This window comes from Orcinus orca, chromosome 1, assembly GCF_937001465.1.
Source record: "Orcinus orca chromosome 1, mOrcOrc1.1, whole genome shotgun sequence".
NCBI classification, from domain to species: Eukaryota; Metazoa; Chordata; class Mammalia; order Artiodactyla; family Delphinidae; genus Orcinus; species Orcinus orca.
In genome coordinates this window covers 132,002,557-132,290,914 of record NC_064559.1, presented here as the reverse complement: position 1 = coordinate 132,290,914, position 288,358 = coordinate 132,002,557, and the positions used below count along the sequence as shown (strand labels likewise).

Genomic DNA, 288,358 nt, shown 5'->3' with positions numbered 1-288,358 from the left:
ATTTTATACCTCAGGAACTCATGGCTCAGACCATATTTATTTGCCTAAGATCACACAGCTAAGTAAGCAGTGTGACTGGAACACAAGCCCAGGATGTCAGATTCTAAAGCCATTTACTAAATATTTGTCAAATTCATTGAACTAGTTCCTACTGGATATGAAATATGAATATAGCTAACTCCTGATTTGTACCTATTAAAATAATCCTAAAGCAATTAATCAAAAATTCATCAACATTTGACCTCAGAGTATACTTTCATCCATATATTTGAACCATATGTTTGAACATGGGTGTATTTGTTATTCTAGGAGTTTACAACTCTAAGTAATGAAGATACTCAGTAGAAGAGCTCAAAATTGTAAGTTTTCTGACTCTGATTTTCCTGCTAGAACTTCTCCCTACACAGAGATCAGTCTTGGGCCTGCTTCTCCTCTCCATCTCAGTCCTCTCCACTTTTTATTTCCAGACCTGAGCTCCACAGAACTTCTAGATTCACACACTCTACAGCTTATCTGACATCTGCACTTAGTTAACAGGCATTCAGGACAGCATACACAGTAGAACCCTGTGTTCTATCACCTTCCCAAACTGTTCTCTCAGTCTTCACCATCTCAGGAATGATATCACCATCCCCCGCAACTGCTCAAATCAAAACTTAGAAGTCATCCCTGATTCCTTTTTCTCTCCCTCCACATCCCATCCATTGCTGATTCTCGTTGGTTGGTCCTCCGACATACATCCTGTGTCTCATCTAAGCTGTCATGTTTAGTGGATTCACAGAAGCCTCAGTCCTCTCATCAGCCAAGTGGGCAGCCCAGCTATTTTATTTTCTTAATTTATATTTTGGTTATCAAACTGTTAAGAGAAATCCTAATGTCTTCTTCCAGGGATAGCCCTGCTCAGGAGAGGGGAATGGTCCTTTCCAGTTCTGTGATTCTGATATAAAATTTGAGATGCCATTCATTCCATCACCAAAATATTTCCTGGTATATCCACCAATTCAGTACAACAAAATTCCCCTCCTGGGAAAATCATTTACCTATTTTAAGTGAGGTGTGTTTCTTTGCCTTTCTGATGACAACTGTTTAAAAAATAATAAAACTTTAGAAAGATAATATAGGTTTATCATTTTTACATAAAAACAAGAGCCAAACGTTAACTCACTTGACAAGAATGTATTTTTTCTAAATGACAAAGATGGTCTCAAAGTAAACTGGGCAATCACCAACTCCCTTAGCAGCATTAAATAAATTCCTCTTCTGTGAAGTATCAGGAACTGTTTATTTCTCCATGCCCTCAAAGGCAATCTGGATTTTCAGTTAGCCCTCACAGAGGTGGACTGAAATGAGAGCTGTAGTCGCTGGTAGATTAATTATAATTTTTTTTCAAGTATTTTGAATATACTCTTCCAGTTATGCAATCAGCCTTAAAAAGCAGATCTTAAAATCTTGGAGTCTATTACACTTTGGGTCTGTTTATATAAGAGAGAGAGAGAGAGAGAGAGAGAAAGAGAGAGAGAGAGAGAGAGAGTATGTGTGTGTGTGTGTGTGTGTGTGTGTGTGTGTGTGTGTAAGTGTGTAATCTTGCCCAGGATTCCTTAGAGATCTGCTGCTGGTCTGTGTGAACTGATGGGCCCCAAGCAACACTGTAGAAATACAGATAGCACAGCTCCAAGGCTGTGGTCTTTCATATCCATTCCTGGGAAATGTAATCCGTGTGGTTTCCAATCTCATTTCTCTTAGGATACAGATATGAGTAAATTTTACTTTGAAAAGAACTCATGCACTTTTGTTTACGTTAAGACTAATTTCAGATACATAAAGAAAGTAGAGCCATTTGGGATCAATATTTACAAAATCTGAATCTCCATTATACTGCATCAGACTTAATTAGTGCTTAGATTCTAACTTAACTGTGACAGGCTTCCTTCTGTTTACATTTCTGAAATTAAACATCACCTCCTCAGTGGTCCCTCTTGAAGAAGGACAGCTGGTTTGAAGTTAGTTTTTGTTCCCACTCCCTCCTTCCTTACCTTTTTCTCCTCATAGATTAAACAAACAAACAAAAACATGGATCTGTTCCCAGCCCAGCTTTTAAGGAAATATGAGATTTTATTGACAATTAAATTAAAAATATAAATATCTTCAGTCTATTTAATTCAAAATTTGCAGGAGTGGATGGGGCAGTGGGCGGGGGATGTCATAGAGTGGCTTATAATTTAATTCTACCCCATTAGTAATGGAGAATACTTCCTGGTTGTTTTTCTGTCAGTTACACAAGAAGCTACCAATTAATGGTTTAAACTTTGAAAACAACAGAAGCAATTAACTCATACTCCATGCCTTTCCATTAGACAGCTCTTGGTTAACTAAGGCTACCTACAAAAATTCTGTAAGAAAAGTAGATCTCTCACTGGGATTCTGGGCCCATCATTTGGTATGTTATGAGACACCATCTTCTTAGATTAGATGGAGTGTGATGGGTTAGGGCTCTATTCAACTTCCTGGATAACTGAGAGGGGTAATTCTAACCGAGGAGAGAATTTGACTTCCAATCTCAGTGTGCTAAGTATGGAGATATTGATAATTCCCTAAAAAGAAAGGCCAGTTTGAAGCAACTTGGAGTCATGGTTAATAGAGCAGAATGCATCTTTGGTCAGATACAACGAAGGGAGAGAAAGAAGGCAGTCTGAAATTGTAGGTATAGGTTAAACTTCCTGTGGTTAGGTGGCTTTTTAGGGCCGTGACTTTGGGTTTACATGACTCACTATCAAGTGGGAAAGAAGGTGTCGACTAAATCACAAACTGAAGGCAATAAAGCTGAAACCTCAAGGTTCCAATATGCATAAGTTTGTGTCAACCTTTCTCCCACAGATCATGAGTCCAGACCCCTTTTCTTTTCTTTATTAAATCTTAAATATTTTTATGCTTAGTTTTACCCACAGAGTTGCCGTGAAGCCTAGTGGTTCCGTCAGAGGAGGCAATGGGCATATTGGTTAAAATCAGAAACTTAAGTTTGAACCTGTTTTCATGACTTTCCAGGGTGTGTAAACTCTTTGAGCTTCAACTTCCTCTTCTTTAAAATAGAGGTGATGACTCTGTGCCTACCTTGTAGACTTAAATGCCTGACACACACAAGAATGCAGTGAATGGTAGATGTACAAGTGTGACTTGAAAGTACTCTTTCTCCCTCCAATCAGTTCTTCAGTTAACAGCCATAGAATTGGCTGAGAACACCTAGAGAGAAGATTGGGACACAGAGAGAAGCAGCAGCTAGAAGAGCTCATTCAAACCCAGAGGCGGTCCCATTCAGAGCCTCCTGTGGTTTCCCATCACACCTAGAGTAAAAGCAAAGTCTTCAAAGGCCTTGGTGATCTGCACTACTCCCTCAGCCTCTCTGAGCTCACATCCTCCCACCCTGTCTCCCTCACTCCCTCTAAGCTAGCTACATTTTTCTCCTTGCTGTGGTTCCTCAAACATGCCAAGCATTCTTTCTGCCTTGGGGCCTTTGCACCTGCTGTTCCTTTGGCCTGAAACTCTTGCTTCAGATATCTGCTGGCTTGCACCCTCACTGCCTTCAGTTTTCTTCTTAAATGCCTCTCAAGAAAGGCCTTCCCCCACCACTTTAGCAAGAAAAAAAAAAATGAATGAATGAAAAAGAAAGCACCTCCAGTCTCCATTCTCTTACCCCATTTTCCATGACACTAATAACTACCTAATGTTAAAATACGCAAATTTATGTATTAATTTGTCTCCTCCTCTAGAATTTAAGCTTCACTGGGGCAGTATCTATTTTATTTGTCACTGTCTTCCCAGAGCCTGGAATCAAGCATGACACATAGTAGGTGCTCAATAAATATCTGTGAACTGAATAAGTGAACACCAGACAAAGCAAATTCTCATTGATCAGTATAAGCTTTGGTGTGCATCAGAATCACCTGGGATGCCCATTTCTGGGCCCATTCCCAGAAATTCTGACCCACTGGGTCAGAGGTGGGGCCGGGGATGTTCATTTTAACCAGCACCTCAGATGATTCTGGAGCAAACAGACCAGCCTTTCAGAAACATTACTGGAGACATAGAGCCTATTAAATTGCAGCAATGAAAAGAGACCATATCATAACTATCCATTACTTTTAATGCATCAGGGTACCTAGTTAAGCAGAACTTCACACTTCTTTTAGCAAAAGCTGTTTGTTTAAAAGTTGCTAGGCAGTGCTCTAAGAAGAGACAATAAATCGCCTTGGAGTAAATCTCTGTTCTGAGAAGAATCACTTGAGTAGTTCCTCTTTGGTCCTTAAAGCCCACAGACACATATTGCCGCAGGAGAGAGGGGTAACAGAAGCATTTTTTGAGGCTTGACAAAGGCTGCCCTCCCATACAGAGGTTATGACGAGCTTCACATTATTAGAGCTTCTCTGAGGGTAGAGGGTCAAAACTAAGGTCTGCTTGTGGGAAAGGACACAATGGGGCTACAAGTGCAAACTCTTAGGGAGGAAAGGGGGAGCGGGGTGGGTCCTAGAACCCATACTGGAGCCTGAGCTGTCAAAGGGCGATAGGAGATGTAGAGAGGGAAGACGATCTGAAGGCTCAAGCTGAAATCCTCCCCACTCTCCACCCCCATGATACTGGGCTCCTTGGTAACAACTAAGCACTGAATACAAAGTTATAACTTTGGGAGCCTTAGTTGTGACCTCCTTGGACAAGTCCAACCCTAAGGAGTGCTGTCCTTTTTCAAGAATCACTTTGACCTTGTGCCAGACTTTGTACTAATTCTTGTTTGTTTTCTTTTTGTGTGGCATGTCCCAGCATATAGTTGCTCAATCTACCTTTAAAAGGGTTGGAGAGAGGGCTTCCCTGGTGGCGCAGTGGTTGAGAGTCCGCCTGCCGATGCAGGGGACACGGGTTCATGCCCCGGTCCGGGAGGATCCCACACGCCGCGGAGCGGCTGGGCCTGTGAGCCGTGGCCGCTGAGCCTGCGCGTTCGGAGCCTGTGCTCTGCAACGGGAGAGGCCACAACAGTGAGAGGCTCGCGTACCACAAAAAAAAAGGGTTGGAGAGAAGACTTTGAACCTCTGGAACTCCCCCCACCCCCTGAGCCTCGGTGAGAGCGGTTTGGTGGCACAAAGTGAACCATTCCTAGTTGAAATGTCCAGTTCATTTAGCACGGTAATAAGAAACAGTCTCTTCTCCATGCTGGCTTTCTCATCTTATTATCATTCCTGCCACCTGATGTGAATACTGTGGTTCACTCTACTTGTTTGTGCCCTGTAGTATGTTAAACAAATGATGTACAATTTAAAAATCTAACTACCAAATCATATTGTTGCCATCCTAGAATCATGGTCTTTTGAAATCAATAGCAGCCTTGTCTGTGTGTATTTTCCAAGACAGCTGTGGCAGTTTCCAAATGTCACCACTTTCCTTTGCATTTTAATCTTCCGCACTGTAAACTCCTTGGCTGGGTGCTGGGTGAGTGTTAACATGAAGGAAAAGCTGGTAAATTTGATACCAGGGTCCTCCACTCCCATCCAGACACCTAAGGTGTGCACACGTGTGCATGCGTGCGCATGCATACACACACACACACACACACACACACACACACACACCACAAACAATAGAGAGCCCTGTGCTAAAAACAGAAGTCACAGCAGTTCTTTCAGGTTTTCTTATCAAGCCCCCCTTGGCTTCATTTGGTGGGACAGGAAACTGGAGCTCACAGGACATCTTTGACTAACACAGCCAATAGCACAGTAAAAAGCTACAGACATGGGATTTGTACTCAAAGTTCTCAACCAAGACTAATTTTCTCTCTCTCTCCCTCTCCTTTTTTAACAGCTTTCATTCATTAAGGACTTGGTAAGTACTGGGCTTTGTGCTTACCACTATGCTTAGTGCTCTTCATGCATTACACATTCAGCCCCCCCAAACCCTGTGATGTTTATTTATATTTTATAGATGGGAAAACCAAGGCAGGGCCCTGAGGGTTAGGAACTTTCCTAAGTTCACAGAGCCAATAAGTAGCAGAGCTGGAACTGGAACCCAGATCTACTGCGCTCTTAACCAGCACATAATACTGCCCTTATGCCACTTTCTTCAAGACAGTACGATCCAGAATCGCTGGATTTGGAGTAAGAAAATTTTGCTCAAATGCCAGCTCTGCCTCTGAATGTACACTTGGGCAAGTAATTTGAGCCTTTTGATTTCATCTCTGTTTTTCCTGTCTGTAAAATCCCACTAGGATTATTGAGAGGTTCACATAAAATAATGTATGGAAAATCATTTTGCAAACCAAGTGTGCTCTAGAAGACATGATAACTATCGTCGAAGCCCGTGGTCCCATGGTACTATTGCACCGTGTCACTTTCCCTTTGCTTGGATTGTAACGAATACAATGGATAAAGGCCTGTGTTAACATGGTTCATAGCCCTGTGGTTTGATTTTGCATCAAAGGGAAGAGTCCCAAAGGTTGTGAATCTGGGGTCAAGCTGTGCATGTTATAGAGTGTGGGTTTTAAGTCTGTACATCAGACTGCTCAGAGCAATGTCTGCAAGGAAGACACTGTACCTTTGCAAGAAGGAGAAATGAAAGACTCTCAGTGCCTCTGTAACTTTATAGAGTAGTAATTTTTTCTGAGCAGAGCACACACCACACTGTTTACAGTCTTTGAAGAGAGTGATCATGTATGCCAAGATGTCAGTGCAGTCAGAGGTATCCTTGCCATTGTAAGAATGCATCAACATAGAAATTATAAACAACATTTGCTTTATGATCTGTGGGTTTTCCTCTCCAGCCAACAGATTCTCATAACCTTTCACCCCAGCCCCCCACAAAAATTAACCTCTATTTCATTTATAATTTTGAGTGTATATAAGAGCCAACATTAGCATTCTAATGAAAAATATTTCCAGATTCAGGTTTGGTTGGGAATTACCCACCATTCCTCCAACCTGAAATCTAAGTGCCAGTAGCTGTCATGGAATTATTCCTTGAGGCTTTCCTTGTTAGGGCTGGTAGCACATCCAGTTACTACCTCCTGCGAGGGATTTGCTGGAGAGTGCTAAAGCAGGTCTTCGAAGACATAAGAAAGCAGAAAATTGAGGCAATAAGCCAAATAATTAAAGGTGGAATCTTTAACTTTTTCATTCATCAGAGAATAGATAAGAATGCTTTTAGGGCTTCCCTGGTGGCGCAGTGGTTGAGAGTCCGCCTGCTGATGCAGGGACACGGGTTTGTGCCCTGGTCTGGGAAGATCCCACGTGCCACGGAGTGGCTGGACCTGAGCCTGTGCGTCCGGAGCCTGTGCGTCCGGAGCCTGTGCTCCACAACGGGAGAGGCCACAACAGTGAGAGGCCCGTGTATGGCAAAAAAAAAAAAAAAAAAAAAAGAATGCTTTTTGAATTCCCCTTGACTCTTTTTACTGCATTGTTCTGGAATATTTGTACTACAAAGACCTTTAATGAAGGCAATAAAAAGAAAAAAAGCAGGGGAGAAATTCAGAAAGCAAATGACAATATATCTGGGGAAATCTTTCCCCAAATCCCTTCTGCAGACTTCCCACCTGTTACTGGGCATAATTGGATCACATGCCTGGTCCTAAACCAATCAATGAAGCTCCCATGATTAGCTTAAATAGAAGCTGCTCGTGGAGCCCACCCCCTGAATCACACCAGGGAGAGACAGATAGCTAAGCAGAATGAGAGTTCTATCAGGAAGGAGGGAAGAAGGAGGGAGATGGATCTTGAGTGAACAGCCAACGAGGTCTGCTACAGAAACCCTGGTCTTCGCTGAGTCTGAGTACAGCATTACCACAAGCTTTATCCTCTCCAGACAGCATTACTCAGTTTACTCTGCAGAATTTTCTATCAGATTTTTACGTGAAGCATCATTTTTCTCTGACCTCGTGCTGCAATCTTGTTTCTTTTTTCCTTAGCAGAGATCACAATGGAAATCCTACTATAAAAACATTCAAGTACTATCAAAGGATCAGACCATATAAGGTGCTAGGGACCTTTTTATTTTAAATAAGAAACAAAACTATTTATACTTTTACAAGGAGTCTGCCCTATTTTAGTAAATATTTGGCAAAGCTTCTTGATTAAAAGAGCAAGCTAACCCTTGTTCTGCAGGGTTGTTTTTGCCATAACTGAAATCGTTCATTAATTTTCTGAAAATAGAAGCAAGTGTGTGTTCTTTTGCGCTGTGACTAAAGTAGTGCTTACTTGTGATTTGTTTTAAGCTGGATTTACTCAGGCCTAATTGGTCAGGTGTCTTTTAAACCTTGGTCCTAATCAGACCCTGTTTTGAGTCACAATCTCCAAATGGTCCAATTGGAAAATAATCTCCTGTGGATGGAGCAAAGATACATTAATCTGGCCCTGGGGAGTGTGCTGTGTTTGACAATATATTTCAAACTGGATTTTGGAGGTCCTGGATTTGGTAACAAGCCCCAACTGTTTTGAGAAACAGGGATTCCCTAGCTTATTAAACAGTGTACATTCTGAGAAAAGCATGTGAAGTACCATATGTTTCCGATTCGTTGGCAGTTGACTCATTCTGTGGTGTGGGGTATGTAGGAAACACTCCAGGCCCAACCACCTTTGCTTCTTTAAAGGGATCTTCTTGCCAGCTGAACTTGGAAGGGTGCGGTGCAGTCACAAGGAGGGTCTTTTAAGTCATTCTCAGAAACTTCTGTAGGATGGCCATACTACTTGGAAATGATCCCAAGACGCTGCACAGCAGCTTGGGCTGAGGCTGGCCAGCAGGCCAGGTATGGGATTTGGGCAGGGCCTGCCATCTGTCCCCGTTACGGTAGAATAGAGCTCTGCCTTCAGCCCACATCCCCTGTCTCTGGTCTGGGCAGATCATCTCTGATCCTGGATCAAAGCTGCTCAGAAGAAAAGTTATCAGTAGATACCAAAGGAAGGATTTAGAATCCTCAAATTTCAGGACTGGAAATTGCCTTAAAAATCATCTAGTTCAACCTCATTTCTTAGATGAGTCGTGTGAGGTGAGGCTACTTGTCCCATGTCACACAGCTAGTTTCCTGTCTACGTATCGTTCCCTGGTTCCTGGCTGCTTCCCAGTTACTACTGGGAAATCCAAACTCCAACAGAGTCTGGAATACACTGGTTGCTTCAGGTGCTCCACCACTTAACTAACTGAAAAATGAGAGAAGAAAATGTCCCCCCGCCTCGTAGAGCCAGTGAAATTAAACAACTCACAACAGTGCATGGCATATGGTCAGAGAGCTCAGTGAAAGCAGCCATTGCCGCTAGTATTCTCTCTTGACTGTTGCCAGGAGGCAAAGTGATATAGTGGAAAGAGCTCCAAACCATAGAAGGCAAGAGATTTCTAGTTCCAGCCAAGTGACCTTTGGTAAGTCATTCACCTCAAATCCTTGGTTTCCTCTGCCTCCTCAGATGAAGAGTTTATTTGACAGCACTTTGTTAGCCATAAACTCTATAGCAGAGCTTCTCAAACAATAATGTGCATACAAATCACCTGGGGATCTTGTTAAAATGCAGCCTGTTTCCGTAGATCAGCTTTGGAGCCTGAGATCTGGCATTTCTAAAAGTTCCCAGGTGACTCGAATGCTACTGTTCCAGGGACCACTCCCCCGCCCCCCGTCTTCTAATTTGCTGCGATACAGCATAAAGGCAGCATTCTGGTTATCAGGTCAACAGCAACCTCCAAGACCCTCAAATTGTCCAGAGGTACGTCCATAAGGCAGTGCCGATAAGTGACATGCTTCTCCTAAAGATTCTGCAAAAAGCCGCTCTCTCTTGATACCTAGTTTCAAGGTCTTGCATGTTTACTGAGTTGAGCCTTCAGTCTCCGAGCAATCTCACACTCTGCTCTATACCATTTTGCAGATCTGGTGACTGTGGCGTCAGCATTCTGAAGCCCCTTCCCTAACAGCTGATTCTGATTCCTTGGCAGTTAACGCCTCGGGCTGCAGTTGGGCCAGGTACCAGAGGTTGCTATTAGGAGGACAGGTTGATACCAGGGGACGGGTGGACGATAAATTCAACTCTCAGGCTGGGAGCCAAACTATGTTTAAAACGGTTTCTGACCACTTTACAAGCTTTGGTGTGGACAGGGCATAAGTGAGAGTCGAGCCATCAGCACAATCTAGCATAGCAGCCAGGAAAACTGAATAACAGGAAAGAGACTGGAAAGCGAAGTGTATTTGTGTTTTAAGAGAATTGCAGAAATGTTAACAGGCCAACACAGCTGAGAGGACTTCACCGGCTTTAATAAAAGTGGGTGGGTTAGTGGACTCTTGAAACTTTACTTTGGGTCCTTCTGGAGAGTCAGGAAGTTAGAAGAGTTTGGCATTTGAGAATGATTTCTTTGCGCAGGAGATGGGGTCCAGAGATGGCCATAAGAAGGTTTACTACCCGTTGTCAGACTCCTCCTTTCTTCAGATGGTCTAGTGGTCAGCCAAGGGTACAACGTTTGGGCAGAGAAATGAGAACCAAAGGACAAAGGAGACCCCCAGGTAACTCCTGTTTTTGCTTCAAGACTCAGCTTACCTGGCTCCACCCACCCCCAGTCTGCTCAGCCACGGCAACGCTGTGTTTGTCAGTCTGTCCCCTGAGGGCAGAGGCTGTGTTTTCTCAGCCTCCCAGCTCCCATCACATGCCTGATCCCAGTAAACTCTTGGCTATGTGCTTCTGGAATGAGACCGGAGGATGGATGGAGAAGAGTGGGAAGGAGGAAGAAGGAACTGAGGGGGAGGAAAGAAAAGAGAGATTGAGCAAAGCTTTGGGAAGAGAGCTTCGTGGTTCCAAGAACGTTTTCCCAAATCCTTCCAACCCAGGTCCTATTAAGTGGCTCTGCTTTCCAGTTTAGCTTGATGGCACGTGTGTAGTAAGGCTGTATGACATCTGAGTCCGACTAAAATGTAACCCTCTCCAAGGCATCAGCTGTGTCACCGAGCTTAAATGCTAGAGGAAGACCTGGCTGCCTAGTTTCTGCTTGGAGTCGATTCCGTTTGCGTTTGAAGCCAGATGCAAGATGAAGCAAGCAGGGCCATGCCAGACCAGACGTGGTCCCCCCTGCCTCAGAATCAAGAGGGCTGACCCCTCTGCTGGCCACCTCCACAGAGAGGAGCGGAAGCCACAGGACCTAGGGGCTAGCTGGCGCTGCGCCCCCAAACCCACCACGAGGAGATTGTGTTATTTCAGCCATGCTTCGTTGGACTGCAAATATGCGAACTGCTTTATGAGGATCCGGGACGTTGCCAAGCCTTCAAGTTCACAGCTGAGCTGCCCACACACGAGTTCATCGCTCATGCCGGGCGCTGTTTGCGGTGCTGGCTGTGTAAGCCTCCCATCCTCCAGCGGGTCATGGTTAGGAGATTGTGCTGAGATGAGGAAAAGCTCCTGTAAGGCTGAATTTCCGAGCGCGCTGGGAACTCTTCTTGCCCCAAACTTCCTGTTGCAATGACAGTTGTAAAACAGTTGCAGGAGGAGTTCCCTAGGCATTTACAGCATTCTCGCTCCGCTGCCAGAGGAGAGCCTCAGTTCTTCACTTGGTTGTAGGACCAGAAAACTAAGTGTTAAATGTCACCCTTCCCGCCGGAACAAGATGTGACTTTGGGCCCAAATTGTGACCTTTCGGCTGGTGTTTTCTGGCTCTTATAAAACTAAAATATTGCTTGCAGTCTACTTTGTGTACCAGATTCCTGCATGACCCTGTGGAGTGCTTTAAAGCACTTCTGAAAACAGGGAGTGTGCCTGGTAACTTTGAAAGACGTCAACTCAACCACAATGAAGCCAAGTTTCCCGGAATTCCCTTCCCTATATGGTTCCAGGTGAGATTTGGGAGGCAAAAGTGAGGCAACAGCCGTTTTATGCTCTGAAGCTCCTGTAGGCACCAGGTACCTGGACAGCCGGCACATGTTGTTAGCATCTGCCAGCCTACCTTGTTAGTGTGGGGCTCCAGGTCCTGGACTAGGTACGTGAGCAACTCTGACAAAGGGCAGGAGCTGCTGCTCAAGTCGCCCGCATCCTCAAGGCTGGAGACGGGGAGACAGACATGGGTACCAGTTGTTCTCAAGAAGTCCAGCCTGTCTTTGCTCTCCCTCGTTGCATATCAAGTTTTCAGTCCCTGCTGATCTACGGTGACTACAATCCCAACACCAGATGCAGAGGCAACAGTCTTGCATAGACTTCTCCATCAGATCCTACAATTGCTTCAGTTCTAATCCACATTAAAAAGAAAAATCTCATTATATATTACACATAGTGGTTAAGCTTTTCTGTTTGAACCATGGCTGATACAGTGTAAAGAGCCAGTTCATTGGCCCAAACTTGCAAAGATAATGTGAATAAACAACAGCTAATAATGTCCAACCCTGATTTCCGCCTTTAGTTTTTGTCCCCTTTCTCAATGGGGACTTTATCATTAAGAGTGTTGTTGACCAGTTGACCAAACCGGCTGCTTTTAGTATTCTGTCCTTTTATTTCCTCTCTTCCCTTCTTCCACAGTAAGCTGTTCCCATGGTTTCCACTGCCCTGATCCCACTCCCAGGAGATGACCTGCTCCCTGGAAAAGATCAGGGCCTGCTGATACAAACTCCCACATCTCAACATGTCCCTACATTTTTGCCCATGCTCTCATCTTCACATCCCTGAGCAATAACTACTTTCCCTTAACCGTGCTGTCCCCTCTTCCTGGCCCTCCCTCATTTCTGTGTGCTTCATCTTTCTTTCTCTCAGTCTTTTACATCATTCTCTCCCTTTCCAGGGAATTCTTCCCTCTACCTTCAAACATATGCAGGTCACCTATTCCATTGCTAATAGCACCTTTCTTTGACGCGGCTGCCTCCTCAGACTAAACTCTGTATGTCTTTGCCTTCCATCAAACTCCCTGGAGGGAAAACTTGTCTCCCCCTCCTAACACCCCTTTTCTTATATGGCCCTTTAAAGTGGACTTGGATCCTCATGTCCTATACCAATGGTTCTCAGCCTGGGCTGCACGAAGCAATCAGCTGGGGCCTGGGATGCTCTTGAAGTGGGGAGGGAGCAACTCCTAAGCTGATGCAATTTAAGAAAGAAAGAGGGACATATTTGCCTTCCTAAAAATTTTAAAGCTTCCAGGTAAATTATTTTGTTATGAAATTAATGAGCAAATTTTACATATTAATACCCACTGCTGATGAGAACAAGCTTTTCACTGAGTGCTAAATGACTGGGTAGCACAGTATATCTCTTGGATAAACAATCCAGCAAACTGTATCCAGAGGCGTAAAGATGGGCATACTATTTAACTCATTATTCCTACGTCTAGAAATCAATCCTAAGGAAGTAATTGAAATGCTGAAATAAGCTAAAGTCCTCAAAATGTTCATTGCAGCGTTATCTATAATAGTGAGGAACTGGAAACGATCTAAGCAAAAAAAGAAAAATTGTTTTCATAGTGCATTCAGTGGTTGGAATATTAATGTATAAAGAATAACTTATGAAGACTATAGCATAGAAGATGCTTATTATGTAATAAGTGGGGGCAAAAAACCCAACATGACGTAGTTAGAATGTAAGGAGAAAGTCAGTAAAGACATTGTACAGTAATGAGGTGGATAGACCTAGAGTCTGTCATACAGAGTGAAGTAAGTCAGAAAGAGAAAGACAAATACCATATGCTAACACATATATATGGAATTTAAGAAAAAAAATGTCATGAAGAACCTAGGGGTAAGACAGGAATAAAGACACAGACCTACTAGAGAATGGACTTGAGGATATGAGGAGGGGGAAGGGTAAGCTGTGACAAAGTGAGAGAGTGGCATGGACATATACACACTACCAAACATAAAATAGATAGCTAGTGGGAAGCAGCCGCATAGCACAGGGAGATCAGCTTGGTGCTTTGTGACCACCTGGAGGGGTGGGATAGGGAGGGCGGGAGGGAGGGAGACGCAAGAGGGAAGAGATATGGGAACATATGTATATGTATAACTGATTCACTTTGTTATAAAGCAGAAACTAACACACCATTGTAAAGCAATTATACCCCAATAAAGATTTAAAAAAAAAAAAGACATTGTACAAGTCAAGTCTGGTTTAAGCTAATGGTGTGGCTTTTCAAGTGTCAACTTCACATTTTAATAATGAATTCTAATAACTTGGAAATTTGGGCAAATAGGCTTTAAAACCCCCTCTTGTTTTTTAAAAAAATCACTCTTCCACCTTCTGTAAATTTTTAGTTTGCTTTAATTGACTTTTTCAAATACATTTGGACAAGCTGGTTTTGTCCTGATATCATTGTGCTCACCCTACACTTGAGTCTTGTAAACATGGCTCAGGATGATAACACAATTCCCTTCAGTCTCATCCCTTTTTAGGGAAGCTGCTCTCATTTCCCCAGCTCGGAGATTTATGGGGGACATTTGACTTTATGCTCTCATCTCAGTTTCATCAGCAACACGATTTCTCCAGTGAATTATTTTTTCTCTTGTGGCAAAAGGAAGAAATATTCAGGCTTGCAGTTAAATGCTGATTCTAGAAAGTGATCCTAAGGGACGTTATTCTCAGCTTTTCCTGAATTCCCTGGGATAATAATTGATGACAGTTATATTTTGAGGTTCCCGTTTGGCCTAGGAAAGCAGGCTTGAGGTAAAAGAGAAAAATTAAAACGAAGCTATGAAACTATCATTTAATGACAGGAATACATCCCAGAGTAAAACAAATGACTGATTGTAAATAAAAGATGGCCTCTGAGATTTTAAAAAAAATCAAGAGAGAGAGGCTTATAGTACAATAGGGACTGGACACCTCAGATTTCCGGAAGACACACGTAGACAGGTTTCTCCCACCTGGATTTTTGCCAGCTGTGGTCACCCTTCGCCAGCCCCTCCCATCAGGGACTGAGCTGAACGTGAGTCCCCTTGTAAGCAGTCTTGCTCCAGGTTAGTGTTTCATTTAGAGAAAATGAGGAAGTTGAGTTCTGAGAATAGGGGCCAGATGGTGTCACAGTGAAATACGGCACCGGCTGTACTGCTCCAGGCTTCATTCACATCAAGGGGGATATTGTATCCTGTTGGGACAACTCTTAGTTCTTGGAGGGAAAATAAAGTGCCTGCCACCTTCCCCCACTCCCACTTCTGCTTTCTGGCCAGGATGTTTTGATGACACTGTCTCCACAAACAGGTTTAAACACGCTTTTACGAACCTAGCTGAAAATATCTTACTAGTTGATGCTCAAAAGGTACAAACAGATTTCTGTTTTCTATTTTTTTTTTGGAAAAGTCCTAACTTGCCTGAAGCTTGATTCCTTTCAAGCCTGCTGTACTTTTCTTTGGAAGCCTGAGGTTGTGGTAAAAACCATCATTCAGACCAAAGTCCAGTATGAGTCCAACAACATCTGGTTTCAAAAGCTCAATTTTGTTTACTTCTGTGACTTAGGGGCTGTCACCTGTTTTTTTTGCTGTTTTGGGGGGTTTTTTGGGTTTTGCTTTCATCAGAAGACTCAAGGGTAGGTGCGTGATATATGGACTAGAAGCAAAGTACTACATAATATTATGGAAAGAGCAAACTATGCGGAAACACACCTCTTTGGCATTGTAGTTTGGAAGCCTTTTGCATAAAGGAGAGTCATGCATATATGTTGCCTTTGGGAATAGCATAAAGTTTGAGATCACTTAGTTTAAGTGATGTACGGTACACAATTTTCTACTCCAAATTACGGAAGCATTTATGTGAAATCCACAGCATATTATAAATGCAGCCTCCTGAACTTCCTTTACACTCGGGTCTTTCCTGTCGGGTGTGCTCTGGAGACCGAGGGCAGTGGGGTGGACCACGAGGCAGCTCTCGCAGCTCTGAGCCAATTAGGACAAACTGCTGATATGCTCTCCCAGCTGAGGCCAATGTTCATGGTAAAGGAAGAGGTACATTGGAGACAGTAGAAGAGAAGGCGGTCAACATCCACTTCTCTATTCAGTGTTTGTTTACCCCTCGTATTTCCTAAGGAGGGTTTCTTTTGGGCCTCAGAGCCACACTGGGCTAACAGTCAACTTTGGTACTGTGTTTGCATTTACAATACAGTGAAGGAACTGGCAGGAACTCACTGAGAAACAGTAGCAATGAGAGAATGGGGAAGCAGAAGGAAACTGAGGCAGTGATCTGCAAATGCCTAACTTGGGACTAGGATTCAGAGCCGAGTTTCCAAAGGTTGGGTGTGTTCTTTCTAAAGTGACTTTTTAGAAGGTAAGTGTGAGTGTGGGCGTGTGGGGGCCGCAGGGGGATCTCGTTCGGGTACAATGCTGAGACTCCAGACTGCGTGAAGTCCTCCTGGTTGTGTCAAAACCCACTGCGTGAGTTGGGAAAATAGCCTTGTTTCTCTGAGCCCCGCTTCACATGGTGGGGAGAGGACAAATTAGGGCATTATCAAAGGCTTAAGATAATAAAAGTGTTCCTTAACCTTTTAAAGAGAGCAAATCAAAAATGCATACTTCGAGAAAAACAAAGTCAGTGATTTAGGCTTCCCTTGGAAAATACAATACATTTAAGAAAAAACATTAGCCGATGTTCCCTTCATCTTCTCAAGGAACATATCCTTTACACAGCCATGAAAGGAGTTTAAAAAACACCCGACAAATCATTCTGCTTCTTTGCCTGTAGTTCATCACTGGCTGCCTGTTGCCTACAGATCACAGGTCAGGTTCCTGGGCTCCACAGCCAGGATCCTCTGCGATCCTGCACTGCCCATCTAACCTCTCTGGAGTCAGCTCCCATCCCCCCTTCCATGCACTCCCTCTCCAGGGGCTCCTGAAGGCTGTACCCAAAGACGTCATGGGGCCCCAGTGCGGTGGTCACGGTGGAGATGCTTCAGAAGACCAAGGTGATAAAAGGCCTCATCAGACCATCCACCCAAGGTCAGCTGCATAGAAACCCAGAAGACGTTGTCCTTGCCCACTCTGTACCATACCTCCACTGATCTTCAGCAGACGTTTGCCTCTCCTCTCTCTTCGCCCTTGTCCTTGACCCCGGTTTGCTGGAAGCACTCTGATAGTGCACATTTTCTGTTGGGTTTGGTGAGAGCTCGAGTCCCAGCAGTAGCAAAGGGCACGGATTTGTCTATATGGAGCCTGAAATGCACAGAAACAGGTAGTGAGCTACTGCAACAGGGCAGAGACCAGGCTGCTGGCAGATAGCCAAGGGCAGAGATGCACAGGGGTTTTGACCCAGCATCCATCGGGCCCTAACTCCCCTCCCCTGGGGCCTTGAAGATGCCACATTGTCTGGTGTTTGCTTTCTGGGATAGGGGTAATTGTGCTCATCTTTCCTCAGGCCTCCCACCAGCTGGGTCTTGCTAGTTGTGCCCTAGAAGTAGCAGGTTCTCTCTGGACAGCCCTGCTGCCTAGTTACCCACAACCTTCAATTGCTTCACAATTCTACCCTGGTTGCACTGAGGGCACACTACTAGGTCGACCAGACAGCAGCCACATCTCCCTCACCCTCAGATCGTTTGGACAAGTGAATTAAGAAACCAGATGATTACAGCCGTCTTACTCTGAGCAGGCACTGCACCGTCCCTTTACATACGTTACTGCTTTTAACCCTCTCCCTATTCTTCAGACGTGGAAGCTGAAACTCAGGCTCAGTACTTTGCTTGAGGTTATAGCTAGAAGGGGAATGGAGGTGAGATTTCAACCCAGGTCTGACTCCAAAGACTGCTTTCTTCCATTATGCTAATTATATTGTGTTTACTATGGGCTCAATACTCTTCTCAGCACTTTGCTTGTAACAACTCATTTATACCTCACAACATCTCTAGGAGGAAGGGACTACTATTTCCATCTTACAGAGGAAAAAAACCAAGGCTCAGAGAGGTTACGTAACTTGCCTAACATCACACAGCTAGTAAGCGGCAGAGACAGGATTCAGCCCGGCAGCCTGGCTCCAGAGTCTGCGCCCCTCACCCCTATGAGCCACAGTCTCTCCGAGCTCCAGCCTCCTAGGTTGTCAACAACCAGCACTCCTTGAGTGTCTGTCACGGGCCAGCATGGCTTGAAGGCACTGAGAGAGAAACATAAAGAGATAAGTGTCCTTGGGCTCAAGGAGCTTGCAAGGTCCAACTAAGGTCAAGGGGGTACGAGGCCTTTTCAAAGACATGTTGAGGGTCATGCCTACCCTGCACCTCCAGGTTTACTTCTAAAAAACTATAACAGTTCCTTTTTGGAAATCTTTACAATGCACAGGCCTCTATGCTGTCAGGGGAGGCTGAGAAATAGCAAAAGCCTGCCTTTGGCTTTATCTCTTTAGATAGAGGAGAAATCCACAGTTATGTGAGATCTAAGCAGAGCCAGCCTTTGATACTCTCCAGCTCTGCCTGGAGAGAAAGGCGGCGGCCAGAGCCGAGGATGACCATGGAAGCTTGAACAAGCGCAGCTCAGCAGCAAATGAGAAAACCAGGTGCCCCCCACCTGTGCCCCAGTCTTCTGCAGGCAGCTAGAAGGCTCGGTCTAGACATCTGTTCAGTGTCTTCAGTCCCTCTGGGCAGAGCTGGGGCTGGGGCACAGGCCGGGAGCTGCTTGGTCCGGGGACTGGTCTCTGCATCTGTTCTCCCTGGGCTTCTTTTGGCCAGCCCCTGGCTCACAGTGCATGGTCAGTTAAGGATGCAAACTTTGAAGCCAGACAGAGTGGGAATTGAGCTGTGAGTCCTGGGGCAAGTTCCTGCATCCCCTACGCCTATGGTTACTTTATCCATAAAATGGGGCTAATAGCAGTCCCTCCTCATAGGGCTCTTGTGAGGGTTAAACGCAACGGTCTTACGAAATACAGGGTCTGGCACATAGCCAGGGCTCCGAAAATGTTAGCTATTAATAATAAAATTCTAAATCCCAAGTCAACTGTTAACTCTTTTCTGAATCCTCCTGCTCTTCTCTCTATCCTCCACCCCAATTAGTCTCTCCTGTCCCTGGGCTCGTACAGTACTATATATATATATGCTATGACACTTAGCATACTGAACGGCAATTGTGTCTATCTCCTCACCTAGACCATGAACTTTCATCTGAGGGCTGAGCCTCACCTGTGTGCCCACACAGAGGCACTGTCAGTGTTGGCTGGAGTAATTGATTAAACAGACTCCCATCTGCCTGCCTTACTGACCCAGCAGGCCTCCTCCCTACACTCTGGCCCCCCTGGCAGTGACTGAGGGCCTGAACAGATGTGTCTGCTGGCTCAGGAATGGTTTCCTCTGAAGACCCTCTTTGCTACCACATGGGCCTTCATCCAGCAGTGGGACCCAGGCAAGCAAACAGATAGGAACTCAAACCCTGAGCCAGGTTTCCAGATCGGCTCAGCATGAGATGTGTAGATAGTTATTTCCTTAGCCTTCTCTCTGCTCAGCCTCCCTGAGTCCTCTGTATTACAACAGTTTCCTAAATTAGCCCCTGCATTTGTTTTTCTCTTACAATTTTTCTGTTATATCAGTGCTTCTGGACATTTAACAGGCACGCTAAACCACCTGGAGACCTTGTTGGGCTGAGGCCAAGGTGCTGCCTTTCTAATAAGCTCCCGGGAGAACAGGTGCTGCTGGTTCTCATTCAACACTTGAGTAAACAGACTGTGCTCTGTTGCCAGGATAATCTTCCTAATGCATAACTCCGATCATGTCACTTGAATGGGTTTGAACAGATCTTTCACTCAAAGACATAGGAGAATGGCAAACGACCACATGGAAAGGTGCTCAACAGCGTTAGTCATTAGGGAAATGCAGGTTGAAACCGCAATGAGATTCCACTACACACCTATTACAATGGCTAAAAATAAAAATTACGATACCAAGTGGTGGTGAGGGTGCAGAGAAACTGGAACTTCCATACGCTGCTGGGGAGAATGTAAAATCTTACAGCTGCTTTGCAAAAGAGTTTGGCAGTGGTTTTTAAAAATAAAGTTATACATACACTTATAAACATTTATTTGAACTAGCAATCTTACTCTTATATGCTTAGAAATTTGCCCAAGTGAATTGAAAACGTATGTTAATACAAAAAGCTGTACATAAATGTTGTTAGTGGGTTTATTCCTAATCACCCGAAACTGGAAATAACCCAAATGTCCTTCAACTGATGAAAGAATGAACAAACCATGATGTAGTCACACAATGGAATACTACTGAGTGAAAGAAAGAAGAAATTGTTGACATAAAAAAACATGGGACATTCTGGAAAAGGCAAAACTGTAGAGACAGACAGCAGACCAGTGGTTATGAGGGACTAGGGTAGGGGAAGGATTGACTGCAAAGAGACGTAACGAATTCTGTGGACGATGGGAATGTTCTACAGCTTGTTTGTGGCTGTGTTTACATCACGACATACAACTGCAAAACTCTAAAAAGGATGAATTTCACTGCATGTAAATTGTATTGATACTTCAAAAACAATGATGACAGCAGCAAAAAACATTTAGTGGCTCCCATTTGTCCAAGGAACTAAAATAAAGTCCAAACACCAGACCCCCTACACTTTCTAGCCATTTCTACTATTCATTTTGTTTAAATGCAGCTAAACTTTGCTGTCACCCAAACTTCCCTTGGGTTTTCTTCTTGTCTCAGTCTGTCTCATCTCCCGGAATATCGTCTTCCTTTACAAAATAGGTAGGTAATAAACACTGAATGGATGAATGAATGAATGAATTTTCCCAGTAATATTCCTTGATTCCCCACTGACCAAAAGTGGTACCATGGAAAGATAAACCTGCAACCCTGCCCCTTTCCGTCAGTGAGGAGCTCAGTCATTTGTAAGTGTTTTGTTCTACTCTGGTGGACTCTTTGGACACAGGCGAACCAACTTAAAAGGCCCCAAGAGTGCTCGAGGCAGTTTGCAGCCTTGGAAAGGCCTTGCCCTGGCAAGCATCCCACCCGCTCAGGATGCCGCCAGCCTCCCCACTGCCCGGCATAAGCGAGGAGACAGGCCAGTCCCGCTGCCAGAAAAGAGCTGCGGTGGTGTCACCGGCTGGCGGTGATTGATTCCCCTGTCCTCAGGTGGGCTTCCCAGGGCCGCCCCTCCCAGGACCTCTCGCCAGTTCATCAGTCTCATCGATCTTCGTCCACAGCCCTGGAGCACCGACAGACAGGAAGAAAAGGCATAGGGATGGATTCTAGGAGCTGATCCCATGGTTGTTAACACTGAGATGATAGTTTGGGGCTCCCAACCAAGAATCCCAACTCTGACCAAGTCCCTACAATGAAGATAAGTCTTGAAGGAGGTACATATACACATATAGATTTACATACGGGCCGGGGCGTGCGGTGGGGCGGCGGTTATGTTCCCTATTGGATCTTTGGCCACAAACCTCCAAATCGTCTCCTGGTGAGCTAGCAGAAGCCAAGTGTTTACAGGCTATAGGCAGGTCTGCGGCCTCAGTGAGAATCTGAGCGTGGCCAACACCTTCGCCAGAGCCCTCTAGACTTGAGCATTCTTGAGAAAAGGAAAGATACGTCAGAGAAACAAAGGGTGAGGCTGTATGTCCCATTCAGGCTCCCTCTGACAACACGGCCTCGCTGCATCTTTGCTTGATCCATGGTCCAGGCATCTCTTTCTCAGGAGGGGGAGGTGAGGAGTCTTAAGGCTCCGCTGGGGTCCAGTGACGATGATATGGAAAAAAATTTTAAACCTGTAACGTGTACGTAAACTTCCTGCCAGGGCCAGTTACATAATTGGTGGAGCCCCATGCAAAATAAAAATATGGCGTCCCTTGTTAAAAAAGCAGGAAAAAAGTATCTTAAAGGTACTAAAATATAAAGCTTTTTATTTCATCCATTGTCTCTATTTGCCATGGTTTTATATATATATATATATATTTTTTTTTTTTTTTTTTTTTTTTTTTTGCGGTACGCGGGCCTCTCACTGTTGTGGCCTCTCCCGTTGCGGAGCACAGGCTCCGGACGCGCAGGTCCAGCGGCCATGGTTCACGGGCCCAGCCGCTCCACGGCATGTGGGATCTTCCCGGGCTGGGGCACGAACCCGTGTTCCCTGCATCGGCAGGTGGACTCTCAACCACTGTGCCACCAGGGAAGCCCCGGTTTTATATATTTTATATTTTATATAATGTTGTTCTAAGTAAAGAAAAATTAACATTTTAAATTACTATCATGACTTTTACCATTCCTCTCTATATTGTGTAATACCTGTTTTAAGTGCAAATATGAGAGCAATTAATTCATAGGTAGAATCACGGAAATTATACAGCTTTATTTCATAGTTTGTATGTGTCTATGTATTTCATTCTTACCAGAACAGTGGAGACACTGCACAAAACGAATGCAATTTTTATTTCACATCTTTCTATGCACATGTTCTACCAACAACACACTCTACCTTCAGCTTACTGATGAATAGGAAGAACTGAAAAGAAAAAGAACTATACTTTGGCCCTTCTTTCTTTTTCCTTCTATGTCTTCCTCTCTCCCTCTTCCCAGCTTCTGGTAAGGTCACCATCCCAACCCTGCTGCCCTCCTGGCTCCTTAGTATGGCTCTCCTGTGAGAAAGCTGATGTCTGCACAGAGGGCACAGGCCTTGGATCTCCCCCAACCCGTCCAGAGCTCCAGGCCTTCCAGATGCCCTGGAGCCTCAGCACCAAGCCATGTTTGAAAATGAAATGTCCCTCTTCCTAATGGGGTCTCAGATTTTATCATTAAAATAGTGGTAATAATAGTTAGCATGATTGAGCATTTAGTATACTGGACACAAACCCACATAACCATACACAATCAGAACTGCTTATGGCTCTCTGCATCTCAGAGTCCTTGGTGACAGAAGTTTCTCTAGCTTTAGTCTGCAGGTCCTCCCTCCAGAAAGCTCAAACAGGAGTTCATCAGGCTGGGGTGGTGGGTGCATAGGAGATAGCAAGCCAGATCCCTACTGTCTTCTCCATCTACATAGGACACTGGTGCTCTTTTGAACTCCTTCCGGTCTCTGAAAGACTCACATGGGCTTCCCTGGTGGCGCAGTGGTTGAGAGTCCGCCTGCCGATGCGGGTGACACAGGTTCGTGCCCCGGTCCGGGAAGATCCCACATGCCGCGCAGCAGCTGGGCCCGTGAGCCATGGCCGCTGAGCCTGCGCGTCCGGAGCCTGTGCTCCACAACGGGAGAGGCCACAACAGTGAGAGGCCCGTGTACCGCAAAAAAAAAAAAAAAAAAAGACTCACATGAAATCACCCCATGGGTCCTCCTTACCAGTCAGTGAGACAAATCTCAGGAGGAGAAACAATTCAGGCTAGAGTGGAGAGCCCAAGTGTAAGATCACTCACACACACACACACACACACACACACACACACACACACACACACACGGTGGCCTAATTTGAATTTTAACACCCTTGGCAGCGGGGCATCTCCTACTTTACTGAGAATCATTTCCCTCTGTCCTCTCATGGCCCCTGATGGACATTGGTGGCAATATGCAGGAACCAGCACCCCTGCCCTCAGGTATTCTCTATTACATCATGATGTTATAGCTTCAGTATAACGTTTAGTATAATTTATTATTTGCCTACATATCATCTCTCTCCCATCACCCTGGAATGTCAGCTCCATGAAAGCAGGGTCCTTATCTGTTGTGTTCCCTGCTATAACCCCAGCGCTCACGGTACACCCTCAATATGCATTAGGTGAACATACGAATGAATGAATGAATAAGTGGTAGCTTTTGTTGCTTTTGCTACCTCTGCTTAGCACCTGCACTGCCCATGTGCCCTCTAGACTCTCAAAAGCCAAATGCTCTACCTCACCCTAAGGGTAAAATCCCCTCAGAAATGAAGACATCCAAAGGGGATTAGGCCTCATGCTTTGTCCCTTTGGGAGGGCATAGAAAGGGGCTTTTATTATGTTCAGCATCTGGGCAATGATCAGTGGGGCTTTTGGCTGACGTGAGAGATGTCTGGGACCCCGTGAGCGTGGCTGGCAGGAATCCCACACAGTACCCTCCACCCCATCACCACCAGCATTTTCAATATCTTTCGGGCTGAGTGCTGCCATCTTGTGACTCCTTTCACCCTTCCAGCTCACCCTTGGGGTTCATTTGTTAAGGTGAGGGTAAACAGGACCCTTTGCCTCTAAGGGTATTAATGTGGGTCAGCAGACCTTGGCCACCAGCAGGTGTTGGAGCTCCCCCGCATGTGCTGCCTGCTGGTCCCTGAATGTGGACCGGCTCCAGGCTAGAGGAGCAGCAAAGCAGAGGCCTGGATAACCCGTGGAGCGGTTAAGAATGTGAGTTATGCTGCCCTGATAACAAAGGGTATTGTTTTACTTTGTCGGCTGATTGAAGGCTAATCAGCTCAGGGCTATGAAGGGAAGATTGCGGCCTTGACCCTGGTGATCCTTGGCCTGTGGTCCCTGGGCCCAAACTATGTCATCAGCACTTAATTTCAGTACACAATTTGCAGGTGCTGGTGGAAGGTCCAGGGTCTCACCCCAGGAGGTTTCAAGATATACAATTTGTAAGTGTCCTTTTAAAAACACAGTAACATTTTAAAAATTATAAAATTAATACATAACCAATGTAGGAAAACATAAGATAATTGCCTAAATATTGGTATATATGACTGAAGCCTTTTTCAATGTAAACACACATACATCTATATAAAACATTGCTTTTTATTGGGTTTGTTGGGGGCGGGGTTCAAAATTCAGTTCATATAGAATTTTTAGTCTGCTTTTTTTTTTTAAACTCTTTTTTTTTTTTTTTTTGGCCGCACAGCACAGCTTGTAGGATCTCAGTTTCCCAACCAAAGATTGAACTCGGGCCCTAGCTGTGAAAGTGGCAAATCCTAACCACTAGACCACCAGGGAATTCCCATAGAATTTTAGTCTGCTTTCCTTACTTAGCAAAATGTCATAAGCACTTCCCCATGTCATTATTCTGATTTTAATGGCTACAGATTGTCTCATTGTACGGATGCACCATAGCTCACCTTATCATTTCTCTGTAGATGGACATTTACATGAACTCATGAGCTATTAATATAATAAAAATACAGCAATAAATAAATATTGTGAGTAAAAAGTAGGCACATATATATGAAAGATGAGAAGCTACTTAAAAGCTGTGTGCTTGGTTCCAAAACTTGTGCTCTGCAGTATCCGCCTCAGAACATGCAGAATTTATATGTAAATCATCTATAAATTTATATATAAATGTATAAATAATGATAAGTTTGGAGATCATGGGAAGGCTGGGATCCTGTCGGGACTCAGCACTCTCTCTCCTCTTGAGAAGTTCCTGCAGGGAATGTCTGTGAACATCAGTGTGTGCTCTGAACAGACAGTCTACACTCTTGTTCTCAGTTATACTCAGCCAGGTCTCAGCTGAATCTAAAAGCACATCTTCCAAGATATCCATGGATGAGGCTTGGGGCAGACTTTTGACTCAGGGCTTCAGAAGATACCTTGGTGCTAAATCACCCCCCGAGGGAAGGCTGTGTCACCTGTGGGCTGGAACAGAATTTGCTGTTCAGCTTAAAGATCCAGAGCTCAACTGTATCAGAGCACAAGGTACTGAGATCAGGAAAGATCCCTGGACTTAGGATCAGCCGAGTGCACCCACCTGCAGTGTGTGACTGAGAACCGTGTCCACAGTCTCCCACAGGTAGGCCTCTGGGCTATGTAGATATCCCCCTTTACCCCTAATCCCATGTACACCACCCACGCTTCTTCTCTCTTCTTTGGTTAATAAATAAAAAATTGGCTGAGAGGAGAGGGTGGTCAAGGACACCATGACTCCCCACGAAGGAGTCTTCACAAATGTGGCAATGTCACTATATTCTGGTTGCAATATAGTGGCAGAATGCCAGTTCCTATTGCAAACCCCAGGGTGAAAGTGAAAGCTTGGGTGGAACATATTTAGAACATATTTCCAGCTCACAGGTAACACAGCCCTTCATGTGAAACACCCTTTCCTCGGGAGGCGTCAGGGGTGAGTTGGCACTGACACTCTTCTGACACTCTTAGTCACTCGGCTCTGGGAATTATGGGTGTGGACCAGACTGGGAACTTGCTGGACACTTTTCAGTGTTACTTGGACCCACCCTAAGCATCTGAGGGACCTGAAGAGGCCCATGTCATCTGGACTAGGCCCCAGTTGCAGGCACACGGTAGACAAGCTTTAGACTTTCTGGATTGCTCCACTTCTGAGCCCACAAGGAAACCCCAGAGGCTCAAGAAATGCCAGCACCATCTCGGACTTGCCTCACTTTCTGGCCCTGCCAGACGGCCAAAAAATCAGAATGAATGAAGAGTGCAAGAACAAATATATTGTTGCCTCCCTTCCTCTGCAAAAGCAGAATTGGCAGTGTCCCTCTGCCAGGGCAAGGGGTGGCCTGAGGGACTTAGGGGGAAAGCCAAGATGTCCAGGGAGTCCTGAGGACACCTAGAACAGGGAGACAACGGCCTGCCCTCAGCATCCTGAACCAGCATTCAGGACAGCCCCCAAGCTCTGCCCACGGGAGCCTGGACAGCCACACCTGTGTTCCTCAGTTTCCCTAGCTCAGCAATGGGAAGAAAAGCCACAGCTCCTACACTTCATCTGTGAGACAGTAAAGACCTAAAACATTTTCACTGAAAAACTGTCATGTGTAACCCACAACCTGGGTTCTCCCTACTGACTCTGGGGTTGGTGAGTAGCCTTTCCCAATGTAACTGTGGTTCCAGAACTTGATTTGATCCATGTGATAAGCGAAACCATATTAAAAAAACTAAGTTGAAATCCCATTTTTGTATTTTCGTGCAGGAGCTCAGAAAGAATTCAAGGTGGGAAGTGTGAGAAGTATGTTGATGAGAGAAAAGGAGAGAGCTGAAGTCTTAATGAGTCACTGACCTTGGGCTATTGTCGTAAGAAGGGCAAGTATTTTAGATCAAACATCAAAGGGGTTCTTAACAGAAAAAGTTTGTCTCTGCTGGTAAGTCTTTCATTAATTTACTGGCTCATTCGTAAGTGCATTTCATATGCAGACCCTGCTACTCTTGCTTGAGTGGTGGAGAAGAGAAATAGAAAGCTGGATTTTGGAACACTTGACCATGGCCTTGAAGGCCTTATGTTTAGAGAGGCAGGGTAGCTGGTGAAGGAGACAGGGCACTGAGGTGCTGGACTGCCTGGGTTCAAATCTGCCATTTACTAGCTCTGTGACACTGGGCAGGTTACTTAATCTCCCTGACCTTCAGCTTTCTCCTTTATCAAACGGGAATGATGATAGTAATTCTTTCATTAGGCTGTTGTGGGGAATAAACGATCTAATGCATGAAATGTCCTTAGAACAGACTCTGACACATAGTAAGTGCTCAAAAGCATCAGCAGTTATTATTTCCTAGAAAGGGAGTATAAGGATGGGTGATGTCATCATCCAATATCAGATTATTCCATGCATCACAAAGTCACTTTTAACATTTTCTTATTCTTAATATACCTTATGACATTGTTTGCTCCATTTCTAACATTTGTCATTTTCAGCCTCCATTGTTACCTGCAAACTTGAACCCTGGCTTTCAACTCTCTGGCCTTAAGATCTTTGCCAACAAAGTTTTTAAAAACTTAAAAGAAGATAAAAAGGCAAGACCCTAAAATCTGGTGCTATAGTAACTTCCTCCCAGGCTGTGAATTGAAACGGATTAGGGCAGGAGGTTTTGCATTCCTGTCATGTTTGGGGAAGGTATATGGTGGGAAGTGGCAGCACCTGTTGTGGGATTCCAGCGCCTCAGAAGTCACTGTGCTCTGACTCCCTGGGGCTTTGCAAGTAAGCTGGAGTGGTCCCCTACCTCATGGTCACAGCACATCACAAGGCACCCCCCACCAACCCCACCCAGGGAACCCACAGTCTCTTCCAAACACCATCTTGTTGCCAGATGGTTGGTTGCCTGTCTTGGATCTAAAGAAACAAAGCAGATGGGCTTGGTACAGGGTCCCCCTGCTTCTCCTCAGTGTGCTGTTGTTAGTGACTACATATATGGGGTCACTGGGGGCTGCCTAGATTGGCTCATATACACGGCAGCCCAGGAGCTCATCAGATGAAGCTGCTCGGAAAGGCATCCTCCCTTATGGACGGGGGCCAGGAGGGAAGAGGGCAATGGGGCCCACAGAACTCCTTCCTTTGGAGATAAATAAGGACTGGCTGTGCCAAGCTTCCTTCCTGCCCTCTTGGCCATGCATCCCCTCCTCAACTCTAACCTCTGTCCTCCCACAATGCAGAAATGAAGACGAAGGAAACAGAGGGAAAGTGAGACATCAGACTCCCTCTGGAGCCCTGAGTAGCTGTTCCACAATGTACACAAAAGGGGCCAAGTTGGGCTTCTTCTGACTTGATGGGGCTGGTCAGTAGCAACTAAGATATCCCAGCCTTGTGGTCCATGGTCAACGAAGCAGATCATAGGGCCAGCCAGGTTGACTTTTCACGGAGCCTAACCCTGTCTGGTGATGGCATCCCAGACCCAGCCTGAAAATGAAGGACCTGGCTGAGTAAGGAGGGGGCTGAGTATTTAACAGAAGCCTAGCATTGTCAGCCAGCCTCAAACCCTCACAAGTAGGGCTCACCTCTGACATGCATGACCACCTGGGGTGTGAGCCCTCTCCAGCAACCTGGCCTGGAGTGACGTCACCAAGATCATCAAGTAAAGCATCCCTCATTTGAAACACTCATATACAAATATCAAGGCCTAGTCTGCTCACTCTCTCATTTTAGAATAATAATATCTATTGTTTATGGAAGGCTTACTATGCATTAGATAATATCTAGCCATTTTGCATGTATTAGCTCATTTAATCTTCATGAAAACCTCAGTTGTTGTTTTTATTCCATTTTTATCCCCCCTTCAGATGACAAAATTGAGGATTCAAGAAATCAATAGGGAGTTTCCTGGCAGCCCAGTGGTTAGGATTCTGGGCCTTCACTGCCATGGCCTGGGTTCAATCCCTGGTCAGGGAACTGAGATCCCACAAGCCACACGGTGTGGCCAAAAAAAAAAAGAAAAGAAAAGAAATCAAGTAATTTGTCCAAGTTTATTTATCTAGTAAGCGGCGGAGATAGGATTTTAAACCAGATCTGCTTGGTTCCAAAACTCATGTTCTCTCTCCCCCAGAGCCCCTCACGCGTTGCACAGTGGCCATGTTATTATAGTTCTGATAAGCAGTGAATTCTAGGGACAGAAAGGAGACAATGGAAGGACCTGGATTCCTAAGGTCTTAACTCAAGTGACTCTGGTTCCCTTGTGGAAAGTTAAGGTAGGGATGCCCAGTTACCAAAACCTGGGTCTAAGATCTGTGCTTCCAAATACCACAAAGCCTTCAGCCTGGTGCAGATGAAACCATGGGCCCACCTGAGACATAACTACAGCATAAACTCTAATCCTCTCACACAGTCTGGAGCCACCTGCTGCTCTGTGCCCCCAGGACCAGCCTTCTGAGGTGGGCAGCCACTGTTTAGAATGCGCCGTCCGCCTGGGTGTAGCTCTTTCCCCTAAATCACAGCACAGACAATGGCCACTAAAGAAAACTTGCCAATTATACATCCACAGCGGTTTCAACTCTTACTCTCAGATGTTGGTTTCTCTGCCTTGGAGGATTTGACTAAGCTGAGTGGAAAGAATAACAAATATTTTTAGAGTACTTGATTCGGTTTACAAAAATTGCTGTGTTTTGTAGGTCAAAAGCAGTCAAATATCAACAACTTCATATGGTTCAACTTTATGCAAATCTTGCTGATTGAATCAATCCATTAATCAGCAATTAATCCAACCAGCCAGTTTTTTTTTAATTGGAGTATAATTGCTTTACAATGGTGTGTTAGTTTCTGCTGTACAACGAAGTGAATCAGCTATAGTATACCTATATCCCCTCCCTCTTGGACCTCCCTCCCACCCCACCCCCATCCCACCCCTCTAGGTCATCACAGAGCACCGAGCTGAGCTCCCTGTGACCTACAGCAGCTTCCCACTAGCTAGCTATTTTACACATGGTAGTGTGTATATGTCAATGCTACTCTCTCAGTTTGTCCCACCCTCCCCTTCCCCGCCCCGTGTCCACATGTCCATTCTCCATGTCTGCGTCTCTATTCCTGCCCTGGAAATAGGTTCATCTGTGTCATTTTTCTAGATTTCCACTGGGGAACAAAACTAACTCGTGAGCAATTATAGGACTAAAGTATGTAGTGAAGGCATTGTACAAAGCAAAAGTTACAGATGTTACTGAGGTCACCGAGCTCCTAAGTGGCCAAACCAGGTGGGTGGCAATGTCCTTCTAAATGCCTCAACTCCTGCAAGGTGGCCCAGTTGGCTCCTGACGGTGCCGGGAGAATGGGTGGGACTTAGATGGGCAGAGGGGAAGGGAAGGGGATTCTGGATGAGGGGAGCAACACTGCGCAGACACTGGGTCCAGCTACGCTCAGTGTACGTGGGGCAATGAGAGAAAACAACCTGATGGAGTAGAGGAAGCATCCAGGACAGTGTGTGGGTTAGACAGGAAGTGGGGTCAAATTTTGTTTAAAACTTAGGCAGGGAGTTTGCATTTTTAACATCTTCAATCCTAGTGCTGGAAGGAACCAAAAGAGATCATCTATCCTAGCCCACAGATTTCAGACAGGAAAGATGCTACCTTCTTAATTTTAAAAAACAAACAACTGAGGCTCTGAGATTTGGGTAGAGATGGAGGGTGAGCTAGAATTATGATTTCTTGCTTCCTCATCTGTTGCTTGTTATATCTCATCACACTGAACTTGACTTGCCCTTCAGATTAAAAAATAACTATTTTGCCTAACAAGCTGTCTTATTTATAGGCTGTTACTATTTAAAACTCTTACACATTTCTAAAGTGGCAACAAGGAATCATAGGTTCTTAAGGAGAATTTCTTGGCAGTGATATAATAAAAGTGTTTTAGAAAGATTAGCCTGTCAAAAGCGTTCTAAATAGATCAGAAAAGAGGGAGAGACTGGAGTTAGGAAAAGGGACAAATCAGTGAGGCCTCAGAGAGGCGCTGGCTATGGGGCCTGGGGGAAAGGCAAGAATTATAGATGATGCCAGAAGAATGGTGATCCATTGACAGAACTGGGGAGGACCAGAACGAGAGCCGGCTCTGGATGGGGAAAGATGTTAAGTTTAGGGGAGGGAGGCTGATGTTTAGGAGAAGGTTGGAGATACAAGACTAGATATATATGTGAGGTTGATGGTGGAAACAGAGATTTAGAAGTCACTAATGCTGGGATAAAGATGGAAACTATGAAAATGGATGAGTTCACCGAGGGTGAGAGTCTTGTGAGAAAACTCAAGGGCCATGGCAGAGATGGCAATTGTCTTCCAAAATCCATTTCCCCTACCATAGCATAGAGCTGTTGCTGGGGAAGGGGCTTCCCATCCATGAACTGTATTTTCCAACTCCCCATGCATCTGGAAGTGGCCATATGACTAGTTCTCTCCTACAGAGAATGAGCAGAGGTCACTTCCAGGCCAAAGTCTTAAAGCAGATGTGCGTTCTCCATTCTCTTTTCCCTCTTAGGCTAGCGGGATGCAGGGAATATTGAGGGGGATGGTAGGGTCATAGAATGGAAGGATCCTGGGTCCCCGGGTAGAGGAAACCCACCTGCCAATAGGAAAAGCCACTGTGGACTAAAAAAACGAGTGAGAAATAGACTTCTTTTGTGATTGGGCCATTATAATTTTTGGAACTATTTGTTATCGAAGGTTGGCCTACAAGGGCTCTTAGGGAATGTCAGGTTGAAGGTGAATGGCAGGGCAAAGGGGATAGAGAATCAGAATATTTAGCTAAAGAAAGGAGATGGATGATTAGAGAAACAGGAGAACTCCCAAAGTACAGCCTTACAGAAATCAAGGGAGGCACATCCTTGAGCAGAAAAGAAGTTCTCAGCAGTCTTAAATGTCCAACAACAGGAGAGGAGGATTGATAATGAGGGCAAAAAACACTAGACCTAGCATTAAGAAGACCATTCACAACCTTCCAGAAACAAAATACAGACACGGGCAGGCATATCGGAGAAGACCCAAGACCACATGGCCAGTATTCTCTTTCTTTCCACTTGTTTTGCTGTTGGGCTTTTCTCTCCTGGCTCTGAAAGAGCTTGAACTTCAGAACACCCCCAAAGGACTAGGCAGCACAGTCCAAAACCAATGGAAAAGTGACGTGAACCCTGCCATTATGTAATGCAGTGGAAGAGCCCCTTGGTTGGGCTGCTTTACGAGAACCAACTCCTGACACATCTGGGACAGAAAGCCCAATAGGACAAACAGGGGAGGAATTTTTGTTTGTAAGAGGAAAGGAAAAAAAGGATTCCAGCCTTGACCCAGACTGACTGTAGCATCCCGCCTGGGAAGCAGCAGGTGGGGGTCCTCCTGAGGGCGTTGCAAGCAGGGGCAGCACCTGCAGGTCAGAGGCAGGGGCCAGCATGGGGCTGGAGCCAGAGCGGTGCAGGAGTGAAGACGGGCCAGCCTCCAGCCAGCTTTCTGTATTTGGGGAGTCTTCAGGAAAACAGGCCAAATCATGCAGTCTGCTTTCTCCTGCCTTATTTAGTTATATTAGTTTAAATGAAGTACAAAAACAAAACAAATCCCTAGTAACATTTAGAGAGGTTTTTCTTCTCACCATGAGGTCAGCCTGAGCTTTGGAATCAGACCAGTATTTAAATCTTGACTCGCCCCACATGATGCCAAGGAGTGCGTGAGGGTGGGACGGAGGGACTCTATCCTCATCTCCATCTGCCCCCACAAGCCACCCCAGAGACAAAATAAAAATAGCACCACATATATCAACTCTTTAAAATGTCACTAAACGCATCATTAGAAAATGCAAAAGAGGCAAAGGCAGCTTCATGATAAGTCTCCAGGTGCTCATTCCAACCCAGTTGTCGCCCCTGATCCCCTCTTATATCAAAACTCTGAAGCCTCCACTGGCTCCATGAATGAATATCTTCTTGCTCTTGGCAAGTTGTCTTGGGTCCTTTGTCCGGGAAGCGACTTCCCTGGGCCGTGGTGAGGACTGCACGAGATGACAGAGAAACCACCTGTTTGCTTCCACTCCCCACTTTTGCTGACAGAAGCTTGGTCCCAGGCTGCTTCTGAAGTAGCCTTTGCTACTGTGTGCGCTGGGAACTGTAGAGCACGGGAGAAAGTGGAACTTGCCTCTCCTGGGTCCTCATTTGTCTGGATGGAGCCCAGTATTCAGAGCAGCTGAGTTCTCACAGTTCAGCGCTTTCAGTGCTTCAGGAGAAGCAGAGTCACTCATCCAGCTGAAAAGGCAGAAACCTCAAGGGCAAAACGTCAAAACCAAGATCATTAAAATATGGATCACAGGTTCACCCAGCTTCCCACCCAATATCAGAATTGCTTCCACAGCTTCCTCCATTGGGTAATCAGCCAGGATCTTCTAGAAACAGCCAGGTGTTTCACAGCCTTCCTTGTGAGGTGTCCACTCCACCGCCAATCAACCTTATGTTGAACCAAATCCACTTTTTTGTAACTTCTTCCAACTGACCCTTGTCCTGCATTTTGGAGCAAACCAGAATAAGTAGAATCCCTTTTCCACACGACCACCATTGAAATATTTTACTGCAGTTATCAGGTCTCCCCCATTCCCTATCCATGTCACCTCTTTTTTAAAGTTAAATACCTCCACTCCCTCAACATGATACACAGACTTTTAGCATCCTATTTACTTACTTTTTTTTTTTGGGGGGGGGTACACGGGCCTCTACCGTTGTGGCCTCTCCTGTTGCGGAGCACAGGCTCCGGATGCACAGGCTCAGCGGCCATGGCTCACGGGCCCAGCTGCTCCGCGGCATGTGGGATCCTCCCAGACCTGGACACAAACCCGTGTCCCCTGCATCGGCAGGCGGACTCTCAACCACTGTGCCACCAGGGAAGCCCTATTTATTTACTTTTGAACTTGCTCTTATTCATCAAAGTGTAATAGGGAAGAACATTTTGTATTCTACTAGAAGTTTTTCACTAAAGAGATGCTGCCTATAAGCTTAAATTATACATAATGGCCCATCTCTGGGAACCCTGCCTCCCAGGTAATGAGCATTAAGCTAAAATACCTTTGTTTAGCTCACAGGAAACATCCTGACCAGGCCCACCTATGGATGACCAGGCCCACCTATGGATGACCAGAACCAGGAAATGTTTGACTTTTAGTATAAAAGAAGCCTGAACTCTAACTCGGGCAAGATGGTTCTTTGGGGCACGAGTCCACCATCTTCTCGGTCTGCTGGCTTTCTGAATAAAGTCCCTATTCCTTGCCCCAGCAACTCCTCTCTTGATTTATTGTCTGTCGTGCAGTGAGCAATATGCGATCGGACTCAGTGGCAAAAGAACCTTTGGAGATTTTATCAACAATAGGGGCCATAAGTGAACCCAAAGCTCCCAGATGCAACTCAAACAAGGCAGAGTGTAATGAGAGTACTGCCCGTGTTGATCTGTATATTAACATAGCCTTTTTTTTTTTAGCAGCCAAGTACATTATTGACTCACATGTAGTTTGGGTCAACTAAAACTATTGGTTTTTACTTCTGATATTAAACAGCTCTAGACTGACTGCCCTGGTAGAAACTTGCCTCATTTTCTTCTAAAGTACCTATGAAGCCACAGAAAGATAAAAACCCCATTTACCACCAAAGGCTAAGACCAACAGAAAATCAGTTACCATAGAAGGAATTTACACTTAAAATTTTTAAATGAGCAGGGAAAACAATTGGCTGTCATTCTGGCTTTCCCGCCAAGAAACAGAGGATCTCTGATCGTTTAAAAGAAGGCAGGATGAGGTTTTGTTCCTCCTGGCTGCTCCATGTCCCAATTAGAGACCTGGGGTCTATACCACAAGAAACCTGGCAGCTATCCTTTTACCATGTGGGTGTGACATTTCTAGTTGATATAAACATTTTTTGCCATCTCCATCTCTCAACATTCATTTAGAGACTAATTCTAGGAAATGTACGCGATGGGGAGTGTTGGATTCATTATATTCTTAAAGAAACAATCAGGAGAAATAAAATGCTGTATCTGATGTGTAAAGAAGTGTCCCAGTAGCAACACACAGTGAGGAAGGTATCAAAGACCAGACACGGAGGTAGAAACCTAGCTCAACAGAACCATACGATGGGAATGCTAGCTAAATTATCAGAATTGGGCAGACACCCAGTTCTCATCAACTCACAGAGCTGAGAAGATTCCATCATTACCCCAGTGTCCAATAAATAGAATCAACTAAAGCCTACGCACCGTGTCTGTGGGTGAATCTGAAACTAGCTCTTTCTCTTTTCATTCAAAAATGAGTAATCAGAAAAAGAAAAACTGTCATTGGAAACATGAAAAACCATTACACAGAAGAAAACCAGATGAAGAACATTCCTCTGAAAATGGCCTCCTGCAGGGGAACCAGAAAACATTTTTAGGAAACTCTGTAATACCCTTAGAAAGATGCAAGAAGACGTGGCTTCCAGGAAAGAGGGGCAGATAGTCACAAAGAGACAAAAGGATGGGATACAAAGACATGAGTGAGGTGAACAGCAATGAGAGATAGGACGTGTAAATAAGAATATTAACAACACCAAAAATATATTGTTTCATGTTAAATACTATAGCATGGAAGTATACATTGGAATGAGTAAAAAGCAGCACTAGCCCTATGGAAAAGTAAGTTAGTACTCTGGAGATCACACTTGAGATATTCTTCTATAATATAGAGGAAAATGAGGAAATAAAAATGGTGGGTGAGAAGATGGTAGACATGGAGGATAGAAAACATGATTCAACCTAATAAGCATGATAAGAACAAGGGCAAGAGAAACTGAGATAAATCAAAGACATAATTGAAAATTGCTTTCTTGTTATGAGAAATATTTGAGTATGCAGACTGACAAGACTCATGATATTCTAGGTAAAACTAAAGAAAATGACCTGTATCTAGATGGATCCTGAGCACATTTTTGAATTAAGAGATAAAAGAATCTTTCAGGTACTCAGGTTAAAAAAATAATAATAATTTACTTACAAAGAAGCAGAAACTAGTCTAATCTCTGACTTCTTTGCAATGCTGTCAGAAAACAGTGCAACTGCATGTACAAAGTTTTGATGGAAAAGGATTGTGATGTATGAATTTTGTATCTAACCATGTTGTTATTGATTAATATAGGCAACAGAAAGACGTGCTCAGATAGTCAAGGACTCAGAAAATAGATCAGACCAGGGTCTTGTCTTTTTTTTTTTTTTTGCGGTACGCGGGCCTCTCACTGCCGCGGCCTCTCCTGCCGCGGAGCACAGGCTCCGGACGCGCAGGCCCAGCGGCCACGGCCCACGGGCCCAGCCGCTCCGCGGCACGTGGGATCCTCCCGGACCAGTGCACGAACCCGCGCTCCCTGCATCGGCAGGCTGACTCTCAACCACTGAGCCACCAGGGAAGCCCCCAGGGTCTTTTCTTGAACGTTATTGGAAGACATACACTGACTGATGAAATAATCAAAATTAACAACACATGCACAAAGGAGCAGGGCTTCCCTTACACAGTTTGGAACCATACTCGGGAATTCAGTAGATTGTATGTGTTGTCTGGCACATTGTATAGCACAGAGACTACTTAGCCTTTGGGAGAGATATTGTTGGTTGCTACCCAACATCTTCCTTCCTTCCTCCTTTCCAACACTACCCCAGTTTTGTTCATATCCATCTCCTTACATAGCCATGAGATTCAAAGAAAGCTAGCCTCTCCCAGACACAGGGTGTGGACTGTGGTTGGGCCACCTCCAGCCTGTAATTAGTTTAGGTATGGACATACAACATAATCCTGGCCAATAAGACATAACGGAAGTCCATAGGTGGAGACTTCTAGGAAAGTTTTCCCACTCTTAAAAAGAGACATCTCATAGAATACAGGCTCATCTTCCCTGGTCATTGCCATTTCTGGACCTGCCATGTCTGGGAACTGCTGCTGTCATCACACAGCCTTGAGAGGAGCTGGCCTGAGGACCATGCCAATATATGTAGGATGGCAAAGTTGGAAGAGGAGAAGAGCCTAGGTCCTTGCTGACATTATTGATTAGGTGAATTAACCAAACCTGGGCCTGCAGTGTAATACTAGGTGCATTTATTATTTAATCCAAATGAGCCAGATTTTTCTGTCACTTAGAGTCAAAAAAGCATCCCAAGTGACACAGCCCTGAAGTGTTAACTTAGCTATTCCTCTACCGCTCCCACTCCTCTCTTAGTACCAAGAAGCATTTTTCTTGAGCCATATCCTTTAACCTACAGTTCATATGGAATCTCTTGCCTTATTTGATGATCACTTATAACAATAACTGGTGCTGTTCTTGTCCAGATTTTTCTAACAATGGCTCAGCTTATTATATAACGAAGACCCTGTGCCAAGAAAATTACTAAACAAAAGGTCTTTTCTCTCCCTCTTCACAAAAGCAGCATTGCATAGAATGACATAATGAACTTTTTCATTGCTAAAGAACTTGAGAAATGATTTTAATCATTTAATCATTTTTAAGCCTCATGTTAAATGATTTAACTCATTGGAATTTTTTTTAATGAAGAAAGACAATAAATCATCCATTGATAGACATTATATATTATTAAATGCCTCTTCTTAGATTATATGATTTGTGAATATTCCTGTATTAAATGACACTCAAAATCAGCATATATTATTATCTCCACCCAGTAAATGCATAAAAACTAAGAAAATAAATTATATTGTTTAGGATGATTCTTTCTGCATGGTGGAGCATGACTGATTATTATTTTCTTCTTTAAACTTACAGGTACTTGTATTCACTTTTGTCATATCTCTTCCTTTTTTTGTGAGTACGTGACCTTGCTTCACCCAGGAAGTACAAGGCAGCCCCTCACTTTCCTGAGAGGAGCCAAGTGGGCCATTCCCTCTCCTCTCAGCTCTGAAGAACAGATATATTTTCTTTCCCAATTCAGATTTCCCTGAGTTAGATTTACATCTTCTAGCTCTAGCAAGATCCCCTTACACCAAGGCTGCAGAGTTGGCCCCTCTCCCTTTGGTGCCCTTGATGCATTCACCCACACCTCTGAGGACTGTCCTACCATGAACACCAAGTTCTGCATTTCACCTCTGCTCTAACTTCCTCCGATAACTAGTTTCTTGACATTCCCCTTTGGAATTCTTTTTTCTGGCTTCTTTCCTGGATTACCTCCTAGAAAACTAGATGACTAGAAACCCTTTATTGTTTGTGGTAAATTGAAGGGCAAAGAGAGGGGGGTGTTCTCTAAGCCTTTCATCTTTATCCAAATGGGAGATTACCTTGCACTGGTAGCACTCAGAATGTAAAACACCTCAGGCAAGAACACTGGTCTAGCGCACAGCCTGTAGGTCAGCCTGACTGTCCAGTGACCGTATTTACTTCTTTTTTTTTTTTTTTTTTTCGGTACGCGGGCCTCTCACTGTTGTGGCCTCTCCCGTTGCGGAGCACAGGCTCCGGACGCGCAGGCTCAGCGGCCATGGCTCACGGGCCCAGCCGCTCCATGGCACGTGGGATCTTCCCAGACCGGGGCACGAACCTGTGTCCGCTGCATCGGCAGGCGGACTCTCAACCACTGTGCCACCAGGGAAGCCCCGTATTTACTTCTTAGATCAACATGGTCCCCAGGAAACTGCCATGGCAAATTACCTATTAGTTCTCTCTGTTCACTGTCTAGACCTCCTAAGAAAATGCTTTTAATTCTCTCCTGGTACATTTGTACCTGGAGGGAAGACGGATTGGCTTTGATCACCTGATATTCTGGTTCCTACAAGGGTCTCTCCTAACCCTCCTTCATGAGATGCTGAATACCATTTGACACCAAGATTGGCAGGGCCACTCCACTTGGGCAGATTCTGACTGTAATAGATACAAATAATCATTTGTTTTGAGGATGCCTATTTTGATGTGGAGGAACAGAGGCTTGACTCAAGCCAGTTCAAAAAAAGGGGAATCAACTTTTAAAGATATACACAAAGCAAAAAGGGATCAGTAATGGCATAGGCATTCAAGGACAGCAGCTATAGTATAGCTGGGCCCCATGGGAAAAGGAACCAGGAACTGGAAATCTACAAGGAGCAGGGGCCGCTTTCCTCGGGCAGGGCATCTGTCTCTTTCTGAATGACCACTCCGTTCTCCTCCCTAAGCTGACCAGCTTCCTCTTCTTACCCATACTTTCAAATCCCTCATAACTTTGGAATGCCTATGGCTTATCATGGCCTCCTACGACCCTACCTAATGGCAACTCTTGATATAGATATTTGGCTTTTGTCTTCACTATTCATTAGCTTAGTTTTATAATAGCTATAATTTAAATAGATAAGAATAGAGAGAGGATAATGAAACCCCCAAAACCCATCATCCAGCTTGCAATTATCAACATTTTGTTAAACTTCTGACTTTCTCTTATTAGAATGTTTTAAAGCAAATCCCAGAAATAATTTCATTTCACTTCTAAATACCTTTGTTCAATTTCCATATTTTAATATAATTAGATCTTTTCCATCAAAAAAGAATCTGATTGGCCTTATCTCATCATTTCAAGCCTAACCATACAACTGGACTGCCCATAGATTGGATGTCTTTGGGTTAGGTGACCAACCCAGTCCAATCAAGACTGACTGACTCTAATGACACTGCTTCTCCACAGGTCAAGAGTGGAACAGTTTTCTGTATAAGGGGATCAGGCATAGTACACACTGTAAAATGTGATTAAGTCAGCTGTGATCACAGGGGCATCCACCAGGGCCAAGATTACGGTGGGGCAGGTGAAGTACTTGGGTCAGGCACAAAATTTAGAGAGAGCCCAAACACTTAGTAATCAAGATAAATAATATCTTAATGCAATGTTTTAGAGGAGCAAAATAACTTTTAGAAAATCTACAATGAACAAAATATCAAAATGTTAAATAAGGACAGTCTTTGCCCGTAACAAGAGTAATGAACGTCCTACATTGAACGATTGTCTTGTGTCCTTGGGGTACTCTAATTCATTAGAGCATTTACTCCTCATAAGGACCTGGGGAGGAAGGTATCATTAAATATCTTATTAAAATTCTTGGTGTCAAATTATATTTTCAATCTATTTTTAATAAAAAGCATTTATTGGTAAAACTAAATGTAAGGCAACAGAAATTCAGTCAAGGCAAAAAAGTGACCATAGTTTCTGTTTTTAAAATGTCTTCTTTAATCTTCCCTTTTCCCGGTTTGCCCAGTTAAATGACCTAACTTGCTTAGAAAAATAACAAACCCTTTCCAAAAGAAACAACATTTAAATCAAAGAAAATCCTTACAACAACAGTGTTTTTAAACGTGATTGTTTTAAGGCTCTGATATTTCCGACAGGCTGAGTTTTTGGAACCTTAAATTGGGGTGCTTCATCACTCAGGGGACTAATCCTTCAGGGGATTTGCATAGCTGCATTTGGGAAGTTGCTGGGAGAGGTTATTTTGCCTTTGAACTATGATAACTCTTCAACAAAAAGGAGGTTTCCATTATTATTATTTAAACTGGAACCGTAATGACAGGCAGCTACTATTAATCATTTACTTATTTTACAACTATTCATTGGGTGCCGTCATGGTCCAAAGCACTATGCTTGGGACACAACTATGAAATTAAACAACCAAAATTCCTGCTGTTCTGAGACAAACATTTGATTTTTAGTATTATGGCAGAGCTCAGAGTGGTGTCTGATTTAGGGCCTGATTTTACCATATTTAAAAGAAATAGACAATTTTCGTTTGTATAATTATATGAAAAATAGGAAATGCCTCAACTCGTTATAATTTGAATGTACTGGAATAACCTCCAATCAGTAAAAATCCCTAGACCTATATTATCATTCTCCTAAATATTCTAGCTCATTCCCAAATAATGGCTTATTAATTCTACAGCCAAACATTCAATGATTAGCAGATTTGCTTGTGCTACATGGTTTGTGTGAATTGGGAAGCATGGTTTTCCCTTTCTTCTTCTAAACTGCTTTTCTGAAAACAATTCAAAAAAGCAATAAAGAGTTAGTGAATTCTGTCCTTCATGATTTTATCATGTAAATGAATAAAGGTGGTTAATTTTATGACAATATTAATCTCCTTTTCAAATTATTTCTGCCATAAAATATTCCCATACATTATCAGATAACTCTCAGCTGCTCTATGGGCTGAGACATGACTTTTTGGTAACACCATGGGGCTCCAATGGTAGCAATCCCAATACAGAGATGTTCCCTCTAATTATCCAGGTCTGTAAGACAATTCTTAAGAATTGTGTTCCAGCACTGCTGGAACAAACCTTCATTAAGATAGATGATCTTATTGGTTCTATAGTTTACATTATTCCTTTTGAAATCTTACAAAGACACTTGTTTTCTTGAATAAAAATGTCTCCAGTTTCCATAGTTATACCCTATCTTTGCATTGAAATGCAATTGCAGCTACAATCAGGAATGAAAGAGATGACATCACTACTGATCTTAGAAAAACAAAAGGATTATAAGGGAATGCTATGAACAACTGTATGTCAACAAATTAGACAACTTAGATGAAATGGACAAATTCCTAGAAAGACAAAGACTATAGAAACTGACTCAAGAATAAGTACAAAATCTCAGACTTCCCTAGTGGCACAGTGGTTAAGAATCCTCCTGCCAATGCAGAGGACACAGGTTTGAGCCCTGGTCCAGGAAGATCCCACATGCTGCGGAGCAACTAAGCCTGTGAGCCACAACTACTGAGCCCGCATGCACAACTACTGAAGCCTGTGTGCCTAGAGCCTGTGTTCCACAACAAGACAAGTCACTGCACTGAGAAGCCTGTGCACCACAACGAAGAGTAGCCCCCGCTCTCCGCAACTAGAGAAAGGCCTGCACATAGCAACGAAGACCCAACGCAGCCAAAAATAAATAAATTTATTAAAAAGAAAAAGAATAACTACAAAATCTGGATAGACCTATAACAAGTAAAGAGATTAAATTAGTAATTTTAAAACTTCTCTTAAAGAAATGCTCAGGCTTAGAAAAAGAGGGAGAAAGGAATCGAAGCATATCACTACAAAACTTCATCAAATCACAAAGGAAGACAGCAAGAGAGAAAGAAAAGAACACAGGAAAACTCTAAAACAGCCAGAAAATAATGAACAAAATGACAATAGTAAATACTTTCCTGTCAATAATTACTTTAAATGTAAATGGATTAAATTCTCCAGTCAAAAGAGATAGAATGGCTGGATGGATTTAAAAAAAAAACAAGATTCAATAATATGCTGCCTACAAAAGATTCACTTTACCTTTAAGGACATACATAGACTGAAAGTGTAGAGCTGATAAAAGATATTCCATGCAAAGGTAACTGAAAGAGAGCAGGCATGGCTATACTTACATCAGACAAATAGACTTTAAGTCAGAAACTGTCATGAGACAAAGTCACTGTATAATGATAAAGGGGTCAATTTATCAAGAGGATACAATTATAAATATATATATGCACCCAACATCAGAATACCTAAATATATAAAGCAAATATTAACAGAACTGAAGGGAGAAATAGATAGCAACACAGTAATAATAGTAGGGGACTTTAATACCCTATGTTCAACAATGGATAGATCATACAGACAGAAAATCAACAAGTTGGACTTGAACTATACTTAGACCAAATGAGCTTAATAGACATAAAAGCATATTTCATCGAACACATTCTTTTTAAGCACATATGAAACATTCTCCAGGATAAATCATATGTTAGGTCACAAAACAAGTCTCAGCCAATTTAAGAAGATTGAAATCATACCAAGTATCTTTTCTGACCACAATGGAATGAAATTAGAAATCAATAATAAGAGGAAATGGAAAAGTCATAACCATGTGCAAATTAAACAATACATCTCTGAACAACCAGTGGTCAAAGAAGAAACCAAAAGAGAAATTTAAAAAATATCTTGAGACAAATGAAAATGAAAACACAACATACCAAAACTTATGGGATGCAGCACAGTTCTAAGTGGGAAGTTTATAGCAATAAATGCCTACATTAAGGGGGAAAAAAGATCTCAAACAGCCTAATTCCACACTTCAAGGAACTAGAAAAAGAAGAGCAAACTAAACCTAAAGTTAGCATATGGAAGGAAATAATAAAGATCAGACCAGAAATAAATGAAATAGGAAAAAACAATAGAAAAGATCAATGAAAATAAGTGTTGGTTTTAAAAAAAATAAAATAGATAAACCTTTAGTTATACTAAGAAAAAAAAGAAGGCTCAAATGAATAAAATTATAAATGAAAAAAGAGACATTATAACCAACACCACAGAAAAACAAAGGATCATAAGAGACTACTATGAACGTTTATACACCAACAAATTAGACAAATTAAAAGAAATGGATATGTTCCTAGAAACATGCAACCTACCAGTGAGGTTAAGAAGAAACTGAATAACAAAGAAATAGGAAATCTGAACAAGCCCATAATGAGTAAAAAGATTGAATCAGTAATAAAAACCTCCCAGCAAAGGAAAGCCCAGGACCTGATGGCTTCACTGGTGATTTCTGCCAAACTGTTGAACAAGAATTAATACCAATCCTTCTCAAACTTTTCCAAAACATTGAAGAGGAAGAAATACTTCCAAACTAGTTTTTAGTTGGATTGTATCCAACTAAAAAGCTTCTACACAGCACAGGAAACAATCAACAGTGTGAAGATACAACCTAGAGAATGGGAGAAAATATTTGCAAACCATACATCTGATAAGAGGTTAATATCCAAAACATATAAGGGACTCAAAAAACTCATAGTAAGAAAATAAATAGGGCTTCCCTGGTGGTGCAGTGGTTGAGAATCTGCCTGACAATGCAGGGGACATGGGTTCGATCCCTGGTCCAAGAAGATCCCACATACCGCAGAGCAACTAAGCCCATGAGCCACAACTACTGAGCCCACGTGCCACAACTACTGAAGCCCGCACACATAGAGCCTGTGCGCTACAACAAAGAGAAGCCATCACAATGAGAAGCCTGCACACCGCAACAAAGAGTAGCCCCCGCTAACCACAACTAGAGAAAGCCCACACGCAGAAATGAAGACCCAACACAGCCAAAAATAAATAAATTTATTTTTAAAAAGAGAAAACAAATAACGCAGTTTTAAAATGGTCAAAGACCGGAATAGATATTTTTCCAAAGAAGACGTACAAGTGGACAACAGGTATATGAAAAAGTGCTCAATATCACTATTCATCAGGCAAATGAAAATCAAAACCACAATGAGGTATCACCTCACACCTGTTAGAATGGCTGTTATCAAACAGACAACAAATAACAAGTGTTGGTGAGGATGTGGCGAAAAAGAAACCCTTATACAGTATTGGTAAGGATGTAAATTTGTATGACCATTATGGAAGACAATTTGCAGGTTTATTTAAAAAATTAAAAATAGAACTACCATGTAATCCAGCAATCCCACTTTTGGGTATATATCCAAAGGAAATGAAACCAGGATCTTGAAGAGGTATCTGCACTCCCATGTTCATTGCAGCACTATTCACAAAGGCAAGATTTGGCAACAACCCAAGCATCCATCGACAAATGAATGGATAAACAAGATGTTATATATGTATACTTTTATATATTATATAAATGAAATTTAACCCTGAGAAAGGAGGAAATGCTGCCATTTGCAGCAACATGGATGAACCTGGAGGACATTATGCTAAGTGACATAAGTCAGACAGATAAAGACAAATGCTGTATGATCTCACTTATATGTGGAATCTAAAAAAAAAAACAAAAATGTGGAATTTATAGAAGTAGAGACTAAAAAGGTGGCTACCAGGGACTGAGAGAGTGGGAGGTGGGGTGGGAATTGGGAGATGCTGGTTAAATGGTACAAAGTTGCAATCATGTAGGACGAATGAGTCTAGGGCTCTAATGTACAGGCATAAGGTCTATACTTAATAATATTGTATTGGTCACTGTAAATAAGCTGAGAGAGTAGATTTCAGGTGCACTCATCATACCCACAAAAAATGGCAGCTGTGAGATGATATGTTAATTGCTTGCATGTAGTAATTATTTCACTAGGTATACGAATATCAAATCACCATGTTTTATACACTAAATGTATACAATTTTCATTTTAAACTATATAAATTTTAAAAAGAAAGAAAGCCAGTTTAGCAAAGTTGAGTGGTAGAGATGTAGGATAAAACATGAGAGGTCAGAGGGTAAGGTGTTTTAGGGGAGTACAAAGGAAGAGTGGGGCATGTAGAGGCATGTAGAATCTTATAGATTGTTATAAGCCTTTTCTTCTGAGCAGGAAGGGGAACTATAATAAGGTTTTGAGCAGATTAGTAAAATTATCTGACTTACATTTTAACAGGCTGCAGGCGGGCAGCGGCAAGAAGACCAGCTGGGAAGCTGTTGCCGTGGCCCAGACTCAAGAGAGTAATGTGGCTTAGAGTGGCAGTGGAGAAGGTGGTGAAGAACGATTAGCCTCTGTATATGTAGCGAAGGAGGAACTGACAGAATTCGCTGACAGATCCACTGGGATGTGGAGAAAGAGGGAAGTCAGTAAAGGAGAAATAAAAATGGGTTAATATATGTAAACTGTTTACTTACCATAGAGCCTGGTTAATAGAAATCAGTGAATCAATTTCAGGTGTTATTACTGTTATTACTACTTCCTGTTGTGAGAGTCATGGAAGGTAATGTATGGAACCTGGAAGTATTATCTAGAGTAAGGTGTTTATAAAATAATTAAACTCTGAGAGATAGGTCCCAACAGGAGATTGTGCCTCTCCCCAGAGCCGGCTGATGGGCAGGTGAGAAAGCTTCAAGCCTCAGAGATGAATTAAATGACTTATCCAGGTCCTAGCTAAGACTGTTGAATAAGATCAATAAGTGGCCACAGTCTTTGTTTCCCAGTACTTAGAATCTTAGTTACTTTCTTTTTCTTTTTTTTTGGCCACACGGCACATCTTGTGGGATCTTAGTTCCCTAACTAGGGATTTAACCCAGGCTCTCAGTAATGAAAGCACCAAGTCCTAACCACTGGACCACCAGGGAATTCCCCTTAGTTACTTTCTTGAGTACTGTTTTTGTAATATCCATTATGTGTATATTTTTACTAAAAACAAATGCATATTCAATGCAGAGAATTTAGAAAACATAAAGGAAAAATATTTTAACTACCCAGAAATAATATCACTCAGTTTTCTGAGACACATACATATTTTTTAAATTAAAGCTGGGGTCATACTATACATACTGTCTTGAAGCCTGCCTATTCATTTAAAAATACGTTGTTTCTTTGACAACGTTCTTCCACAACATCATTTTCAGTGGCACATAATGAATACATTACAATCATGTATTCTCTATTTGCTCAATATTCAGGCTATTTCTAATTTTTTTGATATTATAAGCAACTGTGATGAACATCACGACTATTTCTTTGCACAGCTCTAATTTCATAGAAGAGCCTCCTGGAGGTGGAGCTGCTGGGTCCAAGTACATTCTTAAAGCTTCTGTTACATGTTGCCACCAACTTAATATTGACGGTCCGGGACACACATTTTTACAACTGAAGACTCCTTGAGGAACATAGTAGAAAAGAATTATGAACTTAAAAGAATTTCAAGTCCAGTCTTTATATCCTATTCGAAGATGTGAAATGACTTTACCTCTATTTTTCAATGCCTCTATTTCCCAAATGAAGCTAAGGCGCTTTCTTCAATGCAGTGAAAAAGCCCCTTGAAAAGATTGTGACTTCCCAAAGCACATATTACCTAAACCAAAAAATCCTCAGAGACCAGGCTCTGTCCTTACAATCATCCTTTATCTGGAGAAGGGGGAACAAATCTCCTTTGTCTTCCAAACCATTATCTCCTGTTTTATTTTTAATCACGTTTGGAACTTTACTGAATTGAGAACTGGGAACAAGGAACAAAAGAGCTCAAGAGCTAATTGTTGGGAAAAGCAACCTTCATCCACTGTCTGGTGTGAGTGGGCATTTCAGCCAGAAGGCCATGGGAGGAGGCCGAGGGCTCTGTTCTCTCAGCCACAAGACCTTGGCCCGGTGTTGAATAAAGTATGTGTTGCTCTTGGAAATGGTAGGCTGCGCTGAGCCAGCTGACCCAGGGAGGATGTCCCTACCCTCACCCCAGGCAGGGGAAGGTGGTGTTGGGCTGCCTCCGAGGGGGTGCTAGGAGACAAGGGTGGTAAGGGCAAAGGGGGAAAGCAGGGGCAGTTGTGCCCCCCGTAACTGTGGGAACAGTCCTTCCTCAGCTCTCACTCCCCACCCTCCACCTTGGACCTTAGACCTGCGTGAGTCCATATCATTGGGCATCCAAAGTTTCTGCATCGGGCTGATGGAGCAGTCCCCACAGAGAAAGCCGAATTTCCTTATCGTGGTTGAATTGAAGCCATTCACTTGGATGACGCAGCACTGGAGTCCGGCACTGGACTTTTTCCTTGTCCAGGTCACAAGACCTCCAAGGATTTGCTGGATTAGCAGTGCTTTCCCAATATACAAAGAGTCACCATGAACTTGTACAAAGGCCATGAACGTCAACTTGGGAAGAAGGATCCCCGACCAAAACTCAGAACTCTCTCTAGGAAATCTCAGGGCCCTTGCTCAATAAATTTGGATTCCCCTAGAAAACCTCCAAGCTCCCCCAAGGCTCATGGCTTTCACAGCACCCCAAAAGGACCCACAGTTGCTTTTTTCTATGGAGGCCATGAAGGCACCCACTTGCATGAGGTCACCTAGCCTAAGGGGTGCAGCAGGATGGCTCCTCTGATGGCAAAGCACCATTCTTCCCTGGAAAGTGCCCACTTTCCTCCCTCCCAGGTTCTCACATGGACCACATTCCAGGATGGTGCTCCTCTAAGTGCACCAGTGGCCCTGCATGTGACCCAGAGGCCCGTGGAAACCACAGCAACTGCAGAGACCCGAGGAGCCACAGGCATATGTGTCATCATGACCTCAGAGATCCACCCCTCAGGCAGCTGTCTGAATGTCACAAAAATCAATTAACTACATTAAGTTGACTTCTGGGGTGTTAACCCAGAGCAGCCACTGACATCCATCCCTCAGGCTTCGCGGGGCAGTGAGAGCTGATCTGAGTCATTGTACAATGGGCCCCAATGGAATCCAAGCATAAACAGGGAGGTGCAGGTCTGGCCCATCCCCTCTGAGTCAGAGCAGGCCTCCCGCTTGCAGTCCCCCAGACCTGGCTGCCCCTCCTCCCTTGTGTGGGGCACACTCCCCGAAGCAGCTCACCCTCCTGCAGGAGAAGACACAGGGACACCTGCTCAGGAATCCTGGGGCTGACGGGAGGGGACAGCAGGTTGTCCTTGGTTGGTTTTAATCCCACATCTCCATTTCTGAGCAGATGCACTTTTCTTCCTCCTTCTCCTTCTCTCCTTTCTTTTCCTTTGCTTTGCTTTCTATTTTCCCACCTCCAACTTGGGAAGTAGGAATTGGCAATACTCAAATGACCCTATAGGCAGATAAAGATAGAAAGTCTAGAAAGATAGAACATCCCAAGAATTGTTTGGAAAGTATCTGCTATTATATCGTATACGTTATCACATACACAGATATACAGAAAAATCATACCTTTGTTTAACTTGTTGACACTTTCTTTGTGGTTTAGTTTAGTTTAGTTTTTGAATTACAGGTGGGCCTATGGGAACAGACACCATCATCTTTTCTTCTTTTCTGAGCTTAGAGATGCTAAGGTCCTGTGGGCGAGGTGAGTTTTGAGAAGCTGTGGCTGGGGTTAGTATGAATCAGGGGAGACAAGCTTTCAGACCTAAAGTCATGTCCAATAGTGCAATAATCTTCGCGATTGTCGGTAGATGTGAGCAGTCTCAGCTACTTTGGGAGGCAGCAGTAGAGCGTAGGGTTAAAAGCACAAAAGTTGTGGCCACGCAGGCTGAGTTCAAAACTCAGTTTACACGCTGAGTGAGCTCAGTGAGTTATTCAGCCTCTCTCAGGATCCGTTTTGTCACTCATAAAATAGGTGGTCCTGAGGACTGAACGAGCTAACATGAGTAAACCACTTGATGTGTATTGTAAGTATGCAGTAAGTGATCGCTATTATTCTGTAACATACATTTTTTAAGTGAATCTGTTGTTTGTATTATTAAGACTTGCAATATGATAAATTGTGTTTCCTTTTAAATGTTTTCTAGTAGTAAACTATTGGGTTTAAAAAAAAACACCTGTTTTTTTAATATAAAAAACTCTCTATTGAGTACTGTTAAATAAGCTCTTAGATTAAGAATGTAAACCTCAATACAGGTATAATTTATTAATTTTCTCAGTTGATGATATTATTATCATGGAAGACAATTAAGTTAATACGTCCAGTTCACCTATAATTTAAAAAAGTAAAAGAGATCTAGAAAGAGTGGAAACACTTTCCTTATCTAGACTCTGGTCATTACCATCTTAAGTTGACTTAGACCCAAATGATGAGAAGTGAAAGGCAGCTGACCCAAAGTGACAGAGGGTAGGAAGCTGGGGGAAGGACTTCCATCTTGGAAAAGACCAAAACAAGAGCTTCCGCGGAAGTAAAGATTCACACAGGAAAGGCCTGGAAAACCCACAGCTAAGTGGAGGGCTCCTACCGTGGTTCTGATCCCCCGATGGTGACTGATAACTCCCATTGTGTCCAGGCCTGGTGCTTCCGGGCAGGAAATCCCAGCCCCCGAACCAGGATAAGGCCAGCCTGGGAGCAGGTCCTGTGAGGAGCATCTCACTGCCATTCCCACTTTCCTGACAGGGTCAGGTTCAGGCTCCCTTTCCCAGGACCTCAGAAGTCCGAGAGGTCAGGGCTGTTGCAGGCTGGTGTGGAATTCAGCCTCTTCTGCGTGGGGGTCAGTTGTTAAAGCCAGGTCTGGGAGTGGGAGTGGGGTGCTTGCCAAGGGATGGGGTGTGAGGAGGGTGAACGATGAGGAGTGAGAGAGAAGAAGACACAAATTTGAAGGTTCACAAGGTGGCTTATATTGGGGGGACATAGGGAGGTCAAGGGTCATGGTAGAAGGTGATTTGAGGGTTGAGATAGGAAGAATTATCTCTGCCCTGTATTTGAATATTTTTCCCAGTTTTAACTATATTTTGGTTAATCTCGCTAATAAGTGAGGACATAATAAATCTGTGTTTTTGCAAAATCTACTTATTTTCATGGTGATACTGAGTCCTGGGAGGCCCAGCTGGGCATCTTCCTGGCGTCCTTTTGGCATATCCTAGTCACACATTTGTACCAGAGTCCCAAATAAGTAGGCTTTAAAATGCCTGACCTAGGTGTGCCTCTGCCTGTGCATTTTTAAAGATGGGATAAGAGAATCTGGGAGAATTTCTAATGATAAACTAATAATAAACTCGTACAGACTATTCCAAATGCTTTAGCTATAGTAATTCATTCAATCCTCATAACAACTCTTTGAAGTAGGAAGTGATATCTTCTCCATTTGACACATATAGAAACTGCATCACAGATAAGTAATTTCATCAAGGTCACACAGTTTATAAATGGTACAGCTGGGATTGAACACTGGCAGTCTGGCTCCACTGACCATGTTCTTACCAGCTACACTATGATGTCTTTCATTAAATTATCACTTCTTATCTTAACTTTAAAACAAGAATCAAAATGTGATAATAGCTGTTTTTTAAAAAATCATGTTACTGCTTTTTTTCTGAATATAAAATTTATAGTTATTGTAGAAAATTTGAAAAAAATTTTAAACTTCACAAAGAAAATTAAAACCACCATACTCTCGCCACACAGAAATAACTACAATTTACACTTTATTATATTTTCCTTCAGACTTTTTTCTATGCAGAAATATGTGTACATTATTGAGCTAATGCTCTTCATAGTATTTTGTAACCCGTTTTTTTCCCCTGAACGATGTATCACGAATGTGTTTTATGCCATGCAGTATTCTACAACTTGATTTTTAACAGCTGTTAAATATTCCACCATTGCATTCCATGATCTATTTAACCAACTCCCTGCCATCGGACATTCAGTAATTACCTTTTTTTTTCCCACTTTAAAAAATAACTCTGTGATAATCATAATAATTACCACTTTTAAATATGTATTTTCATTCTGCTAAAACAAAGAGGGTTTGTTACTGTGACAATTATCCAAGAAGGTCTCAGTTTGAAAAGAAAGTTCTGAGAAGTTTGAAAGGCCATCTAAATGCAGCATTCAGGTCTCCCCGGCTTGCAGAGCACACCGATCCTCACCCAGGCCAAGGCAGCATGGAGTAGTCATACATTCAGCTGGTTAATACTTTGGGGGCACCTACTATTTGCCAAGCACTATTTCAGGAGCAGGGAATATAACCTCCAGGGCAATCATGGAGCTTTTAAAGAGAGAGACTAAGAGCCCAGGGTCCTAGAGTCAGACGGCTTGCTCTGGCCCCAAGAAGTCTAGCTGTGTGACTTTGGGCAAGTAACTTTACTACTCTGAACCTCAGCCTATTCATCTGTGAATAAAAATAACAGTACCCACCTCATGGATTGTTATGAACATTATATGAGATAATACCTGTGAAGGTTTCCTACAATGTCTGATACATACTAAGTGCTCTACCTATTATTATCATTAACTCTAACTCTGCCCTCCTGCTTTTATCATTGAAGATTTGTCCATCTGAAGCTCTAGTCCCATCTCTCAATAATTCTAAATCTCTCTATTATCTACTGAAGAAAATTCATCTATTCTCCCACCAGCAGCCTAACTGAGGCAACTGTCTAACCTATTATCACTTGAGTGGTGCACACTGTCAAGGAAAAAGGAAACACGAAGTTAACAGATAAAAATAGAGTTCAACCGTTAGCCTTCCAAACTGCAGTAGATACTTGATTAGTCTTGAAACTTAGAGTCAACAAAACACAATTGCTTAAAGTTTACTCTGGACAAAGAGATTTCCTCAGTGAGAGAAAATCCTGCCCAATGCCTCATGTTCCTTAGAGTTCCGTTTCCATTTTGAAACACTAAACCCTCCAGTTACTCTTCTACAAATTACATCTGCTGTGGCCCACACAGCAACCGTATCACTAATGCTAAGTGTGGAGCACCGAATGCTTCATTCCAGCCAGCATATTTTCCATCTTTTCTGTGGTCAAGAGCTTCATGAGAATCCAGTACTGCAAAGCAAAAAGGCACTGGGGACAACACTGCGATGGTTGTTCTACCCTTTTTACTCCCTCCCCCTGCAAAAAATCAGCATTTCATTCTCATTCTTTGATAGGGTTACAAGACTAATCTTCTTTATTTCCCCCTGTAACTTGTATTATTTAAATGGCAAAACACAGTCCAATACAGCGCTAGCAGGAGTGGAGATTTGAGAGGTGAAATGGGAAGGGATGCCCTCATGCATGAAGCCACAAGAAGCCCCAAGTTAGCTTAAAAATCTTCTCAGCTATTTATTCCGTCTTTTAAAAATGCTGCAAACTGTGGGAAAATAAAGGTGGCTCTCTGTCATCCGTGAAAATTGATTGGGCGGGAAATGTGACATTGAGGGGAACCAAATTTAGGAGTAATTGAAGGGGCTGCGTAATCTAACAGGTGGAGGATCAAACTGGGTTTTCTCTTCCTTCAGCCGTTACCAACAGGGTTCTAGAGCTGGCTTCACACTTCGCTTCTCAATCCTTTAGTTTTCTTTTTTGTAAATTGAGAGTCACACTACTAGGTAATCTCTAAAGTCTTGTACAAGTTTCTATGAGATATTTTTTAAAACATATTTTTGCACATTTATTAGAATTGGGAAGTCCAATAAATGTGTTTATTAACACTGTGGATGGGCAAAGAGCATGAACAGACAATTCATAAGAAAAGAAACAAATAACTAATGAACATTTCCAAAGAAGGTTAAAGGTAATAATAATCACGATTTTCCTCTTACCTGAATAATAACTCTTAAAAAAAAGTTTGTATTAAAGAGGTTTAAAAGAGTTCGGTGGAGAGTTGAGATAAACTTACTTGCTGGAAAGATCATGGAGATAACAGTAAGCTCTAAATCAGCCGGGGTCTAAGCAGAGTGGGGCCTGCTGTCTCACAGCCTGGTCCTCCCACTGTTCCCTCTGTGGACTCGGCTGGTTTTCTTTGCCTGGAATCCGGGCCCCTTCTGCTGTCAGCACTTCTTGGGCAGCCACTCACCCCTGACTCTCAGGCCATTTGTTTGGGGGTTGCTGGCCAATCCCTGGTCACTCCAGTGGAACAGTCCTGGGACTTTTGTCAGAATTGTCAGGAAAGTGAGGTTTCTTTTTGCTGCCACTAATAGCTATAAGAAAATAGCAGAAAGTAGAAGTGTGGTTGCCAGGAGCTGGGGGAGGGGGAAAGAAAGAGCTGTGTGTAATGGATATAAACTTTCCATTTTTCAAGATGTACAAGTTCTGGAGATCTGTAGCACAACAATGCGAATATACCTAACACTACTAAGGTGTACACTTAAAAATGGTTAAGATGGAAATATGTGCTTTGTAACCACAATTAAATTTTTTTTAATAAGAGAGAAAGAAAGAAGGAAGGAAGGAAGGAAGGAAGAGGGAGGAGGGAAGTAAAACATAGGCAAGGAGGTCCTATGCCCCATGAAAAGGGCCTAACTAAAAATGAAGTCAAAACAGAGAGCAAAGCTGAGAAATCAAGCCCTGATAGATTTGGATGAGTTCCTGGATCCAGTCATGCCTGAAGCTTGTCCTATGCATGGACTTTTTATGTCATTATTATTTTTTTAATTGAAGCGTAGTTGATTTACACATATCGTTATTATTTTTGAGGTCATATATATACAAGGTTTCAAAAGTCAAAGAATATTATAAGGTTTATAAACAACAACCACAGAAGCCCAACTAACTCCTCCCTGTCTCCTTTATCTTCCTCTTAAGTGTTTTCTTCTACTTTGTCTGGTGTTTATGTCTGTATTTTTAACCAATAGGGTTATACAGCTACTTTTCAGGTCAATAGTTTTATGTATTATCTATTGACTCTGTATATACAGAAGATGAGAATTCAGCACTATTGCTTCTCATTATCCCTCACCCTACATCACTCTTCCAAAACAGATATGTTACAATTTTTGGTTAAATCACTACTTAGTGATTACCTTTCTTTCCTTCACTGTTTGTTTTTTCTATGGGGATAATTTCCTCCCTTTTAGCATCTGTTCATTTTTTACTACCATAATTTCTTCTACACTCACAAGAACATTGTAAAAACCCCTGAATTCAACTTTCATTTTCAGTTGAATGTCTCGTGCTCTTTCAGTTCCAGCTTTTCCTAGAGACACTCCCTCCGGGAGCTCCATTGCCTGCTTTAATCTGGACTAGTTAACTTCCACGCCTGCTATGAGAATCCCCTGACTTGACTTCCAACACTTCTTGTGGCAGACACTACAGTGTGTTCACCCAAACAGATCCTTCTCCCTGAGCACAAAGCTAGGCTGTGTCCCTTTTAGCTGATGGAATGTGAGCAGAAGTGATGCTCTCCACTCGCAGACCTGATCCATAAAATCCCCTAAGAGTGCCTCTTCCTCTCCCCCAGAGTGACAGTAGGAGCTCCGTGGTAAAGATGGCACAGACTTTGTCAGCTGAGGCTTGAATAACTTTGTGGAGTTGGAGTCTCACCTCATTCTGCCATCTTTTTACCACTGATCGGACTCATGAATGAGAAATAATTTTCTTATGCTGTAGCCGTTCCTTTGTATAGCATTCAGTTCTTATTTCAAGAATGCAACATCACGTGTATCACTTTGAGGACACTGAAGGGTTTTTGTTGTTTTGTTTTTACTTTTCTTTTGCCTCCTGCATTGTCTGTTTCCTCTGAGTTTCTTTTGCCATCTCTCTGTTTTGCAACTGTCTTTCATGTTGAGTTTTTCCCTAAATATATGAGTATGATCATTGACTCTCTGACCATATTTGAAATTGAAGCATTAAAAAACAGATTAAAAGCTATGTGACCGTGGATCCAAATGAATGAGACAATTTACCAGCTTCATTGCCTGCTGGGGGACATCCCTCCTGGGACTGTACACACACACACACACACACACACACACACACATGCACGCACGCGCACATACACATACACACTATACCTGGAAGGATAGAGGAGAAAATGATGTTTATCTTTGGGCAAAAGGACCGGGAGACGGTATGGGAGTGAGAATATTTTACTGACCGTACCACTGTTTGAAGATTTCCTATATGTGTATCTATGACCTAGCCCCCTCCCACACAAAAAAATATTTAAAAGAATAGCATTAGATCCCCATCTACCGGCTTGTGACAGCAAGTTAAAGAGAAAGGTGAATATATGATCCAATTTTTTAAAAAAAATTTAAGAACATCAGTAAAAAAAATAGCTATGTGACCATGGGTGAGGTTTAGTGCCTGGTAATCTTCATTAGGGTGATAAGGTGACTGGCTGGCTTTTTTATTCAAGAAGCCCCAAATCTCAATATGGTAGGTCTTTTCTCCTGGGCTGGCCAATCTCTCTAGAGATGAATTTCCTGTCTAGACTCCCCCCTAGTCTCTCAAGTTCTGTGAGCTAAGTGGGGGAAGCAGCTGGAGGTCTCACATTCAGAATGTGGAATTCCCTGTTTTCCAAAGACTGTCTCCAACTCTTACATTTTCAGGTACCTCCCCTGCACAACCTTGCCATATCTAGTGTCTCGGGGTCTGGAACCTCTCTGGTTAAAGCCTCTCCCCAACAGTAAATCTTCAGTCTCTGCCAGGGCTGGGGAGAGGAGGGGGCCTCCTCATATACCCTTTCAGACGCTCTCTCTGTTTTCAGCCTCACACCGCCCCCCCCGCCTTCAGAGGCTCCTTCATCATTAGTTCCTCAGCCTTTCCGGGGCTCTGTGGCATGAACGGGCTTGCCTCTCCTTTGAATCTCTTTGTAGAGAGTATTAGGGTACGCCACCCAGGTGCTCCCTTTTCGATGGAGACTCTCATTTCCCAGCGGCTGGAAGTATTTTCTGATGAAGGCTTACAGCTGAGTTTCCTCCCAGGAATTGGCCCCGGATGAAGAAACCTGCCTCACCCAAGATTATCTCCCTTCTAGGGGCAGCCACATCCAATGACTAGCCCGTGGAGGGGTACAAAGGCCTGAGTCCCTTGCTTCAATTTGGGACCACCCTGAAGAGCTTCCTGTGAGGTCAGTTAAGACTGCCGTGACTGCATCCCAGTTCCACTTCTCTCTCTGCCCAGCCCTGCATCTTTCACTCCCCCTCAGGTGTGGTTCCCAAGAGCTCTGTCCAATAAACCTCCGGCATCAGATCTCCATCTCAGGGTCTGTTTCACAAGGAGCTCCGTCTAAGACCCCTTGTAGCTCTCTTTCATCTGATTTTCATATTCCAGACATTTATTGACATTTCTCATCTGCTGTTGTCTCCTCTCTTTGGCTTTGTGAGTTTATACCTATTTTTGTGTCCTCTACTCTCATTTCAATGATATTTTTACAAGGTATCTGAGATAAACACATATGTTCAATCCGTTGTGTTTAACCAGAAGCGTGAAAACATATACATAACACATAATGAATCTCCCAGCTTCACATAGGTCAAGCGACAATTATTAAAATTCACGCCATTTTCTGAGCACCATTTGAGATGCAATATTAAGAAATAAGAAAGCATAGGGTAAATACAACAGATTCCGATCGATCATCAGTGGAAAAGCTAGAGAGAAGCCCCCAAGCAATCCTGGCACACCCCTCCCCGTGAATCCACACCCAGCTCAGAGCCTGCTCTCTTTTCTCTCTAGGCATTTGCACCAGCTGCTTTCTTGGCCAGAATGTCCTCCCCTTCATTTCACTTGGCCAAATCCTCCTAGTGTCCCAGAACCCAGCACAGAACACCATCAACCCCCCATACCCAGCATAAAGTCACCTCACACTTACCTTTATAATAGCACTTAATACACCAGGATTATAATTGCCCATGACTTTGAGCTCCTTGAGCACAGAAACTGATTACTTTGCAACTTCTTAGACCTAGTATCTCTCACACTACCTAAGAGATAGTAGATACCCAATAGTGTGTGTGGAATAAGTGAGTCATTTGGATTAAATGGATTCATGGATGGATGATTCAAATAGGCTCTCCCTGGGGGTCAGCCGTGGAGGAGGGGAGCCCTCATGCTTGGGGAGAAAAGAATTGTTCACTCATGAATGGATTTCCCCTATCCAGCCCTCACCCAAACCTCGGTGAAGCAGAGCCCAGAGATACTGGAGCAAATAGTCCAACCAAGTGCTATTGATCTGGGTTGACAGAAAATGGAAGAAAACGTGCCAGATTAGCTATTTTGGAGTACTAATCTAGAAAAGGCAGAAAGGGGGAAGCCATACCTAAAAATCATTATTACCAGCCTGAAGTTGTAAAAAATCTATAAAAAGGAACCTCCATAATTGCCTACAATTTCAATAAGAGCACTACTACTCACATATATTTTAGGGATTTTTTAAAGATCTGTACATGTTTTAACTCCTTTTATCTTCACAATAGTCTTATGAGTTGGGTGCTTATTTACATTTTATAGATAAGGAAACTGAGCACAGAAGACTTGCCCAAAGCCATTCAGCTAGGAAGCGACAGTGCCAGGATTTGAATCCTAGCAGTCTCTTAACCACAAAACAAAAGCTCCCTCTCCTTGCATTTCCCGATTTCACCAACTCGCCTCCTCCTCCAAGTTGCTGAAAAGGAAATTAGCCCTTTTGGATGGAACAGCAATATTCCTGCTTTGGCAGCTTTCCCAGCTGCGTTCAGTCTCATAGCCCAGGTGTAAAAAAAGTTATAACAAAAGTTAAGTGAAGAAGGGAGCTGGGAGGGAGAGAGACCCAGTGGATGCTGCTTTTAATCCCATCCCTTGAGAAATGAAATCTGAGAAAGAATCAGTGTAGAGGAAAAAGGGAAAAAAAGAATCCTTGGAGGGCAGAGCCAACTGGCTGTGCCTCATGGCAGAGCTGTCCCCTCCAGGCCTTGTCACAGGGACCTGGGGGTCTGCTTTCAGATGACGAGCTTTGGTTTATGGACCCAGGAAGAAGGGAACCACATGCAGCAGGAATCAAGTCAGAGCCAGTGACTCAACCCACACAGGGGCCCGGAGGTCCAGGAACACATCACAAGATGCTGAGACACGTCTCAAACGCTTGCCAGTTGAGTCCATCTGGAACATGAGTTCTGAGCATGAAAGTGCAAGAGCAGAGAGACGAGGGGAGGAGGCCTGAATGTGCAGGTCAGTGAGAGCTGACTCAGATGACTTTGAAGGTCAGCCGGGACCATCCCGCCATGTCTCGGACCAGTGCCAAAGTGCTGAGGGTGGTCATAAGAGTCATGAGGCTGAACCTGGAGACTAGTTTCCCAAGTAGGGAGGGAAAGCAGCTTCAGTGTCTCCCAGCTTCTGCCCGTGCCCTCCCCTTAGGTCTCCTTATTCATGTCAGGGGCATCTGTTTTCTCAGGACAGCCCAGCCCTAAACATGGGAGGCAGAATAAAGGGACTGCCATCAAAAGTCCCAGGGGCAGTCTCCTTACTGTTCCCCTGAATCCTTTCAAAGGATTCAGAAAGGAGCTTGTAAGCTTGCCCATGAAATTGTTCCCACTTGACTAAGCAGAATGTTCACACTTGTATTTATTGAATTTGTGATGTGGAATTATTTATTCCATGTCTGTCTTTCCTCCTGAGCTGTAAATTTCACCAATATCCATTTAGTCTTGTTCACCAGCACCTACAGGAGTGCCTGGTACACAGTACAGCTGAATATATATTTGATGATTGATATAATCATAATAATAAATAATAATGATGATGATGACAATGAGTGGAATAAATGCATGGACTTACTCCAGCCCTTAGGGATTAGTACGAACAAAACCCTCCCCTTGCCTCTTTGCAAGGACCAGCCTTCAGAGTCTTCAGATGCTCTTGTGCCCCATCCGCCACCCACCAGGGACTCCTTTCCCATTTGCAGAGCTGGCAGCTAAAGCTCCCCCCAAGGAACGACCGGCGCTGGAGCCCGGGTCACGTGGTTCGGGCCCCAGTTACATCTCAGGTGTCAGGGCTGGGCAGGGGTAGGGGCTGGACTGGGAAGGCTGGATCTCTGGGAAGCAGATGAACGACTCAGATGAAGAATTTGAGAAGTAGCGGAATCAGCTTTTGAAAGGGAATGTCAGTAACTCTGGGGAAAAACAAAGAAAAACAGGGAGGAGGGCGAGCTCCTTGGCTACCAAGAGCTATACTGGCTCCCTTCCAGGTTTCTATTTCTGGTGTTTGGTGGTAAATTAAAAAAGCTTATAAACTTAACTCCAGTTAGAAAAAAATACAACCATTTCAAATATTGATCCCGGATAATCGCCTCAAACCTGAGCGGGAGACCACCCGGCGTGAAGGGGCGGTAGGAGTGGGGAGGGCCAGAGTGTGGGAACCAGGGAAGGGGGTGGCAACCGAGGCTGGCGGCTGCTGAATCGGAGCGGCACTTTCCTGACTGCGCCCGCCGTTTATGGGTCACCTCCCTCCCTATCGTTGGAGTTTAAGGACCAAGGAAACAAAAAGTCAATTTGCAGGCCTGTAGCCTTTCCAGACTGCTCACATCTTAGTGTTGAAATGTGACATTTAGTTACTCTTCCTCTCTTGGCAGAAGTAATGTAAAAATATTTATTTTTGAAGTGGAAATGGATTTAAAATACTTTTAGCAGATCAATAAAAATATGACAAATCCCAAATAGAAAAATTGTCAGGGGATATGAACTGGCAGTTCAGAAAAGGAAAACAAACACCCAATAAACACCTGAAAAGCTGTTCACCCCCGATATTGTCAAAGAAATGCAATCAAAACAATGAGGGACCACGTTGTGTCCCTCAGATTGGAAAGGATTGAAAGAAATAATGTCATTCGCAAATTTTAACTATTGGAAAACTAGAGTCAACTGGAAGATGTGGAACTGAGACCTCAGTCAACTGACTGGTTACAACGTTCTCATTAAAAAGTATAAATATACAAGCTTACCTTGGAGATGTTGCGGGTTCAGTTCCAGACCACTGCAATAAAGCAAATATCACAATAATGCGAATCACAGGAATTTTTTGGTTTCCCAGTGCATATTAAAGTTATGTTTACACTATACTGTAGTCTATTAAGTGTGCAATAGCATTATGTCTAAAAAACTAATGTATACATTTTAATGAAAAAATACTTTATTGCTAAAAATCCTAACCGTCATCTGACCCTTCAGTGAGTCATAATCTTTTTGCTGGTGGAGGGTCGTGCCTCGATGTTGATGGCAGCTGACTGATCAAGGCAGTGGTTGCTGAAGGTTGGGGTGTCTGAGGCAATTTCTTCCAATAAGAAAACAACGAAGTTTGCCACACAGATTGACTCTTCCTTTCATGAACGATTTCTCTGTAGCATGCAATCCTGTTTGACAGCATTTTACCCACAGAACTTTTTTCAAAATTGGAGTCAAGCCTCTCAAACCCTGCCGCTGCTTTCTCCATTCAGTTTATGTAATATTCTAAATCTTTTGTTGTTATTTCAACAATCTTCACAGCATCTTCACCAGGAGTAGTTTCCATCTCAAGAAACCACTGTCTTTGCTCCTCCATAAGAAGCAACTCCTCATCTGTTAAAGTTTTGCCATGAGATTGCAGCAATTCAGTCCCATCTTCAGGCTCCACTTTTAATTCTGGTTCTCTTGATGTTTTCACCACATCTGCAGTTACTTCCTCCACTGAAGTCTTGAACCCCTCCAAGTCATCCATGAGGGCTGGAATCAACTTCTTTCAAACTCCTATGAATGTTGATATTTTGACCTCTTTCCATGAATTATAAGTGTTCTTAATGGCATCTAAAATGGTGAATCCTTTCCAGAAGGTTTTCAATTTCCTTGGCCCAACTCCATCACAGGAATCACTATCTATGGCAGCTATAGCTTTACGAAATGTATTTCTTAAAGAATAAGACTTGAAAGTCGAAATTACTCCTTGATTCATGGGCTGCAGAATGGACGTTGTGTTAGCAGCCATGAAAACATTAATCTCATCGTACATCTCCATCGGAGCTCTTGGGTGACCAGGTGTGTTGTCAAAGAGCAGTAATATATATATATATATATATATATATATATATTTTTTTTTTTTTTTTTTTTTTCGGTACGCGGGCCTCTCACTGCTGTGGCCTCTCCTGTTGCGGAGCACAGGCTCCGGATGCACAGGCTCAGCAGCCATGGCTCACAGGCCCAGCCGCTCCGTGGCATGTGGGATCTTCCCAGACTGGGGCACGAACCCGCATCCCCTGCATCGGCAGGCAAACTCTCAACCACTGCGCCACCAGGGAAGCCCAAAGAGCAGTAATATTTTGAAAGGAATCTTTTTTTTTTTCTGAGCAGTAGGTCTCAACAGTGGGATTTGAATATTCAGTAAACCATGTTGTCAACAGATGTGCTTTCATTCAGGCTTTGTTGTTCCATTTACAGAGCATAGGCAGAGTAGATTTAGCCTAATTCTTAAAGACCCTAAGATTTTCAGAATGCTAAAAGAGCATGGGCTTCAATTTCAATTCACCAGCTACATTAGCCCCTAACAAGAGATTCAGGCTGACCTTTGAAGATTTAAAGCCAGGCATTGACTTCTCTTCTTTAGCTATGAAAGTCCTGGATTGCATCTTCTCCTAATAGAAGGCTGTTTCATTTATATTGAAAATCTCGGAATTCTCTGGCAGTCCAGTGGTTATGACTCCATGCTCTCACTCCCAAGGGCCCAGGTTCAATCCTTGGTCAGGGAACTAAGATCCCACAAGCTGCTCAGCATGGCCAAGAAAAAAAAAAAAAAGAAAGGCAAGAAAAGAAAATCTGTTGTTTAATGTAGCCACATTCATTAACTATCTTAGCTAAATCTTCTGGATAACTGGCTGCAGCTTCTACTTGCACTTTTATGTTATGGAGATGGCTTCTTTTCTTAAACCTCATGAACCAACCTCTGCTGGCTTCAAACTTTTCTTCTGCAGATTCCTTAACTTTCTTAGCCTTCATGGAATTGAAGAGAGTTGGGGCCTTGCTCTGGATTAGGCTTTGGTTTAAGGAAATGTTGTGACTGGTTTGATCTTTTATCCACACCACTAAAACTTTTCCCCATTATCAGTAAAAAGGCTGTTTCACCTAATTATCATTCCTGTGTTCACTGAAGTAGCACTTTTAATGTCCTTCAAGAACCTTTTCTTTGTATTCACAACTTGGCTGACTGTTTGACGCAAGAGCTCTAGCTTTCAGCCTGTCTCAGCTTTCCACGTGCCTTCCTCACTGAACTTAATTATTTCTAGCTTTAGATTTAAAGTGAATGATGTGCAACTCTTCCTTTCACTTAAATACTTAGAGGCCATTGTAGGGTTATTTATTAGCCTAATTTCAACATTGTTGTATCTCGAGGAATAGGGAGGCCCAAGGGGGCAGAAAAATGGGGGAAAAGGCCAGTTGGTGGAGCACTTAGAACACACACAACTTTTATCAATTAAGTTCGCCATCTTAAAAGGACATGATTTGTTGCACTTAAAAACAATTACAATAGGAACACCGAAGGTCACTGATCACAGATCACCAAAACAAATATTATAATAATGAAAAAGTATGAAATATTGCTAGAATTACCAAAATGTGACACAGAGACACAAAGTGAGCAAACGCTATTGGAAAAATGACTCCAATAGACTTGCTTGATGCAAGGTTGTCACAAACCCTTCAGTTTGTGAAAAATGTAGTATCTGCAAAGCACAATAAAGCGCAATGCAATAAAAAGAGGTATGTCTGTCCTTTCAGTCCTTATGTCCTTCACATTTGCTGTTGTCTCTGCTTAGAAAATAAATATTCCTTCTCTCACCACCATGGGCGGCCATGTCTCCTTCTTCAGGCTTGAGCTGAGAGGCCTACTTTAACCAGTCTAATTCAAGACCTTCCTTACTCTTTATCCCACCAACATGTGCATTTCTTTTATAGCATTTAACAAAACCACATCTTATCATTATAAATGTATTTATTCATTTGTGATTCCAATAGAGAGTTATATCATAAGGGCAACACGGGAATATGCCTACCTCGTACACCAGCATAAATCAGTACTTGGCACAGAGGCTGGCATAAGCCAGGAGGCAACGTACAATTGCAGGATGAATAAGCACTCCTCCAGGTGTTGGAGATATAAGAGAAAATGAGATAGAGTCCCTGCCCCCTGGAGCTGACATTATAGGGATTGGTTGGTTGGTTGGTTGGTTGATTGACTGACTGATTGGATGATGTATGGATTGATGAATGAATGAATAGGCTTGGGTAAGTTTTTCATGAGAGTATTCTATAAGAATTGCCTACCTGGTTTTTGCCTCTTCCAGGGACCAGAACCTTGGCTTGAGGTGGGGTCCAAGTATCTTTATTTATCTTAAACCCTACCCTAGCCAGTACCCATAAGCTCAGCCCCAAAGCACTGCTGCATGTAAGGAAGTAGAGTTCAATGAAGAAATTATTGAAAAGGACTTTCATTTGTTTCTCGTATCTTGACCTTCAAGGGAGTCCAATTCATAACCCCTGCAGGACTTCTCATACTCTCCTTTTTCTACCCCAATTCTGTCCAGCTCCACAAGAATATAGATCAATCTAGACATTTCTTTACCACCTTCCTCATTTCCCTTCTTTCCTAATCCCACCTGGAGCACATTCCCATGTTCTCTCCCACCCCAGCTATTTATTAGGACTTAACCCCTTTCAAAATCCTTTCCTGGGCTTCCCTGGTGGCGCAGTGGTTGAGAGTCCACCTGCCGATGCAGGGGACGTGGGTTCGTGCCCCGGTCCGGGAAGATCCCACATGCCGCGGAGCGGTTGGGCCCGTGAGCCATGGCCGCTGAGCCTGCACGTCCGGAACCTGTGCTCCGCGACGGGAGAGGCCACAACAGTGAGAGGCCCGCATACAGCAAAAAAAAAAAAAAAAAATTCCTTTCCTTCCTTCAGCCTCCTGGTCTAGTCTCCCGTGTCTTCAGAACTTCTGAGCACAACTGCCTCCACCAAAGTCTGACTGAGGCATTCTCTTGGGAAGATGGGGGCAGGGGTAGGAGAGCAATGATCTGGAAATTACTGGAAGCTCTTTGGTGGCCTAGGGAGGGGCAGGAGCAGAGAGGAGGAATCTCTCCATCATCAATAAAATCCCTACATCCCCAACCTCTTCTCTGATCTCTCCCTTCATGACTCGCAATGTCTGAACCCTGGGGGCACCCTGAGCACTCAGCCTCTCCTGGGCTGTCAGTCCTGCCACAGCCTGTTCCACAGAGCATAGGCTCTCACTCTTCTCTAACAGCTTCAGCGCTGAAGCTCATGACATCAGATGATACTCCCACCTAGCGTTCCTTCTTACATCCTGGTCCCTCCCCTCATTTCTTGCAAATCTCTCTCTCCCTCTACCTCTCTCTCTCCCCCTCTCCCCTCTCTCCCTCTCTCTCCCCCTTCTCTCCCTCTCTCTCTCCCTTCTCTCCCTCTCTCTCCCTTCTCTCCCTCTCTCTCCCCTCTCTCCCTCTCTCTCCCCTCTCTCCCTCTCTCTCTCCCTCCCTCCCTCCCTCGTTAGTCCTGTGATGAACCCTGGCTTGACCTTCCCAGCCTCCAGAAGTATAAGAAATAACTTTCTGTTATTTATTTAAAAAAAAAAAACCAAAAAACCCTGGCTTTCTCATCTTCTTAGTCTCCAAATGTTGGAATGCTCTGGGGCTTAATTTCTCTGACCCCTTCTTTATCTATACTTCCTCCCTAGGCGATGTCATCCAATCCCATGGATGGTCTGTACATCCATAAGCTAATAACTCCCAAATTTATATCTCTTTAGACCTCTCCTGAACTCCAGACTCATATATCCAACGGCTTACTCACATCTATATCTGAATGTCTAACAGACATCTCACTCTTAACAGAACTCTTGATTTCCCCATGTTAAAAAACAAGACAACAGACTCAAACTGGGGTTACTTATGCTAAGCCCCACATCACCAAACTGAGACTTAATTACAATTTCAGCTCTCCCAGGAGTAGAATTTTAAACCAGTCAATCAGGAATCATCTGATCAGCACTAGTTAGGTAACCTGCCTGCTACCCTGCCATCCCCTAAAGGAAAGTAACCCTACAATGACCAATCTGCTCCCTTTTGCCTGTAATAGTCTTTCATTTCATACAGCTCCTCAGAGTTATTCTATCTGCTGGATTGGATGCTTCTTGGTTCATGAATCACTGAAAAAAGCCAATAAGATCCTTAAAATTTACTCAGTTAAATTTGGTTTTTTGACATCCACAGAGCAATTATCCTTACAGTTTTCTTTAGCTCAGTAAATGTACTTTGCTCGGTCCCAAAACCTTAGCGTCACCCCTTACTCCTTTCCTTTTTTCACACTCCTCATTCGACCTGTCAACAAATCTTGTCCAGCATCCATCACTCCTCACCATTTCTGCCACTCGTCAAGTCAGGCTCTGTAGCAGACACTCGGCATCCCTGGCCTTCGTGCATTACTTACCAGTTTGGTAAACACAGTGTCCTCTAGGCCCTCCTGATGAACAGAGCTGTTGGGTTTTCCAGTGTCATATGAAGTAGCCCCTCCTGCATGCCCACTGCTCTGAGCGTCCTGGTCCTTTCTTCCACCATCTGCCACAGCAGTGTGACATTTCTACTTCACTTAATGTGGGACGTTGCTTTTTCTGAGCAGCATCTTAGCACTATTTCCCAGGGTCCATGCCAGGGTGTTCAGTCCTGTATCACAGGAGAATTCTCTCATATCAATAAACTCTCTGTGGCAAGAGACTCACGGTGAACCCCACAAGCCTGCTTTCTAGTGTTCACACACTTGTGTACTCCCTCCCCTGGAGTGTGATCCGGACATGTGCTGAGATATGTGTGATTACTTTACACAAGATTGTGACATCTGTCTTGCTAGGAGGCTCTCTCCCTTGCTGGCTTTGAATAAGCAAGCTGTCATGTCATGAGCTGTCCCAAGGAGGGGGCCGGAGCAAAGAGCTGAGGCAGACAGCCAGGAAGAAACTGAGGCCCTCAGTCAGACCGTCAGAAAGGACCTGAATCCTGCCAACAACCGTGTGAGCTTGGAAGTGGATCGTTCTCCAGTCGAGCTTTTAGATCAAATCTCAGCCCCGGCTGACACATTGATTGCAGCCTTGCAGAGAACCCAGCTCACCTGTGCTAGAACTCCTGACCTACAGAAACTGAGAAAAATAAATGTGTATTGCTTTAAGCCACTAAGCTTGTGGGAGTCTTATCATGCAACAGTAGATAACTAATATACTTTTATCCAGCCTTATGTCCTACCCAGCCCCCTGCTCCCCACCCCACCTTGACCTATAGGAGGCTCAGGACCCAGTCCCATCCACACTCTCCCAGTTTCTACCAGTACATACTGGCCAGGTCCTGAAGCGCCTTTCTTCTCTTAGCAGGCCCAGCACTCCCCCAGCTGGGATTTATTACTTTGACTCTTGTTATTGGTTTTAACAATTGACTGTTAGCTATTGCCAGAGGCTATGAGTACTTCACCTACCACCAGTGATGGGGTCTTCATAGCCAATGTGCCAATGAATGAGTAAGTTCAATATCCCAATTTAGAGCCTGCTTCCTAAGACTACTTTCTGTTCCAACTGTTATAGCTCAGGTACACTGAGAAACAGAGGACAAGACTCTGAGATTTGCAGGCAGGAGGTTAATTAAGGAGCTCTCTCAGGCCAAACTTCTGTGAGGAGTGAGGGAGGCTGGATTGAGCAGGGGGAGAAGTTGAACTGCCATGTAGTTGTAACAGAGCTTTCAGCTGTTCCTCTAGGGAGCCATACCCAGCTGGCCCTCGAGAGTTGTTCTGTCTGGAGACCAGAGGCCAGGACCTTATACGCCACGTCATCCAATCTTTGAGTCCAGGCTGCTCCCAGTGAAGGAGCACGACCTTGGGCTGGCAACTCTTCCCCGAGGGAAACTCTCTCGGAGGAAGTCAGCTGAGAGCACTGTTGCTGACAGGCCCAGCGGCTGGGGGATGGGTGCCTAGATCCCGAGGCACATTCCTGCACCCCTACATTCTCCCTAGTGGTCCTCCTTAACCTATTTCTACCCTACCTCACACTTCTTCTGCCATCCCACACAGATAACAGCTTCTCATACCTTTAGGCCAATTCTGTTGACAGCCCTGTGAATCAGGCTTTGGGTGTCCCTCTGAGCTGGCAACACAACCAGCTCCCAGGGCCACAGACTAATACTCACCATCTCAGAGCAGCTTGAGAAATGATTCCATCTGGATCCGTGATGTTCAGGGGAGAGAACACAGGGGGAGAAGCCACTGGGAAAAGAAAGAAGCCCTCTTCTCTCCCTCAGCGGGCTACACACAGCCGGCCCAGTACTTTAGCTCATTTAACCATCACAGCTGAGAGTTATTATCTCTGCTTTACAGAGGAAGAGCCTGGGGATGGGGAAACTCAATAACACAACTGTTAGTCTCTTTGGAGTAACTGCTCTATCTCGGGCTACTTGCTTCATCCTCCTTATCCTGACCCTAAATACTGGAATAACTCAACTTACTAGGGAGTCTCAACCCATTCTATGGCTTTACATACCACCTTTCTGCTGATGATTCTAAATTTGTATCTCCAGCTCAAAAGGCTCCCTAGAACTCCATGCCTGGTTGTTTATTTGCCTGCTCAGCATCTCCACTTGGATAGGTAGAAATGAACTTGATAGTTCAAAAAGAATTCTTGACCTTCTCTTCCAACTCTCACCACCCCCCATTCCATCCATTCCTACCAAGAAATGGCACTGCCATTCTTGCAATTGCTCGGGTGTCATTCTTGATTTTGCATTTTCTCTCATATCCCACATCCAATCCATTGCACTTATTGTCAGATTTCCCTTTGAGGTGTATGCAGAATCTGACCCCTTCTTGCCAACTTTGCTGCTACCATCCTGGCCTAAACCACTGGCAGCTCTCATCAGTACTACTGCAAGAGGAACTTCACTGGTCTTCTCACCTGTTTCTTCTCTACAGCCAGAGTGATCCTTTAAAAATGTAAGGTCATCTCCTTCTGCAGTTCACTTTCCTGTCTCATCCAGAATAAAACCCAAAGTCCTTGCCATGGCCTACAAGACTACCCGATCTGGTGCTCTCCAACCTCTATCCTCATCTCTTACCTTCCTCTCCTTAAATCTCACCCTTTCTTTATTTCACTCTAGACATTATGGCCTCCTTACCTGTTCTCTACACCCCAGTGATGTTGCTCCCACCTCAGGCCTTTGCATTCCTTGTTTCCTCAGATATGTTTAATAGGCTCACTCTCCCCCTTCTTTCCTTTGGTCTCTGCTCAAGTACGCTCCTTTTAGGTGCCACCTCCCAATATCAAAAAGGCATTTCTTACCAGTCTAGCCTATTCCATAACACTCTTACCTTGCTCTATCTTCTCTGTACATCATCTGTTTATTTGATAGCCTCCTCTCTAAAACATAAGTTCTCTGAAAGCAGGTCTATTGTTCACTGATGTGTTGTCAGCACATAGAATAGCACCTGACACACAGTGAGAGCTCAATACATATTAGCTGCATGAATAAATGCATGGATGAGTGAACTGCCATGGATGAGACTTGACCTGGCAAGCTTCTTTCCAGGTTCTTGGAAAATGTTCTGTGAAAACCCAAGGAGCAGCAGGTAGCAACAGAAACTGGTACATCAGCTGCCTCTTTTGTGCAGTCTAGGGATTTCCCACCCGTATTTGTTATTGTCTAATCATCTCATTCAAAATACAGTTCTAAAACCTCATGGCTTCTACCCAAACCAGCAGGGTTTGTGACACAGCACAACAAAACCCCTTCTTTCTTACCCATTTCCCAAACACACATCCACATCCACACCCACGCTTAGCCTTAGCAAGCAAATTCTTCACAGAACACGTTAAGCCAACCAAATATACAAAAATCTGTATTTACAAAAAGATTAGGAGGAGTTTATGCATTTCAGAAAAGGATCCTTTGCTTTGGAAAAGGATTCACCACAGGAATACTTTAAATAACTAGTTCACCAAATGATTTTAAAATAGGACTTGACTTCAAGCATCTCCTGTAGAAAAAAGAAAGAAGATTATATTTATCAAATACCTACCTATGTTCCAGTCACTGGGCTTGTCCCATTGGTCATTATTTTATTTAATCCTGATACTCCATGACTTAGTGATTTACACCAGGTGTATATCTAGTTATTACATCAGTTTGTTTATATCTTCTGAGTTTCTTTGTACTTTATAAACCATCATATTCATTCCCAAGAAAAAATATAAAAATATATAGCACACTGGGGTCATTTTGTATGGTGGCAAAGAGATCTTACCCACCTTGAATGCGCTGAAGGAGTCAACTTCCATTTCTAGCTGTTGTGATACCAGACCAGCCTCCCATTGTAAACAACTCTTCAACTGGCAAAAATGTAGAAAATAATTGTTCTCAGACACTAGAGAGGACTGTGATCCTCAAGAGAAGAAAACAAATGAGGTAAATCCCTCAATTGCCCTACCTTTCTGCCTGGAGGCCCCTTACCCAGTGGGGTACAGGGAGGGGACATTCAAACAGAGTACAGTCCCTTTGCTGAGCTGAGAAGACAGTAATCAGAGGTCAGGGCTACTTAAGTGAACGGAATTCGTGGGGCAAAGCACTGGAGAGGAGGGACTCTGCAGAGAAAGAACTCTAGACATCTGCTTAGGGGTCTCCATGAATCTATGGTTGAATACTAAGCTGTTTTTGTCTGGGGTAGGACTCCACAAGGCTAGGCAAAGAGCTATCAGGGAAAGAACAACCACTGGGGTGCTGTAAACTAAACAACTACTGAAACTCAAACAGGACTGGGAGACATTAAAGTTCTGACCAGCCAGATGGAGAGATCTCACTGAACACTCCAGGCAGTCAATAGAGACCCAGGAAGGCCACATCTTAGGAGAAGGGTTAGTCTAACCTTGAGTAAAGGCTACTTTAGCTCCACCCTAACAAGGCTTAGAAACAACTGTTGAAGAGACCAAGTTGATCCACAAGTAGATTAACTGCCTGCTAGAACAAAACTCAACCCTCTAGTAAAGAAGACAACAAAATCCAGAATTCAGCAACATAGCATTCATAATTTACAACAGTCAATCAAAGATTATTAGACATCTGAAGAAGCAGGAAAACGTGAACCATAATGAGAAGAAAAATCAGTCAATAGAAACTGACATTCCCAGTATTTTCCTTGCAATATGGTACAATACTTGCTTTTAGGAATGAGAATTTTAGTTAAATAAGAAGGTAAATGATGTTCTGTTTATTTGTTTAAAAACTGAAAAGTATGATAACCTTTAGGATTTATGCCCATCCCAAATGGAAAAAAAAAATAGGAAAAGAGTTTGTACTGAGAGGGGTAAACTTCATCTCTTTGAGAATCACTCTTGAATCATATGAATAATTTACAGCTTCATAGAATTATCATACTGTAAGTGGCCACAGAGTGAATCTATTTCCTTACTTGAAAGATGAGAAATCCAAAGCCCAGTGATTAGCTGTGATGTAGCAGCTGGGTAATCACTGAGCCAGAATAGTTTCCTAGGCCTATGCTTTTTCCATGCTGCTTCTAGAGCCATCTTGTTAATTTTTAAATTTCACAGTATTTATTATAGTTCTGTTATTCTGGACACTGGACATACAGCCATGAACAAATTGGATAAGGCCCCTTTCTCATGGATCTCACATTCTAGTGTGAAAGGCATACAACAAGCAAGAAAACAAATAACTAAGAATTCCAGATTGGGAGAAGTACTCAGAAGAATATAAAAGCAGAAAAACACGATAGAGAGTGATTGGGGCGAGAGAGGCGCCTAATTTGGTTTGTGTGGTCAGAAAAGTCTTCTCTAAGGAGCTCATGTGCCCTGAGGCCTGAATGATGACAAAAGAGTTAGCCATGTGAAAATCTAGAAGGAAATAATTCCAGACAGAAGGAATAGCAAGTGCCAAGTCCTTGTGGTGGGAATGAGCTTGGCATAACCATTATAACAGGGAGTAGGGAGGAGGTTAGTGATTCAGGGGTTACAGATTTGCATCCTGGACCTACTGCTGATTTACTGTACCACTTAGTTAAGTCTAGGTGACCATTAAGACTCTATCAGGCTCTGACATATTATGATTCTGTGATTTATTGAGAAAGTATGGCATGCCAGTAAAAAGTAGATGCCATGCCGAAATTTAAGGAGTAAGATAATGTCCTAGGTATGGTGTAATTAGAAGAGAACGGACTTTGAAACCAGCTCACCTCACGTGGACGTGCATGTATATAAACCACATGTTCTTGGGCAACTTCTTTGGGGGCTTATTAGAGTCTCAGCTTTATTGATAAAAGTGAACATAATGCTAACTAGCTCAGAGTGACCAGAAGGATGAAATGACATGTATAATAAAACCTAGCCCAGTGTTTGGCACATATTGGTATCAAAACAAACAAACAAACAAACAAGAAAAAAACATGTTATTTTCAATCTTCTTTCTAGGGAATATGTCAGGCGATGCACATTGTAAAGGCATGTGAAGATGCCTGGAGAGAGGATGAAAGGATTCATTCATCACACAATCTGTCTGACGTGCCTACTACGTGCCAGGTCCTATTTTAAGCTCTGGGGATAGTGTGATGGGCAAGACAGACCTGTTTCTCTTGGAGCTTCCATTCTGGATGGGGAGAGACTGACGATAAACAAACCCAAACAAACAAAAATTACTGGTGAAAAATAAGAGCTTCGCAAAGAATTAAGCCTGAATGATGTAATAGAGCAGAACTGGGTGTCTACAGTAGACTGTGGTCCAGGAAAGACTTTCCCATCAATACTTCAGCAGAGCTCTGAGTAATAAGGAGGAGACAACTGTGCAATGACCTGGGGAACAGCATTCCAGGCAGAGGGACAGCAAATTTAAAGGCCTTCAGGCAAGAAAGAGATCACAGAACATCGAGGCTGGAGGTAACAGGTGGGAAGGAGATTTATATTAGCTGAGGTCAGAGGTGAGGTCAGATCCCTAGGGCTTTAAATACCAAGATAATCACAGATAAAGATCTAATCTCCCTAATGTATAAAGAATTCTTAGAAATTGAGAAAGTAAAGGACAACAACCCAATAGAAAAACAGGTAAAGAACAGACAGTTCACAGAAAGAGAAAAATAACTGATCTATATACATATAAAAAAGTTCACAATTTCGTTCATCACAAGAAAAATCCAAATTAAAATTACATTGAGATACCATTTTTTATCCACCAGATTGGCAAAAATACCAAAGTTGGATAATGTGCACAACTTGTGCAGCTGTAAGAAAATAGGTATTGTTGATAGAAGTGTAAAATGGTGCAACTTCAATAGAATTCAATTTGGTAATATTTATTAGAAATATAAATGCATTTACTCTTTGGCCTGGTAATCCTACTTCTGGGACTTTATCCTTGAGATTTGCCTGCACACAAACCAAAAAACCTGCATATGAAGCTACTCAGTGCAGCTTGTTTGTAACAGCAAGAGATAGAAACAAACCAAGTGTGCACTGAAAGGGGCAGGTTAAATAGATCATGGTATATTCCCATTGTAGAACCCAATATGGCTATATAAAAAAAAAAAAAAAGAATGAGGAACTCCCTCATGTTCTGATATGGAAACAAAATATATTAGGTGAGAAAAGCAAAATTCAGAGCATGTGTAGTGTGCTACCATTGTGTAATAAAGAAGAAAATAAGAAGCAATTCCTACTTGCTTGCATTTCCTTTAAGAAACAGGACAAACTTGTAAAGGTTTGGTTACCTATGGGGAGAATAGAATATCATTTAGATTTTCAAATCATATAAATTGTATTTTTATTCAAAAATGTAAAAATAAAAAGTTAAAGACAAAAATGAGTAAGTAAGAAAACGTACCGATTGAGCTAAGAAAAAAAATAAAGGAATTTGGAACTTTTTCTAAGTGTGATAGGAAAAATTTGGAATTTAAGTGTGATGGGAAGTCGTAGAGCTTTAAACAGGGGCATATTTTGAAGAGAGTACTCCAGCAGTCAAGTGGGGAACAAACTGTAGTGAGACAAGAAGGATGCAGAAGTCTAAGAAATGTGTTAGTTTATGTTCCAGGACAGGATGACTTAGACCAGGATGAGGTGGTGCAGTTGGAGAGAAGCAGAATATGTTTTGGAAGTAAAGTCAACAAGACTTGCTGCTGATAGATAGGCTGTGAGGGGTGGGAGAAAATAAGAGTTTTGTGCCTTGAGCACGGGTAGCATGGTGATGCTACTAGAGCTCATAAAGTGATAAAATAACTCACAGATGGGGCAGCTCATAAGGTTCCACGGAGAAGGTTGAGTAACAGCAGAACTATGAAGGACATTAGGATCGGAGGAGATGGTGAGAAGGCCATGCAGATGGATAGGAGGGAATGGAGCAGGCCAGGGGCACAGGACAGGGGGCAAGGGGCACAGGGCAGGGGGATGGATCACTCTCCTAACAGTTGCTTCTGGTTTTTCTCCATTGCAGCTCAGCTCAGACTCAAGGGCATTAAATGACTTGAAACCAAATCCTCCGTTTCCATTACATGCTTCTTTTAACTGCTTTCTACTCTTCCTGTGACTGTTTCCTTGCAGTAACTGAAGTATCACACACATTGGCGTTCTGAGAAATATACTAAAAGGGGAAAATCAGCCAGCCAAAATGGGGACTCTCTGGTTGGGCTTAGGATTTGTCGATTTTTCCTTTGCTGGCACAATAACTGAATTAACTTCTCTTGGAATGTAACTGTAAACTGTTGACTGTAATGAAACAGTGAAGAATGGTGGATTTCCCTTGAGTCCAGGTTAGACACTCCAACAGATGCTTCTACTTTGGAACCTAATTGATAGGCTAAGAAACTTTTTGTTTTCACCTCTCCATTCCATTTAAGAAAAAGATTTAATAACTAGATTCCTCAATGGAGAGACTCCCCTGCAGATTCTGTACTTATCTTGAAAGACTAGTGACCCCAGAAGTTTGTGTTTCTGAAGAATATACTTGAAGCTCTGGTTTCCAGTTTTGGGGGTTGATTGTTATTATCTGGGGTGGGTTTTAACACCAACAATCCAGTTTTCTCTCTTCCTACCCTTCCCCTCCACCAAACAGAATCCATGTGTTTTTCCCCTTTTTTAAAGTTCAGTATTATTTCAACACTCTCATCAAGTGCACTGTGTTCTTTGCAGGAACTATGTCATACGCAGTTTATGAACCGGGATGAGCAACAGATCGAAAAAAACTGCTCCACCCAAGTTACTTATGAAGACTTTCAACTCTGGATCTTGGGTTGGTCAAATGGAAGGAACCCAGTTCGTTTTTAAAGCTGAGAAATTCTTGTTCTCCTTGCCCATCCTTCTTGTACAGATGGTGTGCTACGGTCTGTAAAAGAATGATCAGTTCTGGGGCTTCTGAGCAGAAAAAAATATTGAGAATATGTTAATTTTTTTTAAAATGAGGAAAATGTTTGAGATACAAGCGTGTGTGTGTCTGTGTACATACGTGCGTGCTCACGACCCTTATCTCTCTTGAAGTCAAGGTAGAGTTAACTTCAGTCATGTAGTTCTACTTTTGAAAGTTTTTTGTTTCTTTTTAAGTGAAATCTCAGAGGCAATAAATGGAGAAGGTCATTAAAAATCAGTTCAAGCTGTGATCTTCTGCAGAAGGGGAGGTGATGTCATATGACCTTTAAGGGTGAAATAAAATCTACATAAAGTGCAGTGTTCAGTTCCTCCAAAAGAGCTGAGATTGAAATTTAGACACGAAGGCAGAAAATAGGCAAAAACTCAAACTGTAGATTATTGATGACATCTATAAAGCTTCAAGCAGCCACTTGCCCATTTTCAAACATACTGTGTTAGGGAAGAACAATGCTATATAGGTTTGGCTTGCTTTGACACAAAAAAAGATGTGTGCATTTTCCTTGAAATTGGCATTTGGTAATATTTCTTCACTTTACAGAATTATTGTAACATTCACAGTGGCTGGAAGAAACCAACACTTTATAAATGACATTTGATTAGCTAATATTAACTTTTCTATAAACATTTATGTGGAAGGACAAAGAGGAGGAGGAGTAGTAAATCATCATGCAAATCATTGATTTCTATCTTAGCTCAGGCTGCTACAACCACTACCATAGAATAAATGGCTTAAACAACAGACATTTATTTCTCACAGTTCTGGAAGCTGGAAGCCCAAGATCAAGGCACTGGCAGATTTGGTGTCTGGTGAGAGCCTGCTTCCTGGTTGGTAGATGGCTGTCTTCACATTGTATCCTCACATGACAGAGAGAGGAAGCAAGCTGTCTCCTGTCTCTTCCTATATAGGCACTAATTCCAACATGAGGGCTCCACCCTCATGACCTAATTATCTTCAAAGGCCCCTTTTCCAAATAGCATCACACTGGGAATTAGGGCTTCAACTTATGAATTGTGGGAAGGCACAACCGCTCAGTCCCTGGCATTTCACTCAGCACCCCTGCACCCCATCATGTCCTTCTCACATGCCAAATACATTCTACCCATTCCAACAGCCCACAAAGTCTCAACCTCATTCCAGCATTGCCTTTAACATCCAAAGTCTCATCTAAATATCACCTGATAACAGTGAGAATCGAGGTAGGTACAATTCATCCTCAGGCAACTTCCTCTCCAGCTGTGAACCTGTAAAGCCAAACAAGTTGTGTGCTTCCAAAATACAATAGTGGGACAGGCATAGGATAGACATTTTGAAGGGCAGCAGAACATGCCACCCCAAGATATGACTGTAGGAGTTTAGGAGTCATACTACCCCAAAATATGCAGCTTTGGTATATTGACTATTTTGAGCTGTAGGCACTTGAAAAACAGCAAATATGGGGAAAAGCTTACTCTGCACTCCCCCTTATCTGCCTGAAGACAGATCCTCCAAAAGGACCTCAATTGTCATAAATCTTCTCCCCAGGAGTTTTATCAACCAGGGGAGATTGATTGACTCATCACAGTAGAGGAGAATAGAACATCAATCTTAACCATTGTCACAAACTCATCTGTTCATCTATTTATCTTTCCTAAAAATTATTTAATTATTTTGCTCCCCTAAAAGGCCTACTTCCCCCTCTTCTTTCCCTAAGATGCTACCTAATTCTGAATTCTAAGGCCGCCTGCTTGCACTACTCATTTTTCCCTGGTGTCTCCCATGTATATATAAGGCATACATGTTAATAAACTTCTGTTTATTTTTCTTTTGTTAATACATCTTTTATTAGAGGTCTCAGCTAAGAACTTAGAAGGGTAGAGGGAACATTTTTTTTTCCTCCCCCACAATTCTCATTCCAAAGAGGAAAAATAAGAAAAAAGGAAGGCATGACAGGACCCAAGCAAGTCCAAAACCTAACAAAACAAGTTCCATTTGATCTTAAGGACCAACACAATTCTCTTTGGCTTGATTTTCTGTTCCAGACCCAGTGGGGCAGCGACATCATGCCCACAGAAAGTTTAGGGTAGACCTAACATTAATCGACTTTTTCTTTTTCAGACAACTTTTCCTCTAAATGTTTTAAAGGATGGGAGAAAAAATCAGATCTGTTATTTTACAATGAAAATGGGACAACCTATAGCTCTTATTTTTGGTCTTGAATTTATAACCATTTTGGGGTCATGGAATCCTTTAAGAATCAAGTGAAAACTGTGACTAGTTATCATATGTTAAGGTCCCAATGAATTAGATCTCTTTGTGAATGCTCTATCTGTTTGAGAAATCTATTTAACTATTCCCGTGCTAATATCATACTATTTTTATTTTAAGATTTTGTGCTAAATTCTAGTATCTGCTAAGGCCAAATCACAGTGACCATTCTTTTTCAAAATCTTAATTCATTGAGAAATAGATGAACTTTTAAATAAATGGTTCTGGTAGAATTGAATAATCATCTGGAAGAAAACAAAAATAGACCCCTAGCCTCATGCCATCACAAAAATATGGAATAAAGATCTAAATTTGAAAAACAAATTAATAAAACTATTAGTATATGCCTAGAATTAGAGAGACACTAAGCAAGACAGGAAACCCGGAACCCAAGAGGGAAAGGTAGACATATTCAACTACATAAAAATTAAACATTCTATCTTGGCAATATCTGTTATAAACAGAATGAAAGAAAAAACCATCGTGGATTAGAAAAATATATTTGTCATACATGACATGTGACATATAATGCCACTAATATGAAAAGTATTAAGAAAAATGCAACTCAGTAGAAAAGCAGGCAAAGGAAATAGAAATGTACAGAAGAACCTGGAAAAAGCCAATAATTTATAACAACTTAAAACTCACTGGTTATGAGGATAATATGAAGTCAACTAAGGAGATACAATTTTTCATCCATCAGCCTGGCAAAATTTAAAACGTAATGCTGGTAACAATAATAGTAGATGATATTTATTAAGTGATTAGTATATGCTAAACACTTTATGTGGATTATCTCATTTAATGTTCATGGCAATGCTAAGAAGTAAATTTTTTTAAATTAAGGAAATAGTTCAGCTAGCAAATCGCAGAGCCAAGATTCAAACCTAGACAGTCTGGGAGCCCAAGCTCTGTTTCGACATGCCCCGTTCTGATGGGGAGGCCTGTGGCATTGTGATTTGTTACAACCTTTAGAAAAAGTAATGTGGTAATAGATATTAATATTAAAAAACTCATTCCTTTTGACCTGCCGCCCCCCCCAAAATAAAAGGGCCACTGTGATCCTGGCACTATCCGTTATCAATTCTTTGACTACTTGGTAGAAGTTAGGTGTAAAACCATGTGGGCTTAGCAGCTTTTTTTTTTTTTAATTTTATGTTCTGTTTCGTTGTAAGTAGATTTTAATCCCTGATTTTCTTAATGGTTGAAGATGTATTTTCAATTTCTGTTGCTTCTTGAATTGGTTTTGGAAAATTGTAGTTTTCCAGGAAATCATCTGTGCCATTTACTAAGCTTCTGTCTCCCAGATCCCAATCTTCCCTTCTCTACCTGCCTGATGATGCTGGTGCTGGGACTCTGCAAACCACCCCCAGTTACACCTGCTGACAATCACCAGTCCCAGGGATGCAATTCTTCCTACATTTATTAACTCTGTGTTACCTCAGTGTCCTCTCTTCACCTTTTCAGCCATCCAACACCTGCTTAACCAATTCCTGATATCGATTTCTCTCTGCTGAAATACCGTGTGACTTCTGTTCATCCAATAGGACCCTAACTGATATATTATCCATGTTGTCTAAGTTTTCAAATTTATTAGAAGAAAATTATTTATGGTGATCCCTTATTTATTAAAATCTCTGTAGTATCTGTTGATTTGTCCTTTTTCATTCCTAATGCATGCATTTATTTTTACTTAATTTTTGTCTATTTCTAGTAGTCTTTTAAAATAATAATCAGTTTTTGGCATTTTTCCTAATTTGCTATACTGAATACTCTTTCAACCTTTCATTGCCTCCCAATATAAGCATTTTACAGCTATAAATTTCTCATAAATTACTACTTTAACTGCATGTACGAATTTAGTATTTTAATTCTTCAAGTCTATATATTTTCTGATTTCTATTATAAGTACTCCTTTGAACCAGGAATATGTGTTTTAAAATTTCCAAATATATTGAGTGTTTAAAAATTATTTTCTTATTGATCTCTAAATTACTTGCATTATGGATAAAGAACTTGACGAGTATGATTAAGTTCTATGATATTTGTTGAGAATTCCACTATGGTCTATTAATGGTCAATTTTTATAAATATTCTATATGTACAAAATTCTCAAATTTGGGGTCACAGATTCTATGTGTATGCCCAGTAGATCAAGCTTAACTTCAGTGTTCAAATCTTCCATATCCAAATTTTTTTTATTTATTCGCTTCTGAGAATGATATATTAGTCTTCTACGGTGATGATGAATTTGTCAGTTTCTCTTTGTGATTCTGTCACTTTTTTTTCTTTAAAGTACTAGAATGCCAGGACATTCAAGGATGTTTCAAGGATGTTAACTGCAGTAGAGTATCTTGGCAAAACCCTTCTAAATGTTCATCAGTAGTAAATTGGCTGAATTCATTACATGAAATACTATATAGCCACTAAAAAGCATGAATTTGTTCTATATGTACTAACTAAAGGCAGGTCCATGTTAAGTGAAAAAGGCATATTTCAGAGTATGTATACAGTGTAAACCAAAAGAATTTCCTCTATTTGTGAACATGTATCAATATGTTTGCCTTAGAAAAAAGGCAGTTCCTCCAGGGAAGTGACTAGAGGGGGTGGGAAGAGCATTAACAAATAACTTTGTTTCATTTCACCTCCTTTAATGGCCACCTTTTACTTTGGCAATTTATGGAAAGTCTAGTGCAAAGGTGATGATCAGCGCTCGTGAAGCTTGATAGGAAGATATGCCACAAGAAAGAGGCAAGTCACAAATGTTATAATGTGATCTTATTTATTGTAGTGACATTTACATGTTGATATGAACATTAAGGAAATGTCTGGGAACATATTCACTAAATCAGTATTATTATCTCTAAATTTGAGGACTATGGAGGCTTTTTCATTGTTACATGTCTATTGTTTGCATTCATTTTATACATAAACTGTTTGCAAAAAAAAATAATTTTTTATTCAGTGTAACTACAAAAGGGCTATGGACACTTTCAACAAAGAAACTCAAAACTAGAAAAAAAGTCCAGACACATCAATGCAAAAATTTACATGCAATTTCAGGTAGTTAATAGACACTCTGAAGCTCATTTATGGATTAGCTAGGTTTCTGCTTCAGTAGATACAAAAAGAGTTTAACAGCAGAAAAATTGGTTGACCTGCCAATTTCTCCCTTTTTCCTCTGAGCAAGGAGCTGGCTCCAGGGCACAATTTGGGTACTGGACATTGGCTGGACTCTTATCTGTAATAAGGACTCCAACTTCGCTGGAGTGAGATGCTGCTTAAGCCCCTCACACTGCTCTCGCTGTGTGGACACCTGCCTGTGTGAGGTGTGAGCATGGGCCACTGGCCTTGATACATTTTTGGGTCTGTTTCTAACCATCTAGATCACTAATTCTCAAAAGGGGTGGAGAGGCAGGGATATGAGAGAGCAGTTTGTAAACACATATTCAATGTTATAATTTCATCTCTGATAGTAAAAGCTATTCTTTTCATAACATAAATGTGTCTGGTGGGAGATATGCCACATAGAACTTTAGTTCCAGCGAGGTGAGAGAAGTAGCTGGGAAAGTAAGCAGATTATTCTCTTTGAACCACGCTTAGGAGGCTGAACTTTATTCTGAAGGCAAATAGAGGAATTACTTAAAGGCTTTAAGCTGGAAGGTGACATGACTTGAGGCTGTTCGGGACTCCTTTGGCTGCGCGGTGGAGAGAGAGTTGGAGGGGAGTAGGCTGGGAAGTGGGCTTGTGCAGTGATTCAGTTTAAGAGATAACAGGCCTTGGATTCCGGGTAACAGCAGGAGGAGAAGAAATAAGTGCATGGTTTGGAGAAAGAGATACTCTAAAGATAGAATAAACTTGGATTTATTCATTTGGGGGTGTGAGAACCAAAAAGGAGTCCAGAGAGATTCCCAGGTTTCTGGCTTGAGCAGCTGGTAGATGGTGATGGCGTATTGATAGAGAATGCTAGAAGTAGCACTGAGGTGTTTGGAGGGATTGGAAATAGTAGGTCCAAAATACGTATTATTTCTCACTCCGTGCCTCTAGGAGATTGACAGAAAGCCCCTGAGCGGATTCCAGGGCTGACCCCCACTTCCAGGTCTCCTGCCATGTTTTTCTGAGAAGAGTAGCAGCTCCTGCACGTCCCCTCCGGTCTGTCTACCCCCCCACCTCTGCTCTGTGAGCCTTCTTCGCCCTTCCCCTCCCTCCTCCTCGTCAGCACAGTCGTAGCGGAGGATAAATTTAGGAGAAAGGCACAATGAACAAGGGTTATATCAGCCTGAGGGTAGAATTTAATGATGACCAAACAAGACACGTATTAATAATTGATATATATCTTTTTATTATGCACAGATAAAGGACTTAAAACTGTGGTTATCAAAACTATACATCTAAGCATGTTCATAAGATTGACGACATACTGAACAGAGAAAAGAGTACAACAGGGGTGCTCAAACTGGCCACAGGGATTTTCAGGGTACTCTTTTTACCCTCATAGATGATGAAAAACAGCAACAAAATCAGGCTCATTCAGGAAAAACCAGAAGAGAGAAGTATTGTATTTGGAAACTGATAATAGTCCTTTTCAGAAAAACATCTGTCAGTTTCATGAACAACCCCCAGTGAAAACAAACAGGAAAAAAAAATCACACTCACGAGTCACCCAACAAAATGTGCTCTGTTAACACAATCAGCAGTACAACCATCACTCAAATCATGAGGTAGTTACAGTACAAAAAAACCGGCACGCAGGTGCACACACACTCACAAGCACGCCCACAACAGAACACACACAGGAAACGGGTTTACAATCTCATTACAGACAAGGAAAAGACCTTTTGTTTTGTTTAGAAAATGCTATAGAAACAGCTTACTCAGAAGGAACCTGACTTTCCAAATACAGAGCAACGGGCTGGTACACACCACACGGTGAAAAGCTATAGGGTATTAAACAATCTGCCTTCGAGTTTAGGGCATTTCAACAATAGCTTTAGCATCAAATAAATAAAACAAAATGGCCTCTGCAAATGAAGGGTGTAACCTGCAGAAGTAACAGAAGACTTTGCAGATAGAGGAATTTAACTGGAATATAAAAACAGTTTTAAAGAAACCTGTAGGATGTATTATAAAGTAGAGCTTATACTTTGTATTAAAACTGTGAAATATGAAGCAACTGGAAATGCTGTAACAGGAAGCTAGGGAGAAAACACAATTTTTTAAAAATGTTCACGTTTTAGAAACATTTCAGAAATACTTAATGATGTTCACTCTGCAATTAACACAGGATTGGGTTTCATCAACATGAATTTCTTGATCTGAATAATACTTCTGGATAGTAAGACCCAAACAAATAAAAGTTGATTTCTTCTTCTCTTTCTTTTAAAATCTTTTGGTTTGCACCCATAAATTTGTAAATTAATTTTAAATTATTTATAAAATCATCGGCAATGTAGCATCTCTCTCAAAAATATACATTTAAATATATTACAAAAGGTTTTAACCCTGTCCATCTAAGAATTGGACCTTTTAATACCTCTTAATAGTTAATCATCTTTTTAACAGGATGGATAGGGATTTTTAAAAAGCAAAGAACTGATCAAAAGAATTCACAGTAACTGAAATTAAACATTTCATATGGAGTAACTTAAATTTATCTAAAACACTTAAATATATCTTTATACACAGATTTTTGTAGTAAAATATAGCTATAAGTGACTTAAAGACTCTAGTCTTCTTTGAAGACATCTTTAAACTTTTTTATACATGTAATATGCTAAAACAATACATTCTGCTGAAGGTTAGGCAAAGCGCATTATTTTCAAACACAGGTAGCATAATCTAGGTCCTCCACTCATACCTTTATGTTAAAAAAAGTTAACTGAAGGCAAAAGTTTTTCTAATCTCCTATCTTCATTTGTCTGTGAAAATCTGCAAAATTATCAACATAGATAGCCTGGAAATCTTAGCCCACAATCTGTTTTGATTAAAATCATCCTGATTGAATGTCTATAACTATCAAATCAATCAGAGCATGACTCCATGATGGGTTAACGATTGTCAATCTCTACCTATTTGCCTTGTAGACACTGCCCTCAGGTCTCCGGTGACATCAACATTTCCTACTTAAGATTCCATTCACAGAGAACCAGGCACAACTTCCTTATTTTAAGAGCAGTTAGATTTGCTTCTGAATAGTTTGGGGGTAGAATCTAGCCTGTTCTATTTGTAGACTTCTGAGTTGTTTGGGAGAATTCTGGAAAGAGAATAATATTTATTTCCAATGAAGTTACCTTCAGGAGTAAATGATTTGGCATGGACATTTCCCTCCGGCATCTTTTTTTAACATAGAGGTATCAGTTGAGCTTATTTTAGCTGCAAAGTGGTATCATATTATTCCATTTTAATAAAATTCACCTCAAATTCTTTTTGAGTTTTGGGGGTATATTGAAGGCAAGAGAACTAAAGCAATCCAAATGAGTGTCTTTTTCCGTATCTCATCAGTTTCTTGGCAGAACTGGTGACACTGTTCAGATAACCAACAGTCTGCCATACATTTGCATCTTACAAGAGCTTGGCGTTTACAAAAGGGTCTAATGAAAAGGCTAACATGTTTTGCGTGGAAACACTAATTCTCTCAAATATATTTAAGAATAAGTTCCAACTCTGAAGGTGTAGGACATTTTTAAAATGGGAATGAATTTTCTCTTCTTAAACTGAAAAAAACCAATGTGCCAAATGACATATTATATACTGGTACTGGTACATATATCACTGTGCAAATTCCTCCTCAACTTTACAACCGAATTTTGCCCCCATTTACACATTAATGTAATAGAACACATTGTCATAAATGGGCACAAATCTTCAGTCTCGGATTTTGGCCATTTTCAATTTCTATATGCCTATAAAGAAACGCAAAATTTACATTAAGACATTTTTGCAGTTGGTGTGTGAATGTGGGGAGAAGGAGGAAGCTGATAAGGAAATCAGCACTGGTTTTGGCCCAGGGCACAAGAAAGGAATGTTGCCTTGAGGTGTGTCAGGATGCAGTCCGTGAGGGCAGCACCGATCAAGCCGACACTGCAGTCCCCACGAGTGTGGCAGCAAGGTGAGAAGTGTGCATCCAGAAGGTGCAAATTAGAAACGGAGGAACACACTGAGAAAGTCTCGAAGCATTTCTGTTGTTTTACATCTTGGTTCAGTTATAAAAGAATCTTTGGCCACATCTACTCACTGGTTCTACCATCTGGCTATTATCCTTTTACCAACCCTTTGCGTCTGGGTAAAACGCAGGGCTCCAAATTACGGATGTTCTTACCTGGACAAAGCAGCATTTTAAAAACTGGCATGTGTTTCACATTGAAAACCCCCAAGCCTGTGAGGGGCTGGTGGAGAAGGCCACCACCTTAGCTTTCTCACATGAATCTAGTGTGTTACAGAAGCCCAGGGGTCACATTTATATTAGCCCTGGGTGGGGGGTGAACACAACAGGTGATCGCTATATTGAAATTCACTCTCTTTACCAGGGACCCACAATCTAGCCTCCCGAGTCTGGAATCTGGGCCCAGGCGTGGGCTCCCAGTCCTGCCCTTGGAGGTGGGTGGGGCAGGCTAGGCTGTGCTGCTGCTGGAGCAGGGCGTGCTCTGCGTGCTACCGATGCTGTGCGCAGCGCTGCTGTTTTCCGAGGCTGGTGGGGAGGTGGGGACCTGCTGCCTTCCTGCAGTCTCTCCTGCAGTTAATGAAGAAAAGGGGTGAGGAGAGATGCATGTTACACATGGGCACTTCTGAAAAGACCTTTTTCTCAGTTTTTGTTTTATCTTAGTTAGTTATTTTTTTAACCTCTTTTTTGGAGTATAATTGCTTTACAATGGTGTCCTAGTTTCTGCTGTATAACAACGAAAAGCCCATTTTCTCTGATGTTCTTCTCATCCATGGGCAGAAGCAACTAGACCAAAAGGCCTTGTACCATAGGCTGTTCTGCTTGTGGGTATGTTATTTTCCTTTAAAGCCTCTTGCATGGGGAAAAGAGAACTGATTTCAAGCGGACTGACAGTTAATAGGGGCAAAGACCCCTGATAGTTGAGGACGAATGCCCAGGATTTCAGTGCCTGCAACCTTTGAAGACCACCATCATCTGTACTGTGTGATCCAACTGACTAGCACCTGTATTCAGGAAACACCTCCTCTCATAAAGGTATCGTAGGGTTCGGAGAGTGAGACCTTTAAACCGTAATAAGAGAATCTTGGCAATTTGGAGGCCTTTTTCTGAATACCCCTGGTCGAAATAGGGGTAGGGACGGCTAGGTTTCGCCCTAGCTACAGCGGAGAGAGCACCGTGCACGGAGCACATGACCCGCCTGAGAAATGGAGGTATAGGAGGAGCCTGCTCCCAGAAACACCTTTTGAAGAAGGGGCTTAGCTGTTGCACAAGGGGACTGTGGTTGCCAGGCAACAGCCCCTCCATTGGGAGGTTTACTGCAGGGTGCAGCTGAGCACATCAAGCACCCCACTTTTCATCACACACCCCACTGCATGTCAGCAAAGCCCATACCTCACGCCAAGTGCGCAGGGCTGTGGGGAGGCGGGGGAACCTCGGGTCACACAGATGGTCTGCATTTAGCACTGCAAAAGGCTCTAGAGCTGTCTTTTCTTCAACAAAACTGGCCTCAGGGCAGCCCTCAGACACTGGCTCTAGGTAGGGAAAAGTGATCAAGGCTCTCTGATGACAAACACTGCATTTTCTTCGAAAAGTCAAAGCATCAACTCCGTACACTTCTGGTCAGCGATCTCCCCACTCCACTGTGGGAAGCCCCAGAGGGCCAGGTCTGTTTATGAACGAGCCTCCTCTTTCCTGTCAGGCAGAAATACACAGCACTCCGCAGTTGATAAGCAACCCTCTGGCCTCTTCCTTAAAACAAAACACACCAGCGAAGGCTCTGCCCTCCAAGCACAGGAACTTAGTCTGTTACTTCCATTCCCCTTTTGGGGCCCCTCAAAAGCCTCTGCCAAAACAGCAGTTCTACAAAATGTAGAAGCAGCTCATGCCTCTGGGTCTGGTTACAGCTTTCCCTGTCACCCACTTATGAACCACACGGCTACAACACACATTCTGGCCTCAACCTCAGGGCCTTGCATATGCCATATGCTGTTGCATATTTGGCCCTTGCTGTATTTCCTCTGATTATCTATTCTTCTGGGATTGGTGGGATGGAGAGGGGAGAGCAGGTCAATATTCCTCAGAGACAGAGAAACAATGTATTTTTCACTCTTCTTTTTTTTTGGCAATCTATATTTTGGACCCTTTCCAGCATTACCCTCTACCCTTCATGTGTGCATTTAGTTAAAGGTGGGGAAGTTTGCCTCAATGACAGTGACTTTCTGCCAGAAATCCACTTTCCCCAGAGTGGGAACTTTATTTCTAAAAGGAAATTAAATCTGTTAGCTATTCTGAATTATGTCTACCCCCTCCCACCCCCAAAAAACCCCAAATCCTCCAGAGACTAGAACAACTCATGATATACTTTAAAAATTCAGCCCCCTTACAACCCACATGTTGAAACATACCCAGCTGGATTCTCAGGTTATCAATTAGCAGGACTAAAGTGGCTGTATGTGAAGCACATTTTAAAAATATCTTTTCCCCATTTCAATAAAGGATCCGTCAGAAAAGCAGGCGGTAAGTCAATATACGCCACCTCCCTGTTTTGGCTCACCTGGGTTTCGTTCGTTCAGCCTGATAGCAGCTAAAGCAAGATGGCTTTGGCTGTTCTATTGACAGTGAACAGGTTTGTCTCATCCCAAATGTGACATGTGCTTGATTATTCACATTCAGGAAAAGTGCCAGTACTACTCCCTGCCCAGGAAGTCTGAATATTTGCTTTCCGATGTTTATTTGCCAAATATAATTTGTTGTCATGTCAGTTTATTTTAATCATTGCCCATTAAAAAGGTCTTTCAACTTCCAGAGTTTTGGAAACTCTTGCGCTGCTAATACAAAACACCGTCCAAAATGAAACCCCAAGCAAAACAAAACAAAGAAGTCCCCTATACTCAAGACTACAGGCTACATTTCACCAGGGTGGACAAGTCAACTTAACCTAATAATCTGCTGGCTTTGAGAAAACAGTGTGCCAAGGAGTACCTTTTGGAAATGTTGAAAACAGCTTCTTTAGACTATCCCTTCTAGCTCTGTGTCTATTTTCACATGTGAGACGTGAGATTTCTCAGTATAACCAAGTTGTTAAAAACTTTTACCTTTGGAAAAACTTTCACCTTTGGAGAAATCAAGAAAAGTTTTCTCATTGTCAGATGCAAGTGGCACTACAGAAAAATTCACCATGAGAAAGGAAGTTTAATGTGCAGATGTTTCTGCTTAAAAAGCCAGCAGAGTCCCTTAGGTTTTCTAAGATGGGTTCTTTGGTTTTCTGCTCTCTATCACAGTGACCTCTGATTTCTTGGAGCACTGAGTTTCTCTAAAATATCCCTTGGGTGACAAATACAACTGGCCTACTTCTGGAGAAGATGGATGGTCAGGGAGGACTGCAGGGCTATGCAGAGCAGGCGCGCTTAGAGAATGCAAGTTCAAGGAAGGCTCCCTGCTCATAAATATCAAACTTGGCCATCAGAATAAATGTGTTCAGTCTTCATGCTTTGCTCCTAAAATCTGAAACCACCGAGGAAGAGATATTTGAGAAGGAGAGTGAGTAGGGGAAAGAGGCATCTGGCACACAGGATACTCAGGAGGAAGGTGTGTTAGGACAAGGATTCATTCCACCCGGCTCAGTGTGAGTTGGTGGTATAATGGTGAGCATGGCTGCCTTCCATTCCACCCGGCTCACATATTAGCCTGTGGCTGAGCTTAGATATTGCCAGAGATGCTTTTAAGAAAAAAAAAAAAAACCTACATAGGGCTTCCCTGGTGGCACAGTGGTTGAAAGTCCGCCTGCCCATGCAGGGGATGCGGGTTCGTGCCCCGGTCCGGGAAGATCCCACATGCCACAGAGCGGCTGGGCCCGTGAGCCATGGCTGCTGAGCCTGCGCGTCCGGAGCCTGTGCTCCGCAACGGGAGAGGCCACAACAGTGAGAGGCCCGCGTACCGCAAAAAAAAAAAAAAAAAAACACATATTTTAAGGGATAACCTATTTCCTTTCTTTAGCTTGGCATGGAGCTGTCCAGATCCGATTTCCTGCCACCTCTTTGGCAGTCTACTTTACAACTGGATTCTTATCTCTTAAATCTTTCACCATGGCAGGTCCTGGGGAAGAAACTTAATCTAAAGATGTGAATAACATGGAGAAGCTCTACGGGGAAACAACAACAGAAGAATTTTAAAGAAAGGTGAGAGGAATCTCAATTATTTAGCCCAAAGCAGACAGTTCGCAAATATTGCCCACAGAGGATTATTACAAAGAGGAGAAGACAGGTGTACTGCTCCCTGGAGAGCAGTACATGAGGAAATGAGTTTAAATGGCAGTGACAGAGATTTAGGTCACATAGCAGGGAACTTGCTGATTACGAGGATTGGTTAGTTATAGCGGGAATTTATGGAATTTCTTTCTTGAGAGATATTTAAGCATTGGATTGAAAACCATATGCCTGGGGGTGACTTAGACCTAATATTACTTGATGCTGCAGAGAAAACAAAGATATTTTCCTCAAGGCCTATGCGTTGGTTGCAATTTTGTACCAATTATTGTCTCTTGATATCCTAATTATAATTATTTCACAAGCTCACTCCAATAAGGAGAGTGAACTAGACCACCTTTAGTTTAGAGAAGCTTTCAGTCACTATTCATCATTTTCAAAAATTGTCCCTCCTCACTTTTCAAGCTACAGGACTTTCCTGTTGTAGGCAAAACTCTGCAGGAGGGGTGAATTAGATGTTGTTATAAGTTATTGAGAAAGGTTCCAAGGCAGGAAGTAAAATCTTTCAAAATGTTCTGCCTCCCACTTTCTTTCTATATTCCCGCAATATGGCCAACCTGTTCGCACCTGCACTTTGGTTTTCTGTAGGCATCTTCCTTTAACTTAACCTGAGCACTTGGGTGAAAAGAGTGGATCCTGCCCTCTCTCCAGGCATACCAGGGTTCCCATCTGTCCCACCTGCATCTTTCTGATCCCTGGGAGTTAGTCTCTCGTCTCCTACTTAGTCCCACTTTAGCTGATCTTCTTGCTGTTTCTTTCTTCACCTGGACTAAACTGGGGAGCTTGGAGAAACTTCAGATGTCTGAAAGTTCCTAATTAAAAGGAGCATCCTAATTACCTGACTCAGGTGGACCTGGGTTTGTGCTTGACTTCTGCTTTAAGAACATACAGTGTGTTCAACTCAGGATCGTTGAACAGAAGCCCCAGGGATTGGGACAGGCACATCTAATTCAACACCTCAGCATTTTACTTTGTTCTGTGAAACACAGTGTTCCTTCCACACTTGGATTTTTTTCTGCCTGCACATATGAGCAACCTTACATTTTTTGGAGGACTTTGGAGTTCAGAAAACTTTTCACTTGCATTTGTTTAAATACTCTCACCTTCATAACCCTGTGAAGTACAGATCATCTCTATGTTTACTAAAGAGAAACATGGTTCATATTCTTGGCTCAGGTAATAAGATTAGCAGTTGAACAAATTAGTGCTTCAAGTCCAATTTCTGACAATAGCCCACACTTAAGGTGGTACAGATACACATAGAAGGTGGCCTCCCTCCCACTTTTCCCCTCTTCTTTCTCTTCTTCCTCTTCTTATTATCATCAAACTTTGAGTGCATCCGGTTCAGGGACCACCAAGGCAAGTTAAAGTAAAGATAAATTATAACAACCTCTAAACCACCCCCTCCTACAGTTTTGCCCGCAAAAGCTAGGTCTTTTTTTTTGGAGAATGGGGAGTGGTAATTTTTGAAACTGATGAAAAGGGATTGAAAACTTCCCTAAACTAAAGGTAGTCTAGTTTACTCTTCTCACAGGAGGGAGCTTATGAAATTCAAATATCAAGAATCAAGATATTAATTGGTACAAAACTGCAAGTCATAGGCTTAGAGGAAGAACCTTACCAAAATGACAATTTACAGATTTTTAAAAGGCATAAACCTATAAGAAGAAAGAAAACCTACAAGAAGAAGAAAGAAAACAGGAGTGGAGACAATAGCAATAAAATATTGGAAGCTAATGAGGAAATGGGTGAGTAGTAACTGACTTAGCAGATTCAAGTCAAGACTCAGGTGGAACCTAAGCCACCAGTAGGAAGAGCTGAGAAACAGCCAAGTAGGAACACAGAACTCCTCAAAAACTCAGGAAATGGTGGCATCAGGTACCCCTAGACAAGAGGGTGAACGTGGGGCTGTAAGAAGTTGGGCTGGCTAAACTTCTGCTTGAGAAGCAATAACATTTCTCTAAATCCCCTTCTTTACTCCATGGCGCTGGGACCCTGCCCTTCCTCATCTGGGAGGAAGACAACAAGTTTACTCTCTAAAGAGGATGAAACTAGGGTTCCGGGAATGACCAACACCAGCAAAATTGAGGGTAGAGAACCACAATTACACAGGAGAATTAAATTAATGTCTACATGTTGAATGTTGTGACCCCCAGAATGCTGACAGCCAGAACTACAACCTCCAGGAAGGAAACAGGAAAACCTGTTTCATTGAAAACCTGATAAGCTCAAGAGGAAAGATCCAAAGATGAGATACCAGGAGTTCCTCAGTAAAAGGCTTAGCCAGATCACCCTAAGGGAAGTTCAAAATCAATATGTTCTATCCACAAGCTCAGAACTTCCCTATTCTTAAATAACTCTATATTAATATTCTCAGAGAGATAAGACATTGCACCCATAAGATAAGAGTAGGATATATTTTTTTTAATTCATAGGAAATACTTCTTGGAATTAACAAATGTGAAGGCAGTATTAAAAATGCAATAAGAAACCGAAAGATAAAGATGAAGAAATCTCCTAGAAAATAAAGAAAGGAAAAAGATGGAAAACAGAAAAGGAAAATTAGAGCATGATTCAAGAAGTTCAACTTTCAAATAAAATTATTTCTAGAATGAGAGAACAAAAAAAACAGGGGCAAGAAAAAATAAATAATTCTAAAAAATCTCAACAATGAAGGACATAGTTTCTAGACTGAAAGGGCTCAATTAATGCCCAGCATAATGAATGAAAATATACCTAAATCAAGCACGATTATTGTAAAATTTCTTCCAGAGAGAAAAAACAGCTCAGGAATCTGAATGGCTTTGCATTTCCCCAAAGCAATCTTCAGAGGTAAAACTCAATGAGGAGTGCTTTCAAAATTCTGAAGAAAGTTGTAACCTAAAATTCTATACCTTGCCAAACTATCTACCAAGTGTTTGTATAAAATGAGGATATCTGCAGACATGCATGGTGCAAAAAACATTTACTTCTTATGTTCCCTTTAAACCAAGAAGGGGGAAGACAAGATCCATGACACAGGACATCCACAACTCAAAAGTACTGAGGAAAATGAATCAGTAGAATATCTGATGTCTGAATGTGTAAGTGTAAGAGGAGATTGAGACAACTGGCAGAGTCAACCGATGAATTAGTGATAATTATATACAAAACCAAGGTAATGTGGGGGTGGAGAGAGAGACAATTATTAATTCTAGGGAATATTAGAAGTCATGCAGGAGAAGAAACACTATTATACTACATGGCTAAAGTGTGGTTAGTATTTAGGCTGTCATAATAACGCAAACATTAATTCTGACCTAACCAAAATGTCAGTATAATTCTATTTGGAGGATGGTGGGGACAAGGGGGACAAAAAAGGCATGAATATATAATTGGGACACAGGGCTGAAAGAGAACTAAATTTTCATTTTCCATAGTAAGAGGTCAACAGAAAAGACCTAAAATTTTTGTCAAGAAGTGGCAACATATTCATGTTATTTAGAGATACGGATTGATGTCCAAGAGAATCAGCTACGAGTCAAAAATGGTGCTCTGAGGAGACAGAAAAGGGAGTGGGGCAGTAGGGGACTCATGTTTTTCATAACAAGAACTATTTACAGAACTTACAGAAATATTTCAGCCTTTAAACTATGTGCATGTTGTGATAAAGCTTAAAAGTTTTACTAAAAATTAAAAGTAAATGCTTTTGCTCCTCTCCTCAAAAAATTAATAGATATAATATTGCACATGACTTTTGGGATCTTCATGAGTCAGGTTAGGGACCATGACCTAGCTAGGCTCCCAGGAGTATGAAGATTCTGTGGCTCCATTCCAGCACCATTTCCACCCTGACTGCCCCTCCTCTCTGCACCATCTTAGTGGAGAATGTAAATATTAGAAATGGAGTTTTCCAAACAGAGTGAATATAGCCCTAAGGAAGTATCCCTTATTGTGCCCAAAGTTGTCATATGATAAAGCAGGGACCCAGCTTTTTTGGACTAACACACATTCCAGGTGTGTAAGTAGATCTCCACAATTGAAACCTGTGACTTGGTTCTGCACTCTGTGCTGCAGATGGAATGGACAGCACAACAGGAAGTTGTCTAAATTAAGGATCATTTTAGCCATAGAGGCAGATGCTGCCTGAACCCCCAAATATACCATATAAGGTCTGAGTTCCACAGCTTAGATTATTGTGGAAACTGAATGGACTGAGTCAGTGTTTGTATAGACACCTCTTCCCATTGGCCACTGCATTATGACCTTCTCTTTTTATCTAAACTTGCTGCTAGCTGACCCAGGTAAGAAACTGAGGGGGTTCTGGATAGGAAACTACCATTTGGTCCTAAAGTGAGCCTTTTTCTTCCTTGCATGACACTGGTATTCCTTATGAGCAATCTTTAAAATGAACCATAGGCTATAGCTTTTAATAAAAAGTCATCTGGGGACTCCCCTGGTGGTCCAGTGGGTAAGACTCCACGCTCCCAATGCAGGGGATCCGGGTTCGATCCCTGGTCAGGGAGCTGGATCCCGCATGCATGCCACAGCTGGGAGTCCACATGCCGCAACTAAAAAGATCCCGCATGCTGCAACGAAGACCTGGCACAGCCTAAATTAATTAATTAATTTTTTAAAAGTCATTTGAAGCTGTATCATATGTGATGCTAACAGGTTTAGAGCCCAAATGACAGTGTCTATAAACCTTTCAGCTTCCAAATCAGCATAATTTATTTTGCTGGAAATCATCACAGGAAGGCCTTTGTGTTTTGTTTTTGTTTTTGAATCTACTTACAAATCTATGACCAAGGCCAGTCATGGCTCAGCAGGTACGTGGTAAGCGTCTATGGGTGACTACCCCGTAGAAATTCTCAGGGCTACAGAGTCTTCTAGGCGTACTTTCAAGTTCATTCCTAATATATACAGCATAAGCTGCCCAACAGCCCTAAACCTTACAGCCATGCAGGATTGGGGAAAGTTGCAAAGAACTGTGAGTCTGAGATGTGAATGTGTCAGTACTCCTGTGACAAAATTATTAACTCTAAGATGCTCCTCTGCTAAACGCTGTGCCTTCCAGTGCTTGTATACGCTGTTCATGAAGAAGAACATTCCTAAACTGATTCACAGATGTTCATATATCCTCAGAGCCTTAAACTTAAGAGACTTATTTCCTTTCTCTCACGTGAAATATATACTTGACCCTTGAACAACGCAGAGGTTAATCTGCATGTAACTTATAGTCAGCCCTCCGCATCCGCAGGTCTTCTGCATCCGTGGATTCAACCAACCGCAGACCGTGTAGTGCTGTAGTATTTATTATTGAAAACTATCCGCGTATAAGTGAACCCTCACAGTTCAAACCTGTGCTGTCTAAGGGTAACTGGCTTCACTCAAAGGATGCTGACGAGGAATCTGTGGACTCAAAGCCTACTGTTAAACTCCTAAACTTTTGTTTTGGACTGTGTGACTTTCCCATGCTAGGCACATAGGGTTCATTCTTCTCCTTCTGCCATAATTTAAAGTAAGTCGGTCAGAGAATGCAGTATTTGAAGGGAAGATTCTGATGAAGGTTAAGACGTGACTTCTCAAAACGCCCTTCCGTGCTTCTCTTCCCTATAAAGCAGTCATCGTTTCAGCCTGGCTAGTTGGATGGCCCAAGGTAAGGCCAAAGATCGTGGCATGTGTTGGTTCAATGGAGAATTAATGAAATTCTAAACAGAAAGTCTGTGCCTGTCTCACCTGAATGATCATTCCAGCAGCTTAGCTAGCTTCACAGCGTAAACAAGCATCCGAGAACAGACAATACCAACTAGCTTCCTAGACACGCCTCAAAATGCATGTCTTTCCTTTCCATATTTGCAAGGAACCTAAGAAAGAAGCAATAGAAGGGCAGTCCATTTGTTCCTTCCCCTTGCCCGACAGACTCTCTGAGCCTGGCCTGCATTCTGTCTTGGAGTCAGAACAAGTTCTCTGTTCAGGCCAGAATGTTTCAACCTTGGGACTGGGGGTAAGGGGCAGGAAGAAAGGCACATGAGAATTTTTAGGGGTGGAAGAGCATAACTTGAAAACAAACTGCTTTGTTTCAACCATTTTTATCTGTTTACAATTCATGAAAATACATTTTGAAAATTTAAATAATTTTCAAGCAAGACATGAGAATTCTATGTTTATCAAAAAAGACACGGTATGGATTTAAAAAAGGTTGAGAAATTCTTATTTATGCCATTGGTTAGGGCCTCTGGTGGACAGTGCTCAGCACCTTGGCTTCCTTTTTTACTTCCTGCCCATTTATATGTTTATTCTGAAGTTTTTAGCTTTGGGGGAATGTTTTATGTTTCCAGTTTGTCTGCATTATCTTTCTTTAATTAAACGCTAACCACAAAATAGCTTTATTAGCAGCTAGACTTCAGCAACATCTCAAATGTAATTAACATAAATAGTTTAAACATTCCTTTTCTAAAAGGAATTTAGAGATTTGCTTAAAGCAAATTATATTTTTGCAAAACCCAATTCATGCCAATACGTAAATGTGAAAATGGTGGCAATGAACTTTCTCTCTCTTTCATTCATTATTTCATCCATTCATCCATGCAATGAAACACTGAGTGTCTATAGTGTGCCAGGCACATGGAATGTGCACCAACTGATATGCAACAGTCACACTAACCTGTGTGAGAATAGATGTACCATAAGGCCCCTGTCAGCAGTGCTCCAATCACAAATGCTGCGAACGCAATGCCCATCACGGTTAGGGTGTCCAGACCATGGAATATCGCTATAATGAAGAGAAACCAATGCATACGTTGAGTGACTCTGCATCACATGCTGCAATTTTATATTGTTTCACAAGTATTGTCAGAAAGGCTGAGCACCAGCTAATAAAATCTGAGGATAAAAAGCAGATTCCAACAAAATACACTGTATGTGTAACTTGCAAATATTTTCTCAACAGAAAAACGAAAATTTCAGATTTCCAAGATACCCCCAGTTTGCAATTTATTTTGAGCAACAAACTTACTAAAAAAAATCAGATTTGTCAACTCTGTAAAACCTTAGGTCTATGGTTCATTGTCTCAATCTGAAGACCTACTATTTGAATGGTAAAGTGGCTTGAAAAGTCAAAGGTTAAGATGCTTGGGAAAATAAGGTGAACTTCTATCAAAATCTGACTCATGGCTTCTTATTCACTGAACACTGAGACACTACACAAAAAACAACAAGACACTACATAAAAAACACACTCCAAACACTTTACAAACATACCTTCATGAACATTTAAAAGTATGAAAGATAACAGGAAGAAAGGTGGTGAGAAGGAGAAAACATACAATAAGGATAAACTAGTCCTATGGATTATAAAATCTCACTGACCTCCTCACATTAAACCCTCCATCTCAACAATTACCTATTGTGTCATTTAACACAACTTACTTTTTAACACTTTTCCAACCATGATCTTTCTATAAGGTGAACGGAAATACTCCTCAGTGGGGAGTGATGTCAATTTTATGGTCAGCAAAACATATAAATAGAACCAATTGTTCCTCAATTTGGCAAAGATTTTTATATTTGAAATTAACTCTAGGCCACAGAAATAGAACACTTCCTTTCATTTAAGAGAACTACCTTCTTTGGATCACTTATAAAAAGTAAAAATCAGTTTCCAAGGGAGAGAGGTTTTTGGTGGAATAAAATTTCTAGTCTCTCTCTTTCTCTTTTTTTACTATAAATTGAAGGTACAGGATCTCCCCATTATTTCAATACTGTTTCTATGCTCCTCTCCAGTCAGAAGTGACTCCAGCTGATCTCTATGTAAATTCAATAACTTCAGGGTAGAAGATACAGGGGTAGACAAAGGTGACCCTTGAGCAGCCCCAGCACTGGAAAGGGCTCAGGAAAAGTATAATGTGGTAGAGAAGATTCTGAAGGATCCAAATTCCCAAGTCCTGGTCCCTACTCTTCTAGCCATGGGCCCTATGGTGTTCATTTAACTTCTAAAAAATGGGACAGCACTACCTCACCTGCTGAAGGCAGGGGGTAAACAAAAGGAGTTTGCAAAGGGGCTGGGGATCCCCTAGGAGGAGTAAGAAGTGGGAAGAACGCTATGGAGGTTAAGACGAACCAAGCCGCCATCAACCTAATTTAGTCTGTAGGACAGATATTAAAAGATGACTTGGCTTGGGCTTCCCTGGTGGCGCAGTGGTTGAGAGTTCGCCTGCCGATGCAGGGGACACGGGTTCGTGCCCCAGTCCGGGAGGATCCCACATGCCGCGGAGCGGCTAGGCCTGTGAGCCTTGGCCGCTGAGCCTGCACGTCCGGAACCTGTGCTCCTCAACGGGAGAGGCCACAACAGTGAGAGGCCCACGTACCGCAAAAAAAAAGATGACTTGTCTTTTCATGCCTACAGATGCAAAAGTGGGGCATGAGTAAAAGTTTTTAATGAAAATATTCTAAAATTCTAAAGATGAAGGTGTCATTTATGAGAATCAGACTAGGTGAGTACCAGAGAATGTGTCCATATGCATCTCTTTCTGGGTTCATGATACTATTCCATGATATTGTTAAAATAATACACTTAATAGAATGGTTTATAAAGTACTTAGCATAAAGGAATTCTCCAGACTGATTTTTACATGTATGTGATGGGGTCAGCCATGGAGACTAACCTGGGAAGTCTTAAAGAGGAAAAAAGTATAGACTCTCCTCACAAGGCAACATTATCTAGAAGAGCTCTGGGTGCACACCCAGAAAGCCCAGGCTCTTGTCCTGCCTCAGTGACAATTATAACCATGGGGAAGTCACTTAAATACTTCTGGGTCAGAGTTTTCTTCTGTATAAAGCAATGAAATTGGCCCAGATAATTTCCAACGCATCATTTTGCAGCAGTTGGTCTCTCTCCCTTTTTGTCTTACAAGCCTTCTCAACACCCCTTGGACTAGTGATTGTCTTAATGGTATAGCAGCTAGTTCCTTTATCACTACTTCTCTGAGCAGGTAGATACTGCTGATGATACATAAAGCAAACCCCTCCCATAGCTGTATGCTAATGCTTTCAGATCACAATCGATATAAGTATGCAGACAATGAACTCCTCTAAAACTAAGAAAGTTACTACATTCGCATTAAGGTGATACACACCAATGGGTTAACAAATTCATATTTTAAAATGGCAAAGGTAGAGAGGAAAAAAGAAAGGAGAATGAAGGAATGACAGGGGAAGGGAAAAAAGAAAGTTCGAGAAAAATGGGGTGAGGGAGAACGAGAGCAGAAGTCTTCTTATCAAAACTCAAAGTTTGGCAAATGTTCCATAACCAACTCATTCTTATAAAAGCCCAGGAGGCTTAATTTCGAAACAGTTGCATAAAGACTTACGTGGAGAAACTGGAATCGGTTTCTTAATGCTTGGACCTGTTTCTGAAACAAAAACATAAATCACAATGCGTTCTACAGAGAAACCAAGTTCTAAGCGAAAGGTCATCGAAATCTCAGCAGAGGCTGACACTTTTCTATTTGTTAATAAATACTTCCTCTGTAAAAGCTCTGTCAATTATCCTCTTTAGATATCAAGACTATAACATGGATTACTCAGAAATTTTAAACACTGTACTTTGTTAATGATCAATTGTACAGTTTCTCCAATTTGAAGAAAAATTGAAGGCAAACACCTTTAAGGAATCTGAGTCTGATAATTCGTGTGTGTGTGTGTGTGTGTGTGTGTGGGTGTGTATACCTTTCTGTTTATTTAAAAAAGGATCCAATATATTTAAATCCTGTGTTTCTCCAGTGTATTCAATATTTGTTTTTTGGGTTTTTTTTTGGCCGTACGCGGGCCTCTCACTGCTGTGGCCTCTCCGGTTGCGGAGCACAGGCTCCAGACGTGCAGGCTCAGCAGCCATGGCTCACGGGCCCAGCCACTCCGTGGCATGTGGGATCTTTCCGGACCGGGGCACGAACCCGTGTCCCTTGCATCAGCAGGCGGACTCTCAAACACTGCGCCACCAGGGAAGCCCAGTGTATTCAATATTATTCGACTTTCAAAAAAGTCTCTTAATGTACACAGTGTTGTAAAGGCATCTTCATTCTTCCATCCTAATACTATCGATCATCCTACAGTTCAGCTCCTCATCACGCATCTGCATTATTACAGAGCTTTTCTAACTGGTCTCCTTGTCACCACTACTGCTCCCACCCCAAATGTTTCTCCCCCCATATGTGCCCCCAGAGTGACTTTTCCAGAGCTGATTATGCTATTGCCCTGATTAAAACACTCAATGACTTCCCTTCGTTTATGGGAAAAAAAATCCAAACTCTCTAGCACGGCACAGAGAGGTCTGCCTCCCTCTATCCACCTCTCTCCAGCCTCCTTTCCTCATGAGCTCCTCACCCGTGCTGGGCTCCTTGTAGGGAAGTTCCCCCAATTCTCCATGTGGCTCCATGTCATCACAAGTTGCAAGCCATCCCCTCAAGTATCCCCCGCTCTCCCAGACCTGCTTTGCTGGCATTTTCACAGGGAGGCCTTCTCTGATTCTCTCATAGTTCATGCCCACCCCAGCAGGACAAGTCTCTCCCACCTCTGCTCATTCCCTCCCTCTTCTGTTATAAATGTGCCACATCACATCGGAATTCTCTCAATTTTTTTTACCCCCCGAGTCTAGATCTTATTCATCTGTATATCCTCAGGGCTCAGCCTGGCATAGAATGGCCTTAGCAGAAATGCTTGGTGGAGGATGGTCAGAATGTTGATGCACTTTTTGAAAATAAAGGCAATAAAGGAAATTTGGAGTAAGACTATAAGAAAATGCTTATATGCTTTGACATTTCTATACAATGCCTTTGTGTTCAGAAAGTGCTAGAAAGCCTAATCTCATTTGAGGTTTCAACCAACCCCGTAAGGGAGGCAGAAAAAGAATTCTTATCACTATTTTACCAATGAGAAGCCTGAGACTGTTATCATGTGACCAGCCCAAGGTCAGAGCTGGAAAGCATCAGGGTAGGGGCTGACCAAGGATTCCAGATTCTGCCCCGTAAGCTAAATGACTGGTGAGTGTTGCTCTGTCCTTAGCTGGGGAAGCACTGATTAAGAAAGTACTTGTGCATAGTGACATGCTATTCTCAACAGTGAGAATATCATAGACTAGGGGGTAGCATATAACAGCCAACCACTCTAGTTTTGTTTAAGTGAACTAAAGATGAATTTTATATTTTTAAGTCATTGAAAAAAATGAAAATAAGATTTTATGATGTGAAAATTATATGAAAGTCAAATCTCTTCCATAAATAAAGTTTTATTGGAACATAACAAGACTCATTCATTTATATATTGTCCACCGCTGCTTTCACGCTGCAACAGCAGTTAAATAGTCGAGGCAGGGACTCCATAAGCCACAACCTGAAAATATTCACCATTTGGCCCTTTATAGAAAAAACGTGTTAAGTCCTCACACAGACTCTGCCCCTGTTCTTGAGAGTTTAAAAGTGATGTGTTTAGGACCTCTCTTCATCTCCATTTTCATTCAATAAAGGAACAAACACCTTGTGTTGGAATCCATAGGGAAGCAAAAAAATCAACGTGAAAAATTGACCAAAACAAGCAGCATTTGAGTTGATGTTTATAAAAATAAAAAAAGCTAGATAGGATTGTAAATTCTCGGGATTAACCATCTTAGCTGGTTGATCACATTCTTGCAGCATGGGGTATCATGGTCCAGCTCTAAGGGAAGGAATGCTATGGGATGAATCAAAGCCACTACAACTGAACGATGCCCCCTGGAGTTGTGCAACGTAGTGGCCCTGAGATCAGGATATATGAGAAAGTTATACTTAAATAGAATTACTAAGAAAATTAAAATAATTGTGTGTTTTAAAGAAAATCTATCTCAGTGTGCAGAACACACACCAACTACACAATGCACATAAGAGACTGTCTCCTGGGAGTTTGGCTCCACCAGCCTTATTGGCAGGAATAAAGTAACAACAGTGATGCCTTACATTTGTACATTTGTATAGTGTTCTACAATTGACAAAAAACCTTCACTTACATCTTCTCATTTTAAACTCTCAAGAGTCCTATGAAGTAGGGGTATCTAACCACAAAATTCTTCAAGAAGTAGTGGTTTGATACGCTGAACTAAGTCCAAAGGCATTTAAAGGTCTCTATAGCGTTCATCATGCGAGAAATATACACACTTCTGGGAAGAGTTCCATTCAATCAACCACCCATAGTTAAACTCTGTCACTCAAAATCCCCAAGAGGTTTCAAATCATCATTCTCCCCTAAGGAGACATCAGATGTGAGAATGTAGGTTTTATAGTAAGGCCTGTGTGATAGATGACATTGTTTTAAAATTCTTAATGGATTTACGTTATGACCTAATCCTCTCACCCCACCCCAAATAGGGGCCTCCTCATAGAGCTAAGCAGAAACAGTTGTTGCTCATTTCCCCAGAGGCGAAGTTCCTCCATGCTTTCTGTGCATAAACAATAATAAGCACAAGCTGCAGATACAAGGTTAAAGGATTTTATCCTCTAACACTTGGGTTCCAAAATTCCCAATAACCCCTGGGTATAACTAAAATAGTTTGATCTCCACCGGAACCCTATGATCGATTTGGCATGCTGAAAGGAAAAGAGTGGACAGAACAATATTTACTTTTGGTTTCAGAGTGCGATTGCAAGAAAGGAATCCTAGCTATTACTGTAAAGAGAATTTTAACAGTAAAGATTTCTTTACACACAGAACAAACTATAATCAACATTCTGAATCAAATCTTTTCATATACTCTGAGCAAACTTTGGTCTGCCCCAGAACCAAAATTTCCCTCCTCAGACTGTTAGGCATGGTTTTCATAAAAGGGATATTTCTGGGCTTATGCATGAGTAACTGACCACAGCTTCTGGCCTCAGGCTTTCAATTCAGCTCTCCTAAACATGGCAGGACCAGGCAGGCCCACAGGGAAATGAGGTGTCTAACAGGCACCCACATCTATTAGTATTTGACACAGAAGGAAGGATGGGGAGACAAAGAAGCTTGTGCAGATCACTGAAGATATACTTTTTACTAACTTTATTGCACTCTTAACAAATTAATTAATCTCTTCTCTGGGTTCTTTCAATATCAATAGGCACTGCAATTGCCTATTCACTTATCTGCATCCTTCTACTAGATCAGCGGTTCTCAACTGGGGGTGGTTTTTGCCTACTTGGCTCCTCAGGGGACATTTGGAAATGTCTAGACACATTTTGGGTTGTCACAACTGCTGGTGGAAGGGTTTGCTAAGGACATCTAGTAGGTAGAGGCCAGGGGTGCTCCTCAACATCCTACAATTCACAGGATAACGCCCACAGCAAAGAGTTATCCAGCCCAAAACATCAGTAGTGCATTAGATTGTAAAGCCTTCATTCAAAGATAGGAAAATTTGTTTACTATATGCCAAGCATGTAGTAGGTCCTCAATAAACATTTCCATTATAAATAACCATAAATATCATATATATCTTATTATTGCATACATACCCTAGCAACTCAACTTCCATGCTGCTTTCAGAGTAGCCTTCCTAAATGATCTGACCATCGGTTCTCTACTTGAGATCTTTGATGGGTCTCAACTTTTAAAGGTGCATACTGGATTATTTGTGAATAAAATGAGATGTCTGGGTTTCCTTCAAAACAATCCAGGGACAGGAAGTGATAAAACAAAACTGGCTATGAATTGGTAATTGTTGAAACCAATTGAAGGGTTTATGGGAGTTCATTCTACTATTACCTCTGTTTCTGTTTAGATTTGAACTTTTCTAAAGTAAAAAGTTTTCAAAATGTGAAGCACATTGAATGAAAAAGAAACCCTATGATATCTCTTCCTTACTGGATAGAGACTGAATGTCTTGGTCTGTTAATTAAACATTCATACCATCTTTCTACTCAGCTTCCCCTCATCTCTACCTCAGCCTGAGGACAAAACCTGGCTGGTGCTTTAGACTATTTTTGTTCTGGAAAAATCAAATGTGTTCCAAAAAGTAACGCCTCTCTTGGATTAATTTCCAACTGACGTTCACAACTTTCCCTTCCACTCCCCTCTAATCCCCCGCAAAAACCCTAGTTTGGCTGAGATGTTAAGAGGAAGGAAAGGAAATTAACATTTACTGAGTGCCCATGATATGCCAGGTACTGTCCTGAGCACATTTTAATCTTTAAAAAGTTATGTGTAAAATACATAGCTAGTGGGAAGCAGCCGCACAGCACAGGGAGATCAGCTCGGTGCTTTGTGACCACCTAGAGGGGTGGGATAGGGAGGGTGGGAGGGAGGGAGACGCAAGAGGGAAGAGATATGGGGACATATGTATATGTATAACTGATTCACTTTGCTATAAAGCAGAAACTAACACACCATTGTAAAGCAATTATACTCCAACAAAGATGTTTTAAAAAAAAAAAGTTATGTGGTAGAAATATGGAGAAAATTCAGTATTTTAAACACTTAACTTGCTAAGAATTATATATTGTATATAAATCATGGCAAATTTGGGGATGTTCTTTTGTGCCCCCAATTTTTTTTATATATATGCCCTAAATTTCAGATGATTACTTTTCCCTTTCACCATTAAAAAATAAAATCATCACTGACATGGTGTAATCATTTTTATTATGTAAGCCCAAGTGTTCTCAGATGCTGTAAAAAGTGGTCACAGCATCCAAAGCAAACAGCACTAACCTGGCTATACTTCAAAATATTTCAGAAAATATGGTAGAACAGCACCATCTCAACTATTTTAATTGTTTTGCCATAAACCATAATCTGCATAAACTATTCACGTTTCCTGGGCTTTTTTGTGAGTTACAATTCAAAGTCACAGAACTTGTCCTAAACTTTAATACTCTCTTAAACAGTTTACATGTTTCCCAACATCTTAACCCTTTGGGGAACAGACTTTTTTCCTTAAATTCTTTTTTTTTTTGAAAATGAAAAGATTCTACTTATTTGTATACGGTTATATGAGCATAGAGAAAGGGATGGAAAGATATACACAGGATACAAAAATTGTTAACTTTCATTAACCAGGTGTGGCTTAAGGACTAGTTATTACCTATTTTATTATACATTTAATATTGCATCAACTGTTAGAATGAATAGGTATTAATTTTATAATTAAAAATCAATAAAAAATTTAAAATGAAAACTTAAAATAAGTAATAAAATATATTGCTGGAAAACAGAAATTTTCTCAAATTATTGCATTTCTCCTCTTCCTTTAAACCCATTTCTTTTTCTTTTTAATTTTTATTGAAGTATAGTTGCTTTACAATATTGTGCTAGTTTATACTGTACAGCAAAGTGAATCAGCTACACATATACATATATCCCCTCTTTTTTGGATTTCCTTCTCATTTAGGTCACCACAGAGCACTGAGTAGAGTTCTCTGTGCTATACAGTAGGTTCTCATTAGTTATCCGTTTAACACATAGTATCAATAGTGTAAATTCTTCAACTTCTTTTCATTTCATAATTATTAGAGTACTTGGGTGCTAACTTGCATACCAGTGTGATGCGGCATGAACAGGGGAAGGGGCCAGGAAGAGGGGTATGAAGAGACAGATGCCTATGTTGCTTGCAGTTTTTATTAAAAACTAGAATCAACCTCCCCCTAGGACAAGGCATAGGGTTTAAGAGCACAGGCTCTGGAATCAAAGTTCCTTGATTTGAATCCCAGACCCACCATTTATTTATATGCCTTGGCCATCCTTGCTCTATACTATACTTGCCTCACAGAGGGGCTATGTGGATCATATACTATTATCCACATAAAGCATTTAGCACAGAGCCTTGTACTAAGTAAATGCTCAATAAATGTTAGATCATCATCATCATCATCTCCATCTCCATCATTGCCACTACCATCATCATCTATTATTGAAAATTTAAGAAGCGAAAGAATTCTAATCCAATGTTGGTTCCCAAGGGACTGAGATATCAAAGGTAGCAAAGATGTGCTGCAAGGTTCAGGAAAGTTCCATTAAAAACAGTGGCCCAGAGGAGGGACCCAGAATTATTTACTTAGTCTAGATGGCCTATTCTCCCTGTCCACAGAAGGAAGAAACACCACCTGAAATGTGTCCATGCTACTGGCAGTGGTAGCCACAGAGCAGCCCTGTGGCTGGCTGTGAAGCTGAAAACTTCTATCTGCCCCAGAAAACCCAAGTGTTGAGAAATAAGATGGACCAAATGGCCAGGGAGAGCTAGAACTTTTGTCCAGTCTCCAAAGAGCACCCATATAGTAAAAAGACAGTAAACCATCCCATTGGTTGGGAAATTTTTACCCCCAAAGTTATTCCCAACAAGACATCTGCCCACTTCCAGAGATACTATAGTATGTTATCTTACTACAGTAACACATTAGGCTGTCTGGCAGGAAGAACATTCATGATCCTGTTATTTTTCAAAGAGACCAATGTTATCAGGCAAATGGCCACACTCCCCTTATAAATGATTATTCCAAATCACTGAGAGGTAGAAGGAAAGCACAGACCCCAGTGGCCTGCATTGAGGAGAAATGCTTCTAGAGTCAAAGGAAAATAAACATAAAAGGTGGGAGGAGTCACTCATAAAGCTAAAAACTGCCAGAAAACCTACCCCATTCAGTGTAAAGTTAGAAAGAGCATTTGCATACAGCCTCTGCTCTGGGAAGCCAGCCTACAGTCTAACCTTCTCAATTTGTTTAACAAACCGAAGCAATAAACTTTCTTCACTGCATGCTTCTCCACTAAAATCTACTCTCAATTAGCAAATCTCATGAAATTGCTTTGATATTTGGTAAAACTTTACTCTTGAACTTTTATGTAAAGAAAACACTGACCTTTCAGGATAATTACAAAGTTTAAATAAAAGAGGAATTACTTAGAAAAATACCACCAGAATTAAAAGAATGGATGAATGAATTACTGGAAGTTATACGGATGCCTAATTATTGTCTGGCACAGGAAAAAGCAAGTTGCTGCCTTCAGTTACCAGCAGAACGACCTCTCTCAAAACAGGTTAGAGTAACAGATGGAGTAGAGGTAGCTGTTGCTGTTGTTAAACCACTTTCACAGCACAAAACAGAGCCAGCTGTCGCCCAATCGTCACATATACTTTGCAACACAGTTAATTTATTCTTATTTCTTTCCCTTGGACCCAAAAAACAAGGAACTATTTGGGCAATCCACTTAGAAAGACTGAGGCTGTTATAGCTGTTTCAAACTATTGAAAACCAACTGATAACCTAATAACGTAAAACAGACAACAACAACAAAAACATTGATGAGGAACCAATAAACATCTCACGTGTACATTTCACACCAACTTTAGGAGGGCTGGGAAGTGAATGAAAAATGGTTCTGCTTCTTCAAACAGTACAGCTGAGTGTTACAGCTGAAAAGGCCTCTGGGGGTCATCTGGTCGAAACCCCTCTTTTTCCAGATAAAGAAAATGAAACCCCAGGACCTAAGGGGAGAGCTCCAAAGTGCCACAGCCAGCTAGCAGGGAAAGCCAAGAGCTGTGCATAAGATTCTAAAAACTAAATTATAAAAATGCACTTGAACAGTTCTCAGCCTTCTTTCGGCTGTGACACCTAAGATGGATGGTGTTCACATAGATAGTGCCCTCCCCAAAGGCATCTGCGGTCCTGAAAAAGTACTCTAATAGCTTGCAGCCAGTACAACCTTTCCCAGTAGGTCATGGAAAAATGGGCTATGGACTCCATGCAATTCCAGCAGGAACTCTAACCCGCTCCTACACTTCCTCAAGGAAGCATATTTGCACGCAAGGGAGAGTGACATCGTGATGTGATGGAGGCAACCTAGACTTTGATCTAATATTTAAAGAGGAAATCATTGGGACTTCCCTGGCAGTACAGTGGTTAAGACCACACTTCCACTGCAGGGGGCACGGGTTCGATCCCTGGTTGGGTAACTAAGATCCCATATGCCGTGCAGCATGGCCAAAAAGGGGAAAATAAATAAATAAATAAGGAAATCATTTGCAAAGGTATCACTAACCGCATGCCAGCAGGAGAACCAACTAAATAAAATACTCCTTGGGCAAAGAATTCTATTCTAAAGTTACTAATTGGCTATTAATTTATCTTTTGAATACAAGTGGACTTTGAGTTACAGTATTGAAGCCTCTTAATGAGCAGCCCTCAGGCTTCTCTGACCGAGCCTCCTTGAAACGCACCTTTAAATTGTACTTCATGGTGGATCACAGCGAGGGGCTTGGTGAACGTCTTCTTATTCTGCATCATGGCCCAGATCATCGAGGCATCCAGCGAGGTGCAGGCTTCATCAGGAAGCACACACTGCAGAGAGGCAGAGCAAAGCAGAGTCGGGAGGTCACTCAAAAGGGCCTGCACAGCTGACCTGTGGCCCCTTATCAGACAGCTCACAGCTGTTTACCCCAGAAAAACAGGACATTGGGATGGTTTCAAAGAACCACAAATAATCTGGGAGATGTGAGAGCAGGCCCAGTGTATTCTCAGCTGCACTTGAAGATGCAAACATGGCTGGACGGCTTCCCACAAAACAACTGGAGCTTTTAGTGTTATTTAGTCTGAAAAATAAAAAAACTACATGACGAATGTTGGCCCTTCACCAAGCTGGCTTCACATAAATGGTTCATGTTTGTGATTTGTGATTGTGGGAAACTTCATGCATTGCATTATGAGGGTGACAGATTTTACATTTGTTGTCCAAAAAGATAATCATGTTGTCGAGTACGTTGGATTTTTTAACTCTGGTATAGGCTCATGCAAAATGAAGCTTTCCAGGGTCATCTGCTTTTCATGTTCCAAAATGAAGTCTTGGGGAGTTGTGCCCAGGTGTGGAGGCCATGAGATCAGCTGTTTCTAGCTATTTTCAGGCTCCAAACTTAGAACCAGCATGCCCAAGCCTAGTGTATCTGTTTTCATTACCTTTTTCTTTAAAATAACTTTGGTTCCTTATCTATGCCCATCAGTGGGTAAAACGCTAATGTCAATGACATCCATTCCCTTTTGTTGGAAGAAGAAACATATCAATTATTTTAGAAGTCTATATACAGCAAGGTACCCAGAAAAGTTAATTAGCTTCCAGTTCTTCCAATCACAAAAGAGCAAAGACTTGTAGCTTTACTGTCATTGCTGCTCTAGGCAACATGAAAGTCAGATACATGTTATAAGAAGACAACTCTCCCCCTTTCCCCACCCCCCGAAACAAACAAACAAACAAACAAGAAAAGCCTTTACAATAGCCCTCTTGAAAAGGGCAACAATGGATTTTCTGTGGAGAGGAATCATTACTGAAAAGATCTGCATTTTAGGAAAAGCCTTCTTACTTTCCTACTAGTTCTTTGGTTAAGCAAGAGTCTATGATTCTACAACAAACTCACTGCAAGACCCTGGGCAAGACACTGAACTCTCTGGACTCAATTTCATCAGCAATGGGCAGGGTTGGACTCACCGATCTTTGAGAACTCTTCCTAGAAGATTCTTTGACTCTGTTTATTGTCATAGAAAGCACTCACAGGAACGTGGAAATATTAACCACAGACAGCAAACAGAGGGACAGTGGTAACAGCTCTATAAATGGTCCTCTGTCATCATATCTACCGTCTCATTTGCTCCTCTACCCAGGAGGGAAGCCGGTACCATTACTTCAATGGTACAGATGAGGACACGCAGGTTCTGAGAGGTCAGGGACTTGCTAACGTCCTGTTGGTAAGCAGCAGGCCTTCCTTCTCGGTCCTCCATGCTCTTTCCATTCTATCTTGCCTTGGATATAAATAGCGACTTTAGGCTTAGGGTCACAGCCCATGTCATCCCCTGTGACTTAGAGCTCTCCTTTGAATGTTCTGGAAGGAAATATTAGGACTAATTTTCACAGATTAACACACTATGAAGCTGGGCTGCCACAGGCCAGGCTCACTGAGAGGTAACAGCCACACAGCCATCAGTATAGACCCCTGGTAACTGCCAGGCCTCTCCTCCTAGATCCCTAATTCCTAAAAGTTATCCTCTGGGTCCCAGCCATGCACGAAGGTCCACATGGTTTTCTACCACGGTCCACTACACCCCAACCTTGATGGCCACTGGAAAGTGAAGGCCCACACAGCTAAGGCACCAATGTTTCCAAAGGCAACCTAAAGAACACAGCCTAAATTACCTTATATATATATATATATACGTACTCCCTGAGGACTACGAAATCAGATTTGCTATATTTTCAAATGTATTATAAAATTTCCTATGGTCTTATGGAGAAATGGATGCCCAGGGGAATACAACAGTGCAAAGGATTCATGTCAATGGTAATCCATCCAATAATAATAATTCTTCCTTCTCCCTCTACACCCATCTCTTACAACCTACGTATCAGGTGAGAAAATTCCATCCATACGATACATTATTAATGATATGACTCGATTATTAGACTTTTAGACATTAATTGATATGTGATTATAAAAGGAATAGAAGTCAGCTTACACTGTGTGAGATATCTAAAAAATAAATGCACATATGAAATGATACATAATTATGGCAGATCACAGAAACAAAACTAAGCAGAAGATACCCTTTGTGCACAAGGCCAAAATGATGAGGTAATTACCCTTGCTGATCCCCCCTACCTTGGCCACGCCAGCAAGGTCAAAGGGTTCTGATTTCTGTTGTGGCAATAGAATGTACTGGTTCAATGTGGGGAGTGACATGAGGCGAACATGACGAACCGATGAGAAACCAAGAAAAATTAAAATATTTGTTAGTTTCCCTTAGAAGTCCTCATGAGACAAGTCAACCTTATAACTCACACAGAGAAGGTCAAAAAACAACTGCAATACAAATCTCAGCGGGACCTGGAAAAATTAGTCCTCACACTGAACTTGTCCTTCGGCTCTCTGTACTCTTGGCACTGGATACTATCTGAATAGCAAAGATAAAGCCAGACCTCTCCTTCAGTGGAAAACAGTCTTGATTTATCATTTGTAAGATGCTACTGAGCAGCACGCATGGAAAAAAAAATCATACTGTCAGGATTTATTCTCTAAGACTCCATAAAACTCAGTTCCCTGCTAACATGAACTTTATGGCTTCAACTGGGCAGTTCCCTAACCCCAAACCTCAACCTGCTGTAACTTGTGATTAAACTTCTCTGGTAGGTCACTGCCTCACCTAAAAATGTCAACATAACAGTACAAATGGATGAAGGACCACTAACCTTAGGTAACTTCTGGGGGTCCTTTTCCTTTTTGGTACACAATGTGAGCTCACACTGTAGAAAGAGCAGGGAGGTGTTGAAGATGGGCTTAAAAACAAAGCTGAATCGTTTCTTATCTATCTCGGCTTGCGGGATAGGAAAGTGCACTCTCTTGGGATTGTAGAATTTCACAGATTCATCTTTAGGACAAATGTTCTCAATGATAGTATAATCAGACATCCTATCAGGGTTCGAATATGGAGAGATAAAGCAAGTCTGGATGGCAAATCCCAGTTCTTGGTCAGCCTTGGTGACGGACACCTACAACAGAACAGAAAGATCAATTCAGAAACAAGTTAGCATGCCACTTTCACTCTAGGCACAAGGGTAACATATCAAAGCGGCCCTTCTGATGAGAGACATTGCTTTACTTTCATAACATATCCATATAGTCTTCCTTCTAATTACAAAAGTAACACACACTAATTGAAGAAACATACGTTTTCCTTTAAACTTGGTATAGATGATACAGTGAATTATTTAGTTCAAGTCCCAGCCTGGAAGAGTCTATAATACAAGATATATAAGTCTCTTCAACCTCCCATAAGTCCTCTGGGAAATAAAAACAAAAGTACATCATGCACTTAAGTGGATTTTCCCAAATAAACAAAACACCAGTAGGCAAAGCCCCTAATGTCATTAATAGTGTATCACCTGTAAGGCAAGCTCTTTTAAAAAATTACTCAGGGGCTTCCCTGGTGGCGCAGTGCTTGAGAGTCCACCTGCTGATGCAGGGGACGCGGGTTCGTGCCCCGGTCTGGGAAGATCCCACATGCCGTGGAGCGGCTGGGCCCGTGAGCCATGGCCGCTGAGCCTGTGTGTCCGGAGCCCGTGCTCCGCAATGGGAGAGGCCACAACAGTGAGAGGCCCGTGTGCCGCAAAAAAAAAAAAATTACTCAAAAAATAGAGGACAGAGGTAGAATCTATTTAAACTAGGCACGGAAGACCAAACTTCTAAACTGCAGCAAGTCAGACTGAGCCTAAAACATCGCAGTAAAGCTATAGATTGACCTGAAGTCCTGGTTCATGGTGAGCAGGCAGAGCTGGCCTCTGGGGCTGGATGTCGGGGAGGGTGCAATCTGGTGGCGATCACAGGCCTGGTGAAGTGTCCCAGCTTCTCAGAGGTCCAAACCAGACCTTGCCAAGTACTCTCCCTTCACTCTTTAAGCCCAAGGGTGTTTTAAGGGAAATCTAATCTGGAAACGTTTCCGACTCATTTACACTTCCCTCTTACAAAACATTTGTATGGGCTATGTCCAAACCTTGTTAAGGTTCTTTTCTTTAGAAACAGGAAGTAGTATTTGGCCAAGAGTAAACAGAATTCAATTCTCATCTCAACTACCAATTCAAATCTCAACTATCCTGAACTCAGCTAAAATCCTCAAACCAGACTGGATCCTCCATTTGGTGACACATGCATCACTGTGTGAACTGCCTCTCCCCTCTATTGCCTCATTCCTTGACTAAACTCAGGATCAAAATAAACTTAAACACTTTAGAAATAAAGTTGGTCCTCAACCATAGGCCAATAGCCCCAGAGTCCTTTCAAAGGCATGAAGATATAAACACACTTTCCATTCTGAAATACCCAGGGGAAATCCCTGACATTGCACGGGGCTTTTAGGCCACGGCACTATTTTGAAAAATCCCTATGTGGTTAACTGCAAGATGCTAAACAATGAAGATGACTGTGATAATGACATTTTGTTGTGCCTTAAAGCTTAATCCCTGAGAAACAGTCTTATGAGATAAATATTTTCAACTTCATTTTATAAATGGAAGAAAAACTGAACACACAGGATAGCTGACTTGTTCAAAATCATATCTAACAAACAGTGGGTGAGCCCAGGTCTTCTGAGCCCGTCGATTTTCTCCTCACTATTTCACTACAGCTACAGGGTCAATTCAAGCCACCCATGACGTGGCCAGGGAGGGTGCTTGGTAAGAAGTCTTTCCAGGAAGTAGTATTTGGTAGTCTGCAAATATTCACACTTCATTATTTTTACAGTATTTCCCAAAATGAGATATTTAATCTTGGGAAAATGGCAAATTACATATACTCTATTTTAAAAAGTGGCCTTTAACATGTACTCAGAACCCACAATGCAAAAATGTGTGACAGAAGAAATGCAAACCTCTTCTCTAATCTCAAAGAAAGTATGCAATGGCAGAATGTCTAAGGTATTCCAAAAAGTTGTTTCGATGAGAGGAAAAAAATCATCAACAAGCCTTTTCCTCTGAAATGGACCGGAAATGAGTAGCGGCAGGACTCTGCTGCTCACGCGCTGTGAGCACTAAACCTTGGTTTCTCCCCCACAGAACGAGGGCACTAACACTGCCTAGATACAGTGATTGTGACGATCCATAAAGTCAAAATTACATGCACACAACACAGTTCCCTTCTAGTTAAGAAATGCCAGCTGTTATTAATAGTATTCGTCTAGATTTAAATTTGGGGGGTTATATATAGAAATATATTCTTTTAATTTCCCAAGACAAATGAACTAAAAGGAAAGCTGCCAACTATGTGACCAACTATCACCAAGGATGACCAAAGACCAGGTGGCAAAGCTGATAATGTCTTGGATTAAAGGAAGAGACGAGGATCTAGAGGAAATAGAAGATTCTGGGAGGGGATGTGATAAGGATGACCACGAGAAGAAAAATGGAAATAGTTCTTTAGACCAAGCCAATGATTGGGTAAGTTTTATTTACTTTCCCCAAATAAAAATTTTATTATTAGCAGTGGAGTCCAAACTGGGAAACAAGGACTAGGCATGGCTGCTATCCTATTTAGCAAAATATTTACAGATTCTCTCTCATATTTCAGGTGGTTTGAAACAACTTTAAAATAAAGCAGTTTATACCATTTTCCCCCTCCCCAGATTCTCTTCAATGTATTATTATGATGTATAATGATATTTAAAATGGTATAGCAAAAGGATTTGGTTCACTTTTTTCCATCACTTGACCATGTCTTTGATTAAATTTAATTATGAACAATACAGATGATATATAAATGGGAAAATAAGAATGAAAAAGAAAATGAATTTCAAGTAAGCCAACACTGGGGGTGGCAGGGTGGGGGAAAAAACCTAGAACGCCCAGGGTAGGATACATGAGGAAGATTTAAGGCAGCAACGCCACAGCCTGGCAAAAGCAGGCACACATCTGGAAAAGAACAAACTGCAATGAAGCAGCACCCCTAAAACCCATAGCATAACAGTGAACCACTGACCAACCACACATGTGGATTGTGCAGCCGGAAAAGCAAGAAGAAAACAACGCAGCTTGGATTAGGAGAGAGCTCTGATTAGGGACAGCATGTAGAAAGCAGTATATTTTCCCCAGCTGAGAAAGAAGGTATACCCAAAGAAAGACAAAGTCTCTCAGAACAGGGAATCAAAAAGGAGGAGACGATCCAGGAAAATGTCTAGAGCCAGTGGGCTCCGTCCCAGAATCAGTACAATTGTGAGTTATTTGTCTTTCTTAACTAGAAATATGTGCACTGAAGTCACTTTTAATATATGGAAGTATCCCATTTTGGCCCCTTAAGCTTCTCCCTCCTCCCACAGTGAAGGAGAACACCAGCTTGCAGCTCAGCACCCAAATCAGCTCAACAGAGGATGACTTCCATGTAAGACCAGCAGACATTCTGGGGCCAGGAGGATATTGATCTTCTCTGGAATCCAATCTGTGAACTTGGATATTTGCACTGCTAAGAGGTTACATTTTCTCCCCCTTTCAAATGGTACTTTGAGCATAAACGATAGCATCCAGTGGATAACAGTGTGGGCTCTGGAGCCAGATGGTCTGAGCATGAACTCTGACTCTGAACTCTAGTAGGTACTAACTGTGTGACCTTAGACAAGTTTGTGCCTCAATTGCCTCATCTACGAAATGGGGATATTAATAGTCCTGTCTCACAGAATTGCTCTGAAGAGTAAAATACTACAATACTTTTAACTGAGCTTGGCACAAAATAAATCTGCAATAAATGTTAGCTGTTGTTATTTCATTATTACCATCACTACCTAATATGTTGGAGTCATTCCAAAGATTTATGTTATGTGTGGTTATTACTGTTATATATAGGAAACAGTTTTAATGAATTTATAGATACATTTAGGTGATGATCTAGAAAAAGCAATTTTCATGAGATACAGTAACACACAGTATTTCACTCAGAAGTATCCACAGTTTAAAAGATAGTCTCTGAGGTGGTTTGAAATATTCTTTGGTTAATTCTGATACTGCAGCTACTGAACAACTGTCCTTAGCAAAAATGCTAAAGACAAAGTAAGGACAGGGCTTTATTAGAATTCACAGTGCTGATTTTTTTTAAAACATTTATCCATTCATCTACAAATTACTCTCTCCGTTTAGAATGAACGTAGTGAATCCTGAAATTTCCTGCTTTGGTCAGAAATCGACGTGGGAGCGTTTTCTAAGCCACGCCCTCACGCAGAGCTGGTCAAAGTGGTGAGGAAGAGCAGGAAGACGGCTGCCCCAGCTGCTTTCACTCATGCGCAGAAGCTACTACGAATCTGTGCTAACCTAATAGCCCAAGGCTAACATTTGGGTCTCACCTCAACAAAAACATGTCCGTTCTCTGCCACAGAGAAGACGCCTTGGGAGGGCACCAGAAAGAGGTCAGTGTTGTACAGCTCCATGTTGAAGGTGACATTTCTATTGGGTGGGTCCTGGAAGCTACTGGGATTCCCCACCTGCTGCAGGCTACAATTAAACTGGAAAAAAAAAAAAAAAAAAACATAGATGGAGATAAATCACAGTCAAATGAAGCTTGTAGCTTTATGAGCTTTAGCCTTTAACATCTGATTTTATTTTCCAATAGTCCCTGACTAAAGCTGACCAAAAAGACACCGGTCTCTACAAACTACCTACTACAAATAAACACATACCACCACAGTTTCAGGTCGACTGAAGAAGGAAGTATCTCCTTCGTTCGTATCTCCCGGAAATCCATTATCACCTGACTCCAAATCTTCATAACCATCTGGCCAGCCGCTACTATCCCCAGGGGGTGGAACCTGTATTACAATCTAAAAGGCAAGGAAAGCACAATGTTATAAAAACACCAAATCACGTGCCTTTGGTTCTACCTCACACAAACACCCATGTAATAATTCAGAGGCAAACTGAAAATCTGACTTAAAAAAGAAAACAACAACTTCAAGTATTTTTAGGACTTCATCCTCAGAGAGATGAAAAAACGAAGAAGCCCAATGCATGTTCAAATTAAGATTTACAGTAAAATATGTATTTTACCCTGTGACAAAATATAAATTATTTCAAACAGTGGGAAAACACCAGACACTGAAATGGGATTGGATGGGGTTGTCAATAGGCCCCCCCTATTCTGTGGGGGGTGGGAAGGGGGTCTCCTTAGGAACCTTTATATTGAAAACTCTAAGAAATACTGATTTGGTTAATCCAAGGAGTCCTGTAATTTGTATCTGTCAAGATTTGATCAAGTTTGGTTTGAGTTAGAAGCAAAGGACCTGATGTTTACTACTGAGCCATTCTCTCCTTACTTTTACTCCTGCACTCCTCCATCTCCCCAATATATCTTTTTTTTAAAAATAAATTTATTTATTTATTTTTGGCTGCGTTGGGTCTTCATTGCTGCATGTGGGCTTTCTCTAGCTGTGGCGAGCAAGGGCTCTATAGGCATGCGGGCTTCAGCAGTTGTGGCGCGTAGGCTCAGTAGTTGTGGCGCACGGGCTTAGTTGTTCCGCGGCATGTGGTCTCTTCCCCGACCAGGGCTCGAACCCGTGTCCCCTGCATTGGCAGGCGGATTCTTAACCACTGTGCCACAGGGAAGTCCCCCAATATATCTTTTGTATGGTGTATAGATGCAGGAAAGAACATCATGTTTTATGCCATGACAACCTCTCTTAACACTGGTTGAAATGATTATTCCTAGGTTAGCTCCAGATAAGATGAAAAAATTCACCCAAGGACCAGGACTCCATAAATTAACTCCTAATTTCTTTGCATATATAGGGTAGTTATACTTTTTGTTTGATTTTTCACTCCACGTCCTTAGATTTTTAATATGTTGCAAAACAAAAATACATATTAAGTCTGAAAATTACTACAAACAATTATAACTGGAAGAAATAGTTAAAGTAGCCACTGAAGAGGTGAATGGGAAGAAAATGAAGGAAAACTGCCTCTCTATCCTTTACCAGGCCCTCAAAAGAAAGTACTGATACAACTGAAGTAAGTTAGGTTATGACTTACCCTATCATAATTTAAAAAAAAAAAAGAAAGGATGAATATACCTTTCTCTCCTGAGGCAGACGGCACGTTTTTTTTACTTAACAGACTGATTACCATGGCCTCTTATTGGCATTAATTTAGATAAAAGTTTAAAATTCCAAAATCAAGTATACCAGTAATATATGACATTCATTACATCTGGAAAAATTGGATAACTGCAAGAAAATTAGTGTTGGAATTGGCAGAAGAGGGTTCATCATAGAAGTCAAAGGTTAATAAATGATTTCAGTAACAAAGGGAGAGTAACTGCCACTACCTAGAGTTGGGGGAAGATTAGTGGACGAAAGGTCCGGAAGCTGGATTCGGTCCTGGCTCTACTGTTAACTAGTCTCTCAAATCCAAGCAAGTCTCTTAACTCCCTGGAGTTCCATTTCCTCACCTGTGAAATGAGGACGTTGAATGAGATCAGCTTGGGGCTCTTTCCAGCTCAAACATTCTAAGATTGTCTGAGGAACGATAACCTTGGCTCACAGGACAGTCAGTCTCCACGTGAGCCACACTGACCAGAGAGCCAGTCTCTTCTCTGGCTAGGTTGAGCCTATCTGTTGACTGGCAGTGGAATAAACAGAGGAGTCGGGGTCTCCCCATGCCAAGCCAAAGCTGGGGTAGGCGCTGAGTGCAGACACACACACCATGTCCAAGCTATTTCTACCATCCAAAGTACAACTCAAATTGCAAAATTATCACTTTAAAGTCCTTTTGAAATTTCATGTTCAAATTCAACATTCACTGTTAAGTGTCCATCTCTATAAGAACAGATTTAGATGAATCTGTTCTGACAAGGTTCTGACAAGAATCATGTCTGGAAAGTGAAGGGTAGCTATTGCAATGGATTATCATTGGGGGAATCTGTGGAATCGCTCTCAGGGTAACTTCAAAAATGGAAGATTTTCTTCAATTTAGGGTCTTTCTTAGAGATGGAGAGAGATTTAACACTTTCTTGAATGACCTTTTCAGACTTCTCTCTTCTGGTTCTTTTGTTCATGAGGGAGGGAGAAGTTCTCCTACTTCTAGACAAGACTCAGATGAGGCCAGAGAGACCACGGCTCTGGTTAGCTCAGTTGTATGGAGGTGCTCACTCATAGCCCAAGGGCTTGGATTTTATCCTTCTGTGGACCAGGCCATCCGGGCCTGCAGCTTAGCCAGAAAAAAGTCATAATCACCTTACCAGTGAAACTCTGCCAAGAGGAGATGGAAGGAAGGGTGGGAAAGATCACCACAAATGCTCCAGCCGAGAAAACAGGGCCTCCCAACGCCCACAGACTCACCAACAAAACAAATAAAAGAGTTCGGGGTCATACTACATCCCATTTTGTTGAGAACTGACACTTGGCTTTGTTCAGACCCTCCTCACTTTCCTAGAAGTCTTAAGACTAATTTTAAGGTAACACCCAGCAAGGCTCTGGCAAAGGGAAAGCTTTGTACTGGAGAACACTCACGGAGTTGTAGTAAACCACACCGTAAGGGACTGATCGCCGGTGCCGAGTCCCACAGCCATTCAGGGGAGACTCCAAAATGAAGTGGGTGCCATTCATCTTGGCCTTGCATGTGGGATCCAACAGGGTGAGCTCCATCCCGGAGTAGCCTCTGGCCTGAAACAACAACGACCGAAGACATAAAGGGGGGCCCACAGGCCATTCTACAGCGTGCAGTTAACACATTTTGCCTGGTCTTCCAAGTTGCAAGTCCAGGCCTTCCAAGTTGCTGGAGGCCTGCGCTTCCCCTCCCCCCTTACCTCCTTTCAGCCTACCATCTCTCAACAGCCCCAGAATTGTGTTTGTTGGCCTTGGAAATTCAATAGCAAAATATTGACACACAAGGATCTGGAACCCCCCTCACTGAGAACAACAGGAACCGGGTGAGAATCACAGCCAAGGGGAAGCGAGCCCATCCAACTGAGAAAACAGTATCAAATCTCTGGAGTTCAAAAGTGAAAGAGCTGGAAATAACCAACACAGGCTGAGGCAAGATGGGGAGGGAGGTAGCCTTCCCTTCTCTCCTTTAAGAAACTGCACCCACCTGAAACGAATCCTTTTCTATAGCCACAGTCATCTTTTCATTGTCACATTTGACTGACAGGGCAACATCCATGCTCCCCTGCACCTCCTCGGCCTCTCTGGGACCAGGAAACAGTTGTATGCTGGGGATGACAGGGTCCTTTGGCCGAGGGATCCCATCTTCTTCCCCTTCCTTCCAGCCTCTCCTGGAGATATCGGGGAAGGGAAAGGGGAAACCTCCGTTTTGGCCTCCCCTTCCCCGGATGCGGGGGTTGTCCAGGGCAGGCAGGTTGCCAGGGTCCAGCAGGATCCGTAGCTCAGGAGGGATGGTATGGACTTCCTCATCTCTCATCTCCTCTGCTGGTAAGAGAAGAAGGCAAAACATCATCAGTGTTTGCTGCCAGGCCACAATCATATCATTAGAGGCAAGAACAGGAGAAATTAGCAACGAATGGGCATGTGTAAAATTACTCTTAACAAGCAATGTATAAAAGAGATGAGGAGCCTGGAAGCCTGAATTCTAGTGCTGATGTTCTTTCTAACTGGTTGAATGGCTTTGGGTAAGTGGTCTACCTCTCTGTGCCTCAGTTTCCCAATTTTTAAGATTAAGAGGTTGGATTAGATCAGTGGTTCTCAACTTTGGCTGCACATTAAAATCACTGTGGGAGCTTAAAAAAGAAAATCCCTAAGCTCAGGCTGCATCCCAGGCCAATTAAAAACTGAACTCTCTTTAAATCATTATGTTTTAAAGCTCCCCATGTGATTCCAATGTGGAGCCAAGATTAAGAACCACTGGATTAGATGATTTCTAAGGCCCTTCAAGCTATACAAATCTACTATTTGAATAAGTTATGTGGGACAATATTATTCCATTCAAATGCCAATGAAATACTTTCCTTGAATCTAGAGATTCTTTAGAACAGTTTCTCTAAAGATTTCTTGAAACAGTATTGGTATTTTGAAATGATTTTGCTACCTCCTTTTTTTTTTTTTTGCGGTACGCGGGCCTCTCACCGCTGTGGCCTCTCCCGTTGCGGAGCACAGGCTCCGAATGCGCAGGCTCAGCGGCCATGGCTCACGGGCCCAGCCGCTCCGCGGCACGTGGGATCCTCCTGGACCGGGGCACGAACCCACGTCCCCTGCATCGGCAGGCGGACTCCCAACCACTGCGCCACCAGGGAAGCCCTGCTACCTCCTTTTTGAGCGCTAAATTCTAACACGTATCTGGGTACCCTGGCCTTTTAGAACCTAGTCCCAAAGGAAGAAAGAAAAAGCTGCTTAGGCACAGTTATTCCTTCAAAGGGAGAGACATATTTCCATACAATCCATACTCATTATTCCGTCATATTTTCAACAATTTAAAGAAAAAAATATTTTCCCAGTATTCTCTACATCTACTATCCAAAGCCAACCGACGTATGCTGGAGGTCAATCCATCTCTGTGGGAGTTGGGAATGAGGATGACAGTGGATGTTGGCTCTCCTTAGATACTATTTTTTTGAAAAGGATGGCACAGTGTATGGGTCCAAAAGAAGCCAGAGGTTTGGAGGTTTTTAATTTGTACTTTGATTTAAAAAAACCCCTTCACAACCACCCTTCGAGGTGGGCCTATTGTTTCCCTCATATGACTGAGAAGGAATCTGAGGTTCAGAGGTTAAGCAACTTCCAAACAGTGAACAAATGGCAGGGCTGGGACTTGAACCTGTACTCCTAACCTTCATTCTACCGGCACTGCACTCAGTAGTGGTACTGTGTGGTAAGCAAGAGGTCTGGGGATCAGAAAACCTGGGTTTCAAGTCTTACTACCGATCAGATTCTGGAGAACCTTAAGAACTTGTTAAGCCTCTGCTTTCTCCTCCATCAAAGTGGGATAATAACTCCTGCATTCCCTCTGGATGAGTATGCGAAAGCACGAGTACTCATGACTATTTTCCTATAAGATCCAGCCTGAACTAAGACTTCTCTCCTGCAGGCCCAGCCCCTCTGTGTATCAGCCAAAAGTGATCATTAGGTACCTCTGAGAAAAGAACCCAGGATAATTTATCCTTAATATAAGCACAGCGAAAGTGATCTATAACTAAGTTTTCCAACACGCAATCAACTCTGTTACAAAAAAATCTATATTAAAGATAATTTCCCCAAAATAATCTAGCACAATTCTATATAACTTTAAGCTTTATAGTGAAAAGTAGTGAATGAATCATTAAAATTTGCAACAGAAAAACAGCACCATATAAGCTGAAATGAGAGTTCCTCATTGGAAAACTCATTTGGGGGATATTTTTTATACAAAAAAAAAAAAAAAATCATACTTACCATTGTTTTCAAGCCGAAGATGAAATCTATTAGCCACAGGAGCCACTGTGTATGATGTTACTGGACTACAGCCATTGTCCAAAGCCCACTTGACCAGACTCTCTTGGGTTGAAGGAATGTCATCTCTTATTGATTTGGTCATTATCATGGATCTTTCACTTTCCTTCCCAAAGCCAATACTGTTAGGAGCCTGAAGACAATAGTAAAATTTCACTCATGAGTGTATGAAATTAAACAGTGCCTTAATATCTGAAACAAATAGATTCTCTATTGTGTATGAAAGAACTATTTACTCTTTTGATCCCTACTTTCCTTGGGCTGAGAATACTGATGTGAAAATCTGTTAACAGCAGATTAAGAAACTCATGCTGACTGGTTATACCATTTGGGTTGCTTATGTTGATACAAATGGTATAATCATTTTTGTCATTGGTTGATAAACTATCATAAGCATACCTAGTATGTCACTACAGAGCTAATGTTTAAATTTTATTAACACACACCAAATATGATACCAAACTTTTCCTTATTTTTATTTAAAATTATATATAAAGTATACAGGTGTACATGTTATATTTTCCCCAAATCCTATACCCTAGAGTTAAATGAAAGAAGGCACAACTTAGTTACTTCACTGTGGAGACTATCCCACCTTTGTAAACTACTGAATTCCACACGGTCAAACAGTCAATGTTCATACTTCATTTATAATTTATGATCAATTTAGGAAGCCTGTAACTGTATACATCTGCCAATTCTATTAACAGAATATGCTCAGATTTTATGGTTTAAAATATTAATTAAGTTACCATCCCTCTAAGTACATATATATATATATATATATATATATATATACACATATATATTTTAAACATCTTTATTGGAGTATAATTGCTTCACAATGTTGTGTTAGTTTCTGCTTTATAACAAAGTGAATCAGCTATACTTATACATGTATCCCCATATCTCCGTCCTCTTGCGTCTCCCTCCCACCCTCCCTATCCCACCCTTCTAGGTGGTCACAAAACACCGAGCTGATCTCCCTGTGCTATGTGGCTGCTTCTCACTAGCTATCTATCTTACATTTGGTAGTGTATATATGTCCATGCCACTCTCTCACTTCCTCCCAGCTTACCCTTCCCCCCATCCCGTGTCCTCAAGTCAATTCTCTACATCTGTGTCTTTATTCCTGTCCTGTCCCTAGGTTCTTCATAACCTTTTTTAGATTCCATATATATGTGTTAGCATACGGTATTTGTTTTTCTCTTTCTGACTTACTTCACTCTGTATGACAGACTCTAGGTCCATCCATCTCACTACAAATAACTCAATTTCATTTCTTTTTATGGCTGAGTAATATTCCATTGTGTATAATACCAATATTTTTATCCGGCAGTACAAGTAACTGTTAAAATTAACTTTCACTTGGTAATCAGTTACAAACTTAAAACTGAATGACAGAAATCTTTCCAGGAAAGGATATAAAAGGACTCTGAGTAACAAGGACATGGAAGGTAAATTTCACATCACCTTCTGATCCTACAGCAGTGATCTTCTCAGACGGTGAGGGAGCTGAATGCTGCAGGGGGCACCCCAAAGCGAAGTCACCACATTTTCAACAACTGCTCCAACAGGGCTGGAAAGCCCTTCCAGCAGGCAGATTATGCCATCTCATGCCATATAAAAATCACTTTAATTTCCATGCCCAATTATTTTCTTCTGCATACATGCAGCATTTTTCCTAAATTCCCCATTTGTTTCCCATTCTGTTTGCCCCTAACATGACTAAATATTAATCCTTTCCCACTGTAAAACCATAGAAGATTCACAGCCTCTAAGTTCTCTTGGCCTCTCTGGTTGTGAGATATTGGCTGAGGACACACATTTTCAATTCAAAGCTTAAAGGATCTCACCCAGTATATTCTTCTACTACCCAAAGTGCTTATCTGAGGAAAAACAGCCAGACTGGCCAGTCACAGTGATGCATGCAAGGGCCACAGAGAGCTTTAACCAAGTTCTGTAGCCATTTGCAAAAAAAACCTCAGTTTCACAGGTTTGGATTATTCTATTCTTACTGGGATTCAGAGAAAACTCCTTCAGAGAAAATTCCTTAGGGAAAGGGAAAGAAGAAACGAAGGGAGAGAGGGAGAGAGGGAGGAAGGAAGGAAAGAAGGAAACTAAAATGAAGTAAAGAAGGATCCAATTTGTTCTTAGAACTTCTTATTCACTGAGTCAATAGCATTTTCTTCAGCACAGCTTCTTCCAGCCTTTCAAGGTAGCCTGTTGTTTTGACTGGCTGGAGTTGCAACATTGGCCTAAACAATACCGCTTGGCCTCATCTGCACTAGTCTTTCATGTTGTTGGACAGCTGAGAAAATACTGTATTTCCAGAATACTATCATCATAACTGCCACCTATCCTTTTTGTAACAATATGGAATGACTTGTTTACACCTTTCCACATTAACTCTAGGAGCTGTCAGTAAAATTCATACTCATTACACCTCGTGACTTACAAGGCTAGAAATCTACCTACGCATTTGTAAAGCAGCAAGGTTTGGGACAATGGCAGGCAAGTTGGTTCCCGGCAATGAGTGAATTCCTCATCCTGTATTTCTGGGAGTCCCCAGGCTTTTTCAAGGCCTCAGTATAGCTACTTCCTATGCGAGTGTTCAAGGAGGTCTCAAATACCACCGCCATTTCCCACTCGTATCTTCACAAAGGCCGATGAGCTAAGTAGAGTCTGAGTGGCTTCCCCTCTCTCCCACCACCCAACACACCTGCATCAAAACTGCTGATGTCTGGGAGGGGGCATCTGGGGGACGGGTTAGGCAGAGAGTTGTGCATATTCCCACTGGGATTAAAAAATGTCTTTTCTAAGAATAAACTCACTATTTCCAAACTTGAAGCCCTGAGGCCATATGAAATAATACAACAGGAAATTTCTAACAAGTTATCTCCATCTATTCTTTTATGTGTTGGAGGTTCTTCCAAAATGTGATTATGCATGGTCCATAAGGGCCCTGAATTAAAAGCCAGAGCTGGGCATGGCGATGTAATGTGGACACTTGTAGTAGTCCCATCTGGCTCCAGCACACAACCCTTTGTGTCTCTTAGGACCATCCTGTCTTTTGGAGGGTGCATTCTACCCAGGTCCCATTCCTGACACACATATACACACACGCGCGCGCGCCTATGTTTTGTTTTGGTTTGGTTTTTTAATTGGGGTATAGTTGCTTTACAATGTTGTGTTAGTTTCTGCTGTACAACGAAGTGAATCAGCTACATGTATACATATATCCCCTCCCTCTTGGACCTCCCTCCCACCCCCCCATCCCACCCATATAGGTCATCACAGAGCACCGAGCTGAGCTCCCTGTGCTGTACAGCAGGTTCCCACTAGCATCTGTTTCACACATGGCAGCGCACATACGTCAATCCCAATCTCCCAATTCGCCCCACCCCACCCCCGCCCGGTGTCCACACATCCGTTCTCTATGTCTGCATGCTCTTCTTTAAATTTACCCCATCAAGTTCCATACAATTCTTTTAGTGGACATTTGTCCTTGTCTTCACTTTGTTAATTGCTCCTACAGACAAACTTTTAAAGAGTTGTTAATAGAAGGAAGATGAACCCTCCTTTTTATGGCAGGCACTGTGCTAAGAGCTTTACATGTGTTATTTAATTCTCCTCCAAAATATAAGGACTGGGCATTACTATTCCTTTCTAGAGAAGGGGAACCTGAGGCTCACAGAAGCTACGTAGTACATGTAGCTGAGAACTCACCATGTGCAGGCAGTATGCTGAGTGCTTTAGATGAAATACCCAGGACACACTTAACAAATACTTGTTGAATGAATGAATGGACTCTGCTAAACCTCACAAGAACTCTCTAGGTGAGTATTATCATCGTACCCATTTCACAGGAAAGGAAACAGACCCAGAATTTAATGAGACTGCCCAGTATCAACTGGGAGTAATGGCAATTGGAAATGGGATTTGAATCCAGCCCTTTCTGGCCCCAAAGCCAGGATTCTTTCCACTCCACCCTTTTATTAGCAGCCTTTTATTAGCAGGTAACTATTCCTCCCAGCACAGTCAGAATTCACATCTGAGACAGCAGTTAAGAAATCACAAAGCATGAAACTGGGAGAATAAAAAAGAACATCATGAAACATTACCTAATTGTTTAGCAATGTTGTCATGCATTGTCCAAAATTGGCCTGGAACAGGAGTACGGCCAAGGAGAGCAATATAAACAGATCTTGCACTGGGATGAGCAATCTCATTTCTAGCCTTTCTGATTCATATGAGAAGTGGGGATGTTCAAAGTGAACTCCAGGACGGCCATGGACCAGGCACACATACTCAGGGAGAGAAAGAGCCATTGAAGGGTCAGGGCCAAAAGAACATTTACACAAGAACTCCAGCAGGGAATTAAAATGTACCGTATGTTTTTGCCTTTCAAAGCATGATTCCCTTTCCTGTTTTTGTTATTCTGAAATTAAAAACATTTGGTTGGTGTGCCAGGCAGCAAAGGCCGCAGACACCCCTGGTCACCAACACCCCTCAGGCCATGCCAGGGAAGACAATCAAAACAGCTCTGACTTCAGAAAATCACTGCTGGGCTCTGTGCTCAATACCAAATTAATGTATCACCATTACACATGACGGCTCACTGGGATCCTCTCAAAGTTAAAAAAAAAAAAAAAACAACAACCCCACAGGAACCAGAAATGATTACTTTAAAATTATGATGTGTGTGCTCATGGCTTTGCCCGATGCCCCTGGCAAATGCTTGTACATGACGCTGCCCAGGGGACCGTTGGCTCTGTCACTGCATTATCACACAGAAGGTGCCATGAATGAATAATACCAACGCCAAAGGTATCCCTCTCCCCAAATAGTGAAAACGTAAAACCCACTCCAGTTGATTCAATGCAGGTACTGAAAGAGGAATTGGCCACGGTTTTTATAAAAGAAAATGCACAAAAATTTGAGCCCACGAAAGAGATGCTAAAGAGGTGATTATCTTCTTAAAAATGAGGAGGGGCAATTCTTCTTTAACTTTCAATATAATTTGCTCCAATGTTCTGTCAAAGAGTTATCTCCCTAAAGACTTGAAAAAGATTTATTTTACCAAATTTCAACATTCATCTTTTCAGGAAACTAGCTACTGTTTGCCTGTCATGCCACCCAGCTAAACTTCTTAAGTATATTTCCTTCATGAAATATAATGCTTAGGGAACAGGCTGGGGGACGCTTTTCCAGCATCCTCTCACTAACCTCTCCATGGCTATAATGCTTTTATCAGTGTTTCACCCTTAGAAGCAAGCAAAAAAGACATGCCAATACCAAGTATTTATCTCAAAAAGAAAAATGGGCTGGAGTCAGCTGATTTCCCACAGCTTCCTTCAGTACCCAACCCCAAAGTGAGAGCTGAAATTTAGGACCATGACACTGAGGCCCCTACAGGGCTCTCAGCCATGAAAGGCTTGTGTTCATTATTTTATACTTACTAAGTCTGGGAAGCACACTAATACATTCCAGGAATTTCACAAATGAGGCAAGTGGGGTCCAGAGAGGTTAAGGAGCTTGCCCAAGGTCAGAGTTTGTAAATGGCAGAGTCTGAACTTAAATCTGGGTCTGTACTGACCCCAAAGACCATGTTTTTAACTACCACCCCGCCCGCCCTTGTCAGGAGAAGCCAAGGAGCAGCCTCTTTTATAAAGTGAAAAATAACAGAGAGAAACTTCACAAAAATACAAACACAGCTTAAATTACCACCATTCATCAAAACAAAGAAACGCTTAACTAACTTACGATAACTTTCAGGTTTCCCTTAATATCAAAAGATTTGATCACCCAGTTGACAGACTTTTTGCACTTCAAGATCAGGATGAGATCTTTGACCACCTCAGGATCCTTTCGAGAAGGTCTTATGTCAATTATGATATCCACCTGGAAAGCACTGTGAATGGAAAACAAAGGCAGAGTTAGGACCCAAATGCCAGAAAGTTGCAACTATCTTCCCCTCTTCCAAGTCTTCATGTTTCCAGCGTCTGGCCAGTTGATTAAAAAGCTGGAGTTGATCCCAGGAAAATGACATGTGCAAAACAGATTGTTAGTGCACACATAACAAAATGGTTTTACATAACAATAGAAAAATATGCCTGTGGACAATTAGCCACTAAACTTTTTCTCTTTGTTGAAAAAAAAAAAAAAGGTGGTTACTTAATGCAGCCACTTTTTTTTTTAACATCTTCATTGAAGTATAATTGCTTTACAGTGGTGTGTTAGTTTCTGCTGTATAACAAAGTGAATCAGCTATACGTATACATAGATCCCCATATCCCCTCCCTCTTGTGTCTCCCTCCCACCCTCCCTATCCCACCCCTCCAGGTGGACGCAAAGCAGAGCTGATCTCTCTGTGATCTCCCTGTATGATGCGGCAGCCACTGTTTGAAATGGACGTGAACAAACCCGGAGAGTTTACTTCTGAAGCAGAACTGCTGCTTTTTCAGCCTCCAGCACCTTTGATGTGTAACATTCTAAACTGCTATATGCTCAAAATCCTTCAGAGCAGTAGTGGGCGGCAGTTTGGTGAGTGGGATGACAGGGTGGATGGAAGAGGGAGGCAGTAAAGCAGTGAGGAAGCTTCAGAATAAAATAAGAGGCAGAAGGCTAGAGAATTTCTTGACTTATATAAGGTGTGCTTAAGCCATTAACATTTGTCACAAAATCATATCTGCATTTACTTTCCCAAACTTCTGGATATACAGTTATTAAAATAAAAAAACAGATGGTCAACCAAGTGATTACTGGAAAATTAATGAATAGAATCCAAACTTCTAAGAATCCAGTATAAAAGAGAATTTTTACCAAACAATAACATCTCTGTCATTCTGGATTTAGGGGAAAGTCTTTATTTCCATCTTGGTTTTACACACTTGTAAACCGTAAAATGAATGATATACAGTACTCAAATGAAGCCTCAGGCTTATATCTAAGCACACATGCCAGATCGCTTCTATTCCCATTCCCTTTTAATTTTCCACAAATTCTTTACATGGAACAGAATTCCATTTCCAACCCTACCAAAACCGATTGGTAGTTTAATCACTTTTGAAATCAAAGTTTCATTAGAATTTTAACTGTGAAATCCTTCTATAATATAAATTTACATTTTAACTCACTAGTCCCCATGAAATGCAGGTGAAAGTGGGAGAAAGGCCTACACTCTCCCTTTTCTTTCTTTCTTTCTTAAATTCCACAATCATTCTTGATAGAGTTAAATTTCCAGTCCTGGGGCAGGACGGTGGGGGTGAGAGAGAGAGAGGTAAGTGGTATCTAATGGCTCTTTGGTGTCACCATGAAGGGCCACTCCTCTGATACACACACACACACACACATTCACACACAGATTTAAACAGTTATGAGTGCTAAAGTGCTCTGAGGACACTATAAACAGGAATCTGTTAAAAAACATAATATTAAAAAAAACCACATAATATTGTCAAAATAATAATTATGTCAACAAGGCACATTTTGTAATTTTCTTAACAGGGATAACCTCAGTCAAAGGAGATAATAATGGAGTAAGAGTGACTATTCTATAACTAGTACAGTCCACCCTCTGTATCTGCAGGTTCCACATCTGAAGATTCAACCAACCACGGATGGAAAATATTGGGGAAAAAAAAAATTCCAGGAAGTTCCAGAAAGTAAAACTTGAATTTGCCACATGCAGGCAACTATTTACATTGTATTTACAACTATTTACATATTGTATTAGGTATGATAAGTAATCTAGAGACGATTTAAAGTATACAAGAGAATGTGCGTAGGTTATATGCAAATACTATGCCATTTTATACAAAGGACTTGAGCATCTATGGGTTTTGGTATCCGAGGGAGATCTGAAACCAACCTCCCACAGACACCAATGGACGACTATACCAAGAAGTTCAAATTAGGCTTCAGAACTCATCTGGGATATATGGGATCTAGAGACAGATGCAGAAAATAAAATATGACACTGGTACCTTTACTCCCTTCTTCAAAGCTTCTGTGAATCTCACCCAAAGCATCAGTGGCTTCCTCCCCCTCACACGAGGGAGGGCTAAGCCTCTCCCTGTCTCAAGTCATATCAGATCTTTGTTTTCATCTCTTAGTTCAGAAAACACACACAACACACACACACTCACACTCACCTGTAGGGGTTAGAGTTGGGGGTGATTAGCTCAATGATGTGTACTTCCTTATCTCGGGGCTGGCTGGATATCACACACCCTTCTGCAGCTTTGGGCTGAAGGTACCCGGCAAGGTAATTGAGGGAGAGAAAATTCTTCCCTATGTTGCACGTGGGAGGGAACACTTGATCTGAAAGTAAAAAAACACATTGAACTACATGGTAACCAGACTCAAAGGAGAGAAGATAACAGTGACACTGGGCAAGTGCAGGACACAGGAAATACAAGCTTGTGTCCTGAAATGCTTCCTCTATGGTCACCAGTGGCCTCCTACTGATCAACTTTAGTGGCCTCTTTTGGTCTAAATTCTCTCCTTTCCTGTTCTCTTTGATTCTGCTTTGTCCTCACCCATTTCCTCTGACCTACCTTTCAGCCTCTCACTAGTTCCTCGTCTGCTCATCCTTTAAACACCAGTGGTCCTCAATCTTTGGTGCATATCAGAATCCACCTGTTTGGACCCCACCCCAGAGAGTCTGATTCAGAAGATCTAGGTGGGACCTAGGACGCTTTCTTTTTGAAAAGCTCCATAGTTAATCCTGATATAAACCAAGACTAAGAATCTCAGTTCCTTCCTCAACTCTCTTTTTATTTCGTTTTCTTCCTAGATGATCTCAATCACTCCCACGGCTTCAATTTATACCTAGATCATGACTCCTGAGCTGCAGACCTGCATTGTCATCTGCCTACCAAGCACCTTCCACCCAAAAATCCAATAGATATTTTAGTCAGCATACTCAACACTGAATCCAATGACCTATCCTATCCCCAAACATGCTCCTCTTTGGATATTTGCTACTTCAATTAATAGAAGAACCAGCAACCTAACTAATTCTCTGGCGCACGGTGTAGAATTAATCATTCCTTCATATTTATCCCTCAAAGCAATACTCTAAAAGCTGAAGGTAACAGTTTGAGGGAAACAGTGAGGGCAGACCTCTACTCTTTCCCATAATCCTGACACAGACAGCGAATGTTTACATGGCACTTTACAGTTTATAAGGTGCTTTCATAAACATTATCTGATTGTGCTGAGGGCTGTTCATCACCTCCACCAGGGAAAGTGATGCAATTACTAACAGTCTGAAGATACTCCCCCAACGGCACATGATGCTTACACAGCACCATGGCTGATGGGATTTCCATTTAGTGGTTTAAATGTTTAAACAGGACTTGAAACTGCTGGCAGTGTGACAGCTGGGACCAATGTCAAGGAAGTTCTAGGTGTAGCAAGCTTTATTCAGAAGGGGTAATTAATCAGAGCCCTGGCACTCTAATGAAACAGACTTCTGCCTTTTTCATTTAATGGACAGCACGCCAGGGTTCAGATTCATATGCAAGTCTCACTTAGGAGTGAGGAATCAGCCCGGGAGTTCCCAAGATTGGGTTGACAGTGCCCTCCCCTGCCTGCCCAACTGTGCAACCTCCCCTCTACTGAAGCTCACAACATACATTGTGGCATCCTGGCTCCGTGCACCATGGCACCCCCAGTGCCACCCCTAGAACAGAGGGGACCAGAGGAGTTCACGAGGCCCCTGCTTGGAGGCTCGCTTCAAGAAAGCGTTGGCTCTGTATTCTGTATTCTTCCCTAAAGACCCCCTCAGAGAGAAGAGGCCAGGGCTCTGCCGACTCGGGCCGCCGGAGCAGCCTCCCCTCCACATCTGCTGAGGGTTTTGCCAGATGAGCAGATGAGGAACGCACACCCTGCAGCTGCAGCCCTGCGGATGCCTCCCCCAGATCACAGGACAGAAGATGATATTGGGGTGGCAAGGCTGAAACTTAATCAAGAATCAGAGGGTGGAGGTATGGGCCCGGGACAGGTCAGTCTGGAACTCAAGAGACTAGGACCCTCCTGGGACTCTGGCCCGTATACCCAGTTCATAGGTGTGCCTGGGGTGCATCTGGCACATAATAGAGTAGGCACATGGCATAGGTTTCCTGAATTAACAATGGTGTGAGATTTGAGACAAATAACAAAACACTCACCCACATTGTGACCCTCTAAAACCACCAGGAAAGGTTTAATTGTTTAAAAGTTGATGTTGTTAAGGGCTTAAGTCCCAGTTGCCATTGTCACTAAGGTGAATAAGCTGATCACTTTTTGTTGTGCGTGCATGCATGTGTGTGGTTTTTTTTTCCCCCCAAATGACCTTCCGCATGCCTGGCATCAAAACTTACACCAACTGCCAAGCAGAAAGGAAACCACAAAGGGGAATCCCCGGGTAGAAACCTGGCAAGTTTGGGGGAGGGGGGAAGTCACATGCTTATTTGTATTTTAGGAAAGGATTGACAAACCACTTTGAGAGCTAGAATAATATACTCTAAGAACCTGGGAGGTAATGTAAACACCTCATGCTGCCGTTATAGAAACTGAGGCTCCGGTGGTAGGTAAATCAGAGTGTTGCTTGAAGCCTCACTTCAGGTGAGGTAGGTAATGAGACCAGCTAGGATAAGAACCGAAAGCCCTCAGTTCTTCCACTCTAAGCATATAGGTTAGAGCAGTAGTTCTCAAACGTTAGCAAGCAACAGAATCACCTAGAGTGCTTGCTAAAACACAGATGGCTGGACCCCAGGGTTTTCAATTCACTTGGTCTGGGGTGGGTCCAAGAACCAGCATTTCTATAAGTTCCCAGGTGATAAGGATGCTGCTGGGGTGGGGACCACACTTTGAGAATCACTGGGGAAAGAACAAGAGGAGGCTCATGGCCTAGGATTCCCGCCTCAGTTGGGTAGAGACAGGTCAGGTTCTGGGAAACCAGTGGATGAGGTTTGTTCAGCAGAGTCCAATCCATGGTGATAGACAACATCGCCTGTGGTCCACCAACCTAACCAAGGACCCTCACTCTCCCAGCTGCTCCTCTCCATGGTATGGGCCAGCGACTTATACCCAACTGGTGGCTGGAGTCAAGTTTCAGGGGCTCCAAAGGTGTCACCAAGGAGTTAAACAGTTTTTACTGGGTGGGACACCAGGTCCTTAAAGTTCTTCCCTGATCCAGTGTGCAGCCTTGGGGAAGTCATGGAACCCCTCACTCCTGTACACAGAAGCACATGCACCAGAAAGAGAAAGGAGCCCAACATTCTACGTGTTACCATAACACATATTCTTATTCTAACAAATTCCAGGGGGGTAATCAATATTCAATCAATATGCACCAGAATTCTGCTTCAGAAATAGAGACTGTTGGTCAGGGCTTAGAACCTTTATTAAAAGAGACTTTTTGTTTTGTCCCAATAGGACTTGACCTCTATGCTTAGCTGCCTGAATACCATGAGAGTTTAGTAACAAACTTCAACTTTTTGAACCCAGTTCTCGTCTAAAACTCTTCCTCCCTCTACTCAACTAAACAAGTCTGCCCATCCAGGTAACCTACTTTCACGTTTAGGTTACGCTTATTTGGCTAAGACTTAAAATGCAGCATCAGGAAATAAGCATTAGACTCAAAGGTCAGGAAACCTGAGTTTGAGTTCTAGTTTTGTCACTTGCTAATAATGTGGATATGAGCAAGTTAGGTTAACCCTCTACAAACCCCTCTGCAAAATGGTGGAAATAACAGTTCTCTCCTAGGATTACTGGCAGGGTTAAGTGGGGTGCATGTGAAGGCACCTGATATGGCCTCTGCACAGAGCACACACTCAACTTCAGTGTCCACCTCTTCCTGCATCGATATTAAACATCTCAGATCCAAAAAAGGGCTGGGAACTAGCATTCAACAATTCACTTGTGCTGCCATGCTGCCTGTGGAAGAGGTGACAATTGCTGTAGGTTTCAAAAGAAAGCAGATGGACCCTGAGGACCTGAAATGCCATTTTCACACAATCACCTGACTGTAACAAGGACCCATTCACAAGAGTTGTTATTTCCAGTAACTTATTCGGGAGCTCCTCAACTAAAAATAATGATTAAAAAGTTATTTAAGAAATAATATGCTTTCAAAGCTGAGTCACCAGATATTTATATCCCTCTGCAAGGCAAGGAAATTAAAATGGGCAATTTCTTATCAAGGCTAAACAGTTCCTTTCTCCAATAATTTGTCCTTGTAACAGGCATTAGTATTAAAAAATATTTTCAAACACTTTTCCTCTGCTATTGTCCAAAACTTAACTGATGTCTCGAGGCCATAAAGCTGACATTGGCTTCAAATGTCTACAGAATTATAAGTGGGAGGAAGCTCTAACTGTTGACCCATCCTGCTAACTCTTCGTGCATTCCATCAGGTATTCCCTCCTTTCCCACACCTCAGCTTCTCGGCCTCCACTCACTTCTTCTGACTTCTGTGCATGGGTGTCTTCTAAATTTTGCACAACCACCTTCTCCTCTCTCAGCCAGGCTACTCCCCACTTCTCCCCCATTACCGGGTCTGTTTCCTCAGAAGGAAAAAGGGAAGGAGGGGATGTGGTGGTGAGTAGGCCCCAGTGATCCCTCAGGTCCCTGCCAGCTCCAACAATCTGTAATTCTATAATTCCCTGCCCTAACCACCTGGTCTCAGAAAAGAAAAAAACTGACTGTCATAAATCAGTCAGTAATGGATGCCGCCTAAAATTTACCTTCCCCCACTTTAATATAAATGTTTCTTGCTATCTTGAGTTCAGTGAATGAAGTAACTGCTCCATATTCCTTTCGGGCCCAATTTAACAGATGCTCATTTCCATGCGGGAAGCTTCTTTCCTCTGTTTCTGCTGACAAGGAGAAGTTTCCTGATGAAAAATGGACCACAGAACCCTCAGACACCTAGAAGAAATAGAATTGCATATTTAATGTGGTGCAGTCACCCAGAGCTGAATCATAATTAGTGAAAGAACTAATCAGACAATTAATGGGTATTTGTCAATCCAACCTCTTCCCTTTGTTAGAGAGGCACATCATCTTTTTTCAGCAGCTGATTCAAGAAACAATCACAAGCCTACCTTCTTCCAGGTAAAGACAAAACTACACACAAGGCAGGATGTCCTTTTGAATTTTTAAAGAACTTTGTGATGAGAGAGTGCATTGTGAGGAATCATGAGACTTATCACTATTTTCCAGATACCTAAATTGAAGGCCAACCTTTCAAGGAATGAGTTTCAAGTTAAATAGGAAGCCTTGGTGAGTGTTTTCATAGGCTTGTAATGGGCTTCTGGATCAGCTCAAGTGATCCCAAAGGCCTGCTAGCACCCGAACTTGACGTCCGAGTCTTCCACAGTTGCAGCCTCTGCCATCAGAGTCACCACCACAGCAAGAGTCCCTTTGGTCTCCTGAGCACTGAGATAAAAAATGGGCAGAGCTGGCCTGTCTTCTACCACTTTGTATACTACTTCCTCATAGTGAGATGAATGTGTATTACAGTTTATTTTGTAAGACCCCCAAATTCCCATAGATAATGAAGTCAAGAGGCTGTTAGACTGATCCTCATAAAACTTTTGGGATGATTGATGCAAGTCCCACATTTTTTGCTGGATGTATTTAGACCAATGCTGACCTAGCATATCATGGTATATATAATTAACACACACAAAGGGGGAAAATTATCATCTTGTTGCTGTACTATAATTAAATTTAGCTGCTGGTGAAAATATGCATGTCATCTTTATTGGCTAGCATTTATAACTGATTTTATCAGTGTCAGGGTGGAACCTCAAAATGTGAGCAAAAAGGCTCAAAAATTCCCAAGCCACAGAACTCTAAATGTTTTGTATTAAATTTCACATTAACAACAGAACTACCATACGATCCAGCAATTCCACTTCTGAGTATTTATCTGAAGAAAATGAAAACACTAACTTGAAAAGATATATGCACCCTGCAGCATTATTTACAACAGCCAAGATATGGAAACAACCTAAGTGCCCATGGATGAATGAATAAAGATGTGGTATATATACACAATGGAATATTTTCTGCCATAAAAAAGAATGAAATCTTGCCATTTGCAACAACATGGATGGACCTCAAGAGCATTATGCTAAGTGAAGTAAGTCAGACAAAGCCAAATGCCATATGATCTCATTTATACGTGGAGTCTAAAATCAAAACAAAAAACCAAATTCACAGATACTGCGAAGAGATTGGTGGTTGCCAGAGGTGGGAGGTAGGGGGTGAGTGAAATGGGCAAAGGGGTCAAAAGGTACAAACTTCAACTTATAAACTAAATAAGTCATGGGGATGTAATGTACAGCTTAGTGACTATAGTTAGTAACACGGTATCGCATATTTGAAAGTTGCTAAAGACAATAGATCTTAAAAGTTCTCACCACAAGAAAAACAATTCTGTACATATGGTGACAGATGTTAACTAGACTTACTGTGGTGATCGTTTTACAATATATACAAATATTGAAGACTATGTTGAACACCTGAAACTAATATCATGCTCTATGTCAATTATACCTCAATAAAAAATGTTTTCACATTAACTATCATTAACAAAAAGCAAGCAGTTTCTGAAGTGGCTATAGCCAGACTAACAGCAGGTTGAGGGCAGGGATTCTGCTTAGGGCTCTACCCTCGCCAGCAATGTTTTCAGCCTCCACACACGTACAAAACAGTACTTACCCTAACTATTATGCTAGGCATTAATATTTTCTCTCCAACTATATATACATATACTTTTTAAATGCTAGCAAAGAAGCACTTCACCAAATTGATTCCATCGCCTACTCATGCTGTAGTTGCCCTCTTGGCTGAAACCTAGAAGCATCTGAAGAGTTTCTAAAAATCCTGAGGCCCAGGCCATATCCCGGATTAGAACTTGGGGGTGGGACCCAGGCATCAGGATTTTTTAAAGCTCCCTGGGGGGCTTCCCTGGTGGCGCAGTGGTTGAGAGTCCGCCTGCCGATGCAGGGGACGCGGGTTCGTGCCCCGGTCCGGGAGGATCCCACATGCCGCGGAGCGGCTGGGCCTGTGAGCCATGGCCGCTGAGCCTGTGCATCCGGAGACTGTGCTCTGCAACGGGAGAGGCCACAGCAGTGAGAGGCCCGCGTACTGCAAAAAAAAAGCGCTCCCTGGGTGATTCCAATGTTCAGCCACAGTTGAGAAGCCTAGCCTTAATGGGTACTGCGTGATCCACAGTTTGAAAAGCCCAACGTGCATCTCACAGTTTCCTCTACACCAGTGGTTCTTAACCAGGGGTGATTCTGCCCCCCAGGAAACATTTGGCAATGCCTGGAAACATTTTTGATTGTCACAACTGGGAGGGAGGAGCTACTGGCATCTAGTGCATAGAGGCCAGGGATGCTGCTAAACATCCTACAGTGCACAGGGCCGCCCCCATAACAAAGAATTATCTGAAATGTCCATAGCGCCATGACTGAGAAATCCTGGTTTACGCTTCGGACTGACCGAATGTTACTGCCACTCGAACATCTACTGGATCCCCAAATTGGATCCCCAAATTGACAGCTCTTTCTATCCTAGAAATTGGGCTGTTTAGTACTTAATAAAGAATAATAGAACCTTTCTGGTTTGTATTGGCTTGGGAAACCCGGAACTAATCATTAATAAGCTGAGCGTAAACTATGACCACTGACAACAGTCACCATTTACTATACACTTACTATGTATCAGGCACCATGAAGTGCTACCAAGTGTAGTAATGACACTTGCTACATGTCCCAATGCCAGTTATAAGCAAAACCAGTGGGGACCATTTAGCTTTGACCTTGTGTTTTTTTGGGGTTTTTTTTGCGGTACGCAGGCCTCTCACTGTTGTGGCCTCTCCCGTTGCAGAGCACAGGCTCCGGACGCACAGGCTCAGCGGCCGTGGCTCATGGGCACAGCCGCTCCGCGGCATGTGGGATCTTCCCGGACCGGGGCACGAACCCGTGTCCCCTGCATCGGCAGGCGGACTCTCAACCACTGCGCCACCAGGGAAGCCCTGACCTTGTTTTGACATCACCTGCATAAGAAAAAGCTCCTGAACCAACTACCTGCCAACGGTAACCATGCCAACCTATGCATAAATCCTCTGAAGCTTAGCTACTCATCAACAGTGAACTTCAAACAATGTTTATCTGATTTTCTGACTTAAGCACTGTAGTAAAATCTTCTTTTCACTGAAAAGCACTTGTGCTAAAAAGTCGTTTTTATTAAGCCTGTCACTGAAAAAACCCACAACAGTCCAAAGGCCTTTGTCCCACTGCCAGCACAGTTCTGAATGTTTAGGCAAGCATCCCTGGATGTTCTGCTCTTTTTTTCTCATTCATGTTACAGCCATCAAATAAAACACTTGGGCTATAAATACGTTATGCAGAGAGTACATTTCTTCAGAGTGGAAGGTGGGATAGATCACCCTGGTGCATTCCAGAGGCAAGAATGTGAACAGTGTAAATAAGAGTAGAAATGGGGAGCAACTCGGGAACGTATCCTGAAGTAATTAAAAGGGACGCCACCGTGTAGCTGACTCCTCGAAAGGGGAAGCTCCCTCCATGCGCCATGCACTTCGCGTGTCCGTCTCCCCCAGGGCCAGCAGCGGCACAGATCATACACTCAGGGCTGAGGAATTTGGAAAAGGAGTCAACGGCCACTCCTCAGGCACATTCCAGTGAGAAGAAAGCAAAGCTGCCAGGGGCAGGGAAGCGTCCCTGACTGTGGGTCAGTGGAAATTTTCTGCCGCGACAAGGGGTTAGTCGGTGCCCCTTCTGACCACCAGTTCTCTCACTCTGACCCCAACCCCCAACGAGTTTTACAAGGTGTTGTTATTTCCACCTGATCCTTAGGATGACCTGTGAGGTAGGCTAGTCTGATTTCCACGGTAGAGAGGAGGAAACATCCGAGAAGCTAAAGGCCTACCCAAGGTCAGAGAAGCAGCACCCAAGGCAGACCAGCACGGGACACTTCAGACTCCCGCTTACAGCTGGCCACTGCCTGAACCCTTCCAGAAAGAAGACCTGGGTAGCTCCCAAGGCAGAAGAGTTCTCTTCCTACTTTCTACCTGTAAGATTTGCCCTCCGTCCACTTGTTTGAGGTAGGCCTTCCAGACCAAAGAATCCCTTCCTCTTTCTTCCATGAGATAAGCCTTCAAATGTTTGAAGTCATCACTCAACCCCAGTCACGACTTCACTTCTTCAGGGCAACAGTCCCAACTCCCCCCATCTCCTCCCCAGACACCAATGTTGTCAGAGTTTCATCAGCATAGTCTCTGGTATGTGATGCCCAGAACAAAACCTAGGGTTTGGGTTTGGTCTGAAGAGAGTACTGTGAAGGTTAGTTTTAGGTGTCAATGTGACTGGGCTACAGGGTACCAGATACTTGGTCAAACATTATTGTGAGTATTTCTGTGAGGGTGTTTTTGGATGAGATTAACATTTAGATCCGTAGACTAACTAAAACAGATTGCCCTTCCTAATGGGTATGGGCCTCACCCAATCAGTCAAAGGCCTAAATAGAACAAAAAGCTGACCCTTCCCCTGAGTAAGAGAGAATTCTCCTGCTGACGGCCTTTGAACTGGGCATCAGCTCTTCCTGGTTCTATAGCCTGCTGCCCTTTGGACTCAAACTGGGACATGGGCTCTGCAGAATTTGAACTTGCTAGCCTCCATAATCATGTGAGCCAATTCTTTACAATAAATATCTTTCTATATCTATGTGAACACTGCATGAGGCCCAAGATCACGTCAGCTTTTATATCAGCTGAACCCTACTATTATCTCATAACCATTAATTTATGCTTTAACCATACATCCAACAAATATTTATTGAGTGTCAGGCACCTTTCTAGGTGCTGGGGATATACTGGAGAGGGCAACAGACAAAATTTCCTGTTTTGTGAAGCTTACAGTCTAGTAAGGAAGTCAGAGGAACAAAATATATGTTAATAAGTGTGAAGGAATGATATAAATTGAGAGAAGAGGAGGGGGCACTATAAAGTGTTGTGATGGGACAAGTCTAACTGAGAAAGTCACTGAGCAGGTGAAGACCTGAAAGAGATGAAAGAGCCGGGCACGTGGACCTCAGGGAAAGAGTTCTCGGGTGGAGGCAGCGGTGAGGGTACAGGTCTGGTGTGGGGAAGGGACAGCAAGGAGGCCGGTGTGGCTGGAGCACAGGGGTGAGGGGCAGATGAGTAGGAGGAGAGGTCAGAGATCACAGAGGAGACCAGGAGGTCCAATAGGACCTTACAGACTGTTGCTAAGGACTGTGGTGTTTAGTCTAGGTGAGATGGGCCTAACAGATGTTTTAACAGGATCACTCTGGCTAATAGGGCCAGGCTAGACTGAAGGGAGACAAGGAGCAGGAGACCAGTAGTAGACTTCTGGAATAATCCAGGGGAGAAACAACAGCAGTTCACACCAGGGAGGTGGAGGTGGAGGTGGGCATGACGATACCTAAAGCCCCAGGTCTTTATTTTATCAGCTTGAGACTCCTTCCCTTACATCCTTCCCTCACACCTTCCCTTACATCCTTCCCTTATACCTTCCCTTACATCTTCCCTTACATCCTTCCCTTACACCTTCCCTTACATCCTTCCCTTACACCTTCCCTTACACCTTCCCTTACATCCTTCCCTTACACCTTCCCTTACACCTTCCCTTACACCTTCCCTTACACCTTCCCTTATATCCTTCCCTTACACCTTCCCTTACACCTTCCCTTACACCTTCCCTTACACCTTCCCTTACATCCTTCCCTTACATCCTTCCCTTACACCTTCCCTTACACCTTCCCTTACATCCTTCCCTTACATCCTTCCCTTACATCCTTCCCTTACACCTTCCCTTACATCCTTCCCTTACACCTTCCCTTACACCTTCCCTTACACCTTCCCTTACATCCTTCCCTTACACCTTCCCTTACACCTTCCCTTACACCTTCCCTTACACCTTCCCTTACATCCTTCCCTTACACCTTCCCTTACATCCTTCCCTTACACCTTCCCTTACACCTTCCCTTACATCCTTCCCTTACACCTTCCCTTACACCTTCCCTTACACCTTCCCTTACACCTTCCCTTACATCCTTCCCTTACATCCTTCCCTTACACCTTCCCTTACATCCTTCCCTTACACCTTCCCTTACACCTTCCCTTACACCTTCCCTCACACCTTCCCTTACATCCTTCCCTTATACCTTCCCTTACATCTTCCGTTACATCCTTCCCTTACACCTTCCCTTACATCCTTCCCTTACACCTTCCCTTACACCTTCCCTTACATCCTTCCCTTACACCTTCCCTTACATCCTTCCCTTACACCTTCCCTTACACCTTCCCTTACACCTTCCCTTACACCTTCCCTTATATCCTTCCCTTACACCTTCCCTTACACCTTCCCTTTCACCTTCCCTTACATCCTTCCCTTACATCCTTCCCTTACACCTTCCCTTACATCCTTCCCTTACACCTTCCCTTACACCTTCCCTTACACCTTCCCTTACACCTTCCCTTACACCTTCCCTTACATCCTTCCCTTACACCTTCCCTTACAACTTCCCTTACACCTTCCCTTACATCCTTCCCTTACACCTTCCCTTATATCCTTCCCTTACACCTTCCCTTACACCTTCCCTTACATCCTTCCCTTTCACCTTCCCTTTCACCTTCCCTTACATCCTTCCCTTACACCTTCCCTTACACCTTCCCTTACATCCTTCTCTTACATCCTTCCCTTACATCCTTCCCTTACATCCTTCTCTTACACCTTCCCTTACACCTTCCCTTACATCCTTCCCTTACACCTTCCCTTACACCTTCCCTTACACCTTCCCTTACACCTTCCCTTAAACCTTCCCTTACTCCTTCCCTTACACCTTCCCTTACATCCTTCCCTTACACCTTCCCTTATATCCTTCCCTTACACCTTCCCTTACACCGTCCCTTACATCCTTCCCTTACACCTTCCCTTACATCCTTCCCTTACACCTTCCCTTACACCTTCCCTAACATCCTTCCCTTACATCCTTCCTTTACACCTTCCCTTACATCCTTCCCTTACACCTTCCCCTACACCTTCCCTTACATCCTTCCCTTACACCTTCCCTTACACCTTCCCTTACACCTTCCCTTACACCTTCCCTTACATCCTTCCCTTACACCTTCCCTTACACCTTCCCTTACACCTTCCCTTACATCCTTCCCTTACATCCTTCCCTTACACCTTCCCTTACATCCTTCCCTTACACCTTCCCTTACATCCTTCCCTTACATCCTTCCCTTACACCTTCCCTTACACCTTCCCTTACATCCTTCCCTTACATCCTTCCCTTACACCTTCCCTTACACCTTCCCTTACATCCTTCCCTTACACCTTACCTTACATCCTTCCCTTACACCTTCCCTTACACCTTCCCTTACACCTTCCCTTACATCCTTCCCTTACACCTTCCCTTACACCTTCCCTTACATCCTTCCCTTACACCTTCCCTTACACCTTCCCTTACACCTTCCCTTACATCCTTCCCTTACACCTTCCCTTACATCCTTCCCTTACACCTTCCCTTGCATCCTTCCCTTACATCCTTCCCTTACACCTTCCCTTGCATCCTTCCCTACACCTTCCCTTACATCCTTCCCTTACACTTTCCCTTACATCCTTCCCTTACATCCTTCCCTTACACCAGCACTTCTGTAATATAAATCAAACTCTTTAGACCCGTATTTCAACTCTGTAGAGACCACATAAAAATCCTCATTCTGTTAGCTGTCAAAAATCTCTAAATTTTGTGTGTGCGCCATCTACACATTCATCTAAATCCCTGAGAAGCTGAACCAGACAAGGCTGAGGTCTGTGACTTACAGGCACGCTCCCACGCTGACCCAAGCACATTAAACAGCACTTGCCCTGGTTGTTCGCCAACTACAAAGTAACCCAACGGAATTATCCTCATCTTGTCTGTAAGGACGTCATGCTAGAACCTGTTAAGAGCCCTCTGGAAATAAAGACATGACACGTCAGTATCACCACTCCTATACCAGTCAGCACTCCAGTCCCTGCCTTATCTTCCTGGTGTGGTGTCTGTTCTTACTGGAGTCTGGCTTGGGTTAAAGTTTGTCGAAGAACAGAGATATAAAGAGAATAACAGAAAACAAGAAATAGAAGGAAAAATAGTATTTTTCTAATAGGAGAAGTGGTTACAATCACTATTGCAAGGATAATAACTACATGACTGAATATGGCATTGCTTTAAAAAAGTGTTAGAGGGCAAGGGTTTTTTTTTTGTTTTTTTTTTAAAAACATCTTTATTGGAGTATAATTGCTTTACAATGGTGTGTTAGCTTCTGCTGTATAACAAAGTGGATCAGCTATATGTATACATATATTCCCATATCCCCTCCCTCTTGTGTCTCCCCCCCACCCTCCCTATCCCACCCCTCTAGGTGGTCACAAAGCACTGAGCTGATCTCCCTGAAGAGCAAGGGTTTTATATTTGGATAAAGTGGCAGAAACTTTCCAAGGCAATTCATTCCCTCCCCCATCTTCCACCTTATTTGTAGGTCCTTGTGCTGCTACCACCACACTTCCAGCCCTTATGTCTCAACCAACCTAGTATCTCAACCATTACAGTAACCTCCTGCTGTCCAAGCTGCCAATCCTGTCTCTCTCCATCCCTCACCCATACTGTCACCAAGGCGATCTTTCTACAAAGTAAACACATGATGAGGCAGGATAGCATCTAAACATCTGAACTGGCACGGGACCAGAGAGGGCCTCTGCCTGCCGCACTTCCCACCACTCCCCCAAGTACTTGCCATATGGAACCACTCACAGTGGCAGAACACATCATGATGCTTCACGTCTCCTGGGTCTTTTTACAGCCTGTTCCCCACCTGGCTTGCTCACCTGGTAACTGCTCCTGTCCTCCACAGGTTTTCACTTTCTCTGTAAAGCCTCCCGACTCCCTTTCTTTCCTCAGGATGGAGCTACCCTCCGTGCCCTGTGCACACCACTAGCCCAGCCCTTCTCTCGCATGAACTGCTACTATCTACCAGCAAACCTGCCACCCCACTTGACAAGGCCAAGAGAGCGCCTAGTTCGTTCTGAATCTCCTGGCCTGGAAAGGTGCTGGGCACAAAGCAGGGACTCAGTAATTGCTTGTTGAATGAAAGCTCAATGGTGTTACTTACAGGAAAGGCGATGCCACAATTTCTTCAGTCTCACAACACTTACTTCCCTCACTGCCCAGAAATGATCTTTCGGCCAGGCTTTAAAGCTAGTATGTGATTTTTCACCTAATAGCTCCACCTAAAAACCAATTATCAAATCATTTAGTAGTTCCATGTCTCCCCGCAGAATCCACTAAACTTTCCTCCTGTTTGCTAATTAAAACCCAGTCCTCTGACATTCCCTGACATGACAAACATCTTCCTGTGGGAACACACAGAGCCCTGAGCCCTGAGAATTCTGAATCTTACTTAGCAAGCGTCCATTGAAGGGGCAAACGTGAAGCACCTGACTGTCCAACAAGCCGCAGGCTTCAAAATGCACTGAGCCACCCCTTCTCCCGACTGCTCTTCCCTACTGAAACCACGCACAGCATTTGTATTTTACATTCTGGTTATGCTACCAGACTTTTTAAAAAAGCAGAACATTACTCTCTCTGCCAGTGCTGGGAGTTTTATTACAAGAACTTACGGCTAGGCAACAAGAGCCAAGTTTATTATTTTTTCTGGATCAGATTCAACAACCTTGTCCAAAAGAGCAAGAAACAAGCAAAAGAGGCAACCAGCCCTTTTGTTTCCACACCTGCGTTTAAGCTTTAACTCTTAAAGTCCTAAGCAGACCCACTGAAGCCTCAAGATTGATCTCCCAAGCCTCAGGGAAGGGAACCAAATGCCGGCTAATGGGTGCAGACACCATTTTCCTGGAACTGAGGCTCTTCGTCTTAGCACTTATCTCAGCACATCAGCTGACTCAGAGGCCTGGCGGTTGCCTCACAGTCACTCTGCGGCCTCCCCCAAGCTGGTGTGGTCTTCAGTGAGGAGGGAGAGAGAATCTTTGCTGAGGATAATGCCATATTGCAAGGCCTCACCTAGTCCTACCCACCTCCTCCCGCCTCGTCCACGCTCCCAGATGAAAATGCAGGCCGCACGTAATTGCACGGGTGGCAGCTGAGTTTCCTCTGAAGTTTCCCCTCATCTCCTTCATGTGCACTCACATGTTACCTTCTCGATAGAGCCTATTTAAAATTACAATCCAACCACCCGGCAGCCCCCACTCTAGCACTCTGACTCCCTCACACCTGCTTTACATGTTCTTATTTCTAGATTAGAGTATAATATAGCCAGCTTCTAAACTACCGTGTAATTTACTTATATATTATGCTTATAGCCCATCTCCTCCCACTAGAATGTAAGCTCCTTCAGAGGCTGGGATTTTAGCCTGCTTTGTTTAGGGGCATATCCCAAGCGCAGTGTTGGGTATAGAAAAGACACTCAATAAGTGTTCAATGAATGAATGAATCCTGAGGTCCCATTAACTGGCAGTGGCTACCTAAAGTTCTGTGCCGGGAAGAATTCTGAGGCCATACTCAGGAGCAGTGGAGAAAGGGGAATGAGTGCCATGGTCACTCATGTGCCTGCCAGGGGCTCAGGGCAGGCTCTCCTGGCTCTATGGCTGCCCAGTAAAATAGCCACTGGCCATTGAGAGCTTCAAATGTTGCTAGTTAAATTGACCTGTGTCATAACTGTAAAATACACACCAGATTTTGAAGGCGTAGTAAAACCAGTGTTAAGAAGAAATCTCACTGCTTCCTGAAGTGTGATCCTCAGATCAGTGTATCACAGACAAAAGTATGTTAAAATGCAGGTTCCAGGGTGGGGTGGGAATGTAGGGTCAGGCAACTGCATTATAATCCTCCGCCCACTATCCCATGATTCCCAGGCATACTTGAGGATCACTGCTCTGTGCCATAGATAAAAATATTATGTAAACTCCAATCTTTGTAAAGCGTGAAGAGGATTACTTGGAGAACAAGCAAGAATTTTCTCCCCTGCACTGGTTAAAAAAAAAGCTAAGAGGGTGAGAGTAAAGCCAAGTCATTTTTGGAGTCATCTTCTTCTATATCTAAAAAGATAGAAACGGGCCCTGTGAAACGAGGAGCCATAGCTCCCCAATGATAAAGAAATGCTTGCTGAAATCTCAGAGGAAAATCTGTTCCAGGAATCAAGCTCTCTCTCTCCCCCCCCCCACACACACGCATGCACGCGTGCACACCCAATAGCTGGGCTGTGGTCCATTTAGAGCCTGAGTTATCGCTTGGGTGAGCGCCTGCTATTCAGGTTACAGCTCTGTGAGGCTGCTTTAACTCGCACACGCAACTTCGCACATTTACATGACTTTGGCATTGCTGAAAGTTCAACACTTGCACAGTCAGGATGAGCTCCTCTCCCTCTTCTGTCCTGCCCTACCCCCAACCTTTACTATTCCTATTCCTTTTTATTGACTCTTTCACTGACACATCTCTTTCTGGAGATGCCTGCTTAGGAGAACAGGAAGAGCAAAACAAGGAAAACAAATAAAGCAAAGAAAAACACGTGGGCATTTCAGAAACACCTGCCATGCCAAGAATTTGCTAGTTCAATTCTAGGGGGAAAAAAGACTTATGGTAAAGTAGAATAGGCATTTCTCTAGAGCTTAGGTTTATGTATAAGTAGGATCTATGCAGATTGGCCTGAGAACTCGTAACAGTGCCCACACAGAAAGGCATTGAGGAGATTATGCTTTGATGTATTTTGTGCACCAAGTCCAGCAAAAACAAACTTACATAAAGTGCTGGAACAGTCTTGAAATATTTACCTCCCAAATGAGGATGGGACCCTACATTCTGAAAGAGGAAAATCACACGTTCTCCCTACCCCAATTCCTGGGAGGACTGTGCTTGCCCAGTTCCTCCAAAGTCTCGTGATATGAAATGTGATCTGAAACATGTTTTTCTACTAACCATATATCATGACTCAATGTTTTTTTCAAAGTTTGTTTTAAAGAAATAATAACTTCCATGCCCATGAACCTACAGTCATAATTTGCAAAGCTACATATTCATGAGCCATGTGATTGTGGTCTCTGCCAGTAGTGCACTCAAGAAACACAAATCCATGCAACCATTTAAAAATTCTTGGATGAAAAAAAAATTCTTTGATGTTTTAATTTTGTATCCACAACCATATTACTCTGTCCAATAAAATGAATTAAAATATATTCAACAATTTTTCTCAAAACATTCATGATGATCATCCTCTGCTTTTAATTTTTATTCCTGTTGAAATATAAAGAATAAAGGATTGAAAGTACCTTCTGTTCTTAATGCCCTACATGTTTACACATGTCCAAGAGGAAAGCTCTGAGATGCTACCCTCCAAATAGAAACACGCACAAACTTGAACGTGAGCCAGTACAAAAGCAATACTGTAATCTCCCATGGAGATGTTACAAGAATGATAGTATATGTGAATATATATATATACACAAAGACAAGCAAAATAACTCACTGCATCTGAAAGATGAACTCAGTCCCCACAGGTTACCAAATTAATGAAGCATACGCTGCTTTATAATATAGAGTTTTCCAAAGTAGAGCCCCAGGCCACACAGGGATCCTCAGTGACCTTACAGAATCATTTCTTGAGACTCTTAAATTTATTCTTTCCCATCTTCCAATGCAGCATGATGTTAGAAGGAGTTGACCCAAACTTTAAAGTGTATTTATCATCTAAAGGGTGTTTTTCAGGAAAAAACAATAAAATGTTGGCATCCTTACCAGTACTTGCCATGATCCTCAATCTATTGTGGCCCTCCAAGTGTGCTTCTGGGAAATCCCTCACCAAGAAGGATTCTTTCTTCTATTTTTCTTTTAAGTTACATCCAATCTGCCGACCCAGGTTCAAGGGCACAAACTGGATTTTACAAACAGTTGGCTCCAAATAGGCACCTAGAATTCTCTTTACAGAGTTCCTCTTCATCAAGACTGACAATCTAAGTTCAGTTTTGCAGACAAGGAAATTGAGGCTCAAAGAAGCTAAAGAATCTGCCTGAGGCACAGAGTTGGTAAAAAGCAGGATCGACAACAGAACCAAACACCTCGTTTCTCACTCCAGAGCTCTTTCTACTCCACCTCCATGAAGTAGCTGCTACTGAGCGCAAGAAATCAGTAGAGTAGGGTAGACAGGAGCCCCCTGGACCCTGGATTAATAGAACACTGGGAGAGAAAGTCCCACAGGCGCTTACTGATCATTCAGTGCATGTTTCATAGATACTGAATCCTCACATCTGACAACTGAAGAAACTGTTGTCAGAGTTTCTTCTGAGAGGTTAGGTAAAGCCCCAGATTACATAATTTTAGCAAGGTGCACGTTCAGACTGCATCTGCAGGACTCCAAAAGCTATGCAATACAAACCCAGGCTTTTACAAGAGTGACAGGGGAAAGCAGTAAGGCAGGGCAGGGGGTTGTGCCTTCTCTACCTCTTGCACAGTCTCCCCGTCAGGTTGTTTCCTTCTCTCTCTCCCCGCCACCTTCCCCAGAAGCTGGAGGAGCTATGCTGGTGAAAGTGGAGGAGAAAGGGAATGGAAGGTGCAGAAAGAAAATCGTAGTGACTGTTATGGAAGCAAAAAATTGCTTGGCTAGAAGAAGAGAGATCTGCTAAACAACAACAGCAAGAAAAACTGCCAAAGAATCTGAAAATGATCGAATAGAGACTATAGTAGATACAGCATGACGAGAACCTGAGGCTGTAAAAATGTTAAATATAAGTGCTTCTGTGACGTTCAGTTTTATATGTCAATTTGGCTTGGCTGTAGTCTCCAATCATCCAATCAAACACTAATCTAGTTGTTGCTGTGAAAGTATTTTGTAGATATAATTAAACTCCACAATCAGGTGGCTCTAGGTAAGGGAGATTATCTTAGATAATCTGTGTGGGCCTGATCCATCGGTTGAAAGGCCTTACGAGCAGAGCTGAGGCTTCCCTGAGGAAGAAGAAATCCCACCTGTAGACAGCAGCTTTGGCTCCTGCCAGAGAGTTCTGGCTGCCCTTCCTGACTACTGGCCCTACAGGTTTCTGACTTACCTTGCCTGTCCCAACAGCGTCATAAGCTGATTTCCTGCAATAAACCTCTCCCCGTATATACCCACAGCTGGTCCCCTTTTTCTGGATAACCCCTGACTGACAGCTTCTGTGAATGGCTGATATAGACCCCAAGAGAAATGGAGCTGCATATTCTAGCCCAGAAACCACAGATCTAAGAACACTTTGGGGGAAAAGGGTTCTAAAGGACATTTCCTTGTGGGGCAAGATGAAGGTGGGGCCTCCAACCCAAAACGACTGTTTGGAGCCCTCTTGAACTTCCTAAGCATAGCTTTCAACCAAAGGCAGGCCGTGTATTTGTGCCCACCCCCATTTTCCAGTCTACATTCCACAGTCTCTGAAGACGACTGCGGGGATCTCCTATGCCAAAGCCAGAAGGCTGAACTGAACACGTTTAACAGCTATGAAGAAATGATCCCCAGAGGGCTAAGAACAGATGCAGATATTAAAGCAGGGCATCCTGGTAGAGCTGATCCAGAGACAGGACAACCAGAGGAGCCCAGGGACACAATATTGCTGGGAAAGCAGCCAAGAAGCAGTTTTTAAATCCTTACCTGAATGACGTCCCTCAGAAGGGTCACCCAACTACCTTCCTTGCACTATCGGTGACTGAGGGATAGTGGCAAGGGCTCCAAGCAAAGGAGGAAAAGAAACAGGGAAAGAGGGGCTCAAAACACTTGGGGGGTTTAATCACTTTTAGAATGCTTTGCTACTTTTAAGGCAGCAGCCACTATAGCTCACTTCCAGCTATTGGTAGAGCAACTGTAGCACTATTTCAGAAGCGTCACATGGTATCTAGGAATACTGTTGTTATGTACAGTCAGATGTGGTCAGGACCACCTCCCACATCTAGGTCTTGGGGAAAATCATTTATCCTAGGTATCTTCCTCTGCAAAGGAGAGCCCTGGACCAGATGACAGTGGGTAATTAAAATCTAATATCCTGGACTTCCCTGGTGGCACAGTGGTTAAGAATCCACCTGCCAATGCAGGGAACACGGGTTAGATCCCTGGCCTGGGAAGATCCCACATGACCCAGAGCAACTAAGCCTGTGTGCCACAAGTACTGAGCCTGCGCCCTAGAGCCCGTGAGCCACAACTACTGAGCCCGCATGCTGCAACTGCTGAAGCCCGCACGCCTAGAGCCTGTGCTCCGCAAGAAGAGAAGCCACTGCAATGAGAAGCCCGTGCACCACAACGGAGAGTAGCCCCCACCTGCCGCAACTAGAGAAAGCCTGCACGCAGCAACGAAGACCCAATGTAGCCAAAAATAAATAATAAATAAATTTATTTTAAAAATATCTAATATCCCTGCCTCACCTATTACTCCCATTCAAAGTATAACTTCATTCAATCCCAGTGTCAAAATCTGGGATATGTGATGTAAAGGGAGAAAGTAGGGGGAGTCTAGCCCAAACTACTAATCCCCATCATTAAAAAAAAAAAAATTTTTATTATTATTTTTGCTAATTTTTATTGAGCACTTACTTTGTGCCAGGCACTATTCTAAGCACTTTACACAGGTTATAGCCACCACTCACTGTGTGACCGGGCACAAGTTAACTCAACCTCTCACTGTGTCAGTTTCCTCATCTTAAAATGAGGATAATAAGAGTACTTACTTCATAGGCTTGTTATGAAAATTAGAGATCAAATGGGCAGTGGCCACTGTGGGCTTTTGCCAGAGATGGCAGATGGATAAGCCCCTGACTTCCAGGTACAACCTGCTTCCTAGTATCGCAGCTATGTCATTCACCACCCAAAAAGGACAAGGCAGAAGGAAGCAAACCGGTGATGACTCCTTGGTCCAGGGGCATTAAAAGGTTGCAACAGGGCTTCCCTGGTGGCGCAGTGGTTGAGAGTCCGCCTGCCAATGCAGGGGACACGGGTTCGTGCCCCGGTCCGAGAAGATCCCACATGTCACGGAGCGGCTGGGCCTGTGAGCCATGGCCGCTGAGCCTGCGCGTCTGGAGCCTGTGCTCCGCAACAGGAGAGGCCCACGTACCGCAAAAAAAAAAAAGTTTGCAACACAGACCCTAGGCCATCTGGGGACAGGGTATAAGGATCAAGGGCAAAGGCAGATCCTGAGATATAAATTCCACTCTGGACAAAGAAATAGGAAGACTAAAGGGGCTTCTTCCTCCCCTGAAGAAATCTGCTTCCAAGCCAGAGAGCTGGATGATGGAGGCCTGAAATGCCAGAACTGGGTTGCCTCAAATAAACTCAACGACTCTCCCTAGGAAGGAGTCAGGCCATCCTGCAGTCTTTTTCAGAGACAAGGAATGTCAGCTACCTGTGGGGAGCATTTACCAAGGGCCTCACTGTCTGCAATTTATGAGAAGACCAAGGCAACGCCAATGAGCTTTCAAGTCAGCCTCACTAGAATTTCCCAGGAGACAGATTTCCCCCATCCCATGACCTGAAAAAAATATTCTGCCATCTCCCTTAACAAAACATTTGCTTTTTCTACCAAACAGCTCTCTGGAGGCTGTCCACCACATTAACCAAGGGCACTAGAGACGTTACATTTGATACAATTGCCCAACGCTTGGGAAGGGCAGATTCATCAGATTACCAGATCAGCCTTTAACAGTAAAGCCTTAAAGGGCAGCATGGGACTCTACACAAAAAAACATCAACCTTCCGCCACAGAGCCATGACAAAGCAAGTCCAGCAGAGGCAGGAAAAGTCCATGCTTGCGTGAACCCTTCAGGACAGGATGTCTTGATCAGGAAGAATACACCCAGGCAAACCTCCTAAGGCCACTCACTGACAACATTCATCAGTTTTAATATAACGAGTTAGGGTAAATCCTAGGAAGTCTTTCAAAAACTCTTTCTGGACCAGGATTACCAGCCCAAACTGGACTCTTTCCAATGCTCTAATTACCTCAGTGACATTTAGGAAGAGCTCTCTCACCACAAAAGGGCCAGAAACTCACTCCTAGGAAATATGGTAGTTGACCGACCCTAGTTCATGAGAGGATCAAGCCCCTTATAATTAAGGCTCTTATGGACAAGCCACAAAACCAAGAGATAAGCAGCCTCTGGGACAAAAATGCCTGGTACACAACCGCTTGGAATATCCCACAGGACACAGTGAGTCATTCCACAAGAGATATTTTTAAAAAAGAAAAGGGAAGAACCAATCTTGAAACATTTAGTTATTTAATCTGCCTTTAAGAGAGAATTTGTTTGGGGAAAGACCTCACTGGAAAATCCAAAATGGTATATTCAGACTCCTATATATAGGGGTGACACTTCTGGTTGAGCAAAAGGCCGTGCTTGGGTCTGCAACCCCGAGCCCTCAACCACATGCTGCTCCCCGGTCAGCCTCACAGAAGGAGCTGCCTTAATTGCACTTGGAATAAGAAGATTCTTGTTTGCTCCAGTTTTCAGGATCCACTGGTGGTACTTCCCAGTCTCGTAATCATCCCTCCCACACCACGGGAAGCTCCTTGAGGGCAGGGCAATCCACCCCCTTTCTCTCTGGAGCCTCCACACTTAGGACAGTTCCCAGCAGGCACTGAAAACTAGGTGTTGGATGAATGAACAAGTAGATCCAGAAACCGTCATACCAGGTATGCTAATGTCATGTTTTTCTAAACATGGGGAGAACTGCCAAACAAGAGTAAGGAGGAAGTTCAAAAAGAAAAAAAAAAAATCATTTCCAGGTTTTTAAATGCAACACAGTAGAGAATACAGAAATTTTTCAAAAGTTCCCTCCTCCACAAGCAAACTTGAATGTCTGAGTTATTCAGAGGGCATTTTTGGACGCTCAGTGTCCAGTTACACATCACTTGGATTCAGAAAAGGAATTTCTGGACATGCGCTGTGGTACAGGCTGTGCATGTCCCTTCCTAGAGCAGCGCTAAGCACACATCTGGGGCTATTTAACAACTGATTGGAAATTTCGCCTTCTGATTTCCAGTTAAATACTGGGCACAAGAAAACAAATAGCACTTGTTTTTCACTGAGCCTTGTTAGTCATCCAAACTGCAATGCAGACCAGAGAACTGCCTGTGGTTTGGTGGCAGAGCCCCAACATATTTGGACCTTCCCCCCCCCAAGTTTAAGTGAAAGGAATAAACCGATTTTGGCAACCTCAGCTTCTTCACCCACCCACCCCACTCAAAAACACAAAATAAGGTTTTAAATATTAAGCATGTTCCTGGTATTAATTTACATTTTTCATTAGGGTTAAATTTTTATTTGTTTTTAATCCAAAGCCAAGAGCATAGAGTTTGGTTTCTCTCATTTATTTCAATTGCCCTGCTCTAATATTTACTTGGATTTGCTGAAGAGGCAATGTTCAGATTACCATTTTCTGTTTCCAGTTAAACTGGGATGTAATATGTAGCAGTTGTACTATCAAAGAATGAGAGTTTGAAAGCTGGAAGGAACTTCAGAGATTGACTAGTACCACCTCCTCACTTTAGAGATGAGGAAACTGAGGCTTGAGTAGTGAAGTGATTTTGTCCGGTGATTGATGTATATAACTGGTTAGTGGCAGAACCAAAGACTAATAATTGGGTCTCCTGACACCCAGGCCAGAGTGTTAACTAGAAACAAAAATCTGAGTTACCTCTAGGTAGAACTGCCAGAAAAAATCAGGACACCCAGTTAAATCTGAATTTCAGATAAACAATGAATAACTTTTTAGTATAAATATGCCCCAAATATTGGAAACTCTACCTCGAAGACCAATATCCCCTTCAACTCCCCACCTTCATTCAAACACACACACATTTACATGCATTTCTTTCCTGATTTTACTGATAAATGGCTGGGAAAAATAAATCATAGTACTGTAATCCCAACAGTGAATGAGGTTGGAAGAAGTTGCTGCTTATTTCTTGAGACTTTCCTAATCTTAAAATACATTTTTCCCCTCACGAGCAGGCAAAGCAACAAGCCCGATGTCAAAGGGCTGCAGAGGCCCCTGGATTAGACATTTCATGTTATTAGAAGTCAGGCATTAGGGTCTCATCTAGAGAATTTCTGCTTGTCCCAGGGTTCTAAGTCTGTAGACCTTTTAGGAGAGAGTGCTTAGGTTTGTAATACAAATAAAGCAAGATTTTTTCAATAAAAACCATGGGATAAAGTAAAATGATTTTAAAGTTTGGTTCACTGATTTTACAACATCACTTTTGAAAAGAATGCTGCCTCAAGCTTTTTTTCTAACAGCTTTATTGAGATATAATTCAACCTTATTATAATTCTATTACATAAACTACATAAACATGATTATATATTAGAATTCATTCTTATAATTCACTTTATTGAGACATCATAATATTCCTCCTTTTAAACTGTACAATTCAGTATTTTTAGTGTATTCACAATTGTGGCAAGAATCACCACTACCTAATTTCACAAAATTTTTATCACCCCCCCCCCGCCCCCACCCAAAGAAACTTCATCCCGTTCATAGTCATTCCCCATCTTCCCCTCCCACTATCCTCTGCCAACTACTGATCTACTTTCCATCTCTATGGATTTGCCTGGTTGGGATATTTCATACAAATGGAATCACACACTATGTGGCCTTTTGCACCTGGCTTCTTTCATTTATGTTTCCAAGGTCCGTCCATGTTCGGTATGTATCAGTACTTCATTCCTTTTAACGGCCAAATAATATTCTATTGTATGGATATACCACTTTTTTAATCCATTCATCAGTTGATGGACATTTAGGTTGTTTGCACTTTTTTATTATTATGAATAATGCTGTTATGAACATTTGTGGACGAGTTTTTCTACGGACATATGTTTTCCAAAGCCCCATTTTACCTTCCCACCAGCAATGTATGAGAGTTCCAATTCCCCTATATCCCCAACACCACTTGTTCTTATCTGCCTTTTTTATTATAGCCATCTAGTGGGTGTGAAGTGGATTCTCATTGTGGTTTTAAATTTGCATTTTCCTAATGACTAATGATTTTGAGCATCTTTTCATGTGTTTATTGGCCATTTGTGTTATTTCTTTGGAGAAACGTCTGTTCAAATTGTAGCATGTTTTTAAAGACAATCTGGTACTGTGGCTCTTCCCAATCTTTTTTTAGCAACCTCAAGTTAAAAGTTCAGACATCTATTACACAGTTGAGCTACCATACTTCTTCTTTGATGCAGAGATAATTGCATAAATAAAAATAAGCTTAGATGATCCTTCTAAGAGAGTTTTACTTGTAGTTTCAACATGACAGACTGAGAGAGTAGGATTATTTTTATTTCTGATTGCTCTGAAGCATAACTCTAACCTACCCAATTTTCTCTGGGCTATCCCTACACCCTGCAAAAGAAAACCTATGAGGCTGTGAGAACTCCAATGCGCGCGCACGCGCCTGTGTATGTGTATGTGTGTGACATACTCAAAGATCTACTACTTCACACTCAGCCTGAGATAACCACTCTCATCCATTCCCATTTCCTGGGTAACCAGAACAACCAGATAAAGGAACTGCACTTGCAGAGGAAACTCAGTCCCATTTTCTCCCTACGTGACACACTCCCTCTTGCCTGCACTGTGGAATCAAGAGAAGGACTAAAAAGATTTGACAGTAGAAAACAGATACTTTTTTAGACGGTATTAAAATATGTTTTCAGTCACCCTTGTGGGTGGCTGAGACATTTTGAGTAACACAAGGTCCTGCTAACTAATTATGAAAGGTTTCCTTTTTTAAATTGGGCAGTTATAATAATGCAGACATGACAACTTAAAAGGTTCACCATGATAGATGAGTAGATGCCAATACTTGAACTTTTCTCACAACCCTACTTAAAAATAATTATAATAACTGTTGGGAATTCCCTGGTGGTCCAGTGGTTAAGACTCCATGCTTTCACTGCTGAGGGTGCGGGTTCAATCCCTGGTTGGGGAACTAAGATCCCACAAGTTGCGCGGCACAGCCAAAAATTTTTTTTTAATTTTTTAAATAACTGTTAAAGTATTGTAACTCTACACAGAAAGTAAAGACAGCTTTACAACAGTAATGCAAATCCTTCAGCAATAATATAAAGGAGGGAGCAAGGACATACACATCTTCGACTGAGAGTCAAGGGACCCACCCTCTCTCCTCAGCTCCCTTAAGCTCTCCAGGTAACTTTGGAAAAGACACTGATAGAAATGGCTAAGCCTCAGTTTCCAAAGATTCCATGGGCCTTCCAAAGTGTTTGGATGAAACATTTTATGTAAAATAATTTAGTTATCTTATCCCTAACCTTCAACTCTTAACTACAATAAATGGATAAATGAAACACACCACTGATTTTCTATCCAGATCCCTCTGCTGCAATGGCTGTCAAGTCATTCATTTCAGGTTACAGAGAGCAAGGGAAGAGCTTGCCTTGCCTTCTTTCTTTCAGCACAGTCTCTGTTAGGGAGAGCTGCCCAGCTTGTGAGAGAACTTGTATCACTCGTCGTCTAACTATCTGAGAACCTGAATGAACAACAGATGCTCCACTATCTCTTCCAGGCCATGAGGAAATGTGCAGATAGAGAAAACCATGTTCCCTAAAGAAGGTCTGCTGGACAGCAAGGCAGAGTTCATGTGTCCCACAATTTAAATCCTCGACTTCTCCCAGTGCTGCCTCCCTTGTGTTGGTAATTTGAGATTTATCACTTGATCTACAATCTCCTTACATGGGATAAACTCCAAATAGGGTTGATGTTCAATTATTTACTAAAACCGTCTCCTGTGGTTCATTGTTAGTGCATCTTAAGCTGCTGGCCAAGAAGCAGTTCTTACAGATATTAAACAAAATTAAAGCAAATAAATACTAACTAGGAGTAAGATACTTTCCCTTAAAAGTCACAGAGAGGCAGTTTGAAGAAAGAATCTAGAAAGTGATCAGTACAACTATGATAGATGTGGTCCACACTTTTCATCTGGACCTACAGCCCAGAGAAATGGGAACTCCTTTCAATCTGGGGCCGGCCAAGCTAGACATTTCATAATTAGAAATGTAAATTCAACGTCCTTCCCAAGTGTTCTTTACTATGACTAATAATAAATAGCAACAAAAATGGTAGGTAATGTTTATGAAATTATCAGTGCCAGGTCCCATACTAAACGTTTTACATGTAATCTCACTTAATGAAGAAAACAACCTCATGATGTAGGGACTATTATCATTCCCATATTACAACTGAGGAAAGTCAGGCTTAGAGAAATTAAATACTTTTCCCAGGTTCTGCCTGGATTCAAACCAGGGTAGGCAAAGCCTTTGCTCATAACCTCTCTATAACCTGCCCAATGTAGTAGCCACTAGCCTCTCATAGCTATCGAGCTCCTGAAATGGCTAGTGTGCTTAAGGAATTGTATTTCTGACTTTAGTTAATTAAAAAATTTTTTTAATATTTATTTATTTAGGCTGTGCTGGGTCTTAGTTGTGGCACACGGGATCTTCGTTGCAGCATGTTTAGTGGCAGCATGCAGGATCTTTAGTTGCGGCATGGGGACTCTTAGTTGTGGCATGCATGTGGGATCTAGTACCCCGACCAGGAAGGTAACCCGGGCCCCCTGTATTGGGCGTGTGGAGTCTCACCCACTGGACCACCAGGGAAGTCCTCTGATTTTGGTTAATTTAAATTTAAATAGCTACACATAGCTAGTACCTACAGTATTGGACGGTGCAGCTCTGCACGATAAGGGCTAAATGAGCATATGACTTTATAATCACGGCCCTTAGTCTTACTATCACAAATGCCTTTAATTACAGGAGATTGACAATGCTTGTAAGTATGAAGGGAGCCAGTTTAGCATAAGAGCTTGTAGAGTTAAGTCCTATATGAGTTTGAGTCTCAACTCTGCCAGTAATTAGCCAAGTGATCTGGGTCACTACTTAACCTCTCTAAATCTTAGTTCCTCATCTGTGAATGCATCTGTAAAATGGAGTAAATCGTGACAGGGTTATTATGAGAATTAAATAAGATAAAGTATTAGAGCACTTATGCAATACCTGGAATGTACTAAGTGCTAAATAAATGTGCTGATAATAGTAATAACAACTAATTCTGACTTTTGGACTTTTAAATTTAGAAGTAATGAGAGTTTCAATTCTCAGAAAAGGCTATAATTTAAGTTATTAGTAACTCTTATCTTGTAAATGTACTTTTGAGTTTAAAAAAGTTTTATTTTGAAAATAATTCACATTTACAAAGTTGCAAATATAGTACAAAGACTCATGGACACTCTTTAACTAGATTCCCCAGTTTTCAACACCTTGCCATATTTGCTTTATTATTCTATCTACACAATAATTTTTTTTCTGAATTATTTGGCCCTTTAACCCTTAATGCTTAAGTGTATTATGTTTCCTAAGAAGGATATTCTCTTATATAAGAAAAGTACAATTATTAAATCTATGAAATATAACATTGATACAATACTTTAATCTATAGGCTCAATTCCAATTTCTCCTATTGTCCCTCTGATGTCCTTTATAGCAAGGGTGCCACTCCCTACCCAGGGATCACATGTGTCTTTTTAGCCTCCTTCAATCTGGAATGGCTCCCCAGTCTTTCTTTGTCTTTCATGACTAACATTTTTGCAGAGTACGGGCCAAGTTATTTTATTGAATGTCACCCAATTTAGTTTTCTCCAGTGTTTCCTTATGATTAGACTCAGATTATATGCATTTTGGGCTAGAATAATAACTAATTTAAGACCATGTAAATATACTGTTCCTCAAACTCCCTCCACCACCACTAGATCTAGTATCTGTTGATGACTCTTGCCTAATCAACTTTTACTGTGATGGTTACCAACTGATGATTTTCTAACTCCATCATTCCTTCTATATCAATCGATGGGTATTCTATAAAGAGGAGCTTTCCCTTCTCTCCTTTTTACTCATTTATTTATCTACTTTTAAACTGTATTGACTATGGATTCTTACCTTATTCAATGGGGACCTTTGAGTTAAAAGTACTCTTCAAATACAAGTGACAAGAAACTACAGAACTGAATTAAGAATCATTAATTAGGCAAAATGTATTCATTGTGCAAGACGAAGACTATTAACTGAGGCCTCTTCTTGTTTTGATCGCTTGTAGGCAAGAGAGGTTTAAGAGTCCAAGGCTCTGTAGTTTAGGACATCAGCACATAGCTCTAGCAATAGACAATGTGAGTTATCACTGTGAAGTGCAGTGTTGCTCATCATCAGACATGATATCATACCCCAAATATTCTATCCAAACAACCCATCAATTCCTCCACAACTAGCAAACTTGAATGTTCTGGCAAACTCAAAAGGACATGATTTACAAATAGTAGGTAATATTTGGATCCTTCCACAAGAGCTGGGTTCCAGCTTTTTTATAAAATACAAATGTTTTCATTTTGGAGCTCACTGTGTTACTTTCTCAACAAACAGATCCTCATATCAGAAATTAGGCCTGTGTTATACACAAATAAAATGGGTTTGTGCATATTTATTTTGCGGTCAGAGACCACACACCTAATGGCTACTTACGATATTTACATTGCTCCTGGTACTATGGGGAGCGTGGGGAGGCGGTCTCAGAGCTGAGACCAAAGCTCAGTCCACACAAAGAAGGACTGCAGATCCTGCTCTATTGTGCAAGAGAGACCGGACTCTCCATCCACAGAAGAGGGCATGTGAATGGTATCTGTTTTCTGTGAATGCTTATCGATGCCATCCAAATATCACTAACAGCAAAATCCAAATTTAATACACTGTGGACTCTGGTATTATTTCGATGAAATAAGCCTTTTAAAAAGCCTTGCAAAATTTTAGGGTCATTATATCCTTATGCTAAGGATCACTTTGGGAGGGTTTCAAACACTTACCAAGAAAAGTCTGGAGATGCCAATTGCAAGTCTCTCTGTCTTCAGATGCCAAACCAGGGGCTGTGGGGAGTTGAGCAGGAACACGACAGGCTTGTGGTGAATGTAGACTGAGGAGATGGGATTCAGGTGCAGAGTGACCTAGGAAGAAACAAAGAGAAGTCTTAGCACTGGCTTTCCATTAAAATCACTTAGCACAGAATCTGGAATTCTTTTTCACAGCTCACCATTAACAGAAACAAGCTATAAGCTAGTTCAGATTCTGTGGATTCGATATATTAGGTTGAACTAGATGATACTGCCAATATTTGATCATTTTTTAACTACAAAACATAGCTATATCGTGTGGTTCAACCCACATTAATTCCAACCAAAACATGAATCAGCTCCTAGTAATGGCAGAATACAAATAAACAGAACACTTCTTTTTTTCGAAGTTGGCAAAGGCAAAATAAAGGTTACCTTCCCTCAGGACTACCTTATCCTTCAAGTCAAATGACCAAGTTCAAAATTGGAGTACAGAATCAATCACCTGGGGGCATGTCATCCCTCTGGATCACCAAAGAAATGACTTTGTTCTCTTCCAGGTAAACTCCAACCTCCCTCTATAAAGTTAAGTGAGTTCTGCCAAAGAAAAGTGCCGAAAGCTAAGGGAAAGGGGCTGCCAAGGGGAGCTGCCAGTGCTTTCATCATCCCAGCTATTAGCTCAAAGGGATTTTCCAAAGAAATGAAGCATAGAGAACACACAGAATAAAAACTGATTGTACACAGTCCCAATCCAAAAAAAGAAAAAACAGGGAAGAAAACCAGGAGTCTGCATAGGAAAACTGTGGCCAGTTTTGATAGCAGATCAAGGACTACTGTAGGTTACACTGTCATCATTAGCATCATCCAAAAGCACCTGTGAGGATATCTGGAAACAGTGGGTTCAGCAACACCCTCCCAGAGCACATCACCCAAGATCAGTCAACACAAACACAGAAAAGCGATAGGATGAATAAAGAAATACTGAACAGATGCTTTCATATAAGTATGTCTCACACTGGCTTTCTGGACAGAGGGCTGAGGCAAGACCCAAGAATCACGTATTTAAACAAACTGAACTCACCAAAGAGCACCACAGAGTGATAAGAGAGGGAAAGAACAAAAAAGGACTTTAGCTAAAAAGACACAGACTGAGTGATACACTGGGAATAATCGTACATCTCAGCCATAATCCTTATGAGGATTAAATGGTCTAGATCTATGATCTGAATCTATACAATCATCAGGGGTAGAGCACTCAAAGCTGGAATACTTTACTTGATATCTTCCCAGTGGCTGCTGGCTCACTCTGATCTCAATGTATCTCTGCCTTTCATTGTAGAGACTGCTTATGACACCAGTGTCACTTACTACAGTGTACTCTCAAGTCACTGATAATAAGGCACTAAACTTAACTTTCTATATCCATGCCTTAGCGCACGATAGGCACTCAGTAAATGCCAACTGGATGTTTGTCTCTACTTTTCAAGGCCACAAAAGTACTTTATTCTATGAATAATTAGCACTGTGGTATACAATAGCATCTCATTCATTTGCTACTGAGTGTATGTGTCTTAATTTTCAAAATACACTGCAAATACTCAGTAGGCAAAGATATGTCTTACGTTTAATACTCTGCTTGATATAGAGTAGATAATTTTTTAATGATGGATTTATCACAACAAATTCATAAATTTATGTTACCCAGAAAGCTTTTTTAAAATCTGATTAATAGGCTCAAAGGAATTTAGTTAGCTAATTTACCAAAAAGTGAAAAAACACATGAGCGAGACTCCAACTGTCGTGAGCTAGGAGTCATTTTAATATTGGCATAAGCATAGGATCATTTTAATACTGGCGTAAGCATAGCACTAAAAGCAGAGTACTAATGAACAATGATGTCAATTTGATGTCAGCTACAGCAAATTAACATGTTCTTTTATTGTACAGAATCTACCTCACAGCATTTTGGAGATGCTGTCCACATCTAGAAATAATCAGACTGATCGCCACTATAAACAGGAGAGGCTGTAGAAACAGAGCAGGGGCAGAGATTCATACTGCAGCATTAACTAGACAGAGAGAGGCACACTACAGAAAGCACACACTACGGAGAGTGAAGAAAGGAGAGATGAAATCATTACTGGTCCAAGAGTACTTGAAAATTGCAAAGAAACACTCTGTCACTTATAGTATGTGAAAAGTTTCCAGATTTATTCATTCCAAAACTGTTTATTGAGCACAAGAAGAGCAATGTATACCCACAGAGGGCACATCAACTCTTTTTTGGATGATTTTCTTTGCAGCCCTCAGGCATATGATTCTTCTTGGAGCTCACAGATACAATAGTAATAAATATATATCTCAAATGAACAAGAATTTTTTTAAAAAAACCTTAGGAAATGAAAAGAAAAATATGTATGAGACACATATTGGTGCTCAAGTCCAAAATTTTCCAGATGGTCAAAAGTGTTGAGGCCTGGCTCATACCATCAAGGAAAGATTTCTAGGAGCCATGGCTCTCTGAGCTTTCCTGGAATCGGTTCCCTCTTCAATATGTGGCAGTGTCTGGCCAAGATGAATCCCCGACTCTGGCACATGGGGCCCAGGCAAAGCCCCAAAAACCATTTGGCAAAGAAGAATTGACACGACGATTGGGAAATTAAAAGAAAAATACTCAATACTTTTTTAAAAAGATCATTTGGCAGGAACAGAGAGTCCTCCAAGCACCTGCTCACCTAATCCCTCAGCAACCTTCCTCCACTTGAATAAATCTTACTGAAGGGAAACTAGAGGACAACCAAAAACAACCAACAAAAGAACGAAGGTAGAAAAGCTCTCGGAAATGTGGGGAGAACATACCCGTAACAGCTCTTAAAGAATTCCTGGCTAAGGTGCCTAATTTCTCTCAGGCTGAAAAAAAGAAGAAGGAGGGGGGGGGGAAGAAGAGAAGAAGATGAAAAAAAAAGAAGTAAAAAATAAAGAAAATCCTCTTTAGAACCAATTACAGATCAGGATAGACTATAGTTACAAAGGTAAGAGCGTTCTGCTAAAGTTTTTTTCCCCTGGGTAAACTGTCCAGTGATCATGGTCTGAAGACCAGAGGTGAGACAGACTGTAGCAAAGAAATAGCCCATGGAGAAGTGATACAAATAGTATTCAGTAATTTCCAACTTGGAAATCCAAACAATAGTTTAAAGAGTTGACTCTCAACCCTATGTCAAATTTACACATAAAAATACGGGTCATCACTTAGTCCATGGACAAAACTGAACCCACATAGCTGATGGCTTCTTTCTTAACCTTTGGGAATCATAGAGCACTTGAGAACTTAAGGCAAGTTATGAACGCCACACCCCAAACACACCAAAAAACCCCATATGCACATAAAACTTTCTGACCACGTCAAGGAAATACATCCATTGCAGGGCCCATAAACCCCAGGTTAAGTAACCATTAACCCAGGTTAAAGAATCCATTATAGATGAGTAGGAAAATTCTAATGACAGAATCAGGAACAAAACTACTCCCTGTAATTAAACTAGAAATTACAACTCTAGTCTTAAGATATCATCCCCTCAGGGAAAGAACATAATAGATGACAACTCAGAACTAAAAAATTTTCACATGCAGTTTCTGGGGTTCCAGTGACTTCTTGAAACCATACTTTGACCATATAGTGGTCCATAAAGTCCTGTCCAAGAATTCCAGCTTTAATCACATTTGTCTCAAACAGTGCTGAATGTTCAGTCTTCCTAATGTCGTGAGAAAATACAAGTAAATGTGATCTGTCACATCCCAGATGTAGACACTGTTCCTCATGCACTGCTGACCCCTCCCCCAAATAAAGAAAAGCTAATTGGTCTAATCTGTTCCATGACATCTATTTATATTAGGTCTTCTGAGGCTATCTGTGCACTTCAATAAACTACTAGATGCAATTAATGTAGTTCTCCTATTTTACAAAGAAATCCAAAGTAAATCTTTTTTGAGTACTCTTCTGGGGAATCTGAACACAGTTGTAACGAAAGTCAAGGCCAACTCTCAGGTGCATAAAGCCTCTGAGTGGAAAGACAACCTTCCTATCTCCCATTTAGGAAGCATGTCCCTGTCCACATTATCACCAGAAAACAACAGGGAGAGTTTTCTCTGGACCCTTGTCTGGGTGAAGACTCAGCTCTCCAAAGATTATCTTTGATAAGCAAAAACTATACATTGTAGCAAACTTGGTAAATCACTTTATCTAAATGAATTATGTACTTTCTTACAGAAAAGAAAAAAAACCACCCTACTCTCTTGATGGAAAGATGCCATATGAAAATTGTTTTGAACTTCCCAGGATTCGTGGTAGAGATGCAAGATATTTCTACCACAGTGACTTCAAAATTTTCTTATTAGTCAGATCCCCTACTCCTGGGGTTTGTTAAAACAAGCAAAAGAAAAGCGAGTGGAACAACTGATACGAGAGTCTAACAGTTGTCTAATTTTGCTAACGTGTCAGTGAAGTTCCAGCTCAACATTTCTGATTCTTGTAAGAGCCCCTATGGACCCATGAAACAGTGAAGTCATCCAAAACACTACCAGAGGGACTCCTGTTCTCTAAAACCAGACCAAATATTGCTCTGAGATGGATGATCCAATAATCAGTTTACATGAAGACAGATAAGAGAAGCACTCCAGCACTGTGTCTATAAACAAGACCCATAAACTCCCACCCTGGTGTGTGTGTAGTCATATCTATGCCCTCTTCAGAGGTAAGCAGACATCCATTTAGCAACAGTGTTCGCAGTAACTGAAAACATCCTAAATCTGGGTCCCATAGCACTCGTAATTTACACAGCCGAACAGTGAGACATGAACCTACTTCAGGACACTAGGGTAACCACAGCAGAACCCAAATTTCACTTACATGGAGGCAAAAGGACTTTTAGAAACTCAAATCTGGCCCAGATGCATCTGAAATACACAACCAATTGCTGGGAGTGGGGAACAGTAGTTAGTTGCTTTGCAGTGTTTTAAAGTATATTCCAGTCTGAGGAACCCCTACAGCTGACATTTTATTTACCACTGCTTGTCTTTTGCCATCTGGGAATTGGTATAAAAAGATTCCCTTAAAATATTCTTAGAGGGGTGGATTCGGAACTTTAAAAAATTTCCTTATGATTTTATTTTTACATTTCTCTGAATTTCTAGAACATCAGTTAGCATCAAATTCAAGGAATCTCAGCCCCCCTAAGTGTCTCTACGCTACCCGGGAAGTCAGCTGACCATTCACCCTCGTCTCAGCAGCATTAAGGTCAAAGACTTCACTGCTATGACAAATGATATCAAGTTCCTGCCCAATGGTTTTTTCTTGAAACACTTAACATGATGAGAGCAACAAAGCCAGTCAATTCCAAAACTAATTCCTCCTCCCCTCAACAAGGACAGGATTCAGGATTCCCTGGGAACCTCTGAAAATAATCTAATAAAACCATAAAATAGGGGGAAAAAGCCCTAAAATGAAAGACTGAAATATAATGCAGAAATAAGTCTGCCCTCTCTGCTCTGTATTTTGAATGTCCTGGAAAAATACTCGGAACTAAATTTGGGTTGGGGGTTGAGGGACAAGAGCTCATATAAACAGAAGAGTATTTCTGAAACTACAGGTCATGACCCTCTAAAGGAGTCCTGGGAGAGTTGCAAGGGGATTCCAGGGACCCTAGCCCTGCCTTCCCAGAGTAGCCCACTGCTCAGTCACTATGGGGAAGGGAGGCTGAGAAAGGGGAGACCCCAGGTGTGGGTATGTTCTGAGGTACAGGTGCTTCTAATGGCAAGTCTGGGAACACCGACAAGCACTTTCCCATCGTCCTGGAGCATTAAGCATCTGCCGTCTGAAAACGGGACTGTGTGTGTCAGTAACACACCACGGCCCTTCAGGACGGTAGCCTGCAGCACCCTCCCGCCAGCCGCAGGACTGACATGTGTGTCCAGCTCAAAATGCAGCCTCCAGGGAAATCTTCCCTGTCCTGCAGGCAGACTTGGGTCCAGCGCCGCTCCCACAGACCACACTCCTGTTTCTACCTTCACACGGCACGGCAACGATCTGGTCAGATGTTTGCCGTTGACTCCCCACCTTACATTGTGAAATCCTCAGGGCATTCTTCAAGGGCAGAAACTAAGTCACACTCATTTCTGCATCCTTGGGCCTAGCACAGGGCTAGACATCGAGTAAGCAGGCAACAAGTTTTCTGAAAGATGAACAAAAGGAAGCACCAATAACAGTTATTCATGAAATGTGACTCAAGTAATGGTTACAGAGTCATATGGTTGCACTTCCCTGGCCATAAAGTGATGGGGGGATGCATCTAGTAAAGAGAACATTAACTTCACTATCCAGTTCTACTTGAACTTTAAAACACAGTTAAGGAAAGCAAACAGATTCCAGCTCGTGCTTCCAAAACAAATGGTAGGGGCTGCCTGGAACGTGTGTCGGACAGAATTCGAGGCCACGCCCAGGCTTTGTGAGAATAACTGCCCTGATTATCATCCTCTGTTGTGTGTATAGGCCAGGGCAGGGCACCACCTATGCCATTTAGGGGAATCACACTAGGCAAACAAAGAAAACAGAATGTTTTTATTTATTATCTTTTACAGTTATGCAAATACAAATACGTGAAACGTGAAGAAAACTTTGGAGCATGTTTACCTTCTCAGGGGTAGATAACAAAGATAAAATTTTGACCAAATATTCTACTATCTTTTACAGGCACAGAATTTTAAATGATTTTCATTCAGGCAATGAAGTGTATTAGAAACTGAACTTCTAGACAAATTGAAGGAACTCAATATTGGCAAACTGACCAATGTGAAAAAAAAAGTTTGCTTTTATTTTTTCATATTCCTTTGTCACACTTAATAAACAGATCGATTCCACTTTATTATTGTTTCGAACACTAACAGAAGTTCCATATAATATGTACCGTGTCAATTTATTTCCTCTCAATGTCTACTTTTTACAATGGGCTTGAAATTGTTTTTGCTACCTGTTTAGTGAGCCAGTCCTTTGACATGTATTACGTCTATAATAATAGGATGTCAGGATGGCCTGCTTGTCAGTACTATGGTAAACAGAACTGTGTAATAAAGAGAATCATGGGGTGACCAGTAGAAGCTAATTTAAAAGGTAGGCATAGCAAGAACCCAATTCCCATATGATCTGAATACTGGATTAATCATTTCCATCTGCCAGTTGTAGTTACGGATCTCAATAAAGATTGCTGCCTATGCACCATCTTACAGTTAGCAAATACACCAGTGTTCAGGTAGTGATTAAATTTAATTTGATGCTCTAAGCGTCAAAAGATGGCATTTGGATTCCCCTGGGCTAGTACATTAACCTTTACCTGGTAAGGAATTCTGAATGGGCACACAGTGTTAGCTTTCTAGAACAAAAGAGAAACCTAGAGAGGAGTAATTACTGAGATATGGATGTTCAAAAACACTACACTTGGAATTGTTGTTGTTAGTAGGAATAGTGGTGCCAACAGTAGTGACAGCCATCACCTCCCAAAGAAAGACAATAAGCAGACCCCTGGGTCCATCTACTGGATTAAGACTCACTACTCTCACCAAGAGACGCTTTGCATAATTATCTAGTTATTCCCATTTTAAAGATGAAGAAATTGGTGCTTAGAGATAAATAATTTATCCAAAGGTATATGGCTAGAAAGTGGCAATGCTAAGAATAGAATGAACGTCTCTCATTCATAAGAATATTCATATTCTATTCCTAAGAACAGAATGAAATGTCTGACTCTTCCTTTCTCCCTACCTTCCCATCCCACTCTTAATCTTGGGTGTTGGCCATAGGGCATAGGGGTTGATGGGGAGCTGCTCTACAGAAGTAAGAGCCAGGAACTATTTTGCTTCTGGAAAAGAGGGAAAGACAAAGAAGAAAGGAAGGGGACTGAGTTGTAAGCAAGAAAACAGGAGGTCAGCACAAGCCGAGAGGTCAGTGAAACTCCACAGGGATGGGTCAACAAGTATTTTTATGAATAGTGATGTCTACAGTGCAGCTAAAGTTGTCTGAATTGCTTTGATGTGAGTTCCCCTCTATCTCCTCTACAAAAACTCTAATAATGCTTACTGTTCTCATGAACGAAGGCACTATGGAATTCAAGATAGTGTTGGTTGCATTTCAAATCCAAGTGAATCAGGTGTATCGCAGCCATGTAACATATAGAGTTATAAACCCAGGAAGTGGAGAGGGCCACAAGAATGCTAAGGCTCTGGCAATCTGCAGAAATATACCCTCCTCTGGATTTCTTCATGCCACGGAATTAGCAGAGGTGTGAGTCAATCATTCCTTGAGCTCCAGGACCTCCCAGTTGATGTGTGGATTAGACCAAGTCACTCTCTAAGGAAACTAAATTCTGATTACAGTAGAATTGGGAATAATGTGAAGTCTTATTTCCTTTGAAAGCTCTAACCAAAACAACTCCTGAAATTCACAGTACCAGTCCCCTAAGAGTATTCTGGTCTCATCCAGCCAGGTTATAATTTTAAGTGGAAATGTTTTTAGAGGAACTATAGTTTCAACATTACATGGCCTATCTAGAGAAAGGGAGAACAAATAATCCAGAGGTCAAAGGTGGGAGAACATGTTATCTGTCTGTGTTTTGGGAACATTTTTCCTGAAAAAGCATTATTTTCTTTGATCAAATGTTCTATTATCTCTTAGAGGCACAGAATTTTAAATGCTTTTAATTCAGGCAATGAACTGTGTCAGAACAGCCTAATGCACAACAGAGCAAATGCAGTTTGCAGTGTTTACATTAGAGTTCAGTACTGTTGCCTGTTTTCCTCCTCAGAATCAGTTCTCCCTAAGCCCTGAAATGAGTTTTCAGGGTAAGAGCTATGATCACAGAAAGCAGAGGGAAAGTTGCCAAAATATGCCTACAGAACTTGGCATGCTGTAAGTGATAAGTGTCTAAGATGGGATCATATCTTCCCAGAGCCAGTACTGAAGGGTTTAAATTTCCTATTTTCTTCAGGCAGCATTAAAAGTAGTTCAATACATTTGTTCTAACTGGAAAGGGACAAAGCTACAGTAAAGAGGTGGACACCTGGTGACAAATTCATTATAGTTACATTATACCCTTAAAAACCTTTCAGCACTTAATTAATAACCTGAAGGAAAAAGGAAAATAAAACGTAAAAAAAAAGAAAGAAGCAAAAGACTAAGTTGTAAGAAGTCTGAACAACATTCCTTATTTAGATCAAGAAGGAACCTCTTGACATCTATGTACAAGTAAATCAGAATTGAGTGTCATAGCAGGGATGAGGAATAGATTTCACCTCAGAATGAAACAAGTGCAAATTCTAACATAAGCCAGGACTTTCCTGGTGGTACAGTGGTTAAGAATCCGCCTGCCAATGCAGGGGACACGTGTTCGAGCCCTGGTCCGGGAAGATCTCACATGCCGTGGAGCAACTAAGCCTGTGCACCACAACTCCTGAGCCTGTGCTCTAGAGCCCACAAGCCACAACTACTGAGCCCACGTACACAACTACTGAAGCCCGCACGCCTAGAGCCCGTGCTCTGCAACAAGAGAAGCCACTGCAATGAGAAGCTTGCACACCACAACGAAGAGTAGCCCCCGCTCGCCACAACTAGAGAAAGCCCGCGCACAGCAAACAAAGACCCAACGCAGGCAATCAATCAATCAATCAATCAATCAATCAAATTCAAACACAAACCATTTGATTTTCAAGTCATATAACTTATACACAGTCGTTCGTTTCCCAATAATGAAGATACTGTAATTCTGTCAACACCATACACATAGTCAGCAAATTTAAACCCTGGTGAATCAAGTCATAATGCTGGGAATTAGTGAATGTGCAGAGCAACAGAAAGGGGAACAATATCAGTTCATTTCTAAGTGAATAATTAAAACTGCTTTCCCTATTTGACATTAGGAAATATGAGGTTCTGCCTTAATATTTGTAAATATTAATTGTCAACTTTTTATACAGTCTCATTTTTTATATGTAAAATGACTTATAAAAAAGCTCATAATCTCTGAATTTTACTCAGTATGTTAAACATGGAAGGCACAGCTGGAGCTCTTGTATTTAAACAGAGTTTGAAAGTACTACAAAGCCTTAGTTTCCCATGCAAATAGAGAAAAGTACAAGCTACTCTTCCATAATACATCTCTAAAGAAACGTTCTAATCCTGACCAAAGTCTGGAAGGTCCTAAAAGATATCAAAATCAGATAGCTTAAGCTCTATTTCATAATTCAGGGAAGACGCAAATGCCTATTAAGTCAACAGCCACTAGTCTTCTACTTCTCAATTGCAGCAAAACTACTATAGTCTCCCATTCTGTCTTTGACTCGTCCTTTGAAAATACCATTAATAAGAAGTAAATTGAGCCAAAATGGGAAAAGCAGAAGGGGTGGGGGTGTTGCATTACAAAACATTCAGGCTTAGATTATAAATTTAAATATTCCAAAATTACCAGGATCTTGTAGATAATAATGAAGATTCTCTGCCATTCATGATATTTGGCCAGAAGTAAGAAATCTGACTCACAATGACAAATCTCTCTATAAAAACATGATCTGAATGGGCTTCCCTGGTGGTGCAGTGGTTGAGAGTCCGCCTGCCGATGCAGGGGACATGGGTTCGTGCCCCGGTGTGGGAGGATCCCACGTGCCGCGGAGCGGCTGGGCCCGTGAGCCATGACCGCTGAGCCTGTGCGTCCGGAGCCTGTGCTCCGCAACAGGAGAGGCCACGGCAGTGAGAGGCCCATGTACCGCAAAAAAAAAATATATATATATATATATATATATATGATCTGAAATAAGCAAAATGTGGTATATCCATACAATGGAATATTATTCGACAATAAAAAGAGTACAGCACCGACACATACTACAACGTAGATGAACCTTGAAAACGTTATGTGAAGTGAAAAAAGCCAGACACAAAACGCCACATGTTGTATGATTTTACATGTATATGAAATGTCCAGAGCAGGCAAATCCACGGAGACAGAGAGTAGTTTCCAGGGCTGGGACTGACCGCTATTTGGTATGGAGTTTGTTTTTGGAGGGACGAAAATGTCCTGGAACAAAACAGTGGTGATGTTTGCACTACATTGTGAATCTACAAATGCCACTGAACTGTACGCTTTAAAATGGCTAAAATGGTAAATATTATGTGTTTTTTACCACACACCAAAAAAATGTGATTTGAACTTTCATACAGGATGAACCTGACCAAGTCTTGAGTTTCAAATCTTATCGAGAAAGAGCTTCATGTGACAGTACAAGGAACTCAGAGTATCTTAGAAGTCTGAAGGGTCACATCAATCCTCAGGTTTTCAGATCTAAGGTGATCAAAGCCAAGGCACACACTAAGCTAGCTTAGGACAGTAACTATGTCTCCTGTGCATGTTTTTCATTTATTCAAACAGCATAAATTAAGTCCTATGATGCGCCAGGCACCATGTCAATTACCGGCAACAGAAACATGAGTAAGATGCAACCTATCTTTCCCCAGTGTGCTCACCACAGTCCAGAGGAAGACAGACACGTGAAGAGATGGTGAGAATACAACACCAAGACTGAGATATGTCCAGGGTGGGTGGGGAGAGAAGATGTCAAGGATCGGGAGAGGCAATAGAAGCTTGGCTGGGCGGGGCTCCCAAGCAGGACAAATCAGACCTAAACTTCTCTGAAAGAAACAGGCAAAATCTATCAACGTCATCAATTTTCTTGTTTCTTCCAATCCTTCTCAATTTTCTGAATGACTTGGATTGGCTGGACGAGCGCTTGCCAGAGATATTTTAGAAACAAAATTCACAAACAAGGAATAAATAAAATAAATAAATAAACTGAACTGGACGACCACAAAGACCCCTTCTGATCCTAGAATCTAGGGATTCCATGACTTCATTACTGAATACTTTTCTTAAGACTTTCAGAATCACTTCACCCACTTCCTATTTCATTTACTCTCTATAGAAGTTTGCTAAATTTGTTTTTTAAAGTCCATATATTTAGTAAGCAATACAGTAAAATACTTGAGAGTACTTCTTAACAGTAATTATTTCAAAAGAAAATGATACTAGGATAAAGCAAACCTATTAGGGAAGTGATGACAGTTCTTTAGTATCTCATAAAGAGTTCAGAATACTTTCCTGGTAGGTTCAGGTCACATCTGTCCATGTCTTGGTATATCTGAGTCTGTGGGAGCTTGTTGCCTCTTGCTTTTAAGCCCAGATTCTAAAATTAGAACTAGCTTTGAACAAGCCATTATTCTTCATAAGATATAATTAAATCTCCTCTAACCTTAAAAGAGATTAAGAGCAATCACGTAGGATAGTTGAGAAGGTTAAATAATTTACATTATGACAAATATAATTCTTTGTGAACTCTAACGTGTGAAGGAAATGTTATTATTCTCTGAAAGAAAGATGATGAAAAGTTAAATTTTTCAGACCCATTTTCGAGGGATAATATTCTAAAATAACTGTTTTTAAAATAGAGAAACCTGATAAAGTCACCATCAGATTCCACATTCTTAAGCAAACAAACTTTTCAACCAGAGTTAACAAGTAGCTAAACTCTGCGATTTTTGTTTCTTTTTTCTATTAATTATCCACTTACTATGGAAGGTTCCCAGTCAGCCCTGAGAAATAAAGCATGATGTGCAAAGTAGGTTATCGTCCCTTTTAGAACAGTGGATGACCAGATGTTTCATGGGGAGGGGGTGTCTGACATTAGCCTCAAACTAAACTTAAGAATGCCTTTGCATCTAACAGACTACCTTTATGGCTTAAAATGAGACCCATAAAGTGAAATATGACTAATCAGCAAAGCATAATGATTGAGAGCATTGACACTTGCACCATACTCCCTGTGTTCAATTCCAGCTCCATTAATTCCTTAGCTGTATGACCTTGGGCAAATTGCTTGACCTCTCTGTGCTGTTATTTCTTCACCTAAAAAAACAGAATAGTACCTACTTTTTAGAGTTATTACGAGGAATAAATAAGTTAATACTTGTAAAGCACTAGTAACATGCTTGCCCCCATAGTTAAAAATCATCCATTAGTTTCAGACAGGCCTTCAACATATCTCAGGAACTTTGCACAGTCATCACCTGAGGCATCATGGGAACTTCTTCCTATAAAGATGGATCTCCCAGGCCTTCTCAAAACCTTCCCTTCCTGTAAAGTGCTCTCCATTGTTACCCTGGAACCCACTCCTGCCAGTGCTGTTTACAAATTGGACATCCTGCTCTTCTGTGGTTTGGAAATCCTCAAGAGCAAACTATATGCAACTATATGTAAACTCATCAAATGAGACCCCTCAATTCTGTTTAGAAAGAGGTAGAGGTATGTACTAACATACTGAATTTAATTACAGTTTCATATTTTCACCTGGGATCAATTTTGTTCACCTCACAGAAAAATACCACACTCTTTAAGAAGGCTTCGAGTCATCAGTGCCCTAGAAGGCAGAAGGAAGCTCTTCCCAGTGGATGCTCCTGACCTAGGTCCAGTTGACCTTCTTCTAGCATCTAGCACCTGCTGCCTTGTATTAAGTTAACATGCACATTATCTGAGGGGAGAGAGTGGGACTTGTCTTCTTACCATCTGAGAGCCTAGTCTAATACCTGGCACTTAGAAGGCACTACATAATATTTAATGATGAATGAATGAACAAATGAATGAATCAATAAACACATTTTAGAGCATAATTTAATTTCTTCCAAGATCTACATTTTCTTCCAAGTTGGTCAGTATCTCCTGTAATCCAATCCTTTGGGTCATTCTGCCTTCCTTCCTAAATTACAGACAGTTTGACCTACTGGTTAAGAGCTCTGACCTACTGGTCAGAGTCAGTTGGACTCTCAGCTCTCCACTTACCAGCCTTAGGACCTTGAGCATGTTAAGACTCTATGGGCATCAGTTTCATCCATTGTAACATGGGGATAATACTTGTGCTTATTCCATCAAATGTCAAAGGATTAAACATGCCATATGCGTAAAACACTTAGAACAGTGACTGGCACTTATAGTAAGTACTCTTTCTTTTTTTTTTTAAATTTATTATTTATTTATTTCTGGCTGCGTTGGGTCATTATTGCTGCGGGCTTTCTCTAGTTGTGGTGCACAGGCTTCTCACTGTGGTGGCTTCTCTTGCTGCGGAGCACGGGCTCTAGGCTCGCGGGCTCAGTAGTTGTGGCTTGTGGGCTGCAGAATGCAGGCTCAGTAGTTGGGGCACACGGGCTTAGTTGCTCCGCAGGATGTGGGATCTTCCTGGACCAGGGCTCGAACCCGTGTCCCCTGCATTGGCAGGAGGATTCTTAACCACTCCGCCACCAGGGAAATCCCAGTAAGTGCTCTTTAAGTGTTCACTATTATTACTTCTACCCTCTAAAACCATGGCAATTTTTCTCCATTCCCTTGGTTCCTACGGAAGGAAGGTTTTGTCTTTATTGTTCTCCACTGAAGTTTAAAGTCAAAACATTTTTTCTCACTGTTCCCTAAACATCAAACTGCTGGCATCCTTAGACTCAGCCCGCCTCTCTTCCTAAACCAGCTTCTCCTGTCTGGGCACACACAAGCCCCATTAAGCTTCTCCTTTGCCACCACTTTCTTCCCCACCTGGCAACTCTACAAACTTCATCAGTCATTCTTCCAAAGCTCTTACTCCTATCATTATCGTGACCAACAACATCTCGATGGCTCACTAAACTCTGGCTTCAGCCGGACTTGGAGATACTTCAAAGTCCCCATATGATTTGGGAGAAGGATAGGGGAGCTATTTGTTTTGAAATACAGCATGTACTGAATGAGATGTCCTGTTTCCACATATTTGTTTACGCTGACACAAATCAACCACTCTCAGGCTTGCTACGGAGCTTGGTGAAGACCTCCACCAGATACAATACCAAAAAGGTTGAGACAGCTGCAAAGGTTTCTGTTTCCCTGGAGACGGAGTTTCATGGAAGACTAAGAATCACCACAGCAACCAGACTACAAAAACAGTCCGTGGGCTTCAGACCCGTAACTCTGGTAAAGCAATTTGTACTCCGTGAAAGGCTGGGGCACAGAAGTTGAAAAATGATCAAAGTAAACACTGCTCTTCAAGTACCATTTTGTTGTGCTGATTTCAAGGCATCAAGTCACAGCATCAGAGTTCTGTTATGAAAGATGTACATCAAGTGCCAAGGTTTTGCTAGGCTGAACTAACTGCTCTGGTGCGAAGGTCTAGAGATAAATTCATAGCACATTTTCCAAAACAACCATTTCAAATTTGCTCTAAGAGCAGACCAGGGTAAAAATGTATGCCATTATATCAAGTTACCCTGCCCATGCTAGAACAGCTGTTGATCCCAACCCTGGATTTAAAAAAAAAAAAAAGAGAAAGAGAGAGAGAGAAAGAGAGAAGGTGATTTTTCTGATAAAATCTTAAACAGACTTTATTCCATACTGACCTTACCTGGACTAATTCCTATAAATTTAAGGAAAAATTATCTAAACCTTATTTAACACTAAGGGAGAAAATGACCTGTTCTAGGGTCTCTGATCTACTACCATCAATCTATGCTATAATTTAAATAGCAAATAAGAAACTATATAAGAATAAGAATATACTATATTATATCTGTACCACATAGAAGCAGCAACTACAGAGGATTTCTTCATGGATTTATAAAAGCCTTCAATTTTTATTAACATGACTAAAGTTAATTATTAACTATGTTTATGATAGCTTTAATATACAGAACATTTTTATTTTAAGGAACTCAAAGTGATACACCTGTGTAGCCTTACAGCATCCTCGAAAGTTAGGTAAGAAAAATATACCACTATTCCCATTAGCAATAATTTATGGAAGAAATTCTCAGAACCTCAATTATATTGGTAGTACACAATCCATTAATAAAAAAAAAAATTATTGGTAGGGAGAAATCTGTAACTCGAATTACCCTGAATAGAACATTTAGAAATTTGTTTAGAACAATGTGATGTGTACACACACATCACATTCCTCTTCTCTAGATGCAGCCCACGTATAGTGCTGCTTCCTGAATCTATCGTGAAGAGGAGGTCCACTTGCACAAGTTCTGGGGTTTGAGCAAGATGCTCAGATGTAAATGTGTCCAGGGGAGCAGAAAGGGGGTGCTGTTGCTAGGCCCTGAGAGTGAACAGGGCAGAACAGGCAGAACTAAGGGGAGAGGGCAGGAAGGAGGGCAGGGAGAGCCTCGAGAGAAATGTCAAGACAGGGAAGGCAGGCAGCTTGGGTAGGTCTGGGGAACATTTAATTCAGATAGAGCTGAGGAAATATACAAAAGAATATAGAGAAATAAAGTTGGAAAGGTAGACTGGGGCCAGATCTCAATGGGCCGTGAAACCCAAGCTTAACTAATCAGTGAAGGCAATTGAAAGAATAGCATGTAATATAATTCACTGAGATGTGACCATGGCTTGCCTCCTGATAAATAATGGGTACGTCAACTTCTGGCATATCAAGTATGACTTAGATAATCACATTAGTACATTAATTTATTAAATCCCCTTCAATCACTTCACTTTTTTGCCCAACAGAATATATGTCAGTAATAGAAATTTTTTTAAATCCCATTTTGTATAGGATCCCATTCCAAGTCTTATACGGTATCATTATTAAGGAATTACCAAGGAGTATCTTGCAAGGGGAGAAAATTAAATCTTAATCCTCAACCCCAAGTCTCCCAGACCTGAGGAGTTTGTTCCCTGGCTTTGTCCCCAGCTCATAGGCCCTCAATAAACACTTGTTGAGTTTGGGATATATTTTAACCACAGAAAATGAATAAACCAGGCAACTACTATGAGTTACTAGCCTTGAGCATTTTTACAAGGAATAACTCACGGGCCTGGTAATTCAGTCCTGATTATAATATTCTATGGAAAAATCTTTAAATCCCACCCTTAGTTCTCTACTGTCTAAGAAATGAACCAGCTCATTTGCTCCCTCTACATTACTACCCCTAAAGTGAAAACAAGTCTCCATTCTCCACCCTAGGAATGTCTTCCTGAGATGCCCTCCTAAATCCTGGCAAGACCTAACAATAAGTTTCCAATATTTCCAGTACACACCTGAAACAAATTTGGGTCATAATCTCTCATACAGTATTCTTTTCACAAGAGAAAGCAAGTAAACGGTTGGTAAGCAATTTTGGAATGAAGATGAGATTGTCTGATTTACAGAAAACGATTTACTGTCTGCCCTTGGGGGGAAGTTAATTACCCTTGCCTGAGAAACAGAGAAAAGGAACTTTCGTTATAAACCACAAACACTGGTGCTTCCCAAACTTGTCTTCTTCCTAGTGTAAGATTCTGGACATATCACTCATTTAAAGAAAACAAGTTCTGCCTAAGAACTTTTGGAATCCTACTTTGGGATTCAGTTTCCCCATAAATGAAGGGGCTAAACCAAAGCCTACCGTTCTTTGAGCAACTGGTGGAGTCAGTAACAGTCTTCAAGGCAGATCCCTAGGAATAGACGTAGCTGATGAAAAAGAATGGGTTGATGTGACTGAGTCATCAACTCATAAATGCCAGGTCACACTAAATGATTTGTGTACTCAATTAAAAGGAAAGATTGACAAAAGTTTAGTTGAACCTGCCAAAGTGAACGCAAGAGATTAAAATAGAAGATTTTTCTTCTTTTAAGAACTGAAAATATTCCAAAATGAATTTATCAAACTTTTCAGACCAATGTGAGCATTTTTAGAGAATTTCGTTCTTTTCTTTTCTTTTTTTTTTTTCACTTTAACTCTGGGTCAATGTATGCCCTATAGTCTTTTATGCTTGGCAGAAGCAAAATAAATCATAAAATTCTCAAGGCTAATCCTAAAGGTAGATCAAGATTTACAGGGTCTTTTAAAATAGGTAGCGTTGACAAGATTATAAAACAAGTTAATTTATTTGGTTTTGCTAATTTCTTTTAGATATACTTTTGAATAAGAGAGCTGCATGATTTATTCTGAATTTCAGGAAGACTGGCAGATTTTTCTACTTTCTATCTTTCCAATAAAACAAAATATGATTTAAAAATAAAGGCGTCAACACAAACATTATTACATTGTCAGGTTCTAAAAACACTATTTTGATGGGATAATCTCTCTTAATGAGGACAACGGTTGCTCTTGGTTAACCATAAATCATTAGGCTGAGATCAAGCCTTAGTCACTATAACTGACCCATTCAAAGACTGTGGCCAGCTCTGAATCCAAGGTGTGAAGTTACGAAGTTCTCTCATTTTCCCCCCACTCTTTACTTCTTCCTGCCACTTTTTGAACCAACAAGACTTGGTTACTGTAAGCAGCACTGATAAAAAATCTGAAAGAAGAGGATAAAACACAAAATGAAATTTGTGTATAATAAAATCATTGACTTTCAGTGATACAGGAGATTTTAGATATAGTCTACTCCAAATATTTATTGTAAAGGAAATTGAAGCCCAAAGACGTAATGGCATGCCCAAATTCCACAGCTGGTTATGGCATCATTGGGACTAGAACCCAAATATCCGTTCCAGTGTTCCAGCTTCTACTTATCCTGCTAGTGGAACTTTCCATGTCTCTCCTTACAGAACTAATTCTCTGATACTGGAGAAGAAGGTCTCCCTGAACCTTTAGAGTTCAGGGCCAGCCTTTTTAACCACTGGATAAGAACACAGAAACATAAGGAACACCAAGAAACAACTTCTCCCTCTGCAAAGTACCATATGATCTGACCCTTGACTAGCTAATCCAATCTCCCATGCTTTCCTCCTTGCTCACTAGATTCCAGCCACACCGGCCTTCTCATTCACCTCCAACAAGTCACTTCCAAGCTTTGGGCCTTGACATAAGCAGATCTTTTATTTGCCCTATACTTCCCTTGGATCTGTGCATGGTTCACTCCTCTTCATCATTAATGTCTCTGTTCAAGTGTACCTCCTCAAGGAAGCCTTTCCTAACCACCCGAACGACCACACCTTCGTGTCACTTAAATACCTGGGTACCTCACGTTCAAATCAATGTAAGCATTACAAACGCTGAAACTCTGCCTGCTTTCCCACTGTTATCTCCAGTCCTAGAACAATGCCCATACATGGCAAACGCTCACGCATTTTTAGAATGAATAAATGAATGAATGTATGAAAGACAAAGGAAAGATGAACCAACATATGGGGTGACTCCACGACATGGTGCTGGGAAATCCTTCCATTTATGTTTTTATAAAATGAAGGGAAAAGAAGGTGGATGTAGATACAGAAAGTTACCAGAAACCCTGTTGGCATCTATCTAAACCATATCTCACAGGCATTTCTTACAAAAGGTCATTGCCAAGAAAACAAAAATAACCAACTTTCAGCCTACTCCAGATATGAGAGGATTCAAGATCAAGCCATAATGTATCTCAAAGCTCACCTTATTCTGCCAGCAGGAGCCCCGCAGTGCTGAATTTTTGGGCATGTGAATGATACATTGTTTTACTGAAATATTTTCCAAGATTCCTTTCCAAATTCAACTCCATGGTCTTTTTTTTTTTTTCCCCTAAAGGGTAAAACACCAACCTGTTTCCAAGCTATTTGGTAATATTCTGGCACAGATAATCCGGTAAAGAAAGTTGTTTGTATAGAGCAGAGCTATCGGGAGTAACAGGACACCCCAACCTGCCCCTCTTTCTAAGCGCTTAACCTATAGATAACAACCCAGCTAGTCACATGTAATTCTTACCAGATGGCTATTTTACTGCAGCTCAAAGACCTCCAATATGATTAAAGTTAACAAACAACACTGGCAGCGATACTTAAGCCCACAGTTAAGAAGAGCAAGGAGGCTGAGATCATCTAAACGGGAGCAGGGACGGGGGAGAACTTGCTACCCACTCTATCTTTGATACCTTTGGCAAATTCTCAAGGGGTGTCAGGACTGCCTAGTAACAGGTGCTTAATAAACACTGATTTAATGATCAAACAAATGTCTAAACCTCGGGAGAGCCCACCTTGCCCACAGCCACTCACTGCACATCGACCCATCTATAGGAGATGTATGCTGCACATCCAAGCTTGGGCTCTACCGATTCCTTCCTCGCTCATGACCTTGGGGAGAATATTTAACTTCTCTCAGCCTCAATTTCTATCTCTGTAAACTAGTGCGAACGACTCCCTTGCAAGGGTGTTGATGAGATTGACCAGAATGCCAGTTTTCTTAATCCTCTGAGGAAGCAGTTTACCAATGTTTGTGGCTCCGATCAACATGGTACCGTTACCTCCTGCCTACAGGTCCCTGGATTTTGAAGCTGGATGACAAACTGATTACAGCCGCACACACGACCCTTAGATTCCAGTAAATAACTAGCGGCTCTTCTGCCATCCCCCAGCTTTCCCCTCAACCTTTGGGATTTGGGTCTCATCAAAGACCCGGTCCGAATGACAGCTCACAAGCAGCACAAATGCGATCGATCATCTTCACCAGTGATTCCTGTTTAGGTAAGGCTAAGCCGGGCAGGCTCAAGTCTTGCTCTCCAAATTTCATTGCAATTTGGGGGAATTGTGTTCAGAATCTAACAAGAAGCAGTCCTGAGAATACCACATTCATTCCACGCTTGACCCCAACACCACATCTGCTCTAAGGAGACCCCAAATTTCTGGACAGAAACTCAATCGCCTGCCTTTCCATCCTGGAGTATGCCTTCCAGAGAAACAGGAACACAGGAAGTGCTAAAGCCATGAACTCCTTCCAAGGCAGCTGAAGTCACTGGATGAGGTAAAGCTAGAGGTTTCTCTCAATCTGTGGCTGGGAAGTTTTATCTTTAGAGGTCTACCTAAATTGCCCCTTCCAGCGTTAAAGATTGAACCAATTCATCTGGCTTTGAAGACCTGCATCAGTACAGCTGGGCACCCATTCTCCCACCGAAAACACCAACGGGCAAGGCCATCAGACACAAGCTTTCACAGCTGCCAAGGTACTTGCTGTCCTAACTTGGTTCCTACTCCTCAATTCGTCTGTTTTATTTACCAGCCTCCTCCCCTAGTCTTGGAAAACGTTGCCTCTAGCCCTCAGCCAAACCACATCCCTATTTCAAACCTCTCCAAATTCTCACCTCCAAGTAGCACACCCGGCTCCAATTACTCCAATGCGCCTCCCCAGTCCCAGCCCCTTCCAACACGCCTGATTCCTTAGCACTTGTGTTTATCTCCACCCAGCTGCAGTTGATTAAATCTACTTGGTTCCGTTTCTGTCATGTATCTTTAGGGCAATAATATGTTTCTATGTCTCTGTCCTCTCTGTTCACAGGTGGTGTTCTTTGCCGGGGTCCGCACTGCGGAGCCCGAGCTCTGCGGGTTGCGGCCTTCCTCCCTCCCACCATGCTTCGCACTGGGGGACAGTGCTCAGAGTCGGCGGCCCATGGCTGTGCAGCTGCCTGGTTCTAATTACGTGGGGACGGGCCTTCGCTGGAGCAAACTGAAATGATTCGTTCCTCTAATCTTCTGTATTTCAATAAATGAAAGAGAGAGGGAGAAAGATTCTTTGCGTGTACTCTGTCTTGATGAAACAGTGAGCTGTTTGGGAAATCATGAAATTTCTACTGTGCAAGGCAGTAATATCTAAGCAGTGAAACTGAAGAGCATTTTCCCAAGTATTTGGAGGCCAGATTGGCCCCCGGATCTGGAAATCCTACTTAATACAGGTTTTTTTAAAAACACATAAGAAAACATATCATTCGTTTTTAGGTGGTTCCTAACCCACTGTATGCTGAGGGTTTCTTTGAGGATATTTTCTGGTTTAACAATTCCAGAAACACTTTCAATTCTACTTTTCAATGGGTATTTTTCACTAAATGCAAGTTATGCTGTTTTTTATTTGGAGGCCTGGGCTAATGTATTAAAAAAAATATGCCTTAAAGTCTCAATGTAGACTCAAAACAACAATAACACTGAAAGAAATATTAGATCTCAATCTTCCCAACCTCTTCATATCGACAAATGAAGAAACTGACTCACATGGGTCTACAGATTTGCTCAGGTTTAAATAGAATCTTGATAAATGAAGAACCAATCATTTATTAAGATGCACAATCCAGTGATCTATTTTCTACTCCTTGAAACCTGGATTAAGAAACATTACTTTAGGGAGTTCCCTCGTGGTCCAGTGGTTAGGACTCAGTGCTTTCACTGCAGTGGCCCGGGTTCAATCCCTGGTTGGGGAAGTAAGATCCCACAAGCCGAGCAGTGACCCCCCAAAACACAAAAAACATTATGACTGAACCATACATACCAATATCAATAACCAAACATTCCAGAAAATATAATTAATATAAGGAATTTCCAAATAAAAAATTTCTAACTCAGTCCATTGAATAAAGCTAAACCGCTACAATCAACATATTCACTGTTCATTCAAGTATTTATTTCACATATATTTATTGAATGCTTACTATGTGCTGGGTATGTTCTAATTACTGGAGATAGTGCAAAAGTAAAACATCTCATGGATATTCTAATGCAAGGGACAGACAATAAACACATCTAAATATAAATATCAGGCGGTGATATGAGTTATTTTTAAAAAGTAAAACAGGGTTTGGAGACAGTGGGAGCAAGGGGATATGGTTATTTTAAATGGGGTGGTCTGTGAAGGCCTCTCTGTAGAGGTAATGGCTGGGCAGGGACCGGAGGAAGGGAAGGAACAAGGCCTGTGAATAAATGGGGGAAGTGCTCCAGGCAAAGGATGAGAGGCAGGAACATGCTCTGCACCTTTGAAAGACATCTGGGCCAACAACTGCAGTATTGTGAAAACGGTGAGTGATGGGAGAAGGGGGTGAGAGTTACACTGGGGATTGGGGATTTTACTCTAAATGTAGTGGGAAGCCACCACAGGACATTTGAGCTGGTGAATTTTGTGATTAGACTTAAGTTTTTAAAGGATTATTCAAGCTGCTATGTGGAGAATAGATTTTTACTAGCTAATAAGGATAGTAGCTGACATTTATTCCAAGCACTGTTCTAAGCACTTGTCCCATTTTAACTATTCAATTGTCAGAGCAACTTCTGAAGTAGATACTATTCTTATCCCCAGAGAGGGAAAATGAGGCATAGAGAAGTTAAATAACTTGCCCAAATTCAGCTCATAAACAGTGGAACCAGGCTTCCAACACAGGCAGTCTACCTCCAGACCCTGCCCTCTTCAGGGACCTGGGTTAGGGGTCCACTGCGCCTCAAGTAAAGATGTGATGGTGGCTCAGACCAAAGATGGTGAGGGGGGGTGTAGCAAGGGTGGGAGAGTGGGGGGCCAAAGGTGAGCGGATTCAGAATATATTTCTATGGTAGAATAGATAGGATTGGGCGTGACATCTGAGAAAACATAGGAAGTCATGGATGATGCCAAGGATTCTGGCCTTGGCAACGGGGTAGGAGAGTCCTTTACAGAGATGGAGAACACAAGTCGTGAACAAAATGGGGACAGGAGGGCTGCATGGAACTCAAGATAATCCCCCAAACTAAGGTGATATGGGGAGTGAGCGTATTCGTTTCCTGTGGCTGCTGTAACACATTACTAAAAGCCTGGTAGCTTAAGACAACAGGAAATTATTCTCCTATAGTTTTGAAGGCCAGACGTCCAAAATCAGTGTTACTGAGCCAAAATCAAGGTGTCAGCAGAGACGTCAGAGTCTCCAGAGGGTCTAAGAGAGAATCCGTTCCTTGCTTCTTCCAGCTTCTCATGGCTGTTGGCATTCCTTGGCTTGTGGCCCCGTCACTCCAATCTCCGCCTCCATGGTCACGTGGCCTTCTCCTCTTCTGTCTACATCAAATCTCTGTCTTATAAGGACACATGATTGCATTCAGAGGCCACCTAGATAATCCAGGAGAATCTTCTCACCTCAAAATCCTTCAATTAATCACATCTATAAAGACTTTTTCCACTGAATATTCATACAGTAACATTCACAGGTTTTGGGGATTAGGATGTGAGCATATCTTTGGGAGCCATTATTTAGCCTACCAGAGTTAGGAATACATATAATAAGAAAACTAATAAAATCCACAATGGACAAAGAGTTGGCAAAGTTTATCCCTTTTTCACGTGAGAATTTGATCTTCTGTTAACTCTCTTATCTCTATAACCCTGGTAATCTAGAACAGTATGTCAACTATAATAAAAGGCCACTGGCTTATAATAAAAACTAACCCTGGGATTGGTAAATTGTATGGGGATTGGAAAATTTTTAAATATCTGATAAGAAGAGATATTTGGAGGCTTCCCTGAGAGCAGAGACTCTTGTAAACCGGCATGTTTTTCATGGACATCATGGAAAGTATTCCTATAAGCATAGTTGCCTATTAGCTCCTGGGAAGTATGAGTCCTCTAAATCAGAACACACACACACACACACACACACACACACACACACACACACACACAACACGTAGATCTAGCATTTGAGCCATCAGTTGGAGCACTCCAGATGGCTGTATAAACTCATGTGTATGTAGCCGCAAGCATCAAAAAAAAAGAGGAAGGCCATGATGCCCTGCTCCAAGCTGCAGCCCCTACCCTATACCCTTTAGTAGTCTGAAGCCACCTGTGGCCTGTGATAATCTCTTGGGTCTAAGTGTTTATCTGAACCCAAGAAGGCCCCCCCTGGATGTTTGCTGCCACATGTAATACAGATATCATTTCAGTTTAATGATTTCCATTTCTTCCACCACCAAACTCTTTAACATAGTTACCAACAGGGAAAAGGAGTAGCACATTTGTTCCATCTAGTCACCCTCTGGTGGCCTCGCTCATAAGCAGTAAAATGGCTAAAAGGGGCAAAGGGAAAAGAAAACGTGGAAAACACAAATTAATAAATTCACAAAAACTGAGTTGACTGTTTCCTCAGGCAGGAGAAATGAGTAGAACCTTAGATGAATATGTCATGCTTCCTTCACTATGCCTTCAAGAGGCCTATCCTACAGGATTAAATGCAAAAGTCCCAACTCACATCTCTGCTGGAAATGTGCAAGTGTGCTCATTACTCAGAGCCAAGATAAAGGATAAATCTTTATGAGTACCGTAAGTATGAGTCATCAAAAATAGGAAACACATGTAGGACATATACACAGTAATAGTACCAAGCCAGGGAAAGTGTTTAGGAAATGCGTATAAGAACACATGGCAAAAAGAGGACTAAAAATTACCCTTGTACACTGCTCCAAAAACATCAAAAAAAACCTCACAGCAAATCAGAGGTCCATATCATTCTGGTCTCTAATAAACATAGGTCATTTCCCTACTTGGAAATAGGCTTATTTTTAAATGCAAAAAGGAGGAGAACTGAATCAAGAAAAAGTAACTTGGAGTAGGCTTTGAAAGATTTTATGAATTGGGAAATTTGAACAGCTTCCAACTAAAACACTGGGAATTAGATATTATCGGCATTAAAACTGAACAAAAAAGATCTTTTCAGAGAAATACTTGTGCACAATGGTAAGATTACCATTTCACTGAGATTCTCACTATCTTAACAACCAGGGGGGATAAGGGAAAAAAGGGTGGAATCTTCAACCCATATGAAGGTAGGAAACAAAAGAAACAGCAACACATGCACTAACAACATAACAAAGAGCAATAAAGGGCCAGCAGCAAAGCCTCTAAAGGCCTCTCGGCTCAGCAGAAAGAGTTCACGCTGGGGAACACGCACCCTCTGGTCAGCTGCACCAGATGACAAGCTGGGGGGTGTTCAGAGTAGAAGGCAGGGTAATTGGCCCCCAAAAGTCCTCTGGGGCAGATGACGGAGGCAAAATGCCCACGCATGACTCCACTGGAAATTAAGCTCTTCAGTCGCCTTGGATTTTGGAAGACCCCCAAATCTGAGACTCAGCATGGCAAGCAAAGGAGACATATGTCTCACACCAAGGCCTGCATGTCCGTGTCCAGATGGACCCTGGGCTCCCTTAGACTTCAGCTTTCTCCTTTATCTTCAGAAACTACTCTCTCCCAAGGAAAGCCTTGCCTACATGTCTATCTACTTGAGGCTGAGAGGAGTAAGAGAGAAATGTGGAGGAGTAAGAGAGAAATGTGTAAAGTATTGTTTTTAACTTCATTAAGGTTTAAATTTACCAAAGACTTCAAGAAAAGTCAAGGTTCTTTAGGAGCTATTCTGAGGTAGGAATCTCATATAACTTCCACCTCACAAAACATCCAACCGTAGACCAGAAAAGACAACAGGAGCATGACTAGAGCTGAGAAGTGCGACACCTCATTTTCCTCTGCCTCTCACTTCTCAGTCCTCTCAGCAGCTGCCATATCTCTTTATTCCTTTCTCCCAAGGCACCTGCATATGCACTTACATCCCTAGGAGTGAGGCCTTGTGGGGGGCTCACCTCTTAAGATATGAACGCAGCTTCCCTTTAAATCAGTGCATAGGTGCTAGGCACACAAAACCTACAGCCACATCACCAACTCGCTGTGCAAATTCAAAACGAATCAGATGCATGTACACCTGTATCAACAAATAAAGATTAAACTTTAATGTGCACAGTGTGGTATTTGGGCTCTAGGCAAGTATTAGGCTATTACAGTGATCCTGAATCCTATAGCTTGCTCTCCTTGGCTTATCGTTAGACCCAGTAACACCTAATCTAGTCTCTCTAACTTCAAAAGAAGCCAAATCTTACCTGCAATTTGCCTCTTCCACCAAGGGATGTAAAAATTCTAGATCTAGTCAAAGGACTCTGTAGTTCAGGTGGAAAATGCCGTAAATATAAAGTACTATTGTATATCCAGTGATAAACCATAATGGAAAAGAATATGAAAAAGAATGTATGTATAGGGCTTCCCTGGTGGCGCAGTGGTTAAGAATCTGCCTGCCAGTGCAAGGGACACAGGTTCGAGCCCTGGCCGGGGAAGATCCCACATGCCACGGAGCAACTCAGCTCGCGCTCCACAACTACTAAGCCTGAGCTCTAGAGCCCACAAGCCACAACTACTGAGCCCACGTGCCACAGCTACTGAAGCCTGCACGCTTAGCGCCTGTGTTCCTCAACAAGAGAAGCCACCGCAATGAGAAGCCCGCGCACTGCAACGAAGAGTAGCCCCCACTCGCCGCAACTAGAGAAAGCCCTCACACAGCAACAAAGACCCAGCGCAGCCAAAAGTAAATTAATTAATTTTTTAAAAATGTATGTATATGTATAAACTGAATCACTTTACTGTACAGTAGAAATTATCACAACATTGTAAGTCAACTATACTTCAATAAAATAAATCTTTAAAAATAAATAAATAAATAAAGCACTATTGTAGGGTGTCCTGGACTAGAACCCAGATAATGCCTGACGATTGTGGGCAAAGAACAGTCCCCAGAAGTCAAAAGTACAGCCATTTCACCTGAGTTTTAGCATTCTAACTCAGGAGTGCCCTCAGAGCAAAATCCCATCAGAATACTAGCAAATGGCACTAAACTAACGAAAGACAATTGATTTCTTTAAAATTAACCTCATTCTTATGAGTTTAAAAGGGCTATCTAGTACCTGGGTGTTGATGTTTTAGTATTTCAGACAAGGCCAAGGAGCTTCAGGGAAAGGGCTATTTCAATTAACCACCTGTCTAGCTGAGGTGCCTGGGCAGCCTGGAAAGGAAAGCACAGAGCACACAACTGCAATGGAAGCCAAAGCAGCAGGTCTTCCAAACAGATTCAGATTCCTGTATCTTTAAGACCAGACCCTCATAAATGGATTGCTTCTGCTGGACACCATGCTTTAAATAAACAGACTCTTCTGGCCGACACACAACTTCCTGTAGGGTTCTGGTGGGTAAAGCTTGAAAAGGCTGCCAAATCCAATGACCAGCAACTTTAGAGCTGACTTAGAAAACAAGCTACAAAGACTTGAGTCCAGAGTAAACAAAGGAAAAAGCCACATTAAACAGGGAACAAATTACTATACAGGCAGGGATATTTTAAGTGCTCACTGAGCAAAAAAACAAAATAAAAAAATCAAGTTATTAAGAATTTAATGATACAGCGTAGAGTAAAATGTCCTCTTTCAATTGGAGGAATCAGTTTAATTAATTCCAGCAACATTAAGAATTGGCCAGGAATCACCGCCTACATCATGAGGACAGATTGTTCTCAATGGCCCAACTTCAAACCAGGCTCAACTCAAATGAGCTACCCAAGGGAGTAGCATGGAGTCAAAAGCCATTTATAGCTTTTACCCATCTGAGGGAAAGGACTAACTAGTGTACTAGCAGAGGACTAAAATCCATAAGAGTAAAGAAAAATGTGGGACTTCCCTGGTGGGCCAGTGGCTAAGACTCCATGCTCCCAATGCAGGGGGTCCGGGTTCAATCCCTGGGCAGGGAACTAGTTTCCACATGCTGCAACTAAGAGTTCACATGGTGCAACTAAAGATCCCGTGTGTGGCAACTAAGACCCGACACAGCCAAATAAATAAATAAATATTTAAAATAAAGAAAACTGTAACAAAAACTCAGAAACGGGCTGACACAGAGCTCTGGAGAATATACGGTAAATTGCAGTAGCATGAGATTTAATTAGAAAAAATAAATCAAAGCCATAATACAAAGTGGAGGACACCTGCTCAGCTATAGCAGTCAAGGGGGACTTGGGACAAAACACCAAGTCCACTGATATAATGAAATCAAATAAAAGAACACTGTGGAAAAGGGGAGGAGCTTAAGAAGACTTACAGTGATACTTTAACGTCCTCGGCACTATGCAAAAGCCCAATATTACAGTGCAAAAGAGTCCAACTTGGCTCCTGGCCTTAAGAAGTCCACTCACCAGCTGACGGCGCAAGATTAACACAGGTGATTCAGCAGCGAATAATACAAGAAAACATATAATCCCATACTGTGCGGAAGTTCAGACTGGAAGGGGCAGGGAGAGGAATTCAGAGCAACATTTAGAAAAGAGGGAAATGGAGGCGGATAAAGGAATCAGGAAAGGGTGTGCTGAAGAGTTAAGACTTAACTCATGGGCTTCAAACATGGCCAGGATTGAGAGAGTTAAGAAAGAAGTTCAGGTGGAATTAAGAAAAAGCAGTGGGGCAGTAGATTCAGCTGAAAGGTCAGGGGTGAGGCTCAGGAATCTGCACTTAAGCATTTCCAAGGGATTCAGATGCAGGGGGTTCACGTCCCACACACACTTGGGGAAACACTGATCCACAGGATTAAGTCCAAATCCTTACCTGTTCAGCCTTTCCAGCCTCATCTTCCACTCCCAGGCCCCAGCTCGCCCCCATCACTGTTCCCATCACTGCCCCATCCTCTATTCCAGGGGTTGGCAAGCTTTATCTGCAAGTAGCCAGACTGTAAATATTTTGGGCTTTGTTAGTCTTGTTACCCTACTCAAGTCTTCTACTGTCATGAGGAAGGGGCCACAGACAATACATAAACAAATGGGCATGGCTACGTGCCAATAAAACTTTATTTACACCCCCCTCAAAAAAAACCCTTTATTTACAAAAACAAGCATCAGACTGATGAATGGATAAGCAAGATGTGGTACAGCCATACAACAGAATACTGTTCAGGAATAAAAAGGAATGACATAACTAATACACGCTACAGCATGGATGAATCTCAAATGCATTACGTTAAGTGAGATACCCAGTCATAAAAGTCACCCATATTGTGTGGTTCCATTTATAAAAAATCTCCAGAATTTCAGATCTATAAAGAAAGTAGATTAATGGTTGCCTAGGGCAGGGGTGGGAGCATGGGGAATGGGGAATGACTGCTAATGGGTACCAAGTTTGGGAGTGCTAAAAATGTTCTAAAGTTAGATTGTGGTGGTAGTTGCACAAGTCTATAAAATACACTGATAACCATTGACTTGTATGCTTTAAACAGGTGAACTTTATGGTATGTAAATTACATACATACAAAAACGGGCAACAGGCAGGATTTGGCCCAAAGGCCATAGTGTGCCACTCCCTGATCTGTACATCAGCCACACCATGTACAAGGAAGAACTTTCCTCCACACATGGTTTTGCTCTTCCCTCTGTGCATGTTGAAGCCTCCCTTCCCTTCTGCCCAGTAACTTCTACTTGACTGTCAAGCCCCTCATCAAATGCTCTCTTCTGGATCCTTCCCTCCCCTGCAGATAGAGTTACCACTCCCTCTGTTGGGCTCCTGCAAACTTCTGTTAATTTTATAACAAATAATGGTCATATTATTTGTCACACTGTATTAAATTTATTCTCCCTCCACCCCCAATAAGTGCTGAAGATATAAAGATGAGTAGGAGTCCAGCAGAGTATCTACCTAGCATACAGTAGGTTCTCAATGAATAATTCATTGACTAAGTCTGTAAAGGAATGGACAAATGAATCAATTATAGGAGTATTATTTAGAGAAAATCAGTTTTATGAAGTGGTCCACATGCTGAACCAAAAGAGCCAGTGCCTAACGCTGGAGGCACCAGTCCCAGGATACTGGTTAAGGAGCTGCAGGTAAGTGGAGAGGAGCGTAGAAATTCGGGAAATTCCAGAGGACTGTCAATAAAACTTGGTGACTGACCAAATATAAGGTTTGAGTGAATGGTTCAAAAGTGCCCAGACAGATGGTAGCAGTGCCATTGATGGGACAGGGAAGTTGGACTGGTAAACCAGCATGGGGGTAAGGAGAAGACCGGCTTAGAAAGGTCCTTAGAGTCAATTTTAGACATAAGAAAAGAGCTAGTGTTTGATTGTTTATTGTATGCCAGGCACACATGCCAGCTCTAAGGGGGCCACAGAGACGTCTCTCAATCCTCAGTGAACCCCCTAAAAAACTACTATCATCTCCATTTTACAGATGAGGCAACTGGGGCTCAGACAATTAAGTAACTCCCCCAGAGTCACACGCTTGGGAAGTGACAGGGCTGAAGTCAGCCCTCTATCTGACACCAGGTAGAAGCACACTGATAGCCACTCCTCCACAGCACAGCTCAGGCACCTGGGAGCTTGAGGTAAGACATGAGAGGCAGGGAGCTTTGGAGACCCTGGAGAGAGTTTTGGGAGTTGCTGGCATGGAGGTGACAATCCAAATCCAGAGAACAAACAAGCCACCTCAGGGAGAGTAGACAGGGGAAAACAAGGGCCAAGGACTGCACTTCAGTCAAGACCCCTGAGAAGGAAGAAAGACCAGTTGGGAAAGAAACAGAAAAACTAGGCGGTAGAAAGAACTCTGAGATAGGAGTCAGGGTCCCCGGGGTCCAGTCCAGCACTGGCACCGATTCTTGTTTGACGGTGAATAAGTCATCGCTTCACCCCCTGGCTCTACAAGGTGGTTAGGACTAGGTTGTCTTGAGGGCACCTCTCCAGTCCCAGCATCCTATGAGTTGGGTCAAAAGGGCATCTCCAGAGACTAGTTCAGGAGCGCAGAGGTCAGGTTGCAGAGAGGAAAGAAGGGAAAGGCAGGACACACAGATTCACTCCTTCAAGGTGTGGGATAGGCGAGGAAAAGAGAAACAAGATAGTACAGAGAGGCGATCAGCAGGGCCAAGTTCACGCATGGCCCCTTCAGCGTGGGAGAAAGGAAAAGTAAAATAATTAAACATGTGACTAATTTTCACAGAATATTTAGAAAACACAGTGAGGAGTGGGACTCTTGAAAGTAATAAATTCTTCTGCAGAATTTGGGCATTTAAATCAGAGGTATTAGCAAGTATATTGACATTCTCAAATAAAATGTCAAGGTAGCAAATCAGCAATGGAAACAAGAAAATACAAGCTGGATATCTGGGTACTCTGCAACACAAACTGGGCCTTTGCCCAATCGGCACATCAAGGTCTCAGATTTGCACACCCGCTCCTTACTTTGGTCTGTTGCTTTCTTAAAATACTCTCCGAAAAGTCACATTTTCAAGTGTGGAGGGTGCTCCTAGAAAATGTTAGAAACATTTTCTAATGACAGTTTTGGGAAATTATACAGTCTTTTAAAAGTCAAGAGAAGTTACCATGGCAACAACAGTATGGGTCAGGGTTGTAACCCTAACCTCCATAAAGACAAACACCACACTGGTTGGAAAATGCTGCTGCTGGACAAATTTTAGAAGGAGTCAAGGCAGCCTCTCCTCCAGACTGGGGAAGAGGCAATAACGAGAGAGGCTCTTTCAGTGTGTCAGCTCCCAGCCAGCAGAGAACATAACTGGCATTACCTCATGCTAAAATGGCAGAGTCCAGCCAGGCTCAGTCCTTCTGTGGGGCAGGGGGCATGCTTTCCCAGGGCAACGTTACTGTGATACATGGCAAAGTTGAAGCCACATGGCTAACCAGCGTATTGGTAGGAACGTTATAACTTCTTCGCTTCCTCTTGTGTCCTAATTTGTTTGCTATATCTCGATGTTTACTATTATCGCTCTGATTTCTGCTTTCACTTTTTTCTAAGATTCCAAGACTGGGTTTTTGGAGAGTTCTCATTTGAAAGTTAGCTGTAGCTTCAGATTGAACATCTTGCCCCAACGTGTTAGAAACCATCAATGACTGGCGTAGCCAGTTCTACCCGGCCTGCATTGCCTTCCGTGGAAACAGCAGCCGGAGGTCTAGCGGCCTGGCTAGCCCCACCCCACGGCCTGACTGCTCCTCTGTCCAGTCCGAGCCTGGCACCTTCATACTGCGCAGCAGGTTGCCATCATTTAACCTGCACGGAGTATCTTCAAGTGAAGTGGCAACTCGTTTTAAATCATGTGACTGTCCTATTCATTTAGGGCCTCCAATCCTATGTAAGAGCCAGGTTCAGTGGCCTTTCAAATTAATGAAATAATTTCCAGAACAACAGTCAAACGAATGGGGGAAGGGAGGAGGAGGGGAGAGAGGGAAAGAGGAAGGGAGAGAGGAGAGAAGAAAGGGAGAGGGAGAGGGAGGAGGAGAGAGAGAAAGAAAAAGGGAAAGACAGAGAAAGAGAGATGAATGCCTTTAGAGAAACGTGACCCTCGTTGTCGGTGTAACTTTCTCATAAATCTGCTGTAGGTCTGTGACAAAACGGCCAGTTCAAAGATAACCTTACCTGTCAGCCTGGGGTGATTTCCAAAACAACTTCCATTTAAACAAACACCAGGCAGTGTTTACACATGGAAGGTGTTTGTTTAGTAACTGAATTTCATCAGTATATAGTGTCTGTGTGTGAGGAGTTTACTGTGACGCTTGCTTACTAGCACACACTGCACACAAGATCTCTGAAATATAAATAGCCTTGAGTTTGTTTGAGGTTTTTTCCCCAGCATATACACAGGACTAGCACTGGAAAGTCATTCATGAATAACAGCAGAGGGGAAAATGTCCCGGATAAGAGAAGGAAGGTAACTAGTGTGCTAATGTTCATTTGGTATTCCTGCTCTCACGTGTATACTCTCCAAAAAACAAGGCTTGAAATTTTTTATCAGTCCTTTTAGTTGTGATGGGTAAAGGTAAGACACACACCCATTCCCCCTACCCCTGCACTGTTCCATTATATTTTTAATAACTGAGGGGAAGGGGAACAAAAAGAGAGAAGTTGTCAACTTACTAATATTGTGGAAACGGGAAAGACGACAGATAGATAGATAGGTAAGTAGGTAGGTAGTAGGGCTCTCCAAAATGTTTAATCCCTGAACTGCAAGATTCCTCAAAGTAAGCAAAAAAGATGACAGGGGCTTCCCTGGTGGCGCAGTGGTTGAGAGTCCGCCTGCCGATGCAGGGGACATGGGTTCGTGCCCCAGTCCAGGAAGAACCCACATGCCGCAGAGTGGCTGGGCCCGTGGGCCATGGCCACTAAGCCTGCGCGTCTGGAGCCTGTGCTCCGCAACGGGAGAGGCCGCAACAGTGAGAGGCCCACGTACCGCAAAAAAAAAAAAGATGTCAAATCAGATGGCAAAGTCCACACACTGAAGGTCCTGCGTTTCACGCATAGCAGGAAGAGTCCCTTAATGTGTTTGTTCTCCCTTGTCACACAGTTCAAGCAAGTTTGGTTACAAGTCATGGATTACTAGCAGAAGACAGGTGAGTTACTTTTTGTGGAGGCAGCTGAAAGCTTTATTTGGGGTGGCGGTGGGGGGAGGAAAATGATCAACTGTGAAAAACAGATGGGAGGTGACATTTAGTGTAGGATTAACAACCACATAGAGTGCAAGGGCTCCTGAGCTGAGTCCTGCATTTTATAATTACTGACACTTGACGTGATAATCTTCTAAGTCAGAAAGGAACAAAGAGACAATGCCACACAAAAAAACACCCTCACTACTGCCCCAAAGCCACAAGGAAGGGAACGAAAAGGAACTCTGAGCATCAGAAAGAGCTATCACGAGCCTATGCAGGAAACCCAAACCTTCGGTGAGAGATCTGCTGCCTCGTGGAACAGGTTGAGCCAAGTGAGACAGGGTGGCAGGTTTCATAGCTGGGAGCAAGGTCAGAGCTAAAGGTGAAAGGGAAGTGGACTGACGTGTGGGAAAACCTTGGACTGTAGAGTCACACACAGGCTCAGTGGTGGGCTGCGTGCCCCAGGGTCTGCCGTGAAACCTCCCTAGGCCTCCCTCCCTTTCCAGCCGACAGTGAGGATGGGCGGCGACGGCACAGGTGCCGGGCAGGCGGCTAGCCCACAGCTGGTACTTCACCACCACTGTGGTCACTGTTACTGTTATTTGGGGCCTACGGGAGCTGTTAAGAGGCAAGCAGAACCGTTAGCATTAGGCTGTGTTTTCTTCCTTCTCTTTCTCCCAACTGTGGTCTGTCCCGCCCTCAAACAGAACCAGGGAAGGAACAATTGTACGCCACAGTCCTCAGGGAAGGCACCAAGGGAAAGTAACTTGGAGTCACATGTGTGATTAACCGCATATCCCACGCGGCCCTGCCTGCCAAGAAGCCTGCCAAATTTCAAACCCAGTCGTACCCACCACAGAACGCATATGGCTAGCAAACTGCACTTCTCTTTTGTCCTCATTTTGCTTTTCTGCTTACATTCTTGGTATGTCTATTGTTGTAAGCCCATCCCAAATCCCTTTTTGGAATGAAGCAGAGAATAAGTAAATACATACAAGAATGGACGGTTCTGAGCTTTCTGAAGGGTGAGGATAAAGTTATTAAACCTGGCCCCTTTCCCATGACCATGGATCCTCCCAGATCCTCACTCCACCCCTACAGCCAGTCGCTGGCTTGGCACGCCCATTAACAGTCGCTTCTTCAATGTCAAAACAAATACATAAATTTAAACGTCCATAGCTGTTATACACATACGTACTGCTAACTAAGGGCTTTTCATAATAAGCGAGCAGTTAGATAGACGGGAAATAGAAAAGAAGCATCGCCCGGAAAAAGCAGGTCACAATAAAAATTAGAGGATCGGAAACAAAATTGTTGCCATTCCAGCAACTAATGAACGTATGTTACTATAAACAAGCCTCTGGTGGTGCTACAGCCCTTCTCAGGAATCAGGAAACACCCAGAGGGACTGAACTCAGGGGTAGGGGCAGGGGATGGAGCGGTAGTCAGAACAGAGTAGGGGCAGGAAGTGAGGAAGGGGCGGGACATTTTACCTTGAAGTTAAAGGGCACAGGCAGCTGGTTTTCATAGGGTGAAGCCGATGACATCTCCCCACTTACTCTAAAAGACAAAGTTGGTCTCTCAGGGCTGTTTACCCTCTTCTGCCCTCCTCTGTCGCCAAAGAGTCTTTTTCCAGTTTCCGGTTCACTTCCAGGACTGTTGTTTCCAAAACCAATGATTACACATGAGAGGTGTGGTCTCAGATGAAAAATACAACTACAGGTCTGTGCTGTCCTGATGAGAACCCAGCAGGGAAGCCAATGGCAAAACCATGCTTTGCCACAGGGGGCTTTGTATACATTATTGTATCAAGTATGTTTCTGATACAAATTCTCTGCTGGCCTATAAAATTGTTTGTCTAATTAAGTATAACTGTTTCCCCAAATCTTGTCAACCTGCTGAGGTTATGACTTCCAGGTGTAGGCTCTGTCACCTCCGCCGCACAGGAAAGGCAGCAGCCTCTCCTCAGCTGAGGAAGCTTCAGGCGCCCGGGAGGTAGGAATTTAGTAAAATGTTAGAGAAGGGATGATTTATAACAGATCTTAATGCTAATCCTGTACCAAAACAAGCCGGTCGGGGCGGGGAGTGGGGATAGGGTTGATTTAGTAATTCCCTCACATTTAAGGAGGACATCATGAAAAACAACGACTTCGGTCATAAGAGTCAAAGTAATTATGGCTTGGAGCCAGTAGGGCATTCTTTTCTAATGTATAAGCAACAACATTTATCATTTCATCTTGAAAAATATTTGCCCTTAATATTTCGTAGAGACATGCACAAAGGCTGCCTCTGGTCCTCCCACTATTACCTCCAGAACGGACTGGCTGTGATTTTTAGCACAGACCATATCTAATAGCATATCTATAAAAATCAAGTTATCCATTGAGAATATCAGAAAGAGTTGAATGGGTTTAGGTTGGAAGAGGAAGCAATCCTAGTTTTAAAAAAAAAAAAGTGGATATAGTTAAGGTAAATTTTATGGGTAATTAATATACCGACAGGTTGCATTCATTTTTTAACAGCTTTACTGAGATAAAATCCACATGCCATAAATTTCACCCATTAAAAGTACAACTCAACGGGTTTTGGTTAGTCACATGTATTGACATTTATCAATGGTATTTACTAGATTCATATTCAATTGTGGAACCATCATTACAATTTAATTTTAGAACATTTCTGTCCCCCCAAAAGAAACACTGTACTCATAAAGTCAGCCCCCACGTCTCTCTTTTGCTCTTCAGCCCTAAACAACCACCAGTTTACTTTCCATCTCTATAAATTTGTCTACTCCGGACAGCACGTGGATCCTGTGCCTGACTTCACTCAGCGTAACGTCTTCAAGGTTCATCCATGTTGCAGCACGTATCAGTATTTCATTCCTTTTTATTGCTGAATAACATTCCATTGTATGGATATATGTACCACATTTCATTTATCCATTCATCAGCTGATGGGCATTCAGGTTGTTCCCACTTTTTAGCTATTATGAATAATGCTGCTGTGAACAATCGTGGGCAAGTTTTTATGTGGACGTATGTTTTCCTTTCTCTTGCGTATACACTTAGGTGTGGAACTGCTGGGTCATACAGTTCGAATGATTTTAAAAAGCTGTTGGCATGGCTGCAGTCCTGTATCTCCAGAGTCACATGTGAAGAACATGAGAGATACTTAATTGTTCAGGTTTTTAAACAAGATTTAGAGACTATCCCCCGTAGGCCCACTTTCTTTACCTCTTCACTGAACGTACAACGTCCCTTGACGCCAGCTAATTTTCCGTATCTTCAGTAGAGCCATGTCTATTTTGATCTAACATAGTCAATATAAGTGTGGGAGAGCTCTGCTGTCATTCCTTGAGGTATTCTTCTTTTGCTTCAGTAGTCTTATGTGAATCTATTTTCAGAATCAACAACAGTACCGCACAATTTAGCACGCAGAATTTCTGCCGCTTCTGTAATCGCTCGGACTTGCTTTTCTTTCTTGCTTCTTCTGAGAGAGCATATATAATATGAGTAATTATTGCCGCTAAAGAATTGCTGGAGTCAGCAAGGCTTCATAGGAACTGCACTTCCTCCTCCCTTCCTTTCCCTCCCACCCAAATTCTCCCCCATAAGTTAAGAATTAAAGACGCATTACTGGGATAAAGAAATCCAACCTGAAATATGTGTTGCAGCAACAATGGCAAGCAACCAAGAGTATTAATGATAATTTCCAATGTAGCTGGAAAGGTTAGATGATTTGTCTTTGAAATGAGCCAACTCTGCACACTTTCACAAGATTAAAATCAGTTTGCTTTTCCTTCTGCACACCTCACCTCTCCTATTCCTACCCACCCCCCCACCCCCAAAAAGAAGAGTGGTTGAGGCACATAAACAAATAGTTCCGGAAATTAACTTTCCTGACCAGAAGAAAGCTCGAAGATAAATTCTGCTCTATATTAGTTTTTCTACACTTCACTGTGATCATGGTTTATTGTGGTTTCTCTCTTTCTGAAGAGCTAATAACTGAGTGATAACATTTCTGACACAGAAGCTTAGAAACAGAAAGAATGACAACTGTGTGTTATCTTAAAAGAAGCAGGGGGACCATTATCCACAACCCAGGTCATTTCTGAGCCACAAGAAAGAGGAGACCATTTCTCTCTTATGGTAATGACCTTGGGCAAGTGAGTTACCATTGTGCCTGTCACCTGTAAATTGAGGGTAGTAATAGGACTTCATGGAATAAGTGTACGAGTGCTTCAAACAGGGCTGAGGATAGAGGAAATACTGAGTCACTATGAGCTTGGGTCATCATCACCACCACCAAGACCACCACAGTCTTCAAGAAGCTGCCTGGATAACATAAGGAGCTACCCACCCCCAGTGCTTTCATGCACATACAAGGTACTGCCATCCTTATTCCAGAGTGTTTCTGTTTCCTCTGACTCATCCTGCAGGAGCAATAGGTCCACAAGACAAAACAAAGAAAGATGAAAGACAGGGCACAGGAGAAGTTGAGGAAGACATTTTACAATAACAGAGAAATGGCACCTTATTTTGTTTTTTCACAACCATGTTTTAAAAATGAAATTCTTAAGAACATTCTTTCCACTATGAGGCAGGGAGGGGGACCAGGAAAGTTGAAAAGCTGAAAAATCTCTCTAGAGCGAAGTCTTAGAGTTGCCCAGTCCAGAGAGCAATCCTTCTGGATTAAATGAAATCCTTCTCTGTCTCTTGAGTGTACTTTGTGTCCTCCTCCCCACTTACGTTCATACATGAGCATCCTCGTTAAACCCAGAAAGGAAGAAAAGCACTCTTCATCCAGGAAAATGTCTTTACAAATTCCTAGGGGCAGTGGGTAGAAAGCTGGCACCTGCGCCTACCTCTCTCTGTGGCTGGCTGGGCCCCTGGTCGGCAGTGCGGAGGTTCAGGACGTGCACCTCCTGGGGCAGCCCCACTGTCCCCCTGCTGGCACATCCCGACAAGACAGTGAAGCTCTCCATCAAGGCCTGGACCGGATGGGAGGCATTGACAGGCGACAGTTCACACTGGGTGCTGGGCTCTGGACCTGCAGAGGGAATCACAAACATGAACCCCTCAGAATCCGCAATTAATTGTGCCATGATTAAATTAATTGTTCTGAATATACAAGTCACTGCCAACCCACCAGAGGTGCCTTTCCAGGTAAGTTGTTTCCAGAACTAAATGGCAAAAAAGCTAGTCTATTCTTGTAAAATCCCAATCTCTTAAACTCCTTTTGGATACTTTTGATGTGTATTTGATTAAATTCCCTTTTAGACACACAAGCCACGAATGTATTCCTCTGGATAGAGGAAAGTTCCCATTTGACATGTGTTCAATTCTTCCTTCCCCTCTTAGAAGAAAACCAGAGATAAATAGAATAAGTTGTGGAAAGCCCCAATGATATTATGCATAAATATTAGACACCTAAAATTGCACCCAAAAAGGTGTAAGATGCAGATTCTACCTTTCTAAGTGCTTCCCCTTCTTAGGGAAAGCAAAACAATCTTAAGAACATACAAAAGCAAGATGCAATGAGCAGAGGCAACTGGGGCCAGAGCTGTACAGCAAAGTTTGAGAGAGGTCAGAAAGATCCTCCCAAGAGAGGTAGGATACGAGCAGAGCCTCAGACAGAAAAAGTAGAACCCTGGGCATGCCTGGCTCCTGCTTCCTCATTCTCCCTTCCTCTAAGCAATCAGAACTTAAATCTGAAATCCATCCTTTCCTCCCCGTCTCTACTTCCTGCAGCACTCACTGTCTCCGTCCCTAGACAACTGCAGATCTTCCTGAAAGGAGCCTCTGGTCTCAAGCTCTCCGAGCTTCCTTCCATACAGACGAGGTTCACCTAACCCAGGGTGGTCCTCAACTGAATGGTTATTCCAGATGCAAAGACCTGCCCCGCCCAGCCCTGCAGTTATGTCCTGTCCCTTGAGAACTGCTGGTCTGTGCTCCTTCACCTGGCACATGAAGGCCTTTCTTGATCTAGCCCCTTCCTAGCTCTCCAGCCTAAGCCCTCCGCCTCCAGGAACCCCACGTGGCTTAAATGTCTCGAAACATACCATGATGTTTCTCACTCTATGTCTTTATTCAAGCTTGTTTCCTTTCCCCAAATTCCTCGTCCGCTCTACTTCCACCCCCAAAACAAACATTCCAAGCTGAGGAAGGGGCACTTCCTCTGTGCTCCCATAATTCCTCTGCCTGTCTCGGCTGTTTCATTTTCTACACTGTGAACACCAGTGTATATGTCCGTCTTTGCCAGTCCAGTGGGACCTCCCTGACAGCTGTGGGTTACTCTCTTTGTATCCTCAGCACCCATCACAGTGCCTCACGTGTAGGAAATGCCCAAAACATATTTATTAAACGAATCATTGAGCTTAAAGAAAACACTGCCCCCTCTCTGATCAGTGATTAGGGCCCCATTCTGGGGACTTGGATTTGGCTATATGCAGCTAATAACGGGAAACAGATTGCTACAGTGGTGTGACATACATTAGCTGAACTGATAGGGAAGGACATCCAGAAATCAAAGGGACTCAGCGATACTTAAACCTCACATACCTCTGTAAGCTTGGTGTTGTCCTCAATTAGCTGAGGAGACTGGGACTTGGAACATACAGCATCCTAAACCCCGACCTTCCAAATGGAACCCGATAAAAGACCTGAATGCACTCCAAGTAGTTCTTCCTGACTTCTACATAATAAAAATACTCTCCAGGATTAGCCCCAGTCTAAAATGCAAATACAGTTCAAACCAGACAATCCTGTATCCCCACTTGCTGTGCTATACGCAGATACCCCACCTGGTGTGCAAGTCTATTTCAGAACTCACGGAAATTATCTAGGTTGATAACAGTTATCAACTGTTATCTGAAATGAAGTATGTACCTTCTCAAATAATCACTGCCACCCTCCGTATTGCTCTCCTGCGCCCGGCTGCTTTCTGAGAAACAGAGGTGGTAAAGGAAGATGTCACGGCAGCAAAGTCAGGAGGTACTGGACGCAGGATTCCCTGAATTCCCCAAGCACGGCAAGCAGGATGAGCAGGTGCCCCCACCCACTCCTCCTGCCCGCACCAGTCACAGTGAGATATCTCACAGCCCAGAGCTCCAGAAGAAGTCTCCTACTCCTACACTGGGCGCTGGGCTCTAGACCTGCAGAGGGAATTGACCCTGGCGACTTGCTGTGGCTATTGCTACCAACACTGAGAAACCCTTCTGAATTGGTTTCACAGCCTCCTGCCATGAATTTCCCATTATCACAAATTAAGCACAAATAAAAATACTTTTCAGTTCCATTTTTGTATGTACAAAGCTCTGACTGGACTATAGTTCCACCTAAAACACGTCTGCAAAAGGCTTCCAATCTGCTTGACTTGCCCTCCTCCTTACATACCACCATCACCCATTAGGGTCTTAAGTCACCACACTGCTCATCTCCACACTGGGCGAGAGCAAAACTCACTGGCAACAAACCAGAGGATAAGGTCTTACCCAAAGGTGGAGGGAATCAGAGAGGGGATGCCCCCAGCACTGAAAATGGGCACTCTTTGCCTTAAGAGTGTCTGTTCTCTGTCCTACCAGAGTCTAAGACGGGGCAGACCCCCACTTTATGGGCTGCAGCTCCAGCCATGTGTTATACAAGTCAGTCCAAGGTCGAAAAAAAAAGAGAAAGCAATGTACAAGGCTCACTCTGATCAAGTGACGGAAGAGCTGCACTTTACAGAGACCCACTGGGGTCAATGTTTAAATGTGCTCGGTATAGAGTATCCCTGACCATCAGACACACTAGAGTAGTGCTGGCTGTTGAGGTGCCTTGATGAATTTTTTTGTCCTCCAAGTTTAAAAAAGAAAAAAGTTCAACATATGATTAATACATCCTGAAGCCAAAAAGCCCCAGAAAGGAAGGAAAGAAGGAAGGAACCGAGGGAGGGAGGGAGGAAGGAAGGGGGGGGGGAGAGAGAGAGAGAGAAAGAAAGAAAGGAGGAAAGAAAGAAAGAAAGGAAAGAAAGAAAGAAAGAGAGAAAGAAAGAAAAAAAGAAAGAAAATGGAAAGAAGGGAGGAAGGGAGGGAGGGGAAGGGAAGGAAAGGAAGGAAAGGAAAAGGAAAAAAAACAGGAACTATCTACCCCATCCTCCAAGGGTATATAAGACATGGTGCCTTCAACAGTTCAACACACAATGTCAGTCTGGTCTAGTAAGTAAGTAAAGAAAGTAAGCAAGTAAGTAATAAGTAAGTAAGTAAATAAATAGCTCCCATTAAGTGCTCACTAGAGGCTGGGCAGTGCTACGTGCTATACATCCTTTCAATACCACCATAAGGAGGTCGTATTATCCTCATTGTAAAGAACAGGAAAGTGAGTTCAATGAACGTAAGTAACCCTTCTAAGCTTGCCCCAGTCGCTCAAGGCCTCAGACTCAGACCTGCCTCCAGGGCTAGTATCTCTGTAAAGTGAAAGTTTTGATTAAAAAATGTTGGGCCCAGAACAAAATAATGCCATTTGCAGCAACATGGATGGACCTAGATATTGTCATACTGAGTGAAGTAAGTCAGACAGGGAAAGACAAATATCATATCACTTATATATGGAATCTAAAAAAAAAAAAGGCACAAATGAACTTATTTACAAAACAGAAATAAAGTCACAGATGTAGAAAATAAAATTATGGTTACCAGGGAGAAGGGGGGGATAAATTGGGAAATTGGGATTGACATATACATACTACGATATATAAAATAGATAACTAATAAGGACCTACTATAAAGCACAGAGAACTCTACTCAATATTCTGTAATGACGTATATGGGAAAATAATCTAAAGAAGAGTGGATATATGTATATGAATAAACGATTCGCTTTGCTGTACAGCAGAAACTAACACAACACTGTAAAGCAACTATACTCCAAAAAAAAAAAAAAAATGTTAGGCCCAGATGGGCTCACTGGTGAATTCTACTGAACATTTCAGGAAGAAATTATACCAATTCTCTACAATCTCTTTCAGAAGATAACAGCGGAACAAATACTTCCTAACTCATTCTAACTCATTACCCTAATACCAGAGCTAGACATTGCAAGAAAACTACAGACCAATATCTCTTGCGAACATAGGTGCAAAAATTCTCAACAAAATATTAGCAAATCGAATCCAACAATGTATACAAGGAATTATACGCCACAATCAACTGGGGTTTATCCTAGGTATGCAACATTTGAAAATCAATTAATATAATCTATCTCGCTAAATGGCTAAAGAAGAAAAATCACATGATCGTATCAATAGAAGCAGAAAAAGCGTTTTACAAAATCTAACAGTCATTCATGATTAAAAAAACTCAGCAAATTAGAAACAGATGGGAACTTCTATTCTAAAGAACGTGTACAAAAAATCTCACAGCTAATGTACTTAATGGTGAGAAACTAAAAGCTTTCTCACTAAGATCAAGATCACTAAGATCAACAAGACAAGGACATCCCCTCTCTTAACTCCTTTTCAACATTGTACTGGAAGTTCTAGCTAATGCTTGCAGCTAGGTATGGCCATGTGATGAAATTCTGGCTAATAATATGTAACCAGAGGTGATACATGCAATTTCTAAGAAGTTTCTTAAGAAAGGAAGGAGTTGTGTTCTTCTGCCCTTTCCTCCTTCCTGCTGGTTGGAATACAGATGTGATGAACAGAGCTAAAGCAGCCATTTTAGGCCATAAGATGGAAGCAACATGCTGAGTCAGGTAAAGCAATAAGACAGAAGTTGCCTGGGTCATGATGAACATGGAGCTGTTGAATTAGCTCTGAACTGTTTTTTGTTTTTCTTTTTTTTAATATGAAACACACGGAACTTTTCTCTTATTCAAGCCAATATTGTTTTGAGTTTTCTGACACTTACAGCTTGACCTGCCTTCATTAATATACAGGCTTTATTTTACTTCAACCTTCTTCCCACCAGGACCTGCACATACAAGGTTTCTTTCAGCAACACTTTCCCTACCATTCCTATCCCTTTCCTCTGCCTTGGTGTGATGAACTCCTACTCAGATCTCTCAAGGAAGCTTCTCTTACCTCTTTTACAACATTAGATATACATTTTTCATACTCTCTATTTCTCTTCACTGCACTTCATGTGGTTATACTTATATAATTATTTGTGCAATTATTTGTTTAACGTCTGCATACACCCAAAGACTACAAATACCGCAAAAGAAAGGAACCCAATCATTCTGTTTTTTGCTGTATCCCTCAGCCCAGCATAATGTCTGGCACACAGTGTGCACTCAAATATTAATGACGGAAGGGAGTAAGAGAGGAAAAGGGAAAGAACAATGAGGCGATCCATGTGCAAAGGATTTCATACCAATAGGAGACTCTATCTTAGAGTTCTTCCTTCGACTCTTTACCTAGTAGCCAAAGCTTCAATCTTATGGTAAAGCGAAAAAAATCGATCATGAGCTGAAGCAGGTGACGTTTTTGGTTGCTAAGAATCAAGTCTTCATCAGGGCTTCCCCACCCTCAAATGTCACAGAAGGCAGGAAATGCAAACCTGTTTTTGTCCTCTCATGCCAAACACGGTCTGGCAATATCCTTCTCTCCAGGTGGCATAACAATCCTCCCTCTCCCATAGCACAGCACACCCCCGGCCTCATCCTGCCACCCCCTGGGTCAGCCCCCAGGCCCTCCTGCCCCTCTCCTGCAGCCACGGCCTTCCTCCAGAAACTGGTCTCCCATCCTTCCCTACCGGCCTCACGGTGGTGTCTACAACGGGCTGCCCACACAATGTCAGATCCAACTCCAGTTAGAAGAGCTTCCACCTGGGAAGAGTTGATCCCCTCCCCAGGCTCTACCACACAAGCCTGAAGTAGGCAGGTGGCCGTGATTCTCACATGACCACCACAGGGCCCAAGTACAGTACCTCACAGTCACAAAGGCTCCGAAACCAGGAAAACATGCTCCGAAACCCTACCTGACTCATGTCCTCCTCACTTTTGGGACCTGTGAGCTCTGCTAGTGTAGGCTCTCACTGACAGCCTCAGAGGGCTGGGAGCTTCTCTTGTGGCCACTGCTAGAAACCCACAGCCCTTCCTCCCCTGAGCAATCTCTCCCCCACACTCCAGAGGCAAGTGAGCACATGCTCTGGCGATGATGCTGAGTGGCACAGCAAAAGCTACTTTACCACAGTAAGAATCAACAGGGCACAGATGATGGCGGAAAGAAATGCTGGCTGAGGGACTTCCCTGGTGGTGCAGTGGTTAAGAATCCGCCTGCCAATACATGGGACATGGGTGTGAGCCCTGGTCCGGGAAGATCCCACATGCCGCGGAGCAACTAAGCCCGTGCGTCACAACTACTGAGCCTGCGCTCTAGAGCCCGTGCTCTGCAACAAGAGAAGCCACTGCAGTGAGAAGCCCGCGCATCGCAATGAAGAGTAGCCCCCGCTTGCCACAATAGAAAAGCCCACAGGCAGCAATGAAGACCCAATGCAGCCAAAAAAAAAAAAAAAAAAAAGAAATGCTGGCTGAAAGCAACAATATTCATAAGCAACACTCCTGTTAACCTTGCAGTGTACTTTAAAATTAAAAAGCATTTTATAGAAATTCTGTAAAGTGGGTAGAACAGATATTATTCCCACTATAAGTAAATTGCTGTGAGCCACAGAGCTGGGTGAATATTTCAGTAAAGTGCTTCCTGACAGTAACACACCCCCAGAGATGTTCCTCACTGTTGCCTCCCAATCTGGATATTTCTGTTTATTCCAGACATCTAGTACATGGCCTGTCCAGAATTCTTCGGGGGTAATTCCCAAAAGAATCCAACTTAAGTCAGACTCTGTTTTTCCTGCTCAGTACACCCTCCTTGGCCACCAGGACAGACACACAGCCCCTATTCATCTATAAGATGCTACTTCTATTGAGTAAAAACGTTTACTGCCCTGAAGGCAGCACAAATTCAAGTAAACCCTGTGGTGAGAAACTCACCAGGTGGCCCTGACCGAGTGGCCTCCTTCACCAAGCAGGGCCCTCTGTTCAGCAGCTGGGCCACCTGGAGGAACACTGTGAAGCATATGGTGGGACCCCTGTGATAAGCGAGGGTTTAATTCTTCATGAAAACAGTTATCGTGCACCTTCTCTGAGCCACATGCCGTGTACATACTGTTTCTAATCCTCATAACACCACTGTAAAGATTGTGCTAAAACTCCCACTTTACAGTGGTGGAAACTGGGCCTCAGAGAGGTTAAGCAACTTACCAAAGGTCACATACCATCAGTAAGTGGCAGGGTGGGATTCGAACCTGGGGTCTCTCAGACTCCAGATCCAAGTTCTTCCCATGACAAAGCACTGCCTGCTTCTACCCTGCATTCTCCACTCATTCACCTCAGGACTTGATGAACAGGCCAATGCCTTAGCCAAACACAGACATTAATTCATGTCTAATAAAATAAAATATAATAAAATAAACTGCTTGGTTCACACTTGCACCCTTTTGGTTGACTTAAAAGACTTCATAAATTTAATGAGAAAGCACAAGCTCATTTCTCATTTTACCAACTGTCTTCCTCTTTCTCACTAATGCCTGCTTATCTGCACACATGGGAAATGTTCCTAAGGCCTGGCTATAACACGAATGTCTAACTTCCCAGTTCCACTTAAAGAAAAAAATGTAAACGGACTCACCCTTTCATTATATCCTTTAGCTGCAACATAGCATTCCAGTCTCAGTTACAGAACCCCACATCCCCACTGGCTGTAGGCCAGCCCTCAGACTTGACAAAATGCAGACAAAGCATTTGGGAACAGATGCATTTGCTGCACACACATTAAATTTAATCTGTCCCCAAAGAAATTAATATCACACCTCATGCAACACAGAGAAAAATATTGGGGGTTGGGGAGGGGGAGAGTTATTGTTTAGGGGAAGGTATAGTAAGTAATTTTCACATTTAATAAATGGGATCCTTAAGCATTCTAAACACCAATGCATACCAAGTTGACACAAACATCTGGTACCTATTCCACATAATTTCCAGCACACTGATTCCCCATATCACCCAGAGTACTAATGAGGAGCGTGTGTTCAGCTGTAATAAAAGTGGTAAAGATGCAGAGGGAATCAAGGGGTAACATTATAGCCTGGGACCAAGACACTTCAGTGGGGAGATTTTATTCCAACAACACCATTGGTTAATAAGGGTTTCTGTTATTGTCCCACAGGGACTTCTGCAATGCTGTCAGCTGCGAAGAGGGACAAACTTCCACAGACTGTGGGCCTGGCACCGCAGGATCTACTCTGCCCCTGAGCTGAAAATCCCTTCTACCTCCACAGGATGCAAGAATCTGTAAGAAAGGACACCCAGGGTGATTTCTCAGCCAATAGCACAGCCTGGCTCTAACTGAGCTTTATGAGAGGGAATGTGACAGGCATCAGGATATGATGCGAAAACAAAGTTCCAGGAAAAAGCACCTGGAAGGCCCCAAGCTCATGCAGTGTACACAACATATGTTCGTGTTTATACCATCTTACATTACAACTCACTGGAGCTATGGCTCCTTGGGGATGGAGCTGTGGAATGCACCACCATTAAAATCCAAAGGGGGACCTTCTACCACAGCTCCCACCTGGGTTTTTCAACAATAAAACCTGGCTTACGGCTAAAGCTTATCCTTGATAAGAAAAAGATAGGCAGAAGAGTGTATATACAACGTTCTAAAACCTGTACTGTGGATTTCTCAGGAAAAAACAGCCAGATTTTTTTTTTTAAACAGAACAATTCCTTAAGCATATCTTATCATAGTTTCATTCATTCTCCAAGTGAATATCTAAATCCAAACCTTTCTCTTGACAAACCAACCCTCTTCCAAGAAGTCAACCGCCAACTTCTTGGGCCAAAAGCCAGTGCATAGCTGCATATTGTTGTGTTGAAATCATGGTGCAACCATGTTGAAGAACTTCCTGTGTTCAAGTTGTGTCTTTAAATGTTCAAAGGGAAACAGTGGGCAGAGCTTCTTTAAGAATCTAAATTCTCCAAGTGTTGGGAAGTGCCAAGCTATAAAGGCACTCTACTCTTCCATCTAAGCAAGATACCACTATACAACGGAAAAGTATCAGAGGGGATTTACGCAACTCTGTGAGGATGTGGGGTTGTTTTTTGTTTTTGTTTTTGTTTTTGCGGTAAGCGGGCCTCTCACTGCTGTGGCCTCTCCCGTTGCGGAGCACAGGCTCTGGACGCGCAGGCTCAGCGGCCATGGCTCACGGGCACAGCCGCTCCGCGGCATGTGGGATCTTCCCGGACCGGGGCACGTACCCGTGTCCCCTGCATTGGCAGGCGGACGCTCAACCACTGCACCACCAGGGAAGCGCTGTGGGGTTGTTTTGTTTCATATTTTTTTATAACCTGAAGAGAAAAGGTAGCAGAAGGAGCACGCCCCAGAAGTCACCACTGGGCATTGCAAGAGAAGAGTCCTTGTATTAGAGACATACTGGTACAGGAGGAGCACTGGACCAGGAGATCCAAGAACTGCATTCTAAATCCAGGTCTGCCAACTATTAGTTGTTTGACCTTGTCTTTAAGATTCCCATAATCTCTCTTTCTCTTACTTTATGACAGGCTCGACTCATAGACCAAATGAAACCCTATACATGCAAATACTTTACAAATTTCATTTACTATTAGAAACATAAAGCCCCCTGGGGGGGGAGAAATAAATGAATGAAAATATTTTCTCCAATTGAAAAAATGTTTTCTTTATGAGCCTTTAGAATGATTAATAAAATATCTAAGATAAAATGTTATCATACTACTCCCTAGCCATTACTCCCCAAAAATTATTTCTAAGAATTGCCCTGGGAAGGATTAAAATAAAACTATGTTCAGTATTAGGGTAAAAATTCCTATTCTCTGACCACAATCTGGAAGTACAACTCCCAAAGGTGAGAACAGGCCATGTTTCTGCCTCCAGGGAATTCCCACAATCCAGAAAGACAGTAATCTGGCACCATCTTGGTCAACTTTCTCATCATTTACTTTCCATCAATAAGATGGTGCACTTGTTCCTGTTTTTTTGACAAGTCTAAAGGAAGCTGGGAATGAAGGGAAAACCAGCTACAGAATTCATTTATGAGGAGATTAGAACTTATGGAATGTTATTGCCTAAATGGTTCAGCACAGGGACCAAGAACAAATCTGAAGATTTGGAGGATGGAAGAAAATGAAATCTGTTTTCTCCTACTGTGTTTTTGAGATACACAAAATAGGTTTTTTTAAGTATACTTCTTTATTAAAAGGAAAATAATTGATCTGGAGTCAAAATATTAAATTCAGTTTAGGTACATAACCAATAAAAATTATAATTTAATTCCTACTAATGCAACATTTTATGGTAAAGTGAAACTTGCAGGGCTGGAAAGCCACTCCTCATTAACCCTGAGGGATAACGTCACCAAATTTGTCTCTCAGACCTCGACTTGTACTTAAGATAGTCGCTAAACTAATTTTCTTTCCTTTTCTTTTCTTTTTTCTTTTTTACCTCTAGTAAACTGGTGTCTGATAAGAAAGAAAAAACTGGGAAAAACACAGGTAAGGACATGCACAGAAACACAGAGGTATAACACGCTGCAACAAGCATTCTCGGGGACTGGTGAGCCCTTGGTTAGGGCTGGGGTGCAGTGTCTGGGTAAGTGGCAAGACAAGAAGCTGTAAGTGGGGGAGTGGTCAGAAAGGACGGAAGGGGGAAACCTCAACTGTTCGGGAGTTGAATTAAAGGTTGTAACCACTGGTCCTGATTATAAATAGGAGGCAAGAGATTAAAAAAGGAAAATCTACCAACTTTTGGTTTGGCCATGCAAAATATTACTAATTACAGCCATATGTACAAACTGGGCCATGAACTAAAATACATTTACTTTAAGGATTTTATATATAGTCAGGGCACTCAACAATTGGTTGTTAAAGGAATGCAGGAATGCTTACCAGGAATGCCAAATCACCAAGCATCAGTGATACGTCAAATCCAATTACAATACAAAACCATAGTCTTTCCTCAAGCAAGCTAGCTCGCTGCTCAGGTGCTTCTGTTAAGAAAGAAATAGCTGATAGTTTGTAGAGAAATCTATGAAGAACTAATGTGCTCTTGCTCCTTTCACAGTGAAGCTAAAAGCCTCAGGAGTATTGATGGAGCTGAAATTTCCAAGGTTCACAGTAGTTATGGGCCAATCAAACAGCACCACTGATAGGACTTCTCAGTGTAGACCGAGGGACAACAGACCTTCGAAAGACAGAAGGATTGTGCCCAGATAACCAGCCCTGGCCCAGAACCACATTTTCATACCTGATTAAATTTAGCGACTCCATAAGCCTGTCATACCTATTACACTTTTCCTTTACACCCAATATCAACTTTTAGTTATAAACATATTGTTTCATTTATTCTGGCATGTGTTTGTGTGTCTTCTACTTAGCTGGAAATCCCATGAAGGCAGTGACCATGTTCCTTTTGCTAACTCTCTATCCACCCAGGTGCTTGGCATGGCGCTTGGCATAAGGCAGGTGTTCACAAAGATTTGTTGAGTAATGAATTCTTCAATCAAACAAACAAAACCTGTTCTTAGGATTAACTCATTTTTATTATCATATAACTATAATTATTATTATCATCTCTCCAACTATGGAATATGTTCTGAAAAAAATACTTCTTAACTTATCTCAACCTCCTTTTGCATTAGGAAGCATAGAATATTACAGTTTAAAGGAACTTTGGTACCATGTAGTTCGATGCCCTCACTGTCACCCTGAGAGTTTGAGGCCTCTATAAAATCTTTGGTAAAAAGACCTTTGCTTCCAATTCCTCCTAATTTTTAGATAAGTTCTGCCCTGGCTTCTGGTCCCAGCGATGCAAAAATTAATGTACCAAGACAGGTCTGACCAGAGTCCCCAGTTTTAATGGACTCTATTCCTAGAAAATTACTGATCCAACCAAAATGTCATGCTATATATTCCTTTATTATTTATATACTCAACTACTTCTAGAAAGGAAATTGAGGGGCTGGTAATAAAAAATTTAAAAAAAAAAAAAAAAAAAAACAGGCCCAGAAAACTTCAGCTGCCAATCAATTAAAAAGTGGATATGAAAAAACCAAAACCAAACCAAACCTTATTGAAGAACTTAGGAAACAACTTCATTTGAGCACCAGACCTAGCTCTGAGTTTCCTAGCAGTTGAGGTAGAAAAGAAAATGTGACGTTCCCAAGATCTCATAAAAAGGAAACAAATCAGTTCTTTGGATAAGAAAATATTCTTCCTAAGTCTGGATTTAAGAGGCCCGTTATAAAGCAAGGGTCAGTGATTTCAAGAGTTATTTTACAAAAAGCGTAGGTGCATAACTTTTTTTATACAGCCTCATTAAAAATAGAGGAAATACACTCTATAGTGAGTTTCAATCTGGGATCTAGGCAATCATCTCCAGTATGCACAAAAACTCCTTTCTAGAATTGGAAGATTTTTTTTTTTTACTTTTTAAACCAATAATTTACATTACTGTAGGTACGAAGGCAAAAAAACAAAGCGGCATTGGTTTGCTAAAGTTATTTAGGGAAATCCGTGATCTCAATTTTTTAAAACATGCCATGCAATAAATCAAAAGTTTTGGATATTCCTGGGTCAACAAGCAACTTGTTAAAGGATAAAATCTAAACAGAGCTATCAGTTTAATAAAAGGCTAAAAGAGAGGGGTTTGATTCAATCACATTGCATTTAAACTAAAGATAAATATAAAATAAATTAATGTACTGTTGTTTAATAAACTCTCCCCCCAAATTTTAAAACTGGGATAAATGAGATACCTGTTCAGAAAGATATCTACTGAGCATGCTCATGATAAAACTTCACACACAATAAAGTACTGTGAAACACACAGCTGTATCTGACAAAGCAACCTTTCAAAACAGATGTGTCATATGATGTTTCAAAGCTCAACTTTTTTTTTTAGTTTGTCACATTCAATCAAAGCAATTTTTCTTTTCCTGAAATCTGTGTGTTATTCTGGGGAAAACTTTTCTTTGGTGTTTTTCCACTCTGGATCAACTAGCTCCTCTCTTTTCCTCTCAAGTAAACCTTCGGAAACCACTCTGCCAGAAGGAATTCACCTTTTCTCACGTGGAGACAAGTTCTAGTACTTTCAAATGGTCAGTTTGAAAATAAAATCCTTTGCATGCCAGTTCCTAAAACAAAAAGGGCTTTGTTTCAAGATCTGCACAGAAAAATATATCGAAACTACACTAATCCATTATTTACAGTAATAATTAATTCCTTCTTTCAGTATTTTATATCATTCTCCCTCCCTTCTTCCCACCTACTGCAACTGGCCCAAAAAACCACCTGACTGCCACACAATCAATGCCTCATTAATTAGCACTGACTAGCAATGAGATAGCCCACATAAGCAAATCTTCCAAACAACTAAGGCTTCACTCCTTTTCAAGAAAGTGACTTCTGTCATTTCTAAGGTAAGTCTACCTAAAACATACTACATACATAATTACTTCATGGCCATCGTATATATTTTGAGCATCCTAAATATCACTTATTAATTCTTTTTTTTTGAGGACATAGGGTCATCATTATGATACTAATTACAGTTTATTAAACTTGGTTTGGGATTTTAGTTTTTATCTCTACATTAAATGGTCCCATATTTCTCTGTTTTATAGTTCTGCTTATACTTTCTATACTTCTATTTTCTCAACTCTGGCTGCAAGCCTGTGTCTCTGCCTCAAGCCCATGACATGCCTTCTTTGATACTCAATTGTAAGCCAACAAGCTCTGGATGAGGGCCATCCCACCTCCAGTGTAACTTATATGGGCTTTTGACAGCTATCTTCCTTGTAACTCACCAAACATTTTGGCTTCCTTCATGTGCTCCAGACACACAAACCTGGTGTAAAATTGACCATGTATAATAATGTGAGTGACAATATTAGCAACAATATTAGAGACACTGTCCACACTAATCTAATTTGAATGGCAAGCATCAAAGAAACCGAAGCTTACACACTAAGGGTGAACTGTTGGGAATTTAGTTCACACAACCACTGTGCTAGAAGCCCTATTCTCCTAGTGCTCTAGGGCTTCAAGCATTTTTGAAATTTTATCTTTTCAAGAAGAGGTGAAAGCAAATATACAATTAGGTTTCGTGTATATATGTAAAGTTCTCATGATACCTCCTCCTCTTTTTAGTTTTCAGGATGAAGAGATATTCAAACTGCACATCCCCAATTAATTACAATTTTAGCATCATTTTCACATTCACCGTTCTCAATGGAACGTGTAACTACTATTCCTTTCATCTTCACTCTCCCCTCAATGCTAGCAGACACCGTCAGGAAGATCAGACACTCCCACCAGTGGTCCCTATTCCCAGTCAGTACAAATGATCCACGGTATGAATACAGCACAGGGCAGGCTATGTGCTGGCCAGTGCCATTTCACAAAGAAAACACACAACAAAGCCACTCAAAAAGCCCCTGTACAGGACAGTGATACCATCCTGCGGCTTTCTAAAATCAAGTCATGACATGACTCATCCTCGCCTTCTCATGTTAGTTTGAGTTACGGATCAGAATGAACTCCTTGCAAACCATGATTATGTATGGAAAGGCATATAATGAGGATTACTGCAGTTTCAGACTCAGGGAGGCTCACTTTTTTAAGTTTTTTTCCTGAAATGAAATACAGTTTCTTTGCTCCCAGAGATAACTCATAATTTATCCTCAATTTCAACCTTTTTTACTGTGAAAAGTATAGGAAGTTGCAGGGAAACAATGAATGGAAGTGGCCTTTTTATCAAACAAGAACAGGAAACTTTCAGTAGTTTATGGTAAAACCACATATTTGAGCCAAAGAGAAAAATTAAACTAAGCTCTTTTAGCATAACTTTTCATCCTCTCCCATCCAAAACATATAGGAACATGCAAAACTGATACCCATGACACAAATCTCGACACCAAGCAAAAATTAACATTTACAGACTTCAAAAACATATTTCCCCAAAATTACTTAATGAGCCTCTTCAAACAGGCCTACACCTACTTCTTCTATTATTGGATGGCCAAAATGAATCATAGTAAAACTTTGGAATATTAAAGACAATAAGTGAGGAAATTCCAGAAAATATAAAAACTATTTCAGGGAGCCAAAACAGAACTATATTTATTTTTCTATCCTAATGCATAGAAATGAATAAACCAGCAAATAAAACGGGCACTCACAAAAGTAAACATATATCTGGCTGCAGTTCTATAACATAATGTCTTCCAAATTTACCCCCTCCTCCATACTAGAGAAATGATTTCCTTAAACAAAAGTAACCCCCAGCACCACCCCACAAACTCTGAAAACCTCTGACATACTGTGACAAATTTTAAAACAGGTATTTTTTTTCTTTTCAATTTTTTTAAATTGAAGTATAGTTGATTTACAATGTTGTGTTAGTTTCAGGTGTATAGCAAAGTTATTCAGTTATATGTATATTCATTCATTCTTTTTCAGATTCTTTTCCCCTTATAGGTTATTACAAAATATTGAGGTTAGTTCCCTGTGCTATACAGTAGGTCCTTGTTGGTTATCTATTTTATATATAGTAGTGTGTATATTGTTACTCCCAAACTGCTAAAAACAGGTATTTTTAAATCCACGACATCTAACATGGCAACTGACACACTATAGATGCTCCATGTATGTTACAGAAAGGAACGGTTCACATTTAATTCTCATTCACTTTAGTCTTAGTCCAACCCGGTCTGGGCTATGGCTCCAATTCAACTAATAACATTTCACTTCACTGAACCTCAGTGTTCTCATCTTCAAAATAAGGATAGGGGACTTCTCTGGTGGTCCAGTGGTTAAGACTTCGCCTTCCAATGCAGGGGTTGTGGGTTCGATCCCTGGTCAGGGAGCTAAGATCCCACATGCCTCGTGGCCAAAAGACCAAAACATTAAAAAATTTTTAAAAAAGCAATATTGTAACAAATTCAATAAAGATTTAAAAAATGGTCCACATTTAAAAAAAAAACCTTAAAAAAATAAGATAAAATAAGGATATTACTTGTCCTAGCTAATCCTCAGGGTTGTTAGGAAAACAATGAAAAGGTTTTTGGTTTTTTTTAATTAAATCAGGAAATGCTATACAAATATAAAGAAATTACTAATAAACATAAGAAAAATCAACAGGAATGAACCACTTTTTTCCCTACCATCCTACCTTCTCCCATCAGAAAAGAAGCTCATAACATACCACATGGACCACAGAAACACAGAAGAAGGTCGAACTTGGATTTAGAAGACTTGGGTTCTACACCAAGCTCTGCCACTAACGAGTTTCTTGACCTGGGCCACCTCACTTGGTTTCCTCCCTGGGAAACTGGGGCTAATACTACCTGTCTTGCCAAAATGAACTAACATAATGGGTAGCAAAGGATTCTATAAGCTTATAATTCTTTAAGAATTCTATAATTCTTATAAAGTGAGATATCTATATAATAGATTAATGAATTGGATTTGCTTAACAAAGAGTTTGGACTTTAATAGCTTTGTTATAAAATCCATTGACAAGCAAAGAAGCTGGCTGTGATAAGACCCTTCCTAAACACCTGAAGACAGAAGGCTAAGCAAAGACAGAGGAGTGGAGAAGCCTAAACAGTGGTAACTCATGTACTTATTACATAAAGAAATGGGGGCTTTAGAAATTGGAGCTTAGACCAAGGAACTGGATTAGGACCCCACTGAGTCCACTTCAACTTGTGAATTAAAATATTGGGTCAAATTTTCTCCATTACTGGTTAAGACAGAGGTGGGCAAACCCTAATTCTACATATGGATGCCCAGCATTCCAGAATAAACAGCAGCACCTGCAGAAAGCAATAGAAAGAGAATAAGAGGAGAAAATAGATCAACAAACTACAAAAGGTTGGTCGCTTGGTAATTAAAAAGAAAAAAGAAAAGAAAAGAACGTATCTCAAAGTTCAACTCAAGGCTGAAGTCCTACCAAAAAACTACTGGAGGGACTTCCCTGGTGGTGCAGTGGTTAAGAATCTGCCTGCCAATGCAGGGGACACAGGTTCGAGCCCTGGTCCGGGAAGATGTCACAGAGCAACTAAGCCTGTGTGCCACAACTACCGAGCCTGCTGAGCCTGTGCTCTAGAGCCCGCGAGCCACAACTACTGAGCCCCCGTGCCTAGAGCCCATGCTCGGCCACAAGAGAAGCCACCATGATGAGAAGCCCATGCACTGCAATGAAGAGTAGCCCCCGCTCGCCACAACTAGAGAAAGCCCGTGCGCTGCAAGGAAGACCCAACACAGCCAAAAATTAAATAAATAAATAAATACATTTATTTAAACAAACAAACAAAAAAAACTACTGGAGGCCAAAGTCTACATGTACATAATACTTTAAATCTGAGGCTGATCTTTGAGAACATATTTAACAAAGATTATCAAACATCAATTTTTCTTTCTTTCTATTCATTTCTCTCAATTATTTTTCATACCTAACCCTTGAGCTTCACTTACCAATCCTGCTTTCTCAACTGCAAAAAGAAAATACATATATATGTGAACTTAACAGTGTATGACATATTCTTTTATATCCTTTTTTTTTTTTTGGCTATTTTGCTTTTGTCATTGAGTGAACAGCAAACATCCATACAACTAACGGCCAACAACATGGGCTGGTGCACAGCGGTGGTGTTGGAATCACTTCTGACAGTGATGAGACAGTGTCGGATTCTTTCTGGACTCCCAAATGTTCACTTAAACTGAGCACACCACCTGTTTCAGTTGTGGGGTCTCTTCATCTTTATGGGATTGTATTTTGAAAATCACTAGAAACCGTGGTTCCCATCTATTGGCTGCAACTGAAACTTTAGACTCACGCTATGAGCGTTAACATTCAAATACAACTTCACCTGGTGTGAGCACATCAAAAGCAAAATGAAGCACTAAGAAATTTAATTACATGCATTCTTTTATATCCCTTTATATGAGCAGAAAAAAAGTAATTATTTTACTTTTTTCCCCTAAATTTATACCAGATTTCAACTAAATTACAATTATTTTCAATTATGCCCATATAATGGATACTCTTATTAAAGACAATATCTTCATATTGCCACATATGAATCCATCTAATCCCTGATTACCTGATCATTTATCATCTTTGCAACACCACATCTGACAATCAAACTGGCCGTAAGTAGTGGGCATTACTGACCTCACTAAGTACTCAAAAACCCAGTATACAACAATAACTCTAGTTATGTATTTGCTTTAAAATAAGAATAATAAGAGAGGTGGGAGGAGGGGAAATGGGATGAAGATAAAAGGTACAAACTTCCAGTTATAAGATAAATAAGAACTAGGATGTAATGTATAACGATTAGTATACTGGGTTGGCCAAAAAGTTCGTTCGGTTTTAAGTAAAAATAAAAGATATATTTTTCATTTTCACCAAGAACTTTATTGAACATATTCATTAACTGAATGAACTTTTTGACCAACCCAATAATTAACACTGTTGTATGTTATATGTGAAAGTTGTTAAGAGGGTATATCCTAAGAGTTCTCAACACAAGGAGAAAAATTCTTTTTCTTTTACTTTGTATCTTAGATGATGGATGTTCACTAAACTTATTGTGGTAATCATTTCATGATATATGTAAGTCAAATTATTATGCCGTACACCTTATACTTACACAGTGCCGTATGTCAATTATATCTCAATAAAATTGGAAGGGAAGAAAAAGTGCCATCTATTAAAGTGAAAAAATAAACAGAACAATAACTTTTCACTCTTAGGCTTTGGACTCTGCCTCTGGCCTAAGCAGAAAAAGCTACCATGAGGCCTAATTCCAATTAATATTACTATGCTCAGGCAAATCCTAACCATCTGACAATATTTTTACAAACAAAGCATCACGAAGAACATATTGTTCAAAAGGCATGGAAACTGTGCTCTTTCCATGGTCCATATTTGACAGTCAGAAGAGGATTTCAGATATTAATACAGTGTAATAAATGAGATGCAATCCCCTCTTCATGACAAGGTCATTTGCAAAAGAACACTCTGACCTTGAGAGAGTTCTCAGAGGTTTAGACAAATAGGAACTGCAAGAAGTTTTTTTGTTTGTTTGTTTTCAAATACCGCCTGTTTTAAATCACCCCCTTGATTTTTTAGTCGGAAAGGATGCAAATGTCTGAGTTACTATCGTCCCCTTCCTCCCACTGCTTTTAATGGCCTATAAAGCAATCCCTGAAGACACCAAACTTAAACTGCCCTGGCCTTGCCAGGACAAATGTTGGCCCATATATTCCAGCAAGGCCATGAGTATTCTGAAGGTCAAACAAAATATGGATTATTTCCAACCATAAAGGAAGTCTGTGCTTTCTGGAAGGTGGCCCCCAGCTTAGCCTTGACTTAGTGTGCTATGAGGCAAGTAAACGAAGGACTGGAAACAGCCTTCACTTTTAATCAGTACTTTCTGAAGGATGCTACTGATAATAGGGAAAAAATGTGAATGTACTTGATGTTCACATCTTCTTCTGTCTTGGCTTTTCTCCTTTTACAGACGCATATACAGATGTTTGAAATAATACTTCACTAACAAACCTTTCAACTTAAACTACACTACGTAAATTTGGATTTCTGCGCCATTCATGAAAAAGGCTTGACACATCACTTAGGTTTTTTTCCCCTCTTTACCAAATAAGTTTCCACAAGCCCATCCTATAGTAAATAGTAACCTAGTGATAAAGATGTTAAAATAAGAAAATAATAAAAAGGGGGTGAAAATAATTTTTAAAAAAAGAAAGAGGGGAGAAAGCCTTTTGATGTCTACTTTTTATAAAGGGCTAAAATCCTATTTGTTTTCAAGCACTAAGGTCTAAGACCAGTGGCAGTTGGCATGCCTGGCCACAAACATAATCCTCTCTTTCTTTCTTTGGCACACTGAAACAAAAAGAAATTTCAACCGTCTTTTTTGCAGAGGAGGAAACTGAGGACTAGAGAAATTAAGACAGTTTAACTTGATGGTCAGCACATACCAAAACAGAGCCCCACTTTCTTCTGCAGCCTGGTCATCCAAAAGGCCTCATGCTTCCCCAGCTCTGGCAATCAATCTTCCCTCCCCATCTCTAAACGCCCACCTGGCCTTTAAAGCCCACCTCAATGGTATTCACTGCCTCTAAGAAGCCTCTTTCAGCTAGACATAGGCATGCCCTTTCCTCCGAATTCCTGCAGCAGGCTGGTTCTTCCTTCACGGGCATGCACCGTAGCAGCAAGCTTCAACGCTGAGCATTTCTTCATGATTCCCCCAGCATCTAAGCATATTCAAGTCACACAACATGTTTTCTGATTGATCTAACCCTCCACAGCACCTAGATAGGGCCTTGAACATAACCAGCATTCAATAAATATTTGTTCAATGGAATTATTTGGGGCTTCCCTGGTGGCGCAGTGGTTGAGAATCCGCCTGCCAATGCAGGGGACACGGGTTCGAGCCCTGGTCCGGGAAGATCCCACGTGTCGCGGAGCAACTAAGCCCGTGCACCACAACTACTGAGCCTGCGCTCTAGAGCCTGTGAGCCACAACTACTGAGCCCGCATGCCACAACTACTGAAGCTCATGCGCCTAAAGCCTGTGCTGCACAACAAGAGAAGCCACCAAAACGAGAAGCCCGCACACCACAACAAAGAGTAGCCCCGCTCGCTGCAACTAGAGAAAGCCTGTGCGCAGCAACGAAGACTGAACGCCGCCAAAAATAAAATCAAAAAAAAAATTTTAATGGAATTATTTGATTAATGAATAAAAGTGACATTTCCAAGATTCCACAGCAAGCGGTCAGCAGAAATAAAACTAGTACGTCATGATAACCAAATACAGCTTGTACCACACCACCATGAAAATCCATGACTGCGTGTGTACTTACGTGTGCAGTGAGGTGTTTACTATGTGGTGTGCGCACATACGTGAGTCTTCACAACCAAGCAAAGAACAGTGAGATTTTTCACCATTGGTTCAGTTTTGATTTTTTTTATAAGTGTCCCCACAGTCCTGGCTGCTATCTGATATTTTCACTCTTCACTAGTAGGATTTTTAAAACCAGATCATTTCCTCTTTTTCCTTGGTTTTTTTTTTTTGGAAAGTTTAGGACAGCGGGAAAACTGCTGAGCTGAGATACAAAGTAAAGCTGACTCTGCACATGCCTCATTGTTTTCTATTTTCATTCCAGCACAGTTGTGGCTGGAAACCAGTGTTCAGGATTCCCGGTGGACCCACGTCCTCGGTGTTTCAAAACATTACACTTTATACACTACTCAGAGAGGTGTTTCCTCATATATATCATGTCTCTTTAGGGAAGTAACCAAAATATATGTTTGAGGAAAGGAGGGGGAGAAGTGGACCAAGGGAGTATTCAGAGATGTAATTCCACATACACAAGTGGGAGCTTTGGTGAGTGTGTTTTGGAGGTGGGAGGCTGAATGTAAACATTGACTACATTTGTGCTTTTCGCTTGTATACACATACTGCATCACCACATGCTTGAGTACACTTCCGTTAAAAATGCTGACTCATTCATTATAAGAATGTTATTTACTCTGCTATGGGTTTGTGTTCTGTTGTGTTGTGTTTTGTTTTCAGGTTTTCTAAGCTTTCTTCCTCGAACACATGTGATGACGTATTCTCAAATTTTTTTTTACTGCCAACAGGATCGATGGATGCAAATCATTTTGCCAGAGAGCAGAAGTGATTCCCCTTACCCAAACTGCTCAAATTCCGCCTCTAGGAGAAAAGGCTGCTCACATGTACTTCAGGGGACTTAACAGCGTCCAGGAAGAGCTTGAAACAACCCTTAAATCCTGACCATCACCCCACTCCATGGCGCCTGTAAAAGGGGCCACTTCTCAAAGGGCCAAGCCATCCCACGGGTTGAAAATAACCCTTTGATCTATATAGAAATTAAAACTCAAAGGAAGCTGAGACAATTCATCCACTGAGGGCCGTTCTCCCGTTGGGAGAGGGCCTCCAGGAGCCGGCTGCATCTAAGCACGCAGCCTTTCCTGGTGGTGATTTATTTTTCTCAGCATGATATTAAATCCACAGTTTACAATAGCAGGACACTGCTGTCAGGGCACCAAGGCCTCTCACTGTCGCCACTACCACAACCTCCTGAAGTCATGAATCTCACTTCCAAGCCTGATGACAGGAGCAGAGGCTTCCAGGCCACCCTGACCCCCAACCTAGAGGATACCCTCTCTTCCTTTCTCTCCTCATGCTACAACTCCATTATTTCAAAGACGTTTTACCTTCTACAGTTTTTCTTCTTAAAGGCTCGTAGAAGGAAATGGACCAGCTTCAGAACAATGGGGAAAGAGACACTGAATTGGTAATCAGAAGATGAGGTTCAAATTTTGAACCAGCTTCTTAGAAGCCATGTCACATTACACAAGTCACAATCTTTCCAAGTCTTAGTTTCAGAAAATGGTAAATAGTAGCACATTTTTCTTGGGATTATTAAAAGATTTAAATGAGATAATACATAAGAAAGTACCTACCACATATTACGTACTTACTAACCTTTTACCTATAAAACAATGATAATGCTCAATTAATACTTTTCAAAGGGTGTGATCATTCAATAATAAAGGCCAATAGGAACATTTTTGAACCTGTTACAACCTTCTCAGATAGGATTGGTTAGTGCCCAACATCCCTGTAAAGGTATTACACCATAACTGTAATTACACCTTACCAATTACAATTGGTATAATTGTAAATATACCAACTGTATTACACCATAACTTTACAGCGTTAACCGTAAAGGTATTACAGTGTTACATGCATAGGTGTTAACTGCCATAGTATTTACAATAGAGAAATACTAGAAATGCTGTAAACATTCATGCGGGTACATCTGTACCATGAAATACACTTGCTGCAGTTAAAATAGTCTATTAGTACTGACAAAAATGGCATGTTGTTAATGGCATGTTGTTAAGCCTCTATAAAAATTGTAAACAAAATATGTAAAGAATGATACAATTTATTAACTTCCTAAAACAATGTATATGTCTACATGTGTACAGAAAAAAGATTAAGCACATAATTCTAACTAAAATAGTTCTTACCTAAGGTGGGGATGGTGCTAGAGTGGGGTCGGGGAGACGAATGGGAACTGTGACTTTGCTCTCTGTCTTTCCACATTATTTAACCCCTTTACCACGCAAATGTATTTTAAGCATTACTTGTATAATGAAGATAAACAATTGTATTTGTATAATTAAAAACTAAGAACATATACCATACTTTATCATACAAATAACTCTGATTAAAGCCAATGCTGGTTGATTACTTTTCTGCTCTTGATGTCTCTATTTTGTGACAGCATCATAAGTGGTTCAAAAAAACCACCACCCAATGTCTAAGAAGCAGAGAACCCTAGTCTACTCCACCTGTGTGACAACAGCCTCTCCTCTACTTGAGGACTTTGGCCTGATTTCCTCCTTCTCTGTGGTCAGTGACCCTGCAGACCTAGGGTCTTGCCTGGGCTCAGAAGGATGCTATACTGAAAAGATCTGACTTTGACTCCTAGCTCTGCTGTGTACCATCTGAGACTTTGCCTGAGTTTTCTCATTTGTAAAATGGGGACGTATCTACACTTTGTAGGGCTGTCACAGGGATTATATGACACACACTAAGTGCTCAACGAATGGCAGCTTTTATCATGACTATTATTAACCAGGTAACTCTATGGGTCTCAAGATCAATTCTCATCTGTTAAACAAGAGCCTGATACCTGATTATTTTGAAAGCTCTAATATTCTATGAACATGTGCTAAAAAAGAAAAGTGGACAAGTACATGCTAAAAAGTGCAGCCAGGTGGCTGGGACCAAAGACAACCTCCCAGGCAGAGCCTTGGCAATGGTGGGACTTGTGTGACCATTACCGCACAGGGTAAGAGGAAAAGAGGATACAAGAAGGCTTTTTTCTCCAGTCTAGAAGACTCAGAATTTGGAAAGGTAATAGACAGACAGACAGACACATTCATATTCTTCTATTGCCAAATGGAAAATATCCCCTAGTGTCTGCGGTAGACTGGGAATAGCAAAGCATTACAAAATAGAGGATCTTAGTGTGACCTTCCCAAACACAGCCTTCATTTTCCAGCCTCTCAATCTTTTGAACAGAAGTTCAAGTCAAATCACTTTAGAACCAATGTATAATAATACCTCTGTACATCTAAACCTATCTTTTGATGCTTAGCGGAAATTCCACCTCCCTTATTAACCTTCCCAAATTCTCCCCATTAAAAGTCATCTCTCAAAAAAAAAAGTCATCTCTCTCTTTGAATTCACATAGACTCTGTTCTTCAACTTTATCAGTTTCTACTATACATTGCAGTTCTTTGCATGCCTGTTTCAACTCCTATACAGGGCTGTAAACTCCCTTATAAGCCGAATAATGTTTAATTCAGTCACCCATTCACAAACATTTACTGAGCACCTAGCTAGATGATAAGTATCCCCCATCTTGGGGATACAGAAATAATAACACATTCTCCATTTTCAAGGAGCTCACAGTCTAATGAGAAAGATGGACAAGTGAACAATTTCAATGACCAAGGGGCAACAGGAGCACAAAGGAGCAGCCTCTTCAAATCCATCTCAAGGAAGGGGACATGAAGGGGTCAGAAAAGACTTCCTAGCAGGTGGTGTCTGTTAATTCTTGGGCTCTTCTTTTTTTTTTTTTTTTTTTTCTTGGAGGATCTTAGTTCCCTGACCAGGGATCGAACCTGTGCCCCCTGCAATGGAAGCATGAAGTCTTAACCACTGGACTGCCAGGGAAGTCCCTCAGTTAATTCTTAAGAATTAGTTGAAGTTACCTAAACAAAAAGGATAGGAAAGGATAAATCTGTATTAAAATCAATATAAGTACATCTACTTGGAGAACTAGGTGGTAGTTTCTTACAAAGTTAAGCATACAGTTACCATGAGACCAAGCAATTGCACTCATAGGTATATATCCAAGAACAATGAGAACATATGTGCACCAAAAAGACATGTTTGCAAATGTCCATAACCACTTTTTTCATAGTATTCAAAGGGACCAACACAAATGTCCATCAACAGGTGAATGAATAAACAAATTGGGGTATATCCATTCAATGGATATGCTCAGCATCAAAAAACAACAAACGACTGATATACACAATAACCTGGTTGTTAACTCTCAAAAACATTCCGCTGAGCAAAAGGAGCCAGACTCAAAAGAGTACATGAAATTCTGGAACAGGCAAAAGTAATCCATAGTGACAGAGTGCAGGGCTTCCCTGGTGGCGCAGTGGTTGAGAGTCCGCCTGCTGATTCAGGGGACGCGGGTTCGTGCCCCGGTCCGGGAGGATCCCACATGCCGCGGAGCGGCTGGGCCCGTGAGCCATGGCCACTGGGCCTGCGCGTCCAGAGCCTGTGCTCCACAACGGGAGAGGCCACAGCAGTGAGAGGCCGCGTACCGCAAAAACAAAAACAAAAACATAGTGAGAGAATGCAGATCAGTCAGAGCCTGGGACTGGGGATACTGACTACAAAGGGGCATAAGAGAATTGGGATGGTGGGGGATGGAGAATAGGACAATATCTACATCTTTTATATCTTGATAGCAGTGGTAGTTACAAAGATATACACGTTATCAAAATTCATCAAACTGTACCCTTAAAATGTGTGCCTTTTAATCTATGTAAATATACTCCCATAACACTGATTTTAAATATATATTTATATATTTAAGAATACAAACTCTAAAAAAATTAAATTAAATAAATAAAATCAAATTAAAAAGAACACAGACTTGGAGCCAGACTGCTAGCTCTATGACTTACTGGCTGTGTAAGAATTACCCAGTATCATTACTAGTATTAGCATTAGCATTAGTATTCATATTCCAGGCACAAGGAAGAGCACAAGCAAAGGTCTAGAGGTAGGAAACAACACAGTAGTGTGGGGACTACAAAATAATTTAGTGTGCTTGGAATATGAATTAAGAGAAAAATACATGGACCACCTAGAGGGGTGGGATAGGGAGGGTGGGAGGAAGGGAGATGCAAGAGGGAAGAGATATGGGAACATATGTATATGTATAACTGATTCACTTTGTTATAAAGCAGAGACTAACACACCATTGTAAAGCAATTATACTCCAATAAAGATGTTAAAAAAAAAAAGAAAAGAAAAATACATGAAAGAGATGAGGCCAGAAAGATGGAAAGGGTCAAAAGTTACTCAATGTCTTTTTACCTAACAGAGAGCTTCCGCCACATCCAATTGTTTATTTTTTTTTTAATCCATGAACATGTAACGAGATACCACTTGACACCCACTGGGATGGTTATAATCAAAAAGCAGATAATAACAACGGTTGGCAAGGATGTGGAGAAACTGGAACCCTCAAATGTTGCTGCTGGGAATGTAAAATAGCACAACACTTTGGAAAACAGTTCGGCAGTTCCTCAAAAGCTTGAACATAGAGTTACCATATGATCCAGCTATTCCTAAGTATATATATACCCAAGAGAAATAAAAACATACGTCCACACAACTTGTACACGAATGTCCACAGCAGCATTATTCATAACAGCCAACAACTTGAAACAACACAAATGTCCATCATCTGACAGAAAAAAAAATTTACCTCAGTAAAAGCCTTCCCTATTAAAACAGATGAACACAGTGCCCTTTATTGACTCAAGCAAGGACCACATTTCACAAAGGGAAGGTTCCTGTCCCTTCCCCTCAATCACTTCCTGTGGTGCCAATGTGGAAAAAGCCCTGGGCTTCTAGGGCAGGTAAACTGCTTGGAACAGGGACCAGGCAGGTGTGATGTAAAGCGGCGAGCTAATGGCTGACACCTGATGTGAAGCATCATAGCAATAATCACAACAACAGAAGCAGTGGGGCATGTATGGACTAGCGATTACAACATGGAATGGTACTAAGTTTCTATTCTCAGCATGTGTCACTGACTTACTGACAAGACAGTTAAACACAAAAAAAGGTCCATTATCACTGGTAACTGGGACAGAGTTCCTGGGCTAGAAGGAATAAGAAAACTCCAGCAGTAATCCCCAAACCTCCTGTTTCTCAACAGTTTCAATTTCCTTCTCCAAACCTTTGCTAAAACTGCTATTACCAAAGTAAACTAATTTAAGTCAACTTCCGCTTCCTTTCCCTGGTGTGAAGGCACCAAAGGATGGGCAGGAAGAGACACACAAGATCCCAATTATCCTCCTCTTCTTAAGGCTTCTTTGTATGCTTGCTGCATGAGATCATTCATTAACTAATAATAAGTTACTCGTTGTGATAACACAGCCCCTGGCACACAGTAGGCATCTGATAAATGTTTACTGACTAACTAGGAGAACACATCTGAGTGCTGGAAAAAGAGGAACAAAGCCTTGACTCTTCCAGGTTCTTTTTAGCCAACCGGTTAACAACAATAATAATACATGTCATCAAAAAGCTGAAAAGAGCTGGTTCTGCAGCTAAGGCTGCTGTTACTCACTGCTCACTGAATGAATAAATCTATTCAGTTTCTCTGACCCCCATCCAGAATACAGGTGAGTTATGACCAGCGCAGGCATTGACTCCCAGCTAACTTGTTATTAACCTCACCGGCTAACTGTGAATAGATAATAGAGAAACCTGTTCAGCTTCAGACTGTCCAGAACATCATTTTAGTTCATGGCTTCATCCAGTCCAGGGTACTGGCTTTTCAGCTCACCCTGAGGTCTGCTTTTCAAAGCCTGACAGCACCAGCACAGGACATCCTCTAACAAACCCCTTCCTTATCCTTTCCCCAAGGAACATGAATGTCATGATAGTTACAGAACAAACCTGGAAAAGTTTCCTTCTTCCCCTGATTACAATTACTCAGAGTGAAACACAGGATTTACCTGTGCCAATATTCACGCCCATGAAAAACTCTCAAAAATAACCAATCAACCAGTCTATTTTAGCTTCACTGACCAGCCAGAGGAAACTCACATTTCACACAGGTATCTCAGCCGAGACAGCTCAGAAACATCAGCTCCACAGCCCAGTGTACAAATGTTCAGCACTGACATGAATGAAAACTAACAGGATGCTTGTGGTTATACTTTAACTTAAATCCTCAGTTAAAGGAAAACTACCACTGACTTGGTTTGATTTATCAACATAAGGAATTACCATCCGCAAACAGCGGCAGCCGTTCAGTAACTGCCCGGGCCTGACTGCGGAAGGAGCAAGGGCTTAGCTTTACTCCCTTCCCCGCAGGCAAGGGTCCCTCTCGATGGGTTGCCTTCATGAGGGGTAGGAGCTGTTCAAACCCCAGAACATGCGGCCCAAGTTAGGGGTAAAAGGCTGCTGGGGCAGAGGCGGACCTGAATTCTTCTGGGAAGGAGCTCTGGTTCAAGCCCATGTTCTTCTCACTGCAGCCAAAACCTGTAGCATCCCCTCTGCGGGTCCCTCTCCCCCTTTATCCCCAACTCCTTGACATCTGATCAGATCAAGAAGAGCAGGTACGTCCGACCTCAAGGCCTCCTCAATGCAGCAAACGGGTGTTTCAAAATTTAAAGCTAAAACGGACTTACATGGATGTGGAGGAAGCCCTCTTTCTTTGAACGTACATCATGTTTCTAAGCACCTCTGCTCTGTTGGCGAACCATCAATGCCAGCCCTCTCAAGCTCCCCAACTCTCCCTCCTCCACCTCAGCCGTGGCCCAAACAGACCCTCACAATGACGAAGCACGGTGTGGGGAAGGGAGCTCTGCCACGGCATCAGAAGACCCACGCACTGGCTCTGGCTTTGCCAAACTAGCCACGTGAACTTTAGCCTTGGCTTACATACCTTTAAAATAAGGGAGTGTGGTTTGATGATTTCTACAGGCCCTTCTAGCTCCATATCTATCTGTACTTCAGTGAAGTACCCCAGGGAACATCTAAGTGAGACCAAAGGACACATATGCTGGACGGGTCCAGCCATGGAATCATAAAAGCTAAGAAGGCTAGAAGCACCCAGAACATAGCAGTCCTCTCCAAAGAAGCTCCAGTTTCAGAGTTCTCAAAGACATCCATGGGTTCACCATTTCCCAAGGAGAGTTATAACTACTAAGGGTGCTTTGGACACTGTGAAAGCCAGGACTCAAAGATGACAAACTCCAACCTCAGTTTTTCCAGACAACGGTCCATTCCAAAGGTGCAGACCCAAAAATAGCTTTCCAGTTTACGTAAAGGCAGGATCTAAAATAAGCTTTTCAAAAAGTCAGATCCTTGGTACTAAACACTGCTTCCTTCTAAACCCACAGCTAGAGGCCTGGCCAGTGCAATGCAAGGATGAGCTCAGAAAACTGCCCAGACCAGTTCCAGGGTCTTAGCCTCAGTCTTCCTCTAGCATAACCGAGAAAAGCTCACTCTGGCATGGTTCTGCTTGGTAAGGGAGGATAATTAGGCAGTGAAGCCATGGCTCATGTCTCTCCAGGGCAGAACGCTTCCCTGGCTACTTTTGTTTGGTTCATCTTTGTTTTGGTTTAGCCCTGGCAATCTGGCAGGCGATGTATTTCCAGGGGGAGCTCTGTCCATGGTGTGGATGCCCCAGGCTTGAGGTCCTCATTCATTTTCATAAACAGAGCCCAGTTGCCACAGTGACTGGTGCTAGGAGCAGCTGCTAAATAAGAGAGGTCACCCAGAGCTTTCTTTGGGTTCTACAGTCTGGGGCTATCTGTTCCTATGCCTCTGTGAACAGAGGGTCAACGGGAGCTGCTGTCACGCCAGCCAGTATTTCAGACAGGAGTCTGGGCCCTGAGCGGGAACGGCCAAGCACGCTGCTAAATACAAATGGGATTTTGGGTGAGGCCCAGACCCACCTGACAGATCTCCGGGCGGAGGCACACGCAGAGTAAAGGGCATGAAGAATGGCGACTTCCTCCCTGCTGCTCCCACAGTCCCCAGAGCTGTGAAAGGGGGCAGGGCAGACCTCAGGGCAAAGGGAAGGATCTTGGAAAAGTGAATGTGGAGTTGCGAAGTGATGCTTCTGAATCACACGTGCCAATCAGATGCTTTCTCCCTTCCCCACGAGGGTGGGCCACCGCTCCCCCCACACCCCGACCCTCACAGCAGGACACACACTCTACTTCCCACCTGGCACACACAGGTCAAAAAACTTGTGGACTGGAGTCCCAAAGGTCTTTCTAAGTTGGAAACCAACACTATTGTGTTTCCACCTTCCCAAAGCAACCCTGTCCAAAGGCCACAAGATCTGCTTGACCAGTAACACACGCAGAGCAGGTGTGAGGCACAACCTGTGTCTAGAAACACGTGTGCTCCTGCCCACCTCTCTGGGAGTTGTCCATTTGCTAAGATCAGTCAATAATTGTCTTTTACTCTGCAAAGTAGAGCTCTGTCCTCGAGGTAGATATTTTCAGATTAAAAACAGATATAAAAAATAGTCTACTCTTTAAGCAAGGCCTTCTTGGCCTTTACAAAACCAAGTCACCTTGGCTGGGCCCCAAGGAAGCTATAGAATAGAAATGGACATAAACCTCACTTAACATCTTTCAGATCCATTCCCATGTTAACGACATGGAAGTAATAAACATTCTTTGGTCCCTGTGCCAGTTCGAGAGGCAAGAGATCATTTAAAACTTAAACAAATGAAGGCTTACCTTTCCCAGAAACACATGCTTCTGTCTTTATCAACCATGAGCCAATTAGACTGCTACAAGGAGAGGAAAATGGAATGAAAGTTCCCTAACTCGTCAGTGTAACTCAAAGGGAAACCTGAAAATTTGGATCAAACATTCTTTGCAAACAGACTCCAAATGTTTTACACATAGAATATTTTTGTGTTATTCCCACCCCTGTAGTTTACTACAGGCCAGAGGAAACCTAAACAGTTAAGAAGTTTGTCCTTAGGCAAACAGTTCAATAATTTAGACTTCAAAGACTCGATATTAACCTCTGTTTACACAAAGTAATGTGTTTCCTTTGCCTGCTGAACATCAAAATACTTCACAATTAATTACCTCTATTTTTTAAAAAACCTAGATCCTGTTAAATATAATGCCAATATATTTTAAGGAAAAAAAAAAGCATGTTCAAAATCTACTCCATTCTCTGCATAAACAAAGTGATAATTAAGATACAAGATCTATGGAATTTGATTAATGTAGACAATTATTTTTTAAAACTTTTCCCTTCAAAACTTTTCTCCTTCGGGACTTCCCTGGCGGTCCAGTGGTTAGGACTCCACACTCACTGCCGAGGGTGCAGGTTCAATCCCTGGCTGGGGAACTAAGATCCCACAGGCTGTGTAACATGGCCCAAAAAAATTTCTCCTTGAATTGTCTATTTTTTTTTCCATTTTGCCTATGAACAAATGGAATAGAGTCTTTTTTTTATCCCCTTACTTAGAAATTCTACAAAGTTAAAATTCCAAGTAAAGGTATAGCTTAGAAAATTCAAAGTTATTTCATTTTCTAACTAGTCAGTACTTAAACTTCTTTTCCTCAGAGCATTCCTGGCTCATGATTAAGGAAGCACCCTAGGAATTAACTCCACACCCCTGCAGAGAAACATGTAAATGAGAGCACAGTGAGTGGCCCTAAGTGCAAATAACTTTGCAAATACTAAGGTCACCATGGAAACAAATAATCAATACTCCTTTGAATTTGTATAGAGATTTTAAATCTCCAAAGCTCTTTTATCTATTTTCCACTGAATTACCTTCAAAATATCCACCTTTGACAACAATGATATTACTATCTTTGGGTTGTTTACAATGTCCCACGCTCTCTTCTAAGCACTTTATATGTGTTTATGTATTTATTCCTTACAACAACCTTGAGATACAGTTCTATTATCTCCATTTTACAGATGAAAAATCTGAGGTAGAATGATGTTAAGTAACTCACTCAAAGTCACAAAAGTTACTGACTTCATAAGTTATAGACTTAGTCAAATAACTAAGCCAAGACCAGCATACAAGGGAGGGTAGGACCTGGGCTAGAACGCAGGAACCAGCCTTCTGGTTCCAAAATCAAAGGGTGTTTCTTCCCAGAGAAGATGACAAATCAAGATATCCCAAGGAATATGCCAATGAGTTTTGACCTAAATATATATCTTCAAGCTACAGAAAACTCAGCTACTAGCACGTTAAAGAGAGATACACCAAAAAAAAAAGAGGCTCAGATTTCAACTAATGTCATTTTAATTTTACATATATTTTATACAACCTCAGATAGTCTTTGCAAATTACCTAAGAAAAATCTTTAAAGCCTTCAGAAAAAAGGAACCATTTAGACATTATATGTTGGAATTTTCACTACATTTTTCTTCTACATTGTAATGTTTTGATGGCTTTTTACCATTCATGTGTCTGGCAAACTTGTTTCATTAGCACTCAGAGTACAGCTAAGTTCATATAACATTGCCCAGGCTACAGTCTGAAGCTGCTATCCAGCTGGGCTGATTTAAAAACCCAAAACTCATAGCATGGTATACCTCTGGCTTTGATAATATCAGAAACCTCTATTTTCTTTCTAGAAAATCCTCACATATCAAAACAGAAAAGATACTTTTTTTCTGAACATATTTGAAAGTTGCAAATAATAATAACAGATACTTTTCTCAATCCTATCCTCTGACAGGTTCTCCTTCAGCTCAAGACCCAAAGAATGGGGCCATGACATAAAAGTGAACGTGACATTTATTTATTTAAATTGAAAATATATTCACATTTAAGTGTTCAATCTTTGCTTCCATCATTTGAATATTGAGCACCTACTATATTCCAAGTTCTTGTAGCTGCTAGAGATACAGCAGTGAACAAAGTAAGCAGTTTCTCTTCTGCTTTCGTGAAGCTTCCATTCTACGTAAAAGAAATAGACAAAAAATTTTTAACTATGGAAGATCAGGTTTTTAAAACACAAAGAAGCTCCACCTCCAGGAAAGGACATGCACAACAATGCATGGGGGTGTTTTGGACAAGGGGGGCCCAGAGATCCAGGCACTGCCTTTCCCCTCTCTGGTTTATAGCCCCACCACAGGCTTAATGATACAAATTTCTATGCCAAATGTGTTCCCAACTAGCTCAGGGCAACTCCATCTACAAATAGCAGCCTTACTTCTTTTACCAACAGGCAGCAAAGTCCATTGAGCCCCTCAACTTTGAATTATACTATCTGGTCACTTCTAGACAACCATGAATTATCCAGAATCCATTTGTTTCACGGTCGCTATTCAGATGGGTTATTTGTTAGCCAAATTCTATGCAGCTCTACTGCACAAAGCTTGGTGCTGAGAGTGGAGGCGGATTGCACAACACAAGGAAGAATTTCCCGAGAGTCAGAGATATTTTAAATTCAAGCAAAGGCTGGGGGCTCAGTCAACAGGATATTAGAAAGGTGATTTATGTATCAAGCTGAGTTGGACCAGGTAATCTCTAAGGATCCTTAAAATACCAGCAACATACCACAAATCTAGAGCTGTAGTGTGCCCTATGAATGTAAAATCTTTCCAGATGTAACTTTTCCTAAAACATTACTTGAGGATAATGTCACTAATGAGTTAAAAAATCAGATGTCATGAAGAGATAAGGAACCAAAAATATACCATGTATTAACTAAGCAATAATTTTAGAAGCACACAAATACTAAAAGCTACAGCCTTCTTATTGGTGCTTAATAAATGCCAGCCAGTGTTTTGAGCACTTGAAGCATATTATCTCATTAAATCTTCAAAACAACCCAGTGAGATGGATACTATTATTAGCTCCATTTTACAGATGAACACTGAAGCAAACAAGGCTACACAGCTGCTTAATGGCAGACCTGGGATTTGAACCCAGGCAGCTGGTTCTCAAGTCTGTGCTGTGAAGCACCGTGCTCTGCTAAACTGTCTTGTTGGGAGCTGGGGAGCATTTTTCTCTTAGACTGAGTGACATGAATATCCTAAAATAGTTAACTACTTAAAGAAACCTTTCAAATTTGATAAGTGAAACCTTTTTGATATAAGATAATCATAAATTTCTGTTCTAGATATAATATATACTAAATTTACCTCATCATAATAAGGTAAATTATTATTATTATTACTACTAAATTGTAGAAGTGCTCAGAAAGTTAGTTCAGGTTCCAAGTCTTATTTCCAAGTAGTAGCTTAAACACTAGAAGAATCTGGCTCAAAATCAGTTACAAAATTTTCCTATGACAGTGTAACAAACACACTCTGCATTGGATATTTATATTTCTGTTAAACATCAGAGATGCCCAAATTGGTGGTTATGACAGAGCTGGCCCTCAATTGTGGCAGTTTCCATTACAAAATCCACTTTACAGGAATGCAGGATCCTGTTTAAAAACTGATTTAGACTTATTCTTAATATGACAATTTACTATTGGCTTCTCTTTCCCTTTTGTTTCCTCATCTTAAAAAACTATGTCATCAAGTCTCCTTCCATTTAAACTAAAAAAGGAAAAGTGTTAGTTTCAAAGCTTGGGATTCTCTCTTTTTTTTTTTTTTTTAATTTATTTATTTTTGGCTGCATTGGGTCCTTGTTGCTGAACGGGGTCTCTCTCCAGCTGCAGCAAGAGAAGGCCACTCCCGGCTGCGGTGCGCGGGCCTCTCACTGTGGCTGCCTCCCCCGCTGCAGAACACGGGCTCTAAGTGAGCACGCTTCAGGAGTTGTGGCACGGGTTCTCAGCAGCCGAGGCTCACAGGCTCCAGAGCACAGGTTCAGCAGTTGTGACGCACGGGCCCAGTTGCTCCTCGGCATGTGGGATCCTCCTAGACCAGGGCTCGAACCTGTGTCCTCTGCATTGGCAGACGGATTCCTAACCACTGTGCCACCAGGGAAGCCCAGCTTGGGATTATCAATACATTCCACCTGGCATTTTTCTACGTCTATATTTATAAATATCAATGATGTCCAAAGAGTCTTAATCATATTTTTTAAAAACCAAAGTACCAAAGTAACTAATTAATTTCATGAAGATGATCAGTAAGTATAAAATGGATATACAACTTGAGCCTGCTTCAATATAGGTATCAGTGGTATATTAAGAACCCCTAAACAAATAAAAATAATTTATGCAAATACTTATATATATTCACACAAAATAAGCTTACACATACACGGAGAAAGAATATTATAGCAAAAAACTTCTAGGAGGGGCTTCCCTGGTGGCGCAGTGGTTGAGAGTCCGCCTGCCGATGCAGGGGACACGGGTTCGTGCCCCGGTCCGGGAAGATCCCACATGCCGTGGAGCGGCTGGGCCTGTGAGCCATGGCCTCTGAGCCTGTGTGTCTGGAACCTGTGCTCTGCAACGGGAGAGGCCACAGCAGTGAGAGGCCTGCGTACAGCAAAAAAAAAAAAAAAAAAAAAAAAAAACTTCTAGGAAACCATGCACTTCTTTGTGATATACATAAACTGACAAAAATATTCAGCAATAACTTAAATTTTTCGTCATTATAGTAAAATTTAGTATAATTAAAACTATAATTTTCTGAAGGTGACGATGAAAAAAATAATTTTACAGGCCCAAAAAGTCAGAACAAGGTTCTCACAAATATTACTGTGTCACATCCTCCACATGAGATCTTCATCTTTAACCTTGTGAATATCTAGAAATTACCTATGTTGCTGCATAATGTCCATGCTACCAGCATGGCTTCTTTGACAGCCACAGTGATTTGGAGTCATAGTTTGGGAGTTGAAAGAAACTTGGAGATCCCTAGGCCAATCTCCCTCATCTGACAGGTGAGGGGATTGATGACAGAGATGCTAAGTAAGTGACTTCCCTCAGGGTCATGTCTCCTTTGAATCTTCATTTGGGCCAGAAGACAAGATCCGCTAGGGACTCTCCACCCCTACACCAAGATAGCTCCTCTTTAGTATTCAGTAAACAGGAATTTTGAAACTTTTTGGTCTTAGGATTCATTTATGCTTTACAATTACTGAGCACTCCAGAGACTTTGTTGATATGAGTTCTATCTATCAAGATTTACCAAAACAGAAATTAAAACAGCAATTTTTAAAATATTTATTAATTCATTTAAAACCAATAATAATAAACCCATTGCATGTGAACACAAATAGTATATTTAGGAAAAAACAACTATTTTCCAAAATAAAACATGATTTAGAGCAGAAGCAAAAAGAACTACAATCCTGCAGCCTGTGGAACAAAAACCACATTCAGAGAAAGACAGACAAGATGAAAAGGCAGAGGGCTATGTACCAGATGAAGAAGCAAGATAAAACCCCAGAAAAACAACTAAATGAAGTGGAGATAGGAAACCTTCCACAAAGAGAATTCAGAATAATGATAGTGAAGATGATCAAGGACCTCAAAAAAAAAAAATGGAGGCAAAGATCGAGAAGATGCAAGAAATGTTTAACAAAGATCTAGAAGAATTAAAGAACAAACAACAGAGATGAACAACACAATAACTGAAATGAAAAATACACTAGAAGGAATAATAGCAGAGTAACTGAAGCAGAAGAATGGATAAGTGACCTGGAAGACAGAATGGTGGAATTCACTGCTGCGGAATAGATTAAAGAAAAGAGAATGAAAAGAAATGAAGACAGCCTAAGAGACCTCTGGGACAACATTAAACGCAACAACATTCGCATTATAGGGGTCCCAGAAGGATAAGAGAGAGATAAAGGACACGAGAAAATATTTGAAGAGATTATAGTTGAAAACTTCCCTAACGGGGGGAAAGGAAATAACCACCCAAGTCCAGGAAGTGCAGAGAGCCCCATACAGGATAAACCCAAAGAGAAACACGCCAAGACATAGTAGTCTAATTGGCAAAAATTGAAGACAAAGAAAAATTACTGAAAGCAGCAAGGGAAAAATGACAACATACAAGGGAGCTCCCATAAGGTTAACAGCTGATTTCTCAGCAGAAACTCTACAAGCCAGAGGAGGTGGCATGATATACTTAAAGTGATGAAAAGGAAGAACTTAAAACCAAGATTACTCTACCAAGCAAAGATCACAACCAAGATTACTCTACCAAGCAAAGATCTCATTCAGATTTGATGGAGAAATCAAAAGCTTTACAGACAAGCAAAAGCTAAGAGAATTCAGCACCACCAAACCAGCTCTACAACAAATGCTAAAGGAATTTCTCTAAGTGGGAAACACAAGAGAAGAAAAGGACCTACAAAAACAAACCCAAAACAATTAAGAAAATGGTAATAAGAACATACATATCAATAATTACCTTAAACGTGAATGGATTAAATGCTCCAACCAAAAGACACAGGCTTGATGAATGGATACAAAAACAAGACCCATATATATGCTGTCTACAAGAGACCCACTTCAGACCTAGGGACACATACAGACTGAAAGTGAGGGGATGGAAAAAGATATTCCATGCAAATGGAAATCAAAAGAAAGCTGGAATAGCAATACTCATATCAGATAAAATAGATTTTAAAATAAAGAATGTTACAAGAGACAAGGAAGGACACTACATAATGATCAAGGGATCAATCCAAGAAGAAGATATAACAATTATAAATATATATGCACCCAACACAGGAGCACCTCAATACATAAGGCAACTGCTATCAGTTATAAAAGAGGAAATTGACAGTAACACAACAATAGTGGGGGACTTTAACACCTCACTTACACCAATGGACAGATCATCCAAACAGCAAATTAATAAGGAAACACAAGCTTTAAATGACACAATAGACCAGATAGATTTAATTGATATTTATAGCACATTCCATTCAAAAACAGCAGATAACTTTCTTCTCAAGTGTGCATGGAACATTCTCCAGGGTAGATCACATCTTGCATCACAAATCAAGTCTCAGTAAATTTAAGAAAACTGAAATCATATCAAGCATCTTTTCTGACCACAACACTATGAGATTAGAAATGAATTACAGGGGAAAAAAACGTAAAAAACACAAACACATGGAGGCTAAACAATACATTACTAAATAACCAACAGATCACTGAAGAAATCAAAGAGGAAATCAAAAAATACCTAGAGGTAAATAATGAAAACACGACAATCCAAAACCTATGGGATGCAGAAAAAGCAGTTCTAAGAGGGAAGTTTATAGCAATACAATCCTACCTCAAGAAACAAGAAAAATCTGAAACAAAAAATCTAACCTTACAACTAAAGGAACTAGAGAAAGAAGAACAAATAAAACCCAAAGTTAGCAGAAGGAAAGAAATCATCAAGATCAGAGCAGAAATAAATGAAATAGAAACAAAGAAAACAATAGCAAAGATCAATAAAACTAAAAGCTGGTTCTTTGAGAAGATAAATGAAATTGATAAACCATTAGTAGACTCATGAAGAAAAAGAGCGAGAGGGCTCAAATCAATAAAATTAGAAATGAAAAAGGAGAAGTTACAACAGACAACACAGAAATACAAAGCATCCCAAGAGACTACTACAAGCAACTCTATGCCAATAAAATGGACAACCTGGAAGAAATGGACAAATTCTTAGAAAGGTATAACCTTCCAAGACTGAACCAGGAAGAAATAGAAAAGATGAACAGACCAATCACAAGTAATGGAATTGAAACTGTGATTAAAAATCTTCCAACAAACGAAAGTCCAGGACCAGATGGCTTCACAGGCGAATTCTATCAAACATTTAGAGAAGAGCTAACACCCATCCTTCTCAAACTCTTCCAAAAAATTGCAGAGGAAGGAACGCTCGCAAACTCATTCTATGAGGCCACCATCACCCTGATACCAAAGCCAGACAAAGATACTACAAAAAAAGAAAATGACAGACCAATATCACTGATGAATATAGACGCAAAAATCCTCAACAAAATACTAGCAAACAAAATCCAACAACACATTAAAAGGATCATACACCATGATCAAGTGGGATTTATCCCAGGGATGCAAGGATTCTTCAGTATATGCAAATCAATCAATGTGATACACCATATTGATAAATTGAAGAATAAAAACCATATGATCATATCAATAGATGCAGAAAAAGCTTTTGACAAAATTCAACACCCATTTATGATAAAAACTCTCCAGAAAGTGGGCACAGAGGGAACCTACCTCAACATAATAAAGGCCATATACGACAAACCCACAGCAAACATCATTCTCAATGGTGAAAAACTGAAAGCATTTCCTCTAAGATCAGGAACAAGACAAGGATGTCCACTCTAGCCACTATTATTCAACACTAACATAATGTAACCCTGATTTGATACCCTGAGAGGGGACCATTACCTCTGTGGCATTCTTGTCAAGAAAACATAACCTCAACGCAATCATGATCAGATAAACCCCAAAAGAGGGACACTTTCCAAAACTGACCGGTACTCTTGAAAAAGTGTCAAGGTCACTGAAAGACAGAGAACTGTCACAGATCGGAGGAGACTAAGAAGACATGACAGGGACTTCCCTGGTGGCACAGTGGTTAGAAATCCACCTGCCAATTCAGGGCACACGGGTTCGATCCCTGGTCCAGGAGGATCCCACGTGCCGTGGAGCAATTGAGCCCGTACGCCACAACTACTGAAGCCTGTGCACCCTAGAGCCTGCGCACCACAACTATTGAGCCCACACGCCTCAACTACTGAAGCCCACGTGCCTAGAGCCCGTGCTCTGCAACAAGAGAAGCCACCGTAATGAGAAGTCCGCACACCACAACGAAGAGTAGCCCCTGCTTGCCACAACTAGAGAAAGCCCACTCACAGCAACAAGGACCCAATGCAGCCAAAAATAAAATAAAATTTAAAAAAAAGGAAGACCTGATAATTAAATGAAATGTGAGATTCTGACTTGGGTCCTGAAACAGAAAAAGAACATTAGTGGGAAAATTGGTGAAATTCAAATAAATTCTATACCTCAGTTAATAATATTATATCAAATTAATTTCTTAGTTTTGATAATAGCTCTATGGGTATATAAGATGTTGTAAGGTGAAGCTGGGTGAAGGGATTATGGGAACTCTCTGTAGTATATATGCAACTTTACTGTAAGTTTAAAATTATCTTGGGAATTCCCTGGCAGTCCAGCGGTTAGGACTCCGTGCTTTCACTGCTGAGGGCCTGGGTTCAATCCCTGGTTGGGGAACTAAGATCCCGCAAGCTGCACAGCATGGCCAAAATAATAAATAAAATAAAATAATCTCAAAATATGAAGTTTTAAAAAAAATCAATTGCTCTATCTTGTACTATCAAGATGTGGGATCTTTTAACCATACATGATTTTATTACAGCAGGTATTGGTCATCTGGAAAATAATGATTCACTGAGTTATACAAATATGCCAAATGTTGAGGTATTTCTTATATGATATCAAAAAATCACATTTGTTAATATCTCCATTGACCTCATCAGAAAAGCATTTAACTACTGAGAAACTGCCATGGTCATGGTGATGGATATAAATTTTCCAAAATTTTAATTTTTACTTGAAAAATAAAATTGTATCATTAGCAACAAATAGTTGTTTTCCTTGAAATAATATGCTCCCTCTGTTTATTTTTGAATAATACCTGCCAAATAGCAAAGTCTAGATAACCATCATTTGTCTGTCACTCGTTTTTTCAAGCAAAATGGTATTTGATGATAAACAGACTAGTTCAGCTCACAATTCAAGCAACTGCACAAGTGCTTCTCCTCAAGACAACCATTGTACTTTGAAGTATCAAAGTGCTACCTGCATACTTCCCATTTCATCATACAGAATATGAACAAGACATGTATTTGAGGGGTTTTACTGCTTCAACAAGAATATTCTTAAATGAAGCTGGTGTGTGGCAGTGAAGCACTGCCTCAATTCCTGATAAGGCACCAGCAGTATTATCCAGTATTGCTTTTATATATCATCATTGCAATATTAACCCAGGGAAAAAGACATCTTAGAATTATTATAAAAATGGTTCTGACTTCACAGACATCCTGAAAAGGTCTCAGATCTACAATTCACACTTTGAGAATCAATGGTTCAAAGAGTTAACCTTCAGCTCCTGAATGAAATATAGCACCACTACTTTAGCCAACATGTAAAGTACTGTCTTATGCTGTTGGGTTTTTTTTTAAGTCTTTATTGAATTTGTTGCAATATTCCTTCTGTTTTATGTTTTGGTTTTTTGGCCACAAGGCATGTAGGATTTTAGCTCCCCGACCAGGGATTGAACCCGCACCCCCTGCACTGGAAGGCGAAGTCTTAACCACTGGACTGCCAGGGAAGTCCCTATGCTAAGTTTCATAGAATGTTTCCCAAGAAACAACAGCATCTTGGGGCTTCCCTGGTGGCGCAGTGGTTAAGAATCCTCCTGCCAATGCGGGGGACACAGGTTCGAGCCCTTGTCCGGGAAGATCCCACATGACACGGAGCAACTAAGCCCATGTGCCACAACTACTGAGCCTGCGCTCTAGAGCCCATGAGCCACAACTACTGAAGCCTGGATGCCTAGAACCCAGGCTCCTCAACAAGAGAAGCCACCGCAATGAGAAGCCCGTGCACTGCAACTAAGAGTAGCCCCAGCTCACCGCAACTAGAGAAAGCCCGTGCACAGCAATGATGACCCAACGCAGCCAAAAATAAATAAATAAAACAAATAAACTTATATAAGAAAAAAAGAAAGAACAGCTTCTTGCCGCCAAAGACTCATAACAATCTAGTGACAGATCGAGTATCTGTCTTTAAATAGATGCCCACATGTCACTCAGACACTGTTTTATCTGAAAAGACAGTGACCCTCACCTGCTCTTCATGGAGTAGCCTTGAGATTTATTATTTTAGCAAAGTTGTTTCACTTTATTGTACTTTATGAACAAGAGTTATAATTAGCGATTTATTCAATAAATATTAAGCACCCACTATGTGCTGGGGACCAGGGATTTATCAGTGAACTGTCCCCATGCTCTACCACAATGGTCACATTCAAGAAGGGTCAAACAAAAACAGAGAAACTCCTCTACTTGTGAATTTTCATATAGATGGAAGAGATATACCAGAGCAAAAGCAAACCAACCTGACTTTCGTGGAGCTTACACTTTTCTGGAGGAAGACAAGTAATAAACAAAATAAATCATAAACTTGTTTTAAGGTGATACGTGCTACGAGGGAAAACATAAAACAAGATTATAAGAATGGGAATACCAGGGGTTGAGAGGGATTACAATTTTAAATAAGGTAGTTAGGGTGGGACTGAGCCCAGGGGTACCACCACAGATGAGGAAAATGGCTGATAGGTGGTCTCACTCCATTGTTTCCAAGTTCTCCTGTCCTCAGCCAGGCATCATCCTCAGTGCCACTACCACCTTTCTTGAAGTTTCAGGCTTACCCTCCAACTTCCAGCTAAAGGCCAAGCTACTTCCTCAAGAGGAATAAGGTCTTTTCTATCCAGGCCCCAGATTTAGTTCTTTTCATTTCAAAGCCACCTGAGCCCTGGTTCAGCCAACAGCAAATCAGCCATCTCCCAGAAAAATACCCTGACCTGCCTTTTCTCTGCTGGGAGCACAGAGCTAAACAGCAAACTCATTCTGCCCTTGCTACGTTTGTTCTAGCTCTCTTTCTTTTTCTAAACACGCAGATTCTCTAAATAAGGAATAACTTTTTGAAGACCTACTATGTGCCATAAACTGCTGGCTGCTTTACATGTTATTTAATTCTCATAAAAATCAACAGAATAAGTATAATTAGCAATAATCTATAGATAAGGCAACAGAAGCTCTGAAAGTCATACATTTGGGACTCAAATTCAAATCTTCAATACAGAAAACAAAAGAAGAAAGCTTTTTATTCACAACCTCCTCCCAACTTCATCAGTTCCACTGTACTGCTCTGAGCAGAACATATGGAAAATAAAGAAACTGGGCATTGATAGAGTCTGTCTTCTCTGCAACACTGGATTTCAGGATCAGATCTGATTTTCGCACTAAAAATATGCCTAAGCAATAGACTTCCAACTTAAAAGACTGGGTAAATATGTTCAACATGTTCGTATTTTTCAAAGAACACCATTTTCAATAGTTTTGTTTAAATAAACATGACCCTCTGATTTACATGCATTATCTCATTTATATTCCTCACAAGAACACAGTGCAGTGGATATAATCAATATCTCTATTTTATATATGAGGATACTGAGGCTATGGTCATGCAGCCTGCAAATAGCAAAGTCTGGGCCTGAACCTGTGTCTGAATCCAAAGCCCATGGTCACAACTACCATAAGATCCTGACTCTCTGACTTTAATACATCTCTGTTAAGACTAGACATTGTGGTAGAGAATTACTTTTCCTACATAAAAGTGTAACAGGAATCCTTAGGTATTGCTCACATTTGGAGGGTAAAATCTCTACAAAATCCTTTAGTTACAAGTCCCAAAATAAATTTCTGCTGGGAAAACCCAAGGGCCTGGCAAAAGGGCACAATCTTCAATCTTTGGGTTCTGAGACTGTCCAAAGGAACAAGAGTGCTCACTTTACCATACTGAAGAGATGTGATGGCTTCCCCTGCTCAGCAACACCAGTTTAAGCCTCAGCTAAAGGACATATTTCTTATAGTACACACTGAGCTCTGAGTTCCTACAACTTAGAGCAAAGCCACCAGGCCAATAACTCTCTTTAGCAGAAGGCCTTAGTTATCTGTGACTGAGTTCACTCTCCAGATTGCCAGAGGGAGTATTAATTTTTATCACTGTTAATCAAGGGTAGTTTAAAGAAGATAGAATTATTGTCTCTAAAACAGAGGTTCTCAAACCTAATTCTAATGAAACAGGCATGCATAATGAACACTGTTCACATTTGGGCACACTACAGTCTTCAAAATAAATTCCTGAAAACTCCAAGGAGTACTGAAAGAAATTAAAGAAAACTTATATTGAGGGGTGTACCATGTTCATGGATGGCAAAACAGATATTACATGCTACAGATTCTGTGTTCTTTTCATTCTTTTTTTTTGAATTTTTGAATTTTATTTATTTTTTATACAGCAGGTTCTTATTAGTTACCTATTTTATACATATTAGTGTACTTATGTCAATCCCAATCTCCCAGTTCATCCCACTACCACCACCACCCCCGCCACTTTCCCCCCTTGGTGTCCATACATTTGTTCTCTACATCTGTGTCTCTGCCCTGCAAACCAGTTCATCTGTACCATTTTTCTAGGTTCCACATATATGCGTTAATATGAAATGTTTGTTTTTCTCCTTCTGACTTACTTCACTCTGTATGACAGTCTCTAGATCCATCCATGTCTCTACAAATGACCCAATTTCATTCCTTTTTATGGCTGAGTAATATTCCATTGTATATATGTACCACTCTTTTCATTCTATCAACGGCAATCCTAACCTCTCTCTCTCTCACTCAGATATATTTAAATGCAAATAACCATGGTTAGGGTAAACCTGAATCTCGTCTTTTTAAAGAAAAACCACTCTTTAAAGTCAGCACTTTAACTATTAGTAGTAACGTTACTCATGGTATCTTACAACTTAACTGGGATATACCAGCAAGTCTTGACATTGTGGCACAGAATTACTTTCTAAAATAAAAGTGTAATGAGATGGAAAAAAACAAAGCAGCAAAGAAAAATCACAGTGATTTATTCATTCAAAGGCTTCATTCCCAACTTTAAAAATATCTTTCATGATTCCTCACAGCTCTGAGATCAACTCCATCAAGCTGCCTGGGGACCATCTGCAGAAAGGGTTAAAAGTCAAAGTTGCTACTCCATGCTTGCTGGCTGAGGAGGAAGCAGGTTTCCTGGAACCTCAGGATGGCCAGCCTCACACAGAGTAAACAGAGCCGCTGTGCACTCAGGAATAAATTCCTCAACCAGCACATACTCTCCTGAGGTTTGCATGTAAGTTTTTTCCAATAGATTCCAAGTTGAGGAATAAACAGAAATAATAGATGCTCTTGGGCCTTCTTGAGTTCAGGAAGATCTGACATTATCATGAAATAGCTCAGCACAGTCCTCTGAAATTTTTCATTAGAATTCTTTTCTCCTGAATCATGTTAATAAAGTACAATTTGGCCTCGGATTCATACGTAACTACTTACTCACAAGCAGCTCAAGCCCAGAAGGACGGGGAAAAGACACTGAGGCCTGTCAGTAGGAGGCAGGGCCAGGCCCAGGCCCAGGAATTGTCAGATTTCTGGATAAATGTTTTCCAACAAAGCTATATATTGCTTAGAAAAGAAAAGAGCTCCCTTACAGAACACTTGACTGGCTCTGAGATAAGTCTGAAATACTCTTCTCTGCTTTCATTTTCAACTGCCTACACTGCTCTCAGAGTCACCAGAACTGGCACTTGGCTCAACAAGCCTCAAATATCTCTCATCTTTAAGGGGCAAGGACTTGCATTATTTTTCTATAATTCATCAGATTGAGCTAATTCAAGGTATTATTCTATAACATATGTCAAATGTAACAAAATGATGCAAGTCTATTTTTATCCTTCATACATACAGTATACTCTGAACTTATATTGTGTGCACTTGATTTCAAACTGAGATTTTTGAACACCATTTTCCAAACGCAGTAGCAGTTTGCTGCCCTGGGCCGGCCAAACAGAGGAAATGAGGAATCTGATTTGTTTTATTTTAAGAGGAAGAAAAAAAAACTACTTAAGGCCTGATCCTGGTACCTTTTGAACAGTTAACACTTGGAACCTAAACTGTTTCATAATAAACTAGAGCTCCCTTTCCTCCCTCCAAGAAGAGACCCTTGGGAAGTATTTATTTAGTTAATGAATGTTAAGTAATCGTGTTTTACTCACAAAACAAAACAAAAAAAAAACTTCTAGAAGATGCTCTTTGGGCTCCCTAGCTCTGCAAGGTCCATATGAGCTCCATCAGCCACGAGCCTGGAGCAGTAAACTGGGAATTTAGGGAACAATGTGACCACAAGCACTTCTCCAAAAAGAAAAACAACTCCCCTCTTGGCCCAACTCCAAAAGGCAATTGAGCTGGGTAAGGTCCAGGCTAATCTCTGAACAGCCTCTCTGCCAACTTTCTCCTACAGTCATTAGGTTTTTCAGCATGGGCTTTGCAAATGATCTAAAACAATTAATTAGTGCTTTTGAATTCACCCCATACCATTAATGAAACATTGCCAGACAGCCTCTGATAACATATTTCCAGAGCTCATTAAACGTGGCAGAGGACACAGACTCCCCAGGCACCCGAGAGGGCCAGGCTGAGACCTGGTTGTTGACAGTGAAGCCATCCTGGAAACGATCCTGGGGTGACAAAGTGGGGGGCTGCTGGGGTCAGGCCCTTAGGGTCCTCCACAATATGCCAGACCCTGCTCTCAAATTATATCATTATCAGGCTCTTAAAGTTCAAAATTATTCTTTCACCCTAAAGACATTTTTTTCTTCTAATGAGTGGAAATTCTTAATTTGATACTTAAAAGTTTTATATTGCTTTTAATCCACACCTCCACACCTCCATACCTCCATCCCCCAAAAGACTGGTTTTAATTTTTTAAAAGAGGGGGGGATGAATAATAGTTTTAAAAACTAAATATTAGAATAAATCTTGTCCCAAAATTCCCTTCTTTCAATCAAAGAGTCCTGCATAATCCAAGATTTCCCACTCCCATAACCTCAGTCATGTGAGAAATCTTTCGATTTTTTTACTATCTAATGCCACACAGAATTCCAGGCTGCTCTACATGCATGGCCAGCAAGATAAACACATTTTTGGGAGGCCTAGAAAAAAGCTAGCAGGGGGGCAAGAAGTAAAAATGTTGTTGCATTCCTCTGGACTTTTCTGTTCCAGTTTCAAAAACAGAACGACCACCACCTGGGGCTTATAGAGCGCTCCAGGGCCAAACTTAAGCTGCTTATCGCTGCCCACCCACCCCAAAACCCAGCCCCTACCACCCCTACAATGACAGTGATGAGATCTGAGAAAGCAAATCAGAAAATTTTACAAACTACTCAGTGGCAAAATAAATAAACAAGTTATTTTAAAAGACAACTTTTCAGGCACGGAGGTTAAATCTTCACAGTGTCTTATCCCAATTTTTAATAAATATGATGTTGATGCTTAATAAATATCAATAACAACTTTGGGGAGTTTTTTCCCTTCTGTAAATTGTTAATTTTTTTAAAGTTCTAGCCTAGAATCTGATTACAGGAATAAAATAGGAATCAGTGAGGAAGCCAGAGCTAAAAACTAGAATGGTGGGGCTTCCCTGGTGGCGCAGTGGTTGAGAATCTGCCTGCCAATGCAGCAGACACGGGTTCGAGCCCTGGTCTGGGAGGTTCCCACATGCCGCAGAGCAACTGGGCCCGTGAGCCACAATTACTGAGCCTGTGCGTCTGGAGCCTGTGCTCCGCAACAAGAGAGGCCGCAATGGTGAGAGGCCCGCGCACCGCGATGAAGAGTGGCCTCCGTTTGCCACAACTAGAGAAAGCCCTCGCACAGAAACGAAGACCCAACACAGCCATAAATAAATTAATAAATTAATTTTTAAAAAATACTAGAACGGCTCCAGCAGAAATGGGGTGTGCCCCACTTAACATTCCGGATTTTTTTTTAACACCCTTGTTAACCTACCTCAACTCTCCCTGTTATCCAGTCAGCTGGTACCATCCCGCATTACCTAGAGGCTCCTCAGCCACAGCTGCCTGCACCAGTGTCCCCATTACCTACTAAGTCACGAGGCAAGAAATGGGAAAAGGCAAAAGAGGCACATGAAAGGAAGAACTGAGGGAAAATTCCTTCTTCTTATAGCTACAGCCATTATTTCAAAGTGTGGCCCCAGCCAATAAAGATGCACCTGGTATTTGCAGGTGCACCACACCTACAGCTGGAGAGCTAAACGTGTCTGTGGAGCTCACTCCTTCAAACCAATCTCCCTTCCAGCACATGGATCTCTCTGACCCAAATGAGTTCACTGAAAGGTTTTCAAGGTAGCTGTTTCAAAAGCATGCTAAAACCAAGCTCCCTTTATGACAGTAAGACTTTTCCTAGAAGGTATTTGCAGGTTCTGTGTTACAATTTGTGCATAGAGAAAACAGATGATCTATGCTGTCAAATGTGGTCCTCAGACCAGCAGCATCAACATCATATGGGCCTGTTAAAAAAAAATATGCATTGAGGGCTTCCCTGGTGGCGCAGTGGTTGAGAGTCTGCCTGCCGATGCAGGGGACGCGGGTTCGTGTCCCCGTCTGGGAAGATCCCACATGTTGCGAAGCGGCTGGGCCCGTGAGCCGTGGCCGCTGAGCCTGCGCGTCCGGAGCCTGCGCTCTGCAACGGGAGAGGCCACAACAGTGAGAGGCCCGTGTACCGCAAAAAAAAAAAAAAAAAAAAAAAAATGCATTGAGTAATTAATTTAAAAAAATAACACATACAATTCAATAGTAAAAAAAATATATGCAGTTTGTTACCCCATGAAAACTGAATCTGCATGTTAACAAGATCCCCAGGTGATTCGTACGCACATTAAAGTTTAGAAAGCACTGGTCTAATGTCTGTCTGTTTTTAACTTCCAACTCCAAAAGCGAAATGGGTATACCACTCTCAGGCAAAAGCAATATGAATACCCATACTATAAAACATATTTTAAAGTAATTATTTGCTCTACAAAGTGTACTGTAAGTATCCAGCTCCTTGCTCACACCTAATATGTAATTTAATTTATAAAAATGAGTTTACACACAACACGCTTATTTACTATGTAAAGCTGGATGCAACTGTATTTCTCTGAAACGCTAATTTTGCTATGAGAAGCAATTTTGCAAAAGGTGGTAAAACCCTCAAAATCCATAATCCTGAAAAACAGACCACATGGGGAATGAAAAGGATGAGACTTGGAAATCAGGACAGTAGGTAAATTAGGAAGAGAGGGTCCAGGCTTTTAAGACAGTGATTTTTCAAGGACAGTCATTCACAGCACAAAGAGATTTTCTTTAGACAGTTTGGGGGGTTGTTCTGTGTTTTAAGATACAGTTTTTACTGTTACATAGAAGTAATTATCTTTACTATTAAGTTATGGCATAGTATTCCACTGATATATCTGTCTTTATAATCTCCTCCTCAAAAGGAACAAATCAAAAGAAAACCATAAAATCATTCTTAATTTCATAAGCATTTCACTCCCAAGGGTCTTGCCTCTAAAATCTGATTCTGGCCACCATCATCTCTTGCCTCAATTATTACAATAGCGACCAGCCAGTATCCCTAAATGCACCATAACCCAACAGTCTATTCTCAACACTGCAGCCAGGGTTATCTTGTTACAATATCCTTCAGATCACACCATTCTGCTGCTCAAACTCTCCAATGGCTCTTTCTCACTTGGAGTAAAAATTTAACAATGGCCTACAAGGCTATATGCAGCCCTACACCTGTCCCCAGGTAACCCTCTGACTCTTCACTCCAGCAGCCACCTGGCCTGTTTACTAGGACTTGGGCACTTCAGACAAGCTCCCACCTCAGGACCTTTGCACGTGCTTTTCCTTCTGCCTGGAGTCCTCGTTTCCCCAGATAATCCACTTAGCTCACCTCCTTCAAAACTTCGTTCAAATGTCATCTTCCCAGTGAGGCCCTCCCTGATCACCTTACTTTAAATTGTACTTCCCCAGGAGTAATTCCTAGCCCTGTTGCTTTTTCTCCACTGAACCTGCTAAAATATGCATAATTTTTTGTTTCTGGTCTCTCTCTCTCTTCACTAGAATGTAAGCTTCAGGTGCACAAGAATTTTTGTCTGTTTTGTTCATTGCTGTATCTCCAACACCTGGAAGAGTGTCTAGAGTGCTCAGTAGATGCTTGCTGAATAAATCAATCAACACTTTAGGAAACAACCATGTTAGAAGGTGGAAAAAACTCATTATTTGCACTAACTCCAAAGTATCCCCTTTCTGTGCCACAGAAGCTAGCAAACTACCTGAGACCTGGTATGCACTCAAAGCTAATTCACCAGACTACAACCTCCCACCTAAACATAGCAGTATTTAAAAGTTGAAAGAAACGGTGAAATGATAAATGGTTCCTTCGTCTAAAAAAAGAAAGGGACAGATGGGAGCTATGTGGCATTTTGTTTTACCAAGCAGCAATGAAATGCCAAAATGGGCCACACAGATGCGTCCCGCTGGAACAGCTCATCCCAGGAGCAGCTCTGGCACCACTGGAAGCAACAGAGCAGGAACTGACTCCAGAAGCAGGTGCTCTGCTCTCTCCTGAGGCCTTTGCTACCTGAGCATCTTTCCGGATGGGGCAGGAGGGTAGGGAGGAAGGGAGGTGCTACTACTCATGGCTCATCTATCGTCCAGACCAAGACTAAGTTATTCAGGCACGTGAGGACAAAGGGAAGCAACACAAAGAACTCAGAGCAGGCTTATTGGAACTTTTCCCTTTTGCCATAACTATACCACTTATCACTATATGGTTCCCTTCATTGCCCACAGAGAGAATAACTCTTTTTTTTTTAATCAATATTTTTCTTTGAAGGCAGTAAGATTTTCCACATTCTACTCTAGTGTTTTTGTTTGTTTTTTTTTTTTTCCTTAAGATTTCTAAGAGTTGGCAGGATAGGACAGGAGAATAGCTGGGCCTCAGTCCCCAGAGCACCTGCTGCCTAGTCCTTGGAAGGAACATTCTGAGAGCAAGTGCATTTTTAAGCCTTCTAGAATTCTGCCTGATTTACAATGTCCTCTCAGAGAACAAAAATATGATTATATGGGACTTCAGGATAAATCTATTTTAGGCCACTCTGGCAGAGAAGTTTTTAAAGAGAATGAAAGTCAGCGGTTCACGTGGACGCAGCGCCGGTCAGGCCAATCTTCCAAGACAGGCAAACTGTTCCACGCCTTGAGGCCCCCATGTGCAGGGCCGGTCCTGAGGGAAGGCACCGCAGTGAAACACTTCCTGGAACCCGCCTTGTTCCTACAACACTTCCAAAACCAGCACTCGGAGCTCAGAGCTCTAGCAATGATTCAAGGTGGTCCCAGAGTAGGAAGGTTTAGTTATCAAAGCAAACAAGCCGAGAAAGCCTAATTTCCCAAATCCACAGTGTGTGAGAGTATAAGCCCTGAGCAATTAAACAGCTATGTGGTCACATACAGATAGCTCTGTCCCGATGGAAAAGTTGATCAGTGTTTACAAAAATGCCCCATCATTGGTACCCTAAAATAACCCAAATAAATCAACAATTCAGAAAGCTGGGTGGCAATTATACAGTCTAGGATAAGGATGCAAAGGAGAGAGAAACCTGGATTCTGTGGACCTGTCTGACATCAAATCTATGTATAATCTTACACACACTCTTCGGAAATATCTTTCTCATACTATATGAACATCTGCTTACCCAACTATCTATTCTCCTTGCAAATGAAAAAGAAAAAGGCCTTTTATTTGATATCATATCATATTCCACCTCTGTGGGTGGAATATGCAGGGCAAGGTAATCTTTGAGAAATGAACTCGTATTTTTCTTGACTACAGCTAACGGCCCCAACTCTGTGTGTATGTGTGGTGTGTGTGTGTGTGTGTGTGTGTGTGTGTGTGTGTGTGTGTGTTGTTTCTGTGCAAAACTAAAGAAAGGGAGGCAGGGACCTCATCGTGCTAGGGTGTACATGGTCCCCCCCAAAGAGATCACTACCTAAATCACTACCTAAAATCACTACCTAAAATGGTATTCACTCTGGGACTTTTAATAACATTACTTTGCCTTTAAAATAAATAGAAAGTTGGCACCCTGGTGATAGCTGGCATCACAACTGACAAGATCTTTTGCCTATGTATCCAAAAGTGGAATTAAACACAAAAGTGGTTATAATAACCACCTATAAACAATAATAATCACAGACCAAATCAACTAGTTGTGTCCAAAGACTTAGGGGTTAGCAAGAGAAGATCCTTTCGAATTTGCTTTGAACCTTCAAGTCTATTCCTCCTCTACCCTTTACATTTCCTGGTGGCAGCTCCCACCGGCACCCTCCCTCCCTTTCTGCCATTATGAGTTACAGCCTCTGATCCCTCAGTTGGCAGAGCAGGGAAACTATGGCAGAACCACCTCTGCGGTCCTCAGATCACTGATCTCAAATCCAAGAGAAAGAAAGTGCCAGTTCCCTTTGGGCAGCACAACGGAAAGAACATGAACTCTGGGTCTGCTGCCATGCTGCCACTTACTCATCGTATGACTATTATTACCTAAAGGACCGTTTTAACTTTTTTAAAAATTTGTCTCTCACTATATATGACATTTTTCTTCTCTAAGCCTCAGTTTCATCATTTGTAAAATTAGTATAATAATAATGGTAAGGGTGGTGGCAGTAGTAATAATTACAAAAACAGTGATAATGATGAATACCTACTTCACTGGGTTTCTGTAAGGATTAAATGAACTGATTAGTGCAAAGTACCCAGCAGAGCACCTGGCTGCATTGTTTCAAGAGGTGCTGAGGGGCGCACTAAGACTCAACAGTGCAGTTCATCTGCAGAAGTGTGCTGGGTTCGGTTCAATCAAGAGGCAGACCAGCTTTCTAAATTGCTTACTTTCTATAAAGCCCCTTACTCCCATTCCATAAATGAAGAAAACAACCCTGCCCACCCAGGGACTGCTAGGAGAATCAAATGAAACACTAGACATGAAAGCATTTTGGAAACAATAAAAATAAAATGATATTATTATGTTTAGCCTCCCCTCAAGGCTGCCAGCTTGTTCCATTCCAAACCAAGTATTAACCAGCTAGTGTCTCTGCTTGCTGTCCTACGGACCCGAAGAGTTCAGAGCTTTCTTAGCAGGAAAATAGCTCCAACTAAAAACATCTCTGTTTTCCTGTGGACTGTACCTGGAATTCCAGGTACATCCTGGAATAAAGATAAAAAGAAATGAGTTCGTTCAATAGAAATAAATGTGTGTGCGGGTCATAGGCAAGCATCTAAAAGGATACACCTAGGCACCAAATGGAAACCACGGAATGAGGGAGACAGCCAAGCCATCAACACTGGCCAGCACAGAGGCCAGCAGCGTTTCTGCAGAGTTCCCCTCAGCAGCACCCCTCTGGCCTGACACAAGGGACCAGTAGGGCACAGACAAGTCCATCCCCTCCTACCAAATTGTTTTCCCTGAATTCTCCATACGTGCCTCTTTTTCTCATTATTAAGGCTCCTGGGAACACAGCCCTACCTAACTCTGGCAAGCCTCAGAGGCAGCAGTTAATATTTTTTAAAGATGTGTAGCAGAACAGTTTTTAAAGTGAAAACTTAGTGAGCCTTAAGCCCACAGGAGCAAGCATTTACCTTTATAACTTCCCACTTTTCTTAGATACATTACAGGACCTAAGATAAGGCACTAAAAACCTAAGGTAATTTCTAATCAGAAGGCATTATGGTCCTTACACAGTTCTTGTTCACCAAGAGCATGGCCCTCTCTCCCCACATGCTGTACAATAACCAAGGAACAAGGGAGGGAAGGAAAAGTATGAGTTTTGTCAAAGCAACCACTAACCCTGGGCTGTGGCTTCTGCCTCCGCCTCCTTCACCCTCAGCCACAAGCAGGGAAGGAAGGCTTTCACTGAAGGCCCACACGCAGGCACCTACTGTTCCAGCTCAGGCTCATTTTAGGTGCTGTGCTCTTCTCCTCCCTGGCCGCGTGTCTAAAGGAGGACTTCACCCCTTCTGCTGCCAAGAACTCTACAGTAGAGCTCCACAGCCCCGTCAGTGAAAGAAGAACGCGAATAAAGAAGGCCCATTACTTGAGGGTCTTTCCATTCTGATGACTTACATACGTCTCTTCTGAGGCCAAAGGGGTTTCATCTGGTTCCGGGATGTCTCACTGGTGGCTACTCATCTGGTATTGAATCAATCAAGGGAAGAGGTTCACTCATTCCCCACGGAGTGTCTCCTACGTAGAGGCTCTAGTGGAGTGGTGGATGGGCTGGAGTCTAGAGCCAAATTGCCTGGGTTCAAGTCCCTGCTCTGCCACTTATTAGATATTTTTTTTATAAAATGTATTTTTTTTAAGATTTATTATTTATTTATTTATTTATTTATTATTGGTTGTGTCAGGTCTTAGTTGGGCACGCGGGATCTTCATTGAGGCACGCGGGATCTTTCGTTGCAGGGCGCAGCCTCTTCGTTGTGGTGTCCAGGCTTCTCTCTAGCTGTGGTGTTCGGGTTTTCTCTTCTCTAGCTGCGGTGCGCAGGCTCCAGGGCGCGTGGACTCAGTAGTTGTGGCACGCGGGCCTAGTTGCCCCACGGCATGTGGGATCTTAGTTCCCTGATCAGGGATCAAACCCACACCCACTGCATTGTAAGACGGATTCTTTACCACTGGACCACCAGAGAAGGCCCACTTATTAGTTACTGAGTCCCAGTTTCCTTGTGAGTAAAATGCAGATGATGATAGTAATACTAATACCACCTCACAGGGTTTTCTTATAAAAACAAAATAAATTAGCTGGCAGAGAGCAAGCCCTAGCTGAATGTCAGCCTATGTGCCAGGCACTGTTGCCTTTGTAGCCAAGAAGGCCATATTCTCAGTCTAACTTTGGGAGGCTGCAGTTTGAATTCTAAGATTAAATAGTGCATGCTTTTGGCTACAGGGGGATGGAAGAAGAGAGAATCCAAACCTCAGAATGAAATCCACAGCCTTGTTCTCACATTTGAGGTCCTCCACAATCTACCCCCATCCTTCCTTCCAAACAGACCTCCTCTACATTCCCAACCAGTTCTCTGGGTCATCCGTTCTTTAAAACAACATCAAGCACCTAACTGCCCTGTTCTGTGCTAAGCCCTGTTCTCCCCTCTGCTCACCCCAATGCCTTTCGCTTTCTAGATTCTGCCTGGTCTTCAAAACACAGCTCAACACCTAAGCTTCCACAAAGCCCTCCCCAGCTGCGCTAATCCACCCTCCTGACCCCCCTGAGGTCTTCTGGCTTTTCCTCACCATGCATTGATTATTTGGTTATATTTTATATGCCGAACTAAAGTATAAACAACTCAAAAGAAGGATGAATCTTACATTTCTTTCTATATCCCTAAGTGACTAGTACTGTGCTTTGCACTCAGTGGAGACTCAGTGAATAAGTGATTTACTTGACGCTTCAAAAGGGCACAGATGACACACAGCAAACCCATTATCATTTTTTTAAAACACCTTTCTGATCAAGACTCCCTCATAGTGTAGATTAAAGGCTCAATCCGTAGACCTAGACTCAGTAGGTTCATGGTTAAATCTGCCACTTAGTAGTTGTAGGACCTTGAGGAAGTTACTTAACCTGTCTATGCTTCAGTTTCCCCATCTATAAACTGAGAATAAACAAAGAACCTACATTTCTTAGGGGAGTTATGAGGATGGAATGAGATAATACATTTAAAGCACTTTGAACAGGGCCTGATACACAGTAATTAATTAATTATTATAAATATTCATTATTAGATTATCTTCTACTATCTTCTTGAAATTCAGCTCATGCAGAATGCCCCAAAAAAGTATTTTGCAAAGTATGCTGAGCCTATACAGAAAGCTACTGGATGTCAGTATTACATACAAAACATTTCTCCCTTCTTCTTCATTCATTTGGACCATCAGCTTGTTCAAAAAAGCATCTCTACCTCTGTACTATTGATCAGTTGCCTCAGTTTGTTATAAAATCTGTAATTCTACTGTACCTTCAATCTTACTGTACACTTCAGCAAAGCTTTCAGTGTGTACACAACTCAAAAAAATTTTTTACCAGTGGCTGGAAAGAGGAAGGAAGGTCTCAAGCAAAACTGATTCACTATCGAATACATCAAGGCTATACAGAACCACCAAACTCACCACATTCCCATGAAGTACCTTCTTAAGTTATGTTTTTTCATCAATGAAAGCAGAAAATTCTGCCTCAAACCCACCAGGTATAATTATACATCTTGTTATCAAAACAGCACATTTTTCCATCAAGCCATTTCTCTCTCTTTTTTTTTCCTACTACTTTTCAGTGAGATTTTAATTAAGATAAGTTTTAATACACAGGCTAAAAGGCAAATAACTTTTCAATCATGAGACAAAATGAAACTGCTGACAGAGAGAATGGGCAGTTCAAATTCACACACCAGCATTCAAAAAAAAAAAACTAGCAACTTTCTCTCAAGATATTTGCAACAAGGAGGACATTCTGCTTTCCAATCTCATAAACCAGCTTCTGCAAACTGGCTTCCACTCAGTCTGTGCCTGCATATGACTCCTGGTCTGAGTCAACTGGAGCATTAATGGTGGTCCCGCTTCTTCAGTATAACGCAGAGGTGAAGAGCAGAGTTGTGACTAAGTGAGCTCATGAACTAAGAATATCCTTGCTCATTGTTTGAGGCTATAATTGTTTAGCACAGTACCTGGCTGCAGTGCACACTCAATACATGGTTATTATTATCACTCTCATGTAATCTGTATGTGCAATTCAACAGCTAAAACCAAGAGGCTAATCATTTTTTAAGTCAATGTGTTTCTTCTTGAGGTCAGCCAGTTTCCAGAACTGGCCCAACAAATCAGTTCTATGTAGCTCATTATAGAAGAGACACAAAGCAAATTATAACAAAATAGAGCAAATTAAGTTTCCAAATTTGTTAAGTAACCCTGATTGCCACACTAAGACCTTGCCTAGGGGATCTGACACTCTTATTTAAGCAACAATGTTCCAACCAAATCATTTGCTTCTTCTCATCTCTGAGCTCCCATTCTGATGGCCTCTAGGAAGCACAGTGTATTTCTGTACATTTTTAATTTTTTTATTTTGTTTTGTTTTGTTTTTGGTCGCACCACGTGGCTTGTGGGATCCCAGTCCCCCAACCCGGGCCCTCGGCAATGAAAGTACAGAGTCCTAACCACTGGAACGCCAGAGAATTCCCTCTGTACTTTTTTAAAAATTACTTTTTTAAAAATTACCTGAAATAGGCAAAATTAAATATTTCCTAAGTAGCCTATGCTAGGAGTGTCACCTCTATGTAAAAGATGTATTTATTTTGTAATAAAGAACAAAAAGCCTTTCTTGAAATTCTTATTTACGACAAGAAAGTAAATGTAATCAATGCATGTAACAAAATTAAGTGGTATTAAACCGCATATTTGTTCTCTAGCCACCTCAACACTGATGGTTAGTTAGGTATCTGTGTTACTGACATTAGAATGTCTAGCACTTGTCTAGTAAAATATAACATGGGCAAACATACTATGTATCTGTAGAGTAGTCAAATATTTTATTTCCTTGAAGAACACAAATACTCAAGTTTTATATAAATATCCCATGTCCTAAATGTTTCTAGACTGAAGAGACTGAAGAAAAATATATCCGAAAGAATATAATGAACATGCAATTTATATTATGCAACTTACCTGCAGTTGCTAAACAGGAACTCATCAGGGCAAACATGGCAATCACACAATGAGAAGCCATTTTTATTTCTCCAAAAGTGTGTCCCGTTCAGTCACCTCAGCCTGCAGTTCTTCAGATTATAAATAATCTTTGCAAATTGGAAGTGGCCTTAAAATCTTTCTTGCCAATTTTCAAATTGCCTATAAAAATAAACATTTTAAGAAGAAAACTTAATGCAGGTATTTCTTTTGATAAATACACATCAAAGTGAAATGAAGAATTTCTAAAAAGTATAAGATAAATTTATCTTGTGTGCCTAGACAGCACTCAAGCAAATGTTGGGGGTGCAGGGGAGGTAATTACCTAATAACGAATTTTATAGCAAATACTTCTGCAAATACATGCTGTTTTGACATTTTAAATCTTTGGTTTTATATAAAATTTTCAAGAATATAAAAGAAAATCAAGGTACACCTATAATATAACATCATCAGTTATAAAATAATCAGTGACACTTGATACATAAACTCCCTAGTGCCAGCAAAAAAAACACAAACAACTCTGATTAGAACTCAATCTAAGATGCAAACTATCATATATAGGATGGATAAACAACAAGGTCCTACTGTATAGCACAAGGAGCTATATTCAATATCCTGTGATAAACCATGATGGAAAAGAATGTGAAAAAGAATATATATGTGTATAACTGAATCACTTTGCTGTACAGCAGAAATTAATACAACATTGTAAATCAGCTATATTTCAATAAATTTTTTTTAAAAAAAGAACTCAATCTAATGTTATAGTGACAGTTATCACAGGGATCAAATTGAAACACATTTAGAGTCAACCTGAAAAAATAAAGAACCATTAAAAGACAAGATTCTTATTTCAACTGTTTGCCAACATTTTAATAAGCAAAAATGCCTCTCCCTGTCTCTCAACCCCATCTGAGACTATCTGGTTGCATGACTAGAGGATCCAGAAGGTCTCTTCTAAACTTTTCCTATCCAGAGCCTTGAATGGTGAGTTTTGTGAAGGTTTGCTGAACTGGAATATCCTCCTATGGCCCTAAAGATCACCTCATTTAGACACTCCAAAGTATTTCCAGCCTTATCTCGTTGAGCCTGGCACAACCCATAGAAGTTGCAATTCAACAAATGTTTACAGAGCACCTACTATGTTCCAGGCATTGTGTGAGGACATGATTTCTGTTAACAGGGAAAAAAATTATCCAACAACTGGAAAAAAGTATAAAGACCCTGCCTGATCTAAGCCCTGGGCAAGGCAAGATCACAGAGTTTCTAGGACCCACCTCAAAGAGCTAGAGATTGCAGCCTTGTTACTCTCATCCAGAAAATTGCATCCCCAGAACCAGTTTGCTACCTTTAGAGACAAAGCCAGTTTGGGCACTTGTAGATACAGTAGAAAAATATAAAAACAATGGAAAAATGAGTTTCTAATCAAATGGTCTTAGTTCACTGCATCGATTGTTAAGAGAAAGATATTTAAAATGGTTCCCTGCAGTAGTAACACTAATGGCCCCTGAGAAGGAGAGAAACAGGGTGATTGGGGGACAGTGGTGGGAGGGGGCAGGAACCTTTTCACTGAACTCCCATTTGGGTTTTACAGGTATTACCTACCCAGAAATAACAATAAAGTCCTAATTTCAAAAATAATTTTTAGATATGCTTTAAAACTAAACTATTACATATGCAGGAGGCACTGCAGTTCAATCTTGGTATGACAGTGATTTTAAAAGCCTAGTGTGAGTAAATATAGATTATGATGGCAGTTAAAGGTCTGCCTAAGTGTGGATCCACTCTGCCACCTACCAAATGGGTGATGTTGACCACAATACTCTTCATGCATGAAACTATCCTACGGACTGCCATGAGGATTAAAGGAGTTAATATATACACATTGCTTACAACAGTACCTAGCACATAATAGGCAATGAATGTTAGCTATTATTATCATGCGTGTCCATTCCCTTTGAGGTATATTTATACCAAGAAAGTGGAGAAAGTAGGGTGTGATTATTGACATAATTCTTAGCTACTGGAAAACCAGTTTAGTCTTTTGTTTGCTGCTAAATAAACACTACAATGGACACAAAAAGGAGATAAGCTAAAGAGTGGAATCACTAAGGGAAAAAAATTGCCAGTCAAATTGAGGCACAATCCATTGGTGGCACAATGGTCTTATCTCAAAAACTGACTAAATTATAGACACAATTTTAGACACCATAAAATTGACTTCAATCATCCCTTTAAGTCCAAAATTTCTGTCACCATAATTCCACATCACCTCAGATGTAATGGAAGTCTCCTCTGTTAACCTAAAAGTCAATGACAGCAAAGAAAATTTGTCCCTATTTTTTTCCCTTCAAAGAATTAGATTTCCTGGGTTTCCCTGCTGGCGCAATGGTTAAGAATCTGCCTGCCAATGCAGGGGACACAGTTTCGAGCCCTGGTCCGGGAAGATCCCACATGCGCAGAGCAACGAAGCCCGTGCACCACAACTACTGAGCCTGCGCGCCTAGAGCCCATGCTCCGCACCAAGAGAAGCCACCACAATGAGAAGCCCGCACACCGCAAAGAAGAGTAGCCCCCGCTGGCCGCAACTAGAGAAAGCCCGCGCACAGCAACGAAGACCCAACACAGCCAAAAATAAATTAATTAATTAAATTAAATTTTTTTTAAATTAGATTTCCTGAATGGATCAATAAGAAAAACTCTAAAAGAATATGCTATTTCAACAAATGCTAAGGGCAACTTTTATAAAGCAAAACCCTGTAAGGAGATTTCAGAAGATGACTTCCCAGAGGATTTTTATGGTGCACACAATCTATATAACCAGCACGAGGCTTGTGGGAATATTTAATGAGCTTGTGTCACCCCCTGCCCGCAGCTGCAGAGGCTCTGTGGAGCTGTGCACGTTAATCTGGGGCTTAAACCAGGTCTGAATGAACCTGTGGAAAAGAAAGGCAAATGGTTCTATTAAAAATATAGACTGCAAATTGCTGACAAGAATATTGGGTAATTATTAAAATGCAGCAATTACAGATACAATAGAGCCAAGCTAAACAGTTTGATGCCCAAAGGCAAACCACAGCAAGTTTACACCGGATCTTAAAACATCTCCAAGGAAGTCCAAGACAAGTTGAAACTTACATACTGCTGCTTCAAACAAAGAGGGAGCTTTTCTTCTTTCAGCTTAAAAGTCCCTCCATAATGTAACTTGTTCAAAAAGAAAATAAACTGCACAGAATTTTTGTCTAATCTTCCCAATGTGGTGACAGGATCCTAAGGCGGAGGAGAATAAAAAAAGGAAGCATGTCGTTCCGTTCAGTGGAACTCCAGTTTTGGCCAAGACTTGCATACATCAGCACCTTAACACACGACTTAGGGATCAGTTCCCCAATTAGAAGAATGCAGGATGATCAAAGGCTTTGGAAAAGTCACAGATCTTGAATAAAACTAGGGAAATACAAACTCTTCTCCTTCTCTGATGTTATATCACACTCAGTCTGCAAAGACCAGGGACTCACCACTCTGGTTTTCTGACCTCACTGTATCTCTTTGGACTTTAAGAACTAAACTCTTCCTTTAGAATATAAATAGGGTACTCTGAAATCTTGAATGAACAATTTGGGGTCTACTGTGTAGTAGTCATTTCACCCACATTTCAAAGTAATGTATTCCATTCAAAGGGTACCAGAACTTATAGTATCCGCAAATGAACAGAATACAATTCTGAGAGGGACTTTAACGGATTTTTTAAAAAAAGGAATGTGATACTAATTCTTCTAATTTCCCCTGTATCTATTTCTAAGGCCATTAAACTGTATGCTGCCCCACATTCTCTAGTGATCCAACAGAATTCACAGGGAAAGACCAGGATAAGCTGAAAACCCCTACCCAAACAAGTCCCAAAAACCATTACGGGTTAAACTAATGTTCAAAAGGAATTGGTTGGGAACAGTATTCCCTGAGTTGACCAGGATGTCTTTTAAAGAGAAAATCTTGCTCTATCTTAGTGGAAAAATGTGGTGAAATGATGTCTGGCAATAGGCTAAAAGCCAGCAAGAAAAATTGCTAACTTCCCCTTAGATGGCTAACACAGTGGCTATGAACATGAGATTATTCAAAATCAGAACTTAAATTAGCTTCCAGCCAATCAATTTCTCAATTAAAAGAATTAGCATGCTAAAGATAACATGAACAGCTTTTAAAGTTAGAAGAAGTCAACAGGATTCATGGATGAAGAGGAGCCCAAACTCCAAGCCCAGCACTTGCCCCAAATAACAGGGCAGAGTCAAGACTAGAAACCAGGTCTTTCCATGACCAGCATCCTACCTTGCAGTTCCAGGTCTGTTGCCACAAACTAGGAACCATTTTCTCTCCCTCCATACTCAATCTCTGGAAACAGAATTTTTTTTCGAAGAGAGGGGGAAGCCTGCCATGGCTGCCACCAGACATTGGTACTTCCATGTTGACATATGTACTCTGCACAAATCATTACTGATCACAAACTATGACTTGACTTCAGGACTGTGGGTGGCGGCTATAATAAATAAACAATCCTTGGTGATGTTGTATGACTCAAGTTCTGTGAAGATGAAGCACAAATCTTTGCACAATCATATCTTAACACTAAGACTGTTTAGCCCCCAACAAGGAAAATATTCAACAAATGTGAAGATCTTAAAGACAGAGATATATTGAGTGGAATAAAAAATGGCCATTCCCTAAACTCAAATAGTAAATAACACCTGATTTTCTGGTACCTTCAATATGAAAAGGTTTTCTAGCAGATCATTAAGTTGTTTCTAGTCTGGTCATTTAAGTGAATTTTTTTGAGAAAGGTATACTGTTAAGTCTGCAAGTGGTTAAATAAAAGCTGGTAGAAGAATTGTTCTGATGGATATTCAACATGTTATTCAGGGGATTTAGAAAAGAGGCAGGGTGGAGGACATCAATATCTAGCTTGGCAGCCTGTAAAAAGGGGTGTGCAACATGTAGAACAGATACTGTTGTTTGTCCGATGACATTTGGATGCCCTTTAAGACTTGTACACAGAGAGAGCAAAGCCACCTTACTGAGTCGCAACTCTCAGATTTCTCTACTACACAGAGAAACTAGCTACTTCCAAATCCCCATTTTCAGACAGATTTGGCACAAAGAGGAGAAAAATCCTGGATTTGGATAAGAAATCTTTGGAATTGCATCTAAGTACAATCAATATTCAATAAATATTTACTACTAGGAGCCAGGCACTGTTGAAGATACCAAGGATATAGCAGTAAAAAAAAAAAAAGGAGTCAAAAATCCTGCCCTCATGGTGCTTATATTCTAGTAAAAGTAACACCATTTAGTACATTAGGCAAGATATTTAATTTCCTGAGCTTCATTTCTCCCTTCAGTAAATCTTTATTTATTGCTTGCTCATGCCAGGCAATGGGAATATAATGGCCATGAAAAGAGACATATTCTTCTACCCTCATGGGCTTAAAGTGTGGTGGGATAAACACAAATATGTAATTATACACTATGATAAGGGCCCTAAAGAAAAGGTATCCACAACCTGAAGGATAAGTAGAGATTTAAAAGCTCTGGTGAAGGATGACATTACAGTAGAGGAAACATTACAGGTTACTGATGCTGAAGGGAGCATGGCTGCAAAGCCAAAGGGAAAAGAGAGAAACAGGTTCAAGAAAGAGTTTAAGCAGGAAAGTGGAATGATCCGATTACATTTTTAAAGTTTCCCTGGTATAGGCACTATGGAAAACAGTATGGAGTTCCTCAAAAAATTAAAAATAGAACTACCATATCATCCAGCAATTCCACATCTGGGTATATCTCTAAAGGAAGTTAAATCACTGTGCTAAAGAGATATCTGCAAACCCATGTTCACTGCAGCATTGTTTACCATAGCCAAGACATGGAAACAACCTAAATGTCCATTGATGAATGAATGGATAAAGTAAATGTGGTGTGTACACAATGGAATATTACTCAGCCATAAAAAAGAAGGAAATCCTGCCATTTGTGACAACATAGATGGACTTTGTGGGCATTATGCTAAGAGAAATAAGTCAGTCAGAGAAAGGCAAATACTGTAGGACACATATGTAGAATCTAAAAAACTGAACTCTTAGAAACAGAACAGATTGGTATTGCCAGAGGTGGGGGTGAGGGGTGGGAGAAATAGGTGAAGGTGGTCAAAAGGTACAAACTTCCAGTTATAAGATAAATAAGTTCTGGGGGTGTAATGTACAACATGACGACTATAGTTAACAATACTGTATTGTATATTTTAAAGTCGCTAAGAGAATAAATCTTAAAAGTTAACACAAGTAGGGAATTCCCTGGTGGTCCAGTGGTTAGGACTCCATACTTCCACTGCAGTGGGCACAGGTTCAATCTCTGGTCGGGGAACTAAGACCCCACATGTTGCATGATGCAGCCAAAAAAAAAAAATGTTAACATGAGTAAAAAAAAAATTAACTATGTGAGGTAATGGATGCTAACTAAACTTACTGTGGTGATCACTTTTCAATACATACATACATCAAATCACTGTGTTGTAGTTTATGCAATGTTATGTGTGAATTATATCTCAATAAAACTGAAAAAAATTTTAATTAAAAATAAATAACAATTTCCCTGGGCACCATGTGGAGAAGAGACTGAAGAGAGCCCAGAGTGCTTGGATGTTCAGTTAAGACTCTGACAGCACGTCAGATAAGAAAGGTGGTTTGGATCAGAATGGAGCCTCAGTTTCTTCATTTGTAAGAAAATAAATTAACCTTACGTACATCACAGGGCCGTTACAAGAATCAAATGAAATTGTACACATAACAGCATACAAGCTATCATTACTTATCATTAGCCCGCTGTCTCTACCAAAGAGAATTATCCTGAAGCCTAAGAAAGTCCCAATATTCTATGGCTGCCAGTGGAAGGGCAAAAAAAAAGGATTACTCTTGAACTACCTATACTTGTGGATAGGAATTCCACATGAAGACCCAGTAAAGGAAGGCAGGAAGCACAGAGGGTACAAGATGTGCAGAGAAGCTGGGCTCTGCTCTCCCCTGCCCCTCTAGGGCCTGGCCCACCCTCATTCCTGTTGGTTACACAGAGTATAACCAACACATCTCTGGCCCCAGCATCCTTGGTTTTCCTGGGGTTGACCTTCAGTCAGTCCTTAAAAGCCCTCTGTCTATCCCAAGCACAGCAGACCTCACTGCCCACGGAAAATACAGCAAAGAGGGGAGGGTGGGCATGTACACATCTCACAAGTTTGTGAAGACCAGGTTTTGTTCAAGTTCACAAACTAGGACAGATTTTATTTATTGATTTGTTGATTTTGGGGTGAGTTAGGTCTTCACTGCTGCGCTCAGGCTTTCTCTAGTTGCAGCGAGCGGGGGCTACTCTTCTTTGCAGTGCACGGGCTTCTCATTGCGGTAGCTTCTCTTGTTGCAGAGCATGGGCTCTAGGCGTGTGGGCTTCAGTAGCTGTAGCACACGGGCTCAGTAGTTGCAGCTGGTGGGCTCTAGAGCGCCAGATCAGTAGTTGTGGCACACGGGCTTAGTTGCTCCGCGGCATGTGGGATCTTCCCATACCAGGGCTCGAACCCGTGTCCCCTGTGTTGGCAGGTGGATTCTTAACCACTGCGCCACCAGGGAAGTAGGACAGATTTTTTTACCGACCCGTGCAGTATTCCAGGAACTACCTTTCACATTTAATATTTCTGCATCCAAAGATTTCCGTTGCTTATAATTTTAAGCTAGAATTAATAGAGAACTATTCTTGGGGTTCCAAACCTGGCTTACCCAGATGTCTTACACTGGACAAGTCATTTAGCCTCCATCACCCCCTCATCTGTAAAATATTAATGATATTTTGATGGTAATATATGAGACAGAATATGGGCATGATACCTAAAACAACACCTGGCCCACACAGTACATTTTTTAAAAATAACAGTCATTGCAGTTATTATGATTAAAATACATCTAGTCTTTGGGAAAAAACCAAGCAAACTACCAGTAACAATATAATATAAATAACAGTTTAGGGGCTTCCCTGGTGGCGCAGTGGTTGAGAGTCCGCCTGCCGATGCAGGGGACGCGGGTTCGTGCCCCGGTCCGGGAAGATCCCACATGCCGCGGAGCGGCTGGGCCCGTGAGCCACGGCCGCTGAGCCTGCGCATCTGGAGCCTGTGCTCCGCAACGGGAGAGGCCACAACAGTGAGAGGCCCGCGTACCGCAAAAAAAAATCACAGTTTACATCAAAGTTTGTATTAATTTTAGGATTAGACTTTGTCATCTAGAGTTTCAAAAATTCCCTTCATCACCAAAAAATGATTCCAAACCTAATATAAGGTATTAGTCCTAAAGATAGTCCTAATATTGCAATGCTGTTCCCAAAGGGTAGTAAAGCTGCTGCCTCAACAGCTCTGGTGTTAAGTTACAGGGATCCGGCTGAATGGCCCTCCTCAATTCTACCTTATGATTCCCAAATTAGCTTCAGGGGTTTAGCCTGGGGGCTGCGGAGCTCAGCCTGGCACTGCCACCAAACTAACCCAGCTGCCTAGAGAAAGGAATCCGCTATCACCAGAAGGGCTTATTAAATCACAAAGCTGCAATTATTCCAGCAAAGTCAGCACAGCTGAATATTCTCAGGCCCTAGCAAGCGCCAAGCCATTAAAAAAGCTTTGGGGGAAAAAATTTAAAAATAAAAATAAAATAAAACAAAAAAAAAAAGCCTTTGGGGAAGCTATACCTTCTAGACCTCCAATAGACTATTTTGTACAATATGTACTAATTTACTAAAATATTTGATTCACATCTTTATTTATATTTGCAGGGATTCTGCAAATATATGAATTTAGAATAAACACTCCAGCAACAGACTATTTTGCTAATCACAATTAAGCACATTTTTTTATTCCTCTCACTGACTTCCAATATAAAATTCTTTCTCTTGAGTGGGGCTAACCCCTCAACAGATACATTTCAATCACTTAACTGATATTATTTGGTAAGGAAAGGGCTCAGCAGCCCAGGCATTGTGAAACATTAAGAATTAAAACCCTTAGATGGTTGCCCACTGCGGTCAGGATAAAGACCAAAACACTTTGCATGGTTGCTGGGTGTTGCCAACTTAATCCCACCTCATCTTCTGCATCTTCTCCAGCCATGCTCACCTTAATTCAGTTTTACCAAAGGGCCAACCCCTTGCTTCCAGAAGCCATGTTCATGTTTTGCAACTCAATGACCCTCCATGGTCCCCCTAATATGGTCAATTTCAAACATCTTCAAGGCCTCAGGTCTTTGTATAAGCATTACTTCTTTAAGGAGGCCTCCTCTGATTCTCTCGAAGTAGAACGTAGTGCAATTCAACCCTGTTGGTAAATCTCCATGTAATTATTTCCTTCCGGGTATGGTTTTTGCACTCATCTGTTCACTCCAGAGAGTGGGATGACAGTCTCCCTGGCTCACCTGGCATATAGTAGGCATCCAATGAATGTACCATATGGAGCGCAAGTATAAAATACTATCTTGTACATTACAATGAGAAACAGTATGAAAAGATGGTGAATTATCAGAACATTTCTCAATAATAAATGATTAGCCAACAAGTAAGAGGTGTATATAAGAAAGAACCTACACAGCAGGCAGCCTGAAAGGGACAAGAGAGGCAAGAATTCTGGCATCAACATGTGTTACAAGCTCAGACAAGTCACTTCATTTGGAGCTTTAATTGCTTCATCTCTAATATGAAGAGATTAAACAAGAAAATCTTTTATTCTCTACCTTACTTATGATTGCCGTTATAAGGACTAACAACTAATTCTGAATCTCTCCTATAAAATGAAACTTCAGGGCTTCCCTGGTGGCGCAGTGGTTGAGAGTCCGCCTGCCGATGCAGGGGACACGGGTTCGTGCCCCGGTGCGGGAAGATCCCACATGCCGCGGAGCGGCTAGGCCCGTGAGCCACGGCCGCTGAGCCTGCGCGTCCGGAGCCTGTGCTCCGCAACGAGAGAGGCCACAACCGTGAGAGGCCCACGTACTGCAAAAAAAAAAAAAAAAAAAAAATGAAACTTCAAACACACTTGTGGAAATTTGAAATGCATGATCATGTAATGGCTAGCAGGAATGACAACAACACTAGAAAGTATTATCCCAGAAAAACATTCAACTTGACAATGTATGTATAAATAAAATACTAATACTACACTAGCTATTTTTTAACACACAACTTACAAAACAAAAAAAATTTTTTAATGAATTATCTTACAAGCAATGCAAGCAACCACAAAACCTGAATTTTGTCAGATCTGCCCATTTCATAAAAACTGCCATTTTGGGGAAGATCTAGGGGAAGATGGCGGAAGAGTAAGACACGGAGATCACCTTCCTCCCCACAGATACATCAGAAATACATCTACACGTGGAACAACTCCTACAGAACACCTACTGAACGCTGGCAGAAGACCTCAGACCTCCCAAAAGGCAAGAAACTCCCCACTTACCTGGGTTGGGCAAAAGAAAAAATAAACAGCGACAAAAGAATAGGAACGGGACCTGCACCAGTGGAAGGGAGCTGTGAAGGAGGAAAGGTTTCCACACACTAGAAGCCACTTCTCGGGCGGAGACTGCGGGTGGCGGAGGGGGGAGGCTGTGGAGCCGCGGAGGAAAGAGCAGCAACAGGGGTGCGGAGGGCAAAGCGGCGAGATTCCCGCACAGAGGATCGGTGCCGACCGGCACTCACCAGCCCGAGAGGCTTGTCGGCTCACCCGCCGGGACGGGCGGGACTGGGAGCTGAGGCTCGGGCTTCGGTCGGATCGCAGGGACAGGACTGGCAGCGTGAACACAGTCTGAAGGGGTTAGTGCACCACGGCTAGCCGGGAGGGAGTCCCGGGAAAAGTCTGGAGCTGCTGAAGAGGCAAGAGACTTTTTCTTCCCTCTTTGTTTCCTGGTGCGCGAGGAGAGGGGATTAAGAGCGCTGCTAAAAGGAGCTCCAGAGACGGGCGCGAGCCGCGGCTAACAGCGCAGACCCCAGACTGGCATGAGACGCTAAGGCTGCTGCTGCCGCCACCAGGAAGCCTGTGTGTGAGCACAGGTCACTCTCCACACCTCCCTTCCAGGGAGACTGTGCAGCCCGCCACTGCCAGGGTCCCAGGATCCAGGGACAACTTCCCCGGGAGAATGCACAGCGCACCTCAGGCTGGTGCAACGTCACGCCGGCCTCTGCCGCTGCAGGCTCACCCCACATCAGTACCCTCCCTCCCCTGGCCTCAGTGAGCCAGAGCCCCCGAATCAGCGGCTCCTTTAACCCCATCCTGTCTGAGCGAAGAACAGATGCCCTCCGGCGACCTACACGCAGAGGCAGGGCCAAATCCAAAGCTGAGTCCTGGGAGCTGTGCGAACAAAGAAGAGACAGGGAAATCTCTCCCAGCAGCCTCAGGAGCAGCGGATTAAATCTCTACAATCAACTTGATGTACCCTGCATCTGTGGAATACCTGAATAGACAACGAATCATCCCAAATTGAGGAGGTGGATTTTGAGAGCAAGATTTATTATTTTTTCCCCTTTTCCTCTTTTTGTGAGTGTGTATGTGTATGCTTCTGTGTGAGATTTTGTCTGTATAACTTTGCTTTCACCATCTGTCCTAGGGTTCTATCCGTCCGTTTTTTTGTTTTTTGGTTTTTTTGGTTTTTTACTTTTTAAAAAAAATTTTTTTCTTAATAATTATTTTTTTATTTTAATAACTTTATTTTATTTTACCTTACTTTATTTTATTTTCTCTAATCTTCTTTCTTTCTTTCTTTCTACTTTTTCTCCCTTTCATTCTGAGCCGTGTGGATGAAAGGCTCTTGGTGCTACCGCCAGGAGTCAGTGCTGTGCCTCTGAGGAGGGAGAGCCAACTTCAGGACACTGGTCCACAAGAGACCTCCCAGCTCCACATAATATCAAACGGTGAAAATCTCCCAGAGATCTCCATCTCAAGGCCAAGACCCAGCTCCACTCAACAACCAGCAAGCTACAGTGCTGGACACCCTATGCCAAACAACAAGCAAGACAGGAACACAACCCCATCCATTAGGAGAGAGGCTGCCTAAAATCATAATAAATCCACAGACACCCCAAAACACACCACCAGACGTGGACCTGCCCACCAGAAAGACAAGATCCAGCCTCATCCATCAGAACACAGGCACTAGTCCCCTCCACCAGGAAGCCTACACAACCCACTGAACCAACTTTAGCCACTGGGGACAGACACCAAAAACAACGGGAACTACGAACCTGCAGTCTGCGAAAAGGAGACCCCAAACACAGTAAGATAAGCAAAATGAGAAGACAGAAAAACACACAGCAGATGAAGGAGCAAGATAAAAACCCGCCAGACCTAACAAATGAAGAGGAAATAGGCAGTCTAGCTGAAAAAGAATTCAGAATAATGACAGTAAAGATGATCCAAAATCTTGGAAATAGAATAGAGAAAATGCAAGAAACATTTAACATGGATCTAGAATAACTAAAGATGAAACAAGCAACAATGAAAAACACAATAAATGAAATTTAAAATACTCTAGAAGGGATCAATAGCAGAATAACTGAGGCAGAAGAACGGATAAGTGACCTGGAAGATAAAATAGTGGAAATAACTACTGCAGAGCAGAATAAAGAAAAAAGAATGAAAAGAACTGAGGACAGTCTCAGAGACCTCTGGGACAACATTAAATGCACCAACATTCGAATTATAGGGGTTCCAGAAGAAGAAGAGAACAAGAAAGGGACTGAGAAAATATTTGATGAGATTATAGTTGAAAACTTCCCTAATATGGGAGAGGAAATAGTTAATCAAGTCCAGGAAGCACAGAGAGTCCCATACAGGATAAATCCAAGGAGAAACATGCCAAGACACATATTAATCAAACTGTCAAAAATTAAATACAAAGAAAAAATATTAAAAGCAGCAAGGGAAAAACAACAAATAACACAGAAGGGAATCCCCATAACCATAAGGTTAACAGCTGATCTTTCAGCAGAAACTCTACAAGCCAGAAGGGACTGGCAGGACATAGGTAAAGTGATGAAGGAGAAAAACCTACAACCAAGATTACTCTACCCAGCAAGGATCTCATTCAGATTTGATGGAGAAATTAAAACCTTCACAGACAAGCAAAAGCTGAGAGAGTTCAGCACCACCAAACCAGCTTTACAACAAATGCTAAAGGATCTTCTCTAGGCAAGAAACACAAGAGAAGGAAAACACCTACAATAACAAACCCAAAACAATTAAGAAAACAGGAATAGGAACATACATATCTATAATTACCTTAAATGTAAATGGATTAAATGCTCCCACCAAAAGACACAGACTGGCTGAATGGATACAAAAACTAAGACCTATATATATGCTGTCTACAAGAGACCCACTTCAGACCTAGGGACACATACAGACTGAAAGTGAGGGGATGGAAAAAGATATTCCATGCAAATGTAAACCAAAAGAAAGCTGGAGTAGCAATTCTTATATCAGACAAAATAGACTTTAAAATAAAGACTATTAGAAGAGACAAAGAAGGACACTACATAACGATCAAGGGATCAATCCAAGAAGAAGATATAACAATTGTAAATATTTATGCACCCAACATAGGAGCACCTCAATACCTAAGGCGAATACTAACAGCCATAAAAGGGGAAATCGACAGTAACACATTCATACTAGGGGACTTTAACACCCCACTTTCACCAATGGACAGATCATCCAAAATGAAAATAAATAAGGAAACACAAGCTTTAAATGATACATTAAACAAGATGGACTTAATTGATATTTATAGGACATTCCATCCTAAAACAACAGAATACCAATTTTTATCAAGTGCTCATGGAACATTCTCCAGGATAGATCATATCTTGGGTCACAAATCAAGCCTTGGTAAATTTAAGAAAACTGAAATTGTATCAAGTATCTTTTCCGACCACAACGCTATGAGACTAGATATCAATTACAGGAAAAGATCTGTAAAAAATACAAACACATGGAGGCTAAACAATACACTACTTAATAACGAAGTGATCACTGAAGAAATCAAAGAGGAAATAAAAAAATACCTAGAAACAAATGACAATGGAGACACGACAACCCAAAACCTATGGGATGCAGCAAAAGCAGTTCTAAGAGGGAAGTTTATAGCAATACAATCGTACCTTAAGAAACAGGAAACATCTCGAATAAACAACCTAACCTTGCACCTAAAGCAATTAGAGAAAGAAGAACAAAAAAACCCCAAAGTTAGCAGAAGGAAAGATATCATAAAGATCAGATCAGATATAAATGAAAAAGAAATGAAGGAAACGAGAGCAAAGATCAATAAAACTAAAAGCTGGTTCTTTGAGAAGATAAACAAAATTGATAAACCATTAGCCAGACTCATCAAGAAAAAAAGGAAGAAGACTCAAATCAATAGAATTAGAAATGAAAAAGGAGAAGTAACAACTGACACTGCAGAAAAACAAAAGATCATGAGAGATTACTACAAGCAACTCTATGCCAATAAAATGGACAACCTGGAAGAAATGGACAAATTCTTAGAAATGCACAACCTGCCAAGACTTAATCGGGAAGAAATAGAAAATATGAACAGACCAATCACAAGTAATGAAATTGAAACTGTGATTAAAAATCTTCCAACAAACGAAAGCTCAGGACCAAATGGCTTCACAGGCAAATTCTATCAAACATTTAGAGAAGAGCTAACACCTATTCTTCTCACTCTTCCAAAATATAGCAGAGGGAGGAACACTCCCAAACTCATTCTATGAGGCCACCATCACCCTGATACCAAAACCAGACAAGGATGTTAAAAAGAAAGAAAACTACAGGCCAATATCACTGATGAACATAGATGCAAAAATCCTCAACAAAATACTAGCAAACAGGGGCTTCCCTGGTGGCGCAGTGGTTGAGAGTCCGCCTGCTGATGCAGGGGACATGGGTTCATGCCCTGGTCTGGGAAGATCCCACATGCCGCGGAGCGGCTGGGCCCATGAGCCATGGCCGCTGAGCCTGTGCATCCAGAGCCTCTGATCCGCAATGGGAGAGGCCACACATCGCAAAAAAAAAAAAAAAAAAATACTAGCCCGCGTATCACACACACAAAAAAAATACTAGCAAACAGAATCCAACAGCACATTAAAAGGATCATACACCATGATCAAGTGGGGTTTATTCCAGGAATGCAAGGATTCTTCAATATACGCAAATCAAACAATGTGATACACCATATTAATAAGTTGAAGGAGAAAAACCATATGGTCATCTCAATAGATGCAGAGAAAGCTTTCGACAAAATTCAACACCCATTTATGATAAAAACCCTCCAGAAAGTAGGCATAGAGGGAACTTTACTCAACATAATAAAGGCCATTATGACAAACCCACAGCCAACATTGTCCTCAATGGTGAAAAACTGAAAGCATTTCCACTAAGATCAGGAATGAGACAAGGTTGCCCACTCTCACCACTCTTATTCAACATAGTTCTGGAAGTTTCAACCACAGCAGTCAGAGAAGAAAAAGAAATAAAAGGAACCCAAATTGCAAAAGAAGAAGTAAAGTTGTCACTGTTTGCAGATGACATGATACTATACATAGAGGATCCTAAAGATGCTACCAGAAAACTACTAGAGCTAATCAATGAATTTGGTAAAGTAGTAGGATACAAAATTAATGCACAGAAATCTCTGGCATTCCTATACACTAATGATGAAAAATCTGAAAGTGAAATCAAGAAAACACTCCCATTTACCATTGCAACAAAAAGAATAAAATATTTAGCAATAAACCTACCTAAGGAGACAAAAGACCTGTATGCAGAAAATTATAAGACACTGATGAAAGAAATTAAAGATGATACAAATAGATGGAGAGATATACCATGTTCTTGGATTGGAAGAATCAACATTGTGAAAATGACTCTACTACCCAAAGCAATCTACAGGTTCAATGCAATCCCTATCAAACTACCACTGGCATTTTTCACAGAACTAGAACAAAAAATTTCACAATTTGCATGGAAACACAAAAGACCCCAAATAGCCAAAGCAATCTTGAGAATGAAAAATGGAGCTGGAGGAATCAGGCTCCCTGACTTCAGACTATACTACAAAGCTACAGTAATCAAGACAGTATGGTACTGGCACAAAAACAGAAAGATAGATCAATGGAACAGGATAGAAAGCCCAGAGATAATCCCACGCACATATGGTCACCTTATCTTTGATAAAGGAGGCAGGAATGTACAGTGGAGAAAGGACAGCCTCTTCAATAAGTGGTGCTGGGAAAACTGGGCAGGTACATGTAAAAGTATGAGATTAGATCACGCCCTAACACCATACACATAAATAAGCTCAAAATGTATTAAAGACCTAAATTTAAGGCCAGAAACTATCAAACTCTTAGAGGAAAACATAGAACACTCTATGACATAAATCACAGCAAGATCCTTTTTGACCCACCTCCTAGAGAAATGGAAATAAAAACAAAAATAAACAAATGGGACCTAATGAAACTGCAACGCTTTTGCACAGCAAAGGAAACCATAAACAAGACCAAAAGACAACCCTCAGAATGGGAGAAAATATTTGCAAATGAAGCAACGGACAAAGGATTAATCTCCAAAATTTACAAGCAGCTCATGCAGTTCAATAACAAAAAAACAACCCAATCCAAAAATGGGCAGAAGACCTAAATAGACATTTCTCCAAAGAAGATATACAGACTGCCAACAAACACATGAAAGAATGCTCAACATCATTAATCATTAGAGAAATGCAAATCAAAACTACAATAAGATATCATCTCACACCAGTCAGAATGGCCATCATCAAAAAATCTAGAAACAATAAATGCTGGAGAGGGTGTGGAGAAAAGAGAACACTCTTGCACTGCTGGTGGGAATGTGAATTGGTACAGCCACTATGGAGAACAGTATGGAGGTTCCTTAAAAAACTACAAACAGAACTACCATATGACCCAGCAATCCCACTACTGGGCATATACCCTGAGAAAACCATAATTCAAAATGAGTCATGTACCAAAATGTTTATTGCAGCTCTATTTACAATAGCCAGGAGATGGAAACAACCTAAGTGTCCATCATCGGATGAATGGATAAAGAAAATGTGGCACATATATACAATGGAATATTACTCAGCCATAAAAAGAAACGAAATTCAGCTATTTGTAGTGAGGTGGATGGATCTAGAGTCTGTCATACAGAGTGAAGTAAGTCAGAAAGAGAAAGACAAATACCGTATGCTAACACATATATATGGAATTTAAGAAAAAAAATTGTCATGAAGAACCTAGGGGTAAGACAGGAATAAAGACACAGACCTACTAGAGAATGGACTTGAGGATATGGGGAGGGGCAAGGGTAAGCTGTGACAAGGCGAGAGAGAGGCATGGACATACATACACTACCAAACATAAGGTAGATAGCTAGTGGGAAGCAGCCGCATAGCACAGCAAGATCAGCTCGGTGCTTTGTGACCACCTAGAGGGGTGGGATAGGGAGGGTGGGAGGGAGGGAGACGCAAGAGGGAAGAGATATGGGAACATATGTATATGTATAACTGATTCACTTTGTTATAAAGCAGAAACTAACACACCATTGTGAAGCAATTATACTCCAATAAAGATATAAAAAAAATAAAATAAAATAAAACTGCCATTTTTATTCCACTCCTCCAACTCCACGAAATCATTCGTTCCCCTCACCTCATTCCAAAAGCCACTTCTGAACAATCCCAGCCCACTGTAAACACTGTCTCCTTAACATCTTGTGTATGATTTGTTCCATGTTATCTTCTGCTCAGAGCCGAGTCAGAATGTTCGAAAAAGATAATGTGTACTCCAAGCCTTTAATTTTGCAGATTAGCAAACCAAGAATTAGAAAGGCTTGATGATTGGTCCAATGATACACAACTTGTAAGTAGCACAGCCAAGACTTATCCACAGGCCGCTTTGTGATTATTCTGTGGTCATTCCCGTGTTTCTACAACATTCGCCTTCCGATTAGAGGCTAACACCCTGCTTTCTTCTTCTGACCTCACAAGACATCTCAGTTAACATCTACTGAACACCTGCACTGTTTTTCACAATTTCTCATTTCAACCTCTCAACAACTCAAGGAGACAGATGTCCTTAACTCCACTTTATAGTGAGAAAAGTGAGGCTTAAGATGCTAAACCACCCCCAAGGTCACCACCTAATAAATCCTGGCACCAGGATTTGAGCCCAGGTCTGTCTGATTCCACAGCCTATGCTCTTAACCACTACACACAGGAGCTCCTCCACTATGGACACCAACCAGGCCCTGCAGAGACATTCACTTTCTGATAGGGCCAGTCTGATTAGATCTGACATACGGGATAAGTTATTTTGTTTTGAAGTCATGGAGGCAAGGCTCAATCAGCAGTTTTCTTTTACTTCATTCATTCATTATTTATTAGCACCTACCATGTGCCAGGCACTGTTCAGAGAGCTGGGGACACAGCAGTGAACTAAACATGACACTGTTTTCATGGAGTTTACCTTCTAATGAGAGACAGACAATATATGATGTGTCAAATGGTGGTAAATCCTGTGAAGGAAAAATAAAGCAGGTTAAAGAGAAAGAATGATGAGAGGAGAAATGTTATTTTAGATAGGGTGGTCAGGGAACGTGTGATATTGTGATTTATAATATATATGTAATTGGTCTTCATCCTGTTTCTGGCACAAAGCTCTTAAACTTTGGAATTTCCTAAGTGACAAGAGAGAGAAAGGTGTCTTTTGTTATGTTAATGAGGTCAGTTTTACACCCCACCTAAAGATGGGGGGGGTGGCTGTCAGGAGAACTAACCACGTGATTAGAGGATCGGAAATTTCAGTCCCACCCCCTACCCCTACCCATCCTCGGGAGATTACCAGTGGCCAATGATTTGATCAATTGTGCCTACGTGAAGAAGCTTCCATAAAAACCCAAAAGGACAAGGTCCAGAGAGCTTCTGGTTGGTGAACACATGGAGGTGCTGGGAGAGTGGGGCACCTGGAGAGGGCACGGAAGCTCTGCGCCCCTTTCCCACATACTTTGCCCTATGCCTCTCTTTCATCTGGCTGTTCCTGACTCATATCCTTTTATAATAAAGTGGTGATCTAATAAGTAAAATGTTTCTCTGAGTTCTGTGAGCTGCTCTTAGCAAACTAATCAAATCCAAGGAGGGGTCATGGGAATCTCTGATTTATAGCCAGCCTGGTCAGAAGTACAGGTAACAATGTGGACCTGTGACTGGGACTGGTGTCTGAAGTCCAAGGAGGAGGTCCTGGGAACCTCCAATCTGCAGCCAGTGGGTCAAAATCCCAGGTAATAACCTGGGCTTTTGACTGGTGAATGAAGTGGACAGTGGTCTTTGAGTCCTTAACCTGTGGAAGATGATGCTATCTCTGGGTGGACAGTAGATAGTGTCAGAGCTGAGCTGAATTCTTAGACACCCTGCCAGTGTCTGAGAATTGCTTGGTGGTGTGGAGGGAACACATTCCCCCAAAGTGGGATCAGTGACCAGAACCCTTTTTAGAAGGACTCTCAGATGAGGTGACATTTGAGCACAGTGATGAGAGGCAGAGCTATGAATATCTGAAGGAAAAGCATGCAAGGCAGTGGGGATAGCAAATGCAAAGACCCTGAACTGACAGCATGCTTGGTGTGTTCTGGGAGCAGACTACAGTATAATATAGTGGAAAGCGTGGGGACCCAGCCTACCTGGGTTCAAACCTCTGCACTGCCTCTTTCCAGTGGTGTAACTGTGGGCAACTCAATAAACACTTCCATGCCTCGTCTATAAAGTAGAGATAATGATTCTGTTTCCCTAATGGGGTTGTTATGAGGATTAAGTAAGTTAATAACATATAAAGCACTTAATACCTCATAGGTTCTTAGGGTTCAGGAAACGGTAGCTTTGATTTTTAACTAGGTCATTGACAACAGCTCCATTCAAGACAGTTTACTTTCAATTTGATGGTTTTGAATCCCAGGGTTAAATTATGCTGCAGCTTCGTACATGGCCAATAACATCCTACTAAGCCTTTGACTTCCTTGGCTGGACTTCCTGTCCTGATGAGGAGGGCTCTGTAGGAACCATACTGATGTTAGCACAAAAAGAGAGGGGGGCAAATGCCTCTACCATCACTGTTACACTAACATAAATGAGTTCCACACCCAACCTAGCCCCCACCCGCAAGAACTGGATGCTTCTTCAGAAGTATAATTTACCACCCCTTGGATTTAAGTCACTGGTTTCAAAGGACCAGATCCCCACCAGCACCACTGAGAGAAGCAAGTGGTAGTTTCTTTTTTTTTTTTCTTTTTGGCCGCACCTCACGGCATGTGGAACTTCCCCAACCAGGGATGGAACCCGTGCCCCCTGCAGTGGAAGCACGGAGGTCTTAGCCACTGGACCGCCAGGGAAGTCCACAAGTGGTAATTTCAACTGCTGTCTTGAAAAGGGTTAAAAACCTCTCTGCAAAATTAAGACAGTAATTTAATTTTTTAAAAATCCTTTCTCCAATGTCCTTTTTGTCTAAACTAAACATTTCTTTTCAAAGAAATAGGAACATCAAAGCAAAACTTAAGAGTCTGGCCTGGCAGTCTCCAGACTGTTCCTTAGAGCACAGCCCCAAAGCAACTCTAGAAGGTCCAGCGAGCAGCCCTGTACATGGGCCCAGAGCCAAGGGAAGATGTCAGGGCCACAAGGAAATTCTGCTCCTCTGCCCCATACCCTCTCCCCCAGCTCTTTTCTTTAATGCTGTGTTTACTTTTCATCTTTGCAGTCCGATGGGTTAAAGGGCAAACCACAGGCAGAGAGAAACCACAGCAAGCCCTAGCCTTTTAGAGGTAAAATGGGAGTCTTCCCAAACCACTTTTAAGGCTGAGGAGAACCCACGGTTGCTGCTTCAAGTCAGACAATTAAAGATCAAGTCAGACAATTAATGAGGTCAGTGTTCTAGTCTGACAGGTCTAGAATGAGGCTTTTTAAAAATCAGATTCTCCTTCTACACATATCTGATGGTTTTCCCTTTTTAATGCCATAAATGTACATTTAACTGGATGTATAAGAAATCCACAAATCTTGCTTCTTCTCATTTATTTATTCATCCAACAATATTTATCTAGTGCCTGCTCAGTCAGTGCAGGACTCTTCTAGGTGTGAGGATTCAACAGGGAATAAAACATATAAAAATCCCTGCCCTTGTGGAGCTTACATTCTAGTCAGGGGAGACCGACTATAAACAAGATATATAATTATACGTGAGGTAGAGATAAATGCTAAGAAAACAAATAAAGCAGAGAAGAGAGAAAGGAAGTATTTGGGAATCTTTAGGTTTTTTTGTTTATTTTGTGTTGAGTAAGGACCTACAAGAAATGAGCTCTGTAGAAAACCATAATTCAAATAGACACATGCACCCCGATGTTCACTGCAGCACTATTTACAATAGCCAGGACATGGAAGCAACCTACATGCCCATCGACAGATGAATGGATAAAGAAGATGTGGCACATATATACAATGGAATATTATTCAGCCATAAAAAGGAACGAAATTGGGTCACACGTAGAGACGTGGATAGACCTAGAGACTGTCATACAGAGTGAAGTAAGTCAGAAAGAGAAAAACAAATATTGCATATTAATGCACATACGTGGAACCTAGAAAAATGGTACAGATGAACCAGTTTTCAGGACAGAAATTGAGACACAGATGTAGAGAACAAACGTATGGACACCAAGGGGGGAAAGCGGCGGGGGGTGGGAGTGGTGGTGGTGTGATGAATTGGGAGATTGGGATTGACATGTATACAATGATGTGTATAAAATGGATGACTAATAAGAACCTGCTGTATAAAAAAATAAATTAAATTCAAAAAAAATTAAATGAGCTCTGTAGATATTTGGGAGAAAAACATTCCAAGCAAAGAAAACAGCACATGCAAAGGCCCTGAGACAGAGTGTGTCTAGTATGAGGAAGGTGAAGCAGGTCAAGCAGCTGGAGCAGAGTAAACAAGCCAGAAAGCAGAGAAGTGAGGTCAAAGGGGTAACAGGCAAGGGAGTCACCGGCTGGTTGTATAGGGCTTTATGGATCATTATAAGGATTGGGGTTTTTGCTCTGAGAAAGGCAGGAACAAGAGAGTGTTTTAATCAGAGGAATAACAGCATCTGACTTAGGTTTTATCAGGGCCATTCTGGCTACTGGGTGGAGAATACTGCAGAGGGGCAGAGGGAAGCAGTACTCCCAGCTGTGCAGTCTTGGGCAGACCACCTAACCTCTCTGTACCTGGTTGTCCTCCTCTTTAGAGGGACCTGAAGAGAATTATTTCTAAGCCCCAATCTAATGCTAAACTCTGTGATTCTGAGTTGATTATTTCCTTTGTCTTTTCTACAAAAAGTTATAATTTATATCAGCTGTAAACTTGATCTTTCCCCCAAGCTTTAACAGAAATGGAACCAAGCTGAAGAATTCAATTTGACAACATGTATGTCATGCCCATGCCACGCACCTAGGATACAAAGATAGTGAGACTCAATCCTGCTCTAGAAGTCTACAATCTGGCAGAAGAAGAAAGTAAGTTCTCACGAGGCAGCAGGAGAAATGCTGCAAGAGAAATACAGGGAGGAAGCAACCAACCACCTGACAGGGAAGAGCCATGTGAAGCTTCACCAGAAAAGCTGACCATGGAGATAGCCTGGATGAGTAAGCAGGGAGCCACAAGGAAGGAGGGAAAGGAGAGGATGCTAGAGAAGAGACCACTACTAAAGAAACAGGGCATGAGAGCACAGAGCATGCTCTGGAAACCATAAGGAGTCTGGTATGAGCACAGTGAGGTTCACAGAAGAAGTGAAGGAATGATGGCTGAAAAAGTAGGCTGAGCTACCTTGTACATAACCAGATACCCCATGCCAAGGATAATGGAACAGCAGACACTTTTAAAACGTAAGAAAGGAAAACACAGATCTGTATTTTAGAAGGTACCAATCATAATGGATGAACAATTTGAGATAGAGATGATGAAGCCTGAAAAACCAACTGCAATACGTCTGCAATAGTCCAGGTGAGATGATGATTTGGAAATGGAGAAGAAAATGTCAATTGCAGGGTTTGACCTACAGGTCTATTTTGCCAATTCCTACTCTAGAGCTAAGATTGGTGTTTACATGTTAAAATGATGGAGAAAAATCAAAGGAATAATAATATGTCATGATACGTTGAAAATTATATGAAATTCTAATTTCTGTGTCCATAAATAAAGTTTCCTGGAACTCGGGGAAAAAAAGAAAATGCCAGTTGAGATCTGCTAAAGGTAAGACACCATGGGATTTGCGGGATTCAGCTGGGGCAAGTAAGCAAAAGGAAACTGAGTATGCCTGAGGCTCCTAGCTTGATAACTGGTGCCACTTACTGACATGGGAAATAAAGGAGTTGAGACTGGGGACCACAGAGACATTGTATGTCGGGTTTGGGACTTAGTTCTAACAGTAAAACCTACAGAATAGCCAGGTAGCTGCTGGAGATAGGGTATAGCGTATAAAACTGGGAGTTACTGGCATAGGCGTGGCCACCGAAGCATGGAAACATGAACCACTGAACAACCGAGGAGAGGAGGGAAAGGGCAGATGCAAGGTGGAGAACGCCGACCCGCACGGAGCGAGCACTGAGAAGGAAAACTGAAGACAGATCGGTTAGGAAATGGGGAAAACCAGGACAAGTAGTTCCCGGAAACCAAGGTAATAAAACGTGGGGGAGACTAAAGCAGCAGAGGCACCAAAGAGAGGACAATGAAGATGCTGACTGAATACAAGCACGGAATTTTGCACTTCGCACCTTTTCTGGCGCCCGCCCATCATGGGTCACGGTGCAGTGGGCGTGGGAGCCTGCCTGCCGCAGGCCGAGTTGTTAACCCGAGGTGAGAAGAAAAGAGCTAGTAGCTGCACACCACTGGCCCCGACGGACTACGTTGTTATCAAAGATTCTGTACCATCAGGGAAGTTTTATTCAGCACTCTGGAGGTGTAAGGTGTGAGAAACAGGAACTAGGATCTGTTTTGGTGGTGATCTTCTGGCGGTACAAAGGAGATTTCTTAGTTAACACCTGCATCTCATGGGACCACTAATCCTGAAACTAGCAGCAGGCTTTATTTAAGAAAGGCTAGTTGCTTCCGACAAGTGCTGAGGACAATATCTTCACCCACACATCATCCAACTCCCAGTTAGGCTTCTCACCTCTGATTGTTCTCACACTAGCATCGCTAGTCTTTCTCCCAGAGCAGAGTAATGCTAATCCACAGGGACTACATCTCCGTTCAAAGCATAGTATAAAGTATAACAAAAAACCATAGCATCAACTACCTGGTATGATGCTGGAACCATAACCTGGCACCATTCAGACAGGAAAAGGCTTTACCAGTAATACCAGCGGGGTCCCAAAACACTGAGACCAAGCCCCTCAGTCTCAGCAGAAGCTGCCTAACTGCTCTTCTGTTTGCTCTCTGAAAAACAAAAAGGAGCTGAAGGAGGAAGAGTCTTTAATCCTAAAATTATTCTTAATTTCCAATATAGAATGCTTGAAAAGCATTTGAAAACCAACAGAATAACTAGCAGATTTTTTTTAAATGTGCATCTATGGTCCTTTCTCCTTTACCCTCTGAAAAAAAGCAACCCAACCCCCAAATGATCATTTTTCTTGGCCTAATTTCCCTATTTTTGTGATTTATAATTGGAAACAGGCTGTTTTTTCCTGGCTTCAGAGAACAGGATCTTCAGAGCTAAAAGAGTTGCCAACTACAGAACTTCAACCTTAGCAAAATTTCTTTTGCAAATCTCTTACCTGTATAACTACTTGAAATATATATTAATTCCAAAGAAAACATTTAAATGCTTATTATTATGCAAAAGTGAATTTTCTCCTAATAAATTAGACACTCCCCTCTCTCTCCTAGCCTCCCTACTCCGTTAAGCTAAGTGGGACCCTGCTGTGTGTTCAGTTATCTCCCATTTGAACATTACCAAAGCCTTACCCAACAACATATCTATATATGATACTTTCTGGAAGTGGGGGTTTTTTTGGTTTTTTTGTTTGTTTGTTTTTATTTAGTAGAACTGCCTCTACATGAAACCTCCCTGTTTGCCCACACTGAATGAAATTAAAACCTTGAATATCATAGAGAGCAGCCACTCTAATAATGAAATAAAGATGCCTCAAACTGAAAAAGGCATAAGTACCAAAAAAAAAGAAATGTATCAAGTAGGTCATCCTTCCCCTGGCTCCTGTGTCAAAAGCATGATGCATCCAATGGCTGCACAGTATTGTAATGGGTAAGTATGATGGACTCAAAACAAAATGGCAGGTGCTACATATTTTTTCGTGACTCACATGGTATATCATGAATACACAACAAGTAACTATCTCTATAAAGACACAAAAATAAGAAAACTAAGAGGAATGTCTGCTCAGAAAGGCTCTGACAAAAAGAGATAGACCAGCAATAGTAAACATGCCCATTTAGAAGATCAGAAACTTCTCCCACACACATAGGGAAGACCTTACACTGCAGTGATGCAAAATGTATGTAATGAGTCAATGGTGCTTTCCCTCGAAGTTGAATTTCATGTGCCAGCCAATTGCACAAAGTAGAATATAACAAAATGAGACGTTTTTTCTTTATGGACTCTTAGAAGGAGAGTTTTGTGTTTGAGTATGTTTTGCTTTAAAGAAAAAAAAACAGAAAAGAGATAAAACAACACAGGGAGTATCACACAAAAGTACTTAGGGCACCACATGAACACAGGGTTTTGAGACTGGAATCTAAGTATTTCACCCCAAATAACCTTCCAAGTATTAAAAAAAAAAAGCAACGTTCTGCTCCAGCAATCATCATGCAGTTAATTATAAAATGAAATTTGCAAACAGCCACCAGTGTATTTTTGCATCCAATGACCAATTTCATATGTCAAAACACATAAATTACTAAAAATGCTAACTGAATTATACTCCCAAAAGGGAATCTTTTCACACACCAAATGAAATTAAGTATTCATCAAGTTTCCATTAATAAAGTAGTATAATAAGAATTTTAAAAAAGAACTCCAAAGTTCTGCTAGACCCTCCACCTGGTCCACTTGGTGTTCTTACCTATCACTGGTGGTTAGTCATCATGACTGTAAACTCCAGAGCTTCTCCCAGGGCAATCTGATCACAGGAAAACTCAAGGACTAGGATCTGTAAAGACTATTTTCTAAAGATCATTTTTTTTCAGGGACTAAATCAACTTGAATGTGTTTTTACAAATGGTCCATCTGCAAATTCAAACAAAAACCTGACCTTCAGCATGTACCAGAAAAATGAATTATGTGCTTGGAAGGACATAACAAACAGCACCCAATTCTTCCTTCTTCTGCAAACAGCACCGAACTCTTAAGTCCCTTTTCTCCCAGAGCCCAGTGTCCTAGAGGTAGGGAAAGTATATGCTTCTGGATTACCATCCTTTTCCTTAAAGTGAAGACAGAGCTAACACTTCAGACTTGATTCTAAATTATTACTGTGGCAACAATTTAACATTAAATCCTAAAAATGAACTTTTATATCACTCTGAGTCCTCTTCCCAGACTTGAAGCTTTCAGCATTAAAGGAATTACCAGCACTAACAACAGACTTTAATCTTTTTTTTCTTATAATTATCTTAAACAGGAGATATCAGGATAGCCTAAGGGTGTGCTTCTGGAGCCCACGTTTCAGACCTTCAGGGATAATCTCAATTTTAAATATGGTCTCCATCCCTTATACCCCTACTTGTCAGCCTATTAAGTCTTGCTGTTTGGCCTGGAAAACTGAAGGATAAAACAAGTAAAATAAGGTCCAAATAAGAGGGGCCTCAATGCAGAAATTTTATGAATGTTGCTTCAAACATTAAATACTGCACACATCTTGGTTGAGAAATAAAAATTTCTCCCTAAGAGAAGGAAGAATGCTCAGAAATCTGTGCTAAATCTTAAAACTTTGCAGAGAAAATAAATCTCAATGTCAGTTAACAAACAAATGTGCTATTTCAAAAGATATAAAAGAAATCTAAAAGTGGACAGAGCCCAGGAAATGGACCCAAATCCTTTTTTGTAAGGCACTTCCAAGCTGTGTTGATTTATTTCTGCTTTACTAGAAACCAAACAAATTAGCAAAAGCTTGTGCTTTATGAAATGCTACAAAAAGACAATGCTATCATTCCAAGTGTTACTCTGAAGATGTGGAACCAGAGAAATTACTGCCATGAATCTTGGTGCAGTAATTCTCTTCCAAAGCCACAAATGCCTTAGATTCACTCTTCTATATTCCAAACTATCCGTGTTCCTAAAGGCAATATAAGATTGCTTTTAAGCTAAAGACCCTTAAAAACATTATCTAACTTGAGTCATGCAAAGTTCAAAAAGTAGTTAACATTTTTTAAGTTTCAAAATTTCAAAAGAAGTTGAAAAACATAAGAAAAACACTCCAGTGGACAGACTGAAACAGTGATAAAATCATTTTCAAAATAACTGTTGAGTAAAAAAAAAAAAAAAAAATGAAGACTGTCCTCATTAACTAATGAACCTGACGATTATAATTAGTTTTTGTCCAATAGCAATGAAAGAAGAAAAAAAATACATTTTCAAAATGGATTATCAAGAACAGGGGTAATTTTAAATGACCACAGAGCAAATTCATCCAGGAAAAATATTACAGCAATGTTAACTGTTAGCAGTCATCCTCTAAATTTTAACAGTTCTGTCTGTTAAGCTTAAGATGTAAAGTCAGGAATTTCCACAAATTTATGATCCCAAGAAATTGGTCATCACTTAGGTACTAAAGAAGTCAGCAGAGATCACCTTCTTAGTACTCAAAGGACATTTGAGTTCCCTAGGCACTTAGGCCCAGAGCAGGCCCTCAGAAAAGCAAGAGTCACCTGACTTTTACAAGATACAATCAAGTTTGCATGCAAAAAAGAAAGATTAATTCCTTTGAGTCTTCAAAAGAATGGGACAACAGTTCTCTTTAAGCAAAAAATTTTGTCAATGTGTATAAGCTTTCCTAAGCCCTAGGAAGCCTTAAGGCCTCCTGCTATCAGAGGACTGAAAGAGGATAGTTAATTTGCCAAACTCCAACACCAGGAACCTTAAGCCTATTAGGGAGTTGGGGCCTGATAAATGTTTGCTGAATAAGTAAACTAGATGAGACCCTGGAAGACTAAATTAGACTCTAAACAAAATGCTACTCTGAAGTGTAACTGCAATGCTGAGATTTAGAAAGAAAGAACTAAATTTGAAAGGTATTTTAAAACAGGATCCACGTGCTTCCCTGGTGGCGCAATGGTTAGGAATCCTCCTGCCAATGCAGGGGACACGGGTTCGAGCCCTGGTCTGGGAGGATCCCACATGCTGCGGAGCAACTAAGCCTGTGCACCACAACTACTGAGGCTGCGCTCTAGAGCCCGTGCTCCTCGACAGGAGTAGCCACCGCAGTGAGAAGCCCGCGCACCGCAACAAATACCCAACGCAGCCATAAATAAATAAATAGATAGATAGATAGATAAATAAATAAATAGGAACGAATTATAAAAAATAAAATAGGGCTTCCCTGGTGGCGCAGTGGTTGAGAGTCCGCCTGCCGATGCAGGGGACATGGGTTCGTGCTCCGGTCCGGGAAGATCCCACATGACGCGGAGCGGCTGGGCCCGTGAGCCATGGCCGCTGAACCTGCGCGTCCAGAGCCTGTGCTCCGCAACGGGAGAGGCCAACAACAGTGAGAGGCCCGTGTACCGCAAAAAAATAAATAAATAAAAATAAAGTAGGATCCACCTGACCCCTAACTTGGTAAATAAAGTTAAGTCCCTACTACCTGATACTCAAGAAACAAGAAAAGAAACTGACCTACAAAATTCAGACAAAGATTGAAAACCTTTTTTAAAAGTCAGTTTAACTGTTTTTGCAAGCATGTTAATTCCTAAATATGGTTTATATATTTATCTATAGACACACTGTATCTATACTCAACAAATATGATACTTCTGAACTACTGCCATACTAAAATACAAGCCTCTGAAAAATGCACTGGAATAGAAATGCTGTTACTCAGCATAACAATCCCTTATTGTCTTGCACTCAGATGTTAATGAAAAATGATAATGACAGGATTGTGAGTACACCAACCTCCCTGAGAACAAATTCACTATATCCAGTTTTCTACAAAAGACAAATGAGCATCATTACAAAAGGATTCACAATGGATCTCTCCAGACTCCCAGTTCTCCTAGATAATCTGAAATATCATTCAAAGTACACAAAATTATTTTACATATGCCTCTTAAGGAAAACAAATGGCAATAAACTGTGTGTGTACTTAATATCTGTCTGGACACCAGAGAGTTCTTGACATATATCCAACATGTAGGCCCTGTCGTCAGTCATTCTTAACAGTAATCAGTTGAAATTAAACCCAGTTCTCCATAGTCAACTCGGAAGGCAACTTGGTTATTTTGCTAGATAAAGCCACACATCGTCCATTCCTGAAATGTATGTTTAATACTCTAAAAACTGGTTTAGGTGCCTAACAGACATCAATACATAGTGTGTTATGCTCCCCCTATTGGTTAATATTCAACATAACAATGAATTCCCCAGGGGTTGCCTTTGAAGTGCTGGGGTTCAAAAGTAAGTTGGTGATTTTTATGTTTAAAAACATGAGCTGGATCAACAGTTGTTAAGCAAAGCTGCCATGTAATGGTCAGATTCCATCAAAACAGGAAAAATTAAAGTTGACAAAGACAAACTGAAGAGCTGAAAACATGTTGAAGCCTTGAAACACTAAACAATGCAGAATTAAAGCCAAAAGCAGAGAACATCAAGAAACAGAGCAACATCCTTTAGCTGACACAATGGCATGAAATCAATTTCATTTTAATAGCCCTTAAGGGGGTAAGAATTATTTCCCTGCCTTCTGTGCCAACCCCAAGCTGTTTCCTAAGGAAGCCATGTAACACTGACCAACGATGTCCGGAGAATTAATAAAAGAAATGAAGATTAAAGATCCGAACTAATTAATACAAATCAGAGTTCTATGTATAATTACTTGGGGTCAGTTTCATAGGAGTTGTAATTTGGCGCCCCCCTGGGCAGATCACCTAAAGTAATCACAGATACCTGATTTGTGTTTCAGGAGATTTGTGTTCAACTCAAATGGGAAGCTGAAGGATGGGAGAAGACGCCTGGACTCACTGCACACAAATCTGACTGCACTTGCTGCTCTCTGCTGAGTGACTAAGCTAGCCCTGGAGTCAGACAGAACTAACAGTTGTGTAATAGCTTGGTTAGGGAACTAACCTCTAGTGTCTTACCTGTAAAATAGGGCTATTAATAGTGTTTTTTCCAGAGGGTTGGTGTAACGATTAAGTGCCCTAAGTATTAGGAGAGTGTCTGGCACAGAGTTTGAGCCCAATAAACGTGAGCTATTATTATTACCAGAAATTAATAGCTAATTTCACACTGAAGTACCTGTTTGCAATCTAAAGTACCATTTCAGAAAAATTAAAACGTCTTGACATGTGCTTTGCTACTTGTAGAGACTTCTCTCCTCCCAAACCGCTCGCTTACTTCTCTTGGAAGGGATGCGGAGTTCAGAAAAAGCCTGGTTCCCTATCTCAGTCTGTCATTCCTACCATCCCGTACCCTCCCTGCTCTTCTCGTCCCCACTGGGCTCAGGACAAGCACCGCTAATAGCCATGCAGCGCTTGCCTGGAGCCGGGCACTGCTCTAGTACTTTATATATTTTAAATCATTCAATCCTCACAGTAACCTTATGAGGCCAATACTGTTATTATTCCCATTTCACAGCTAAGAGAAATTCCCATTTCTCTCAGCTCTTTTTGTAGGCACATTAAGTTCTACTCTGTCAAGGTAATTCAAGCTTGACAAGCCGGTTCCCTACACTAAATGATTCTGGAAAGTGAGGCAAACGCCCTAATAAGAACAAGACTGCAAGAAGATTCTCCTAGCAACAGTCCAACTTTCCAGCGTATTCTAACCAAATAAGCTGGCTAAGGTGGCTAGTAAGTTAACGCGGGAAGGAGGATTCTCTGCGGGGCTCCGAGCTGCAGCGCTCGGCGCCTCCAGCACAGCACCCCGAGGGCGCGGCCCGCAGGGAGCGTAGCTCACGTTGGTGCTCAAGTCCCGGGGCCGCAGCCTCTGCAACGGCAACTGCGTGCAAACCCACAACAAATCTCTCCCACCGACGCTGTCACGAGCGCAGTGGGAAGTGGCCAGCGCGCCCCGCGGAGGTCAGAAGAAACCGCGGAAAGGAAGAGTGAGGGCAGGCGCGGAGTAGATGTCTTCGCCAGCACAGTGCAGCGCCCCGAGCGCTGCCCACCCCGGGGCGGCCGCTGCCCACGCACCTCGGAGTGTAAACACTAACAGACCAACACCGCCCCCACAAGCCCGGGGGTCCGGGCGGCCGGAGCGACCCCCGGCCGGGAAACAGGCGCGGACCACCGCGCAACGCCGACAGGCACCGCGCAGCCTGCAGAGCCCTCGGCCGGAACGGGTGCTGGGCTAGCGGTGCGGCCAAGGGCGTCCCGGCGCCGGCGGCAGTGCCGCGGGGCCGAGCCGGCGCGTACCTTGGAGGCGATGTGTCAAGCGGAGATCCACCCGCCACAAGCTGGAGCGAAGCAGAACGAAGTTTCCCCGCCCCGCGCCCGGCGGCGGCGAGCTCCGGCAGCTGCTGCGCCGCGGCACAACTACGCCATCCGGACCCGCCGGGGACTTTCTCCTCCTGCAGGGAGCTCAGGGAATCGCGCAGGGAAAGTGGCCGGGCACGAGAGCCGCCGACTTCCCTCCCTCACTCACTGGGAAGAGGAAAGCGCCGCTCGGCGTCCCCGAAACCCTCGATTACCCCCATCGGGCCGACCCAGCGCACTCGCTCCCCCTCACACACGCGGGCGGGGACGGGCAGGACGCCACAGCAATCAGCGTGCGGGGGGAAGGGCGCTCCTCCTCCGCGGTCCCCCCGGGAGCTCCGGGCCGCGGAGAAACTCCTCCTCCCGCCGCCCGCCTCCTCTCTCTCTCTCCTCCTCCTTTTCCTCTCAGGCTGACGGATGAACCCCGAGCGCTGCCACAGCTTGCCTTTCCCTTCGGACCGCGGAGGGAGGGAGAGGAGAGGAGTACCGGGAACTGCTGTGCTGCTGTGCGCCCAGGCTGGGGCGTCGGGTGGGGGGGGTGTCCCAGTCGTCGGGGAAGAGCCGGATTGGGACGGGGGTGCGGGGGGGTGGAACGTGGGCGCGAGCTGCAGGGATTCCCTCCCTTAAACTAGGTCCTTCCAACTTCTCAGGGCTCTCTGGAAGAGTTAGTTGGGTTATTTGGTTCCCTCCGTCTTGATCTAAAAATTCTAAAACCTCCAGTAATCTGATCACGCCCTCTTGCCCACTCGCTAGCAAAAGTCCCCACGCACACATTCATTCTGCCCCTGGTTGTTTTCCCGCCTCCAATGCTGTTTGCTCTCTCAAGATGCGCTCCGATGGTGGGTCTTGCCTCCTCATCTTTAACAGCTGAGAGTGCATTACCCAGCCATTGCCCCCGCTCGCTAAATAAATGAATACAAATAAAGGAGGCAGGTCAGCGTTACTAGCATTACCCTAAGGTTGGCGCGATATAAGCGAAGGTGTTGGCGGCGTGCAACTCCCTGCATACATGCGCGGGTGAACTGGTCGCTGCAAGAGTTGACGAATGCTGTCATCAGTACGCCACTTTGATACTCCTTTTTTACACCTGGTTTGTCTATTAAAAGATATGCTTAAATCAAAGGGCACTGTTTTACCAAGAGGCTGGTGAAATGACTCTGGGCTGACAGGTTTCAGAGACCAGACTTCCAGTCCTGACTCTGCCCTTCGACGAGCTGTGGAACCTTGGACGATCGGCTTAAACTCTCCAAGTCTGTTTTCTCCTCCGTAAAATCAGGAGCTTGACCTAGGAGACCTCTTCCAGTCCTAAAATGTTATGGTCCTAGGCCTTCAAAACGTTGGAGAGTAGAATGGGGAGGTTTCTGATATTATTACTTACGCAGTATTATTGTTTGGAAAGTTACTGGGTTTCCCTACTTAAAGAGGAAGTGTTTCTCCTCCTTTTTCGCTTGTACCTATACATACAGAACTCACCCAATTGAATATAGTTTGACAAAAGTCAAATCATTATTGATCAACTGGATTCCTGCAAAAATCTCTAAAATGAACAATTCATTCCTTACCAATATTTATTGAACACCTACTGTGTGAGAGGCTTGAGTGAGGCCTTGGAGAAACCCATAGGCATAATGCCCTGTTGGAGCAACAGTCTTGGTAGAGTTAGCCTCAGCTATGATACAGTCTCTCTAGATTCAAGGCCTTAGATTTCTCATAGACTCAAATGACATAGTATTCGTGCCTCAAATTGTCAAGTTTTAGTTTCAAGAGCAGACATGAACACGTGAGCTGTGTTGGGATGTTTAATCCTACATTTAAACATATCAATCACGTTAAGGCTTTTTAATTTCTAAATAAAATGGCATAGAAAAAAAAAGAAAAAAAATGGCATAGAAGAGAGAGAAAAACCAAGTCCTAGATAACTTAACAGTGTCTTGTCTTTAAAGAGTGATGAAGTAACTGTTCACAGTAGTCAGATTCTCAATAGTGTAACCAGTTAGTTACACTACTGTAACTAATAGTGTAACTCAACAGT

At 41.9% G+C, this 288,358-nt stretch overlaps 1 protein-coding gene, 1 long non-coding RNA gene and 2 pseudogenes across 17 annotated transcripts; all 4 read right to left on the bottom strand.

Annotated features, from left to right (window-relative positions):
- Positions 1-60,224: 60,224 nt before the first annotated feature.
- Positions 60,225-61,238, bottom strand: LOC125965570 (tigger transposable element-derived protein 1-like; annotated as a pseudogene).
- A 575-nt stretch (positions 61,239-61,813) lies between these two features.
- Positions 61,814-62,529, bottom strand: LOC125965318 (tigger transposable element-derived protein 1-like; annotated as a pseudogene).
- Positions 62,530-81,058: 18,529 nt separating this feature from the next.
- On the bottom strand, positions 81,059-286,707 carry TGFBR3 (transforming growth factor beta receptor 3). 14 transcript variants are annotated; one of them, XM_049714224.1, is made up of 20 exons: positions 286,267-286,705; positions 257,683-257,814; positions 254,524-254,703; positions 208,098-208,198; positions 197,003-197,187; positions 158,066-158,203; positions 132,812-132,995; positions 128,231-128,399; positions 125,841-125,988; positions 120,018-120,207; positions 117,724-118,061; positions 117,144-117,296; positions 114,321-114,461; positions 113,988-114,146; positions 109,360-109,659; positions 108,773-108,808; positions 106,349-106,469; positions 97,515-97,556; positions 94,811-94,918; positions 84,317-84,469 (listed from the first exon to the last, which is right to left on the bottom strand). In XM_049714224.1, exons 5-20 carry the CDS (start codon positions 197,120-197,122, stop codon positions 84,351-84,353), a joined length of 2,466 nt encoding a protein of 821 aa, XP_049570181.1. In that variant the 5' UTR covers positions 197,123-197,187; positions 208,098-208,198; positions 254,524-254,703; positions 257,683-257,814; positions 286,267-286,705; the 3' UTR covers positions 84,317-84,350. The 14 variants fall into 14 exon arrangements, 11 of the variants coding, with proteins under 11 accessions (XP_004263068.1, XP_049570181.1, XP_049570149.1 ...); XM_049714192.1 differs by lacking the exon at positions 208,098-208,198; XM_049714200.1 differs by lacking the exons at positions 208,098-208,198; positions 257,683-257,814 and having other exon boundaries at positions 97,515-97,550; positions 286,267-286,707.
- Positions 135,198-140,465, bottom strand: LOC125965326 (uncharacterized). Of its 3 annotated transcripts, none has more exons than XR_007479078.1 (3): positions 140,405-140,465; positions 138,958-139,243; positions 135,198-138,597 (listed from the first exon to the last, which is right to left on the bottom strand). It is a non-coding gene; the product is annotated as an uncharacterized LOC125965326 (long non-coding RNA). The 3 variants fall into 3 exon arrangements; XR_007479077.1 differs by having other exon boundaries at positions 140,292-140,454; XR_007479076.1 differs by lacking the exon at positions 135,198-138,597 and having other exon boundaries at positions 138,808-138,984; positions 139,058-139,243; positions 140,292-140,454.
- Positions 286,708-288,358: the final 1,651 nt, after the last annotated feature.

What these genes read in the sequence shown, in the direction of transcription:
- TGFBR3 (XM_049714192.1), bottom strand. Translation starts at nt 254,584, where the DNA reads ATGGCTTCTCATTGTGTGATTGCCATGTTTGCCCTGATGAGTTCCTGT. An exon ending in TTATATTAAAGTGGGGGAAG is followed by an intron (nt 128,400 to 132,811) that starts GTAAATTTTAGG and finishes TTTTACTTTCAG; the next exon opens with ATCAAGTGTTCCCTCCCACG. An exon ending in ACCGATTCCAGTTTCTCCAC is followed by an intron (nt 94,919 to 97,514) that starts GTAAGTCTTTAT and finishes TCTTCATTATAG; the next exon opens with CGATATTCCATGGTCTGGAC.